General features: G+C 39.5%; 8 protein-coding genes and 1 long non-coding RNA gene across 28 annotated transcripts; 6 read left to right on the top strand and 3 right to left on the bottom strand.

The window, feature by feature from the left end:
* Positions 1–71,195: 71,195 nt before the first annotated feature.
* LOC111947161 lies at positions 71,196–73,781 on the bottom strand. The gene is made up of 4 exons (XR_002872984.1): positions 73,491–73,781; positions 72,308–72,375; positions 71,945–71,998; positions 71,196–71,867 (listed from the first exon to the last, which is right to left on the bottom strand). It is a non-coding gene; the product is annotated as an uncharacterized LOC111947161 (long non-coding RNA).
* A 30,969-nt stretch (positions 73,782–104,750) lies between these two features.
* On the top strand, positions 104,751–119,194 carry onecut1 (one cut homeobox 1). Of its 2 annotated transcripts, none has more exons than XM_020700029.2 (2): positions 104,751–110,860; positions 113,998–119,194. In XM_020700029.2, the coding sequence occupies exons 1-2, from the start codon at positions 109,783–109,785 to the stop codon at positions 114,282–114,284; spliced, it is 1,365 nt and encodes a 454-aa protein (XP_020555688.1). In that variant the 5' UTR covers positions 104,751–109,782; the 3' UTR covers positions 114,285–119,194. The 2 variants fall into 2 exon arrangements, with proteins under 2 accessions (XP_020555688.1, XP_020555691.1); XM_020700032.2 differs by having other exon boundaries at positions 104,752–110,845.
* Positions 119,195–121,459: 2,265 nt separating this feature from the next.
* On the top strand, positions 121,460–146,830 carry fam214a (family with sequence similarity 214 member A). The gene is made up of 12 exons (XM_004067415.3): positions 121,460–122,908; positions 137,808–137,992; positions 138,325–138,521; positions 139,805–139,930; positions 140,167–142,012; positions 142,367–142,492; positions 142,929–143,017; positions 144,353–144,449; positions 144,583–144,741; positions 144,848–144,916; positions 145,258–145,457; positions 145,534–146,830. The coding sequence occupies exons 1-12, from the start codon at positions 122,878–122,880 to the stop codon at positions 145,685–145,687; spliced, it is 3,279 nt and encodes a 1,092-aa protein (XP_004067463.2). The 5' UTR covers positions 121,460–122,877; the 3' UTR covers positions 145,688–146,830.
* Positions 146,831–148,925: 2,095 nt separating this feature from the next.
* On the top strand, positions 148,926–152,644 carry LOC101168529 (cAMP-regulated phosphoprotein 19). The gene is made up of 3 exons (XM_004067292.4): positions 148,926–149,152; positions 150,868–150,984; positions 151,608–152,644. The coding sequence occupies exons 1-3, from the start codon at positions 149,096–149,098 to the stop codon at positions 151,779–151,781; spliced, it is 348 nt and encodes a 115-aa protein (XP_004067340.1). The 5' UTR covers positions 148,926–149,095; the 3' UTR covers positions 151,782–152,644.
* A 1,143-nt stretch (positions 152,645–153,787) lies between these two features.
* myo5a (myosin VA) lies at positions 153,788–207,175 on the top strand. 13 transcript variants are annotated; one of them, XM_023953603.1, is made up of 44 exons: positions 153,788–154,063; positions 168,224–168,334; positions 169,506–169,677; positions 170,184–170,328; positions 173,296–173,452; positions 175,928–176,071; positions 178,922–179,003; positions 180,352–180,459; positions 180,572–180,678; positions 181,484–181,749; positions 182,926–183,007; positions 183,078–183,218; positions 184,441–184,566; positions 184,907–184,990; positions 186,275–186,277; positions 187,125–187,280; positions 187,500–187,597; positions 189,110–189,196; positions 189,285–189,393; positions 189,480–189,691; positions 189,781–189,937; positions 190,077–190,316; positions 190,410–190,658; positions 191,317–191,410; positions 192,189–192,337; positions 192,494–192,607; positions 192,693–192,827; positions 192,981–193,037; positions 193,109–193,336; positions 194,827–194,835; positions 195,650–195,750; positions 195,861–195,917; positions 198,024–198,104; positions 199,355–199,553; positions 199,702–199,767; positions 200,235–200,328; positions 200,397–200,546; positions 200,644–200,798; positions 201,349–201,438; positions 202,828–202,978; positions 203,066–203,348; positions 203,423–203,597; positions 203,722–203,802; positions 204,687–207,175. In XM_023953603.1, the coding sequence occupies exons 1-44, from the start codon at positions 154,037–154,039 to the stop codon at positions 204,837–204,839; spliced, it is 5,685 nt and encodes a 1,894-aa protein (XP_023809371.1). In that variant the 5' UTR covers positions 153,788–154,036; the 3' UTR covers positions 204,840–207,175. The 13 variants fall into 13 exon arrangements, with proteins under 13 accessions (XP_023809371.1, XP_020555683.1, XP_023809370.1 ...); XM_020700024.2 differs by lacking the exon at positions 153,788–154,063 and adding an exon at positions 158,571–158,948; XM_023953602.1 differs by lacking the exons at positions 153,788–154,063; positions 194,827–194,835 and adding an exon at positions 158,571–158,948.
* Positions 207,176–208,905: 1,730 nt separating this feature from the next.
* Positions 208,906–219,767, top strand: LOC101156727 (guanine nucleotide-binding protein subunit beta-5b). The gene is made up of 13 exons (XM_011492945.3): positions 208,906–208,991; positions 209,685–209,838; positions 211,152–211,263; positions 212,167–212,303; positions 212,390–212,431; positions 213,207–213,283; positions 213,678–213,810; positions 216,619–216,762; positions 216,862–216,953; positions 218,471–218,519; positions 218,661–218,757; positions 219,017–219,183; positions 219,455–219,767. The coding sequence occupies exons 2-13, from the start codon at positions 209,713–209,715 to the stop codon at positions 219,464–219,466; spliced, it is 1,188 nt and encodes a 395-aa protein (XP_011491247.1). The 5' UTR covers positions 208,906–208,991; positions 209,685–209,712; the 3' UTR covers positions 219,467–219,767.
* Positions 219,768–221,565: 1,798 nt separating this feature from the next.
* Positions 221,566–224,805, top strand: LOC101168028 (anti-apoptotic protein NR13). Of its 2 annotated transcripts, none has more exons than XM_004067290.4 (3): positions 221,566–221,655; positions 222,712–223,170; positions 224,121–224,805. In XM_004067290.4, the coding sequence occupies exons 2-3, from the start codon at positions 222,715–222,717 to the stop codon at positions 224,241–224,243; spliced, it is 579 nt and encodes a 192-aa protein (XP_004067338.1). In that variant the 5' UTR covers positions 221,566–221,655; positions 222,712–222,714; the 3' UTR covers positions 224,244–224,805. The 2 variants fall into 2 exon arrangements, with proteins under 2 accessions (XP_004067338.1, XP_020555674.1); XM_020700015.2 differs by lacking the exon at positions 221,566–221,655 and adding an exon at positions 221,738–221,850.
* A 6,180-nt stretch (positions 224,806–230,985) lies between these two features.
* On the bottom strand, positions 230,986–268,930 carry trpm7 (transient receptor potential cation channel subfamily M member 7). Of its 5 annotated transcripts, none has more exons than XM_020700001.2 (40): positions 268,766–268,908; positions 259,325–259,404; positions 258,322–258,360; positions 256,652–256,859; positions 256,299–256,512; positions 255,504–255,628; positions 255,242–255,413; positions 254,060–254,234; positions 252,039–252,162; positions 250,255–250,327; positions 248,821–248,921; positions 248,314–248,448; positions 248,177–248,230; positions 247,946–248,086; positions 247,585–247,719; positions 246,367–246,644; positions 246,050–246,278; positions 245,689–245,844; positions 245,394–245,537; positions 244,330–244,458; positions 243,979–244,230; positions 242,691–242,865; positions 242,066–242,201; positions 241,761–241,939; positions 241,456–241,588; positions 240,281–241,071; positions 240,119–240,207; positions 237,243–237,345; positions 237,082–237,158; positions 236,964–236,998; positions 235,955–235,983; positions 235,510–235,569; positions 235,120–235,164; positions 234,963–235,028; positions 234,137–234,420; positions 233,966–234,048; positions 233,470–233,675; positions 233,327–233,378; positions 233,125–233,231; positions 230,986–231,820 (listed from the first exon to the last, which is right to left on the bottom strand). In XM_020700001.2, exons 1-40 carry the CDS (start codon positions 268,766–268,768, stop codon positions 231,708–231,710), a joined length of 5,730 nt encoding a protein of 1,909 aa, XP_020555660.1. In that variant the 5' UTR covers positions 268,769–268,908; the 3' UTR covers positions 230,986–231,707. The 5 variants fall into 5 exon arrangements, with proteins under 5 accessions (XP_020555660.1, XP_020555662.1, XP_023809364.1 ...); XM_020700003.2 differs by having other exon boundaries at positions 235,955–235,980; XM_023953596.1 differs by lacking the exons at positions 230,986–231,820; positions 233,125–233,231; positions 233,327–233,378; ... (17 more) ...; positions 244,330–244,458; positions 245,394–245,537 and having other exon boundaries at positions 245,733–245,844; positions 246,057–246,278; positions 268,766–268,925.
* Positions 268,931–270,000: 1,070 nt separating this feature from the next.
* On the bottom strand, positions 270,001–283,762 carry LOC101156241 (signal peptide peptidase-like 2A). Of its 2 annotated transcripts, XM_023953599.1 has the most exons (17): positions 283,548–283,762; positions 281,553–281,663; positions 281,140–281,322; positions 280,132–280,221; positions 279,006–279,139; positions 278,084–278,241; positions 277,913–278,009; positions 277,692–277,793; positions 276,919–277,000; positions 276,305–276,379; positions 275,942–275,998; positions 275,490–275,543; positions 275,051–275,150; positions 274,828–274,908; positions 274,417–274,577; positions 271,077–271,110; positions 270,001–270,495 (listed from the first exon to the last, which is right to left on the bottom strand). In XM_023953599.1, exons 1-17 carry the CDS (start codon positions 283,599–283,601, stop codon positions 270,455–270,457), a joined length of 1,614 nt encoding a protein of 537 aa, XP_023809367.1. In that variant the 5' UTR covers positions 283,602–283,762; the 3' UTR covers positions 270,001–270,454. The 2 variants fall into 2 exon arrangements, with proteins under 2 accessions (XP_023809367.1, XP_023809368.1); XM_023953600.1 differs by lacking the exon at positions 271,077–271,110.
* Between the last annotated feature and the right edge of the window lie 4,596 nt (positions 283,763–288,358).

Below are 288,358 nucleotides of genomic sequence, written 5' to 3'. Positions count from 1 at the left end.
ATTATTTCCTAGCTCATAGATTACAATATATTTTAAAATGGCTAAAACCCAGCAGATCACTCATGGAAAGATGTAAAACACTCACTATGTGAAGAGATTAAACTTTTAGATCTTCCTTTTATTAGCAGCTCCATCAAGCGGTACACTTACTTTAAAAGTAGTAATGTCAAAACCACGTAAACAGCCTGGTGGGATTTCCTTAAGATGAATAACTCTTCCCTCACACCGAGCAATCTGACACCCATTTGGAACAATCCTGACATCCTGATAAGCAAGAAAAAGCTGAACTTTTCAACCTGGAAGGCTAACGGAATTACACATCTTGAACATACAATTCAAGATAATACATGTGTATCTTTTGAAAACCTAAAAGGACAGTATTGATTAAGTAATACAATTTTTCTTAGAATATCAGCGACTGAAATCCGTAATAAGAGCAAGGTTTAATCCAAGTCATATAAACTTGACACTCCCTGATACAGTGAATACATTTCTGAAACTAACATCATACAAAATTATGTCTAAAATATATTTATTTATTAATAAGTAATATTGGAAACCAAGTCACATTGCCAACAGAGAAGTGGGATTCAGACTTGGGTATTAATACAGACGACTCTTTTTGGTCACAGAATTGCTCAAACACATTTGGACTAACCAGAAGTCTGAATCTGCAACTGATTCAGTTTAAAACTCTTCATAGAACTCACTACACAGGACAAAGGATGTTCAAGATGGGTCTCAGAGAATCAGACATTTGTGGGTTTTGTAACAGCAATACCCCAGATCATTATTTGCACGCACTGTGGCTTTGCACGTCGGTCTCCTGGTTTTGGCAGGTGTGTAGATTTGTCAACCTGGTTCGACATCCCTATCACAGCCTCGCCATCTCTTTGTGTACTTGGTGATATGAGCGCCATCAGTATGGAGGAAAGATCGAAATCCGTCATCTTTGCCCTTTGCATTTAAAAAACAGTCTTAGCTATTTGGAAGAGTAAAAACAACATCAGTTATAATGAATACCAGAACCTACTTTTGGATCATGTCAGCTTAGAGTTAACATCCGCAGTGAACAAAAACAATACAGAAGAACTTCAGTCTCTCTGGTCCCCTGTAATTAGCATCGTCACCTAGTGGGGAGGGGTGGCCCATGTGCTCCTTTCCGGGGCCTGTGGGTGGGGGTGTGGTGGTCTGGTCTGGATTCTCCCGAGCCCGCTTTCAGTGGAAAAATGCTCAAATTTTCGATTTGAGAGAGAAAATTTGTAGACTTGAACCAACACGGACCAATCACGGCTTACTAAGGACTTCTGGTTCCAACATGGTGACAGACATATTGCAGAAAAATGGCAACTGAATTGGGTCTGTCTAGTTATATTATACAGTGAATGTATAATGTATTAAGTAAGTAGTTGAGAGTACTTCCTAGGTTTAAAGCTCCAGTGGTAAGAGTAGTGGTTGTGATGGTTAATGGGGTAATTATTTAAGGTGTTTGTGTATTTTTCAAATGTTTTCTCATTTTTGTTTTTCAGATTTTTTTTAATGGAGCCTGATACTGTGTGATAGTGGATTTTTCATTCAAAAACTACTACAGACCTTTATACATAATTGTTTTTTTAGAATAACCATACCTTTAATAATATGAAATAGGCTACACAAGCTCATGATCCATTCAAGTTTAAATTTGTGTCCAAACTGAATTTATTTTAGACATTTTTGACCCAAACATTCCAGTTAATATTCAACAAGGCTTGACGTTATTTGATAAATAACTTGATGGCTGTTGGACCAGAACTTTCCACAGATATTGGGTCAAACGCTGAAAGGTTATTGGACAGGTTGCCACTTATTCCACACCGATTTCGCAATTTTACCCTAAGGGAAATTTATATTTAACCATTGTTCTTGTCTGTGATAGATGAAAGAAACTAAGAAAGCAGGTTTGCTTAAAACAAGGACAACAGGAAAAACAAGAGCATATAATCTGACATGTGATGGTCTCAGCTGAGGTTTGAATCACTAACCCATCTGAATTGAGGTAACTTTTCTGCCCACTTACTAAAACACATATTCCAAGACTGAAAGAAAGAAAAAAAATCACAGTGAACATGTCTTTGTGGCTTGACTTGTTTTTCTCATTATTTTTTCATCTTTGCAGCCAAAGACAGAAAGGGGGGAGTTGCAGGTGAAGACTTATTTGAAAATCATGAACTCTATTCAGCTTTCTTTATTCCTTAACTCAAGGAAAAGGTCATGCCACAAGAGATAATTTTTTTTATGTGACTCAAATGACAGGAGATCACATTTCAAAAGCAGAAAGTGAAGAACTGAAAGACGATGATTTCAGGGAAACTTCACTGTGCTAATTTGTATAATTAAATAAGATAGGAATATAAGCAAATACAGAGACAAATGCTTTCCATGGGACTGTGTTGTACATTTATGCATCTTAGGTTAAGTTTTTTTTTTATTTTTTATGTGAAGTTCTTTGATGTTGTTCTGTCTTCCTCCACAACCACTTCTCATGACTTTTGGAGCCATTAGAAAATGTTATAAGAACAACATAAATGCAATACCACAGTTTTATGAGCAAAACGTCATGCCATAATTGTAGTTTGTTGATGCACAAACTTGAAAACTGCACATTGAACATTAAAGATTCATATAAAAGCAAATATAACTTCATGAGAACATTTCAGGGATTTTCTTTCAATAAAGAGAAACCATTTTACAAAGAGCTTCAGTTAATATTTCTTCATGAAACATCAAAGTACTTTGATATTACGTTTTCTGCAAGGCAGAGAAGAAATGACAGAACGATGCTGCCATCTGCTGGACTGAATAACGTATTGCTTATACCATGCTATTATTAAGCCTTTTATAGCAAACAATATCCATATATGATAATATATTACCTTTGGTACAGAAAAAGAACATTTTTTTAAATGAAACATTAGGAATTTTCCTGAGCTCTTTTCCTATCCAGTAGTAAGACAACTTGATCTCTGAGGCACCAGTTTTTGCTCCGTGTGGGTGACGCCCATTTCATGACGTCAACCTAGAACTGGCTTCTAGTTTAGATTCTAAACTTTTCCAAAGATGGATGGGCAGATTATGCATACAAAAGAAAGCGTATTAGCCGATCACCGCTAGCTCCACAGAGAAAGTGGGTGGGTGGGTGCTGGTAGTGCAGACTCTTCCTGGAAGGGGCTGTTCTCACTGGTCTATGTCGGCTAGTGAAAACCTGCTTGTTTTTTTGGGGTTGGGAAGGGCTGGTGCTCACTGATTTTTAGAAAAAGACTCAGAAATGTGTTTGGGGTTTCTTTGTGTATGGTATGAACATTATAATACACTTAAAAGCTCAAAACATTGAGTTTGCATTATATAAGGATTAGGGTTTAAAAATTCATGCTTTTGCTGGACTGTTGCCACCGTTTTAACAAAACTTTGAGTTTTCTTCAGCACTCATCCTTTTAAAAATATATTTTTTAATGCATCAAAGCCTATTTAGTTAAATGCGCTCAAAGCTATGTCTTTCAGTCACTGCCTTAAAGAATTAGTAACTTGTGTAATAATAATTGAGAGATTTAACTTAAAAACAAAGAGACATATGAAGTGAAACTTAAAAACCTTCAACAACCTCATACCATTATTTGATTTAAAATAATTAACTATCATTATGTTTTTTTTCTTTAACCACAAAGCTGTGCATGAAATAAAGACACAAAAAATTGCAGCTTGATGTGTTTGCATACAACACTTCCCAATGCATTCTTCTTCTGTTATCATCTAAATTTTTGTTTTAAAGGGCAAGTTATAATTATACTTAAAGCGAATTATCTTAAACCACTGTATATGTTTTAAGTATATATATATTTATTAAATGTTATAGTACTTCGTTTTCATTTTTAAAATGCAAACAAAAAAGCATTTAAAAATTTTTACGGTAAAACCTACTGTTTATAAGCAAGTTGACGTTTTTTTAAACTTCCTAAAAAAGGTAGTTTTGTTTTCCAAAATTATCAAGATTTTTTTGCTTAAAGATGAAATCAAAGAAGCATAAAAAAATCAAAGCAAAAGAAACACACTTTGACATTGTGACATTCTAAATATTGGGAATCTGACCTTTTGTCCAAACAATATTAAGATCCCAACCACATACTTTATTTCAATACAATTCAGGTGTTTTGGTTGGATCAAAATGTCTAAAAATAAATCCCAGTCACTTCCAAAAAGTATTTTTAAGTCTACCTTTTTAATATTACTTTGTATTACTTTTTGGTTAATAATTAGTAGAATTTTCTAAAACAAAAAAAACAGAAAGCAAAACCAAATACACCATTAAAAAAAAGAGTGGCTTGGTTAACAATGTGTCTAGAATCCAGATCTCAAAACGTATGTGATGCTTTGAATTACTTTGATTGACACAATCAAATACCATGCTGTGTTTCAACACCTCTTTTTCCTTATGTTACCCCTCACAGTCTACACTTGTCAAAACTGCCATGTTAAATTTATCTCTGCTTTGTATGTATTAAATGTTTTATAAAAAATAAATAAATAAATAAAAGTAGTTGCTCAATCAACCTGCAATCTTTTGTCTTTTTTTTCTTTTTTCTTTTTATTTCCAAAAGCAGCAAACAAGGAAAATGTGTCTTATCTGGGTTTGAACTGTAGGTGGCAGTACCAGCCTTTGCCTTGTGTTTTGAATAGTCTGACATAAATTATGGTTCATACAGTTAACACATATTCATGCTGCTCTGTTGAGCTAAATCCTTTTGAAAATGTTCACCTGTGTCATGAGCGCATTAAAAATTTTGTCTTTGAGGCTCCTGTCACTCCCCTCTATGGAATTTCTTCTGACAGAAATGATCAGCATTTAACAAACATATCAGTCCAAGCATCCTAAATCTCAAACGTTATATACCCAGTACAAAATAACATGGAGTAACCATTTGAAAAATGAAGCTTTATTATTGTCTGCTCATATCTTTAGGACTCTGAAACCCTCTGTTTTTTTCACACTCCTGAAGATGGAGAGGTGTTGTTCATTTAGCAGAAGGAATGTGCAGTGGACTGCTGCTTCATGCTTAGGAGGTATGGATTTAGATTTATATGAACAGAAAAAATCATAAGTGTTATTCTTACATTCGTACAACGCATGACTTATGAATCCTCACAGCCAAAAATATTTACCAAACCACCATAAGTCATTTCTAGAGCATGCAGTGAATATGCTACTGCTTATGCTGGCGTTGATTTAGGCTAAACTCTTACTTACTTTATTGTTTCTTGCCCCACCTTGCCTCTGGTTAATGCCAGTGTTTGGCAGAGGAGCTGCCATCAGTGTGGGAATGTGTGTGTGAATGGGACTGTGACTGTAAAGGACTTTGGGCCTTCAAAGAAGGTAGAAAAGCGCTATGCAAGTACCGGTACACGCCATTTACACTTTTTCCTTCTGCACAGATTTCTTCTGTCTACCCTCGTTCCCGTTTAATAATGTGCTGTGTGTGACATGTTTATGCATCTTTCTTTTCGTATGGCAGATGTTCCAGTGTTTTGTATCTGTCTCGTAAACTGAAACTTAAATTTTGTTGAATGAGATGGTGGATAAAAGTGTGAAACTGTACAGTTCTTTTTTGCGTGTGCATTTCTATTGAAAAAAATAAACTACACATAGTTGTGTCCCTAGAATGTGTTCCTTTACTACCTGAAACAAAAGGAACATTCATCCCTTTTTTTTTTTAAGTAATCTCCAGGCTCAGTCTGCTAGAAAAACAGAAGCATTCTGAACTGATTTGTACCACTCTTGTCTGTGTAAACTTAGTTGTAATATTATTTGTAATCAAGCTTTAAAAAATCATGGAAAGCTCTTAGGGAGGCATGTTTTTATTTTATTTTTATTGTTATTTTTTGGTGTCTTTGTGTTTCTAACCTCCATCTATCCATCCATCTTCAGAACCCGTTGTATCCCTTTCGGGGTCATGGGGCTGCTGGAGCTAGCCCAGCTACTGTAAGAGGAGGCCGTGGTACAGCCTGGTCAGGTCGCCAGTCTGTTGCAGGGCCACTCATTCGCACACTCTCACATGCACAAGAAGCAGCAATTTAGAGTTTCTAATTAAATGACGCATCTTTTTGGACTGTAAGAGGAAGCTAGAGTTCCTAGAGAAAACCCACACATGCACGGTGAGAACATGCAGAATTTCTAACATCCACTTTCAAAAACGGCACCTTTACATAAACACATCCTCCTCGTCTTTCACACTTACAGTTCAGGTGTTTAGACACTGAGTGGAGCTATATGTTCATGCCTGAAGTCCCTATGTAGACAAGTGAGGGGCCTTAATGCTGATCTAAACCCACATTTTACCCTAGCAGGGAGCTGCTGTCCGTGTGCCCCCATGGAGCTGTGCCTTCACTCTATTTCTCTGCTGTTTGATATTAGCATTGGTGTGTTTGTGTCCAACTTAGTAAGGCTCACATCAGACTGGCGGAGAGGGAATCAAACTCCTGAACCTGCACAACTTCTTTTCAATTGGTTGACCCAAAACATAAGATCCAGGCAGAATTATGCAGCAAATTATGTGTGTGTAGGTAGAGCGGGGTTCACTCAAAATGAATTCCCATGCTGAAAATAATTAAATAAATCATTATTATCTAAAACAGTAACCATAAATCAGCAGAGCATTGCAAAAAAAATATTAATACATTTGATTTAAAAGGCATTTTTGAGCAGAGTGAAGAAGATGGAGCAAAGCAGACTTGTTTACTTGGCTTGATCACATAGCCATATAGTCATATAGGAGCTTCCTAATTGCTGAGTAATCGTCTGTTTGTAATCATTTGCCGTGTGCAGTCCGAGGTTAGCAAGCAAATACTTTAATCAGGTTTATATCAAACAGTAGCCTGTAAAAACATGACATTTATAACAGAGTGCAATAAAGCTGTGTAAGCCAATCAATACGCACACACAAAATAATATACACACAGGCACGCAAACAAGCACAGTGCATGATTTAATGTCAGCCTCTCTGCATGGAGCCAGGCCAAGCACTAACAAAGCACACCTCAACTCATCCTGCACACTCTTTCTGACTCTCTTTGTCTGTTTTTTTTAGTCCTTGTATGAAATTGGTTGCACAAAAAATGCTTAAATTCAGAATTGACATGAATTGATTCTTTTTAAATTTTTTGCATGAACTTTTCAGTGAGTTTTGTTCCCTTTTTGATTGTGAAATAATTTATATTACATCCAACATCTTCACTCCACAATCCAATATCTTTTCCACCACCAGCAGACCTAATCGCTCATTGTCTATGCACTGCTTCAGTATACTCAACATATATGCTTTTATTTTATTAACTTGCCTGGCACTGGGACTGTGTGTATTATCAATCAATCGAATGTTTGAGCACATTTGTCAAACAGAAGTTTCTTTCATGTCATTAACTTTCTCTGCTGGTTATTGGATCAGCAAACACAGCGCAGTGTGCAGATTCTGCTCAAGAACAGCCATAAAATCGTGTGCTTAGCCTTCTGCACTGATGATGACTCAACCTATCAGGTATAACAAGGCACTGTAAAGTTCTCTGCTCTTAAATCAGTTTTATGGTGGTAAAACATTGGCTGTACTGCTTTTTTCTGCTTCTTCTTTGTCTGCAAAGATGCCCTCATAGCTGCATGAAAAGAGGTTTTTCTTTGTCAAGACAAAACAGGGAGTTGCTGTTGTTTTTGTGTGTCTTATCTCGCAATATTTTAAGTTGACATGCCACCAGCAAAAGTATATAACTTATTGAACACTGTGAATGCAGTAAAGTTAAAAAATTCAGCTTCTGTCATTCCTGACTACAGCAATGTTGAGTCTTTAATGTGGGACTGCTCAAAAACGTAAGAACGCACTTGCTTTCTGTTATTGTTTTTGTTAATTTATTTCTAGACAACCTTTTGGGAGGAAACATGATCATTCTATGTTTAAAATGTCTGTTTTTAGATTGAAATTTGTATGGAAAATGAACATATTAACACTTATAATGTTTTGTGACCGTATGTTTTAATTATTTTGTTTCACAAATCAATTTAGAGCAGTTAAGTTTGGAAAAATGACACAGCCTTAAATCCTCTATGACATTTAAGGATAAATCTGACTTTGCAGTGTTGAGGAAGAGGATGTTTGAGTCTATTCAAACGTTTTTGCTCTAGTTTACTTTTTCTGACCATCTGAAACAAATATAATATATATTATTTTCTGTGTTTAGTCTTTATCTGATGGTGTTTTTTATTACATTTGTTTTTTATTTTTTAAAGTTTTTAATTAGATTCATTTTAAAATGCTCCAGAAACCCCCAAATTTTACTCCAGACTCTAAAGATGTACACATCTTCCTTTTGGAATACAAACGTTTTTGTCAATTCCTACAAATTTAATCAAATGTAGTGAAACACATCAGTTTTGTTGGTTTCACTCATTTTTATTAGTATATGTTCTCCTTAGCAAATCTTCCTGGGGATATATCTTTTTACCTTTTTTTATTTTAATTCTCTTTTATTTGATTGGCTTTCAATCTGAAATCAATCACCCTTTGAATATTTTTATTAATAGTTACATATTATTTGTTCCTGTTTTGTGTTGTGTGAAAGCTACTATTTTTACCGTTTTGATATAATAAACAAATTTTCGTTAAATTAAAAAGTATTATTTATTTTAGCTTCTAAAATTTATACTTTAATACGTAAATTGTATTAATTGTATTTTGGGACGAAATGAATCAAAATAGCTTTGTTATGAGTGACTATAATGAAAAAGCTTGTGTTCTTTTCATTTTTGCCCAATAAAATGAATAATTTCTAAGGTCACCATGTTTCCTTTAAACATTTATATATCACTTAATTATGTTGCACATAAGTATTCCAGCAACCAAAGAACCACTAAAGAAATACATTTGATGGATCACATCAATGGGAGATTATTTATAAAACTTTGGGTTTGTCTTTTTGTATTATTAGTATTATTTTAATTAAAGAGAAGAAATCAAGTGAATGAAACCATTTTCTTAATAAATCAGAAATGGTGTTGTCAACCTCTCCAAATCTTGAGACTGCATTATTGACCTTTATCTGGAAAAAACAACTTTCATCTGCCTTTTGGCTCTATGCTTTTGTGTCCCCTCCGTTTTGCTGGGACACTGTTGATTGCAGACAGATTTTCTCGTAAAGATAAATTAATGGAGGGAAAAATTAAAAGAGAGAAAAAGAAAATGCCTCCTGGTGTAAATGCTGTAATTTGCCTCTCAGCTGGTAGAGTCAGCTTTGACAACAGCTAAACAGCTCCCAGGCACAAAAACAATCAATACAGATTCTCTGCTTTATCCAAAGCCCACCTGCTCTCTACTCTGAGTCCCACACAGGGAGGCAACCCCCACCTCCACCAGCACAACCTCACTTTATGAGCAAACACGAAGACGCACAAGCACATTTGCAAAAACCCGCAGACTATCTGCAGCACGTCCCAGGTTTTCCTGGAACTTGTTCAGAAGAAATCAGAAAAAAACGGGCTGTGTCCTCCATTTTCAGACAGATTTCTTCACATCAACAAGGCTGATGAGAGCGCAGTAAGCCGCATGTGTTCCCATCCTTACTTCCTCACACCGTTCCTGCAGTTTCTGAGTACGTATTTTCAGGACCCCAGCGAACCAGACACCCAGATTCCTCGCTCATGCTCAGGCTGTACACTTTGACTCCTCTTTTTCATATTGCCACGTTGTTGATGCACCCATGTTCAAACTCAAGGTCCATTTGATGCATGAGGTGCAGGTTTAACTGATTACATCAAACTCCAGTGTGGTAAAAGAGCACAAAGGTGTCAATCTGGGCCTTGTGATGGGAGATCAGTGGAACAGTAATGCAATGGTAGTGAGTTATTAAATGAATAAAGAGGCAGAGCTGCCGAAGAGTATTGATTTTTCACAGCTCCCTAAGGCTCTGAGGGCTTTCAAGGCAGGAGAACGACACACACACTGGCATGGACACACATGTATGCACACATACATACAGACACATATACAGACAGAAAGAGAAAGGTTTAGGAGTGAAAGGATAATGGCCCCAGCAGTTGTAGTCTCCTTTAAAATCCAGTTTGGGCTCTCAAGGTTTCCCACTGGACACCGATCACCTGATGAAAGGACTCATTCAGAACCGGTCGGTTTTTTTCTTTCTCTTTTACTGTAATGCACTCAACATTTTCTACAAAGCTGTAGCCACACTCGCACAAATGCTGCAGCCTGTGTGGCTTGTCACAGCCTCCCTTACCACCTGAGGCCTTGGAGAGGAGGGGGGGAAAGTTAAAACCTCTTAAGCAGAACGGGTTTGACAAAAGCTGCACTGTCCCGCACAGCCTCATCTGACTAAACCGACAAACTCGCCCTGTAAGTGTTTCCATACCAGGAGAAACTTTACTCTGAAAATCAACACATTGCTTGCTAATTCTTAGAATGCACATTTATTAGCATTTTATCTGAGCAGGAATCAATACGTTACATAATCCGAACACACACACGGCTAAAGTGAAGTGCTTCATTCAGCCACATTACAAATGCACAAAACTCTGCTTTATTGCAATATTCATCGGAGTCAATAGGGGTGGGTCAGCATCCATCTGTTACCCCGACGTGATGCCAAGACTGGACAAAAGGGGAAAAAAAAGACAACTGACCTCACACTTCTACAGCGGCAGGGCTGCAACCTCCCTATACTGTACCCCTTCCACATTGCTCAGATATTCTTGCCAAAGCCCAACAATCCCTCCTTCCACATCTACAGACATTCAAAGTGCTTCAGCCTTTGTAATGAGTCCTAAAGGGCCTCTTGAGTGCAGCAGCATGAAAAAGATGTTGCCTATTGCCGGCGTCTGGTCTCTATTAGCTGCTCGAGCTCTGTCTTATTGATGAAAACATTTTCTCCATAATAGAACTCTTTCTTCTGTGCCAGTCAAGATATGTACACAAATCTCTCAACAGCACCTGTGTCTTTAGATATAAACACAATAGTGTGAATTCACTGACAGAAATCTTTCTGAGACCTTATAATAGGCGAGTTCTTGAAAATTGGTCATCTTTGTAGAGAAGAAAAGTTCTGCAGGAAGGAAGGTGACGGGCCTTTTGTTTTCTCCAACTGATGTGCTTTTAGAGACAAAAAAAACTAACAGTTGGGCCCAATTTTAGCAAACCAAGAAGGTAATAACTGATGAAATAAGCTTTTGGCACTTTGAAACTGTTTGTCTTTAAGTCATTCTTTTTCAACCCTTAAAGTCCCACTTCAATCACCTTTTAATCATTTTTTTAATTATTCCCAACAGTATTTTATTCATGATTATGACGGTTTTCAACCAAAATACAAAACCTGTGTTGTTTTCTAAGACATAGTTTCTCTGCAGAGTGGCAGGAGTTCATCAGAAATTTGCCTCCAAGTTGCAGGCAGGACTGTTGGTGGAGAGTAAGCCTTTCCCAACTTCCCATTATCCATCTGTTTACTAACTTACAACCCCAACCTTTTATTACCGGTGCAACAAAAATGGCAAGCAATATTGATCCATCGTCTACAAGCAGATGCATCAGAATGGAGTGGTGCAGGCAGCTTGTGGATTGCTGTAGTAACTTGCACGTCACACTTACAATTTTTTGTAAGTGGTAGACAGAAAACCCGTATTTTTCTGTCTACTCCTGATTTACAATGATTTGAATAAAGTAATGTTCAGAAATGCAATTTTAAGCTCAACTTTCTGTACATGTCCTCCATCGTGAGGAAAATGCCACAAGAACATGTTAAAAACACCAAAAAAACATGGTCTTGATGCCATTTACTGTTTGCGGCATTTAAATTATGGCATCTGCATTCAAGCTCTGACTATTAGCACAGTTTGATAGATTTTTTGGTGCAAAGTGTGAGCTTGCTCTGCAAAAACTCAATGTTTTTAGGTTCCTCTCCTATCTCGACCAATGTCTCTCTATCTAAAGTGGAACTGAGAAGACAGACGTGTTTCTGATGTGCTGAGTTTAATTAAGGAAAACCATCGCCGGTTTCACAGACATCTAAGGCTAAATAAAAAGTCATAGCTGACCACGAGACATTCATATAAGTACACAGCTATCATTTACAACCATCTTATTGAGGTCAGCAACACAGGAGTGTTTTCTTTCAACAATAAAAGTTTTACTGTCAATAGACAAAATCCACATGAAACATAAAATATCTGTAGCCAAAGAACCGAGCAGTTGTTCACGCATGTAAGAGATGCAGCAAAACTGGAAATCTTCCAGCCAGACAGATGCAAATCAGTGCAGAGGGGATGTGGGCTGAACAAACAGAAGACAAATAGCGGAAAGGCCAGACAAAAATCCCACTTGCACTCAGCTGTGATGGCTGGGCACATTCCCACCATGCAGACTGCAGGGAAATCAATAGTTTTCTTCACCACAAACAGATGAATTTCTCCGGTGCAGACTTTTGTTGCTGAAAGATTCAACATTTTTACTGGAAGAAGAATGACCTGTTAAACCTTTAATCGTGAGTGATGAACAACAGCAGCGCATTTACTTTAGCTCTAAGCACAGATGGGGCCGTCTGTCTCCCCATTAATCTGTGGAAAGTTTTGCAGAGGTGCACATTAAAAGTCTTCTTTTAGTATCATATATAGTGACATTTATCAAAATATTTCAATAAATTCATAAAATTTAAATTATGATATGTAGCTAGTGGCACATCTAACCACAGAATGGGTATGGGGGTTAAAAAAGGAACATATTTATAGTACATCTATTTCAGTGGTAGAACAGATTCATTCTATCACATCTACATGACATTACAGATCTGCTGAATACAGTAAGCAAAGAGAGGCTGTTTATCAACAGGCTAAATACTTCTGACACTGATTACCAGTGATTAAAAATGATCAACTGATCATTTGTTCGTATTGTATCTGAAATAATATTTGTTGTTTAAAGATTTTAGTCTAATACGGGTCCCACTGGCCCATTTGGTCACCATGGGGAGCCTTCAGCCGTCGGCTCCCAACTCTGGAACTCTCTCCCCCAAGACCTCCGTAACATTGACTCCTTTTCCATTTTTAAATCTTGACTCAATTCCTAACTGTTTAAATGTGGTTTTCCAGATCACAATTTTTCATCTTCTGTTATCTGATTTTATTAATTATCTCAACTTATTTATAGTGCTTATAACATCTTGTGATTTTATTGTGTTTTACTTTTGAATCTGTACAGCGTCCTTGAGTGTTTTGAAAGGCACTTTTAAATAAGATGCATTATTATTATTAATACTTATACATGCAGTCGAAAAATCAGTAAACTGTTGTTAGTAGTGTCAGCAAGTGGATGTGAATCGAATACAAAATTTAAAAAAATATATATCTCACAACTTTTATTTGTTTAATTATAAGTTTTGTCTTCAATGAATTAGTAAGTAACTTCTGAAATGAAACTGTACAAAAGAAGACGCACAAAAAAAGAACCGGATCAATTCTTTCACGCTTTTTCTATAAAACATAATCAGGTAAGCTTTTTCATTTTTTTTACTACTCTGTTACTCCTAATTAATGTTGACATTTATTTGATAAAAGAGATGAAAACATTTTGATGTTTCACTTGAATGAACACATAAAAATGATTCCAGCACTTTTTTGGTGTGATTGAGCTTCCTGTTAACTGGATATTTCAGTTAGAAGTCAGACTGAACGTTGCGGGTTGAGATGTGCTTAGAGCTGAATAAAGATGTTTTTAAAGTGATGTGCTGGGAAACAGCTCAGCCTTTTTCTGATTGTGCAAGGGGGTGCTGTGTGTGTCTGTAGAATAAGCCAGTTTATGTCAGTATCTTAGGGTCATGGAGCTGAAGCGTTTTGTGATTTTTTTGTGCCAATATTTTAGCGTAGGCGAGTAGTGAGTGTAAAAGTAAAGTAATGCTGGATTTAAAGTTTATGCAGACAAAGACGGGAAGACAGTGCAGAGATCTTAACGGTGGTAATTAGATGATTAAAAGTGAGACATGCAGCTTCATTTGAAGCTCCATCTAATAGATATACAGAGGGGAAACAGGGATGTTATGCAGTTTCATAATCTCCTAAGACAATGCATCCCAGTATTACTATAACATATATTTATAAAGAAGTTAAATGAAAATAAAAGCAATGAGGTTGAATCTCACACCTCATTCCTTGGAAGTGGCATGATAAAAAATGAGTCAATTAACAAGATGTCACTTTAAAATAAATACTAAGAACTAGATGGAGGGAAAAAATACAACAAAGAACAGCATAAATACAAAAAAGATTATAAAATAGGAAGTTTAAAAACAAAAGGTCTACTTAAACAAATCTGAAAAGATTTGGGCAGCTAATCAAGTAAAATTTTTAAATTTTGCACAAAAAAAGAAGGAATTTTTAAACGGTTCCAGTTTAAAAACACGACTGGACCATTTGAATTCTCCAGACGTGGTTTTAAAGTAATTCCAGCCTTATGGTACTTTCAGAGAGAAAGAACTGGTTTTATTTGAGCTACGTGCTGCACGTGAAAATAGCTAGATTTAATCACAGCTTTGAGTATCAGTTTTCATTTTGATCCAATTATTTTTTTCTTTTTTTTTACACTTTATTTAAAGATTTTCAATTTTTTATAGAAACACACATACAAAAGCAACTTTAGAACTGTACAGTTGTAGAAGGAAAAAAAACAAGTATATACAAACATATGTACATATACATGCCTAGACAAATAAAAGTAAAATAAGACCTGCCAACCAGTGGTATGTGAAACCCAACTTGCATATAGATTTCCCTAGGCAGATTTTTATAAAACAGATGACAGCAACAAAAACAACAAAAAATAAATAAGAGTCAGTTCAAATAAACCAAAATGAATATAAACGTTACGACAAATGTGGGTCAAACATGAACCCTATATATATATCACATAAATACACAAACATACTCTTATAGGAAAAAATAAAAAACACAAATACCTAAGCTTCAGCTCCCTCCAAAATCACTGATATGTTCTTTGAAACCCTTTGCCTCATGTAAATGGCAAACCCTCAATATATGTAATGAAAGGTGCCCACATTTTATGATATTTGCCCGTTGAGCCCTGTTTTATTTTGTTTTTTTATTTTCAAAGACATTTAAGCATTGGAACCTTCAAGATAGCCTAAGATGGCTTTACAGAAGACCTGGTGAAAATTTTACACAGAACATATCCTTTTTTATTTTTTATCTCAAGTGATATTAAAGTTGGTCAGAAAAAATGTGTTCCAAGTATTTCTGCCTCTTGTCTGTTTTTTCAGTTGCTCGCCATGTCCAGCTTGTGTTACTTTGTTGTTGAGATCATAATTACAGACAACAGAGCGAGTTGTATCCACAGGTGCTGTGTATCTAAAAACACAGATGAATTAATGCAGTTAGAGTGGGCTTCTGCAGCACTGTCTCCTGCTCAAATGTAACCCAACATGCCTTTAATGCAAAGAGGAGCTGTGAGGAGTGCCAGCCCGCAATGAGCTGATTCAATCCTCCTCTCCTGCCTGTTTTAACACAAGATCCTTTAATGCAGCCTTAACAACATTTGAGGAGTATTTTTAAACGAAATGAAATTGCAGAGGCGCCACCTTGGTCTGCTCCGGTGTGGCGTTGGATACAGTTCCTGCAGTCAGGCGTGCTCAGAGAGGCTGCTAGAATTCAAACTCCTCTTAATGAAGATGGGGTATTGCTATTTCCCCACTATAGGATTACATTGTCATGCAGCACTATAATGCAACAGAGTCCTTCATGCAGGTGGGAGGGGGGAGTGTCATGGTATGTGCCAGAAAAGAACCACCCCAAGCATTCTTCATGGATTCATTTAATTATTAAGGTAAAGCAGAAGGTAAATATTTAAAAGTATGTTAATTAAGTCCCTTCTGCAACCTCTTCATTCCACTGCGCATAGATTGTGCAACGCTTGTGCCCTTTAGAAGTGTGTGTGCACGCATCTAGATGTTTGTGACTTTGTGTTTTTGCCCCTGAATGTTTGATATGACCACCATGTGGGGGAGAGGATCTGTAGTCCCGAGGTCAAGAGGGTGTGCTTTGACATACTGAGGAGACGAAGGCACAGGCGAGGCAGACTCCTTGATGTTTGTCCTGTCAACAGCATTGCTCAGGGGAACATTCTGTCTGAAAGTGTGAGGGGGCCTCCATCTCACTTGGCTCCCTTCTTTCAGTGACAAGGGATGGTTAAGGCTCCCAACTTTTTGTTTGCTGTCTAGAATACTTTAGTAGCAGGTGGTGTGAGAAGGTAATTTAAACAGTGAACACAGATTAGAATGACTGTTTTATATCTGGCTGTACTGACTGTGAGATGTCCAACTGTAAGTTACAGCCTCTAACTTTATTCGCTCTTGTCTCTTGCACCATGGAGCCGTGGCTCTACAGAAGCCCAGGTGGCACCTGTTATTACTGTTATCTTACTCGTATGATACACTCACAGACGAAAATACACACACCATCACAATAAAACTTACAATTTCTAAATGATGTTTTTGCTATAATTGAATTAGCAAATTTTACTTTAACCCCCTTTGCCTCAATGTATATCCAATAATATAAGAAATATTCCTGATTGTTTATTCCTTTCAATATTAAAGCTAAATCAATCTAAACCTCTGGATTTAGTGGTACATCATGAATTAGCGACATGCAGCACGAAGGGGTTAGAGTCCAATCCGACCATCTTTTGATCGATTGTAAAAGCATTTCTAGTGGTATTTTATTTATGATTATGCTGTTTTTAGGCAAAATCAATCAACCTGTGTCATTTTCCAGGACAGTTTCTGCAGAGCATCAGTAGATCATTAGAAATTCACCACATAGTTGTGGGCGGGACTGTTGGGACGGAGTAAGTCTGCCCCCTTCCCATCATCCATCTATTTACACTCTCTCCCGTTTGCCTACAGCCCCTCACAACCGTAAACTAACATTACCAGTGCTGCAAATGAGGAGCTCTCCAGCAGTACAGTTTTGAGCCAGATGTCAGCACAAACAAGAAAAACAAAGACGTCCAGCTTCTTCAATTTTTTCATCTCCTTCTGATTTGCAACAATTTGAATAAAGAAATACTTAGAAATGCAGTTTTGATCTTAATTTATATACAGTATGTTCTCCATCATGACAAAAATGACACAAGAATATGTTAAAAACACGGTTTTCATCAGTGTGTCTTTGATGACACAAGTGCTTGATCTAGATAAATGTTAACTATTTGATGCCATCATAATTCTAATGGAAGTTTTAAAGTTTCTTTTCACATCTTTCTAAAAAAAATTATTTTCCAATGAAAACCAACTATTAAACCTATTTTTGAACCTATGCCACGAAAGTAGACTTTCTTCTGATTGGAACATATTTGAAACTTACTTTAAAATAAAACAATAAAAACTGAACACAACTCTGTACTTTTTCTACTACTTTTTTAATACTACTTTTATGCTACTAAACTATACACAGAAATACTTTGGGCACTCCATACAGTCTAAACACGTCCTCTAAATCAATTGTTTTACCAAAAGATGTATTTTTTTAAATAATTAATTGCATCAATGAAAAGATGAATGAATGGAAAAATGAATGAATAAGTAATTGTGTCAATGAAAAGATATTTATTCATTTAAAAAATAAATACATGCAAAAAATGCTGGAACTGATAGTGCTTGATAATGTATGTTTCATCACACAGAAATTGGCTAAACAACAGTCACTTTTTATCATGAGAAAATAACGTTTTCTTCACTACATTTATTGTAATATTGAAAAACATGAAGTACTTATCAGCTGCTTAATACTGCTGATAACTACTCTGGGTGTATTTTGCATAAAAAGACTCAGGTGTTTTGCAGCTTTCTGCACGTGCATGCCTTTATGTGGAGACAATGAGAAGGAGTGGAAGAGGTGTTCTAATCCATTAAATACTCACTCCATCTGTGGATTAGGTGAGGCCATCAAGAGATGGCTCCTTCACTCTGAGAAAGGACCAGGGTGCAGGTCAAGCATTCAATAATAAGCTCCTCTGTCCCACAGTGAGGTGTTGTCAAGGTTACTAGACTGACCCTTTCCTAGCAACACCTCTCCAAGTTCCAGCATCACACTGTGGATATTGTGACACCGCGTGCACAGGTGACGCTTGTGTCTCTGTGCACACTCCCTACTGACACATAATGGTCCTGCATTTCCTCTTGGAATTTTCCAGCTTGTTTCATGTAGACCCTATCAGTTCATTACTGAATAAAGATAGTTTTATGAAACCTTCATGAGGCTCAGCAGGACAAAGCAGAGCAATACCAGAGGTCATTTGAGGTGTCTGTTGAGAGCCACAGCCTCGTGCTTGTCAGATGGGCGCCAGCTTTGGTGACCAGCGAATGCAGCACTGGGACCCTAAAGAATGCTGATGCACCACTTGTCTATGGCCTTTTCTGGTCTCCATGATGGATGACATACGCTGATACACAGGCTCTAAGTAATTGGGAAAGATTGAAGACACCCAATTCACTTAGAGGAGCTTTGCTGTCCATTTTATAACCAGGCAATCAGAGCAATGGGAATGTGTAAAATGTTCATGTACTGTACGAGCTGATTGGGTCGCTCCCACGGTGCAGTTAGAGATCTGCAGTATCACAGTCACACACGCTGACAGATGAAAAAGTCTCTCTTTTTATTACCAATGGTGTAATGAATTCATTTTTTTAGATTTATCTCTGAGCTTCACTTGAGCATAAAAAACAACAATGATTTTGGCACATTTTGGTCAAAAAATTAAAAGGGGTTGAAAAATGTCATTGAACAATATTGTTACATATTGCTTTGAAAAAGACAGTTGCAGCAGTAATATTTACTCTAAGCACCACTTCTATGTATTAATTCAAGTTGTACATACTTCGAAGGCACCTTCTCTTGGTCATATTAACAGTATATTGATGATTTCTGCCTTTAATATATTTATAATATATATTTTTACTGAAAAAAAGTCTCTGTGTCATGAATACATTGAAAAGTTTTTTTTAAAGCGTTACACACCAAAAAAGGAGAAGAAAATGAATGACTATAGAAATAAAATGTGTTTTGACTGATAAAACACAACAGATTTAGTGTATTCTCACCCTAGTTTTGAATGCAGACTACTAAAGGAGGGCAGCCTTGCAATTTCAATCGTTAAAGATGAACTTAAAAGGTGTTTTCTGCCTTTTTTTCCCCCCGCATATTATGATCCATTTCTTCCTGCATTTCCTGTCTTATGGCTCCTCAACAAGGGAACAAATGCTGAGATGGGCACTTCCTGAATCAAGTGCTACAAAATGTTATGCATCCTGCACTACAGCAAGAAGAGGATGATAACATATTGATCATTATGTTGCGTGTCTCATTCTTTGAAGAGTGTAGGATAATCAGATAGATTTGGGTGTTTTTCTCTTTAGGCTCCATTCAGGATGCCAAATGTCCTTGATGATTTTCTCACAATTTTTTTTTTTTTCCAATTGTTAGGCTGATTTTATTTTTCATAACTTGTTTACTTTTCAGTTCTATTTTTTTATTTTTTTTTACTTGTTCTGTCCAACAGCTGAGCACACAGATAGGAGCTGAAGACCTCTTGTGTTGGACATATTTGACCGTTACAACAGGGGGTTCAGGAGGTTCTGACACACGAGGTGCGTATTTGTCTAAACCCCTTTTATAATTTAGGCTAAACTTTATTTATATTGATTACCAGTACATTTGTATTTTTTTTTTTTTTGTTGTACCGGACGGAAAAGAAGAAGAGGAAAGAAGGGAGGTTTACTGGAGACTACTTTTCAGTTCTTGCCACCATACAGAAACTTCCATAAACCATAACATTTTACATAATATCATAAATTAGAATTAAATTGCAGAGTTATTGTTTAAGTATTAAGTAAGTGTAAGTATTTCTTAAGGACAAATCTAAAGTCTGACCCAGTATCTTCAAAGTTTAGGACCAAACTCGTTTTTTTCAAAAGTAATCGAAATGTTGTGCCTTTTTTTTCTCCCTGGTGAGCTTCATGCCCTCAGGCCTGAAGAGAGCCTCTGCTGAATGTTTTAATCCTTCTTTCAGAGTGTTGAATGTGAATGCCATTGAATGTCCTTCATAAATTTGACATTGATTTTTTTTTTTATTCCATAAAGCACCTTTCCTCAGGACATATGCCAACAACAGCTCCAGGAGGCAGGTTCACTCAGGGGGCAGTGAAAGGAAAAATAAATGTGAACTTTTTCACTTTTAAATCCCCCCCTCCTAATTTGGAAGACATGGATAAAATCTATGCACACAGTTGTTTTGTCCCCCTCGTTTTCCCCAATTATGCAGTGTCATAATTTATTTGCCTGCTCAATTCACTATAAAAACATAAAAACAGAACATTAATGAGTGTTTACTCTTAAATCCCAGAAGGAAGTGACAGAAAGCTGCTGTGTGACAGATAAGAGTATTTTTAGCTGCTTTTCTGTCATGTTGTTTCACCTTTAAAGGCTCTTGTTCAGATCTCTGAGCCGAGGTCCTCTCAGCCTTTAAGCTGCATTAGGAAAATGTAAACACACATGCAAACATCAGTTTTGTGCTACAGTGTTTTTGAAGACTTAGGCACAAACGAGTGAAAATACATATTTCTGACACTGTGTAATATTGCAATATCACATAATAAAGCGTGATATAAAGCGTCTCATTTTTAAAAATCCAGAAACACCACAGCCTTCTCCTATCGGTTCCTCTTTTGGTCCAGAGTGTTTGTCAGGCAGCTTGCCTCTTGGGATGCGCTTGTGAATCTGGACCCTATAGAGACACTGATCCTCTTCATCCTGTCAACCAGCCTCAGTAATATCAGATCCTCAAGATGCTCATACTTGCAAGCACATAAAGTGAGAATACAAATAAACACAAAGCGCATCTGGCATGTAGAACTGTGCCTAACTCCAGAGTAGCTCATCGGTGTAAACCTTGAATCTTTGTGATGAATCACAACATTGTACACTTCAACATGCTTTTTCTGTGATGAAAAGTGAAAACCACACTTGGGATGCACGTTTGAGTAATAATAGGTCATCACTGCCATTGGGTACTCATTTTTGGTAAACATTTCAGACTTTACCATGTGGATGTGAGGATTAGTCAATCAACCTTAGCTATTCTGCTTTCAGTCAAATGTTATTTTCAAATATTCCAAGTGTGTTTTCCCACCTTTTTAGTCCTTTGTGTTAAGTTGTGCCATGTTTAAGTTCTGTTCATTTTTTTGCCACTTTTGATTAATTTATTTAACTTGAATGAATTCCCCCAAACCCCCTTTTCCTGATAGTTTGCTGTGGTTTTATTCCAAGCTCATCACATATTTGTTGCTTTTTGCCGTTATGTCTGAATCTTTCATTTTATTGGCTAGAACATTTTGTAGAGGTTTGACCAGTTAAAACACCATGCAGTTAAAGTCTCAATTAATTCAGTGGCTGGTTCACCTCTCCCGCCCTGCTTGTTACTGGCCTCTGTGATACAGAGCCACCCTGCAGCTCAGGTGATGAACAAAGTTCTTCTCAGTTCACAGGGCATTCTGTTTGATGATTGGCTGCACCACATGCTGCAACAGACATGGCCTGACTGTAGTTTCTCCAAATGGAAAGTAAGTACGTTGTGTCTCTGTGTGAGAGCATCAGCAGAAAGCAAATTTGAATGTACATCATGAAAACTGCATGGTTAAAGAGACTCTTTATGAGTGTAGAGCATTAATTGTGCCTTAAAGAGAGTGGCTCTGGTCCAGTTGGTTTTAAGGTTGACTTCTGACTAGAAAAAAAAAATTTTGGCAAAATAATAAACTTAGTTGTGATAAATACTCTGCAGATGTTAAAAACAAATATTAATTTCCCCTTTATTTACACAGCACCAACTCGTGGCCAAGGTCATATCTATGTAGAGAAATCACACACAGAACAAAAAGGAGAAATTAATTCCAAGTTAGGGCAAAATATTTTTACTCAAAAAATAATGAAAGGAATAAAATGTTAGGCTGCATCGAGAAATTTCTGTTGTGATCGCCTTTAAAGCGAGTTTGTAAATTGAATGTAAACAAATATGAAGAAGCAAAAAAAACCAACACATTTGCAATGGTGCAATAGTTTTTAATTTCAGCATATATAGTCTATAGTTGCATTCGTAAATGGGAATGCTGAACTGCCTTTTTAGCATCTCTCATCCTAATAGGAGGTTAAATCAACTCCTTGGTGCTGATCTGTGTGTGAAAGTGATGTCTCATACCTCTAAATGGCTCATTTGTGCTCCTGGACTTGGCTGTGGACCTCTGGTTTCAGGACCTGAAACCAGATTTTTTTTTCAGATGTGCATTTTGTAGTAGGGAAAAGGATATGTACAATTCAAGGATACAGGTATACCAGCATCAATCTTTTAAGTTATAGTCTTGATCTTGTTTGCCAGTTTGAACAACTTTGTTACTTTACTTTTCACCAAAAGTTAAAGTAATGCTATCCCTGTCATTTTAGTTTTTTTTCCAAAAACAGATTTTTTTTTTTTATGTGAAGTTTTTCTAACGAATTGAAAAAATCTGAGTGAGATTAGTCAGATTGTCGTTTGTATCAGGTAGGAGGGATGGAAAATGCTTGCGTCAACAAGGTTAAAAACAATTTCTCATTTTTTAAATGTTTTTCATTAAACCAAGTCTGATCAAACAAAGCCGGAAGCAAAGAAAACACAGCAGGAATGTGGCAGTAAGAACTAACAGTTAACTTTGCATGAAAAACTATTAAAAAGTCAAAGAAACGGACACAAATCAGACTACATGGTTTGCAGCTCTTCTCTCTATAGGACAGAGGCCTGGTTGCTATGGTGATGCAGTATTTCTCCAGAATTGCACATATTGATTTGCAGAGGCGTAAACTGCCAGGCAGTAGTGAGAGAAAATTGTGTGTGTGAGTGTGTGTGTGTGTGTAAAGAAGGGGGATGGGATCAGGAGGAAGAACAGAAGGAGTGTGTTGGATCAGCAACACAACACAATGACTTTTACACCAACACAGTTCCACTGCCTCAGATACGTCATTATCAGTTGTATGTTGTCATTTGGAATGACGCACAAGTGCAAGCACCGGTGTGTCAACATGTTTTTGTGTTGGGTCTTTATTTATGCATGGAAGAAACAGCTTGTAGGCGAACAGCAAAAGATCTTGACTGCTAGGAGAATTCACATATGTTAGTCCTTGTATGTTCGACAGTTGAATCAATATTTATGAGTATGAAAAAGTGTCTCCTGAAGCCTGAATACTGGCATCCAGTCTGTGATGCACAACAAAGCCCAAAGCTGTTTTACCTCCGACTATTCAAGAGAGAACCACTCCTCCCCGACAAACCACAGGAAATATTACTCAATATGTAAATAATCCATTTAAAAGGCATTTTACTCGAACCTGAAGAGTTTGCTGAGTTCAGAGCAGCCAGGTACCCTGTCATTTGAATTGTGGTTTGCATGATGCGACCTTGTTGCAGTGGAATTTTTAACGGATTCTATTTAAAAAAAACAGATGAAAATGTCTGTAAATTTGTTTTGTTTATTTTTACCTCTTCGCCAGGGTATTTTAGTCCAGAGGGGTATTCCAGAAAGCATGTTTAAGATACCCTGACTTTAACCCTGAAATCTGGCTGAAATCCACCTCAACTTGCTTACTCTAGGTATGTCGGTTCCAAAAGACCGGATATGAGTTAGCATAATTACGCTCGACTTGGTAACCCAGGATTAACGCGTGTGCACGGCAAGTACATAAAGACATTCTCGATGGATCGCCGATTTCCGGAGTCACCATGGAAACAAGTGGAGAAAAAAAAGAGAGCGCTATACTCCAGTGAGACGGAGTCTGAGATTTTAATGACGGCGTATGAAGATTTTACGTCCATCATAAAAGTAACACGGCTGCATCAGCAAAAGAGAGAGTTTCGGGTTGAAGAAAAATAGAGGACAAAGTAAACGCACCAGTTTCAATCTCATTTTCATTGTGACGCATATATATATATATATATATATATATATATATATATATATATATATATATATATATATATATATATATATATATATATATATATATATATATAACTTATCTAACTTAAATCAATTAATTCCATTGGTAACAAGTAATTGAGTTAAATTTATTTAACCTAATTTCTCACGTCTATTCAACTCAATATTTTTTTACAACTCAAATTTACATATTTATCTAACTAAATGTCATATTACTTCAATTCAATTAAATGTTTTTCCATCTTAATTTATTGTATTTCTTGAACTCACATATGTTTAAGTTTGAGCCTGCAGATATACTCATTTCTATGACAATAAAATGTATAACTCAAAACAGATTCGCAACATGATTTACAATTTCTCCAACTCCAACCATACACTACTGGACAGTAAGGGTGCTAAATAAACTCATCATCCTCCCCCTGCCTCTCTCTCTTGGTGCAGAAAGAATTAAACATAGTAGGACAAAATAACTAGACATTACACAGTAAAACAGACAAACAACTTAACACATTTGGTCAAAAACCCACACTTAAACCAAAATACCTATCCAGGCAGGCAAAGGGAATGGTATCCCACAATTCCTTGCGGTGCCTATCTAACAGCAACACTAAAGTTACACCTACTTAATTGAATTAATTTGAATGAAAGTAAAATAACTGTCTGATAACTGTTATTTTTAAGCTGACTTAACAAAAAAAATTTTTTATCTTAACTGAAGCAAATAATTAAATTAGATCAATGTAAAAAAGTTTTTCTTCCAACATCCATATGTGGTCTTATCACCTTCTCACGGTGGAAAAAGTATTATCTGAGCTTCTTCATCCACTAAATCATCTTCAAATGGACACGCCATGCTGCTTCACCTCTCTGAAAACAAACTAACCTTCAACTAAACCTGATCCAGACCAGGTTATGTTCAGAGCATGAGTTGCTATGGCAACTTGACATACCCTGAAACAAACCTCCATTGTTGAAACCGAAAGCTGAGGTTATCCGCTTCCTTAGCCCCAAACTTACCGTGGTAACTAGCATAACCTGCCTGCCTGGAATACCCCCCAGGTGATGAAGTAAAGTAAGTATGTTAAATTACAACTTGTACAATCAATCCAAGAATCAAAACATAACGCCCTTAAAGAACAAAAACAAAGCCAAAACGCTCTTTGACTCTGTGAAGGGCATCTTGTTGTAAAAGTTTTTGGGAAACTTACCCTAAAAGCGTGCAATTCTCCTCCGTTTTGATGTGCATTCATCATCAGAGGCTTTGTCAAGTTTTTTCAGTGTTCATTGTTAGAATGCATTAGAACACCGCAGTGTCATCTTCTGTTTCTACAGTTTAGTTCAACCAAATGGAGTATAATTTGTAAGAGCTGATCTTGAGGGATAGGTAAATGGATGCAACTAATCAGTGTTTTGTTTCTTTTATTTCTTTTAAGGAAAATGAGATTTTTGTGTATTTATTTACTTTTCTGTTTCAGAACTGGAGGCTTGACGGGTAAGATTTCGTATTGTAAGTACACAAATTAATAAAATCATGAATATTAAAGTAATGTTTAATGAATAGGAAATATTTAAATTGCCCCACAATTTTTGCAAAGCCACCAGCAATTGAACAAAAATAGATTTACTGTTATTTATGCCCATTTATTTTTTTTATTTTTTTGTTCAAACACTGACTACAGGTACATAATCATAATTAAACCATTGTTTGCAGACCATGAAATGCTACATTTTAATTTGTACAAATCTGTCGACGGTCGAAAGAAAAGTTGGTAAGAAGGTGGAATGTGTACTGTTTGACAATACTGATGATACCAATTTGAAATTAGGAAAAACACGTTACTTAAGAATTTGTCGCCAGATATGACCCATAAAAGTTGTCTCGAGTTTTTTTTCTATGATTGTTTTAGGGCTTTCCAGCCAAGTTTTTTCAAGATTTTCTGGACATTTTTTTCTGTTTTTATGACCTTTTTATGACCTTAGTAACATCTTACACCTCTGAACTCTTACAGTACAAATATCTGAAAGATCAAGCCTTTAAATATGTATCCACATAGTAAGGATAGAAAGAGCTGCATCAATGGTGAACATGTATAAAAGCAATGAGTTCAAGGTCTTACACAGAATGCTTGATTTGAACTTTTGTACGTAAGAGCCCAGAGAAACAAGCCCAGCACAAGCCTAAGATGCAGCACATTCACTCTGGCATGTTTGTGGTATTTGAGAAAAATGAGGGCCATTAAGTTGGCGAGCAAGCCAAGATGAAGGGAGCATGGAGACTGTTTGAAAAACTGTGTGGACGCGAAAGCTGAATTCCTTAAACGCTGTTTGAAAACTGTAATCCCTGCTGAAAGGTCAAAAGTCTCAGCAGGTTTTTTATTTGTGTCTTGGCGCTGCTGTTTTAAGCCCAGAACACGCTTTGTACTCCGTTCAAAGAGCAACATGAGGGGTCTGTGAGGGGATTAGTCTGGATGATTACGGCAGAGGTGGGATGTGGGGGTGTAAGCGGGCGCAGACACACACAAGTGAGAGTGTGACTGTCATATTAAACCTGTTCCTGTCAAACTTTTCTCTTAATTTAAACAGAGTTTGGCAGTTTATAGATTTCTTTTTTCCAAACAAGAAATATTTTGGTATCTTACTTTTAAAACAGAACTGTAGTTTGGTGTTCTGTTTTGATAGAAATGGTGAACTTTTGCCGTAGTGGGATGCTTTCCAATATTTAAAATAGGCCAAAGGAGCACATTGCTTCTAAGTAGGGCTCCGGAATGCTGCTTGATTTAAGGGGATGAATAGATGAGTTCATCAGGCTGCCCTGTTTGACCCCATAAACAAAGTTAGCTGGCCTACATATTCCTTATACCTGTTCAGCGGGGGTCACAAGACCCTAATTCTGCCTCATGGCTGTAGTCATTTGACCTGATGGTGTCTCCAATTTTCTTTAGGTGAATGTCTGCTACCTAAAGTTGGAAGAAGCTAGGTTCAAAATGCCAAAGTGATGCAAATCTTGCTATAGGCTTTTTCTGCTCCGAGAATCGAATCAAATCGAATTGACCTAAACCATTAAAAAATCTATCAAAGTCAGACACTTGTTAATTGATGATAAAAATACCATTTGGATTGAGTAATGTTAGGTTTACTTTACTATAACTTAAAAACAACCAAGTGCATCTCAGCGGACAGCACACATGTGATGGCAGCTAAACTGATCGAGCCATCATTACATACCAATGTGTGGAAACCCTTTGAATTGTGCAAAGACATGTGACTATACATTGTGGTAAAATGTTATAATAATGTTCTATTTGTATTGTTTTTGTGGAAAAACAACAGTGGGCTGAACTTTATGAAACTAACATGTGAATGGATTTGCTATTAATTCTTATTTACTTTTTTGTTTTTTACACATTTTTAATTTACACCTGATTATCTTGCAAGAAATAAAGGGAATCTGGAAAACCTCATCTGCACTGTTCATTACCCAGGTATTGGTTTCTCACCCTGCAGTTATGTACTGGATTTTTTCAGGCGCCTCTTTGCACAGGCTACACCTTGGGTGTTGTCTGGTGTGGTAGATCTGAGCCTCTATCGCTCTGTTGCTCAGGGCTTGTTCCTGAGCTGCCAGGATGAGCGCTTCAGTGCTGTCCTGTAGGCCAGCCCTTTCTAGCCATTGGTAGGACTTCTTGATATCAGCCACTACAGTTATGGTCCGGTGGTGCATCCCGTGCTGGGGCTTGTCCTCCCATAAGGATCTGTTCTCCAGCACCACACCCTCTGCTCTTCCATTGCCTGAGACATTCAATAAACTCACTGTCAATTGGGGCCTTGAGCTTGATGTATTCATGCATCTTGGATGTTTCATTCTGGATAGTGGCTTCCAAGCTCACTAGTTCTCGGCCCCCTTACTTGCGGCTAGCATACAGTCTCAGGGTACTGGATTTGGGATGAAATCCTGGTGAGGTGAATCAGTAAGTTAATGTCACGCTCGATCTTAGCTTGCTTGATGTCATCCATGTGGAGGAGGTGACTGATGGTGGCCCTATTTTTGAGTCGGCATCTTACTTTCTCTGTGATTGTCTTTTATCCAGCAGTTCTCTTAGCATTTTTGAAGCAACATGATTCCGCTAAAAAAGAGAATGTTAAATACTTTCCTTCCACAGTTTCATCAATGTCACACAGAGTGGTGGATCATAGGAGTTAATGTCTCGCTGGCACTCTAATGAACTGTGACTGAATCAATAACATGCATGTCAGCAGGTAGACCCTTAAAGAAAAGTTTGCAATGGCTAGATTAGCTTACCCAATTATGAAAAAAGCAAACTGTGTTCAAAGCAAAGCAGCACATACATCAGAGCAGCAAGTGTTTCACACAGCTCAGTATAAGCAGCATAACTCCAGAGGTCCTCCGGCAGGGGAAGAGAGCTGAATTCATGAGCCTCAATCACTTTAAAAAAGAACACACCTAATCCTGCGTCTCTTGACAACAAACAAACGCAGACCCCTCTTTGCTCTCACACTCTTTTGGCCTGTTTCCCACTCTACATTCAATGCATCATCCACCCCCCCCCCCTCATGTGAAAGACGGAGAGCGCGTGTATATATGCATGTGTGTGTGTGAGTGTGTGACTGCGTGCCTGTGTGTTTATTTGCTTTCGTCTGCGCTGTGATTGTGATGTGAGCTGGGAGACATTGTTAGACCCAACAGAGGATTGCTGCCGTGTGCTTCAGCTCAAGGTCTCAGCCTCCGTTCCCGGCTGTGGTCTCAGCTCCTTCCAGCTGCTCCTGAAAGCTCCACTCTGCCTGAATGAGCTGCTAACCTTGGCACCAAATCAATATCAGCCAAACTCTTTGAAGAATCACAGATGGAACTAGCCTCACTGCTCTGAGCTGTGTGATCAGTGTGTGTGTGTGTCTGTAATTGCTGCCAGCCTCTCTTTCCTGCTTGGCCTTCATCCAGCGCACAGTGTGGTGGTGAAATATCTGATCCCATTTATGACTGAAGCCAGGTTTTAAGGTTAGCGTTATAAACACACAAGTATGGAGCGTCATCATCTATTTCATGGAAGATCCATTTTGTTATGTTTCTTATATGGGCATCCCCTTTTCTTTTCCCTGGTCATCTCTGCTGCTGGCCTGCACGCTCATTCCTTGCAGCTATCGTTGTCCTTTGCCTGAACATGCACACACATGCGTGTTCTTCCTGTAACCCAGCCTGGTAACATCCGATCTGGGTGTTGCTGAAGCTGATCGATGGCTGTGTTGAAATATCTCAGGGTATGGTAGGTGCTGCATTTACACAGAAACATATCAATAACCCCAACGCTTAAATCCATCATTTCCCTCGCAGAATACAATTAAATGGCTTCTTTTCGCAAACACACAGATGCAAACATAAACAAATGGATGGGTGTTTAAATCCATGCATTTTACAGTTGATTCACTGGACTAGAGTGGAATTGAGGATTAAGAGACAAGAGAAAATCCTACTTAACTTGTAGGCAAAAACTATTTATTATTTGCTTTTTGCTGTTAATCTTTAATGACTAGCTGGATTAAAAAGAGTTTTTAAATTCCAATTGATCTTCCTTTAAAAGATTAGACGTAAATCCAGCGATTGATTTCTGTGTTTTTCTAGAATCTCTGCTCCAGGAAATGGCTTTTTGTTAGGTTTTATTAGAAGCGCTTACAATTTTAATAATACAAGTTGCTTCTTTGCTCATTGTGAAACATTAAGTTTGTAAAAACTCTGTCATTAATGGGAATTATGTTTTCTTTTTGTGGAAAATTGAGAACTGGATCAATAGTAAGTTAAACCAGACAAACGTATAAATCAAGTCGAAAATTAGTTTTTAGAAATTGAAGGAAGATTCAGATTCAGCCCTTATGACCAGTTGAAAAAGTGATTTTGAGCATATTGTTGCACACACTCTATCAACATTTAGTAAAGAAAAAATACCTCATATTTAAACTTACAAAGTCATTTTCATAAAATCAGAAAAATGTCTCTCTCACAATTGTAATTTCCTTTCTATTTACAAACTAACCCAAATATTTTTCTTCCACAAAAGTTTAGTTTTTAGGGCTTTTAGAAAAAGGACACAATTGAATCCTGGAATATTTTTTTTGCAATTCAAGTATTTTAAATTCCCACGATTTGGACGTTTTGTATGCACACCAAGGCTAATGCCACCGCGGGATGGGGAGGCATCGGCAGAATCATCAAGATTACTTGCCACCGCCCAATTTTTTATGGACATGGATGGCAGCGGTCAGGCGCCAGTCAGACAGCTGTCAGGAATGACATTGCTGACAGGAATGACATTGTTACGAAATCGGACGTCCAGAGAGGGGTTGCAGCCGGATCACTGGCTGGCATCAGCTGTAATTATTGGACGATGTATAAATGTCTCTGGATGGCTGCCGTCCACATCAAGTGCCACCAGCCGCCTGGTAGCCCGGAGATATAGGGCCTATAAACTGTCTTTAGCAACACTCTGCGCTGCAACCACGGCCTGACCCAACAACTTCTTCTTCGCCCTTCTTGTGCCCGTTGTTCTTCTTCTATGAGTGCAGCAAGCACAATGTTCTGTCTTCTTTGTATTCTTCTCGGCATCAACTGCAATTTGTCAATATGTAGGTCTCTGAGTCACTGTGGTGCTGCCAATGCCATGATGAGTTTTGCACTGTCTCATCGTTTATATGAAGGACCCACGGTGGCAAGGATCGCCACATTAAGGTCTGGTCATTGCCGGGCCCCCAGCCCATGTCAACAGCCCTGGTCGAGTGCCCGCGCTGCTACTGTATGATTTCTAACAATCTGACGGAGGCAGTGGGACACAGCACGGGGGCAGGGGGGTGGCTGTCTGAAATCGGGCGATCATCAGATAATTTTGGTGACCTTGGAGACCATAGTATCGTCAATTATTGTGCTGCTGCCTTCCTGCCACCAATTTGCCGCTGGGCTGCCGCTGCACAAACTTGAAAAGGGTCAAGGCGGCCTAGTCAGCTTAAAATTATAACTTTTTCTCAAAACTTTACCGGCCATCATGTGGTGTGTAAAAATGTGAGTGCCGCCTCCCAATTACAAATGCCGCCGTTCGGCTGCCTGCCACATTTGTTCAAAAAACTTGCATTTAGGTCACAGTGGCATTTTGGGGATATGTGACCGTGGTCTTAAGGGAACCGTAACGGTAAGTTTAAAATATAGATAAAACATGTTGATAAACCTATGTGGACATGTGATGATTAGAAACATAGGTCATCTAGTACAATCAGCCTTGGTACACTTGAACAAGATTACGTACCAACTCTTTGTATATACTTTTTGTGCCTAGATGGTAGTTTGAGGTAAAAAAAAATGTAATTTAACTCAAAAAAGTGTCAGTTTCTATAACATTGTTTAATTTATAAAATATCCCCAAAACTGTATATAACATCATAGCAGTACACCATCTGCTGTAATCTTCTGCAGTTAGAGGTTAATGTCTTCAGATTTAAGTGAGGACAGAATGAGAGTAGCCCTTCAGAAACACAAAGAAGCTCATCACACTTTCTAAGGGCACATTTTTACATCTGCTGATTTCAGTCTATTGATGGAACAGTCAGCCACAACATAACAAATATACCCCCTGATTGTTGTATGCCATCATTTTTCCTTGTCTCATTCTTTCTGCTCTTCTCTCTCATTTCTTCCTTTTTCTCCTGTCCTCATTATTTATCTTTAGTCTATTCTATTACACCCCACCCTCCCAGTTCTTATGCCTTCCTGCCTTCTTGTATTGATTTTCATTTATAGGTTTTCATCCTTTTCACTCCCATTTCTCTGCACTGATGGCACCTTGCAGCTTGCCTCTCACTCTGCCTCTTCCCTCACCTCTCCACCACTGAATACCCTCCACATTCTTTTGCTGTTCTTTTGTTATAATATCAGATACTTCTGGACTTTGCAATACATGGAGGCCATGCTGTGACAAAGACCATGCGCAGCAGGTGAACAGGTCTTAGCAGCTTCACGCTATCCAAAAGCCATAAAGGTCACCGCGTTCCCTTATACATCAGTGAAAAGGAGTTGGTATGGATCCAGAAAGCTTTCAGAGGAGAGAGGATGTCAGTTCTATCAAAGGATTTATTATGGTGTATATTCAGTGCAGTACGAAAGCGCTGTGTGCTTCATGGATGTTGATTTTACTCATATCGAGAGCTGGCTGTGAGTTATGAGTCAGGAGATGGATTGATTCAATAAATATATTGTTTGGAGTCTCCTCTGCTGCATCGTTGATTCCGTAATCCCAGAAAGGTGCAATAAAGGAGACAAAAAGAAGAATATAATCAAGTAAATAAGACCTTCTTTTCCATGTGTGCCTCAGAATGACTCCCTTCCAAATGTTTACTTGAATAAATAAATGGCGAAGCACATATTTTTGCATATGTCAAAAGGAATTTATTTTCTTGTATTTTTTTCATCGTTTTGTCTTCAAATGTCCTTTTAGCATTTGATAGACCAGCTCTTTAAACACCCACTCCATTGAAAATCATCTATTTGATGTGTTCAACATGTTCTTGTGTCATTTTTGGGTTGATGGAGGACGTATATAAAGAAAATTAAGCTCAAAGTTGCCTTTCAGAGTACTTTTTGTATTTAAATTGTTGTGAATTAGGAGCAGATGAAAAAGTGGTGTTTAAAAAAGAGTTTGAGGTTGTGTCGTAGAAACTACAATTGGTGAGTCGCAAGTTCTGTGCTCTGCTCCATTCTGATGCATCCACTTGCAAACAAATAAATCCATGTACGTCTTTAATTTCCTCAACTGAGCTGGAATCTGGCTCAAAACTGTCCAGCTGAATAGATAGCTCCAAATTTCCCTGCCATTTTTGTTGCACCAGAAATGTTAGGTTGAGTGTGTAATCTAGCAAGAGAGTGTGTAAACAGATGGGTGACGGGAAGTGGGAAAAGCCAATCAACATCTGGTGTTCTTTCGCGAAACTGATCCTCCAAACTGATCCTCGATCTGTTGAGGCGTCAGTTCCGCGGTGATGTCACTTTCGTCGTGGCTTTCTTTATGTAAAATGCATGTAATATGCTCCCCTGGCATAATGGAAGTTTACTTTGTAAAATTGTGTATACTATACACAATATTGTATATTGTGTATACTATACACAATACTTCTGTTTTGTAAAAAATAATAAAAAAAATAATAATTTGCAGCCGTTTTTCTAGATGCATCGCCTTTTTTATGTTTGCATTTATTTTTTTTTTTTAACATCCCTTTTTTACATCGCTTTTTTTTCTTTTTTGGTAGTAGTTTTTTATTTTTGCTCCTTTTTGTTGTTGCTACAATGGCGGTTCTCGGCCACCGTAGAATTACAGCTATTTAATATTAAAATACAGCCCAGCGCAGTTTGTCAGTGTAGTTCTCTGTAAAACTGGCCATTTTGTCACCAGAAATTAAAGCACATTTACAGCATCTTTATACTTTTTTTAACAACTTTTTGTAGGGCTGAGTTTTATGTACCCCCAAAGTAGTTCTCTTTTTAACATTTGAACTTTGACCTTGTGGGACCACCAGCCGAAGCATGCTCTCTGAACGAGCACATATTGGCTGTGCAAAAATTGCCAGCACAAACGAGGACACACTTATCCAGTAACAGCATGTTGACATTTTCAATAAGAAAAACTTTATTTGATTTTATGAAACAAATGGGAAATGCATCAACATAAGCATAAAAAGTCATTATGAAAATGTGCTTCAAACAAAACAAACGTGAAAAGCCTGCTCAACTGTCAGGAAATGGAACAACAAGATCCCACGTGATTGTTGAGAGGATGTATTTTTATGATTGCAGATTTGCTAACTTTTGAATAGGCCAGGGCTTCAGCAATGTCCTATATAGGCAAGATGGTGACATTCAAGAAGCAGCAGATGTGGTTTCAAATCAGCTCCTTAGAAATCAGCAGGTCATGAGGTCAAGACCCTCCTTTAATCATTCACAGTAATTATTTATGAACCCACAAGTATTAATACCAAAATGATATGAAATTATTGTTGTTCTTTCATCGCCCGTACCTTTACATAAACATCTTTTTTCTTTTTAAACAACTGCCATCAGCTTCCTCAGTTCACAAACCACATCCAAAAAGTCCCATTTATTACAAGCACGCTCAATATACATAAGAGGGGTAGAATCTACCAAAGGAAATTTTGTTTGCCCAGCTAAATAGATGGCTCTCAGATTGTGTGCAAACTGGACAACGTGTTTGTTTTGACTCTCCAGCCAGCGTGGAGGAGGAGGAAGAGTATCAGCAGAGTAAAATGTCAACGGAGAAGAGAGATAACGAAATGGCAGATCCAAAAGCACAGCCTCTCACTCCTTCCTCAAACATGCTAATATCGATGTTGGTTATTAATTGACCACACAAAGGCTCCCCTACGGAAACAGGCTAGATATCAGTGATAAGGAGTTCTACCGCTTAAAGTAGATGAGCTCCTATTGTTGGTCTTTCTAGTATTTTGAGGTTCAAAGCAGGACACTAACAGGGAGTTATTTGACTGAAGTTCATTGCCTTTTTGTTCATGCATCAGCAGAAGAAAAACAGCTGCAGATTTAACTATTTTTATTTTATTGCAAAATTTATTTTGCTCCTCTTGAGAGAGCTGTAATGAAAATCCATAAGAACTGTAGAAATATTAAAAAGTTACAAAAAACACTTTTTTTGGCCGTTTGTTCCACATGAGGTTTTGGGTCACTTCATTTGAGCAGGTGGACAAACTCACCTGAACTCTGCTAAGGGACAAACAAGTTACGTCTGGTCTTATCTTGGTTTTCTTTTAGGGAAATCCAGTGTTTTGTCAAAGCAAACATATTATCCAGCAGACCAAAGCATGATGCTAAGAGGAAATGGAAAAACCATCAATCTGCAGAGATACAAATTATACAATATCTGGAAAGGGACTTGTGATGTGATGAGGCTAGAAAACACATCATTGGACGAAAGCAGAACATGAGATTTACGACTAAAGTTTAACACAAGCACAGATTTAGCTTTTAAAAGGGTACGGTGGGATCCATGTGCTACAGCAGATAAATTATTAAAGCATTTGTGTACAGTGAGACCCTTTTGACCTTTTCCTTCATTTGGAGCTGCGGCTGTCTAACAGTTAAGGACAGAAACTGTCCAGATTATGTCTAATAGTTAAGGACAGAAACTGTCCAGATTCTATGGTCAGTCTACTCCAAAATAATTGGTTCTCTTGTTAATCACTGAAACTTCATGTGGGAGAAACGTGTCCTGCAAAAAGACTAATTGGTCTTGACTGAAGATCAAGTCCAAATGATTGAATGCTCACCCTTGTTTTGTCAGGAAATTTTACCTGCAACCTTCACTGGGAAACTAAAGAGCAAAATCCTGTAGGAAATGTCATACTAGAAATGCAAGTTTTTCCCCAAGTTTTTCTTTTACCTTATCTTATTGCATTTTAATCAATTTAAGAATGACAAATACATGAGATTAATGTTGTGTAGAGTGAATATATCATGCTTTAGTAACATTATCTCCTTGTGTGTATTATTTGTAAATTTACCCCTTTAGTATAGAGTTTCTAAAGTAGATCAACAAAGTCCCCTAAAGTCTCACCCCGATCATCTTTTGGTCTGTCTTCAAAGCGTTCCCAGTGGTCTTTAATTATGACTATGCTGTTTTTAGCCAAAATAAGAAAAAAACTGTTGTTTTCTAGGACAGAGTTTCTGCAGAGCACTAGGAGTTCGGCAGAAATTCGCCTCTGAGTTGTGAGCTGGACTGTCGGCGAGGAGTAAGCCTACACTCGTTTCCCATCATATATCTGTTTATGCTCCCTCCCGATAGCTTACAGCACCTCACACCCTTAAGCTAACATTAGTAGTGCAATAAAAATGGCGAGCAATATTAGAGCAGTCCAGTGATACAGTTTTAAGCCAGATCAGACAGGGAAACCAAAGACATATATGGATCTGTTTGTCTGTAAGTGGATGCATCAGAATGGAGAGGAGCACGGAGCTTGTGGCCCGCCGATTGTAGCTTGTACGTCGCAGCAACAGCCAACAGCATTTTTTTCATCTGCTCCTAATTCACATAAAGAAATACTCAGAAATGTAATTTTAAGCTTAAATTTTTATAAATATATGTCCTCCATCAGGAGAAAAATGTCACAAGAACATGTTAAAAACACTAAAAACATGATTTTCAATGGAGTGGGTCTTTAAAAAAACTCCACATTTTTAAAAATCTAAAACTTCACATTTCTTTCTAATTATTCTCTGCATGTAGCATCTTACCGATACTCATTATTTCAAATATGGGGCCAATTCATAATGGTATTTACTGCCACTTGAAAAACAGAGCTACCTGAATTCTTCATAATGAGACGTATTGCTGCCTCGGAGAATGAACATCCTTCATCAGTCCATCTATCCATTCATCCATCCATTCATTTTCTGCCCCTTACTCATCATGATAAAGGTCACTAACCCAGCTGTCTGGATGAAAGGCGAGATTCAGGGGAAAAGTTGGTCCACAGCATCTAAACATGACATAAATAAGAATGTGAATATTTTAAGTTTGAGGAATGACACATTTTACTTAAAATAAATTCCCTTTACTTAACTTCTGTTTGTAAATGTAATAGTGTGACTGCTCTGCTTGGAAACTGTGGAGCCTGAACTCTGACATGGAGCAGGATGAATCATCTCCTCACTGCTTACATTTATCTGTGAATATGACTGCTTTTACACACAGTCCAAACGCTCCACTCCCCTTTCTCCTTTGCCTCACCACAGGTCCTCACCTCCAGGACTACTTTGCTATTTTCCTCTTAGTGATTGAAAAAATCTAAAAGTGTCCAGTAAAATAGGGGTCGCTGCCCCTGTAGCCTGGCATTATCAAGAATCCTATTATCCTCAGTGATAGCTCAGAGGCATGCATGCACAGGCAGATACACACACAATGGCACACTGATCACAGCATCTGTACATTCTGCAGACACACACATGCTCACACTGTCACAATAAAAGCATTGATTTGCCCCCTCCCTCAGCAGAAAAACACTGCCAATCTTCACCAGGCTGTAATTTTATGGCACAACAAAATGAAAGGGTAATTTTAGTAGGATAGAGGAGGAGAGGCACAATCGGAGATAAAGGGACAAAGTTTGGTGTCTGAAAGGCCGGTGATGATTATAGCAGTCTTGCAGCTGCAAAGAAAGGCTGCTTGACAAGGCAGACAGCCTCACGCCTCGCCAGCCAGCAGAGCCCAGAAAGACAGGCACTAAAACACTGCAATTTAGATAGTTTACTGGCCATTGTCAAAACACTAGTGCAATCTGTGGAGGGTTTAACGGGTTTAAAGTCACTCAGACGGTCCCCCACTGTCTTCTACTCATTACCTTTAAAAGTGGTATATATATATATATATATATATATATATATATATATATATATATATATATATATATATATATATATATATATATATATATATATATATATATGCGTGTGTGTGTGTGTGTGTGCGTGCGTGGGTCCGTGCCTGCGTGCGTGCGTGTAGCTGAAATATTTTTCACAGTGTTGCACTAAGAATCCATGCATAGAGGGAGGACTAGTGAGTGTGGAAACCACTATCCAGAATGAAACATCCAAGATGCATGAGTACATCAAGGCTCAAGGCCCCAATTTACAGTGTCCTCAGTGAATGTCTCAGGCAACGGAGAGCAGAGAATACAGTGCTGGAGGACAGATCCTCATGGGAGGACAAACACCTGCATGGGATGTACCACCGGACCATAACTAAAGTGGCTGATATCAAGAAGTCCTACCAATGGCTAGAAAGGGCTGGCCTACAGGACAGCACTGAAGCGCTCATCCTGGCAGCTCAGAAACAAGCCCTGAGCAACAGAGCGATAGAGGCTCAGATCTACCACACCAGACAAGACCCAAGGTGTAGCCTGTGCAAAGAGGCGCCTGAAACAATCCAGCACATAACTGCAGGGTGTAGAATGCTGGCGGGGAAAGCATATATAGAGCGCCAAAGCCAAGTGGCCTGAATGACATACAGGAACATGTGTGCAGAATATGAACTGGAAACCCCAAAGTCAAAATAGAAAACACCTCCAAAGGTGGTAGAGAATGAGAGGGCAAAGATCCTGTGAGACTTCCAGATACAGACGGACAGGATAGTAATTGCGAACCAACCAGACATTGTAGCACTGGATAAAGAACAGAGAAAAGCCGTTGTGGTGGACGTGGCAGTACCAAGCGATGGAAATATCAGAAAAAAGGAACAGGACAAACTGGAGAAATACCGGGGATTCAGGGAAGAACTGGAGAAAGCATGGGAAGTGAAGATGACAGTGGTGCCTGTGGTAGTTGGAGCACTCGGGGCAGTAACCCCCAACCTGGAGAAGTGGCTACAACAGATACCTGGAAAGACCTCAGACCTCGCAGTTCATAAAAGCGCAGTGCCAGGAACAGCTAAGATACTGCGCAGGACCCTCAAGCTACCAGATACCTGGTAGAGTATCTGAGCTTGGGTGAGAAACCACCCGCAGAGGGTGAGAAGGGCCTATATATGCTTTTGTGTGTCAGTGATCTTGGTCTCTCTTTAAACAGTTTCGGTGTCTTTAGTGCAGATGGAACACAGAGAGTCTTGGTGGTCAGTCACTGAAGATTCTAATACAAATTTATTTCCTAATGTGACAAGAAAGAAGAAATGTTAAAGCTTGCTTGGATGAACAGAAAATGTGAAATGATCTCTTCTAGAACACAGAAAAATAATGCTTAGTGCGTTTAATCTTGATACTAAAGAAATGGTTTGCAAGATGAGGAAATTCATGATGGAAAGCATTTACCCAGAGTACTCCTGTCCACAAATCTAGCAGGACCATTTAATTTCGAGACTGAAGTTTATTTGAAAACAAAAAAAACTGGAAGTCTTTTAAACAACAAGACACTCTTAAACTGGAAAGCTAGGAGCCACAGCCTGTTAGCTGCAGCCCACGGACTAATGGAGCTGCAATGATGCCAGTCCAAAGAACTGCTCACTGCTCAGTAACCCAAGAAACAAAACCTTTCCCAAAGTGATTGCTTTATAGTTGGGTTCATGTGGGGTCAAGCATCTTGTCCAAGACTAAAACAACTGTCCAGCTTGGTATTTGTTTGGAAGACATGCAGCTAAATTACTTGTCCTTAAAACACCAATCCAACCAGATTCAAACAACTCATGCTATATCATCTGAGCATTCTTCATGTGGCAGATTGATACTAGACATTTATTATGAGGAAGTCATTTTTCCAAGAGCTGTTCTTCAAAAACAACAGCACCCATGATAGCCATTCTCTCCATTGGCAGGAAACCAGCAGTGCCCCAGTGGATAAACACAATAGCTGTGCATGATCCCTGGGCATTTTATAGCCTGTTCATCATTGTCCATGTCTGGCCCACATGCACTGTCTCTGATTGACATGATCTAAGTTGACACAAGAAAACAAAGAACACTCAAATTTTTTAACCCTTTTCTGTCTAATCTTTCGTAAACAAAGATAAAAAGAAGAAAATTAAAGGAGAAGATGATGGAAGCTCAGGTTGTTTAGGTTGCAGTGTATTCAGAGGGCTGATCACTTCTGTACATGTCTTCCTTCATGGAAGATTTAAAATGGTAAATGGAAAATGGCGTTTACTTATACAGTGATCCCTCGCCATAACGCGGTTTACTTTTCACGGTTTCACTACTTCACGGATTTGCATCATGCATTGTGTTCTGCATTCTGATTGGCTAAAAATTCACTCCGCTTCTTCTCTACCTGTGCGTCAATAACGTTGCAGTTTAATATGTACATGTACGTAAAACAGCTTGCCAAATTTACAACACATACGTGCAAATCATCTTGCAATTTCAAGTTTCTCTAAAACCCATAGAAAAAGAGCGACAACTGCCTATGACTATGTTCCTCTCCCGAACAAACACACCTGCACCGCGGGCTTCAGACGAAGAAAACACTGCAGAGCGGAATCAGGATGCAGCGGCTCAGTCTGAAGGGTAATGAAATACACCTGAGTCACTATTTGTCCGACTGTACTTTGTATTTTTAATCATTTTAAATTTTCTCCCGTTTAATTAGTAATTAATTAGTAATTAAGTCCAATTGCTCGGGTCGCGGGGCAAATCTCCGCAATTTGAAGCCTTCTGTTAAAATCGATGATTAAATTATTATTTGACAGTAAAGTACAGAAGTTATTTGTTGAAAAAAAAAGTTTCTAAAGTTCTTTGATTTGTGAAACAAATGCTTGAGCCTGTAAAATGGTTTGTTCTTTCTTTTCAATGCATAATAGAGCTTTTAATTGTATGATAATTGTAAAAAAAATACAGGTTTCTACTTCACGGATTTTGCCTATCACGGGTTCTTTTTGGAACGTAATCACCGCGAAAACCAAGGGTTTACTGTATAGCGCTTTTCTACCTACAAGGCCCAAACGCTTTACAGTCACAGACCCATTCACCCAGTCACACACACATTCACACACAGGTGGCGGCTTCGCTGCCGAACACTGGCGCTACTCTTGCATGCCTCTTTTTAAATAAGCTAAAAAGGACAGATACAAAAATTTGCTCTGGCCTCCTAGGTTTGCCTGCATCCAATTCAAAGCCCTGACATTCATCTACAAAGGGGTCAAATCAAAAGCACCTTCATCCAGGTCTACATCCCTTCCCTCTCATTAAGCTGTATACCAACAATAAAGAATCAAATTATCTTCTCCTTGACATTTCTTGTGGCTGAGACATTTTTCATAGTGTTTCACTACGAATCTATTAATTGAAGGGAAAAGTTGCCAGTTCCCAAACTGAAAATGAGAAATTCTTTATTCAAAGGTAAATTTCTATATCCAAAGTTTGTGTTCTTGTTGGTAGCTGCCTTTTTTAGCCGGGTTTTTGCCCGTTTTTCCTTGGTGGTGGCAGCTATGCAGCACTGAGTTAACTGCAGCAAAGCTGGTTGAAATTTCTATTCTGTGTCTATTCTGTGTTTTCTGCATTGCTCTGTGATAAGCTGTCAACCTGTCCTGCATGTTCCCTGCCTTTCATCAGATGACAGGCAGAAGAGACTCCAGTGCCCCCAAGACCCCAATAAGGATGGTTATGGAAAAAGACTTATATCCAACCATAGAGGAAATTATATGTTTCTATTCCTTTTTCATTGAATGAATTGTTTTTTTATTGGATTTTTTTTGATGATGAAGTATTTTTATTTTCTGTTTATAGTAAATAAATAAATCCCCGGTTTTAGTTAAAAAAAAGTCTGTTGCCAATAAATGTAATCAAACCTTGCAGCAAATCTTAGTTCAGGTGAGCTTAATGACAGTAAAACAGCATATATAGAGATGATGGGAGGGAGTCAAAAATTTCAGGGGAGGGGTTACAGTTTAGAGGTGGTGACCTTATTGATCAGGTTTTTCCATTTCCATGGCGACCGGAGACCCCCTCTCTCTGACCTGCTGGAGTACATTAGACCTGAGATCCATAACTCCTGTTTGTTCTCTCTTTCAATCCCCCCTCCACTCTTTGTCTTTCTTTCCTCTTCTTTCCTGCTCACACATACATACTGTCACACAACAACACAAAGGTGCAAACACACTCATCAACACACATTTGAACACACTCACAATCACACACAGCTGCTCATCCAAGCAGCGGAAGAAACTGAATTAAACCTTAAAAAACAATCTCAGCCTGCAGAGAGGACAATTCATCATGATCTCTGTGTGTCAGATGTGGGTGTGGGTGCGTGTGGGTGTGGGAGGGGGGATTGGAAGGAGGTAACCGCAACCTTTCAGCCACTGACCACTGGTCCACACAGTGTGTTCACTTCACAGTACTGATCTTTAAACATTCATCCACATTCTAGCCAAGGTCAGCTCAACTGTAAATGAAGCTACATAACCACCTTGCTTGGAAGTGTGAAGACAAGCTGAAACAAGGAGGAGTGTGTGTGTGGGTGCGGGTGTGTAGAACGAACAAACAAAAATAGGAACAGCACAGTATAAGAAATCTGTTACTCGAGCTAAACTCCAGGGTTGCTGCGCTCTCATTCCAGGAGCTTTCTCCCTAAAGTCCAGATTCTGTGATTTTATCTTAAATCCCTCTATTGTCTCTCCTCAGCTCTTCTCAGTGTGTACACAACACTCCCTCTCTGTGTCCATCACTTCTAAAGCCAAGTGCAGCAGAAGAGGGGCAGTTTGTCCTGCAGGCTGCCAGGGACCTGCAGAGCCGAGGGCCCACCGCTTTGTGAGGAAATTATTTTCTCGGTGCTGAGGAGGACACTCCAAATCATCTCCAGCAATCTCAGTAATGGCCCTGAGACGCTGCTGCCTTTGTCCTGTAATGGTGACAGATGACTGGCTGTGCACGTGGGGGCCATCCAGACATCTAAGTGAAGGGGGGGGGGGACAAACCTCTGAACACACACAAACACTTGCATAAAGGGCCACTCCCTCCAGCAGTGGCAGTGATTGCGCGTAATTGTCTCTTCTCGAACTGTGGTGTTAGCAGTTATCCGTAACGATCACTCTCAAAGAGGACTTCTAACTATGAATCTTTTCACAGCGATGATGATTCCACTTTATGGAGTCACGCTTGAGCACCCCACCACCTCCTCTGCCTCTTTAAACCTCCGAGCTGCGATCAAACAGCTCTTAATGATCAAAGATGAGCTGGACTTGCCGTGCACAGCAGCTGACATGTGGGCATGTGAGATGTTGATGGACCAGATTATTAATAATGCTACTTAATTAAAAATGTTAGCATTTAAGCCTAGACTCCAAATGTGGTTTAAGTTTCACAACAAAAGCATCAGAAGGCATTTTGATAATGCAACAGGTGTACGAAAACAGCATCTGAATAAATATTCCCTGCACCCAAAATAAAAATGGATGTCCTTTTTACATCAATTCTTGTTTTTCCATACGATATTTCTGGGCAGATTTCAAAACTTGTGCACTTGTATCTTATATAGCATTTTTATAAACTTTACGCTCTTTAAACTTTTTCTGCAAAATACATTTTAGATCTATACACAATTGAAGAGATTATGTTCATTCTATTATGAGATTAAAATGATCTTCTGATGCCAAACACATTAAATTTCATTCCTGGCTGGATGTAAAAGTGGTTCTAGGCCCCCTTTCGTCTCCTTTAACAGGACATGAAAGGCCAATTTTCGATTACCAAGGTTGGGAACATGAAACAAATAGTATGATGTGTCCTAAAGTTCGACTTTTAGCCAAACAAGTTTCAAACATGTGTCAGTGACAGAATCAATGGGTGCAAATGGACAAATCCTGTTGTCTTGTTCCAGGCCTGGTTAAGAAGAGGTGTGAGTTGTTCAGCGCCAGTCCCAGTGGTATGAGGTGTTACCTTTACTTTAACTTACTTGGTGACTGGTATATCCCTCGACCATGAGGTGTGGCGGTGTTCCACTTAAACCATTTGTCCAAAGAGCCAAGTGTTTGATGTTTTTTGTTTTCTCTTTGTGACACATAGGGTTTGAATCAAGCCCAATCCAATAAATAAAGGATAAAGTTTAAAGAATAGAAACAGATTCAAATCGAGCGTATTGTTCAAATGAGGAATACATTTTAGATGTAAGGATCTGTCAAGATTAAAGTTGATCATATGCGTATTGTTTAATAGACATCATCTGTTACCTTAAGCTGCTTCTGCTAATTTGTCTTAAAAAATATTATTAGCAACATCAAATTAACCATATTTAAATAAATTTCTAATGGCTTTAACAGCCTCACATTGTGGAGGTATTTTCTTGAGATCATTTTCTTTTTCAGTGATTCTGTTGCATATTTCATTTATGATCAATATTATGTGACAAGACCGACCTTACCTGACACCAAAATGTTTGTTTACACACAATTGTTCACGATCAAGTCAAGAAATGCAAGCAGACATATCTTGTCGTTGTCAAACAAACCTAACCCACCCATTCTACACCACCACCACACTAGTAGTTTTGAGCTGAGATGCTGCATTAGGTTCTTGAGAATATCTAACCACGTCTGCAAAGCTAAATAAAAACAGTGGTGTTGGTGTTTTATTTTAGCTCTTTTTAATGAAAACAATATTTATTAAAATAATCTTGATAATAGAATATAATCTGGATTGTTAGATCTTCTATCCTGCCCTCTTTATCATTTTAATTCTAAAACCTTTATAAAATATAAGATGGTCAAACTGCTTACAATTTAAGAAATTAAATTGGACCATGAGTAAAAACAAAAAGATAAAACATGGCTGGATTACATGTCAGATTAGGTTAAATGTAAGTGAAGAGGATCGTCTGATCTGGAGTGGCAACTGAGCCTAGGAAAGAAAAGTGTGACGGACTTAAGTTTAATCACCACACCTACAGTGTTTTGATAACTCCCTCAGTATCTGAGACCAAACTGCTGCTCAGTCTGATCCTTGGCTTGCTTTGTTTCTGTAATTTACCGTCCCACTGCTTCAGTCTTCAGCTTGCAATCCTGAGGTTTGTTGACCTATCACAGATCCGGTCGACTGCAGTTGGGTTTGCCATCAACCTGCCAACAATGAGCTGTTTATACCTCTGCGTTAACAAGCAGTTGAACAGATGTGCCTAATATACAATCCTCTTTAACATCCTGCCTTTTCTGACTGATCTTTCAATTCAGATCTGCAGAATCCTGTTAGTGGATGTCATCTACAGGAATCAATAAGCACAGGATGTGGTCAATGGCCACTTGCTCATTATGAGATACCCGCCAGCAGGCCTCAGGGCAGATCAAAAAGGCTGGTTGTAAATCGCTTTCAGGAATTTTTATTTCTCCGACAACTGAAATTGTCAGCTTGTCGTGTGCGGCATCCAGAAAGCTGCACAGATTCTAACAGATGCAGAGTCTGTTGGATTTCTGTTGGGCTTCTTTTCTTTTCTTTTCTTTTTCTATTCTTTTTTTTTTTTTTTTTTTTTTGTTAAAATGACTTTTTGTTGAAGGATGGACTTTTTATGGGTTTAATTTTAACACTATTGATGCATATTGATGCCAAGCAAATGCAGAACTATATATGGCTGCTATAAACCTGTGTTAAGTTGTTTTTAAATCATTAAAATCTTGAATAAAACAACTTTTACACTGATGAATATACAAACCACCAAACATCTTACATTTTTAAACAATATAGTTTTGAAAAAAGAGCAGTTCAGTGACAGTTTTAAGTTTAATTTTTTCATATCTGTCCCCAGAAGGTAATATTCATGCAGGATGTGGTTGTTCCAGGACAGATTCAGTGATTTCTTTGCTCCTCAGCAGCTTTTGCTGCAGAGCATTCACTTACCAGTCTGTCCAATGAACTCGTATTGCTTTGTTGTTTCACCATGCTTACTCGCGTTGATGTTCTCTAGACCTGCTTTGATGCCGTCTGGTCTTCATAACTGTCATATCCAGGTACTGGACTTTGGCTAAAGCCTTCAAACATTATTAGGATGGTCCTTGAGTTGATGTTTGTAGCTTCCATCTCTTTTAATCAAATTGTCATAAAAATATTTGAGAAACTACACGGATATGACTGAGTTTCTATACCCACATGGGTTCTTGGTTGTGGGCATATGCCTTGCAATCTCTTCACTAGTGTGTATTTCAAAATTGTGTCTAACATCCATTATGTTTCTCATAGGTATCACCACTTCATCACATTTTGTTGGGTCACTTCTCTTTGTCTTGTACTTTTTGATCAATCATGACACTAAATGACACCAATCCTGTTGCTTTCTGTTGAGTTTCTCTTGACTTCTTTTGGACATAGTTCATGATTGTAAAAGTGTGGTCCTGGGTTAAAACTATTGATCATTAGATCATTACTAAAATACCTCTGTCTTGAGGTCTGGGACTTGTATACAATGTTCATTAGGTTCTTTTTATTTATTTTTTAATCTGCAGGACATCACTTTCAGGTTTAAAAATAAAAGCTCTATTTATAAAGCTTTTGCATTAGGAATACAGACATGTTCACTATTTGTTATTGTGTCCCCACAATTTGTTTAAAAGCAGTATAATAACAAGTTGCGACAATATTTGATTTAATTTTAACTGTAGGTTTAAAAACTTGACCTACAATTAGAGCTAGACTTGAGACTTGACTTGGATTTGTTACTAAAGAGTTCAGACTTGACTTGCTAAACAGGAGTTGTGAGCACCCCTTGTTCTTCATGTGGGCTTTTAAAGATATGAAAGACATTTTCTTAGTCACTTTGGTGCATTTCTCACAACAGAATTAAGTTTTGCACAACAGTAAGTGAAACCTCTACCACATTCAGTAATTTGTGCGCAACTTAGTGGCAGTTTTGTTCTTATTTCATCTAATGGCGTATGCTTTTGGACAGGAAGTAATTAATGAGGAACAAATCTCTTCAAAATGATCACTTTTGATTTGCTTTTGATCATTTTTACCTTGCTTTTATCATGTCTGTCAAAATTAACTATTCCGGTACTTCTACAGGCTGAATAGTTATTGTTTATATAACTAATAATCTTCATTTCATTGCTTGTGTCATTGCACACAAAAACATTGAACATGTCAAACTTTACATTCAGTTTAAAAATATGACCATCAACAACTTTTCAAAGTTGAACCCCATACACCAGGGGTGTCAAAATCATTTTCACTGAGGGCCACATCAGCATAGTGTCTGTCCTCAAAGGGCCAGATTTAACTTATACATGTAACTAAATGTAATGAAAAATAAATGTAACTACTCCTTAATGTTAAATAACTTTTATTTATTTATTATAACTTTTTAAATGACAATTACAGTTGGATAGAAAACATACGTTTGCTTGTTACTCTAGCATAAATGCTTTTACATTTGATTCAGTCAGGTTAGGTTATATGGACAGTGTTTAAGTCCTAATGTATAGTTGCCCATATATTTTAAGTCCAATTCCCTCTAGATATGAATAAATACATACCAATTTTTATTTTAAGAAATTAAAAACTTTTATGCTCCCGCGGGCCACATAAAATGACATTGAGGGCCACATTTGCCCCCCGGGCCTTGAGTTTGACACATTTGAACTAACAGTTGCAACCAATGATCAGCCTCTCCTTCACAGTCACTCACAGCTGAATCATGTGAACCCAGCTTTACAAGTATAGACCTACTGTAAACCAAGTGACAGGATTGGCATGAAGTACATATGTATCTACAAAACTGCAATACATCAGCCTCATGATAGGGGGTGAGGATGGGTGGAGGAAGAGGCTGCACAATGGCACAGTGGTTAGTGCTCCTACTTCACAGCAAGAAGGCCCTAGTTCAAGTCCTGGCTTTCTGTGTGCAGTTTGGTGGATAATGTGCAAAGGGTGCAGCAAAATGTTGGGAGAACCACCATTTATTTACATTATTCAGACTTCTGATTTAGTTGGGAGAACAAGTGAGCAATTCTTATCTTTGGGTTATTCAGCACAAATTTATTAGCTCTGTACGATCATAGGCATACAAGAGGCTTGCATTGTGACATGACCTGGTAACCTTTTAAATGTAGACTTACAATTTACTACATCTGTAGCTCAGATTTTCTATCCTAAAAGTGATATATTTTTTAATCGCCCATAATCAAAAGACAACACTCATAAAAAGAGACAAAAGAGAAGTCAAATGAATACCCTATAAAAACCCAAGCAAAAAAGAATATGTCTCAAATAAAAAGGCAAAGCTGTAAAAACACTGATTCCAGGCTGAAGTATCATATGACACCATACAAGACCCTCCACTGTGAAATAAAATGTGCTTTTATTGGAGAAAAAGTTTAATGCTAGGTGATTAAAAAGTAGAAAAATAAGATACAATATATCAGGTGCATCATTCAAGCCTAAGTGTTGCTTAATCCTTCCTGGAAAGCTGAGCTGAATGAGAGCTTTCTCAAGAGGACATTTATTGTAGAACTGGCCGGATTAACTGCACTTACAGTATGTTGAAAGTCTGTGTGTGCCTGTGTGTGGCGGACCACGTGTAAGGCATTGGAAAGTGGTCCGGGCTAAATTGCTTTATCATTTAAGGATGAATTGAATAAAGTCATATCTGGCTTTTTGGAATGTTACCACAGGGTTCAGGAAAATTGGTTAGTGAAGCAATCTCCTTGAAATTTTCAAGATCTTGTTACACCCTAACCGTGCACTCAGTGAAGACAGTTACGGAAAAATGTTTCATGGCTTTAAAGAAAAAAGAAAAGGATCAAGCTAATGCAAAGTCATAGCATTTTGTTTCGGAAAACCACCTGAAGGGGTATTTTTTACCTAAAGAGAGCAGTTGTAGATCATTGAAACGTTAGAACCAACAAGTTTGAAAAATATCAGATGCATAAATTGATTGACTTTCTGACAATATATAAGTACATATGTGGTCACCAAACAATAACATATTTTATAATAATTTCTTCAATAAAAAAGGAAAAGACGTTTACTACACATTGTTTCCCTTTCGTTATGGGACATTTAAGCTGGAATTGGAAAAACAAGCATCTTGAAAAATAAAAATAAAAAATTTTAACAAGTAACAGAATAAATTCCTTCATACATGTACTGAACTGTCAGAGGCATATTACAGCATTTCCTCTTTATGTAATCTACATGATATAGTGCCATTTTCCTACTTCTCAAAATGTTCTTCTGTTGGAGTCGGTCTGAAAAAGCTTGAAGTCCATGCGTATGTAGGTGTGTACGTTTGTGTGTAGGAGTGTATGGGCCTCTCTGCTAGGTGGAGCAACTTGATAAATGACACCAAAGTAGAATAGACTGGTGTTCAGATGGCTTCAGCCTTGTAAAGATGTGACAAATGACGGAGCAGAAAGTATTGATTCCAATCTCCCCGCTGCAGTGTTTCATTGTGAAAGCTGAGCACATACAAACACAAATTCACATAAACAACAAAGTCATGCACACATTATACATAATTATGTCTTGTGTACCAGAATGGGGGTGTCCAAGGACAGTGCACATGCATATATATGTGCGGATTTAAATGCCACATGTGATGGGTGTAAGTTTTTGACAAATGCAGTGTTTGAGAAAAACATGGAGTCTTTACATTTGTGTGTATGTGTGTGCTTAGAAAAGGGGATAAAGGGAGGACTCTGTCTGGTTCCATACGTATTTGTGTGCAATTGTCATACATAACGAAACCTGCTTAGGTCTTTTGTTCACCCATGGCTGTTTTTTCTCTGTTTGTGTGCGCATTTTTTTGTGTAAGTCGATAAGGGTAGTTAGCATTTGGATGCGAGCAAGAGTTTCTGGTCACACACATTACAGTCTCATCACTCTGTGTTTCAAAGCCAGCTGTGCACCGACAAGCTGTCAGGAAGCCTTGCTTTGTGTGTGTATCAGTGTGTGTTTGAGAGTGGGATTGTGGGCCTAAACAACACACTCACACAGAGGGTCAAAGGTCATAGAAAAGTAACTAAAGTGAGTAAAAGGGGGGTGATTTGGACTGATTGGTGAAGAAACCAGGAAAAAGTCTGGATGGATGGATGGATGGATGGATGGATGGATGGATGGATGGATGGATGGATGGATGGATGGATGGATGGATGGATGGATGGATGGGTCAGTGGTTTGTGGTAACATACTTAAAGGAAAAGTGATTATCAGAGAAGGCTGAATTTGGTTTCATTTGTGGGGAATGAAGACTTTCACTGTGACATGCTGGCACACATTAATTATTCAATCCACAGTGTCCTGTGGTTGATATAAAAAGAACTTCCTATTTCCTACCTTGCCACAAACTGTCCCCAGAGTCTGAGCCTGCAGTTATCCCTTTTCTACAGTGGGGTAGCCGGCAGTTTTTAGCATCATACAATTTTGAAAATCTAGCACCCACAATCAACTTTTTTATGACTTCCAAAACTGGACTTTAATATTGGGAAAGTACTGCAGTAATATCAAACCATGTGAACATGTACAAACATGTTTGCATCACAAAAAATACAGGAAAGCAGGACTTATAGTAAACATGCCAACCTCAGCAGTAAAAAAAAAATAAAAAAATTGAGCCAAAACACTTTACGCTTTCTCTTCATTACATTGTTTGTTAGGTATGTGTTGCTTCTCCCTTTCTGGTGTGTTGATAGTCAGACTGGAATAGAAAGCCTTTTTTGTGTTTTTTTATTTCACTTGACGCTGGCTTGTCAAAAGGAGGTATGTCTGGTGTTACAGTTTTTCTGTCACTTTGGTGCTTTTCACAACAGAATTAAACTTAGCACTATAGTTAGTGAAACCTCTACAACATTCAGTAATTTTTGCCCAACTTAGTGGCAGTTTAGTGTTCTTTTTGTCTAATGGCGTATGCTTTTGGTCATGAAGCAATTGATAAAGTAAAAATCTCTGCAAAATGATCACTTTTGACCTGCTTTTGATCACTGTTAACTTGCTTTTATCATGTCTGTCAAAATAACTATACTTGTACAGGTGGAATAGTCATTGTTTATACTACTAATAATCACTTTATTGCTTGTGTCAACTGACACAAATTGTTGAACATGTTGTCAAACATTTTGCACATCCATTATAAAAATATTTGAAGATGGGAAAGGGCAGACCACCATTTTTGTTCCAGGCCAACAAGGAGGGAATCAGAAAACAGCACACCTATATTGCCCATCTTGCTCCATACATTACACAACACCTTTTGACTTTTTTGGATGCTCTTCATAGGGACAAAATCCCTGAGATTTATGTGACTGATGACAAAAAGTATGTTGTAGTTTGGGATAACATAAGCTTTCACCACTGTGCTCCTGTCGGGCAGTGCTTTGCAGCGCATGATAGGGTGCTTGTGGAGTATCTTCCTCCCTACTCTCCATTCCTGAATCCAACTGAGGTGTTTTCCTCTTCCTGGAGGTGGAAGGAATATGACCAGCATCTGCAAAACCAAATGACCCTGCAAGCAGCTGTGGATGCAGCTTGTGATGATATCACGGCAGAGTCTGCAAAGGGTGGATTCGGCACTCACAATGTAAACCCAAGCTTTTTTGATATTGCCTGAAAAGAGGACGATAGACCAAAAAGAACAAAAAATAGACAACAAGAAATCACTGTTTCCCCTCCCCCTTACTCCACATCCTGTAGACTTGCTCATGCTCTTCCCGCTGTTCATTTGAATGTAGAAGCCTGATCAAAAGTAATTTTTAAAATGGACCAACATCTATAGCAGTTCTATTTTAAATCACATTTAGGTCTGGTTGATCAATAATGCTACCTTTGATCATCTTACACAGTAGGTAAGCAGCAGATGATTAGTTAATTGCTGTTCTTCAACTCACCCCGACGAAGATATTATGTGCCTTCTCAATATAGGTCCAGCTCATATAAAGAGCAGAGGTGCAATGTCAACATCATTGTCTTTTCTCTTTTCACATCCCTCTATGGTCTTTCTGTGGCTCTCGTAAAAACACGAGCCCCTGGTCAAAGTCTGTGTTGTCTTCTGCCAAAATTATTACAAGAGGCAGTGCCAGTTTTAATTTTAGCTTTACACTTGGAATTCAAGTTTTACTTCCATGTTTGACAACCTGTTCCTATACTGTTGGATACAATTTTGAGTAAATTCAAAGACTTTCCTATATTCTTAGACAAAGCCACTTCATAAGGAAGAAGATGCTTTGTTTCTCATTTTAAAAAATGCAGGTTAGACACCAGATTCTCAATAATCCCCTTTTGGGTCAATAGGCAACAAATAAGCATTATAGCTTTCCTGAATGACTGGAGTTAGAAACTGCTATTCGACCTAGAAAAATCAAAAAGGAAGGATGGTTGGATGAATGGATGGACGAGTACATGTGTTTGAAATTTTTATTTGGCTGCTAACATGTATCTTCATATGCAGAGACAACAACAGTCATAGTGTGTGTGTGGGGGGGGTGTTTTAGTGGGGGGTCAGTGCAGGGGTCAAAGTCATCCACTTTCCTTACCACCATTCTCCTCTGCAGAATCGCTTCCTGCGACTCACTCCTTATCAACCCCTTCACGCTCTTCCCCCTGAAATCTTTATGATGTGTTTGTGCAGCATCTATGCATGCTGTGACACAGCTCACCCCCCTAGTGAGCTCGCTCTTCAGGATCCTGTAAGGGGAGCATTACTCCTAACCTTTGACCATGAAAGAATTGACTCTTCACTAGGCCTTTTGGGGTCTGTCACCCTTGACCTTGCAACTCGTCCAGTCAAAGCCAGCCAATCACAGATGTCTTTGATTCCCTCTCCTACCTTGGATGGAGAGCAAATGAGGTCGGTGGGGGGTTGCTGACCATAAAAACACCATCACCCTGCTGTGAAGGAGCATATGTTGTAGCGTCTGCATACCACTGTTCATCTGTAGGGGTTCTGTCAGAGCAGTTTCCTTTGAAAGATCTCATCTTGTATTCCTTGTTGATACTGGCATTAGCCTAACTGAGACTCCATCAGGTCTAAAAAAAGAAAAAAGGTCCTCCCATAAAATGCTTGGGTCCGTATTCTTTCATGTAGTAGTTTCTGTCTCTTTTATGGCCCAATGCTCTTCTGGTTGAGTCTTTGGTAGCAGAATTTCCTGGAATGGCTGCAGAATCCTTACGGTCATGACCATTGGTTTAATCTAATGACAGCTCTGTCAGAGCAAAAGGGAGGGGTTGGTGGAGGCCATGATTGTGCTGGACCTATGTGGGGTGGGGGTGTTTAGGAAGGACATTGAGTGTGGAGAGTGATGGGGGGGGTGCTCAATCTTGTGTCCTCAGAAATGACCAGCTGGTGTTGACCTCCATTTGATCAAATCAGATAACCAGCTCTCAGTCATTGTCTTTTCCTCCTTCCAATAAAACAGCTCAAATCCTTGCTGGACTGCACCTCACAACTGCTACAAAGCTCAAGCAGGATGTGGTGGGGGTGAACTTTGTTTTTTTTTAATTGTTTTGAAGCCACTTAAAGCCAGATTTTTTTTCTTTGGATAGCATATATATGAGAATTACTCTTTAAAAAAAAAAGACAGAAAAACAACAATAACAGATGAGGAAAGAATCAAGGATTCATGACAAATAGCTTTAAAAAGGTGCAGTGTGTTGCATTCGCGTGAGGTTGCTCTGCTGACCTTCATGGATTTATGAGTCGCAAGTGTGAAAGCTTTGTCAAAGAGATATATCTACAGGACCTATTGTGTTAATGTAGTGTGTGATTCTTTATGTGTAATTTTGAGCTGTTCGTTTTTTTTTGTTACACTATGTTTATGTGCACACAGATGTGTGTTTAGATGTGAGTGTGTGTGTGACAGGGACTAATTCCATTAGTGGTCCATAGCTACGGGAGATGAGCAGAGATTGACAGAGCTGCAGTCATAATGAATTGGCCCTGGCAGCATCACTCAGGCTATAAGTTCTTTTTCTCCCCCTTCCTCTCCCTCTATTCTGCCTTACTCCACTCTCACCCAACTGCTTCTCAATAAACACACCCTTGTTAGGACCTCGCCTTGCTAATCACAGCTTTTCATTATAGCCATGTTCGCTTAACTGGGCTGTTTCATTACAGCTGCTGTGCCTGCAGAACAGCAAGACACCTACATTAGCCAATTTCCCCTTTTTTATGACTGACTACATTCACAAAATGACCATGTCAGAGCTGCATGTTGTTTATTGCAAGGAAATTCTCTGTTTAACCTGGATGCAACAGAGAATTTATAGCATCCGCTCAAACTCTATGGTGTTTTTCTTTAGACTTGACAAATTAATGTATAACTTTTTTTAAATTCTATTTATTAGAGTTGTTTTAAACTTAATAAATTTTAAGATTGTCCAAAATTACAGGAATAACAGAGCCAAGCCTTAAATTTCTTTCAGAATTTTCTTTTATGAGTTTTCATTGTGTGTGGGGTCATCTGTCATCAAATGTTAACGGAGGGGAGTGTGAAGGGTGGGTTTGGTTTTTATGGTAATGTGGTGTGGTCTTTTTTGTGTTTTTTGATTTTTGTATTTGTTTTAAATGTTAAAGGGCCTCGAGTTGTGCAAGGTATGAGAAGTGCTTCTTTTTATAAATAAAGTTTGATTTGTTTTGATTTGATTTAAACAGCATATCAAACTAGTTTTTATTTTACATTCAAACTGTATTTTTCCAGAATCAACTTAAATATTTATATTCATTTTCATCTCATTTTTTTCATTTATATTCAAATATTCATACCAGAACTTTGCTGCGCATACATTGACGCTGTGAACAAAAACAATTGTTTCTGTAAAGCCATTGCCACACCTCAGCTATAAGTAAACCCAACCAAAACACCACTTCCTGAACCTCTGCTCCTCACATTTCTGAGGTAATCAGTTTATTTCACAGTTTCTCAAGTTTGAAATGTATTGGCAGTGATATGGGCGGAACACCGAAAGCTTCCAGCCAACATCACTGACCTTTACTGCAGAAAGCCCCTGCTCTTATAGTGGGGGAACCCCACTGGTTGATACAGAGCCATCCGACCCAGTGATAAAGGAAACCAAGGTGGCGGGGGGCTCTGAAAGGGCACACAATGTCGATACAGGAGGAGGAGTGGTCTTCTGGACCCCTACCAGCACAACTGAAGATGAACACTCTTGGGTTGTAGGATTGTCTTGAGTCATTGCCCTTCGTGTGCAGTGACTGAATACGACCCCATAGCGATTATTTGGTTTGAATGAACTCTTCATGACATCTGATAGAAATAGAAACTTTTCTCTCAGAGAAATCCTTCTCCAATCAGAAAGCTTCGCTGTCATTACGTATAGAGTTTCAGCTTGACCTTTTTTGTTCGTACAGGTGCAGAGTTGCATTCCCATATGTCACAAACACAATCACAGACATGCAAATTTTAGTGTGCTATAGCTGTAAGGGGTTTATAATATGTCTCCATATGATCTGTTTTTCTCTATCAGGGGTCCCTGCTGTGCTCATTCTTTCTTACTTCCTGATGTTAGCCTTTCTTCTGATCCTGTCATTTGCTCTTTTATAAGGACATTGATTCTGTAGGTCACGTCCACTACCCCCCCCCCCCCCCCAACCACCCACCCCCACCGAGATAACTCTTTCATGTCCCCCACAGCAACCTTACTTTCTCCGGACACTGGCAGTCGTCTTTCATAATCTATACATCACAAGCACACATTCAATGCGGTATACATGCAAAGAGTTGTGCTAAACAAATATATCTTTTGAAATATTTGAATAAAAACACGGAATCGCAGACCATTAATACATTCCCTTACATCAATATGATAGTACTTATTAACGCAGTGTTTTGTAGTTGCAAAAAATACTAGTTAAGCATCCATCGTGTTAACAAAAACATTTGTCAACTTTCAGTCCAGAATATGTGAAAATTGTCATCTAATGCATGTTAAAACAAACAAAAGCATTCCCAAAATAAAAGGAATGAATGGTTAAGGTTAAGGTCCCATAATGTCATATTATATGTGACGTATTATTTTAATGCTCCAGAATATGATTGTTTGACCCTCTGAACTTCTTACTGCTCTGCGTTCACTCGACAAATATTCATGATTTGCAATCACAAACAGTTGATGACAGTGATATACAGTTCCTCATTGTATTGCATTGCTATCTGCCAGGCTGAGCTACCATTAGCAGAATGAGACTTTTGTCTGAAAAAAATGTGGGGCCAGAAATGTGTTAGTCAGCAATTCTGCTAAAAGATCAGAAAGGTCTGTAATTTTCCTCAGAGATTCACTTTAAATGTGAGACAGAATGTAAAAAAAAAAAAAGGAATCCAGGTAATGACATTGTATGATTTTTAAAAACATTGATCCAGAAAATGAGTGTTTAGGACAAACAGGCAAAAACTCTGTCCTCACAAACTTGTTACTTCTTTTTCGAAAGGTTCAAAAGGTATTCTCCACCCGTTACCTGTATTGATGACACCTGCTTGAACTGGTTATCTTATTATCCCTAAAACAGTTAGACTGCAACCTTTCCACTATGGTCAAGATGAAAGAATCAAATAGAGGACATGCAACATGTTGTCTTTTGTCCATGTTTGAAAATCTTGGGTGTTGGACCGGACGGAAAAGGAAAGAAGGGAAGAAAAGGGAGGGATGTTAGAGAGAGAAGGGGGTAGGAGGGTGATAATAGGAGGGGAGGGGGGATAAGACCATGAAGCAGCATAAAGCAACAAGTTTACTGGTTATTTATCATTACGGTAAGGTTCAAATGTAGTACAAAAAGGGCAGGGCCTGTCCACACACACACTCAAATGTTATCAACACACCTGTTAGCTGCAAAAATGTCCACATGTCGCCATGTACACAAAACACATAGTGTTCACATGCATACTTATGCCTTAAAACCAACTAGTGTGAAATATTTCAGTCATTCAATCATACAAACTGTTAGTGCAAAGGTGAGCTAACACCTGTGCTCAGGTGAGTGTTTATGTTCTTCTAAAATGGATGGTGGAACGTGAAAAGAAGGAGGGAGAGTGCCCAGCCATCCCCACCCCAAGACCCCCGCCGCAGCAGCAGCGGCAGCCGGAATCCCCCCAACGCCACACGGGAGCAGGCAGGGAACAACCGCCCCCCGGGTGACCAAGACCACCACCCAGGCCAGGGCCAGCAGGACCGCCGCGAGGCCCCCAGAGCCAGAGAGCAGGAAAGCATGGAGGGAAAGAGAGCGCCGCCCCAGCCCAACCAGGAGAGCAGCCCCCCCGCCGCGCCGGGAGGGCCCAACGCAGGGCCCCACCGGAGAAGGACGCCCACAGCCCCAGACGAGCACCCCACCACCACCCAGGAGTTCCGGGCATCCCCCCGCCCCAACCCCAGGTACGAGCCAGGACCCCCCAAGGGAGACCCGCTCCGCACTCCAGGCAGCCACCCACCCGGGGGGTGGGGGTTGACTTGCTTGTGTGACCACAAGGTGGTTATTTGTAAACTGACCTGGGTCCAGTTTTAAACTTGTTTTTTTAATTGAAGTCCTGGGGTTGCCCCTTATTCTGCACAGATTTAACAGGGGTATCGCAGACTGTACCTCTTAGCTTTTGGTATTCCAGATCAAGATTGTCCAGTAGTCACAGCAAAGCCAGAACAAAGAAGAATCCTTTACATTGTGCAGCCTTCCACCTCTTTAAACTGGCTCCTGGGCTGTAAAAAAAAGTCTGAATGCGAACTGAATATTCCCGAACCTGGAATTGAAACATGCACATCTTGAATTTTGAACATACCCTTTGACTTTTATCTGTCTAAAAAATAATTAAAAAAAAACTCAATAGAAAACTGTGAATACTAGGTTTAACGAGTATTTATTGTGTTTTTAATATTTATTTTGTTCATGCAATGTCATGATATAACTTTAAATCCTAAATGTTATAAACTGAAAGAAGACAAAGCAGACAGCAGCTAAAAGAAATTGTGAAACACCAAATATAACACACAGGCGATTAATTTGCTCCAAGAAGACAAAACTTTATTTTTGTATGACCTACTGCCTCACACTGGGAATACTTAAAAAAAATTACACATTTCCACAGAAGGTTTCATGAAGTGCAAGCAGTCAAGGATATTGTCTTATTGTCTACTAATTGTGCCTTTAACCCCACTTTCCAAAGTTTCCAAAGCTGATGGTCTTCCAAATAGATCCACATATGAAACACCTTGTTAAGCAAAGGCGGTCGATACAGTCGGCAATGTTTGTGTGTCCTCATTAGCCGCAGGATGTCCCTCAGTTGGAGAGGGGAGGTGAGAAGCCTATCGTCGATGATGAGGTTGTGAGTGTGGTTAGCCGTTGTGTGTGTGAACCATCACATTGATCGATCCCACTCATAATCTCCCATGACCCCCTAGGCTGCATGAATTACACCAGTGGGCAGTGTGTTCTGCATGTGTATGTGTTTACTAAGAGTGTGGAGGCAGTGGGGGCGTCTATAATTACAGCAGATGGAGATAGCATCAGTGGGACCTGTACACATGGGAGGCTGACTGAGGGCAAGTGGATTAACTCAAGAGAGAGTAAATGTGTAAAGGAGGCAACACAGGCCAATAGTCTCAGCACTTGCTCCTCCAAAAATACCTCCTCAGTGGATTTTTCATCTGGGAACAGCACTGAGAACTTTACAAAGCTTGTATTTAACACATCCTTTAATACCAAAAAGAAGATTTATTGATTTCCCCCAATTTCCTAGTACCGTCCTGTCATCTTGTGCATGATTTATGATACAACCTGATGTGTTTGTGTTCCCTATATGTTTACACCATTTCTTTTTACAGACGGTGGTGGTGATATAATATTGTATTTGTCATCAGCAAGAGGAAGACAAGAAATTTACAATACTACAAGAAGTATTGCACCTTAGGGATGCACAAATTGTATTTTGTTGAAGAACTCTGAGCATAGGCATTAGGACGTGTCCTCGGGGAACAATTCTGTGAGGATAAAATGAGGCCTTTTTTCTGCCTTTGACATGGTGTGCGCAACATGAGGACATCCAGAGGAAGCTCTAGAAAATTGAAGCTGAGGTTAGATAGCTGTTAGAAGTTAAGAACGATGACAATAAATGTTAAGACAACAGAAATGTTTGGACATTTTAATAAGGCAAACAAAGCTTTTTTTTTTCAAAGCACACAAAAGTATGATTGACATTTGAAAAATAAACCTGAATGTAGCATAAACACCTGGAACAAATGAAAACACAATAGATTTGTAAATGGGGTTATGGGGAGAGCAATATTGTTAACCACAAAAGCACTGAAACTAAACAAGAAAACAAATTCTTTATGTTGAAGTGCCTCAGCAGTGAGGTTATAAAATGACAATAATTTAACTGATGTTTTTCTTTTACTTACTGTCAGGTGGTTGTAAAACTTCCATAAAAGGTTTTTAGTCCACCCAGAGTTTTTTTAAATATTGTTGAAGCAATTATATTTCACAGATTTTAGCTTCTCTTCCTTGACTTCCTATTGAAAGGAGAATGAATTGAAAAATTATTTTACATATGTGTTAGGCTTGAATTTTAAAGGATCTGACCTTTGTTCCAATACTCACAGATGGTCATCAGCTTTGAGTCAAAATATCGAGGTCCCGAACACAATTAGACCAAATTAGTTTCCTCTGTAGGCTGGCTGGAGGCTCCCTAGGAGATGAGGTGAGGAGATTGAGGTCAGGGTAGAGGTGCTGCTCCTCCACATTGAGAGGAGCCAGTTAAGGTGGTCCAAATGCTTCCTGGAGATACCCTAAGGAGGTGTTCTGGACATGTCCTTCCAGGTAAAGACCCCCAGAGAAGACTCAGGACTCCCTGGAGAGACTAAGTCTCCTTCCCCAGAGGAGCTGGATGAAGTGGAAAGTCGAGGCATCTTTACTTAGATTGCTGCACCTATGACCCGGTCCCTGATGAGTCGAAGAAAATGAATGATTGGATGGACAGGAAAGATCCAATGCTCCAAGATCCATTGCTCATTCCTAAAATTTTCAAAACTGGAGTGTAGAACAGAGCCTTAAGCTACCAGGCTTTTCTTTTGAGGAATCATCTCTGTTTCTGTCTAGGAGGCAGAGGCAACATCTTTCTTTAAGGTTGGATTTACCACTTCCTTTTTTGATGAAGAGAGTAGTTCAGGATCACATGGGTGGCCTAAAGATAGGCCTTTAGTTTTGTTGGTGAAGGCTAAGACTGCTGGTGGATGTTTCAGGATTTAAGGACAATCTTCTATCAACACCACATTAAAATGTAGGGCCAGAGGAGATGATGTGAAAAAAGTGACATGCTTACTTTGAGAAGGTTGGGGTTGAAGAAATCTAGACATATTCCACTTCCTGTACCTACATCCTGCCCACCCTTCTAATAATGGGAGAAATACTTTAGTCACAGTCCTTTTTCATAAAGTTTAGCGTTATAACAGGATCCCATGGATATTTTTGGACGGTACCAAAGTTTGATACCAGCAAAGCAAACACACGGTCCTCCCAGAACCTGTTTGTGGTTCTCAGAACCAGAAGTGTACACTGTTAAGAAGAGCGTAGAAACTTTAAAAGCACACAAGCAAGATGCAGAGAAGGTGCAGTACCTCTGAAGGACTCAAAATAAATAAAATATTTTATTAAAAATCAAATATTGGACTGGAAACCAATTCAATGGGGTTACACCCTCAAACATCATAGCACCACAGATAAATCTAGCCGCTGCATTTGTAAATAATCTGAATTAGCAAACTATTAGCAAACAGTTTGATCAGGAGAAAATAGTGAGAATTTCAAAATAGCACAAACTTGAACAAATACATGTTTAAAGAGCAACAGTAGGTCAAGAAAAGAACATGGCAAAACCAAATGTGAAAGCCTGATACAGAGATGCTTTGAAGGACAAAAAGCAAAGAGTGTGGCTTGTAAAGTTTGCTTCATTGTGTTGAAGGTTTTTTATTAGTTCTCTTCTGGTCCTTGGGCCTTCTCTGTTAATTTAGCTGAAGAGGAAAGAGGTTAGAGTTATATGAAGGTTGTCACATGAGTCAGCTCATACATCAAAAGGGATGACCTTACCTGCAGGTCGCAGCCGAGACAGAATTGAGAGTGTGTTGGACTACGTACTGTTAGTGACATGATCCGGTTTGCGTGTTAACAGCTCACCTGCTCATTCCTTTAGAAAAAATATAAAACAGCAAACATGCAAATCCTTACATGTTAAAGAGGCAGTGAAGGTAGGAAGTTGCAGCTCCACCAAAGGATATCCTCGGGTAGGATTACACTGACTGAAGATTATTATTGATTTGCTCAGGGAGCTGTCAGTCGCTTCTCTGCTACTGGGAGTGTGTGCGTGTGTGTGTGTGGGGGGGGGGGGAGACTGACAGAGCCATGTTTGGGTGGCCATAGCCAGCCAGGAGGGAAGACTCTGCTGGAAGATGGAAGGAAAGGAGTATGACACACGGAGATAAAGATAATTGATGAGTCTTGCAGCAGTAAAGAGGAAGAGGAAAAAGTGAGGCTGAAGCAAGCAGAGGGTGATCGTGAGACTGAAGAGCCCTCTCTGAGAGAAAAGTAAAAAGAAAGGTAGGTAAGACAGATAAAGTATGGGCAAAAGGGCGAAGTCTTCTGTGGGAATATTGTATATATTTTTTTCTTAGCTACCCCACAATTTTAAACTTGGAACATTTGATTAATAAAGTATTTTTTTTCAACAGATAATTTTATACAAAAGAATTTACAGGTTTCCTAAATGTTGACCAAGGATACGATCACTTAATCCTAGCATTAGAACTCCTTACCAGCTTTTTGGCAGAATGTTGATCAAGCCAGTGATCTAACGCAAGTTTGTTGAGCAACATAGGGAAATCCCTAACGATGCCATAAGATGTTCCCTGACCCAACACTGCTCACCAATGAGGAAGCTTGCAAAAGTTGAGCTGAATCTAACAAATAATCGAATACATGGTTCCCTGACTTTATCCCATTTCACTTTTAATGGTCTCACTGTTTCGCAGATTTTTTTCAGTGCAATTTTACATCTTGATTTGCTGTTGAAATTGTCAATCAATGGTTGTTTAGAGCTAAAATCTGTGTATCATAAGAGACGTATTTTTTGATTGTCAGGAGGATAGTGCCATGGGTGGACTCCACCAAACTTCCTTTATCACATCCAAACAGCCATTTTGTAATATTTTTGTGGGAAAAACCTGTCCCCCATCGCCTACATTTTGATCCTCCGGTCAGGTTAACAGACATCCTCATCTGCGCTGAGTGTTTTCCTGTTCAGGTTTCATGAAACCCATTATTGCAGAGGCAATAGTGCTCAAGTCGTAATATATAAACAGTCCAGGATGCTGTACAGGGAGTTTAGTTTAGGTAATTGCTTGTAAAAAGCATCTACTGCAGAGTGAGTTCACTTTGTGTTGTTATTGAAAGAAAAAGCACAGAATGAACTGAAGCGATTTAAGTGACTCAGCTTCATTGAGGTCAGTAGCAAGTAACAGTACATGTTTGTACCAACCCATGATAAATGTAACCAGAATCACAATCAAGGGATCATTTGTAAAATCAGTTTTTTTACTTCATTTGGAGTCATATGGTCAAAGTGCCAAAGCAGGCTGGAGTCCTGCACCTTCATCAAGTAGGATTTGCTGGATTATTGGGGCTACAAGAAGATGAGGAAGGACGCAGATCCACATTCAAATCGAAGAGAATTCTTTTCCTTTGCATTCTTTTTTTTTTTTTTTCGAATAGTTTAAATTGTAAAATTTTGTGTTTGTCTTGCATGTTCCCTAGTAAAATTAACAGAAACCTATAAAATAAGAGTAATATATTGTAAAAAAAAGCATCTAAAGCTTTTCAATTGGAAAAGACAAAATGACTAGATGAATAAACACATCTAAAAGCAGTCAGTGAGAGAGATCCCTCCCTCAGATGTTGTTTGATTGCATTGCCAGACAACAAGGTTGCTCCATCTCAGAGCACAGACACCTTAACTGGATTTTCATGCACTAAACTGTCTAGTTTTTTAATATAACATGTAGCTAGTTCAATTTGGGGCCTTTTTATTGCACACATTTGTGTACATTATGCAGAGAGCATACATTTACTCGTCAGACATTAAGCCAGGGGTGTTTTTTAGAACCAAAGTACAGTAAGTGAAAAGAAAAAACACGAGGTATGATATGATGACGGGTTGACATCCAGCTCTTAGAGTCTGTGCCAGTAAATTTAGTTTGTGTAACGCCTCAAGTAGCTCTAGATGTTTCGATGCACTTTAATCAACCAATATCAAAACACAGACAGACACTAAAATGAAAAAGCCATTACAAGTTTCTTTCTCGAACTTTTTTGAAGGTTACAGCTTCCAAACTCGTATTCTTGTCTGCTGCAGGTGTGATGCAACTGCCTTTGTGATAGAAAGTGAGATTGCAGTCAGTCTGGTTAAGAGGCTGTAAATCAAAAATATCAGCATACAAATAACTTTTAAAGAACTGTTTTTCCTGTGGTTTGGGGCATATTCTGTTCAGCAAACTTTTCATTTTTGCTTCCCCATCACTTACGCCTTATTTTCCATTCTCTCTGTCCTTTTTGCTATGGAGGTATGCTCACACCGATTGATTCCCTCAGAGTGTAAATGCAGGCAGAAACAGTCACTCTGATATGTTCAGACTTTACAGAGCGAGATGATTTATGTTTTTATGTGAAAACAATAAAACAATTAAATAAGATTGCGTTGGCTGCTCCTGGCGCAAAAACAAAGACGGGGGCAAATAAATGACAGCGACCACTTCTGCTCTGCCCGTAAAATGTATCCTAGGAAGACAACTTCCTTCCTTGGATACATCAATTTAAGTGATGTTACACCAAAGACCTTTGAAGCACTAAAAAAGTCATGATAAAAATAATATTGCACAGCAATCCTGTAAAGCTACATATACATGTAAATGTGGGCTTTAAAACGTGAAAGCTATAAAGTATTAATAACACATGGCAGAAATATATATATATATATATATATATATATATATATATATATATATATATATATATATATATATATATATATATATATATATATATATATATATATTCAGTCAGGACCATAAATATTTGGACAGAGACACATTCTAATTTTGTTTCTGTTCATTGCCACAGTGAATTTTAAATAAAACAACTCAGATGCCATTGAAGGGTTAACCCTTTGAGCTTTTCTTCCATAGGTTGAACAGAAGAATTGCATGAAAATGTGAAAAACTAAAGCATTTTTAAACACAGTCCCTTCATTTCATGGGCTCGTAAGTAATTGGACAAATGAAATAACTGAAAACAAAATGGTCGTTACTAATATTTGGTTGAAAAGCCTTTGTTGGCAATGACAGCCTGAAGTCTTGAACTCATGGACATCACCAGATGCTGGGTTTTCTCCTTCTGAATGCTCTGCCAGGCCTTTACTTCAGCAGCTTTCAGTTGCTGTTTGTTTGTGGGCCTTTCTGTCTGAACTTTGGTCTTCAACAAGTGAAATGCATGCTCAATTGGGCTAAGATCAGGTGTCTGACTTGGCCATTCAAGAATATTCCACTTCTTTTATTTGTTAAACTCCTGAGTTGCTTTGGCTGTATGTTTTGGGTCGTTGTCCATCTGTACTATGAAACGCTGCCCAATCAGTTTGGCTGCATTCATCTGGATCTACGCAGACAGTACGTCTCTGAACACCTCAGAATTCATTGGGCTGCTTCTCCACACCTTCTCCACACCTTCTCCATACTTTTCTCTTGCCATCATTCTGGTAGAGGTGGATTTTGGTTTCATCCGTCCAAAGAATGTTTTTCCAGAACTGTGCTGGCTTTTTTAGATGCTTTTTAGCTAAATCCAATCTAGCCTTCCTATTCTTGAGGTTTTTGAGTGGCTTGCATCTTGCAGTGTACCCTCTGTATCTACTTTCATGCAGTCTTCTTTTTATGGTAGACTTGGATATTGATACACCTACCTCCTGGAGAGTGTTGTTCACTTGGTTAGCTGTTGTGAACGGGTTCCTCTTCACCATGGAAATGATTCTGGGATCATCCACCACTGTTGTCTTTCGTGGATGTCCAGGTCTTTCTGCGTTGCTGAGTTCACCAGTGCTTTCTTTCTTTCTCAGGATGTACCACACTGTTGATTTTGCCACTCCAAATACTGTAGCAATTTCTCGCATGTTTTTTTTTTGTTTTCTCAACTTAATGATGGCTCCTTTCACCTGCATGGAGAGCTCCTTTGACCATATGTTGTCTGTTCACAGCAAAATCTTCAAAATACAAGCACGAGTCCCCTAATCAACTCCAGGCCTTTTATCTGCTTCGCTCATAATGACATAAAAAGGGAATTGCCCACACCTGCCCATGCAATAGCATGGAGGTCAATTGTCCAATTACCATATGAGCCCATGAAATGAAGGGATTGTGTTTAAAAACTGCTTTAGTTTTTCACATTTTTATGCAATCTTTTTGTTCAACCCATGGAATAAAAGCTGAAAGTCTGCACTTCAATGGCATCTCAGTTGTTTTCATTTAAAATTCACTGTGGTAATGTACAGAAACTAAATTAGAAAGAATGTGTCTCTGTCCAAATATTTATGGTCCTGACTGTATATACATATATATGTGATCATAAGGGGAATCAAATCCTCCCCAGCCCGTCCTGCCAGACCAGGAGAGAGGGGGAGACCCCTGGACCAGGAGCATCCCCAACAGCCCCCCACCCCCACCCCCACACTCACACACACCCCGCCAGGTGCAGAGGAGGCCCCCCTATGGGGGTCCCTCCGGCACCGGGAGGGATAGGCGAGCCCAGCGTCAGGACTCCCAGGCCACAGGACAGGCGCGCTCCACTGTATAGGGCGGCAGCCATTGGGCCACTGAGCGTTGGACACCGAGACGCGGGCCAAGGGCAAGGCAAGGGCCCAGAGGACCCAGGAGCAGCCCACCACCTAAATAAAAAGAAAAAAACAAGCAACTGTTTCCTTCCAGATTCTTAGCATAGGCATGGACTCCATCATTACAAGAGATTAAAGCATGCCTAAATACCCACTCTTATCGTCTTTTAAATGTGATTATACTGTTTTAAGCCAAAATAAAAAAAATCTGGGTAATATACAACATTGTTTCTAAAATGCGGCAGTTGTTCATTATAAATTTAAATCTGAGTTGTGGGCATGATTGTCAGCATGCAGTAAGCCTGCTTCCAGTTCCCATCATCCATCTGTTTACGTGCTCTCCCTCTAGTTTACAGCTCTTTACAACCTCAACCTAACATTAACAGTGCATCAAAAATGGCGAGCAATATTGTAGTCATCCAGCCGTACAGTTTAGAACCACATGCCAGCACGGATAAGGAAAACTAGGATCTACATGGATCTAGTCATCTACAAGTGGATGCTTCAGAATGGAGAAGAGCAGAGGGCTTGTGGCTGCCAATTGTAGCACCAATGTCACTGCTGCAAGCTTTTTTCAACAGCATTTTTTAATCTGCTTCTGATTCACAAAATGTCATCCTAAGCTTCATTTTCTTTTGAAATGCCCCCCATCATGAGAAAAATGCCACACAAACATGTAAAAAATACACGATTTTCATCAGAATGGGCTTTAAGAATGACTGGCTTGATCAACCTTCTGCCAAATAACTAGTTGGGAGTAACCTGATTATATTTTTCTTTCTCAATAGCAATTTTAACACTGATATTCTAATTTGGTCTGGGGTGGTTTCTGGTTGACTAACATCTTATGTCAATAGCAATAATATGTCATTTATCTTGTGATTAGCCTCTACTGTTTCGGGGTGTGACATAACAGTGTGATAAATAGAGACTGAAAACAACGTTTCTGAATTTTTTTGTGACTCTGTTTCTTCAGTGAGACTCCAGTCCATTCACCTCTTTGAACAGAGCAGCCCAGCACTAAAGCCAACTCTGCTGCAAGAGCGGCTGCATATTCAGACAATGGCTTAGAGCTGTAGATAACAGGGCTGAGGAGCTTAAAGTCCTTTAGAGTGACAAGGATGCATGAGATCAGGAATGATTGCATCAGAGGAAAACTTCAGGTCACATGTTTGGAGACAAAGTCAGGAAGCCAGATAAAGACACCGTTAGACATGTTCAGGGGAGGGGGGCCTGTGTAAACGGGTGTTGAGGCTAAAAGGGGATCCAGAGGAAGATCAAAGAGAAGATTTAAAAGTGACAGAGGACTTGAGGTTATTATGTAATAGAAGAAAATGTAAAAGAAAACGGAAGCTGATGAATAATTGAGTGATTCCTATAGACAACACCACAAAAAAAGGTCATGTAACGTTGATCATGCCTCCAATGCAACTCTATGGTGGTAGAGAGACATTATCAAAGCAGAGTGTACTATGAAGAACACATGGAGAAAATTATTCCTTATTCATGGTTCCAAAAATCCCCCAAATTCCTTTGTTATTTAGCTGTGACAAACCTGTTTGTGAACAAACATACTGATGTGATGCTGAGCCAATTTTGTTTGGTCTGTATGACGTTTTTCTGTGGTTTTCTCTGGCAAATGTGGCAAAATTGTGTGTATCTAATCAGTTTGGGCTTGCTAATGCTAACATTAGTGTGACAGGTATGATTTTATTTTCATTTTTTTTCTTCATTATTTAGGACTCTTTCAGCAGACCATTTTTAAAGTTTTATTTCATTTTCATTTGTCACAGACATATTTTCTGTGAAAAAAGCTTTAACTCGTGCATGTCCTTTTGAATGTGAGGATATAACCGATAACTGACGTAAAAAAGGGAAGTTAATTATGACCTTTTGTTTGTTTGTTTGTTTGTTTGTTATTCAGACTGCGCATAGTCGCTACAAAAACCAAATTTTCCAAGCTGGGATCAATTAAGTATCTTTATCTTGTTTTCTCTTATCTTAAAATGATAAATACCATTGCAAATTTTATTTAAATTTTATCCTTCATTCGGATTATTCAGAAAACAGTCTGAGTTCGGGTAAATTAGAATTTGTCTTTTTAACCTGCAAATTTACTAATAAAGGTAGAAGAACCAGATGTAATATTTGAGATGTAATCCTAGAAAAATATTTTTATTTTAAACAAAAATATTAAGACACTGTGTATGCCAAATAATGTTTTGAATAGGTTTAATTTTAAACAGATTATTCCCCACGAGTTAAGATTTATGCTTCAGTTTTAAAAAACATACATTTTCCAAAGTTGCCCAACAAGTTTGTGTTGGTCCGCCTGTCTTTTTTAGTTTGTGAAGCTACAAATGTGCATAAGTACAAATGCAGGCTTTATGCATGAGTAAATGATTTGATTAAAATTTGTACTGCGGGATTATTACATCTGTTACACTTACACATACATCTCTTCTTTTCCTCACCGTTTTGCTTCACTTCTTTAATTCACATTATTTACAGCCAGATGGTGGCTCTTTGCCACACCTCAAAGGTGCTTGTGTCAAAGCCAAGTGCACGTGCGCACACACAAATGCAGACACCAACACATCACTACCAACATCATGTCCCTGTCCCTTTGTCACACCACCCTTGGCCCCACCTCACTTTGTCCCTTTGGTCTGCCACTTTCCCAGCACCTCCCTTCCTCTCCTGTGTGTGTGTGTGTGTGTGTGGGTGGGGGTGTGTGTGTGTGTGTGTGTGTGTGTGGGTGTGTGTGTGTGTGTGTGTGTGTGTGCTGATATACATGTCTGCTTGTGTCTAGATATGTGTGTATTGGACCATGGGTGAGCACACTTTTTCTCCTGTTGTCTAAAATATGGCAGCGTCTGTCTGACCTGTATTTCTTTACTCGTTTTCTCGGTGGAAAACCTTGGTCAGAGATGTAAGAGGTACCACAACGAATAACTCAAAGAAACAAATAGCTCCAACAGATCATTATTTAAATGAAAACAGCATGTACTTAATAACCTTTATGGTCTTGATTTGGACATAAATACAAAATTCCTCATTAAAACATGAAAGGCTATGTTTGTTTTAATGACTCACATAAGATATACAGTATGGTTAAAAACTCGCAGTTTTGTCTGTTTTGAGCTTGTTTAGCTTCAGAAATCCTCAGACTTAAGAGGTTTTCTTCATAAAGTCTGTTTGAGTTTATTCAACAAGTGGCTGTTATGAGCTGAGACACATCTTGTTATAAATTTCAAACAATTATTAAGTCTAATCCCTTTTTCCTACGAACTTTTAGCTCCTATACCTTTGATTTTTTTTTCTTTTTTTGGTAATTGTCACACTCAGTTTCAATTTCAATTTTCCATTTTATTTGTGTAGCCCAGATTCAGAAACAACAGTCGTCTCCATGGGCTTTGTAACGGTAATTGGAAAAGTAAAACATAAAATCAAAAGATCATGAGTACATAGAATTCAGTAAGAAAATACTAAATTGAACTAACTAAACAGACTAAACTAAACTGGACATCCCTGCCGTTAGACCCCCCTTCGCGGTATGGAAAAACTCCCAAAAAAAATGTACTTATCTAACTGTACCACTATCTATCACTGACCATAGCTTTCAACAAACCCTGAGCCAACAATGATGCTCTTTCAAAATGATGTCCCCATTTTTGGTCCACTTATCTCAACAATATTGATCTTTGTTGATCTTTTTTTTTTATATTTAATTTATATTCACAAAGCCTGGCACACTGTGCTAACTTGAAAGCTGTTTTTAGGATTTATCCTGCTGTGTAAGGTGTTTCAATCACTTAGAGTCTATTGTGTTTTGTATATATATATATATATATATATATATATATATATATATATATATATATATATATATATATATATATATATATATATATATATATATATATATACATACATACATATAGTACAGACCAAAAGTTTGGACACACGTTGTCATTCAAAGAGTTTTCTTTATTTTCAAAATTGTAGAGTCACACTGAACACATCAAAACTATGTATTCACACGTGTCTGTTGAAAAACAAATGATGGTCCAACTAAACGCAAACCGGATGGAATAGCATGCCGCTGAAAGATGCTGTGGTAGCCATGCTGGTTCAGTATGCCTTCAATTTTGAAAAAATCCCCAACAGTGTCACCAGCAAAGCACCCACACACCATCACACCTCCTCCTCCATGCTTCACGGTGGGAACCAAGCATGTAGAGTCCATCCGTTCACCTTTTCTGTGTCGCACAAAGACACAGAGGTTGGAACCAAAAATCTCAAATCAGACCAAAGCACAGATTTCCACTGGTCTACTGTCCATTCCATGTGTTCTTTAGCCCAAACAAGTCTCTTGTGCTTGTTGCCTTTCTTTAGCAGTGGTTTCCTAGCAGATATTCTACCATTAAGGCCTGATTCACACAGTCTCCGTTTTAACAGTTGTTGTAGAGATGTTTCTGCTGCTTGCACTCTGTGTGCCATTGACCTGCTCTCTAATCTGAGCTGCTGTTAACCTGCAATTTTTGAGGCTGGTGATTTGGATGAACTTATCCTCCGCAGCAGAGCTGACTCTGGTCGTTTCTTTGTAGCACTTGTAACACTGTAATATTTTCAAGGTGTTCTGCTCGTGTTTGAACATTGTTGCTAAGCGTTTTTGCTGATAGTAGGAGAAAACCCTCTGTAAAAATAAATGTTTAAATCTAAAAAGAACCTTACAATTCTACTAAACAATGCTGTCCAACTATACAAAAGACTTGAAAACATACCATTCAACATATGTTACAATGAGGGATTGACTCACCTCATTGCTTGTACGAACGCAGCACTCTCCTATTATTGCCACCACAGCATGCTTGGGCTTTGTTCAAGAGCACTTAACAAGTCTTTGAGTATTAACACCTAACAAGAGCACTGCACAATAATGCATTTCACCAACGCTCAAGTAGTACAATGACTACAGCTGGATGATTGTTGAGAAAAATAGACAATACTGATCTACTCGGGTGAAATCACTATTAAGTGGTTTGCTGTTGTTTTATTAACTAAGTAAGTTTCAGGAACAACAAGGCAAAGAATCCAGATGAGGTGGAAAAAAATAAGCAGCAATATTTAATTCTATTCATGATTATTATAATGTTCAGATGCACACTCCGGCACAGAGGGGGGGCAAGTTATCGAACCACAGGTAGCTTAGATGCCCCCCGTATCTGCTTCATAAAACAGGATGCCCCAATTGCTGCACTGAAAAAAAAGACCTGTTGGATTGACATAAAAAAATCATGGACATCGGTTGCGCGCAAAAAAATCATGTTGAACCAATATAATTATTGCACATAATAAAATCATGTTCTACCGTAATGAATGCTTCTTTGTTTCTGCACCTAATAATTTTACATAAACAAACAAGATTTTATTATGTCATTTACCATAATTTTTTCAAACATTTAAAACACTATTATTTGTTTGAAATTACCTACATAGTTCATTTAATTTATAAATTATTTTAAAAACATTTAAATTGAAAAATAAAATTGCAATTGCAGATTATTATTTAAAGCAAATACTTTCTTGTGCATTATGACAATCCAATGAACATATGACACTGAACACAAATTTCAGATTTAACTTTTTTATTATCTAAACTTGAAAAATATGTTTACAGTGTAGCAAAAAATGACAAATCAAAATAAATTGGGCTTGCTATTTTTATTAAACAGAAGATAACAGAGCCAAAGCAAACAGCTGGAATCCCTTCTTAGGAAAAAGTTAAACTATTTAAAGGTCATTTTATTCAAAGAGTCGGATCTTTAAGCCTGAAACCTTAGACACCACTTTGCCTTACAACTCTAATACAGTTTTTTTTTGATTACCTCAAAGGTGTGTGACGGAATGTCCAAGGGAGAGAACCCAAAAGCAGGAAGAACGACCCAAATCCAATAGTTCACTCGAAGGGCCTTAATGCCAGAGAACCATAACACCAGAGCGTAGAACGAAGACGCTCCGACACAGAAACAAGATCAGACACTGCATAAATAGACAAACCAATCAACATAATACAGAACACCTGTGACCAGCGGGAGAGCTCAAGAAGGGAAGGGCCTCCAGGAGATCATAGCAGGAGCAAAGTCACGGCCCCATGACAAGGTGTTTCTGAGATGAGGATGGTTATCAGATTTGTGCTGTAAATAAGGCCAAAAAAGCCTTGGCAACTGCCACTCAGACACTTGGTGGGTCGACCACCACAGCCTGGGAGATGTGGACCACGAGAATGTCCTCTTCCTCACCACTGCCAGTTTCCATTAGGAGGGAAATTCCCACCGTGGTGTCCTCGATTGCCTCCTGGATTGCTGCATGGTCTTCATTCTAAAGAACACAGAAGATATTTGTGTGCACAGTTCACATTTGAAGTTTAGTTAAAGCGTCTAGATTACACAACTCACCTGTACTTTGAATAAACCCCTGAACTTGCTTATATTGGCGAGAAGTTCAGCAGTCTGAAATACAAAGAGTCAAAAAATTTTAAATTCACATGAAAACTTTGGAAAAATACAATTCTTACCCTTGGCTCATCAATAAATGTTATAGTTACTGTGTTAACAAAATCATTATATCCTTAGTGTCATGTTAACAGAGGTAGTGGGATAACTGATCAACCATCAATTTCATTATTTATTATGTATGTATCTCTCTGCATAAAAGGTGCGTGTAAAGAGTAGGGCTGGCAATCTTGGTTACCTCCCGATTCTATGACAATCCAGGAGACAATAATTCCAATAATATATAGTAAATGCATGGTGACCCACCTGACTCAGTGAAGACTGGAGCCCAGCATGATCAGGGAGGAGCAGTTGGAAGTGTTGTGTGATGAGCTCTGTAATCAGGACAGAGGTTTATTAGTTAAATTTCAAATATATAGAGAGAGAGTGACACTTCCACAGCTTTGTTGTATCATTTTAATAACTAAACATGCATTGGTTTGAAATCAATAGCTGCAAAAATATTCTGAAGAAATTAGACCAGAAAGAACATTAGACAGCTCCTCCCCCCACAGGATTCAAACCACGCTTGTGAGAACCCGCGAATTTTGAAATGGAAACTGCAAAACTAAACTAGCAGATCGGGAGTAGATAATCCCCCCCACCCATAAAGGATTCCCATATGAATTTATCACAAATGGGAGGAATATGTGAAGTAGGATTACAGACATTATTATAAGGCTGTAAACTTTTTACTACACATTATACACTTGTTCCAAAAGGACATGAATATTTTCACTCCATTAAACTCTCAAAGCTAAAATAAAAATATGTTCAGCATCATAGAATGAAAACAAAGCTCTGATTGAAACCAAAGATTTATGTAAACTGGACACACCAAACGCATTCTGTGCACGAGACGCGCACGGAGAATGATTGACAGCTGACTGAAACAGAAGTGCGGTGCTGTTTGCTGGTCAAATAATGCCGTCCTTAAACTAGCTCATGGTGGAACGGTATGGAAAAACTAAATAATGACAATAGTAATGATAGCTTTTCACATTTTCCTTCAATTTCGGTCTCCACAACGCAGAATATAGCAAAAAGAAATCCACTTAGTGACGATGAAAATTCCCCTGGCAGAGTTTCTGCCTGTGGAAAAAAAAACGCCGTGCCCGCCAGCGCCCACTGCCCTCTGTCAAAAGCGAATTCCTACGGCATAACTACTCACCACTCTTCCTCGTACATCATTTGAAATCACCGCGTTTACAGCTGAATTTGCCTGCGACGTGAAAGTACAATGTACCGCGCACACACACCTCCCCCCTACCTGCCGTCCGACTCCGAGGGCTGCGGCCGGCAGGGACAAAAGTGGCGCGCAGAGCCTTAACTTTGATAACTACGACAAAAGTGGATTACAAAGCTCTTCCCCGTGGAAAAAAAATAACACTAATGATACATTTACGCCTTCCACTTTCTTAAATTAATTTGTTAGAGTAAATTAACTTACCTTTTTTAAGTTCCTCCAGCCAGAGCAGGTGCTTGTAGCTTCTCTAAAATGGCTGACTGCAAAGTTTCCCCTCCTGGAATTCTTCTTCACCGATGGGGTTTACTGATGCAAAATTAAGGGGCAAAGGATCAAGCATAACTATTTCATGTTTTGTCAACATGATTTAAATATATAAAAGTAACACAGCAAGAAATGATGTGTGATTTTCAAGATTATATTCTGTTTCGAAGGTAAACATAATTTGTTCATATTAAACAAACATGTTTACTATTTGTAAATTGAACAACCCCACTTTTCCCGTTTTTTCAGTGTGGCGGCATGTCTCTCAGTAAGTCTGTGTTTGTTTGTGTTAGAGAGTGACTGCATAACTTCATGCATGTCTTGTGTTTTTTTACTAAAATGTATTCACCGCTTCTTGTGGAGTCTTCTACTAAATGTGTTAGTGGTTTAAGGTTATAATGAATTGTTTGGTGATTTCTGTGTTAAGCAGGTTCTTTTCTCTTGTTGTTACGAAGAAGCAATGCTAGAGGGAGCCCTCCTCCATTTCACTCTGCTGCAGCAGTCAAGGATGAGCCTCCTCCCTCCTCACAGCTCCCACACTGCCAACAGGGCCTGTAGGCCAAGGGCAGTCCAGCCCTTCAAGCATCAGAGATGGGGTCAGACGCCCCAGGGGACCAAAGGGCAACCTGCTGCGAGCCTGAGCTGTGGTCAGTCACGGGGTGAGACAAAGAGTGAGGATGCTGAAAGCAATCTGACCCGTCACTCACTCAGCAAAGAAAAGAGGAGGAAGTCTAAAATAAAACTGGGGCAGGAGAGAAAATGGTGTGAGAGAAAGGTGAGGAAATCAAAGAAAGACGGAGAGCAAAGCGGTGGTCTTAGTGCGGAAAAAAGATGTCCGTTATTCCAATGAATTGTAAGAAAAGGCAAAGGTCTGTGCTAGAATTGGGTTATTTTGGGGCTTTAGAAAAAACAAGTTTGCACACTGTGTGTTGATCTAAAAAAAAATGTAAAAGCACGACCGCAGTCTAGGCTCTGAAAAGCCATTCTCTGAATTTTGTTCTTCAAATGGGGAGAAGTATTGATCTGGCTCAGCTGGCCCTGTAACGTGCAATGTGTGTGTATGTGTGTGTGACAGAGAGAGGCTTTGTCTTTTAGGACCCAGTTAGGGTGGCTGTAGGGTGTTACCATGGAGACAGCCTCACCGCCCCCCCTGCCTCCACCCTTCATCACCTCACATGTAAAGATAAGCACTTTATAGCATACGATGCTGACACACACACACATGGTTTTATCCTAAAGGTCTCTGGACACATTCCTTCAGGTGTGTCTAAACTTTTTGGAATGACAAAAACCACAGCACAGTTCAATCGTGGTAGAAAAAAACTAACATGCAACACAGACTCATTGCTCATCATTTCTGTTTATTTGCCCTCTTTTGTCTCTTCCAACATAAACACAATGAGACCTCCTTTACTTCCCTGTTAAAAACCCCATAAAGACTCACGTGTGTAATGTATAGAAACACAAACCCACTCATCTTGTAAAAAATAAAAAAAAAGACATGAAATGAGGAGATCAGAGCCCTTCACCGAAGGTAACTGATATAAATGCCCCTCATTACAATGGTGACAGGACTTTTTTGTCTCCCCTCGGGCAAGATGGCATCATTAACACACACACACCTGTAGATAACCAGCTGAACACGGGCTTCAACAGAGACAAACAAAGCAGCCAATTTGGATGTAGAAATACCACTACTGGATACGAATAAACATAGTGACAAACAGATAAAAATGGAACTATTTTTCCTAACGATGCTGTTGATAATGATAGATAGAGGAGGGTGTCTTGGGGTCGTTATAAGGCAGGAAGCTGCAGTTCTCGCCGACACAGGAAGATCAATACGCCCAGGGTCAGTTACAATATTTAGGGTCACATGACTCCAGGACCAAAATACATCAGGATGTGAAATATTGTTGGCGTAGATGCCGAGATGGGTCTGCAGATGAAATGAGTAAGAAAGAGGAGGAGGGGCAAGGAGGAATGGAGAGTGTAAAAAGAAAAAAAAGACAGAAAACCTACAGGAGAGCAGATCAGTGTACAGTGTCCCGTAGCTGTTCGTGGTTTACACTGAGGTTTGGCTCAGGTGTAAAAAGGTCGTCATGAATCATTTCAAGCAAAACACGAGAAAATGTTCTCATTTATTATTAAAGAAAGAGGATACAGTATGTAAAATTCATGATTTGTAACATTATCTCCAGCAATCAATCTAGCCACACACCCACACACTTGATTTCAAAACATGCCTGCCTTTATTTCACATTAACAAAGAAACGGGTGGAAAAATGGCTTCTCAGTGCTATAATTCAAGGTTTCAATGATTCAGGTATGCTTTGTTGTCCTTTCAGTCTAAAATTTTCAAAATAAAATTAGTTTCTGAGCTCCCAGGGTTGGCAGGACTAGAATTAAAACAGCAAAAAGAAAAGAGAGGCAAAATAAAAATTGACAAAGACTAAAAAGTAAAGTAATTTAAAAAATATGTGATAATTAAATCACCAGCAGGTGAAGTAATAAATTAATTGCAGTTTTTCTTTGAGTGCAAGGTAACCAGAATGGGCAATTGTAAGAGGAATCCGGGTAGTGTGCCACAGCTCCTCTTTGTGCAAATGTGCTAAAACTCTCTGGAAGTTGCTGATATTCTTGAATCGTGTGGATAGATGGGGATCAGGAGTATTGAAGGGATAGCTAATGTGATGTTCACAGAAGGGATGCAGAGTTTATGCAACTAAAACTATATTTGACAAGAGGAGAAAAGAGAGGAGGATGGGGGACATGGTGTAAGACAACAGAGGAAGATGGAGACTGGTGTTCCAGTGTGGCAAATTTAAAGGGGAAAGCCATCCACCCCTCCATTTTCCAAACCCTCTTAACTCCTGTCGGGGTCACAGGGCTGCTGGAGCCTATCCCAGCTACTGTTGGGCGAATGCAGGGTACACCCTGGACAAGTCAGGAAGAAGCTAAAAGTAGAATAAGTGCTGAGCGAGAACATTACATGAAAGCAGTCAAGCTTCCAGGTGATGGTCAGAGGGACCGTAGGCGCGAACTGGCAGCCACGCCTACCAAGAATACATGAGGAGTGAATGAATATTGGACAAATTGTAAGCACTTTGAGCATCTGAAAAAGCACAGATAAATCTGATCCATTATTATTATTATTGTTGTTATTTTTCTAATGAGAGCCATCAACCTTATAGCACTTTTAATGCATTAACTCAATATTTCGAAACACTGAACTTATTGTAACACACGATAATTGCTCGTTAAGAGAACAACTACAAGAGAGATTTTTACAACAGAAAACAGCAACTATACTTTATTTGGCCTTTTTATACATTTTTAAAGTAAACAAAGCTTTTATACACTTTCAGAAAATCTATATTTTAAGCAGTAAACACATTTGTGAGTCTGTTCATGCTTCTCTGTGCATGCCAAGATGATTAGACTGGTAAAAGCGTTAGAAATACAATAGAATGAAACATAGGATCTTTCCCCAAGGTGCAGAAAACAGTCGGTCTGATCAAATCCCAAAGTTTATCTCTAGTTTTTTCTTCAAAAAAAGCTCAGGTTCATGTTACTACACTCATGTCTGTTCAGGTCTGTTAAGAATTTCTTTCCTCTTTTCTCCAAATATTCCTGACCTACTATGTGTCTTGAGTTCAATCATCTTGGAGCAGACGAAGAACCATGGAGATCAATCATGAACATACATGCAGCCTAATTAGTTGTTATTAGGATTTTTTTCTAAATTATCATGTGGTTTATAATGTTGCATTCTGGGGCTTTGACAGAAGGTTTTATAATCTAGTGAGATTGGAACAGATTGAGCTTTCAGTGTGTTTTGTGTTCAGAGTTCTGAACTATGCCAAAAACTTGTTTTTTAAAGGCATTACATTTTTGTCTTTGTATGCAAATTAAAACAATCAAACAACATTTTATAGTTACATTGATAAACTTCTAAAAAATATGCAATTATTTTGAATTAATCATGATTTTCCCATTGGTGTTGTGAAATTCATTGTGAATAAAACGTATATTTGGAAGTCAAAGAAAGAAGATAAAAGGTAAAGATTACTGAACTACTGAAGTTCTTTAAAAGAAAACTAAAGTATGATTAAATATTTTCTTGGTTGTCATCTTAAAATGTGGAAAATTCTGTTTCCATTATGCAAAAACGTTTCGGATTCTCCTTGACTTGCCTTCCAACTTCAACTCAGATTAGATCAAATTTCTTTTAAATTTATTTATGGAACACTGCTGCCGCTCAAATAAGCAAACGGTCAGACAGAAGAGACCACGTCTTTTTTTTTTATGAAAAAAATGTTTGCATAATTCAAAGTGGATATTTATACGTCATCATTCATTACTTTTTTTTGTCTTAAACTTCACAAGAAAAAATATTTTTTTCCAATTTCTACCCCATTCAAACTCTTAAGTGCTCATTTGTATATTCATTTATGTGTTTTTATATGCCATTGAGGGCTTCTGTTTGCTCGTGTGTTTGCGTAATTAATTGACGATATCTGGCTCTGTTCAAGTAGACTTGACCCCTGACCTCCTTAACAAGCAGCAGCTCCGCCCTCCTCCATCCCTGAGCCTCTCAATCTCACACTGTGTTAAAGGAAATTAGTCACACACTTAACCACACACACCCAGCGTATTGTTAATTGACTCCTAAAGTGTGGCAAAGAGGTTTCATGCTTGCTTTAAACAGCTCTGACCTCCTCTCTGAGGTATGAAAACCTAGAAGACACTGGAGATGAAGAACTTAAACTTGACTCCTTGTGTTAAGGTGAAACTCTTATTCTATTTTTGTAATGTTCAACCAAAGCTGACAACGCATTAATAAAAATAGTTTCTCATGCAGATTGTGACAAAAGTCTTGTAGAAGGAGAATCACAGACCCTCACACTTTTTGATCAATCTTTTTTGTAAACAGGGCAAGTGTTTGAAGACCTGCACATTTTATTGACATTGAAACGTGAATGTGAAAAATGTGAAATATTTTAGATTGTCACCTGCTCACAAGTCAGTGTGCTTTGTCCTCACCTGCTTTTCTGTACAGTAATTTTTCTCCTGCAAGTTGCGCTTCTGATCCTTTTGCCAACCAACCTGCTGCAAAATCTTTGAATTTCTACTTAGTAATGCACAAATGTTAACAGTAACAGTAAGGAATTTTACAACCTGATTCCATAAATATGAAACATTACACCAAAAATGTCTTCTTTGAACCCTGTTGAAGGTATCAACAGTAAACAGAACTGTTAGGCAAAGGCAGGGTCTCCTGGTAACAAAGGTGGGGAAAAAAAATCAATTCAAACATTTAATATTAATAGTAAAAAATAACATTAACCTACTTTCCTGATTTGCTATAGACTGTAAAATAAAAAGTAATGTAGGAGAAATCATAAAAAGGAAAGGAAATATTTTAATATTTTTAATTTTTATAAATATTTTTTAACTGAACCACAATTATCTGGAAGCGATTCTGTAGCATAATTAAAAAAATAAAGATCAATACCAGAAATGCTTTTTCATTTTCAAAATGAAGCTGCATTTTTTGACTCAAAATTAAAATGAAAAAGCAATCTGCCAAAATGCGTTTTCCTTTTCTTCTTCAACACCGCTTATTCTGTCACACAATTAAAATGATAAAGAAAATGGTATTTGACATTTCATTTTCAAAAACTTCTCTGGTAAATGTGTAGCAAAATTCATTTAGAAATGTCTAATTTGACAATTAAAATGGATTAACAGAAATGCTTTTTAATTTTCAAAATGTAAGTGCATCAAATGACTCAAAACTTAAATGAAAAGTCAATCCATCCAAATGCTTTTTCACTTCTACTTAAAAAACGCTTATTCTGTGTCATAATTAAAACGAAAATGCAAAGAGGACATTACATTTTCATTTTCACATCCACCCTGTGAATATTGTCACATTATTCAATTCGAATAAGCATTTCCAGAGGGGGGGCGGGGTGATGACGTCAGTGCTTTCTCCCTGTGTCCGGCTGCTAAAAGACACAGACACACCAGGAGCAGTGGAGCTTTGTGTTAGCGGCAGAGAAGACGGCTTTGCGTTGGTTGTGAACCTCTGATGATTTTACACAGCTTCTCAGGACTACGTAGCAGCATTTCCGCCTTCTGTGTGAGAATTAGATCAGCCTTTATTTTGTTCTGGACACCACTGGAAACACAAATTCATATGATGGTTTCTCAGATCGTAGCAGCATTTCCGCCTTCGGCAATCGGGAGCTTCGCGCTCCGCTATGCGTGGAGCTATCCGCTATGCGCTTCCATACAATTACAAACGAAATTTGAAGCAGAGTACTTTCACAAAATAACCACTAGGGGGCTTAATAGAAAATGAGCATACTCACAATAATGTTACAAAACCCTTTTACACATTTTCTAATATGCATTTTATAGTAAGTGTAATCATTATGTTATGGTCAAAAGGTTGTACACTTTTTTTTTAAGAAATGCATTTTAAAAAGATGTCCTAATCAATAGTTATGGAGGACACCTACATTTGCTTATCATGGCCCTCCAAATTACAACACCGGCAGCAGACAGTTAACGAGATATCACCTAGTCCGATGAATAAATCTTTTTTCAATTATGTATATATATATATATATATATATATATATATATATATATATATATATATATATATATATATATATATTCGTTTTTTAAATGAGGAGAAAAAAAGAAATAACATAATTTATATGGTGCCAGCCATGTCACGCTAAATCAACATAATGGCGGTGGGTTTCTGCACATGCACGCTAATGCACGGGTGTGTTAATTTCTGAAGTCTACACACGGATGATCCCGGTGATTGGAAGTGTCTGCTGACTATTGATTTCCTGCAGAGAAGTTGCTAAAAGTCTCGCAGCTAATCCTGGTGGCGGAGTACGCTGTAGATAATGACGTGTAATGAGCTAATGACTTGCTGAAATATTTAGTAGCGCCTCCAAAAGGTTTCACTGTTCGAAGTGGAAGAGGTCATTAGAAAGGCCGCCTTCGATTAGTAACAACGAGGGTCTTCGTCTCCGTCAGACCTCTGAGCAGCACGTACACACAGGCAGGTGTGAACACGCAAAAAAAAAGTGCGCGCTTCTCCAATGTTACACATGTAGGTACATACACATATGGTCAAACACACACAAAAGACGGAGAATGGACAAAAAAAAGCTTGGCCGTTAGGAGTTGGACCATTGATCGGCCAGCTTTTAAGAGAGTGACCTTTTGCAGAGGGCCCTACTGGCCTTGATAAATCTGATCTGGGGGCCATCTGTGTCTGGGTGGGAGCAGTCTCTCTGGGATGGGACCCCAGAGGGGAGAACAGAGGAAAAAGGAGCGCAGAAGAAGATGGTAGCCAAAAGGAGAAGCTGGAAAGGAAAGGAAAAAAGAGTGCAGGAGAAAATATTAGAGGGATAGAAAAAAGTGAGGAGAAGAAAGGCTAAGAAAGTTGAGTGGATTGGAGGACAGCCAAGACACAGGAATGAGGGGAGCGAGCAAACACAACAGAGAACAGATCCAGCCACTTATTTCACAGTGAACAAGTTGTGGAATGGAGATAGTTATTTAATTAACAGTCGGAACTTTAGGGAAAGCCATTTAACAAGCTATCAATGCAAACAACCTGACTGCAAAATGACTACTGACAGTTTGCTTCAGAGGTCTGTTCCTAATGTTTAAATCCCAACCAGTCTTTTGGAAACAATGATCAGAGAGCAAATAAAAACATTGGTTTTCTGGTGTTTTATTCAGCAATCAGCATTAATAAACATAGACATTTTTTTTAATCAGTAACAAATAGAAATCAATGGCAGGAAATGTAAGGTATCTTCCTGGTTTGAAACTTTTTGTATTTATAACTGCGTAGGAAGGATTATCTTTTCCCATGATTCCATTCAAACTTCAATTTTTGTTTCTGCTCAATGTGATTCGTGTTATTACAAAACAACAACAAAAAAAGGCCAAGAAAATCAGGGAAATATTTTTTTAGTTTGTAAGTAAGAAAGGAAATATAAAGAAAGATAGTTGGGCTATACTAAGCCAAAGTAATAAAAAAACATTGAATAACAAATTCTGAAATTGAGCACAAAAGGAGTTTGACATTTTTATCGTACACATACTGGTGTGCAGTAGGGATGCAACAATTCACTTTCCCCACTATTTGGTTCAATGGTGTAGCATGTAATTCAATTTTAAACCTAAAATTGTGATATCACTATTACATTTACATTACATTTTAAAACTCTGTACTAAGCAGAATGCAGAAAGTATTCTGTGCTGCACATCATATTATCTTTCCACACGGTAAAAACACAATTGTGAACTAATATTACAGACGATAAGATGTCAAGTACTCCTCCGTCTTTTTTCACCTGGCAGTCGGCATTAACGTATTTGTCATTGTATGGAGTCTTTCTAAAGACCCACTCAAATTAAAAGATGTCTATTTGGCCTTTATAACTTGTTCTTGTGGCATTTTTCTCATGATGAAGGACATAATTAAGCGTCCTTGTCCGGGCTGACCCAAAACTATACAGCTGGATAGCTCCAATATTGCTCACTGTTTTTGTTGCACCGCCAATGTTAGTTTTGGGTTGTGAGGGGCTGTAAACAAAGGGATGATGGGAAATGAGGCCAGCCTCACCCCGTGCCAACGAACCCCCCCCCACAACTCAGAGGAAAATTCCTAATGAACTCCTGCTGCTCTGCAGAAACTGTCTTAGAAAACGACACAGGTTTCTTGATAGTGTCTAAAAACAGCACAGCACCCTTTTACAACAGATCAAAAGATGATTGGAGTGAGACTTTATAGTTTTAGAATATTAGGATGGAAACTGAACTGTAAACTTTATTTTAAGGAATAAGAGATAGGAAACGTATTTAATACGACCTAAGTACTTTGCCGATTGCATCTGAGGTTCAGCAGTTTTCTCTTTAACTTTATCATCTTCACGTAGAACCACTAGAGGCTGGCAGTGTGCACACTGTACAAAGACACGGAGCAGCTCCAACCTCACCTGCTCCAGCAAAAACTGTTGTCTAATGAGAAAACTGCTATATCTCTAACAACTCCCCTGCACCCTAAAACTCAACCCAATAAACAGCAGAATGCACTCACACACTGGCGAAGACGGAAACGCACACGTGCTCACACACACCATTACTCTTTCTTTCTCTCTATCTGCTACGTTTAATTCCCTTCGGAAAAGACAGGTGCAAACGTTGATTGAGCCTGAGCCAGATTTAGCCCCAGCTCTCAGTGTGCGTCCAGCTGTACTCTCCAACCCACTGAGATCGATGTCCAGCCAGCCAGGCAGCCAGCCAGTCAGCCGAGCTGCACCCAGCGGGCAGAGGGGGCCCAAGGCTATCCCCCAACCCCAGACACAGCCGCGCTTCACTGGGTTCATTGGGCAGACCTCAGCGGGGCATCACATTGTGCCAAGCCCAATCACTGCACCGCTGATGCAGGATTTGTTGCAGGTCGGACTGGGAGGGGACCCCAAAACCTGCTGGACTTCCACCTAAAAGCTCCTGTAATAACCACCTTTCCTGTGTTCACTTTTCCACTCTTCCTGCATTCTCCTCCTCCTCCCCTATTGAACCCTCCTTGTCTTCCTCTATTTCTCCTCCTCACCCTTCCTCTCCTCGCTCGATCCATCTTGGAGCTGCTTTGATTCTGGTCTCTCTTTTCCATCCTCCATCCTCCCAGCCCCAGTCGTTCTCCAGCCAACCACAGTTTCCTATTGATTTATTGATTGCTGTCTGCCTGTGGGAGAGCGGCCGCAGTCTCCCTCTGCTCTTCCCTGCATGGATTTGTCTTCCCTTTTCCATCCTTTCTTCTCCCGCTTTCCCACTTCACCCTCTCCATCTCCCTATCGATGCAGCAGCTCTGAAACATGAATTAGAGAAAGATGGGGAGTCCAATTTACCCAAAGAACTCGAGATTCATCCACGCTCATTTCTTCCTTCTTTCCTTCACTTTCTTTCACGTATACACTTACCTGTCCATCTACTCTATTTTCTGCTTTGCTTTTGTTTGCCCACTTTGTTGCCGAGCTTTTTCTGTTTTTTTATTTACCTTCGTGCTGCTCTGCATAAGCATTATGGCGAGATGTAGCCTCACGCATTCAAGATTGGTTTGTTGTATGGGTCAGCTACACCAGAGTCTTTAAAATGCTACTTTTTTAAAATGTAGAAAAATCTATACTTATCTTCCAAGCTCAGTAATGAGAAACACATATGGATTTTTGCAGACTGCAAAATGATAGTTAAAAACTAATATTCAACAGATCCTATAATCCCTGAAATTTGTAAAGGATGCAGTGTTGGTGACTCACTGTGGTGCAGCTTTTGGTTAATTTTCTCCATATTTGCTAAAGATTGCCACAGTCCCCCCCTCTACAGACCCAGGCCTAAAACCTAAACATCCCAGTTTGTTGAATCCAGCTATTGCAGGTTCACTACTTTCTAGTCATACGTTGGTTTGTGCTCCTGGCTAAAGGGATACACGGTTTTAAAGCATGCTTTCCGCCTGAACTGCAGGTTAGTGCCGGTCACAGAGAATAGCATCTGATTTTCTGATCTCTGGGGTCATTCTCTAGCTCTCTGGGTTAGGCTGAACAATAGGAACAGCTGAAATGGTTGGACAGACAGAAAGACCGAGAAACTGAAAGGAAGACCCTCAATCTATCAAACTGACCCTGTAATGTTGTCCACTGAATAGAACATTTGACATAGTGAAGCAGGTTGCACTCCAAAGGATGCATCCATAAAAACAAATATAACTACATTTTCCATCCATGCACATGTTGAGGTATAGTAAGTAAGCTGAAGATTGGACATTTTATTGAATTTTACTTTAAATGTGAAAAGATAAAAACATCCAAAATATTTTTTTGTTCTCAATTTTTTCGTTTTTTTCCTTTGTTTGCCCCGGGTTTTTCAGAAATATTTGTCTTCTTTTCAGAGCAGTGAAGGTGACTGAGAATTTGATTAGTTTCATTCAAAAGCAATATAACAACAACAAAAAGGCCTCTGATATTAATGTTATTGCCTCATGGTCAACAGGAGAACAATTCTGTGCTGAAAAAACTCATGAAATTCGTGGTTTTGTGTTTTTCACTTGTTTCTTGTAGCATTTTCGTGATGATGGAGGACATATATAAAGAAAATTAAGCTTACAATTGCATTACTGAGATTTTCTATAATCAAATAAAAAAATTAGTTTGAAAAAGATTGTATTTGTGACGCAGAAGCTACAATTGGTGAACCACAAGCTCCCTCTTACTCTCTGATGCATCCACTTGTACTGTAGACGACTAGATCCGTGTACGTCTTCGTTTGCCTGGTCTGAGCTGGCGTCTGGCACAAATCTTTACGGTTGATAGCTCCCATACCGCTCCCCATTTTTGTTGCACTGGTAGTGTTAGGTTGGGGTTGTGAGGGGCTGTAGGCTAGCGGGAGAGTGTGTATACAGATAGATGATGGAAAGTGGGGGCGGGCTTGTTCTACACTAACAGTCAGAGGCAAATTTCTAATGAACTACTGCTGCAGAAATTATATGTCCTGGAAAACAGCACAGGTTTTTTTTATTTTTATCATAATTAAAAGACCACCGGGAACCCTTTGAAAATAGGTCAAAAGATGATTGAACTTTGAACAATAGCCATAAAAGGTGTCTTTTCCAATTTGTATCTACTACCTAAAGTTTTTCCAACATACTGGTTTTAAAACTTTATTCAAAATGTACATTCCCACTGCAAATTATGGAGTTCCTTATTCTTCTGTCCTAAAATGATGTTTCTTGTCCAGAAAAGGAATTCCATCTGACAAACTCCCAGATGGGGCTGCATGTGTGCAGGCTGGGGGTTGGTGTATGACAGCAGATCTTCAAGAAGAGACTACATCTCTGATTACTGCTTTGGTGCAGGATGCTCTTTGTATTGATAAAATCCATACTCCTGAGAAAGCGACAGAGGGCTTGAGATTAGTTTCCTGACTGCAGCCTAGTTAATTCCACAGAGGAGAGGACTTCTGCACCTGAGGCCCTGGAAGTCGCACAGCCCAGACATGCCGACTGCACAGGCATGGCCACCTAAATGCCAGATAGAAATGCACTGTGCTCGTGAACATGCACTGGAGCTTTTACACACACACACAGATGCACATGCCCCCCAGTCTGACGCCAACACCCCGACAAGAGCAGGGGTTAGGTGTCTGCAGGCCAGAGAGTGGCAGCACAAGGACAGACATTTTGCTGTCTGTCTGGCTGTCGACAGGTCTGCTGGATCAATATGCTGACTCTCCCCTCCTTTTCCCTTCAGACCTCTCCCACTCTTTTGTCTTTTTCCTCAATCGTACTCCATCTATTATCATATTTTAGCGTCTTTCTTTCTTTCTTTCTTTTCGTTTTTTGTCTGATTTCTTTTTCTCTTTTATTTACCCCTTTTTCCCTTCATCTAACTGTCCCAAAGCCCATCCTCGTCCACTTCCACCACTATTTCACCAGTTTGTTCCTCTTCTTCAATGTGGAGATGCACTTTACAGGGAAAGAGCAAGTGCACTTTCACCACTCTCAAGGCGGCCTGCCACTTGAGCCAGAGCGCCTTACATAATGCAAATTTATTAGAGGTGATATTATTGACTGCAAACTCCATCAACAAAGCTTTAAAAATGAGCAGCCCAAAATAAACAGAAATGCTTGAGACTCCCGCACTGAAAGACGTGAAGTGCGCTCTAAGAAAGACGGCCATGAAAGCTCCCAGCACTTCGTTGCTTTTCTCAGGTGCTCTGCAGGAATAGCAGTCCACATAATGATGAAAGTGTCTTGTATTTTCTGCTTCACACCATTCATACCCATGTTTGTTGAATGCAGGTTTCTATAATGTGCCTTTCTATCTGTTTTAAGAGTGCAAACCTATTGAGATCATCAGTCTCAATAAGGCTTTGATGGATAAAAGACAGACAGAAGTATCAGCACATATGAAAGGAATGAAAGAGTGTTTAGGATCAGATCAGTCAATCTTTCACAGTTTGCTTGCCTTTTTTTTCTTACAGTGCAAAGGAAAGGCATTAATCCATGTTTACTTAGACATTAAAGGATCACACACAGCGGACGGTGGAAGGTACAAGTTACACCACAAACCATTCTGAGGAAATATGGTATTTCAAACATTAACTGGACTGAGTTTTTTTTGTTAACAATTTTAGAATAGAAAAATGAAAAGAAGAGTAAAAGTTTAAGTCCTGCACTCCCCTTAAGATGCAGCCGCTTCTGTCTGCGACCCTCAGGGGGTCTTCAGACAAGCCAAAAACCCACAGTACTCATACGGGTCAATCACAGGTGCTTGTGTCTAAGGCTTTAACTACAGCATTCTTAGTTTTTCAACATGAAGGTTTGAAAATAAGTTCTTCTTAAATCTTAGTTTTAAAAAAACAACTAAAAACACAATGCATCTCATTAAAAAAAACTAATACAAATAAACATTCACCTCTCATCCATCTCTCTTCTTCCCTTCTTTTCTTTTCTGTACGGTCCAACTAAAGACTGTTACAGATGAATAAAGATGAATAAGATGAATAAAGGTTAGCCTAAATTACAAAAGGGGTTTATTTAAATATACACCTAGTGTGTCAAACGATTCATAACCCCTGTTGTAACAGTTAAATTTGTCCAACACAAGAGGCTTTCAGCTCTCATCTGTTTGCTCAGCTGTTGGACAGGACAAGTTAAAAAACAAAAACAAAAAAACGGAGCGTTTACCTCCTGTGTTTTAAATCCCCTTCTTTAGTTTTCTTGACTCCTACATTTTCTGGCAGTAGGTCTAACTTTTTCTTTCTTACTAAATTTGACAAAGAGTTTGCTGGTAGAATTAGAAGTTATTCTTGCATCTTGGCAGCTTTAGCTATTATTTTAGCTTATTGCAATATGCTTGACCTGTTTCTGCAGAACTTTAAAGTCTCAGGTGATTAGCTTTAGCTCTTAGCATTCATCATTATGATATATTTTCCCTAATTGTCATTGCATTATAACACCTTTGTTTTAAAGAGTTTTCTTTTTTTTAACTGAAAGTGTATTTGATTGTATGCCAGTTGACTTTATTTATGTTAAAAAGGGATAAAATATTAGCTTAATCAATGCATTATTTGATTGTGTGTTTCAATTGTATGATTTCCACATGGGTCATCAAGTAAAGAGGCCAGACTGTGTGTGCACAAGCTTTCATGTGTGTGTGGTATGGGGTTTTTGGGGGTTTAGGTGTAGTTTGGTATCTGTGATGGCAGTTTTTTTCTTCTTTTTTTTTGCCCATGACCTCACCCTGTGAGGAGCGCCCACACGTCTCTAATCTCTTTTAGACGGGATGCTTCACTTTCCCATCAGACATTTTTTTCTTGAGGCCCCTGGGTAATAAATCTAATAGTCTAAACTTCTGTTGCATTTCATCGCTATTTCTCCCCCAAAAACAGGAGAAAGTATGAGCTTTATGTTCTCTCGAACTTCGTTACGCTGTGCCAGAAAGGAATGATTTCACAGGAAAATGTATGTATCAGCTTTGATTTTTGTCTACTTTCTCGCAATATGGGTCTGCCTTAGTGGAATAAAAATTGATTTTTTTAAGCTTTTTTGTGCATTAGCTTTTAAATTTGAAATTGTATTTGCAGGACCTGTTTGTGATCAATGTGAAAAATGAAGATTTATAGCCTTGATGCAATATATAAGCGACTTCTAACTGCTTTGGGTGGGCTATTCTATCTATCTATCTATCTATCTATCTATCTATCTATCTATCTATCTATCTATCTATCTATCTATCTATCTATCTATCTATCTATCTATCTAATCATTAGTATCTTTTCCTTTTTTCTCCTGTTTGTTTGCTCCAAACTCTTCTTCTTCTGACCTCACTTTAACCTTAAAAATCTAAAGAGATAAAAGCATCGAATCCATTCTCTCTCATCTTCTCCTAATTACGCCTCCTCCTCCTCATCTTCATCACCTGCCTCTTTATTTCTATGAAAGCCTCTTTGGCGACGAGGTTTGATGTCCTGGCTGCCTGTCTCCAACTTCGGAGAGCTTCCTTGAAGACCAGCAAGCAGCCTTTCAAAGATACACTTACAAATAAACAGCCACGCACACACAAACACAGCCTTCCCTCGTTCCAGCCTGCCCATTGTGTGTGTTTGCAGCCTTGAAGATTCTTGAGGAGTGTCTTAAAAGCATCAAGAGGTTCTGAGAGGGACACACAAACAAACACACACACACTAATGGCCTTGCATTAGCTATAAGCAGCACGGGAGATACAGACGCACTTCATAGGGTCCTTTCGTCTGTTTAGTCTTTTGAGAGGAAAGGCCAGTTTTTTGGGCCCCTGAAGGCTCCAAAACAGATTTATCTTCCTTTAGTTGTGTTTGCAGTTAAGGTGAAAAATCTCAATATTCTGTCCCTGCCCAACCCCGGCAGCAGTTGATGCTGTACGGACGCCTTTGAAGGCAAATGTGGACACTGGATGGCTTAGATCAGATCAAACTGAGAACGAAATGGACAGCACAGAAATCTGTCTGCATTCTTCACCGTGTGTAATAAGGCACAATTCATGGCACATTCTTTGAATGGTTTCATTAAAATTCTTCAAATGTTGAGCAACACACATACACCAACACACACCCATATACAAATATATATAAAAGTCAAGCACCTCCAGGATTTTTAAACAAGGACACTTTTTAAAAATCAGAGTTTATGAAGGAAAGTTTTTATTTAACTAAAGAACAATCTGTAGATGTGTGTATGTGTAGATTTTTGGGTCAATGGTGTATAAAGACATTCACACAAATACTTGTTTTGTGTTTTAAATTTAAAAGATTGTTTTTCATTCAGGGAGGCAAACTTTTTTTATTTATTTTTTTTGTTTGGTTTGTTGAATTTTCCAAAAACGTTTTATGTTTTTTCTTTTTCTTTTATAAAACCAGAACCTTTACCTCATGGTCTGTCTTTTGTAGACTGATTAAACATTAAGTTCCTTTTGGCTCTGCTTACTAGTTGGTGGCCTCTAGATTTTTGATTTTCTAGACTGAAACCTTTTACAAAAGATCGTCTTTTATACTGACATCCACACAAAAACTTCTCACACGGCAAAGAAAGCCAACACTATTGGGATGATGCAGAATTTAGAACCACAAACGCTGCCTTTGAGGTAACTTCTTTTCTTGGGACATTTTTTATGAAGAAAGTGCACAACCAAGATGTGAGCACAGAAAAAAAGAAAATGTTTTGGAAAACAAACCAAATTCAAGACTGGATGGTGCTGTTTGTCCATCATTTCAACCAAAAGTTATTTGGCATGAAGTGATCCTGGATTTGCTCCATACTAATCATAACCCTTATATTAGTATTGAAAACACATTTGAAAAAACCTAAACATCCACATCAAATGCCATCATCCAATCAGTGATGCCTCTTAGTACCTACCTTTTCCAGTTTTTATTGTGTTTTGTTTTTTAACATTTTAGTTTCTGGAAGTTGTTGAATTATCTGAATTATTCAAATTTTTAGTTCGGTTCATTGTTTTATTATTTTGTTCTTTTAATTTTTAATTTAATTTTTTAATTTTTTTTATTTATTTATTGGTGTGATTTGCATTTTAGGGCCACCGTTTTTAAGAGACAATTTCTAAATAAGAAATTGGTGATTTAAGGATTAACATTTGCATTGATGAAACAAAAATAGAAAAAACAAATGGGATACGACTTTTGATACATCTTGTATTTGACTACTGTATACAGAAGTAACTCTTACATTCACAGTGTCAGACTTGCAAAATCTTCAACTAAATAAAAATGAAAAAATGTAAAAAATTATTAATTTTCTGTGGAAATTTGACACGAAACTAAACGGACAGCCAGAAATACTGGTAAAAATGGTGGGGTCTTTGTTGGTAAATATAGTAGACAGTTTGACCGCATTGCAGCTTTGCCAATGATTTCTTTTTTTATTTAAAAAATATCATTTACATTATGCATATTAAAGGTGAAGGACAAAAGTAATAGCAACCTTCAGAGATTGTCTTTGTGAGCAGCATCAGCCATTAGAGGCTGAGATACACGGTTCTGCTCTGTATATGCAGTACTCTACATAATACAGTTAATGCACAGGTTGTACTTTGGTGGTTTGGGACTAACACTGTAATAAAGCGACTGTTTTCCTAAGCCCAGCATATAAACACTCATTCATCATAAAGCACTACCCTGTGTGACTCCTCAACACTTTCATTGCTCTTCAGCACTCAATCCAATCCTTCCTTCTCTGAACATCTTCACATTTGGATTTTTTTTTCTAGTAGAAACCTTGTTGCTCATCATCTCTGCTAACAGCCATAGCTAGTGGTAAAGAAGGCTAGAGTGGGTAGCACTTCTGAATTTTTACAATCTGACAGTAAAAAAAAAGGCAAAACAGGCATCATATCACATCTCTATAAGCATATTTTGTGGTTTCCTGTTGAAAAAGCAAAGTTAAAGAGAGAAATATATTTCAGTACTTTTGACTCTCGGTTTGAGACCGCCTACTCGCACTTCAAAAGTCATATTCTTATTTTTTTCTGGGGGGGAGGGGGGGGGGGTTACAGCTGAGCCATCCCAGAAACCCTGCACCTTGTGAGGATTGCATATGTTAGTTCTATTTTGTTGTTTTCATTTCCCTTTTGTTTGAGTACATTTTGTCAGGGTATTTTCCAGTAATATGAGGTCCTGTTGCTACGTCATGATCATGTCGACTTTTGTTTTTCACCACAGCTAATTTTGGTTCCGTTAAGTAAACCCTCCTTCATAGAAGCAGATATATAGATCTGTGCATAAGCTGCTTGTTTTCAGATATTCTCCTATCCTCTATTTTTAAATTATTCATTTTTCTGAGATTTCTTCTCTTGTATTTTGGTCTGTAAAGGTTTATTTTAACTAGATATTTTGCATTCAAGGTGCCTTTCGTGAACGGATCTCTCGTTGGGTGGTCTCTGTGTTTTGTGTGTCCTAGCGATTTACTGAGCTCTGCCTCACTTGAAGAATACATTTGGATGAAAGTTGGCATTCTCAAAACTTTGGCAGAATGAAGGTATAAACTTGACTTTTAGTGTGTTTTGAAACGTCAATCATCAGTTGTTGGAGCAAACCGACATGCAATGCAACTTTTCGAGACGACATTTTAAGCTGCACTCACTTCTTTTCTGTCTTCTTTAACAGAAGCTGTGAGATGTGAGAATAAATACCTGTTTGATCTTCTTAGTCCCAGCAAACAGCTTTTGTCAATATGCTGCAGATCCAGTGGTTTTAGCGGCAGATAGACAAGACATGGGTTCATTTTAGTCTCCCAGGATCATTACCTTTTCTGCTGCTATTATCTGAAATATCCAAGATAAAGTGAACTGTTGTCCACCTTCAGCAAGCAAAAAGAAGAGAAAAAATCAAATTAACAGAGTGAAGTCACAAGGGTAACTTACTTTTCTGTTTATGTGTCTCCCACTGGCCATGCTTGCATGTGCTGGCGTGTGCTCTTGCATGGCGGCGGCCTGCTAGGCTGAGACTGCTGCTGGTGATTGGGGGGAAATTGATTTTTTTTTCTCTCCCCCTCTGTTTTTCCCTTGGATTTTGACAGAATCATAGCACCATGGAAACAAAGAAACTGCTTTGTGACGGAGGAAAACCTTTCATTTCAGACGGAGTGAATGGCGGCGTGCTGCTGATAACAGCATGGGTAATCACACACACTCTCACAGACACACACCCACATTTTAAGGTAACACTCGTATATAGGGTAGAGGTATTATTGTTGCACATGATTGTGAAAATAAACAACTCAAAGGTGCCTTTTCACTAAGCTATAGCTCAGACACACAATCACAGTTGTTATCAACTTCTGCAGGAATAGATGTCAGCTGAAGAGCAACGTCTCATCTGGTGTCACAATCAAGAGACAGGCATTTTTATGCTTACTTGATAAACAGATGTTGTTGTCCAAAAGGGTTACAGGCTCATTTAGCATCTCTTTGCAAATCTTCAGTGCGTTTTAATACACAACAGATTAATAATCCATTTTAACCACAAAAAGAGTTGATGACAGCATAGAACCTTCAGTTTTCTTTAGTGTTTGTGTGGCTTACAGTGTTCGACATCTGTGCTGTTCCATTTTTTTTGCAAAAAGTAAAGTATAATCGTGCAATAATTTACGTTAATAAAATAAATTCGCTTATAGTGTGCTTAAGCAAATATTCTGTTTATTGTACTTTACTTAAGGAAAATTTTTGGGGAGGTAACAATATTTTTGACTGGACTGCATTTCTTTTAATCTCTTCTTTCTACTCAATACTTTTTACAAAAAATTTAGCTGCTGATTTAAATTATTTATTTTAGTAATTTATGCAGGGAAAAAAAACACTGAATGTTTTTGGCATTCCTGTTGTGCTCAGTGCATGCCAAGGTTAAACGTGAAGCAAATGTCTTTCAGATTAGATTTCAGGAGGATATAACCAGGAAAGAAACATGTTTCTATTATTTTTTCACTTTACATATTTTGAGGCTGTGATAGTTCCAAACACACCTGACTATCAGTAATGCAGATGAAGTCGGGAAACTCAACACTACTTGACATTTTAACTTTGCTGTCTGAAAATACCAGAATGTCGGCATCTTGATCAGCTTTTTCATTTTGGACTGTTGACAAAAAAATAAAGAAGACAAATTTTCATTGTTTTGGAAACATTTTGCAGCCACTTCAGACAAGGATTAAAATAAACACATTAGAGTTCTTTATTAGCTCTAATTTTCCATTTTAGTGGCAGATGTTTGTTTACAACAAACTCTGCTGTGCTCCAAAATCCAAGCTGTAAGAATAGCTGCATTGCTTGTTTTTATCAGTAAACCTTTCTGCTTCTGCTCTTGGGTAGTAATAGCAATAATTACTGGTTTAATGTGATAATGTGTTCTAATAATAATCAATGATTATTACATATTGGTTACCAATACTGTTTACCAAAATCATGAATGAATGTTTTCTGAAGATAATCAATCATAAATAAGCACTGGATTTTGTAACTTAAAAAGAATCTAACTGATCAGAACCGGATTATAAAAACTATGTAAAACTATAAAATGAATTAACTCAGCAGGGGTGGGATTATATGAGCTCGCTTCTTCTCGCTCCTTTTGAAGCAAAAGATCAAGCTCTACTCAACTTTAGTTAACAGTCACTATATTTATTTAAGCAAATGTGATTTAAAAGTATTTTTTATTTTTATTTTCTGTTTTTTCATCTATGCATTTTATCATTTCTGTAATGAGTTTAATAAATCTGTGTACATTCTTTATTGCTTTGACTACAATGCTTGAAATCAATCAATCAATCAATAGTTGTGTATGTCCTACATCCATTTACTCTGAAAAAACCAACCATCTCCCCAATCTTACAAAAACACAACCTGTACCATTCTGCATGGGACAGGGAGCTAAACGCAAAGTAAATGTATTTAACGTTACTGTTTACTGAAATCATGAATGAATGTTTTCTGAAGATCATCAATCATTTGAATGAACTCAGTAGGGGTGGGATTATATAAGCTTGCTTCTTCCCACTCCTTTTCAAGCAATATATCAAACTCTACTTATACTTCAGTTAATGATCACTGTATTTAATTAAGCAAATGTGATTTAAGTGACATTTTTGTTTTGTTTTCTGTCTTTTTAATCTATGCATTTCATCATTTCTGTAATGAGTTTGATAAATATGTGTAATTTTTTTATTGCTTTGACTACGATGCTTGAAATAAATCAATAAATCAAATCAAATCAAAACATGTCATGGATTAACAAAAGAAGGTGAGGCAGTAGCAGTGTCTAGAAGATTTTAAATGGGGGGTGAGAGGGGGGGCAGATGAATTTGGAAGGGTGGCAAATGAGTTCAGCACTCTGATAAAAAAAATACGTATTTCAAACTGTTTTTTTATTTTTACTGTTATAAACAAATTAAAAGCAGTTCTTTTAGCTGAGGCGCTATTACTAAAGAAGCTTGTTTTGATGGATTCTTAATCTTCGTCAATAATGATACTAATATAACGCCTCTGAGGTAAGGTCATGCAAAAGCTTCCATTACAAAGAAAACTATAAGAGTTGAGTTGTAATTTTCCATGTTGAGATTTACACTTTCATTTAAAAAGCAAAAAAACAGCTTGATAAACTCCTTTGATATTTTAGTCCAATCTGTCATTGTTTCACTTTTTCAATAGTGAATTTATGAATGCAGAGGAAATTCTTTCTCCTTTTGATGGTTCTGTTTAAATCCCCAAATGTGCAGCCATGTCATGCACTACTGTTTTTTGTTTTATTTTATTTATTCTGCTTTTCATTTAAAAGCAGACTTTAATGCTTTAATTTTAGAAGCTGATACTTTTAGGATTAATTTAGGACCGTATTTAGGACCAAAAATATTCCAGTTGTGACCCACTGGAAAAGAGTTTACCTCCAATAAATAAATCATCAATAAATTTGGTTATGATAGCTGGTTTTAACTCTTGCAGCATTTTACTATTACAAAAATCTATAGAGACTTCGTCTTTGCCCGGTGACCACTGGGATCAGCTCCAACACTACTTCAACAGGAAAAGGCAAGTAAAAAACGTTTTTAATGATAAACACTTTGATGGATTCCTCTTTTGTTTTCTTCTGACATCTTTCACAATTTCTGTTCCACTGAGCCGCTGCCCATCGTCCGCTTTTCAATAATAGATTTTTAGTCTCAACAGTTTCTATTCGGTTAAAAAAAAAAGGTTAAATAAAAAAGATTTTATAAGTGAAGACCAAACAAAGCCTGTGGAAAAACAACATCCTAACAAATTACATACAATATGAACGATGAAAGTCCACAGTCAAATTGCTCTTCATTAAATGATTTGACCCTAAAATATTAGATTTCTGCTTTTGTATTGCATTTAGCATCTTTTTTATCTTTATTGAGATGACGAGAGATCGGATCGATTGTGTGTCAGATTAAGTTGAGGAACACCAGACCGCCAGGCTCTCCTTGCGTTGACATGCGGCTCTGTTGGTGTAGACTAACTTCCACATGAGCTTAGATTCACCTAAATGGAATTAACATCCATGTGCAGACATGTATGTCTTCATATTCAGTTTACTGTGACTGCGGAGTGTGTGGTCGCGTGTGTGTCACACTGTGCAGAACTGCCTTCCTTTGGGGAAGCTGTTGCAAAGAGCATCCATTTGAATGATTCAATTTTATGAGGACAACTTTAAAGGTTGGGGTAAGGTTAGGTTCAGGATATGATTGAGGTATCAAGTGTCCTAGCAACAACAACTGTGTGTGGTTGTGTGAGTGTGTGCCTGCTGTAGCATGCTGCGTTTGTCTCTGTTGAGCTGTTAGTGTAATCTGAACAGCTCTACTGAGAGGCTTCTATCCTGAAGCAGAGCAGAAGGACGGTGATCAGTGATCACTGAGAACAGACAGATAAAGGGACAATCTGCTCTGAAAACATAACTCACCCTGCAGAGGTTACACAGGCGGGAATAGATGCTTTTGGCTCGGCCATCAGGTTCTCTCTTGGGAAAAGCTGTCAGTGCTCAAAGATGATAGCGCTAGGCTGGGTGAACATGGACAACTGGGGTAAGGTTAGCACAACAACAAATAAAGCTTTGAAAAAATTGAACAAAAACCCAAGACTCGTTCAGTAAATTGAGCTTTCTACAAGTTTACAATCATTTCATGAAATTCAGTAACTGTCTGATTTGGGGATTTATAAAGCTCAAACTGATGCATTTCAGTGGAGTTTTGGTTAAAAAGCTAAGAGCCTAAAAGATTTCAAGGCAAATCTTTAGTTTTCCAGTTCACTTAATCAATTGCATAATTTTTTTAAACTAAGTTTTTGTTTTGAGAATCAAACTTCTTATTCCCTTAGCGCCTGAATTTCTTTACAGCTATGAAAAAAATCTATTTATATTTTTGCTTTTACTTCAGTACATGCTAGAACCAAAGTGGTTTGTCACATATTGGCAACAACAGGCAAGTTGAACATATTATGGTTGTGTCACCCCTGATCCCATCTATGGGTCTAACCATGTCATTATTTACTTTTTTTTGTTGGTTTTTTTTGTTCTTATTTTGTCTTTTTTCTAGGGTGTTTAATGCAGCTGACTGTGACTCCACCGGTTCATCTGTGCATCTTGTTGAGCAGTCACAACTTCCTCCACTTTGCAGATTACCCACACTGTAGTTAAAGTCCTACTCCGATCATCGTTTAATCTGTAAAGCCTTCACAGGGGTCTTTAAGTATGATTAGGCTGTTTATAGACAAAATCAATCAACCTGTGTCATTTTCTAAAACATCGTTTCTGCAGAGTGGCAGTAGTTCATTAGAAATTCACCTCTGAATCGTGGGCAGGACTGTTGGTGCGAGTAAGCCCGCCCCTACTTCCCATCATCGCTCTATTTACTCATTCTCTTGCCAGCTCACAGTCCCTCACAACCCAACATAACAGTAGCCATACAACAACGAGGGCAAGCAATTTCTGAGCTATCCAGCCGTACAGTTTTGATGCCAGCTCTGACGAGGAAAACAAAGACGTGCATGGATCTATTTATCTACAAGTGGATTCGAATAGAGCAGTGCAAAGCTGAAATGAAAAGCCGCATCAGAATCAGCTGATTCCCGTGGCAAAGCGGTTGAAAAGTTACAACATGTCAAAGAGCGTGTGTTGTTTTGGTGCTGCTGGTGACGTTAAACGGTTAAGCCCTTACGATTGGAGAAATGCTGAGAGTTACTGTAACCACACGGGAGCACTCTCCAGTGTTTCCATGTGCAGGTCAAAATGCTGGGTAAATGTACAGATCCAGGTCAGGAAGGGCATTTGCCATAAAATGAAGTCAAATCATATATAGAAACCCCTGAAGGAAGAAACTGTCAAAGACTTAAGTGGGCTATTGATGTTGTTTTGAATAAGCAAAGTGTTACTTACATAAATGAAATTCAAGAATCAGGAAAAGAACAGTCTATTTCATGCCAATAATGTTCATGCTGAAATGTAAATCCATCCTAAAAGGAGATCATATTATTTGCTGTTTTTTATGTGCATTCGTTGCATCTCTCCATCTTGGCCTTTTGACGATGACTCCTCTCATCTGAAGCCACTCACAACTTAATGTCCCATCTGGTAACATTTCCACGATTCTCCGCCTTAAATCAATAGCAATAATTTTCCTAAGACCCACACACGCACAGACACACACGCAGGGCCACATGCCTAGGTCCACTTCTTTTTGTTAAAGCTGCCATTTAATTTGATTGGCATTTGTGTGGCTTGGTCTCCCGTGAACAATTGCCTCTGAATGTGCACTTCAGCTTGAAACAAAACGGCATTTCGTGATGCACGCTGCACATCCCTCCCATATTCTCATCCCTCAATTGGAATTATTGATTGCCTTACCTGCAAAGTTGTTGATTTGTGGGTTGATTTTTTTTTCTGCTTTGGCTATAAATGAATCCGGCGTGCAGATGCGCAGAGACGGACACATATATGCACGGGTCTCCATTTTAGCTGGTTCACGGCGCAGGTCGGCTGTGTGATGGCCGACGCTGTGCTGCCTCCAAAGCACGGTGGACTGTGATTGATTTGGGAGCTGAGGTAACGGTGAGCGATGCTTCATTATTAATGTATCCAAAAGAGATAATTACTCGGCCCTTCTGCTCCTTCGCTGAACAGCCAGTTAGTTAAACACGCGTCGGAGATTATGATGTCAGCTAGATTAAATGATCAATTACGCACACACGGCAGAGAGCACGCTCCCTCTCCCTCTCTCTGAATGCACACACAAATACACACAAAACAACCTGGACAAGTGTAGACACCGTGTGCGAACACTGTGTGTGCGTGTCGGTCACTGGCCGGTTGGTTGGGGAGCCTGGCTTTTGACCTTGTGCTCAGAGGTCAGGCAGCAGACGGCCAGCCAGCTGGGCATTTCCATCTCAAAGACCCAGAGGACCTCTCACGCACACACCACCTCGAAGATCCCCTCCTTCCTTCAAGTTGTATCTCATTTTCTCCCGCTGTGGATCCTCGGATAGTTTATGAGTGTGCAGGAGCTGCAGCCATTCATTTATCCCTAACTGGGGGTCTAATGGAGAGGTCTTTGCTGGAAACCTGAGCTCTCGCTGAGTAATGAGCCGCCTTTTACTGTCCTGTGTGTGTAGCTCGGTGTGTACCTTTTCTATCTGTGTTCACTGTCCAGCCAGCTCTGGACGACCAGGCTGTGACCCTGTAAGTGATGTGTCTCCTCCCCTCGTCGACAGCGGTTCTTTACTGCTAATAGCCTCAGATCAGATCTTAGAAAGGCAGATCCCTCCACTGGGCCTGTTCTGCTTCCAACCCAACAGCCCGCTAATACGCTCCGATCAGGTCGATACGCAAGGATCCACGGCCGATGCGGGTCACACCCCGTTCCCCCATGTAGCAGCTTCGCTCACTACCTTTTCAGTCTGTGACTGAGCAGAGGGAAGAGGCAGGGGTGAGCAGGGGGGAGACAGCCACTTCTCCACAGTCTAATGTAGTTAGAGCAGAGGCCAATCAGTCATCCCGGCCAATACTAACCATGTCGCAGGGTCTCTCCTCGCATCTTTTCCACACAGGAGCCACAGAGAGCAGCTCTGTACATTTACCTGCAATTAGATTTGCTTGAGTATCCTGCAGGGAGTGATGGAGGCCCTTTAGACCCGGAGATGGCAAGTCCATATGTACATTTATGCAACATGTTCATGTGAAATGCTTTTTTTATTTATGTGTTTTTGCAAGTGTTTCAGAAAATGTCAACATATGCGTCCTGTAGTGCTTTAGGGGTCAGAATTTTAAGGGGTCTTCCCGGTTCGGATCACATTTAAGTGCCATGAATGTGAAGTGGCTTTAGTGAGTCCTGAAAATGATCTACAGCACACATATATTTAGTCCTGTGAAACAACTGCACTTATCTCTATTTAAATTTAACACCTTTTTGCAAAGATTGTTACTAATATCATTCTTTTTCAGTCGATCATTTTGGGTCTGCCGAAAAGTGTTATGTTGCTAAAAAGCTTTACATTTATATCCTCTCATGTCAGAACCCTCTGCATCATTCACTAAAAGTGGGTGATACTTCAATTTAATGCTTTAAAATACAAATAAAAAACGGACATCCTTTTTTGTGATTTTTGTCAGTCTAGGAAACATAATTAAAGAAAAAATATTGAGATTTTTTATCAATTAAAGAATTTTCATTGTTTTTCTTACCAAAAAACCTCCACTTCATATTGTATTTTGACTACATTTGTTTAGGGCATGTATAAAGCATAATGTAACATCAAATACATTAAACTGAGTATACATATATGTACTCATGCACACATCCATATATAAACACATATATATATTCACATACACACAATATACACCTTATTTTCAATTTAAATGTTAATATCTTCATCAACAAAAGCTCAAGAAAGGAGTGAGAGGAAGAGAAAAAACGTATTAATTTCCACCCCTGTTTATGGCAAACCCGAAGCAGTTTTTTGGTCTTTTATTGTGTTTTAGGGAAAAGCTCTAGTCCTATAAATGAACACACGCAGCTTTAAATGTTCCTTTTCATTTTGTGTTCATTCAGTGTTAAAACAATGTTTTAAAGAACTATGCGTTATTTCTCATTGTGCAAATTTAATCAGAATCACGCAATGAAGAGATGAATCTGTTCCACCATTTTCATAAGGCTTCGTTTAAGTCATCTTTCAGAAACATTCCCCTAATCTTCAACTTCATGACATTACATGCAAACATTATAATGTTGCTGCTCCTATGGGGGATGCATAAGTCACTTTTAAATTCAAAGTATGCTTTTGCATCTGACTTCTTTCATGAGGCAAAGGGTGCAGCTTCATCTCATTGAGGATGCCACAAATGCAAAAAACACCTTCACCTTGTTCTTTCTACACCATGAACTTTGACAACTTTGATTACTTTAAAAATCCTAGGAAATTTTTATGAAGCTGTCTGGAAAAAAGTCAGTATTTCGAGTGTCTGCTCTTTATTCAAGTTATTCGTCATGTATTTGCACTGTTACTTTGGCCTCACTGGTGAAATTTTTTTTTTATTCTGACCTTTATCCTGCACTCAATCTTTTTTTAATGGAGGTCACATGAACACTGAAAACTTTTTACAGTCACATAAATTATATTCAGGGCAAGCAAACATTCAGCCTCACTTGGTCTGTGTCCTTGTGGTCTCCTCAGTTCACAGTATATGGCCACATGTGGCAGCAAGCAGAACTGGATTCACTGAAACACTCAGCATTTTCAAAATTTGCTGTTTAACACATGAATCCTCCTTTGATGTCTTCATAGTCTCACAATGAGCGTCTTTTGTTGTAAAACTGTTCCCAGTGGTCTTTTAATTATGATTACCGGTATGTTGTTTTTAACCAAAATCAATCAACCTGTGTCGTTTTCTAGTACAGTTTCTGCAGAGCGGCAGTCGTTCATCAGAAATTTTCCTCTGAGATGTGGGCAGAACTGTTGGCACTGAGAAAGTCCTCCCTCGTATCCCATTATCCATCCGTTTCTCCCACTAGCTTACAGCCCCTCACAACCCCAACTTAATACTGGTGCAACTAAAATGGCGAGCAGTTATGGGGCTATCCAGCCATACAGTTTAGAGCCAGATGCCTGCTCATATGAGGAAAACCAAGACATACAAGCACTTGCCTGCTTTACTGCCAGCCCATTCTCGTTAAAACTTTCATATAAATTATATTGAAAGATAAAAAATGGACTGCATTTTTTTTACTGTATTTTGAGGGGTTTCTTTTGCAATTCTTTGTAATGTAACTAGAATTATAGCCTTTTTCCCTAAATCCCATGGTTTTATGTATGCTTTTTTTGTGATTCACCTTTGTTTCCAGTACTCTGACCCAAAACATGAGGATAAAAGTGATAAATCAATTTTTTTTGCACAAAATGTTTCTTTATATATATATATATATATATATATATATATATATATATATATATATATATATATATATATATGTATGTGTGTGTGTGTGTGTGTGTGTATATGTACATGTGTATATATGTATATATGTATATATGTATATATATATATTTTTTTTTAAAGACACTCTTATTCATGTTATGAAGAAGTACATAAAGACATGTAGAAAGATTTGCAACATTTCAAAAAAAATTGTGCATTTCTTTTCTGTTACAGATAATATTATTGTTGCTTAAATTTATTAACATTTTTTAATGTTTTCAGTCAATTATTTTTACGCATTTTGCAGAACATTCTAATTTAATGCATTTACACTGAGAAACGTTGATGAGTCACATCTGTGTGACAGTTGTGCGGGTAACATATTAAAGAAGGTGCTGCCTGTTGACATCAGTAGTGTTTGTCTGGCCCTTTGCTGAGGTTCTGGATGGATAATGATTTAACCATTGCAGATTAGTGATCAGATGAACACAATGGTGAGTCAGATAACTGCCTCTGTGTGTTTGCTCTTCTTCTACTGGGAACAGGACAGGTCACACACACACAGTTAGTTTAATCTTTGTCACTGAGCTCAATACTAAATTCGGTGAGTCTGGAAACTGCATGGAGAGCTCCACTCCCCAGTTTGGGAGTGAGAGTGCGTTAGCCCGTGCTATGTCAACACGCTATCAGTTTCGGAGGGAGGTCCTCTGTCTCGTCTGTACCCACCTGCCCAGAGAGCATTCCCTTGGCCCGCTCCTCTTCTCTCCTCCCTTTCTTCACCACTCTCTGTGATTTACTACGCCTGGTCGCTCCCCACACCTCAGCAGCGCATTAAGAGCATTTAAACTGTAGCCGTTACTAAACAGAGGTCTTTATGGAGCCGGTCCACACATCTAAAGACCATTATGGCTACATCAAAGCTGGATAACAATGACTAATGAACAATAGATATCACGAGAAGCTGTGCCGAATCAGTACTCGCATGTGCGGGTGTTGGTGTGAGAGCAGTAATAGCTCAATTCATTCACATATCTATTCATTGAATCAGTGCATCAACAGCGTGCGTCTCCCTGAAAGCAAAAACGTAGCTTTCATCCCTGAGCAAGTGCATTAAATCTTATCTTGGATTAAACTGTGGTTCCAAACATGTAATAAACCTTCAACTGCAGCAGGAGGCTTCAGCACTAAACACTGTACTTGTTGACACACTGACCACCATGGGTCCTCTTCCTGTTGAGGCTTTCAGCTCACATGTGTGTTCAGGTATTCTCAAGGCTTTGCCATCATCGCAGAGAAGAGTGAAGAAGGTGGAAGTGGCGTCAGTAATCCCATAATGGCAGGTACATGATGACACAGGGAACCCGTGTAATCCTCTTTTAGATGCAGCTATCATTGCCCATATCCCTTCCACTTTCCCTACTAATCCTAGAACCCCACCCCTCTTCACCCCCCACACACGCCAACACAGCTCAGACAAACAAAGCAAAACACACCTTTGTGGGTTTAATCGAATCGTTTTCATAGTTACTTTGCACAAACTTAAAATAAGGAACAATATGGCAACAGATCCTGAACCTGCACACAGGTCCAGGTGGATGAGGTCACTCAACTCTCCAACTTTCTAAAACCTCACCTGAGCAGAAAAAAAAAAAGCTGAACAGCTTCATGAACCATGAGAAAAAATCTGGGAAAATGTCTTGAGAAAACTAGCAAAATAACTAAGATAAGTATACTTTACATCCTCTCAAAAATATTAAGTTTCAAATCTGCATTAACATTAAATCAGCTTTTTACAGATCTTTTTTAAGACAAAAGTTTTTAAGTTTTTCTTGAACTTAATCCACAGTCATGTTGTTTAAGATAAATTCTAGAAGTTATTTTCAACAAATAGTAAAGGTTCAGGTTTCACTTTACGTAAATATTTAGTTATAAAAATGTATATTTAGTGTTAAAAATTGGAAAAGTTAGCTACGGTAATACAAAACGTACATAATTCATTTTTAATCCCTTTTCTCACACAAAATGCATTTCTTACACTTTGGTCAACATAAATTTTTGAATTGAGGTTTAAATATTGACTTAGGGGAACAAAATTTTAACTGCAAGGTTTAAACAGTAAAGAATATAACTTAATTTAACTTAATCTTTACAGAAAACTGTATGTCTTCAAATTCCATTTCTATGGATTACCTAATTGGAAAATAAAAACCTTTTTTTGCATCAATGTCAAACAAACGTCTAAATACTTTATCTTCTGTTTCTGTTGTAGAGGGCTGGAGCGAGCCTCTGTCCTGACCACAAAACCCCTGGGTCAAGGGTTCGCTCACCCTTCACCCTTGACCCCCCACCCTCAGCTGGTCAAACTCTAACCCTGGGACAGATGGATAACGGACTCTTTGCTTTATCTCCTTCTGACCACTCGCTCTCCCCTGCCCTTTCTGTAGCCTCTCATTTCACCTCTTTCTGCCCTTTTTTCTCTTTACCTTCATCTTTCCTCTCGTGTTCTAATTACCTAAGCCAACAGAACCCCCCCCCCCCCCCCCCCCCCCATGCCCTCACCTGCACTTCACTTTCCATTTCTCTGACACTTTCCACCTCCCCACTTGTGTTGCCTCTTCCTGGCGGAGCTTCCAAACGCAGGTGTTCCTATCCTGCCCTGCGTTTATCAGCACATCTGCTCTGCCCTCTTAACCAGATTTGGTTTGATCACTGTATATGAGAAAACGGGAAAAAGGATGGAGCAATACAGGAAAATGTGACAGCCGAGTGACAGCTAGAAAGTACTCATAAAACAGTGTTCACTTCTCATTTTCAACACCTTTTTTAAATGTGATTGCAGTTGTGCTGCAGGAATTTAATCTGCTGCATTGCTGAAATAACCTGCAGGAATCCAACCTTGATCAAGGTTGTGATTAAAAGTGCATTACAGTCAAGGAGAACTACTAAATTACTTGAGGATTGAATATCAAATATTGTAACTAAATTCTTCAGTTTGACTTGTGTCTATTCTTGTGTGTTTTATCCATAAAATGTGCTTTTGACTCTCATTCTTTTACACAAAGGTTCCATCTGCATTTTATTTTCATGAATAGATTTATATATTTTACCCTCTGAAAAAGATCCGAATTTGCATCTCAATTTAATTCCAAAGTCTCTCTGCTTTCTCCTTGCGTGCTAATATTTGAGACCATTATAAACATTTATGCAGGAAAGGAGCTTCTCGTGCCAAAGGGGCTGACGTGCAGGCAGATCGAACCTTTCGATTGATACTGAAACAATTTGCATACTGATTCTCTTTCAGTGCGCAGAGATCCATAACAACCTCGGTCAGCTATTCAAATGCGCCTGCATGGAGAAAGTACGGAGAGAAGCGCGGCTCCGGAGCAGGAAAAGAGGGACTTTTTGCTGGATGGATCATTTGGAGAATCAGAAGTGCGCTGCAGCTATTAAGGATCTTTTCCAACGGCAGGATCAGGGACGTTGGCAGCCCCGAAGAAAAGCTGGATGCCGGTGGTGCAGCCGTGGAAGGAGGAGGAGGAGGAGTATGAAGAAGAGGAGGATACAGAGCGCAGAATGGGGGAAAACACACAACAAACGCGCACAAAAACGCATAATGCATCGCCTCGTTTTTAAGCGTCTCGTGACATGGAATTTTTTTTTTTTAAAAAGTCCATGCAAATTGGCGTGGAAGCGTTGTGCTTCTTTGCGCCGCTGAATGGGAGTGAGCTTGGAGGATGATGAAGGTGCGTGACAGAATAGAACGCTGCGGTAAACGCCAGAGACTACACGGTGTGAGCTTGTCTCTGTGTTTGCGTGTGGCGCAGAATGAAAGTTTGAATGCACACTCTTCAACACGGGCACCCTGTTGAGAAGAAACGTGGAAAAAAGTGGGTGCTACCCTGATCTGTTATAATGACGCACTATATCTGCACACAAACTTGCAGCAGCTGCCGCTGCGTCACGTATCCGTAGACCTGCTGCATTTAACAAACGAGTGGCCAAGACGGAGGAGTTTTCGCCTGTAAAACGTATAAATACCAAAAGACTTAATTAAACAATAGAAAAGTCATTTAGACATTTGATTAGAAAATGTCTGAAGTTTTGCGCTCGAGCTTTTCTTAGAAATAGTGCAGAGAGGATGCCTTTTAACTTTTGTATGTATTTGTCGAATCACATTTCATGCGAAATAACGCTGCACTTATTGTGATTGTGTCACTAAAATGTTCTCAGGTCTAAGAGTGGAAAGTTGCCTTCCTGCTAAGCTTCATTAGAAGTCTAACATAGTTATGCATAAAAATATGCGCTCTGATGAAAACAAACCAGGAAAAAATAAAATAAAATAAAATTGTTGTCTTCCCAACCAGGAAAAGCTCTACTGTCTTAATGATGAAGGAAAGAGTGAAAACTGTCTTTGGTTTGATGTGATTGTAATCCATTTAGCTTCAAAAGAGTCAAACTATTATTAATGAAATTTAAATATGCCTTATGCCAGACTAATAAAGCGTGTGTTTAACCCTTTTCTTAATATTTACCAGCTAAGCCTATTATTGATGTCCAGGCAGCCCCTCAGCCCGCTGAAGAGGCTGCTGACTATCGTTGACACGGTTTTGTTGTCATAATTGGGGTCTCTTTAAAGTTACAGAGAGTAATTGGGCGGCATATGGACACCTTAATGTAAAGTGATGCTTTATTAATCTCACATGAGTGCGCGAATCAGAGCAAGTGACGCGGAATAACACCACAGAAGAGGCAGTTAGTTGATTTACCCCTGAGCAAGGCAGCAGGTGCTGCTCGGCCATGATGGCATTTTAAAAGTTAAACAAAAGGCAAATTCCTTAATTGAAGACAGAAAATATAAAGAAAATGATGGTTTAAAATATTTTGACCAATTTACTTTAAAGATCTGTAAGTTTGTCCTAAATGTATGGCCTTTAAGGGGAAAAATATTTTACTCTATTTCCAAATTTTGTTTTCAACTTTTTCCAAACAATTCATTTAAAATGGCTTAAAAATAAATAAACAGCTACCTTCTAAAAATAAATTATTTTTTGTATTTATTTGATGCCTTCTAAATGAATTTTATATAATATTGTCTAAATATTGTTGATTAATGCAGGGCAATTAAATTACACAGAAAATACCACACGCCAGGTTCAAATACAGGCAATCTTTTTAGGATGGTTTATTTTAACAAATTGTAGGTCTTTGCCTGAGTCCCTGCAGGAATTATAATTTTATTCAATATTGATTGGAGCGGTGTGGTGTGTTTTCAAGGCCTTTACTTCAAATATGCCGTAAAGGGCAGCCCCAGACGATGCAATTCTTGATGTTTTTAAGAGATAGAGAATCTAACTTTTCTTTAGATATTTTCCAGGTTTAACATTTCTGTGTTTCCTGGTGACATTTCTATTTATTTTGTTTTTTGTATTTTCGGAAAGAAAATTGATCCTAACAGAAAGGAGCAGCAGGTTTGCAGAAATGCTTTTTTTAAAGCTTCGACCAGTAAATGAAATTATGGGTCAAAACGATGAAACGTGAGGAAGGGGATTTGTTTCCAAAAGGCTAATTCAGTTTAGGCATGCATGCGCCTTTACGCATTACGGGTTCACTCCCCATAAATGAAGGCCAAACTCAAGCTGGCTCATTTGTAAAGCATCACTTTTGCCAGATGCCATTTGGTTAAAGGCTCTTTCCGAAATAGGACGTAATTGTCATTTTAAACATCTATAATGCTTGTCATTTTTGCAGAGCTGCTGAAATATCGATCCACTGTCCTTTCTGAGAGGCATTACGTTGTTTCTGCTCGGATGTGATGCGGGCTTTAGGACAATGAAACCATGTATTAACTGTCAAACTATCTTACCAAGCCTATTATAATATTAATAATAATTTAAAAATTAAAAACACTCAGCGCGTAATTTTACGGATATGTTGGCACCTGTTGGTTTCTGCGTCAGTTTTCAATATTTGAAGAAACATATATCTTCTCTAGGTTTAAAAATAAAGGAAACGCTGTTCCTTATAAGATTCCGTGCAAAGCAAATGCCACAGACGCGTAAAAGCGGGCTAAGGAAGCACAATGGCCACAGAAAGCCGAACACGCAGCTGAGGTCGAGCAGACGTGGCAGAAGTATCGATCTCTATGAGAACGTGTAGATGTGGTTTGCTGCCAAGAGGCCAAACTTCCGCCTGCATTGTGCTCCATTCTCTGCGGTTGTAGAACAAAAATTAAAATGAAGCTTTAAATATATATAACTATTTATGTGGTTTTTAATTGAAAGTCATTTTTTAATATATTTTTAGTAATTTTTTCTTGATAATAAATTAAAGTATCAACAGATCCAAGATCGACCTAATGCGCATCCTAATTAAATCCGCGGTGTTTCTCTTCTATCTGCCTTTAAACCCCGCAAGTCCCCGCGCTGCACGCTTGGACAGCCACACTCTTCAGAGTTGGTCCCCCTTTGTCTCGACACACGTCACACACACGCCATTGACATTGACTTCACATCAGAGACAGTTTAACTTCTTCTCTTTCTTTTCTCTTCTTTTATTTAGCTCGTTCAACCGAGCGCCCACTCTATTGTGGGAGGGCCCTGACAGATGTGGGGCCCCTAGCAGTCCCAAAAACAGGGAAAAGTCTGAAAGGTTAATCTGTCCCCCCGCAGATGTTGGCTTTGGGAGTCTTGAAGCGTCACCTTTGACATGTCCCTCATTCGGCGGGGGGTCCAGAAGGACATTGGCCGCTGCAAGCTGTCACCTCTTGCCGACTGAGGACGCCCTGCATGCGCTGCCGCTCTGCTGGGCTAAACGGCGCCTGACACGGCATCATTGGACGGGCTCTTATCGGGGCAGAAAAGTTTTGACAAAAGGACTAGTCAGTTTATGCATCAACAAAGGTTCTTACCTCTGGATTTTGCAGAAAATCTGCGCGTAATTGGTAAATTCAAACATTTTTGGAACATGCACAAGTTTTCTCTCAACACAACAAAAGATCAGGTTGCATTTTTACACTTGAACGTCATTCTTAAATTGTTAAGACACACGTAAACACACACTCCCATGCTGGGCTTGGTTCGTTAAGCCTAACGTTTGAACAATGGACACATCTGCTCATCTTTTTCTATCAAAAGACAAGGTACTGCGGCCCTTCTTGGTGTGGTTAAACCGCCACATATTTGGCATTTGGGTGGGGGTGGGGAGGTGCAGCTGAAGTGCGCCGATAATGAAAGAATAGTCCGTGTGATGCGCATGAACACACATACACATGCACACACTGCAAATTGACTGACAGCCCTTAAACCGCTAATTAACTCGTCAGATGATTTGTGCGCAAGCGTCGCTTTTCTGCTGTCATGAGAGGAACTACAATTGGAGGTTTCGGATTTTTTTAATCCAAAACAGAAAAGATGGGGGGAAAAACTCCAAATGCACCCGGAAGTTGTCTTTATTTGCAGTTAATGATTTACGGAAGCCTATAGATGTCAAGCTCTAATGAATCGGATATTTTCTAAACAGCAGTTATGAGCTGAATATTGGCCTCTGTATCCAGTTACCACAGCTCAATACCGTGAGACCAATACTTATTGGAAACTTAACTAAATGCCATAAAGCGGCTAAATATGGATTTGAAGTGAGCTTTAAGCAAATAGTTTGATTCCTCCTCCCTAATCAGGTACCTGACGTCAACGCGGTGGCTCCGTGTGTGCGCGTGGGAGAGACAGAAAAAGAGAGAGCGCGCATGGGAGGAGGTGTGTGTCCACTGTGCGCATGTGTAGACGGTGTGATCTGTGCTGCGGTGGAGCAGGGACTGGACACAACTAGAGAGATGGCGCGGCACCCGACCGGAGCGCAAGGACAGCTGGTTGGCGGTGGGGGGGCTTAAATGATAGAGGAGACGATTTTTTTTTAAATTATTTTTTACTTTTTAAGAAACTTATTTGGAAATTAAAAGGAAACGGATTTGAAAAGGATTTTAGCTTTGGGAAACAGCGCAGAGACGTTTTACGCAAAGACAACAGCGAAAGGAGACTATTGAAACGAAGTGGTGGAGGGGGGACGGCAACAAAAGAGAATTTTACTCCCCTGGATGTGAGACTTCTGGGCATCAGTTTACTGCAGCAGGTCAGATAGATGATTTGTCCACAGCGCTGCCCGGATCATGAACGCACAGCTGTCGATGGAGAATATGGGAGACCTGCATGGAGTGAGCCATGAGACCGTGACCGGTCACGGAGAGCTGCTTAGTGGCCACAGTCCGCATTCCCGTCCGAGCCCCCGGGGTCTGAGCCATCGCGCTATGGGCATGGCGACCCTACTGGACAGCGGAGACTATCACCCCAGTCACCACGGACACCTGCATCCTGCCATCAGCATGTGTGAAGCCCCCCCTGGCATGAGCGCCAGCACCACTTATACGACCCTAACTCCGTTGCAACCCTTGCCCCCCATCTCCACCGTGTCCGACAAATTTCCTCCTCATCACCACCACCACCACCACCATCCACACCATCCTCACCCTCATTCTCACCAGAGGATCCCCGGAAATGTCAGCGGCAGCTTCACGCTGATGCGGGAGGACCGGAGTCTGGCGCCCATGAACAGTCTGTATCCTGCGTACCACCACAAGGATCCCTGCATGGGCCAGAGCCTCTCCCCGCTCTCTGGATCCGGGCTGGCCAGCATACACACGTCCCAGGCCGGCATTCCTCCTTATGCCCATCCGGGAGCCGCCATGCCCGGAGAGAAGATGCTCACACCCAGCGGGTTTGAGGCTCACCACCCAGCCATGCTCGGCAGACACGCAGAGCAACACATGAGCTCCTCCGCGGGCATGGTGCAAATCAACGGCCTCCACCACCACACCCACGCCCACCTTGGCGCACAGGGACACGGTCAGGGACTGGGGAACAGCCGGGAGCAGGCTTCCGGGCCCGGCCGGCAAGGGGGCAGCGGTGGAGGAGGAGGTCTTTCTGGTGGACAGATGGAGGAGGTGAATACCAAAGAAGTGGCGCAGAGGATCACCACGGAGCTGAAGCGCTACAGCATCCCTCAGGCCATCTTTGCCCAACGCGTTCTTTGCCGATCCCAAGGGACATTGTCCGACCTGCTACGAAACCCAAAGCCTTGGTCAAAGCTCAAGTCCGGCAGAGAGACCTTCCGGCGCATGTGGAAGTGGCTGCAAGAGCCTGAGTTCCAACGGATGAGTGCGCTCAGGCTCGCAGGTGAGCGAAGCCTCGGTAAAGCCCCTCTTTTTTTGCTTTTGTCTTTGAATGTGTTGCAAAGAACAGTTTTATAATATGGCGCTAGCTGAGTGTGGAAGATCATTGAACTCCATTATAATCTTAATTCACATTCTCATGATCAGGAAAAAAGTCCAACAAAATCCTCGTAGATATGGTCCTGTCAGGGGGAAGTGGTGCGTCAATTTAGCTTTTTGTAAAAAGGAGGAGGGGAAAGAGCACCATTAAAGGCCACACTGGGAGGTTCAGGGATATCTTGTCTTTTAAGTCGCTTTGAAGATGATTGCAGTCTCTAATAATCCTAGCATGAAATCTAGAATCATGAAAGCATGAAATCCTTCATTGCGCCGCTATGGGCGCGAAATGAGTGTCCTGACCTGCCCTCTCTTTAATTCAACGCTGATTTGGGACGTTTGTGAAATAGGTGCATGTCCTTTTACCTCAAAATATCGACCTCTGGGCTGAGTGTGTAAACCGATCCCCCCCCCCCCCCCCTGCCCTCCACACTCCAGAAATCGTTAGGATTGTGTTTATTTTGGTGTAGATGCAAATGAACAGCCTACTTCTTGGTGTAAACACATCAAAGTGGGCGCACGTGCAGTTTGGTGACCACTTCAGAGTCAGGTGAAGTTTGGTGTCACGTTATTTTAGCAGGTGAAGCTTGTGTTTCAGTTTTACTTTGAAAACTTGTCTTTTTTGTGTGTTTTTGTTTTAGAATTGAATGTTTGTCCCGCAGACATGACATGAGATGGCTGGAGCTTCTCCATGAATTGGTGCACCTCTGTTATGTTTTCTCCCTTAGATGAGGAGTCAAAAAAAACGCGTGGCATCACGTGCCTTTTAATTTTAATCATAAATGCAAACCCGGTTTCGATAAATTGGCTAAACATGTTTTTGGGTTAAAATTTTGTAAGTGAAGCTGGATGATGGAAAGTGCGGTATTGGTTTGCTTACTTACGTACGTGTGTCTGTGTGTGTGTTCGGTGTGTGTGCGCGCGCACACGAACACGTGTGCACGTAATTGTAATCGCAATTGATTGTTTTTCAGTTTTGCCATCTGGTGTTGCTGATGTGTGTGTGCTGCTTGAAAATATAGTGTTAGTGATTTACTACAAAAAGAAGTGTGAAGCAGATTTTCCCTTTACTCTGCAGGTTTAGGGAGGTTTGTATGTATTTAAAATAGATTTAAAACAGGAAAACGCCATAATCTTCTTTGCAAAAGTGGAATGTTAAATCCAAAGTTTCAGCTACTTTATTTATTCATTTTATTTTATTTTTTTTTAGTTTAGTTATCTTATAAGAAACATAATTTACGCAAAAAAACTAAGAAATGTAGGCTTTTCTACAGATCAGTGTAGACTAGAATTATTTTTTAAATTAATTTAATTAATATGAATCAATTTAAAATCTTATAGAGAAAATGTGTCACAAAGTGTATTGATTCGCTTTAAGGTGAACCCGATTTTATGTTGAAGCGGATTTGATATGCTTATTGATCTAAGTCCCGGCATTTTTTTTTTCACGTTTACCTGATTGGAATAGAATGCAGCATAAATTTTTTTTATATTTTATCAAGAATTCCTTTGTTGTCATTTTCGGCATTCTTTTCTTTTGATTTTTGTTGATGTTTTCAATATATTTTTGGCTCGTTGTAATTTTGCATATTTATGTTTTTAAAGGACGTTTGGTTAAAAAAAATTAATAACCAGTGGAAGTGCAGTTTTACTGGACAACAATTTGCGGCATTTTTAGCACAAAGGATCTTTGTTGACTTTCGGACGCGCACGCACGCACGTCAGGAGGTCCAGTGTGCAATCTGTGTGTGGAGTTATCTGTGTGTTAGTAATGATTAGCCGGGAGCAGCAGCGGTGTGTTTGTGTCTGTGAGGCTGATAACGAGGCCGCTGTCGTGTCGCCTCGGTCCTGGGAAAGTGGGCCTCTCTCCGCCCGGACCCGCGGGCTCGGGGTCCGATTCCTGCTGCTGTCTGCGTGTCCTTCACTCCCGCTGATTTATAGCAGTTCTTAACAGGAGGAGCCCCGGCTCTCTGTTAATTTTTAGCAGCGGTGGAGACGCCGGGCGGCTGCCGCTAACAATAACACCTCAATTAATGGGCCGCGCCATGTACTTTAGAGATTTTCTTTCAAGTATTTGAAAGAAAAAACGAAAAAAATAAATAAGTGTCCTTTAATATTATTTTTGGTGAAAACATGTTGTAAAATGTGCCCCTCGTCTTATCTAATATACTTGGATTTAGTTCCCTCCTTTTTTTAAAGTTTATCAGAGATTCCGGTTGGAGGGCGTTTTAGTGGTCAGGTGATGCTGTTGTTGCTCTTATTCCTTAAGTTCTGGCGGTGCGCGTCTGCCCCCTGCTGGTTCGGCTTCGTGACTGTTAGAAAAAGCGTCCAAGCAAAGAACACTATCCAAAGTTGCACCAAAAAACACTTCCTTCTCTTATTGACAACATTTTAGTTTATTGGTTTCAGCACCATGGATAGCAAATCTTGTTTTTGCTGTTGGTCTTCAGGACCAGATGAGGGTCACTAAGAAATAGTTACTCAAACCTCTGTGCCCGTTCCAAGCCCGGTTTGAGAAGGTTGCGTCAGGAAGGGCATCCGGCGTAAAACATTGCCAAATTTACCATGCGACTTGTTCGCTGTGGCGACCCCTGATGGGAGAAGCCGAAAGTGGAAGAAGAAACCTGGTTAAGGACAATGAAATGCTTACCACTTAAGGCTTTTAAATACGTCTGTATATATTTTTAAGAAAGTCTTCAGAGACACAAAAACCAATGCATGAGGATTTCTTGGTAGTTGGAGTCAATTTCAATCGACCGTCTTTGCCAGGAGGCTCCGGCAGCCCTGTGACCCCGAAAGGGACAAAGCAGGTTTAGAAGAGGAGTGAATGAATGAATTATTTGCCACATCAGAAATATGTGCATGCAAAAAATTTAATGTGAAAACTTGATAAAGTTACAAGAATTAAAGAAATTTCTAACTTTAAGTGGTTAACATAACATTTTCCCTTTCATTTTTTGTTCCCTGCATAAGTGTGTCTTAGGTAAACCTTAATATATTGAGAAAGTTCACATTAATGGTTCAATTTTTTTAATATCCTTTCGTCCCTTCTCTCCACAGCATGCAAGCGTAAGGAGCAGGACCACGGCAGGAGCGAGCGGGGAAATGTGACCAAGAAACCCCGGCTTGTGTTCACAGACGTCCAGCGGCGGACACTTCACGCCATCTTTAAAGAGAACAAGCGTCCATCCAAAGAGCTGCAGCTCACCATCGCCCAGCAGCTGGGCCTCGAGCTGGCTACAGTCAGCAACTTCTTTATGAACGCGCGTCGCCGGAGCCTGGATAAGTGGGTGGACGATGGCTCTCTCTCAGCCAACTCTGGGCCCAACGCCTGCACCAAAGCCTAATTTGACCAACTCATGTACTAACTCAACCTCGGTGGAAAAGCTTTAAAACTTAAGAGAAACAAAGACATCTTTAAAAAAAAACAAAAAACTTTGACGTTTTGCCCTTAAACCTGTACTATATTGATATTTATAGAATCCAAAGATGAAAAAAGACAAACCAAAGACTTCTTGTTTGACCTGCTTTAAAATGTTTGTTTCTGCAAAACATTTATGTGTAACATACCACAAAAGACTATACTTTTACTCCCCCTGACTCACACACAGATGGGCACTGGTCTCTAGCTTTATTACACCCTCAACTACCCCCTCTGCATCAATCTATCATTGCCATCCTTATCTTTAATCTGATTGGTTGGTTTTAATGATGGGTCCCCAAATGGAGGTCTAATCAGCCTATAGGCAGTCTGATCTGCAGCTGTCCACAGCTTTGAAAAACAAGGAAGAATGGAGTTCCAGCAGGGTCAACCAATCAATTTCAAAGGGAAACGAAACCTGCTGGGGCTCGAGGATTGTTCTACAATCTTTGTTTGGATTGGTCAGAAGGACTTTCTGACTGTATGCCTGTTTATGTGTCTCTGTTTGTCTGCGCAGCTGTTTGTCTGTCTGCAAAGCATCCCAGACAGGAGGAGAAATGACCATTTAGTAGACTGCTAACCCAAAATCAAGAAAAAAAGGACTGTTCCCAACCCTAACCCACTCTGTAGTGCTTTCCTCTAACATGCTGAAGCATGGAGCCATTTCTTTAAGGACAAACCACAATTTTCTACCCCTCAAAGCTGCTTAGATGTTTAACTTCTAGCAAATCTGCCATGAAGTAATTTACCAAAGATTTTATCTTACAGTTCTTTTTTTTACTTGTGATTTTTTTGGTGATCCACTTCAAAGATCAGAATGATGTGTGTGGTCTTACCAGCTTTATGCTACTTGCCTTAAGTATGCCTTTATTTGAATCACAGAGAATATGAATCCACCTTTACCTTCTCAGTCAGTTTCTCATAAATGCTCATTGTGAAGACAAATAGATACAGTTTCATAAAAACCTGCAAATCTTTTGTGTCCAGGCTCCCAGCAGGCAAACAGACAAATCCGTCCAGTTTGTTGTCTTCTCTACAGCAGTTTTGGCTCAGTGTGTGATCTTGACACTGTGTTAGGGAGGCTGGCAGCCCCTCCTGATTTTTGTTTTTCTTTTTTTTTTTGCACAAAGTGTGTCACCACTCTGATATAAGGACTGAGCGTCACCTCATCCTCCCTGTGCGCTGCATAGGGATTTGATTTTATCTCCTCATCAAAGATGTAGTGCAGAGGAGATGATATCAATGATCAAACCACTTTCAAGCGCTTACATAGCAATGTCACCTGACTACAAAAGCACCCCACACACACACACTTGCTCACCTCCCAAGCTTGCTGCCAATTTCCCGACCCCCTCTCTGTGTGTGCCATGCATTTCAGCAGAAGGAAGAGAGCACTACACAGGGCAGCGCTGCATCAGTGGGCCGCTGGTGCCGCCATCCTCCTCTTTGATAAGGGTTAGCAGCTCTACTCTCATCACAGAGAGCTCCAAAGAAGGGGGTCAGAGGAAGCTGCTTCTTCATCTCCAAGAGAAAAACCAAAAAGTGGACAAGAAACAAAAAAAAATGTGTTGAGACCTGCTGATGTTTTATAGTGTGAACCAAAGATGCTACCTCACTCAAGTTCCATGTGATTTATATCACTTTGATGATACCAAAGAGAACCAAAGATTTTTTCCCATTGCACGGCCTCTGTGAGTGGTTATGAAAAGACAGTGTGATGTATGTGCCCCCCCCCCCCTTTCTTCTGCCTCCTCTCTTTCCTCCTTAAATCCTTTCTTCTCCTTCTCTGTCCTCTCCAGCCAACAATCAAACCGTGCACCCCTGCTATGCATGCTCCTGCTTCTTCTGCGCTGATTACAGCTCCATAGATAGTCGTGCTGATGTAGCTTTAGGCAGAAGTGTTGATCCAGCTATAGATGCTCACAAGCAGCAGTGCAGGTGCCTGCAGGAAACACTGTTAAATCCTGGTATCAGAGATGCAGTAATCCGCTGTGTGGACAAAAAGAGCCAGTTCAAATCTGACAAGCCAAAAAAAAAAACCCAACAACATTGTAAACTTAAGGATTTAGTGTATTTCTATGTCACAGATTTCTTGATTTGACGTCCATTCAGCCCGGCCTCTGTGTGTTTGGTCATCAGAAGATCCATTTAACAGGTCAGACATTTCCATGCCACAACAAGCTGACAGCCTTGACACAGCCATGGGCAAAGTTGTTGACTCAACTATAGGCAGACATGTTCCTGAAAGTAGACGTGTTGCAATCTTTCTAAAACTCCCAGGACGAGTGCCTTGCTTGAACCAAAGTGTTAAACCACTGCTGACCTCTCACCTTTGACTCTGTGAATACCTCAGCCTGTAGAAGGGCCTCAACTGAAGAAACAAGGAGTAATTGTGTTTCTTTTTTTTTCTTTTTCTAAAAAGAAATGAACAAATCACACCACAATGCTTACAACTGGTGAAACCATGCAATGAAAAGGTACCAAAGGATTTTTTTTGTCCACTTCTACAGATGAAACCAAAGGTCTTTGTTTCCCCGTCCTTTTGCCCTCTTTCTCCCTCTTTCCCCATACCTCTTTCTCATGTCCTCGCTGTGTGTGGGAAGGTCCAGCACTCTGGCCGTGCATGTCTTTACCACTGTCTCTGAATACCTCATAGTAATAATTCCCTTGAGTTCTGCATGCAGGTGTCTGTCTGCAAGAAAGGCAGGACTCTAGTTATGTGATAACTTTTTTTTTAAATCTAAAAAGCTGTCTGTTTACCTACTTTCAATTTGCTAACTGCTTTTTTTGGCAAAAGTGTTCTTTTTTATGAATGAAGAATAGGTTTGTAAATGTAAAAGGAGGAAAAAGCTTATCCTTCGTCAGACTATTGCTTTTACAGGGTAAAACCAACTGCTGTGATGTGTTCATGTTTTCTCTTTTTTCTTGTGCGTTGTGATTTTAATTTAACTGCATTTTTTTATTTGTTAACCACGTTTTTAATTTATGCATTTGTAGAAACTCTGGATTTGTACATATTAGGTTTTTGGGGAGGAAAAAAAAAGACACAAAAAGTATTTTTTTTTTTTTGTTACATCCCTATTGTCATGCTTACAAAGATTCTTCTTCGACTAAATCTTAGTCAGCATTTCAATGTGTGTTTTGAACACTGCCACAAACCCAGACAGTCTATTTGCCATTTGCCAACAAAGTTAAAGATGAGTTTTTTGTTGGGCAGGTGGCGAAAAAGCAGCGTGTATGTGTGTTTTTTCTAAATTCTTTTGACTTTTAAACACAGTTATATTATGGGTATTACTGCACATTCAAAGATTTTTAAAACAAACCAACAAATTGGAAAAAAAGTCTAATGTTAAAAAGCACTGGAATTTGTGAGGTAGATTTGTTTTTATTTGCCATTCGCACGGGTATATAATGTAGAAGGCGTAGAGCTATGTAGGTAAGCTTACTCTACCATGTGGGGAATCTCCTGTTTATGTACAATCCAAAGCATTTAAAAATGAAAAAAAATAGCTCACTTTGCTGCCTCATACACAGAGTGAGTTGGAGTGAAGGCTGGGCAGCCGGTCTGCCGGGGGCCGTGCCACGGAGCTGAGTCTGTTTTTATTACCGTGGTACTGCTGCCTCACTCCATCTAGTGTCTGTTATTTTGGTGCGTACTCGTGTAATGACTACAAGCAAAGTCTAATAAATCTGCAAAACTCCCTACCAAGGAATCTGCGTGTCTGAGTGTGCATGGGCTTTCTGCTTTTGGATGTGACTGTGCAGAAGTCCTGAGGAGTTGCGAGATGTTTCATTTTCTTTAATTTTTCCGTTTGCGTGCATTTCTGCACTGCATTTTTGCAGACTGTCTTTTTTTTACTGAAAATATCAGGCTGTTTTCTGATGTGTGCGAATGTCTGTGACTTTCCAGTGCAAATTAGAGCAGTGGATCTCTGACTACACCAGAGACAGCTGTGTTTCTTATGTCATGCTCAAACAGCACAGAGTCTCCACAGACTGAAAGATGACAGATAGAATCAGAGTGTTGTGCACTCATTATGTCAGATGTTGGAGAATGTGGATGTTCCTTAGCAACATACAGGTACTTATTTTTATGTGTCAAGGCCTGTATTGATAAAGACACCGTTTGATGCAATGTGGACCTATTTATTTCTATATTTTGTATTGTTTTGATTTATGTTATTGTCCTAGAAGGAGTTCCCATATGATGGGTAGCTTGGCTACAAGTCTCATAACAATATACTGAAGCGCCTAAGACAATCATCTGGATCTCTCACGCTGGAGAACTAGTTTCTCACCCACAGAGGGGTGTCCTTCAGCTATTCACAAACAAAGATGCTTGAAGGGTTTTTGATAATCAGGCATATTTGTTGTCATACATTTACATTTACAAAATGGTTATTAGGGTTTTAAAAAGTTAATTTTGCTCTTGCATTTAGAAGTGAAATCCCATAACAACCTTGTTCTTTTTTTTATCTCCGCTCACAGTGGTTTATTTTTCTTAGTTTTCAGCCTTTGAATGTGTGAACGTGTGAGCCTGTCTGTGTGCATGAGTATCAGAGAAGCAATGCTGTTGTTGTTTTTACACTCAGATGTACAACTCCTTGTCTCATGACTTGATTTGTTATTGCTGTTCGCCCACGCTTTACTACTGCTTTCTCAGTGCCGTGCAATATCATCTGTTGTGATTGCTAAGCAAATGATTAAAAAAAAGAAGAAAAGAAAAGAAAATTGAGAAGCAAGTAACGATGTCATCCAGCTTTTTTCAACGTTTCAATGTTTCAACATTTCTGTAGTCACAAAAGGTAGAAAAATAAAATGTTGGTATTTCCAGCCTATGAGGTTTGGTTCTTTCTTTGTTCTTTATGTTGGGTTTTCTTGTAAAGACAGTAAAGCTGAATCAAAAGAACCTTTCTTTAGGGAAAAATAGCAGCTAAACTGATTACATAGTCATGAAAGGGCCAAATAGACAAACATTAAAACACTTCTTTTTTAAAACTTTTTTGTTCAACAGCTGCACAAACTTTGAGGTCACATAAATTCCACAGCTGTTCCAAATGCATCTATCCCATCTGATAGTGCTGTGTCATGAAAGAGGGGCTCTACCTTTACCCTTTAAAGCGCAATGAAAGCTTACACCAACCTATTAAATATGAATAGCATTAATGTCTCTGAAACCAAAAATTCATCAGCATAAAATATTCAGTGTTCCTGGGAATGGTATCTCAGGTGTTATTGCCAGCGGGGCGAAAATCTTAGATTAAGCATTTTGGCATCAGCATTTCAGGCAAAATGCTAACTTTAGATACTTTTATCTCATGTAAAAATTATACCTAACACAAGCCAAGTAGAAAACTCAGCAAAGTAAAGTACGAAATGTGGGCTTTTCTTCTTTATAACTCTACAAATCCCCTTTTAAAAACAGTGTCCATTGTGTATTATGCAAAAAAAAGAGGTATATGTTGCTTTTTAAACTCGAAACATCTCATTTTCCAGACACCTACACAAAAAATCAATAGATTTAGTGTTGGCATGCTACATATTTAACTTTTTCTTGCTGCATTGTTTTTGTTCTGCCACTAGATGATGCTGTGACACCTCATTGATAAAAACCGTTGTGTAGGGTTTTGGCGTCATTCTTTATAACCCTTGTGCTATCCTAGGCACTTTACCATTGGGAGTTGGGTCATCTAGACCCACTAGACAGTGCACTGAACCTTTTTTCTTCAATGATTTGTGATCTTCACTGGTGTCCATGGATTACATGAAATCTTTCCACCTTTCTCCACCTTTGTCATGGTAGGGAGAACACGTCAATGTAAGGGTGGGGTCATCTAAGATAGCACAAGGGATAAACAGAACCAAAACAACTGATGTTGAAAACTCCTTACACCTGTGACTCAGACCATCAACTATTCATTTTCTTGCTGCAGTAATTTCTGATCCATGAGCTTATTTTAAAGTCCAACTGCTTGCATTCAAATAAGTTTTTTTTTTTATTTCAAGTGCTATTATCCCCAGTTTTCAAAAGGTTATTGCTCTTAACCCTTGTGCTATACTATGGGGTCTAGATGACCATTGACGTGTTCTCCCTACCATGACGGAGAGGATTTTTTGGAAACCAGTGAAGATCACAAATCATTGAAGAAAAAAGGTTCAGAGCACTGTCTAGTGGGTCTAGATGACCCAACTCCCAATGTTAAAGTGCCTAGGATAGCACAAGGGTTAAAGCAGAAAAGTAAAGCACTTTTTTTTCCTTTTTAACAACAAAAGACAGATTTTGTGTTTTACCAGTAAACTTATTAAATTGGGCTCAAAGTAAACACTGAGGGTTTTTTTTTTTTTTATAAAATACAAAAAATGCTTTTCTTTCCTTAACCCAGTGGTGCAAATATGCTTTTTGAGTTTTCAGACAGATCTACGCCTGAAGGACAACTGAATCTTTATGATTTGCATGTTTGAATCTGGTTAGCAGCATGGACAGAGGACAAAACTAACTCTGACTCAGCCAGATCAATATTTAGTTTTGTTTTTACACATTTTAAACTTTGTGCTTCTGTCAAATAACAAAACAACCGGTAGGTGTTTGCTCTGTTTTCAACTTTATGACCCACATTCATTTGGGTTGCCAGTGTCACGTTAATTTATAGTTCAACAGACTTGAAATGGTACAAAAGTTACTTTTTGATTTGTCCTCACCTCGCCTCACAACTCAGCACACAGTTCCTTTTTGAACGTGTCAAGCAAAGTCTAACGTCCTGATGATGGCCTAGTTTTTTATCATGTGACTTTTTGTTTGAGGACAAATTTAACCTAACACCAAACCTTTCTTTTGTAATATTCCATGTGTTGCAAAATCTCACACTAATTTTTATTCTTAGAAATGTTGCAATACTTTGACACACAACAGGTAAAACATTTATTTTTGTGTAGTTTTTTTTTTGTTTTGTTTTTTTGCCAAGGATCAAATTACACGTTTACTGGCACAACTTCCAAGCTCATTTAAATGTAATGAGAGCTTTACAACTTCATTATCTTTAGGAAATAAAACACTTTTTAAGAATATATAAACCCAAACTTTAATAACGAAAATGAAAACATGAAAAAAATAATACTTATCTCAAGAGAAACATTAAAACAAAGGCCATTTTGGCAGAATAATGTTATTTTTACATTACTTTTGGTGTGTTGCTTATGCACATCTCGTTTAGGTTGTCATAAATCGGGATTTTAAATCGTAAAATTGTGGAAGATGGGGGCTTAAATCAGTCACATGACTGAGTTCTGTACTCCAGCGACCAATCAGATTACAGAGAGTAGCCATCCCTGGTTTGTTGTTTTCTCGACTCAGTTGTCTTCTTCGCTGATCGCATTTAAAACCTTAAAACTTTAAGAAAGGAACCTCAATGTTAATTTACAGTCTTAGCTGTATTTTGGCTGATGTTTTGGAACAGTTCTAAAGTTGGCGGTTGCTATGGCTACCAAGGGAAGTGACGAGTGCGGCTGTTGTCGGGACACGTGACTGGTGCTGCACTGATCTGTTTTGACAAGCGGCTGGGAGGGAAGTGAGGAGGGGAGGCAGGCTGAAGCATCACGACCACTGGGACTGGCTGTTCCTTTAATCTGCATTTCGCCTGAATAATGCCAGTATCGAACTCGTTTAGTCGGTGCGGTGGCCAGTCTTTGCCTCACACCGACAGTTAGCCGCGTTAGGCGCAGAGAAAGAAACGCTCGTGGAGGAGAAGAAGAAGAGAGAGTCGGATTGTTTTGTTGTCGCTTTGAGAAAAGTTTTAATGAATAACATAAAACGAAGTCGGCACAGGTTGCTTGCTGAGTCAAATGGCGCCGCCTGACGCTTTGTGGGTGTTTAAAAAAGCGGATTGACTCTGCTTGACATCGTTTTGAGAGAACATTATTATCGCTGACGATGACGACGATGTCCTCGTCGTAGCCAAAACAAACAAATAAAAGCCTCAGCGACCGTCTGCAGCTGAGCTCTGCTACGCCGTGAGTTGGGATGTTGTCGGGGAACTGGGTTGCCAGTTGACGGTCCAGTGAGTGACGGGAAGGTTAGTTGGTCGAGTTAGCTCTGCTGAGTTAGCACGCTCCGGTCCGGATACAGACATGAATCGCGGCTCCGCTTTGATCCGGGTGCTGGAATTCGAGACGAGCCGCAAGAGTGTTCAACCTGCTAGTTAGATTGCCGGTAAACGGATTGGTTTCTGTCTCGCAAGCAACCGAGTTGCCCGGTTAGGCATTCGCCGTCAGCTGTCTTTGTGTACGTCCGTTGGACAATAACAGTGAGAGTAGATGGACGCGGACAGGAGCATGTTAACAAAGCAACGCTTTGTTGTTGGGTAGGAGCAGCTGGCACCAACACGCAGCTGATACTGTTGCTCAGCTAATACAGCAGGTCACCGTCACACAGAGGCTTCGGGCGCCCAGACACCGCCGTGTTGTTGTCACGACTCGGTGTCAGAGACAGAGAAGCTCCTGGAGGAGATCCGGAAGACTGCCAGATGACACGGGACAACATGAAGCCCGAGCGAGGTAGGTGGGCAAGCAGGGCAGGAGCGCTGCCGTGTGTGGGCTGGGCAGCGGGGTTACTGATATGTGTGGGCAAGCTGGCCATATCTGGGCTTTGGACGGCCGGCTCTACCCATTCTCCCGAGATAAGCACCCTGCCAGAGAATTATGTAACAGCTGGTCAGGCTGGTCACTGGTTATGTGAATTAACAAAGCCTGACCTGAGGAAATGAGGACATGCATGGACAACAAACATTTGCTGCTCTAGTTTTGGGTGTTGACACAATTATCAACGTTTATTTTCCCCTTAACATTTAACCTGCAAGCTGTTCTCCTGCTACATTCTGTTCCTTTTTTTTCTCTGCTGCAAAATGTTCTTGACACCCACCCTGTTGTGGCAAAAATAAAATAAAAAAAATACACTCTTCTGCATCTTCTGCACAGCTCTGCAGGAACACAAAAAAATACATTTTTTAAATAAATATTGGACTTGCAATAATATTCCATCAGCATGGAATTATTTTCCTGAACATCATTGCTTTGGCTGATAGTCGGGTTTGCATAACCTCCACCTGGGTGCAAATCAATTGGCTTTATGATTGATTAGCTGCCATAAGACGGCATTGTTTGTGTGTTCGCACAAACTTATGAAGCTGCTGACTGATCCGAGCAGACGTCTCCAGATTAGAGACTCCACAACAAAAGCCTGCTCTGGACAGACTTCAACCCTCAACCAGATTGATTTGTAGGATACTTTCTTTAGAAGTTGTAACTGTGATTGTGTACAACACAAAATATAGGAAAAACTGTTATTTTCTGACTACATGAACCAATAGATTTTTTTTTAAAGAAGAGTTTTTTACCCTTCATGGATTATCATCATGTCAGCTCACAGTCATGTTCTAATTTTGAAAGGCTGTGCCAGTAGAACCTGCTCCACTGCAGTACGTCCGAGCTTAAACAGGCAGTCCCTGTGGTGCTATTGTCGTTTTGAACACACTGTGCCATTCTTGTGGAGGAGATACCAAAATGCTTACTGCTCAGATGCCTTCTCCTGCCTTTTTCTGTTGCCTCACCTCGGAGAGGGGATTTACACTGCTGAGGAGAGTTGGTCGGAGAGAGCACAGGTTAACAGCCGTGGGGCTGAAGAGGCCAGCTTTGTTGAATCTCAAAGGAGGGGGATGGAGCTAATACTGACAACTCACATGTTGGCCAGGCAGGAAGTGTCCTTGTGTGTCCTTGGTGATCACATCTTAAGTGTTCATGTTGTCGCTCACCATTCAGTCTTAAATGTATCACGAGTGAGTATTTGTTATCTCAATCATCTGATGTTCAAAGGTGTGAGGTCAATCCTTCAATGAGATCCCCATTGATTTAGAAATGTGGTCACATGCGTACCAGACGACACCAAAGACTATCCATCTGCATATCCATACATCTACAAACAACGCCTGTCCTTGGTGTTGTTTACTTGTGATGTCATCACCCTGGAACAATTCATCGTCTGTAAGAGATTTCTCAAAAGAAAGTTTGATTGTCATCTTTTCTATTGAAATGCTTCTACTGTCAGATCAGGCTTTTCAGTGCCTAAGATATGCCATAAACCAAAGTACAAAATATTTTTTTCATAAAAGTATAAGAATTTCACAACACGACACGGAATCATTCTGTTAGGGTGTACACAAACCATCCAACTTAAAAGAGTGAACGGTCTTCTTTAGGCACTGGACTCTAATTAAAAATTCTTTTGTATGTACACCTTATCTACATATGCATGTGTAAAATACCACTGTATGTGTGCAGACAGTGTTATCTAATGTTGTCATGTCAATAGGAGACCCTGGTAAGATCATATCAATGCAGACTTTGCTGAGAGGTCTTTTGACATGTCTGCACACGGATGGTCTGTTGTTTATTGACTGTTATTACTGTGGAGCTTAAGTGTTAGCATGAATGACAGAGTTCACCGTTACATGATCCAATACAGTCAGCCACCAGTGTGACTGGTCTTATAAGGGATCTTGATCGTCCTTTTAGTTGGTGGAAAAAAAACAGAGAACAAAGCAGTTGCTGTTGGCTTGTTGTTATCCTTTTTCATAACTAAATGTTTCACTTTAATAATTTGATTTACGTTAATGAATTAGTTATAATTTCATTGTAAGAAAAGCCAAGGACCAGTCCATGTCCTAAAAAAACCCCACTGCAGCTGCTGATGCCAACAGATAAAACCTTCCAATGTGGAGTGTTTTTCCTCTCTTTGGAACATTTGGTAAACCCCTACCCCTACTGTAAAAGAAGAACCAGCAGTTCTGTCCTGCCCAAGGCCCTGACCAGAGTCATCTGACCCCCATGTTTTTCTGTGAGTTTGAATATGAGTCAGGACAGTGTGTCTGTGCACGGACAAGTGTGTGTGGGTGTGAAGAGAAGAGGAGTGTGAGTGAGTATGCAACAGATTGCTGCCTGTGCTTGTGAGCGCTGTAATGTTGACCCATGTAGCTCAAGTGACAACTTTTACAAGTACCATAAAGAAGAGCTCTGGAAAACTGCGCCTGCTAAATGAGTTTGGTTTAATCGCTTTCAGGCTGTTAAAAATACACGTTAGTAAATGGTGCCTCATTTCTATTTCTAAAAGTCGTACTTACTTTTTTTCTGTTTCGTTCCCTGCATACCGCATGACTCAAAACTGCTATAGAGATGTTTACACCCTAAAATACGCTCATTGTTCTCAGCTGTTCGTGAACATATCATTAAATGTTGACATCACATAGAAATCTGGGTGAGCATGAATGACTGGTTTCTTGCTCCTTTGTGCCTCATCTCTCATTTTTGTTTTTCTTTTAGACATACTGTATACACCGTGCTGATCTCAGACTGAGTAATGTTGGAGAACCTGAGTCAGATGGCAGAGCTCCTGCTGCTAGTGGCAGTCCCCCCCACCCCTGGTTTTGTTTCATGGTTTTTAGTCATTAGTCCATGAAGATGTTGTTGAACAGACACTCTAGCATTCATCCACCTTTTAGCCATTGACTATATGAGAACCAGGCATGTTGAGTGGAACATCACCCACAGAAAAGGTCTTACTTCCAACTACAACGAAACAAGGTCAATTCAGTCGCCATTTTTTTCGCAATACGAACAGCAGGTACCACCTACTTTTATTGAGGCGTCTGATTGGCCACATTATAACTTTAATAACTTGCACTACATTAAAAAATAATGGGGAAAAATTAACAAGAACATGTTAAAAGAAAAAAGGCAACAGAGTAAGAATGGCTATTTTGATGAATGTAATAGCTGTTTGTTTCTCAATAGAAGTCTGTGAGATTTTGGCGTCTTGGTGCCAGCGGGTACTTCATATACCTTCCATACTCTTTCAGCTAGATTACAGTTGCATTGTCTCAGACTGTTTAGAGTAGAGTACAGTACACAGTCGAGACAGCACATGGATCCAGAGCAGCACCTGTCCAATCCTCTACTATCGTTGGCTCCTCCTCATCAGTGAATTACCCTCACAGCAAGACTCCTCCCAGACAGTTGTTCCCCTTTGTTTTGCTGTTCTCCAACAGTTGGGAGTCCATCTGTATGTTAGTCACCTTTCCGACATTAAGTGAATCATTAACTCGTTGCCCTTCTGTTCTGGTTAGTTGTAATCACAGTTCTCGTTTGTCCGTTTTTTTTCTCCATCATACGGCTTTTTGTCCTCCTATGTCAATCGTGCATTTCAAGTTTTTTTCTTTCACATCAATTTTTTTTTGCAAGTTTGAATCTAAGAATGTAATTCAATGCAACTAGTTGCATATCCACGCAGTATTTTTTTATTCGATTGCAACACTGCCTCCATTGTAATACCATATATGGATATTGAAGCTCAGTTGTGGAGCTGGAATTAAGGTTCAAGTTTAGCATCAAATTCATTTTTTTTTACCTTGGGAGTGTGAAATACTATCCAGAGTGTGTGAGTGATCAATCCACACTCTGGTTACAGCTTTGACTTTAAGTACATATGGATGTCTAGCCCCGTATAGTTCCATAATGCTCTTACATAAGGCTAAAGACGTTTGCTGTAGTTACTGAAATAATGCTGCAGGGTCCGTGCAGATAGACACTTGTAGCAAAGAGCTATTGTTAACACACTAAACAAGTGCATAAAAATAACACTGTCCAGTCTCTGTGCTGGACGGTCCAAAGCCTTAAGCAGCAGCACGGGTCATATTTCTGCTGCCACAGAGCCAGCCAGTGATGTCATGGCCTCCCACATCCTCCCGCCCCCCTGCTGCCTCCGAGCCAACCAGCAGTCAGCACTGCAGTAACAGGAAGAGCCATCTGGGCCTGGTGAGTTTTCATAGTGGGGGGGATTTTTGAAGAGGTGGAGTGGACATATCTGTTTGTTTGCCTCTGAATTTAACCTCCTATGACATTTCACTGCATCTTTAGTGGGATTCCACTTTCACTTAAATTCCGATTTTGTTCGAAAGTAAAATGCAAAAGCTTGCTTTCATGGAACATATTAAGTTAATGCAAAGCAGACTGGACAAGGGTGGGTTCAACATGCAAACAAGGCTTCTCGGGATATATGAACACATCAATGAGTTCCAGGTGCTCTGCATGCTGTGCTGTTCCATCTGTAAAATGGCTGATTTCTTGATGTTGCACAACTTAACCAGAATTAGGATGCATCTTTCATGCATCAACAGTTTCTGCAGAAAAGTTCACATATGAAAGCTTGTTCTGTTTCTCATATTTATGACAGATTCTGGTCTTTTTTAGCAACATACACTAGAAACCTGAATATGTGAAGTAACGTTTGTGTGTTTGTCTCCTGTCATTTTGTCTTGTATTTCCTTCAAAGTCTGTTACACACCATGTATATGTGGCACGTTCAAGAACACGCTGAACAAAGGTTTTTGTACACTCTTTGTATGCAGTGTATGTAGCGTATGTACTCACAGTTGGAAGAGGTTTGGTGCTAAATGCTGAAGCGACGCAAATCTGGTGAATCTCGCTCCAGGCTTTTTCTTTCACAGCTCTATTCTGATCTATGAAAGACTTGGTGTCTCCTAGTTGCGACTGGGCACAAACCACAATTATTGATTTGTCCTTCATGGTCGATATTTTATTTTATTTATTTATTTTGTTAAACAGTTGGCACTTCCTTATATTGGAAGGAAGCTACCCATACGTCATTACCAAATCCAAGTCCCTGATTGATTTAACTTTTAGCTTGCGCTTAATTTCCATGCATTTTGTACGTTCAGCCCCAAAACAAACTTAAAAATTGGTGCAGCGATGCATGTATGTGACTTTTGAATGCGGACGCCTGAAACCCTTATATGCGCACGTTTGCATAGACACTTCATTGGAAGTGGTCAGAATTTAAAATGATTCATATAGTCAAACAACCTTTCAATGATTATTTTCATTCCTCAGATAGGCACATTAGGATTTCTTTGACACATAGGGATTTGAGAACAGAAGAGGATGAGCCTTTAGTTGGAAGCCATATCTCACAAAAGGGATTTTTGTTATCTACTTTAAAAATAGGCCTGTCTCGTTTGGGACTTGCGTCAATCATCTTCAACACTTGACACATTCCTGTTATATATGATGCCCAAGTCATTGACAGATGAATAAAAGTACATTGTTTCAGCCTCCCATCATGTTTTTTTTTCTCCTTCAATAATAGAACAATGATTAAAAAACAAGTTTGTGGTTGTAGCAAGGCTCTTTATTAAAGGCTTACGAGCTAAGCTGCATTTTTTTTTTGCCCTTCTGTTTTTAGATCTAATTATTGCTGACTAACATGGCCTCAGGCTGAACTAGTCAAGCACTCTAATATGTTGTTGGCTACCTGTTTCCCGCACAGATCTGTCAGTTTCCTTTCAGTTGTTCAGGTACCAGACAGTACACACGTGTCCTTAGAAAGGGTGTTACACAAACAGCAGTGTAATCGGGCTGACATACAACGTACTTATCAAGTGTTCACAGTGTGCCGCTGTGATGCAGCTTCAAGTTTACATGTTACACCTTACATGTACACAGTCAATTATGCTACATTAGCAGGAAGAACACGTTTTTTCAGGGATTTTAAATCTCAGTAATATAACTGATCTAACGAGCACCGACTGTGATCGACGTAATCGCTGCTTGACATGTTCTGTCACATCAGAGCAGCTCTTCAATTAAAAAAAAAGAGCTTATTCTCTTGGTGTTTGCAGGCTCCCTAAGCAGTCTTTGTGGAGACGTCAGGGACATTGTTTATTAACAGCAGAGTGGAGTTTATTTCAGTCTCGCCATGACTATCCTCTTTCCTTTTCTGCATTGTCTCAGTCTCATCTTTTAGGTCAACAACCTGGCTCAGTGCTGAGTCATTTGATTTCCTTTATCACCCCCTGTGTTGCTCCATGCTCACAGCAAACCAGCTGACAGTTTGTCCTGTTCAGCTGAATTAATGCTTCTCTTTTAGTTTTTTTTAGACATTCATGAAATATTGGCTCTATGTTGCTTATAAATCACTTTCTGGCTAAAGTAATTTAAGGAATTTTCTGCTGCAGCCTTGATGAGACTTTAATTTTAACTATCCAGCATGTAAACTAACCAGCTTATCTCTGACACAACAGACTATTTTTGACTTTCTTCTGGAGCTGTACTGCTTGGGTTGTTCAGATTGCATTCCACTTTCTTGAAGTTGGCCTCTGAAGCTAAGCATAGGTTATGCATTGGACAGCATGGCTCTGGTTACAGAAAGAAGCTGGGTTGCCCTACTGCCCTAGTGTGTACTTTTTTTTTTTAGCACAACCTTTAAATGCTAGTGAGGTGAAACTGAAATCCATTTCATTTTCAAGAAAAGACGTTAAGATCTTTCCTTTTTACTATAATCCTTGTTTATCAGTTAAATAATTTTTGCTAAAAACTTCCTAAGAGTGGATTATTCCCTAATCCTGCTGTGGACTTTGCAAAGAACCAGCATTTTTTTCTGATCAACCTAAACAAGCAGGTCTGGTTGCACTGGGATCAGTAATTTCCACTTTTCCCACCCTATCCAGTAGAGCTGAACTCACTCCCCTTCAGCCTGTATTGTGTAACTGGAATTAGTTAAAGATGGACTTTGGAAAGGACCACTCCTGTCTGAATTATTGTGGACTTTTAGGACCCCACTTAATAAACTAAATTAAACCTCAAAAAGATCGCCTGTCAAAGGGTAAAAAAAGTAAACACACCTGTGTGGCTGTGCTTTAACCACTACTGTTCTGCATTTTCCCCTGGAGGGTCTGGCTTGAATAATAAAGCATTTGAGTAACTTACTGAAGGACTTTAGTTGCTATGGTTTGTGAAGATGAATACTGCATGTCATTACTAAACCAGATACTTTTGGACTCATTTGGCTTTCAGTTGACTCATATTTTGACTGTTTACCATTAAATGAGAAAGGCTTTGTCCCCAGACTTTACTGATTCCGTTTATTTGTTGTGCTATGAAATAAGCTGGTTTTCCGTTTTATTTCATTTAAATCCTATAGACTCTCTTTACCCTCTGATCCATGGTTACCTAACCAGGAAACAGTCCCATTGTTCCTGGTGCCCCCTCATACAGTAGTCACCTATAAAAAAACTCAATTATGAAGTTGCAAACCAAGTTTCTGCCAGTTTTTGAAAGGTGCATTCTTATAAAATGCTCTAAATAGTTTAGATAGAGGGTAAAAACAAATAAATCTTGATCTTGTTTAGTTAAGTTTATGTGAGGAGCATCCCTGGGCCAACCTCTGCCACATGATGGCTTTTTGTTTGTTTTTCCCCCCAGACCTTGTTTGCCACGTGACTTTCGCGGTATGCGAGTGGCTCAGCTGATAATCAACAGCTCAGCTCCTGGCTCCAGATAATGGGAATGATAAAAAAAACAGAAGTTTTGTCAGTTCAGGCCGAGTGATGGTTTGGTTCTTGGGAGTGGGAGAATAATGTCAACCGAGTTCAGGAAACCAGAGAGGAGTTTCTTTTCAGCTCCAACTGTAATAACATCCCTCAGCCAATCACAGCTTGTTACTATGTCTGCTGTGAATCTGCCCCTTTGTGTTAGGGTGGGAGCACCAGAGACACACAGACACACAAACACACACCCATCACAAAGCATTTAGTTAATCATGTGGGAGGAAACTGGAAAAGTTTTTGTTCAAGTCAAACTCTTGAACTATGATGCTAAACACACTTTTGGTTCCAAGTCCAAACTTTATTGAGGAGATTTTCTGGCTACCAGCTTAATGATAAAACTTAAAACATCAGATCACCTTGTTTAAAAGCAGAAATTCACAAAAAGTGTTTTTTTGTTGTTCTTTTTGTTGTATTTGTGAAGTAAACTGGTTTATATCTTTATTTAATTTTCTGTTCCTTGACCTTATCCCCTTGAGGCTGATGTTTAAATGTTCCAGAACACAGCAGACAAAAACAGGAAAGGTGAGTTGGCAGCTCCGCTTTGCTCATGTTATCAGACTCTATGGAAACACTGCTGACCCTGTTAGAAGAAGCGTTGCTACCCGTATCCCTCCTCGGCAGAGCTGTGGAACAAAAGCCCTGCCATGCTCCTGTTGATACAAGACTGACATCAGCTATTGGTTCATAGTCTGAGCTCAGCACAACACCCAACAGCTGAGAAGCCAACAGACGTGTTCACATGCAAAGATGTGGTTTCAGAGATCAACAAATCCGTTTGGAAACAGTCAGCGTGTGAGCTGTAATTCCTCTGAAATGCATCGACATTAAGTCAGAATTCTCTGTTGCAAACAGGGGCTGCTCATTCCTACAAAACAGACACTCTTCAATCACCGTGATGGGAATGTTTAACACGTGTCTGTGTTGCCTTGGTAACACTTACTCTTTTTTTTCCTCCCCGTCTTCCCTGGCAAACACTTGTGATCATTGATCACTGCTGTCCTTTAGTCCCAAGTCAGTCAGCCAGAAAGAACACCGAGGTCACTTCCTATTTGGTCACAACACCCCTGTTATGTTTCAGTTTGTAGCGGTGAAGCTCAAGGTACTGGCTGAAGTGATGAAGAAAAACATGTTTGCCCAAAGTGTGGGAGTTTGCAGATGTTCATGCATCGATTTGTTATGTTTTTCAGTAGTGCTGCTTCCTAAGTTAGTGGTGAACTTTGTGGTCAAATGTCAGATAGTAACAGAAAATCATGCATTTCTTGCAAAGTCAGTGGGTTTCTTGGTGATCGGCAAAGAAAAACTTTTTATTTACCTAATACAAGAGTAAAGAATTGTATAAAAAATGCAAAAATAATGACCAGGTGTTGTTACAGTCTAGCAGATTAACTTACAGTAAGCCACATAAATCACGATTCTGTCTTATGGCTATTGTTTTGTTATAATGCGCACAGAGGCCCACTCCCACGTGAAACAGCTGTAAGAGTAGAGAAAACACAAGTAAGCCTTTGTACTGTGTCACGTGTGTAAGAAAAAGCAGACACGGTTTAGATGATCTTGCAGGATATCAGCTTTCTAAATATAGTTGGTCATCTTGCAGAACTGGCAATGAAGCAGAAAAAAAACGTCATTGCAAACTATTCCCATGGTGTCGGAGCTGCTCCTGCCAGGGCTGCTGACTCCCAAAATGCACCACCTCTTTGTACCGGAACATTTCCACATTTGGAAATGCATTAATAATAGTTTGATGGCAAAATTGTAGATTCTAGGATTTAAGGATTATCATAAATTCTCTTAAAATGCTTGTGCCATGTTTTTGTGAAATGTATGTGTATTTAAAGGGGAGATTTGCTGAAGTCTCATTTATGGCAAAATAACCAGATCATTGGCCACAAGTACAGAAATCTACACTTAAAAATCAAACAGAAAATGAGGCCTACCAAGCTGTATCTATATTTGATTCACTTGGTGCTGCCATAAGGAGATTTAGCATGGAAGAACAGTGAGTGTAATCTCTCACTTTGACTCGGTTTAAACCATTTGTATATATGTGAATGTGTTCGTATGTTTATTTATCTGGATGTAAGTGTTTTGCTGTGATGTATATCTGTTTTCCTATGTCTCATACATTACTCATCTTTTCTTCTATTCTAATTTGTAATTTAAATGACAGGTGATAGTTTTTTTTCTAAAATACAAATCAAAATATTAAAAGGTGATAATCATTATATGTCTTGATTAATCCTGAAATTCTTATTTTAGCCTTTTCAAAAAGATTTAGGAGGAAATGGGTCACCAACAGCCCCATTATTAAAGCTTTTCGTACAGTATACTTCATGAAAGTCTGATCCTTCCATGTTGTTGGCTGGAAATTGAATTTATTCAACCCCAGTAGACTTTTTATTTATTTTTCTCAGAACGGTGCTTACATCCCTTCCTAGGACCGACTCGCTGGAAGGCTGTGGCATGTTAATGCTGCTTTCTCTAATCTATCAATGTCCCCTGCTGGAGGCTCCGACTGCAGGGACTGAGAGTCAACCTTGCAAAGCAGGCCCGACCCCCAAGACCTGCCCCCTCCAAGAAGATGCACCCCCACCTTGAGGCATTGCCATTCATTTGTACCTTCAGTGGTTTTAAAAGGTCTCATCCATTCGTTTTTAGGAAATCTGAATGTCTGAAGACATTTTCCTTGAATGGAAAGAACGGAGGAATCGTGCCTTTTAAAGGGTGAGACAAATGCACCGAGCACATGCAGTTGTGATTCTCCCTGTGATGGAGGTGCATAGACAAACAGCCTTTACTTTGAATTGTTTCCATTGAGGACATCTGGCACCACGCCTAATGAGAAAAGGGAATTTGCTGGAAGGTTGAACTTCTCTCTTTGGTTCCATTTAAACATGGCTAGATATCATTGTGTGTTGAGCTGACACACCTCAGTGAGCCCGGCAGCCCGCTGCCTAGAAATTGCATTTATGCGCAGCCTTTCAGCGGGCTGGTTATCTCCAGTCTGCAGAGTCCCTTAGAAATGAAATGCCCTACATATTAGTAACAGGCTTCAAAAGACTTTTGAGAACTGAATGAGAATGTTAAGTGTGTTAAATGTATATCTTATTTTGTCTATGCTGCCCGGTAGTTCTGATGAAAAATAAAATGGGTTGAGTTTTTTTTTTAATACTCTGTATATTAAAGAAATTGTCTTCAGCTTTAAGGAGCAGTTGGATCAAAATCTGCCGTCAGCACGCCTGCAGCAAACCTTGTTTTAGGGTCAAAATGTTACAGTTCACTCTTGACCGAGCTGCAGGAGGATTTATTGGAGTTTTCCTTTCATAAGACAAAGTCTATCAAGAAAATCTTTCATTTTTTTTCCTTTGCTTTGGGGACGCAGCATTAGGGCTGCAAAGCAGCGGTGAAAGGACAGGACCATGTGAAGGAAGAGGATCCTGATTCCACAGCCTATTGCAGCCTCATCGTTGTTGATCGATGGGATCAGCATCGTCAATAACCCACACTTCTTAAGTGTCTAACTTTTTATCATTTTATGGTATTTTTGCGTAGTTGTTCTGCTGAAGTGTCAGAATATATGTGCATATAGAATAAAACTTGGTCTGCAAGAAGAAAAGGAAAAATATGGGAATCGAACAGCCTGAAATGTAAATACTTAAAAAAAAGTTGCTGGTTTCAGGTCTCTTCCATTAGGTTTTGATGTTCCTGTTAGTCAGGAAGTTCAGCTTTATAGGTGTGTTTCAAAAGTATTGAAGGTGCCCTGAGCTGTTTTCTGACATTTATAGGCAAAACAGTCAACTAATGAATACAGATTAGTCAGTAATGCAAGCAATTTGTATTTAAATGAGGTGATGTCGGAATAGCAAGCAGCACCCAGGACTGGCTTTTCAGAGGAGGAAGGGAGTGGTGTCCATATGGATCCTGCACACTCTGCATTCAAATTAGCTGGGAGTGTGTGCGCCTCTGTTTGTTTGTAAGGGAGTCAGGCAGCTTTTGCCAAAGAAACGCGGCCGGGCACACCGTGAATGTACAGCCACAGAGACGGGATTAATGAATCATCTAATCTGAATGCGTGTCTTGCTTTTTTGTGTGCGTCTCTCGTCTCCCTCTCTTTTGCCATCTGTGCCCCTGTTAAAATGACGACACTACTGAGTTCTGGATGTAGAAATCGATTCCAGCTCCATCCATTCGAAGTGGCTCTTAATCACTCATCTGCTGGCGCAGCGAAATCTTACTATGTTGTGGGAGGCAGCAAATGAAAAATAATAACAAATGTGATTTTTATTAAAAATGTATTTGCCTATTTGGCACGCCTTACACATAGATGAATCATGTGGGTGTGCGTGTTGGTGTTTGTGCTGAAGATTTGGCTTGCTTGGCTTTGGAGGCTGACCTCTCTGCTCCGTCCTGGAGGCCTTTTCCATCCCACGTGACTCTGCACTGATCCGCTGGCCTCAGGTCGCAGAGACAGCTGAGAGGTGTGTGCGTGTGTGTATGTGCGCGTGTGCGTTTGTCCAGCCTAGCAATCTGTAGACGGGACTCCAGCTGTACTTGGTGGCAGGCAGTCACAGGTTTAATAATGACGACTGGATCTTAGTCTGACCTGTTGCATAACACACATCACACAGTAACTGGATGGCACAACAAACACTCGTGTGTTTGTGTTCTTTGATTCTGGGTTATTTTGTGCTGAAATGCATCAGAAAAGCTCCTTACTTAAACACTGGCTGTAAGTCTGATTAGGATTTCCTCACTGAAATGTTTTAGTTTGCATTTCGTAATCTGTTCTTTTTATTTTGATGGCGCCTCTTGGATCTAAGATGTAAAAAAATTACAAGAAAGAGCCAAGCCAACACTTTATTACTGTTTGCATGATAAAGTCCTGCAACTAATGCAATATAAAACTGAGCTGTTATAGGTTACAGATTTGCATCCGTCACAGATACACTGATAATGCATATTTGGACCTATAGCAGCTCCCAGGCTCCTACCTCACATACATCTTTTCTGCCCCCTTGTCTTTCTGCATTGTTCTTCATCTTGATCTCCTGTTGAAACTCTCTTTGTGTTTCTGTGTGTAGGCCTCACAGGAATGCTTCTATTCAGACAGTTCCTTAAAGAATGGCAGCTCTGATCTAAGCATACCAAGGCTGGGCCCCTTGACTAAAGCCACCATAACTAGTCCTTTGTTGCACTGTATGTTTTTTGTGAATGCGCTTGCTTGCCATGTGTCTCTGTTTGTGAGCCAACAGGCATCTTTTTGCCAGCTGTGTTCCTGGGCGTGCTTCTCATCAAAACAAGTGCTCTGTGCACACATGAGTTGGAGCTTTTGTGTTTTCTTGCATGGAAGGGCAGGCACATCATGAGCTTTTGCTCTTCTAGGTTTTCTCCTCCCTCCGTGCCTCCTTTGACCCTGCAGCGCTGCCTTTGTCAGGGCGTGTTACCTTTACCCCAAATCCCTCTTGCCTCAGGAGCAGGAGCTCTTTCCATCACAGGCTGGGAGCATGAAACCTTAGATGCAAATAAGCCTGTTAAAGCCCACTATTTCCAGTGCTGTCATGTAAAGGTGACTGACTACAACCTTGAATGTTGAGCATTGTTTATATATTTATAAACACCCCCTTTAGCTCCTCCTTTTGGCTCCTTTTCCATCGGCACTTGTCTTACTATGTTCCGACCATCGGATGAAAGCCCATGAAGCAAAGGACTTTTGTCCCTGAGTGTAAGCACTCTCCCGCTTTCCTTCCCTCTCCGCCTTTTATCCTGCATTCATTCAGCCTACAGCTGGCCAACAGAATATCCTCTCCATCGCTCCTTCCTCACGTTTTGTGTTGGATTGCGTCTCTTCGCCTTCAGCTGCAGCTCACAGGGATGTAGGAGGAGTTCCCTCAAAAGAATGTGCGTGACTGGCCTGATGACAGCAGCGCACGCACAACCCTGCAGAGCCAGCTGACACGGACGCTGCTCCTCTCAGCCTTGCTCTCCGGGGCTTTGTCTGCATCCACACTCCTGTTTGCATTGACTACCTGAGGGGGAAGAAGAAAAAAAACCTCCATCCATCATTTTGGTTGATTGATTCAACGATGTAAACATCCAGAAATCAGGAGGTGGCAGCGTAAAAGCTTCAGTCAAAAAAGCCATGATTCTTTTCCCCTCCTGTGCTGCTGTGCATCATCTGACCTCTTGTGGGATTACGGGAGGTTTCTCTGGAGGAGGGAAGGAGATTGAAAGCAAAGAGGGGCGCTTCAGTCGTCTAAAAATACCCCGCTCTTTTGCTAAGATCTAAGCTCCAATTTTGACAAAAATGATGGGATTTTGTTGTGGCGCAGCTGCAAATTACAGCCATGTATCTCAAATATTTGTCTTGCAGCCCGCTGTAAAGTCAGCTTTTCGGTGTGCTGGTGGGGTGTAGAGTGGCCTGGTGGAGCCAGAACCCCCCCCTGTCAAAAGCACTTATGTATGTGGTGCTGTTAAATTTAGTAAAGTCAGAGGGGAATTGCCTATTTTTAATCAGGAAGCAATTTTCAGCCCATCGCTGACCTGCAGGCCCCACCCACACCACAGTGGCAAGGTTGGTGGAGCACAGAGCAGCAAACGCCCCACTTTCCTTCTTGGCTTGGCTGGTTGTTTTTGTTTATGTTCTGTAGAGGTTTTGTCAGCAGACACAGCTTATGCTTTACTGTTGGTGCGCTGCATAGAAGAGGGGAAACGGTCAGCTGTTAGCTGAGATGGATAGTCTAAATATATTTCCCTGTAGCAGCCAAACTGGAAAAGTTGTGTCATTCCCCCGCGCCCCGTCTCCTAACAAGCCTCTTGAGCCACGGTAAAAAAAACCCCACATCTGCTTAACAAAAGTATGGAAAAACATTGGGCTCCATTGTCATATAAGATCAGCTGCAGCATAAACAAATCCGTGCCTGTTGTTCTTTTCCTAATGTACTTCTTTCCTTTGTGCCTTTGTTCCAAATGTGTTGACCCTCCCTCTGCTTTATCTTTTCTAGATGCAACAGAGGAGTTTTTCGAGTACGATGCAGAGGAGTTCCTGGTGTTTCTGACCTTGCTCATCACAGAGGGAAGGACACCAGAATACTCTGTAAAGGGCAGGACTGAGGGTCTGCACTGTCCGCCAGCCCAGTCAGCCATGCCGCCTCTTCACAAGCATGAATGCAGCGACAAATTGCCCCAGGTAGCTGCACCTGCACAAACATCAGTGAACACAGTTTTCCTAGCCGTTCAAAATGGAAGACGGCCCACTCTTATCTTGTTACTGTTAAGCAGAATCTCTGGAATTTTACCAGATTTATAATCCTAAAGGAGATTAAAGTTCCACTCATATTTGTGTGGCAAAGTATAAAAATGGGGAAAAAAGTAACTTTAAGTTCTTTAAAACTAATCTAAACTCCAATAATTTCTTAGTTCCGTCTGTGTTGCTGCAGAACATATGCGGGCCTCATTGTCATTCTCTAACACGCTCCAACCTTTGTCTCCACCTTTGTCCGCGGCCGCGTGTTTGTCCAGTGTCGTCAAGCAAGGCGAACACGTTCTGAGGTGATCCTGCTGTGGAGGAACAACATCCCCATCATGATCGAGGTCATGCTGCTGCCAGACTGTTGCTATGGCGATGAGTGCCCCCCAAGCGACCCCATCAGTGACCCAGTCATCAAACAAGATGCTCTGCTGTTGGAGAGATGGACCTTACAACCGGTTCCAAGACAGTAAGGCAGAAATATGTTACAGTTTTCCTAAAGTAGCACATGGATGGAGTACAAACAAACACTGCACTGTTTTCATGCAATTCTATTCAAAATCCTCAAAGTTTTATCACACCCAAACTTTAAAAGGACTGTAAAGAGTTTTAGAACTGCCTCAACTAGGCTAAAGTTGTCCAACTCATGTTATGCGCTTTGATGCCGCAACAATGTTATTTGTATTTAATATTAGTACTTTTCACAACACAAAGACAATAATCCATCTTTACACTTTACCTCTTATAGTCCTCTGAGGCTTGTTTAGGCAGTTCAAATGAATCCATGTTTAGGACTTGGAGAAATGATCTAAGGTGTTGCTCAGTCTGAAGCTGAGGTGGTTGGGCTTCCATTACTGGTGTTGGTGAGTGTTATGCTACGTAAACATGTGACGTTGAACGCCGCTCTTGAACACTGCTGTTAGCGGTAAAAATCTCTTGAATCTTGCTCCAGGTTTTTTCTTTCACAGCTCTATTCCGATAAATGAAATGACTTGTTGGCAAATATTTCCAGCCGGACACTAACCACAATTATTAATTTCTCCTTCCTGATCAATTTTCAAACTGTTGCTACTTCTGTGAATTCAAAAGCATGCCACGCCCTACGTCATTACCAAATCAGAGTCCCTGATTGTTCAAAGTTCAAGTAGTTTAACTTTCAACGCACGTTCAATGCCCGAAGGAGCCTGAAATTGGACTTTAAAACTGACGTAGTGACGTGTGATCGTGAGTTTGGACACGCAGAAGCCCAAAACGTGCACATAGGCGTGCTTACATAGGCTTTTCTTAGGAAGCAGTTGCTTTAATGCATGTTTCCGAGCCTGGCGTGAACGTAGATTTAAGTTTCCTAAAAGAAGTTCTTGCACTGTTTATTCAATTTCAATTTCAATTCAAATTTATTTGTTTATGCGATTTGTGTATGTGTTGCGACACTCCTGACGTATGACTGTAGAAACTTAATAAAGGGAATGAGGGTGTCCTTCTTCGTCATTGATGGGGGATCTGGCAACAGAGCCGATCAGCGTCTAAACACAATAAAACAGCCTTTTCCACCTGCTGTTCATTCAGTGATACACATTCCCACACCTGAAAAGCACATTTCTGTGACGGGGTTTGTTGGCCTGACAGATTGTCCCATTTTCTACTCTTGTGTTCAGAGAAAAAAAAAAAAGAATCTCATCCCCTGACCATTTTCGCATTAACCTGACACACTGGCACACTTCTTTTCTTTCCGTTTGTGTTTTTTTTTAATAGGAGTGGTGATCGTTTCATCGAGGAGAAAACCCTGCTATTGGCTGTTCGCTCCTACGTCTTCTTTTCCCAGCTCAGCGCTTGGCTCAGTGCCTCCCATGGCATCGTCCCCAGAAACATCCTGTATAGGTAAGAGTCAACACACGCTGGCGCTGCCATGGCTTTAGAGCCTTACAGTCAACCAAGGATTCGGAAGTACTGTATCTGGAAACTATATCAGCCTCAATTTATTTGAAGTGTAAACACGGATGCATTTTTCCCCCTGTCATTCTCTATTTTTGCAGCAGTGAAAAGTCACAGCAATTTTCAAAAAGTGAACATTTGCCCTTCCTTGTTTGCTGAATCTTGCTGTTGCTTATTAACAGGATCAGTGCCGCTGAAGAGGATTTGGTGTGGCAGTTCACTCAGTCCCCATCCGAACACATTTTCCCCGTTCCCAACGTGTCCCACAACGTCGCGCTGCAAGTTCGTGTCCAGTCACTTCCCAGACAACCCACCTACCCCAAACTGGCCTGCAGCATCCACGCCAACCTGCCTTCCCTTTACAGCAAGACCCCCAGCTTGAGCCCTAACTTCAACAGCCGTGGGGGCCTGCCCTCTCTCCGAAAGAGCCTGGACCCCAGCAAAGAGAACCCCCACCACAATTCTAATCTGTATAGTAAGAGCTCCACCTCCATGTCTGGCCTTCTCCACAGTGGTGTACCTATTCCTAACCTTCCCATCAACAGCATCCCTATAAACAGCCCCTCCCACAGGGCTGTGCCGCATCCTTACAGCAAGAAAGCCCAGGATCCTGGTGAAAGCCACGCATATCAGAACGGCGAGCTTCCACATGTCAGCGCCCCCCCACGTCAGGGTTCGCCACTGTTCCACAGACCCTCTCGCCCACAGACACCCTCACACTCCCCCACCCCGCTTCCAACAACTAAAGCAGGAAAGTGGTTGTACTCTGCCTTCAATGGTATTTCTGACCCAGCACAAGTCGAGGACTATGGTTCTGGTACCAACCTTGGAGAAAAGACGACAGGTTCCATCCCTGATGCCCTCAGAGCTTTTAAAAATTTGTCCGTGACCGAGCCGCCCCGCTGCCCCTCCCCGAGGCCAGCTGCGACTGAGACAAACCCTCTGATAGGCTCCCTGCTGCAGGAGAGACAGGAAGTGATTGCCCGCATCGCGCAGAGGCTTAACTTCTGTGATCCAACTGCACCACCTCTCCCACCTGGCCTGTTTACCTCCGATAACCCTCCCAAATCCACGTGGGGCGGCAACTATGACAACATTGCTGCCGGGAAGACCAAAGAGCCTGAGGGCCCGCCCTACGAGTTTGTTGGACATGTGCGGCCCTCACCTTTCAACACACCTGTGACTGAAACATTTGCCAAACGAGAAAGCTTGTCCCCTAAACCAGCAGCCTGCAGGAAGCTGAAGATGACAGAGACGAGAGACCGAGAGGAGGAGAGAAATGGAGAGAAGGAGAGGACCAGACTGAAAGAGAAGAAGGAAAGGGACAGAGACAGCTCCCTCATTGCACAGGCAGTGCAAGACATTACCAGGCTCATCCAGGAGAGGCTGTCTGTCCCATCTCTGTCCCCTGGGAACAGCAGAAGCGGCAGCCCTCTGCACCAGATGCACACAACCACAGTCACACACACAGTCCGCACATACTCCCACCCCACACACAGCCCACCTGCATCACACACTGCCAGCAACGGCTACACAAACGGCCACATATCTAGCCACGAACTTCAAAGAGGCGGCACGCACAACGCCGCCTCAAATGCGCCTATTTGCACAGATAAGCCCCAAGTCGGACCCGGGACCGAATACAATTCAGCCCAGGCCCACAATGGTGCTCAGTTTACACTTGAAGAAGCCTCACTCTGCAGCCAGTCCCACACCAAGGCTGGTCAATGTTTACGTGCTTCCCCTCCGGAAAAACTCAGAATCAGGACAGCCAGCAGCCATGAAACCCCCCCTGCCTCCCCTGTGCTGGAGGAACGCCCACGCCATGCCCAGATGTTTAGCAGGAATCACAAAGACACCAGCCCAGCCATAAACTGTAACGGAAGCCACGACCACACCAAGCCTCAGTCCCAGACACAGAACTGTGAGGAAGCCCAAGCTTCTGCCTTCCACGATGAGAACCGGGCCCCGCTGGATCCTGGGTACTCCCGGACGTCCAGCCCAGCCATGACCCCACCTGCTACCCCCGTAAGGCCTTTCTGTTTGTGTTCTTAAATCCTCACTGACAGCTCTTTTTTAACTACTCTTTTTTAACTTGTCCTTTAATGGATAAAATCTTTAGTCTCCTTTCAATCTCTGAGTTAAAGTAATAAAACAAGAAACCTATTACACAAAAAAAATACAATTGCCTTAGTTTGTCAGAAAAAAGACACACACATAATAATGTCAAACTGTTTTCTTAATTTCCTAGGTATCTTCAATATTTCTACATATCTTTGAGTGAAAATGTTTTTAACAGTGACATTTTTTCCAGTGCTGCAGTATTTGACGTTAAAAAAAGGAAATTCTATCTCTGACAAGCTGTCTTCATCTTTTCATCAGCACCCTCACACCTCATCCCCTCTGCGTCCCTGCAACAGCTGGAAGAAGCAGAACCGCCACTCATTAGACGCCACAGCAACCAAGGCGTTCCACCCTTACACCGGCCTTCCGCTGCTCTCCAGCCCCGTAAGGAGCTCACAGGCAGATGCTCTCACTTCCTTTTCACCAACATTTGCGTTGTTAATGTTTGTCATAAGGAGACTGGATTATCTGTTAGTTGGTTTTATTACTTTTGAGTCACTAAGTAAGCAGTTAGTTAATGTACACACAGGCACACGTGCAAACTCTGCCGGGTGAAATGCAGCAGACTGATGTGCTTCTCAGCAAACTCATTGTTGCAGCCTTGAATTTTATCCTCTCAATTTCATGTCTTCTTATCACTTTTACCCCCATGTGACATCAAGCGTCCTGAAGGGCTCCACATATACCATACATGATGGAAACTAAAAGGCATCCTTTATTAGCTATTGGTTCTGTGATTCAGATTGAACGGAACGTAATTTTCTTTTCTGTCTGTGACCAATTGACAGCGGTTTAATTAAGTTCTGTGTGTCTGCTGCAGGTTCCTCAAAGGAAAAATCAAACAGGTTATTTTGACCTGGACATCTCTCAGAATGGCTGCAAGGGTTTGCCTTGGGCTTCTGGGAAAAGGTACTCACTTTCTCACCTAGGCGATCTGTTACCGTCACTGCAAAGCTCAGTTTGTTCTAAGGGCGGGAATCCTCGGGTCTTAATGCATTTTCATATCACTTACAAAGAACCAACAGTTCTGGTTAAACATTTACCCCTTCTATTATCTGTTCATATTTGGCTCTATTGGATTTTGAATTTCAGCCTTGAAACCCACTTTCGTCTTACAATATATTGGAACATTTACACTGTATCATGTTGGTCAAGAACATCTCATTTTTAGGGTTTTTAAGGTTTTTGTAAAATAATTACTTTGAAACTAACAATAATAATTTAACGTTGTATTAAGTACCCACAAATAAACCTATCCAATGAATGAAATCCATATTTTAAAATGGAGAAATTAGAGAGGAGATAAGAAAAGCTTTGGTGCATTCATTTGATCATAAATTAGGTTTAAATTATGTCTTGAAATATTTGATGCATCCTCTTTTTGAATAAGTTCAAAACTATAAAAATATTTTGGGAGATGCAGAGTCCCAATTGTAAAGTTGTGATGGCAAAAGATATAAGGAAAGTTTTTGGATAATCAGCCCAGCAGCTCCCAAAAAAACATTATATACTAATCAAAAAAAGAGATAAAACTGGAAAAAGTAAACGTTTCTGCTGTGTAGTATGTTCTCACATGTTTGCACATTATTGCGACATATACTCTCCTACATATAAAACATAGGAGATGGTTGAATGCATTTTGTCTTAACAATTACATGAATAGCAGGAACGTTTTCTGTGAATTCACTGTACGAGTTCACAAAATTGATTATTTCTCCTAGAGTTATTGCAAATTCAGTTTTATTTGTGGTTTTAAACTCAAGTGTTGACTCTTTGTGCTTGTAGAAGTGTCAGAGAAAAACGGACTTTAATGGCAGACAAAGAGAGGTTTGTTGTCATCAGCTGTAGGTCTGCTGGAACTGAGCTGCAGTAAGCATTAAGAGATTCATGCCTACACATGTGGCGTGGGTGGAAGTGTGCTGCTGCTCCTTATGAAGCAGACACTTGAGAAGTTTAGCATTATAATTTGACTTGACTAAATAAGCAGTAAGAGAATCTTTTCCTTTATTTAAGTTGTGGCAAGTTACCACACAAACTTGTGTGTTTTTTGGGGTCCCGCCCCCTGGCTCAGAGCTTTGCTGTTTACATACAGATGAGTCAGTCTGAGGTTATTAGGTTTTACTAGAGATACAGGTCTTTTCAGATGCAACAGGAAGGCTTGCCTTGAAAGACAGCTTCAAAAGAGGCTGTTCCACCACACGCCTGAGAACCAGCTGACGATGCATGTTCCGTTTAACCCCTCAGGGTGTGTCTGAAGAGCGAAGGCTGTACAGATGAGTCACAGCAGCTGTTCAGCATCAGCGCTCCACCTGCCAGTCTTAGCTTGCTGGGAAACTTTGAGGTACTTTTTTTTTTGGCCAAAAGCTTGGGTTATAGCTACAAAAAGTTATCACTTTATGACTCTTTCAGAGAAATAGTGTCCTGTGTTTTGGATTTCTAGAAGATTAATCGTAATCATTATTGTTTTTCATCAGGAGTGCGTGCTGAACTACCGTCTCGAGCCTTTAGGAACAGTGGAAGGTTTCACAGCAGAGGTTGGAGCCAGTGGGTCCTTCTGCCCCAGCCACCTGACCCTGCCTGTGGACGTGTCCTTCTACAGCGTCTCTGATGACAATGCCCCCTCCCCGTATATGGTGAGAGCACCCCTTCGCAGAATCTCTTGCCTTGTCTTGAAAACTGTGTGTGAGCGCCCTTTTGCGTGCCTGTTTGTGACGTCGTGATTCTCACGTTTTCTCACAGGGTGTGATAAATCTGGAGTCCCTGGGAAAAAGGGGCTACCGTGTACCTCCATCAGGAACCATTCAAGTGGTTAGGAATTCTTCTTACACAGTTGCAGAATTGTTGTGGGGAAAAAAATGCTTTTCCTTGCAGTGCTGGAGTACCAGTGCAAACAGAGAACAAAGAATAGATAACATCAAGTACCAAAGGGAAATGGAGACTCCTAGTGGTCCTTCTAGAAACAAACAGATTTTAAGAAAATATTAAAATGTTGCTGCTTGTACATCTACAGTTTTGACTTCTCTTAATTCTCTTTGACATTTCGATTAATATGCTCACATTGATGGTGATTTTAGGAGGCTTTATGTTTTATGGCAGTCAGATCACTGTGTCTAAACCCTGCAATATTTATTTTTGGTTGAACCCCTCAGACCTTATTTAACCCTAACAAGACGGTGGTAAAGATGTTTGTGGTGATGTACGATTTACGAGCCATGCCAGCTGGCCACCAGACCTTCCTGCGCCAGAGAACTTTTTCGGTTCCAGTCCGCCGCGACCCAAACAACCCGACAAGCAAGAGGGCCCTCACCCTGGGCCAAGGGCGCACCCTACGCTACCTTGTTCATCTGAGGTGAGTGGGTTGCTTCTTGATTTAAAATATCCTGGTGTGACTTCATTTCCCCCTCCTATTCTTTTTTCTGTTTCAGGTTTCAGAGCTCTAAGTCTGGAAAGATCTACCTCCATCGGGACATCCGTCTGCTGTTTTCCAGGAAGTCCATGGAGGTGGACAGCGGTGCTGCCTACGAACTTCAATCCTTCACAGAGACCCCCATGGACCCGCCATTCTCATCTCGCTGTTGAAGTCCAACGCCTTCCCTCCCTCCTCCACCATTGCGAAAGCTTCAGTCGCCCCTCAAAACCAGCGACAGACTCTTCTTCAGCCCATCAGATTGTGGCTTTTGTTGAAAAGAGACGAGGTTCAAGGACTACAGTCAAAAACCCCTTCCTTACCTGTTTGTAGAAACTTCAGCCATCAGCTCTGTCACCTAGAACTGAGAAAAAGGGGTCAGCTAAGAGCCAGAGAGACTTGTGAGATGTGAGCCTTGTTCTCTTTTAACAAGGCTTTAGATCAATTCTGGGACTGGGTAAAAGAATGCAAATAAGTTCAAATGTTTGTGAACCCCGTCAAGATTTTCTTACCAAATTATAAAGCTTTTTTTCTTTTTCTTTCTATTTTTCTTTCTGTTGTGTGTTTCCCCAATAATCTCTGGTGTGAGAGTAGAGACCAGCCACCTGTCATCAACTAAAATCTATACAAAGGAATTGCTTTTATTTAGCTTTGTTGGCCAAAATGACAATGACAATTGGACCTAATAATTGTCAAATTTCTATTAATTTCTGCATGATTTAATTCATTGCCCTTAGTGTTTTTTTGTGTGGAGGTAATGACTTCAGATTTCTTTGAACGGGGGAGATTTGGTTTTCCTGCATATTAGATTGACGGGCTGAAAGTAAACTCTGTTGCCTGACCCCAAAAATTCGCTTAGGTGGGAGTCAAGGGGGCACGTGAAAAAGGGGAGCCGGGTGCAGGCTGTGGCATGACCCATGCCTTGGACCACTAAAGAAGTTGAACAAGCAATCACTGTAGATTCACACAAAAGCATCAAAGCATCAGAAGTGCACTGTGGATCCTTTTTTTCCATTCTAACTGGAACTGAAACAAAAAAATAGTCATATTCTAATACTTTTGTACTGTTACAAAACCACTTTATTGGAAGTGTTGCAATAGAAAGTGTAACAATAGTTTATGGTTTACACATTCATTCTGTTTACTTACCATAAGTTTATTTAATATTTAAAATAATATTTCAGTTACTTCTTGTGACGTCTGTCATGCTAAGAAGATGTAGTGCAAACTGTATATCATAGTATGTATTTTTGACATCAATATTCGAATCTTAAAAAATATATCTATATATCTTCTAAAGCAATCTTGAAAATCTGTTTTGTCTCCTGGTGTTTTTTTATTTTATTTTGTTTTTTCCTGTTTTTTTTCTTCTTTTCTTTCTGCTTTTTAAGGTAGAAATATTAAAACAGAGCTGGTCTGACAGAACTTTATAAACACTTTCACAAAAACTGAGTCAAAAAGGAAATGAAGGAGGACTGAAATGTTTGCATCTATTTTACGAATGACCGAGATGTGTGGGAGTGTGATTGTTGCTTTTTAGCCAGTAGCCCTGGATTTAATCATGGCACCCATGTCTCATTGAACAAAACACTAGAAATACTTTAAGTTTACATCCTTATTTACTGCTTTGTTTTAAGTCAGGGTTCTGCAACCTGAGGCTCCATGGCCATATCTGGCTCTTTTACCCCTCCATTGTGGCTCTCTTTTTATGTTCAAAAAGTGAGTCTTCTTCCACTTTCGGCTTCTCCCATCAGGGGTCGCCACAGCGAACAAGTCGCATGGTAAATTTGGCAATGTTTTACGCCGGATGCCCTTCCTGACGCAACCTTCTCTAACCGAGCTTGGAACCGGCAGAGGTAGAGAAGGGAACAGGGAGCAGCCTGGAGTCGAACCTGGGTTTCACGGACGGAAGGCGCCGCAAACCAGCACGAGCTAAACTGGCTCCCCTGAGTGTGAAGTTTAAATATATATCTATAAAGTAACTTAAACTTGAACTCATTCACGAACAGTTGAAGGCCAGTACCTATCAAGTCACACTAAAACCTCTTACCAGATTTTTTTCCTCTGTGTACCACAGACAATCAATTGGAGGTCAGAAAGCACAACCAGAATTAAGGTGCACCAGATTATAAGGCAGATTGTCTATTTTTGAATACATTCCAGAATTTTAAGTGTACTTTGTGATTCAGAAATATAGTTAGGGTGACTTAAGTATCTCTAATTTATTTTTGGTTAGTTGGATTAACACATTTCTGGCTGAGATGCACTACAAATGATAATGATTGTTTTTTTTTTTTTTTAAATAACTGCTGACATTACACCATACTACTACATTTGCTGCAGTGACATACTATATGACACAGGGTGTCTTATTTTGAAAGGAAGTCATCTGGAACCTCTGTCAAAAGTTATAAACTATTTCAGATTTAGAAAAAAAAAAGGCTATTATCTCTTTATATTTATGTTTATTTACAACATAAAAAAATAGCTCATTTATATTAATCATAATAGTAACAACAATCTACATCGACTCTGTCTTATATTTCTAGAGGGTGAGGACTTTAGCTTTGATTTCCTTAAAATATTGACCAAAATTGATATATAAAATCTTACAGAGTAAAACCTTTAATGCTGTTGAGGACCTTTTCGGTGCTCTTGTGGACATGTAAAATAAATAGACAATCAGTCTGAAAATGATATTTATTCAACCTTATGGTGGGTATCAGCATCAACTCACACGTTAAGCAATGGCTCTTAAAGAGCTATTGATGCAATCATGAGGTTTTCCTAAATGACCGATTCTGTCAAAACCTTGGAGTAGAAAACCTGATGTGATGTCACTGAATTGTCTTAATGTTGTTTAAACCACAAATGTAAACGTTCTTTACAGTTTCGTTACCACAGAGTTTTACTCCCAGTTTTCAGGGCTACTTCAATGTTTGTTTTCCACACAGTCTGCCTTTGCAGGTTGAACACACCTGATCTAGATAAGAAACTGCAAGTAGGGCAAGGGTAACTAGAAAACAAGCAGGAGGGTGTCTATCCTGGACTGCCCCTGGACAATGGACACCCTTGTACTATTAGATAGATGTAGAAGTCTAGAAATTGAAATTGGTTTATTTCAGGCTATCAAAACATAAATAAAACTAAAGAGGACATATATATAAACATGCACACGTCCACATAAACGTGTAAATAATCAAATTATAATAACTCTTAATTCTAGACATTTTATCTCGTATGCATACAGTACATGACATACTTAATCCATTAAATATTAGTTTGTCTTGGTTGCATAAAAAAGTCAACGTGCTGTTAGAAAAGCCTGGGTTTTGTGATCACACGTGGCTCGCCAGCTGATCGCGATCGGCTTCGTGTTACGAAACACGAAGTCGCCATCATCGGGAGCGCGCAGGACAGCCCGAGCGGGAACGCGCGTGGTGTCTCCTCCGCATCTGACGTAGTAGGAGGTTTTGTGCGGGAGCGATCTCTCAACTGGAGCCAGTCGAAGCCGCAGAATTCGAGGATCACTTGTCCTGCTGAGGATCGATTGCGAGGTCGGCGTCACGGTTGGGTAAAAAATGTCAGGGGATAAGGTGAAAGCACGGACCCCAGAGGAGGCGCCGGCGGACGGAACGGTAATCGCAGTTTTAGCGAGACCCCCCTCCCTCTTTCTCTGACTTTTAACAGTTTAAGGAGCCTGTTAACGTTAGCCTCTTCACCTCTTTATTGTTGTACAAGCGCACAAACAACAGTGACTGGTCTTCTAACTTAACGTTTTCCTTTAAACTCTTCAAAAAATATAATAATCAGGAGCTAATGGTTGTGTCATTCTGAATGTTTTGTTTGAATTTAAGCCGTTAGCAACTGCTAGCTGCTAACTGGGAAGCAGCTAAGGCTGCATATTTGGTGCCGCCTGATTCTGTTGAGCAACAACTACTGCAAACGGAAATATTCCACTCGATACCCCTGAACATGTTATATTTTACGTTTAAATTGTTAGTTAGTAGTTATTAAAGTTAATTTAATTGGTTTTTATTCGAAAAAATGACGTTTGTTCATGTGAAATAAAGAGGGGGAAGATTAAGCTAGCTAAAATTTGCTCGAATTATCTTCGTTAGTTGCTAACCGACACACGTCTGTGTTTGTATAAACATGACTTTAACTTTAGGGTGTGAAGCACAAAGAGCATGGCTATTTTAAAAATGTCTTGCTTCAGTAAATAGTCTTAAAGTTGGTTAATTTTATTGTATGTATTAACTTGGCTTAGGATGGGATGGTGGAAATATATTTCAACAACAAATGATCACGACAATATATTCTAAAATACTTGTATAGCAAGACATCTTAGAAGCATTTTAATATTGCACAACGGAAATGTTGTTTTTTTTAAATAAAACTGAAAAAAGGCAAACTTTTTGAAAAGTATATACCAGGAAACCTGACACAACCGATTTATCACCAGTTTTACTAAATACTTATAAATATATCTCTCCACTGGTTCTTAGCAAAAGCAAAATTCCTGTCATAGATTTAGTGTTTTTTATATACTGTGATTTGCCCCAGAAGAAAGACGAACACAATGGGTCATATTTACTAAAGGTCTGCTGGCTCAAAAACTTCTGCAAACCGGGATGCTGGCTCAAAAACTTGTGTTAAATGCACCAAAGTCTGCATTCTGGCTTAATGTGCTTTTTCTCTGTCCTCATCAAGATCTGTCCCAGTCTGTTCATGTTCCTTTTGTCTTTTTAAACGGTTGTACTTTACACCCTGTGACAAATATTGGTGATTTTGTTCTGAAATTTGACCTTTGTTCCAAATATCTCTTTTTGTGTTTACCTTCTTCCTTTCAGCCAGTGTTAAAATTTAAAGCCCTGCTTCCTCACATCACGTTTATTTAACCATTGCAATACTCATACTATAACGGTAACATACAAATCTTTACTATTGCTAAGTCCAAAACCCATCAACTGAAATGTAGATTGTCTGTTGGGTCAGGAAAGGAATCTGGTGTAAATATTTCTGCCAAACCACCTGTGCAAATGAGTCACTGGTGATCAGCTGTGGCGACCCCTGAAAGGGTTTGCAGAAAGACTTAGTACCATAAACATGAGGTAGCTGCACCGTCGAAACAAAATAACAGGTCAGCTCTTCAATCTGACATCCAATGACTGCTTGTTTTTATAGTTGCAGGACAGAAGGATCTTTTTATGAACTTTGTGGTTTTAAGTTGAACACATTTTGCCGTATTTGTCCAGGAGATGTCTGTCTGCTGCAGGCCTGTAGGTGACTGTAGCTTTTTTTTCACCTTAGTTTATTCTTATTTATCAGAATGTTTTCTTCTGTTATTTAGGAGGTGCAAGAAACGATAAACGTTAGTCTGGAGAAAGCAGAGGAGGCAAAACTGAAGGCCAGATACCCAAATTTAGGACATAAACCTGATATGCTTCGCAAACGCTTGCAGAAAGGGGTGAGTTGTAACTTGTTTCTTTTAGCAAAATTCATTGGAGTTTGCTCATTTAAACTGACTTCATTTGCAGTTTATCTTTGGTTCTTTATGTATTAAATAATCCTAACCGTGTATTGGATGCTTTTTTTTGTTTTTGTCCACTCAATTAAAACATGATTAGTAAAACATTTGTATGGAAACATTTATCAGCATATGCCATTTTGTGACTACAGCCAAAGGTATATATCTGCAGCTCATTTAAATTATGACACAACCATTTTAACCTATGGTGTTCTCAGCTGTCAAATATGTCTGGATGTAAATATAAATTAAATTTTACTTTAAAACATGTAATCTGCAATTCAAATAAAACATACTTTTTTGAGATGCATATTTTTATTATTTTCAATTTAACAATTCTCATTTTAGAAATTGAACTTCCAATTTTTTTCAGTTTAATCCCTTTTGAATTGAATACAGCTTTTCATAAGCTGACAAAATAGATCTTTTTCAAAAAGAAGAATGAATTAAAATGTAATAGAATTATGAACTTTCCAGGTTAAATCTGTTCTTACAGAGGAGCACAGTCCTGATAAGTACCTATACCCATATTTGCAATGTAAAATGTCTTTTTCTCTTTGCAGCAAAAATATTTTGATTCTGGAGACTACAACATGGCCAAAGCAAATAACAAGAACAAACAGTTGCCGACTGCTGCTGCGCCAGAAAAGAGCGAGATCACAGGGGACCACATCCCCACCCCCCAGGACTTGCCCCCAAGGAAACCCCCTCTAGTGGCCAGTAAACTGGCAGGCTAATCCACATCCAGCCTCAGACACATAACTCACTCCAGTCAAGCCCCAGAGCTATTACATTACCTCTTCTGTTCCACGGGCTTTTCTTTCCACACCCGTCCCGACCCCTCTCACCCAAAACTCCCGCTGACCTGCTTTAGACCCAGTATGGCCGCCTCAAACAAATCCCTTCAAAATGAATTTGACCTGCCTTATTCCTTTATTTTTCTTCCTAAAATCCACTGGATTACAGTGTGAGGGAATGAATAGCATGTAGGAAGGACGAGCAGCAGAAGCCACAGCCGTCGCATTTGGAGAACTTTAGCATGATGCTCAGGACCCGTTAGCGTGAAGTTATGTTTGCAAATAGATTTATATTTGTATGTTGTTCACAGGAGCACGTATTAGCTTTTAAGAATGTTTTACAGTCTAATCTAGTTTTGTTTTACGCCTTTTTTTCCCCTGAATGTCAATATACCTAAGGGACAGTAAATGTCCACCCAGAAGACTGACACTGGAAAGCTGAACCAAACTGCATGAACCGTCATGCTCAAGGGGAGGCTGGAGGGGGGGGTCCATATGTGACTATGGATACGTTTCTGTTAGTGAGGGGGGGGGACCAGATTTTAAGTCCTGTTTGCTGTTAGAGCGTAAACCTATAAAAACATTCACGATGAACAAGTTTTGACTTTTAAAAAGATTGTGTTATATGACGTTGAAGTAGTTCCACCCTGAGATTCTCTACATCTCTCGTGCTTTTAAAGGGTCCTTACTGGTTTGGGAATCGTAGCACTGCATCCATACGATCTCTGCATGTATATGATCGCGCTGCTGTCACAATGTGCCATTTTGTTTTGTAAATAAACTAGTTTTGCACAAATACTTCATTTTTGTTCCGAGTGTGTGAATTTGTTCATCTTGAAAGATGTATTTTCAGGTGTTTTAAAAAGGTCAACAGCATGAAGAAGAATAAACAAACTTTATTTTTATAGTACATTGGTTACAGGCAACCAATGTTATTTATAGTAAGATCCAGGAAATTTAGAACTGCAGAAAAATATTTTGGGCAATGCATAAAATGATTTTATTTAAGAAAATGGGGGGAGGGGTGTGTTGTGCACTGCATCTACAGTACACCGCATAAATAAAAACACCCCTTTAAAAAGTACTAATTTAATCAGTAGCTCAAAGAAAAAAAACATTTCCAAACTTTCCACAAGGTGCAGTTTTATTAAATACTTTTTTAACTCCATAACATGAAAGTAAGGTTAATGATCTAACTTAAATCACATCTCCAGCTTGACTTAAATTGGTTGAAGCTAACATGAATACATGCTGCAACAAAGTCTACTACATGTAGTATTTTGTATGAGCACCGTGATTATTAAGGACAGGACCAAGTCTTCACTTTTGCTGTAGTATTTTGACGGATGATACTGTAAAACTTTGCTGATCTTCTTGTGGCCCTCACATCTTTTTGTGCAAAGAACTGATGTCCTTTCTCAGATTTTCTGACATTTCTTTTGCACTGGGAGCCATTGCTGACTGCATGAAATGGGAAGGGCTGTTCTTTGGTAAGAAATGCCCTTTTCTAGTCACCTGTGTGGTGGACACCTCTGAAAGGAATCAGTAGATTCACCTGTGGTCAAATGGCTGTTAATTAGAATTTTGCAGTTTTAAGTTTAAGACTATGACTGGGGAGTAATTAATTAATTTTTTCGGGAAAAAAAACTTTTTTGTGTGTGCAAATTAACATATCTTGTTTGCAATCAATGGCCCACCTTTGTAGGTATAGTTTGTAGTATAGTATTTCACAAAAAATGTTGATTCTAAAATGAGACTAAAGGTTTTATGACAAATGTAGTGGGGTGTACTCATTTATGTTGATAGGACTGTACATAGCTAAGGGAAATGAGACAAACGGATTTGAAGATGAACGAATGAATGATCAAACCAAACACATTTTGAAGGTTTTGAAGAAGACAATGGCCACCAGGGGGCGCAGGTTCTCCAAAGCAGCAGCGGCAGCCTCTGCGCTGCTCTACCATCTCCTCCATCCTCATACCCAGAATGCAAAGTGAGACGCCGAATCTCAGTAGCCCGGAGTCTTTCTGGTTATCATGGCGATAAGGGACGCGTCTTCTCCTTGAACCCTCGCGGTCACGAAGGATCTCTTTCTCTCCACTTGATGAAAACACACGCCGCGTGCCGCGCGCGCGGAGTGTGAACCTGCCGGAGTTTTAGCCCGGATTGGAGGAAGGACATAGCGAGGGAGCGTCATGGCAGCGTCGGAGCTGTACACAAAGGTAAAACAAGTGCAGCTTTTTAAGTGGATGTAGCACCGTCCACGCTAGTGCTACACAAATATGACCCGCTGTTGTTGCTAATAATTCATATTTTCAACTGTCATTGTCTTTTTATAAACGAACAACTGCAAATTCGCTTCAAAGCAAACGATGTTTTGTCATCTTTTTTTAAGTTGGCGTTTAAAAAATACAATAAAATAAATTGAGTCTTTTTGACCGAAAGCGCTAGTTTGGCTGTTGAAAAGTAAGGCTAATATTATTAGCTAAAAACGGTTATGGTATCACTATATTGGAAGGGGAAAGCAAGAGGGTCGTAAAGAAATGCAGTCTTCGAGTCAGGTTCATCTTAAAAGCTAAAATCACATTTCAGACATAAAACGAAGCGTTTTCGTCACGTTTTTAAATGGATTTTTGGCGTCACGTTTGGGTTCGTAGCCAACGGAAAGCTAGAGACCTGGATGATGATGATGCAAAGGCGGTGCCGTCCATCATGGAGGCTCCGGTTTTTCCTCTTTATCCCCTCCATGTTTGGACTGCTTTTAGAACCCCAGTGTCGATATCATTTTTTTTAATCGTGTGCTTATGCCCCAACGTTTTCTTGCACGCGGGTCCAGATGAGAAAAGCTGGGTGGGTATCGCCATAATACTGCGATGCACCCAGCATCCGGAGAGCTTTGCATCCTCCTCGCTCTCAGCCAGGAGGGTGTTTGGATGGAAAGGGGCCCCTCCCTCCCTCCCTCCCTCCCTCCACCCGGATTCCTTGGTGCAGCTCTGTGATGCAAAATGCTCCATAAGGAGAATATGACTCTAGTGCCGAGGAGGCCAGTTATAAACTCACAAGGTCACTGTGACGCTGTTGTCTGACAGTGACTGCAAATGTGAGGCGGGGATGAATGTTGTGCCTGCATGTGAGGCCCACAGATGTGTCACCCATCCCCCTGCTTTGACAGCTGGCCCGTTTTACTGGAATAATGAGGATGGAGGAGACAAAACGGGACGACCGCTAAACGTGATGTCCTCACATCAATCTATTCAACATTTTCAAACATGTGAGGCGTCATGCTTTCAGTCCCTGCTGTCTTAACGAGCTTTTATTAACAGTCGAAGACATTTTGCAATCTCCCATCTGTCTCCCTGAGATGATTTTTGTTTGTTTGTTTTAAGGACAATCTAACATCACAAAACCCTCCAAACCCCCTAACTAACGAATAAAATCCTTGACCTGGTTAATTCAGCCAGAGTAACGTCAAAAGTTTAGGTGTGGCTTGCTTTCGATTTCTCAGATTTGCAATTTCATACGGTGGCCCTGAAGGACAAATCCCACTAACAAATCAGTCAATGCAAAAACCTATTAAAGATCACAACGACAATTAAAAAAGTAAGACAAATAACAGCAAAACAACATTGCAGTTTTGAAATCAAAGAAAAATTCCAGAAGCTAAAAGAAAAGTACAAAAATGTAAACAAAGTAGATATTGCACTTTTGGAAAACATTAATTTTCAGAAGGAAATGGTAAAAACAAAGCTCAATAAGACATGGGAAAAGGTCGGTACTAAGGGTCATTGCTGATTGGATGATGAAGTTTGAGTCTTGCCTTGTGAGTTTTTTTTCTTATACTAATAAAAGTTTACAGAGCAAATCTAGCATCGCTTTGGGCCAAAAAACTTTTGTTTGAAATGATGAAATGTCCCATAGTTTGTCCATCATTTCAACCAAAGGGTTTTTTGGCATGAAACAATATTGAATATGCACATCATAAAACTTTTATTAGTATGCAGATATTAAACACACATTTAAAAATCCTTAAATCCTAAAATCAAACGTCATCACACAATCATCAATGACCCATAGTACCTACTTTTTCCAGACTATTCTTCTGTTTCATTTTTTCAACATTTCATTTCGATTTCTGGAAATTACTTTTGTTTTATAAAAAAATTATTTATTTATTTTTTGGAATTGTGTTTTGGTTTCTGGAATTTTGTCTTGATTTTTAAAATGCAATGTTTTTTTTTATGTTTTGCTTTTTTAATTGTGATCTTTGAATATATTTTTGCATTGAATGATTTGGGATTTGATGTTGGTGGGATTTGCACTTAAGACCCTTCGTCATCTCATACCCTTTCAAATGATTATCCGTCTAGAAGTGACGCGACGTAGTTTTTCTGTGATATTCCTATATTGAAATTCTTCCATCACTATATTCTAGTTGGTTTTTCTCACACACAAAAAACGCCACAGGAGTTTGCAAAAGAGTCACTTTTTTAAACAAACTGAAAAGGTAAATATCTGACAGATTCCTTATATTCACTTTCCTTTAAAATCTTGGGTATTTGGGTGCTTTGAATGTTTATTTTGCTGAAAAAGGAAATAACTAAAATAAAATTCTCTTATGAGTGCTAAAGACTCAATTGTTAAACAAATCAGTCATTAAACACTTAGTGTGCAAAGCCACAACAGTTTAGAACTTATTTGCAGCTCATAATAAAGTTTCAGTATTACTCCAGCTGTAGACTTATGTGGAGCGTCTTGTTGCTCTTAACATCTTAGACAAGTACAGGCAGAACTACTGATGGTTTCCCTGTAAACATTTATGCAGCTGACTCCACAGTTGCAGTTCCTTAGTAATTTGTATCAATTTCTATACTTTTTATCGTATTAGATTTTAACAAGCTTTTTACATCTATTTTGATTGCCATAAATAATATACTATTCAGATTCATACTTCTGTTGGGTACACACACACACACATTTGCTTCTAAATGAATTCAACTGCAGTTTTTTAGTGGTATTTGTTGGAACCTAAACTCAGCTTGTGCTGTGAATAACCCAGTGTGTTCACAAAATCGGCCTCTGATGCCAGGCCCATGTCTGTGATTTATTTTTTCTGCACATGGGTGGACACAGTCGGCCTCCTGTGTACATGACTCAGCCTTGGAGCCCCTTGAGTGGCTTTGAGTTCTTTTTCAGTGGAGCAAAGTAGACAGAAATGCCCAAACTTCCAGTGGCTTTCAGTCGGCTTGGATCGTGGCTGACCTATCCACCAGTTCAAGGAGAAACGCGTCGGAGCCAAAAGTCTTCAGTCAGTCTGTTGGCGCCGCATGAGCCGGTGATGCAAAACAAATTGGATAAACAGAAACGGGAAAACTGAGGGAATCCTTTAGTGGAGGAAGATTTTGCTATGCAACGAGGTGCTACTTCCAAAAACACCCCCCCTGAAGACCAAAAACATACATTCTCTTAAAGTGAACATTTGTTGAAGTATAATGTTTCTGGACGTTTCCATGGAGTCCCTTTTGAGCAGCCTTTCCTGCTTACAAACTCTGTGTCAGAGAGCGGCACGCAAAGGTGCTCTGATCATTTTTTTTAGCGGTTCAGACTTCCTTGTTCTGTGGAGTTTGAGAGGGTTTTAAAGATGGACTGTGAGAGTATAGTATCAGGACCAGCAGATGGAAAGGAACCCTCCATCACTGGTCGGGGTGTTTCCAGGTGCACAGTATGTCCGACCTTTTCAACTCATTTACAGCGGTTCAAGAGTGGAGCTGGGTTAAAAAAGTTCCAAGTCAGATCTTTACTTTGAAAATAGAATCCAGATTCATCCAATTTGATAAAACATGCCATAGTTTTTCAAGCAAATAACATCATTTTTGTTATTTTTTTCCAGAAAAATTCTTTGTTTTAGATTTAAAAGTTAGTATTTTCATGATTTTTGTTAAATTGTTTTTTTTACAACCAGTTTATTTTAGAACACACATGTGATATATGTTTATTAAAATAGTGATTGATTCAGTATTTTAGCAGTAAACCCCGGCTCCATACAAGAGATAGTTTACATTGACGTTTGGTCAACATCCCACTTTCCTAAATGTCAGATAAGACAACAAAAAAACACAGGAATCCCGAGAATGTTAATGGAAATTGAGATGTGGATGGAAAAAACACTCCATTTAGTGTGTGTTTGTGTGTGAGTGTTTTTTTTATTTTTTTTTTGGGGGGGGGGGGGGGGGGGGGGTTAATAAATATTTCCTGTTCATGCAATTTCCATCATTTTATGTTAAATGTCTTAGTTGTTGTCAGTTGTTTTTATGTTTATTCAGAAATAAACAAAAAGTTAAAAAGTTAAAGTTTCTTTCTTACATAAAGGAAGCAGGACTCCTCCTATTGGATAACTCGGTGTAGATTTATTTTTTTATATTTTATGAGTCACACTTAACTATCATGCATTCCTTCATTTCCATCAGGTGGCAGGTTTTACAATGAATGAATTTCTGTGTTTTTTTTTTTTTTTTTTTGCTTCAGATTCTAATTTCAAACATGTGCTCTAGATAACTGATGTAACCTGGTTAGACTAATTGTGCAGCCATGTTGTGTACATTCCGGCATGCAGTTATTGCATTGTTGCAGACATGTTAAAGCATTTAAATAAAGCTGCGTCCTGCAGTGTTGCTTCTTCGTTTTGTGTCATCTCTTTTTTTTCTTCTTCTGATTTCTGCTTTGTTTTCTGCTATTCCGTGCAATCGCCACTTTGCAGCCGTTGTCACTGCATTACTGGTCTTTAGTAATAGCTGTTTATTTGTTCTGAGTTTGTCCTCCTCGCAGCTCATGTGATCAGTAAAGGAAGCTGGGCTGTTAGTTGACAGACAGCGAGAATGGCCAGTTATGTGTCGCAGGAGCTGTGGGGAATGTCGGGCAGCACCGCTTGTATCTGCAGACTCAGTGGGATGGTTCTGGTCTGGGGCAACTTCCTTAAGGAGTTAGACCCTGGTCTTGTGGCATGTGTGGTTTGGGGCATCTAAACAACCAGCAGACACGCAGCATGAGGTAAAGGCTGGCTTCTAGGACGAGATGAACATGAACCGGGAGTTGGAGTATATGTTTGTTGAAGTAAGTTTTTATTGTAATTATCAGCTTTGGGTTGATTAGAAATATCGGTTGATTTTAGTCAAAAAAAAAAATAAGCCTTAATATTTTAAGAAAATTAGCTTTTGATACACAATTGTATTTAAAAATAACTTGAAATGTAAGTTTTTTATTAGCATCAAGTTGGTCTAACTTGTGGTTTGTGTTTAAACAGTTTGGTTTTCTGCTCATGAATTACACATATTGATTTTGTAAAAGGAACATTGACTGACACACCCTTCTAAGGGCTTTAACCGCAGAAACCAGTGAGGAAATAAAACCTACCAATACGGAACAAATCAGTGTTTTGTTTCTGCTGATTCCTACTGTCTGAGTAGAGATCAATGGACAAAACGAGACCACTGGAAAACACTAGTCTGTCATCGGGGACCACCTTTGTACACACGACAGGTCACATTCAGTCCAAGTGGAAAGACCTTTCTTTGTGATGACAATCGGTAACTAAAATTCATGTTGTTCAGTTTCCTTAGCTGCACCGTATGTTAAAGCTTGTTTCATGACAAAAGTAGCTTAAAATACATCCCTGAAGATTTTGGCTTATTTTCCATAAATAATCCATCATATCCTCACAGTTGATTGTATTTACCTAATTCTTCCAATATTGTGTGATACCAACAGCAAGTCAACTGTATTCTTGAAGCACATTCCGCTTCCCTTTTGTAATGTTTTATACCGAATAGAGTTACTCTGTCAGACTAATTGTGATTAGTAACTAAGTTGCATGACAGTTTCTTAGTGATCTCAGTCATCTCTGACAATCACTTGACCACATATGTGCTAGTCGGGGCCCTTTTTTTTAATGTCAAGAGACGTCATTGTTACAGATTGTTGAGGACCCCTCCATCCACTCTGCGGAGCAGCACAGTAATCTGTGTCTTGGCGTCATGCAGTGTCTGCCCAGCTGAGCAGAAAAACAGCAGATTCTCACATGAGTGGCATCATGTGACGAGGCCTATGCGCGCCCCCGACTCCATTGGCTATTTGTAACTCAACCAATAGAGCCCCAGACAGTTTTTAGCATACCATTGCTGCTGTCTAGGTGGTTGCCTCTGTCGGTGCGTTCTGTAAAATGCATTAAGGTTTGAATCTTTTTCCACTTGAATCACTTTAGTCTGCATTCCCTTCATTCTTTTACCGGAGAAAAAGCATTAATTTAGTCTTGATTATTTGCTCATTCTGCTCAACTTTGCATGTAAAGTGGTGCGTTAAGCGTGATTGAATGAGAGGTGTTCAGGCAGAAAAGATGTTAGCATCTCTGCGTTACAGACTGTCTGGTATATCTTCTGTGTGAGAACAACCTTCTCTTACAAATCCCAATTAGCAGGTTTTTATTGAATATGATTACCATTGAAATGTGATGCATCAGCTGGCTCTGGCAGCATGGAGAAGTAAACAGTCAGTTGTAGAGACCTTAGGAGAGGCTCAGACTAAGCAGCCATAGCAGGCCAGAGGCCCTCCAGTTCAAGAGTGAAAGGTCCAAGCTAAGCCTTTCTAATCGGACGTTTACTTTGAGGAGATTTGTAAACACATATGTCCCGCCTCACCAGTAAAGCCATACACTTAAGTGTGTTTGAAAAAAGGCAGTTTAAAAACCTCAGTCCTGTTGATGGTGTTTTTGTAGTATGCTGATTAAAGGCTTCTATTAAAAACAAAATCTTATTCTTATTGTTAATGAATTTCTAATAAAGGAAATTTGAATCGTTTCCTTTAATCAGAATTCTTTCCCTACCGCTACGGCTTCTCCTTACCTCTGCATTTAACCCTCCAAACGGAGAGTTATAGAAAAATTGTGTCATCATTCAGACGTTACTCCCACTCAATAAAGTCATCAATACTGGCAGATCAGCTACATTAGCGAATAGCTGCTAACACTCGGAAATACGTAACGATATTGGTTTTACAACTTTAAAAAGGTCATGCTAAAACAAAGTCATTATGTACAGTTAAATGTGAGGACCCCCTTAAAAACCAGATGACACATCTCAAGGGCTTTATCCTACAAACAAATTAATGTGAAATGTAAACTTCTGTGCACCAGAGCACACAAGCGTCTCCGCGACTAACTTGTACGGCATCCCTCCACTGTGAGGGTTACCCCTTAAAAAATGATTTCGGACAACCCTGCCCCTTCAAATGCTCCTACAAATAGAGTGATAGGGAGAAGCTGTAGGGGAAGATTTCGGATTCGGCCCGACTGTCAGTGACTGTGTCCATGTTTCTGCCCGTCATTATGTGGCCTTATGTTACAGCAATAAATCGCTGGTAAAGATTACTTGGATGAGATTAGCTAGTGTTAAACCTTGAGTTAAAGTAACCTGACTCCTTTGTTAACCTAAACTGGGATTAGTCTTGAAGGTGCCATGTACCCCCAAGAGCTGCTTACAATTCCATGAGATAAATCTAAAAATCATAATAGTTTGTGTTTCGATCTGGATTTTGACTTTGTTGTTAATCATCTGTTACTGAATTGATAATTCAGTGAGGCATACATCTGTATGCATTAACACCTTCAGGTATGCTACTCGTTTGCTTCAACGTGCATTGAGTTTGAAATGAGATACAGCAGCATCTGTTATAATCACCTGCTGAGGTGAGTCTCGGTTCTGTTGGCACATGCGAGGTGTTTTGGTGGTAGAACAAAACCGTGTCGAAACGAATGATTTACAAGTTTCCCTCCCAGTTCTTAGTCAGCTGCTAAGACTTAAGACGGCTGCCCAAGAGAGACTTTAAGAGATCCCTAAAATGCTTCAAACATCACAACAAAATGGTAAAATAAGAATAGTTAATAATAATGATTAATTAATAAGAAGAATTGATTGCCTCTTTACAGTATAACTGTAAAATTCCAATGCCAAAAGAAAATTTGGAGCAGAGATGAAGAAAGACTGGAAATGTTTTGTGAAGTTAAAATTGTTGCATTTTTAAAGACTTCTAATTCAGACTGACATGATCTGAAAATTGAACATGGCATCTTGTTCTAACCAAAACTTTCAAATCTGTGTATAGTTACAGACTTTATTGGAAAATTCAGCAAAAGGTAGAAGGAACCAAAGAAATGTCTTAAAGTTAAGACTGGACATCTGGACTGAAAGTCTTTCTTGAAAAATGTGACCACATTTCATCCACATGGCTTCATGATGAGTGAAGAAGACTTTAAGTCCAGATGCCAAAACTCAACTTCAAGACAACACCTGAATGGATTATTTTCATTGATTAACACTAGAAATGTTGAAGAATATGTATGGTTTTTCAAATTTTATTGGGCATAATGATATATTATTCTTATAAATCCAATCTATTTTAAATGTTCACACCGGGGCTATCACTAATATAAGAAAGAGGGTTAGTTCCAGCTACTGGTTTGTAAGACTAGACAAAAAACAAAAAACAGGCCCCAAACTCTGGTAAAATCTGCCCTATAAAAAGAAACTGCTACAGTTTTTGAAAGGATTGTGTTAAGGACTGTCTAAAGAGCAGACTCACAAGTGGACTGTCGAGTCCACACCAGAGTCTGTTTCCTTAAACAGTTGTTTTTTTTTGTTTGTTTGGTGAGTGTGAAAGCTCCTCTGAACTCTGGTGTGGAGTCCAACCAATCAAAATCTGCTCCACCTAAAAGAGGCGGGCTGTTGGGCCGCCAACCATCAAATATGGGGTGAATGAAAAAGCAGCAAACCTTTAGAATATGTAAAGCAAATTGTTTCCAGTTTGAATTTGTTCAGTAATGTAGCTGACTGCCAAAATACGGTATTCATTTTTGATTCCACTGTTTACTTTGGTTTGCGATTTAATACATTTTTAAAGAAACAACTCCAGAAAAGGCCTTTTTTTTTTTACATAACTTGTGATTTAAACTGAACAAAAGTAGAAATTTTATTTAAAATTCTTAATTTTTTCATTTAAAACTTGGATTTTTTTTTTCTTTGCTTAAAAAATTGAATAATTATTTGTATGGAATAAATGATTGATTGGAAAAATCAATAAATTGATTGGTTTTACTCCGGTCCAAATTAATAACCATGCTGGGTAGTGATGGCTCGTCTGGAAGTTCTAACGCTTGGAAGTAAATAAAATTGCAAAACTAAAGCCTTTTTTTGCATGATAGCCCGATAACTATCAGGACTCTGTTTAAAAACGTTTTCTTTGCTGAACATGACAATAAATTATTGGTATTGCTTATATTTATTGAAGTCCTTCAACCTATAAGAAGGTTTGCTGCTGATGGTTTCTGTCATTCTACTGAGCAAAACCTTAAGAGTCTGGTAGCCTTTTATTGTGTCTGACTTGGTTTCAGATTAGAGTGCACACAAAGACCTTGTGATGCCATATATCATGCATCTATCTTGTTGAAAAATACTTATCCTGGTTGTCATTCTTCAAAAAAAAAGCACTGTGCAGCAGATATATAAACAGATTTTAATGTACTTGTATATGTTGCTGAATGTAGTTAAATGCTTTTAGTGCTCTGTGTTTTGTACTTAGGTCACCATCCATTCATTGGGCCCACCATCATTCATTCAAGGCTGCACGGTGGTGCAGTGGTTAGCGCTCTTGCCTCACAGCAAGAAGGCCCCCCTGTTCAAGTTCTGGCTGGGGGACCTGAAACAGAACATCAATGGGGGACCTTTCTGTGTGGAGTTTGCATGTTCTCCCCATGCATGTGTGCATTCTCTCCGGGGACTCCAGCTTCCTCCCACTGTCCAAAACATGCTTCATAGGTCAATGGGCAACTCTAAATTGTCCATAGGTATGAATGGGTGTGTGATTGTGACCCTGCGATAGACTGGCGACCTGTTCAGGGTGTCCCCTGCCTTCGCCCATAAGTGGCCAGGATAGACTCCGTGACCCCGAAAGGGAACAAACGGAAGAAAATGAATCGTTCCTTCAGGCAGACAGAGCCACGATGCCCTGATTCTGAGTTTTTTTTGTCTTCAACTTTGAGGTTGCTCTGTTTTAGCTTGTGTTTCATTGCGAAACACAATGTCCTTAAGGTCCGTCAGTGTGAGTGTCTGTGTTACAACCTTCAGCTCTCCTCTTGCTGAACCCAGGGAAATTTTTTGGTTTATAAATATGAATCATCACCCTTTCATTTGAAATACAGTATAGCTCTTTTCTCACTGCTGAACTGCTTGGCTATATATTTTAGCTTCAAATAAGGAGAATCAGTTTTTTCACCTTGTGACGTGTGAAACAAGCGCTAATGCATATATGTGGCACGATTATTGGGATCAGGAAGTGTGCTCAGCAGCGCAGTGATGCATCAGCGAGGTGTGATGCTGCTCAAAACTCACTGATGCTATTTTTAGCCCTCCTTTTCCTGCAGCTATCCCTTTTTTCCTGCATCCCTTTGTTGCTAGGAGACCTACTGCTGGCAGGAAATTGAAAAAAGAAGAAATGAAAAAGACTGAAAGTTTATGTGATTTCAGAATTGCCTCTTTGTAACATTTTGTGTATGCACATGCACTCTAATGAATTTGGTCATGCATATTTTGATGAATGCTTTAAAAAAATGATGGAGAATCTAGTTTTGTAGTCATAACTCAGCTCAAACATTTATTAGGATGTTAGTTGATTATTTTTACAATTTTATTCAGCATTGGCTTTCATTTTTGTTGTTTTGCAGCACGTTGGACAGTTTTGTACATGTTTAATACGAAACAACTACTGTAAATCAGTGACATCAAATTAAATTAAAACTAAAGGATGAAAAGTTACAAATATTTTCTCCAAATTTTTGTGTTACTGTATATTTAGACAGAAGGTATTCTAATATTTTATGTACTTTAACTGCACCTTGGTTTATAAAATTGAATACAATGTACCCCCGCTTATTCACGTTTCAATATGTTTCACGTATACGCAGATTTCTTTTTTTCAGTCACGTTACTCCTCCGGTTCATCACAAACACTCAGTACGCTACGGTACAGTAAATTGCTCTGCATTAAATAAAAAAACTGTTGAGCAATTTTCCAATGTTCTAAATAAATGTTTTACAAGGCATCAGAAATGTTTCAGAGGGTTTGAAGGGTTTTTGATGAGTAAGGATCCGTGACGGACATTCTTCAGCAGCGGGGGGGTCGGGGGTGGTTCTCCATGTTTGCGGGTGTTTCTGCTCCCTAACCCCCCGCAAATATGGGGGGAATACTGTATAGACACATTACATTTTGTGTTATTTCTTGCTGTTAATAAGTTTAAATAACAGCCATGATGATAATATTTCGTTTTCCTTGTTTTCTTTCCAAAAATAACTTGTTGAATGCAAAACTGACTAGGAGACATGAACGGTAATATACTTCTCATTATCTCATCATTTCAGTGAAGATGTGTAGTGGCTGGTGACGCATCTTCATTGATATGATTCAGCTGTTTGTCTCATAGGCTGTGTCTGAATTCCTTCACTACTCACTAACATAGTGCACTATATAGTGCGTTGGTAGTGCTGCAATTCCAAAATCAAGTTCCCCTAGAAATTTTCCAGAAGTCTCTGCAAAAAAATGTGCAATGATGCTCACTAGATTGGCAAATATAGACCACAATGCATTGCGTTTGAACAAATTTAGCAAAAAAGGGTATTTAAACAAACCATTGTTTTTCATCCTTAGAACACAGTGGATTCATAAATAATCATAAAATGCTTAATTTGATTTTCTCTTTGTGAAATTGGTGGTGTCATATTCGCAGTTTAAAAAAAAAACGTAGTGAGCATGGTGTCCAAATTGCTTTTAATATATATATATATATATATATATATATATATATATATATATATATACCATATATATATATATATATATACCATATAGCTTTTTTTTTAATAGTTAGGGATTAGGGTGGGACTACGGACATAGCCTAGGTTGAGTTAAACTTCGTAAGTCTCTATCCTTTTTATGGATGGGTACAATAGTACCTGAATGTTCCATTATTCATGGAAAAAAATATGAAACCCCAAAGAGAAAATTTAAGAGTTCTTGTCATAGTTGGTTCTAAAGAGTCTAGCTATTGTTATCTGTTCCAAATCTATATTTCAACTGCTGTTCATTGTAGGTATTTTTTTAAAGTCAGGTATAACTTGCGATACATGAACAAATAGCAAAACAAGCGAAAACATTTCCATTTCACTGCAACAGTTTAAAAGTTATACTCCAAATGACCCTTGCCTACATAGGAGGCGAACATCTAACATAAAACAGCTTCATCCGATTGGTCAAAAACATGAAGGCGTCCATCTGATTTGTCAAATGCTTGATTAAATACTTCAAGCTGCCATAAGATTGTTTTAGCACATTTAAGGTAAGCATTTATTGCGATTTGCGCCGTCTCTGGTCCTATGCTTATTGCGCAGCTTGATATTGTGATATCGAAAAATTTGCGATTTATTTTGCAGTCCTTGGCTTGCACAACAACAACCCCAAAACACATGAGATTCTGGGTAACACAAATTGCAGTCATGAAAAACAACAAAAGTGGGTGCCTTAAGCTCTTTTACAGTCTTAACATCACTAACTGAAGACTGCTTGTGGTGTTAACAGAATTCTTGGTCAAATTTATGGGTTTTTTCTCTAAGAAATCACGTGCAAAGAGGGATGAGCCCTGAAGGTATTTAGTCAAACCTCATGTTTTTGCTTTTTGTTTGAAAGGTTATTTTGTAATCGCCAGATGTTCCGCTGGTTCACCCCGTTTCCCTTGTGACTGCTTATCAATCAGATAAAATCTGACAGAATAATTGAGTGTTTCCTCAGATATTCAAGTAGTAAGGCTTTCTAAACCAAAAATCTTAATTTTTTGCAGTTTATCTGCTTGAAGAGTAATGTGGGTTTACACATGGAACAATGTTTGTGTTCACCAACTTGTCTTAAAACATCAGCACCAAAGTCTGCCTTCCTTAATTTATAAACTTTTTTTGTGTTCCAATTTGGTGATCATTCTTACTCATGACTGATGCTCGACATACAGTAATTGCACGTTTTCATGGGTTATTTTGAATAATTTAGGTGCAAATGTTCTTCTGCATAGCAGCACAAAGCTGTTCACTCATTTTTAAGTTTGGGCTGTGGTGACAGGGTGGGGTTGGAGTCCAATGGTTCACCTCAGCTACATAACCAAATACTGCAAAGCAGAACGATATTGAAGAAAGGGTTGTATTATTCCCTGTGTCATGAATTACCTGAAGTCTTTTGCTCAAAGTATATCATTGACCTTTAGGAAATGGAGTAGTGGCGTAAACATGTGAAAACATTTTATTTCTGTGGTTTGGTTAAATATATCTGGAAAGAAGAGTTTTAATGTCCCTGCTGCCATTTATTGAGGAAAGAGGGAAGAAACCCAAACCTGACTTACTTAAGAAGAAGTGGTGGAGTTTTGGGAAATGGTGATGTCATGATTCAGATGATCGGTAGTAAAGTATAGCGTTGTGCCCTCAACAATGAGGTCTTTTTTTGGCCTCCAAGATTGTCATCAGCAGTTTATGTAACAAGATGCAGTAAAATCCATGTCAAAATAGCAGGAATGCTCTCATCATCACAGCTTCAGTTTCCCAAGATTTTTCAGCAGACAAGTTTAAGTTTCATTTAGAATCTTTTGGTGAATTTTAACTGTGAATGTTAAATTCTATCTGCTCCGGTTTTATTTTCTTAATTTAGGGTTTGAAAATTCCATCTTTTAAAGACATTGAGAGTTTTCTGTACATTTCCTGGTTATCTTTTCCGTCTCTGCGGTTCTTTTGTGTGTGGTTTGTGTGCTGTATATGTATAAATGTGGCATTTATATTAGTGAGCGGATGTCTCAGACATGTGACTGGTAGTGGTCATCATTGCTTCTCTGCATGTCTGATCAGCTTCCAGTCACACGTTTCTAAGAGAGCCAGACGGTTTAGGGTTATGACTATGAGATATCCACAACCGCATTCTTCAGCTGTCATGAGCTGCTTCATAGTTTGTTCCCACCGCTTTGCTGACCATTATGAGCGGTTTGCTCATGACTGGGGAAAACACAGACCCCAGTGTTTTCTGTGAGGTCATGCTGTTTTAACTGTTAGCGGAGAGGAAGCACGAAGCTCTGCTTTCATCATCCCTCCGTTTGCACTGAAAGATCTGGAAGTTAATGAAATTGCAAAACGGAATATTGTGAAAGGGTTTGCTGCACAAATTTAGTATTAAAGTGAGCCTGGCAGATAAGAGCTTCTAGTTTGTGTGCCGCTGCAGCTAACGTTTTTCCCTCTTTGTCTGGTCTGTTTCTTCTTTAGTCTGCTCGGGTGTGGATCCCCGATGCAGAGGAGGAGTGGAAGTCTGCTGAACTTGTCAAGGACTACAAAAATGGCGAGGCCTCTCTACAGCTCATGTTGGAGGATGGGAAGGTGAGGTCGATCAAAGTTCTTTAAAGTTTCTGCTGATTTTGATTAATCCTTTTGTCAAATCCACACAACTATATCAGCAAAAGAAGGTAAAGCAGTTTAAATGTATTCTATTTTATTGGTGAAAATAAAACCAAATCCTTGAGCTCACATTCAAATACAAATTAAGTTATGCGAATTCTACACAATATATAAATAAAAAGAAATAGAAATTGAAAGAGATAATTTGATTGGACTTAATTGTATTAAATAGATCCACACAGACATGTAAATGATGCTGCAATAATTACTCTTAATCATAAATAGACACATTTATACTCATACATACAATACATGACACATTGAATGAATTAAATGTAAAAATGTCAAAAGAGTTTATTTACTTGAAAAGGAATGGGAGGAAGTGAATTTATATAATCTCACCAATATTATGCTTTACTCAATTAATTTACCTATTTTTTGCATAGTTATCATAATCCGGTTTTTAACTTCTAATTAGAATGATTTATACTTTACCAGTCCAATCACAGAGTACTCATCCAATACAAGAGTATAACAATAAGAATAAAAACATTTTCTGACACAAAATTGAATCCATCAGAATGAGTGAGCTATTCAAAAACTGTCAATCTAGATTTTAGTAATAGAGGGTGGATTCACAACAATGCCCTAACAACAAACTGGTTTATCTATAAAAATAAGTAGTAGATTATTCAATTTTTTATTGCTAACACATTTTGAGAACAGAAACTAAACAAGTTCCCGAAAGGCGTTTTTGGTTAATCTAAACCGATTGCTCCACAAATACAGAAAATTTGCCTCATTGATGTTTTTAACTGAATTTTGTTATTATTTAAATTAGTAATGAGAAATGTATTGAAAAGTATTCCTTTGGTAATTTTTTTGCTATACTCAAGTATTTTGTACTTTATTAGTATTTTTTTTCTTAGTGTTTTAGCACATCACATCTTATTTGGCAAACATGTAAATGTAGGTTTTAAATGTATTATTTCAGAATACATTATATAAGTTTTTCAATAATGAATTGAGTTTGGTTTCTTCACTGTGTATAATTTTTTACAGCCTGTAAAGTTGAATTGTGACTGAAGCATAAGGTGTTTTAAATGGACTGCTGTTTGAGTGCTTTCTCCGTTTCCCCTTCGCTCATGCTCAGGTCATCGAGCACAAACTGGACCCGAAGACGAAGAACCTGCCTTACCTGCGGAACCCAGACATCCTGGTGGGAGAGAATGACCTCACAGCCCTCAGCTACCTCCACGAGCCGGCCGTGCTCCACAACCTCAAAGTCCGCTTCATCGACTCCAAACTTATCTACACCTACTGTGGTAAGAGTGATCTCCGTCTGTCTAATGATGTCGACCAGCAATTTTACTGTAATCTAATAACAGAATTTGAAATGATGACCTCAGCTCAGTCCAGAAAACAAGAAAGTTTTTTTATGTACATCTCTAACAATGGAATGAATTCCAAACTCTTTCTGCCAGCTGAATGATCTTTTTTTACTGCATGTCTTTATAGTTTGTTAGTTGAGCAATTCTTTGACAGCTCTGGCCCTGCATGACCCCAGCATTACCAGTACTTGTGTGACCAGTGGATGTCCGTTTAAAGTCTTGTTCAGCATTAAATCGTGAATGCCATGCTAATCAGCTGTTTTCTCTCTCCTTAAATCTCTGTTATGAGATCTGAACATCTTTGTGGTTTGTTTCTGTATCCTAAAAGGAGTAAAGTTTAATGTCTAGAGATTTATGGCAAAGTAAAACTGTGTGATTGTGGTTTCTGTTAAATATGAAGCTGAAGAGCTTTTTTCCCCCCTCTGTGTTTGGTCTCCTAGGAATTGTTCTTGTGGCCATCAACCCCTATGAGAATCTGCCGATTTATGGAACAGACATTATCAACGCCTACAGCGGTCAGAACATGGGAGACATGGACCCACATATCTTTGCTGTGGCAGAAGAGGCATACAAACAGATGGCCAGGTTAGTGTGTGTTACCTGAGCTGCATTGGTCCATCTCTCCCTGTTGCTCAGCGCTCCCTCCCTCCTTCCTAAAGGGTTTGTAGGTCAAAGCAGAGCCAAAAATAACCTCATGGTGGTCTCACTTTCTGTTTCTGCTCATCTAGTTTTCTTTATATCAAGCACATTCACATTATTAAAAAGCCACTTTCCCATTCAAAGTAGGTTAAGAGGCTCTTTTCAGTTTTGGCTATAGAGTTTTGTTGGGGAAATATATTGCCTAAAATTGTGTAGACCAGAAAGAAATTTGTAAAAGGAATATATCCGTTTTAAGGGTGCAGCAGGAACAATGTTTAAGACTTTGATTCTAGTTTTTTTTTTAAACAAAAGCCCTTATTTTTGTTTCAACCAATAGTTTCTAGTAGTTCATTCCCTCTTGCATGTACGCTACTGGTGGTGCTTAACCCTTGTGCTATCCTAGGCACTTTAACATTGGGAGTTGGGTCATCTAGACCCACTAGACAGTGCGCTGAACCCTTTATCTTCAATGATTTGTGATCTTCACTGGTGTCCATGGATTACATGAAATCTTTCCACCTTTATCCACCTTTGTCATGGTAGGAAGAACACGTCAATGTAAGGGTGGGGTCATCTAAGGTAGCACAAGGGTTAAAGGAATCAGTCAGATGAAAATATAAGAAGTCATTTTTTATATAATGCATCTTTCTCTAATATAGGTATCAGAAATGTTTATTTTTTAACGAATGCAAAGGATAAGATGAGTAAAACGAGACTTACTTTTGGAAAGTTTTACACAATCTAAAAATATATTGTTACTGTTGACTGCTAGTAGTCAGCTTAGTCTTTAATTTGTGGTGAATGAATGCTTAGACTGGTCAAAAAAAGAGCTTTTCGATTCATTTGAATTCATTTATAAAAAATCCAGAGGGTTCAATCCGAACATGTGGCCCAATTGATCGTGCTAATTGACTTTTGACTTTTTCTTTTTATACTTCTGTTAAACTGCATTGTAGTTCAATTTTTTTAGAGATGCAATCAAGTTTGTTTCTGGCATCTTCATTTAAGTAGAAAGTCATCTTTAACACCCACAGCTGCATTCTTTGCTAGAAGCTGCTCATTATGAACAGATCAGCCTGCGCGTTACACTAAGCTGATCTGAGTTGCTTGTAGTAGATTGCTTTCGTCTTTGCTAAAATGAACTGCTTTTGCCTCTGTTTTGCTTTTCAGTTTTAAAGCCTCTCTCACATATTATGTATGATTTGCAGACACACATTTTTGCCTGGCTCAGGTAATACTCATCCTGATGCTCTGCTGCAGGAAACCTGTAAGAAAGGTTTTTTTTTTTCTCCGCTCTTGGCGTTTGTGAGATCAATCCTAAGAAGCCTTGAGGCTCCAGTCGCTGCTGAGGTTGGATTTAGAGCCTAGAGAACAGTTAAAGGAACTGGAATACTATGACAGAACTATACTCTAGATTTCTCTTTGCATTTTAAACAGAAAGGTATTAGAATTTTAGCCTTTCAAATATTTGCATTTTAAGAAGCTGTGATATTTCTCAGCAAAGACTTGTAAATTAATTTTAAAGTGCAATCTTCTGTTAAATCCCGGTAATAGAAATGTGTAATGCATGCAGCAGAGACTCAGCCACACAAAAAGTACCCACAAGGTTGCAAAGATGCAGTTTATTAAATACTTCTTTTATTCTTATGTTGAGGGGTGATTGTATCTTATCAACTTGACTCCGTGTTTTTAGTTTTGTTTTATTTAAGCAAAACTAAAAACATGCGTATGAATATGTAGTCATATAGAATATCCCCCCACGTGACGCATACTTTATCTACCCAACAAGTTTTCTCTAAATAGGAAAGACAGCAGCTGCTTAATCTCATAAGAACATCAGTACACCAGCTTTTCCCTGCATGACAAAGTTCTGGTTTCTTAAATATTAGATTAAAGCGTATTTATTTTTAAATCGGAAGTAGGATTCTCCTTTGATCTGTGTATCTCACATAATTTATGACACAAAACTGGGCATCTCTGGTTGAGATCACATTTTATCTGTTTGAAGTTTAAAGTGGGTTTTCAGAATAAGAAAACTGGAGATGTAATCTAAGGACAAAATATTGAATTTTTTAGAGATGACACAACTTTTGCTCAATATACTACACAACTTTTGGCATTGAAAAAGGAAACAAAAGATGAGGTTAAAAGTGTAGCTTATAAATTCTGCCACTACACATAGCTTTGTGTAGTGAGGATCTGACCAACAGTAAGTGGAGCCAGGTCAGTTCAGTTGGAGACCACTAGGTGACCAGCTACCTAGACATGTCAGGCTGTATTCATGGAACACAACAGAAACAAAATGTAAACCTGTCTTTGAGGAAATAAACATGACTCAACATCTATTTTTACATCTCTGGATGTATTTTTTTTATGTTGGAAACAGAGATGTGGTCATTTGGTTGTCAGGTAACCATCATCATTAGAATCCTTTAACTGGGTGTGGTCCAAGGCTTTGCCCCAACTATTAGTCAATTTTGGGAAAGGTCTGGGTTCAGCCCCAGGTCTTAGACTGTGATGACAACAGAGCTGAAAAAACTTTATATCTGCTCATATAGCTGCTGTGGCTGAGTGTGACTTGCAGAGTGTAGCCTGCAAACAGACCTGACAACATGAGGAGTGTTGTCACATGTTCTGCCTGCAAGTGGTTACCCTGCAGGTTGCTGATGGCTTGTGACGCTACTTATCTCCTTCTGGTCCACTGTAAGTGGTGGGCTTTAAGCGGTTCCTGGTCATAGTTCCTTTTAAATCTTAAGCCTGCCCTGAAATAAACATGGCCTTGAACGAGCTCCGGTCCAAGAAACACACCTAATAAGCAGTTGTCTTCCTTAAATCTTTCATCTTTATTTTGAAGCTAAACTGCAGCCTTTGTAGATGTAAATGTCATGTGTGCTTCTGTTTTTGTGATGACAGAGACGAACGGAACCAGTCCATCATTGTGAGTGGGGAGTCTGGAGCAGGAAAGACGGTATCGGCAAAATATGCCATGAGATACTTTGCTACAGTTAGTGGTTCTGCCAGTGAAGCAAACGTGGAGGAGAAGGTTTTGGCTTCTAACCCCATCATGGAGGTAAGAATATAAGTTCTGTAAATTGAAAAAAAAAAACAACACAGCACTTTTATATTTTAAGCTAATGCAGAATCCACTGTTGAGTTTTTTAAATTTAATTATTCAAATGTGTTTTTGACTTTTGAGCTATTCCAGTTTAACTTTGAATAAAAGTCTAGGAATATTTCTCCTTGGAAATAACTTATAAAAATACATATTTGACTAAAATGGTCTTAAATCAGGCTCTTTTGGGCTCATTTCTTTCTGCTGGCCTCGGGCAGCTCCATGCTGTGACGGCACAGCTCTTGTGCTTTAGTGTGAGCTGGTGTTTCTATTAGAGGGGATGCAGTGCTCCCTCACTCCCATATGCCACTTCCTCATCTCCCCCGCCCTCTCAGCCCTTTGTGGCCACTCTGTTGACATCCCACTTCTCTTCATCACTGTTCTACACTTGAGAGTAGAGCAGATCAGCTGAAGTCATAAATTAATGTTAAATGGGATATACTTATTTAGCACTTATTTTCTTTTTTCAAAGACCCAAAGTGCTTTGGGTTCTCAGTTCACAGACACATTCACATACTGTTGACAACATGGCTACCATGCGAGAGGCTAACCAGGCCCCCCTGGAGCGATGTGGGGGTCCATGAGCTTAAATGCATGGTCATGCTTAGCGGAACTGAACCTGCAATTTGAAATGGCCCCTCGATGTTTTGCTGAGCCGTAGGTGTGACTGGGCTTGACAGGGAGGTGTTTACATGTATGTTTGGTTTAGCTGATGCAGACACAGACTGCAATACTTGCTCTGCTAAATGCCTCCTTGTTTGCAGTGAAAGACTGTGTGTTTGGCCCAAACTCAGCAAGGACCCTCTGTGCTCGTGGATAATCGAATTCTGTTCTGGCTGGCAGCTTTGGTAGCTTTGATGTGCGTGCGTGCGTGCGTGCGCGTGTGTGTTTATGAGCAGCTCCACTCGTTTGCTGACATTTCCTGATTGATCAACGCCGTTACATCTGTCTTGAGGATTACTGCTGACTGCTGCTATGGATACCTGAACTTAGCAGCTCAGAGGGAATAAAAAGTACCTAAAAAATAATGCTAAAATGTGTGGAAGAACAGATTTCCTTACGTCATGTAACACTTGGTAGTTTGAGAAGTGAATGCTCTTCCTTAGCCCTTGTGCTACTTTAACGTTGGGAATGGGGGTCATCTGGACCCCGCAAGACAGTGCGCTGAACCTTTTTTGTTCAATGATATGTGATCTTCACTGGTATCATGAAATCCTCTTCACCTTTATCCACCTTTGTCATGGTAAGGATAACATGTCAATGTAAGGGTGGGGTCATTTTGACCTGATGAAAGTTAATCAGAGCTAAACTACTGAATTCCTATCTTTAGTGTTTCCGTCATAAACGATCAGGTCATTTTGACCCCACACGGGTTAGAGAATTTTTAGCACAATTAAAGAAAACCTTTCTTATATTTTTTGCCCTGTTCCTCTCCCAAAACATTAAGGCGAAAGGAAAAAAAAATTCTGAACCAGATTTAGTTACACGCTACTTTTGTCGCAGATAAACTGATAAAATCTGTAATATGATACAAAATCTACAGTTATACATACATGGTTCTGTACTGATCTGAATACAAAAGCAAAATATTTCAGAAAATTAGCCACAGACGGTTAAATACTTAATTGCCTCCACCGGACCAAAGATGCAGTAAAAAGTGTTTAGCCTGACATTTAAAATTGGACAGCAAAATGTAAAGATTGAATAAACTACCCAGCGAAGGACTGCAGAGCGCAGGACTTCCATAATTTGTGTCTCTAGTTGCTTTACCCAGCCCTCGTAATTCCTGACCAATGAGTGAAGAGATTTTTATTTACGTGGTTTTGTTTACTAGCTTTGGTTCAAATCAGGAAGGTCCCTTTGATGGCAGTATGAATACAGACTGTCTGAATGCAGACCAAACACATTGTTCGGGACTCGATCCGGACCAAATTAAGCGGACTGGGTTCGGAACAAATGGTTTTCCCAGTCTGCATACACCTGAACGTCCTATTGCTCCTGGTGGAATGTTTGTGTGAATGGGACTGTGATGGTAAAGTTCTTTGAGGCTTGAAGAAAATGGAAAAGTGCTTAAGAAGTAGACTCCATTTAAAGAATGACAGATAAAGATGTTTTATTTGTTTGAGGGGTTAAGTGCCTCCTTTTTGAAGAAAGGTCTAATACATTCTTCAAACCCTGAGAGGATGGAGGGTATACTTTCTTTTTTTTTTTTTACAGCTGACTGGAACTTTTTCATGGTATCACAGACAATTGTTCATTGTAGAACAGCATCAGATGGTCTTTTTTTGAGTCCCCACTGTAGAATTGGAACTTTGTGTTGAAAAGAAAACACTGATGCAGCACAAATGATCAGTCCAGATGATCTAAGGATAGAAGATCTCACTGTGCTGTCTACTGTGACCATGAGAACATCTTTCTTTTTTAATTTTTCAGGCTATTGGCAATGCAAAGACAACAAGAAACGACAACAGCAGCCGCTTTGGGAAATACATCGAGATCGGTTTTGACAATCGTTATCGCATCATTGGTGCCAACATGAGAACATATCTTCTAGAGAAATCACGAGTTGTGTTTCAGGTAAGTTCATATGACTTTTTGCAGCTTTAATAAGTTCTATCTCTTAATGAATGTGTTTTACAGTGGGGAAAAAGTATTTGGCACTGTCACACTTAAAAAGATGAGAGGTCTGTAACCTTCAACAAAGGTACAATTCATCTGTAAGACAGAATGTAAAAAGTCAGGATCCAGAAAATCACACTGTATGATTTTTTATTTTTACATTTTTTTTAAAGAATACATATTTGTTCAGTGAACGTGGAGCCGGTTTAGCTCATGCTGGTTTGCAGCGCCTTCCGTCCGTGAAACCAGGGTTCGACTCCGGGCTGCTCCCGGTTCCTTTCTCTACTTCTGTGCCGGTCCCAAGCCCGGTTGCTTTGAGAGGGTTGCGTCAGGAAGGGCATCCGGCGTAAAACACTGCCAAGTTTACCGTGCGACTCGTTCGCTGTGGTGACCCCTGATGGGAAAAGCCGAAAGGGAAACAACATTTGTTCAGTGGACCTGTAATGTTTTTGGGCTCCTGTTGGGAAACATGGACTTTGATCTATCTTCACAGATTCTCTATTGGATTGCGGTCCAGAGACTGGCTTAGCCACTCCAGAACCTTAAAAGGCTTTCTACGTAGTCACTCTTTTGTTGCCTTGGTGATGTGCATGGGAGCTGGAAGATTCAGCCATGTTTCATCCTCAATGCTCCAACTGTTGGACGGAGGTTTTTACCCAAAATCTTGCCATACATGGCCTCATTAATGCTACAAAGCATGATGATTCACCCCCCATGCTTCACAGTTGGTGTGGTGTTTTTGCGAAGTTACTCTTCCCCCTCCAAATACAGTGAAAAGAGTTCATTTTCAGAGCAATTTAAATTCTCCCAGTCCTCCTCTGGATCACCCAGATGGTCACTACCCAACTTTAGACGGGCCTGGACAAGTGCTGGTTTAGCTGGGGGACCTTTGGAGCACTGCAGGACTTTAATCCATAAACATGTATTGTTACTAGTAGTAAAATGTGTAACTATGGTCCCAGCTCTCTGCATTGACCCAGTGTAGTTCTAGGCTTTTTTATTCACTATTGCCATATCATTTGTATCCCACCAGGTAAGATCTTGAACTGAGCCCTAGTTGGAAAGAGATTTTCAGGGGTTTTACATTTATTCTGCTATCTAATAAATGTTCCAACAGTTGATCACTTCTCATAATCTACTTGCTTATTGTAGAGTGGTTCATCCCAGTCGTGTTTGGGTCAACAATCTTGTCCTTGGGCAGCTCTTTGGTCTTGGTCATGGTAGAGCAGTTGCAGTCTGACTGTTTCAAGGTGTCTTTTAACAGGTGACATTCAGAGATTTTCTTAAAGAAGTAGTAACAGATCTGTGAGGGAAAGAGTTCTTGCTAGTTTGTATACCGATACTTATTTTCTGCACTAATATACTCTCAAAAAATCATACAATGAGATTTCTGATTTTTCTGGATTCTTTTTTTGCATACTATCTCTCACAGTTGAACAACATTACAAACATATCATCTTTTTATGTGGGGGGAAATTGCAGAATCAATGACAGTCAAATAATGTTTTGCCCCATTGTGGATGGACTGCAATCTTCACAGTGAAACACACAGGGGAACCCATGTACTGATCTTCTGGAACAGACCGTTTGAATGTTTAGCTTCATTGGGGAAGAACATTTCTCTTGGATCGTTCTTTTCTAAAGTTTGTAGCCATTGCAACCCTTGTGTATGAATCCTTTGTGGTAAATTCTTGTTCCAACTGTTTATGAGGATCCTGAACACTGTTGCTTCTTGTGAGCATTGATACTAAAGAGAACTTCCTGAAAGGTCTGCCGAACCTTATTTCCTCTTTGTTGTGGTGCATTTTTGTTTTTCAAACATTTTTCGGAGAATAAGTCAGTTGAGCCTGATGGTTTTAGTTCTGGCAACGAAAAAACCATGGCAATCATTAAAAGAAAAAAACTTTTAGAAAGAGAGCAAACTATCCATGGACTGAGTTACAGCCGAACCTTCTTCATCGTTTTTCTTTTACCTTTTTTAACAGTACTATGTTTTCAACAATGATAACTTCTGTGGGTTCACTTACATCAGTGCAAATAAATGTGCAAGTTATTTTTTTAGATTTTGTTCCATTTTTTCCCCCATCTGTGTTATTTCTAGAGATATTCTTCAGAAAAAAATCCAAGTTGTCTGTTTTTCTCAGACATGTCAGATGACACCTGGACACGAGTTTGAATGTGCACTTTAAAAACTATTAGTCTACTTTTATCTGTGCAGGTGTTCCCATCAACACACACAGGCACTCTGCCCTAAAGAGGAATGAGGATGTTAGTCAAGAAAAAAAACTTTCCTTCTTGCATTTTCTACAGCTGATTCCTGTAAATGTTGTGTGCATGCATGCATGCCAGTATGAAAGGGTGTTGCCTCTTGAATGTGGGACAAAGGTAACAGACTTGAGTGTTCAGAAATCCACGTTTTTCATTCATTTTTATCAAAAAAATTGCAGTATTTATTTTCACTTAACTTTACTTGTTTGCATTGTCAATTGATTGGATAAAGTTTGAGTTTTTGCAATGAAAGTCTATTCACTGTCATGTATGATCAGCAGAAAAAGGAATGTTGTTCTTTAATTTCAAGAGTGTCAAGTGTTGAATTTCTGTTCTCATGCCCTTGAGCAAAACCCTAAGGGTTTTACCTGCACATCTTTTTGATGAAGTAAATGAAGCATTAAGTTGTAATAAATTATCTAAAGTAAAGCAAGATTATACAGTTTATACGTTAAACATTGTAGATGTCATTTTTCTCTCTAGGTTTATTGTGCTTTTATCAACCCTCTTGCATTTCATGGTTTGCCTGCTTTCTTTTAGGCAGACGAGGAGAGGAATTATCACGTCTTTTATCAGCTCTGTGCTTCAGCACATTTACCAGAGTTCAAGAATCTCAGACTCAGTAAGTCACTTTGAGTGTTTCAGCTCTATGCAACACATAGGAACACACTGAAGGAAGATCTTAGCCTTCAAATTCATTGTGAATGAAACTTGCTGATGTAATAAAGCTCTTTTGGGTCTGGGTTATCACATGTATCTATAAAGAACTGATTTTCTCCATGCAGAGACGAGGGTTTCTGCTGATGCAGCCTTGACTTTTTAGTTAATCCATTTCAAGAGAATAAGATAATCTGTTAAGAAAGTTTCTGTGTCAGTGAAATGTGTCTTTTATCCAGAGTCCCTGTAAAACTAATGAAATTTAAAATATTAGTATATCGGAATATGTAATTTACCTTAGAAAAAAATGTGTATGGTAATAGAGAAATAAATTTGTTTAGGGGACAGGGGGACAATAAAAGCTATACTGTGAGATGTTACCACCAACGGCTCTATGGTGTTATTCTTCCTTGAATTAGCCAATGTTAGGGACATTTTTGTTAACACATATTTTATGCTGTCTGGAAAAGCTGGTTCATATTCCAACTGTAACAGGAATTTAGTTTTAACCTTTTAATAGCTAAAATTGACTAAACGCCAATCCAGCTATCTGGGATTTATTAGTTATTTGCCTGAAAAACGAATAAATGAGTCGCTCCTTTACACTGGTAGAACAGGATCTCATAGAGTGCTCCCATTGTGGAACTGCACCTGCTCATCTTAGTCTTGAACGCGCATTCACGCTCACACAAGCATTTTCTGCTGCCACCCCCATTTACAGCCTGTCTGTTGACGGCACACACACACACACACACACACACACACACACACACAGCTGCTGTCTTTTCCTCTCCTGCTGACTTCCTGGCCCTGTTAATAGAGAGGTTGTCACAGTAATGCCAGCGCCGCCTGTTGCCAGGCAACAGGCCATACCCTAATTCACAGTTAAATGTGTATAAAGAAGCCGATTGTAAAAAGTTGGGATTAGCAGAGTTCTCATATAAAAGTGCCTTTGATAAGTTAAACTTCTGAGAACCTGGGCCTCTCACGCGGTCTCCGACAGTGAATGTTCACTGAGCAGATGTGAGCGCTCGGGTCAGTCAGGGTTTGAGACAAACTTTGAATTTGTAAAGCTCCTGAGCATTTCTGAGGCAGTCTAACAGTAGAAACAACTGCTGTTCTAATGTTCGCTTTACTGTCTATGTTTTACTTTTTGAACCAGTGTCAATACTTTTAGGGAAACCTTCACACATGTATTTATTAAGGTTTATATCACAAAATCTGTGTGGTGTTCTGATTTCAAATTTGAATTGGTTTTACATTTAAACCACCATGCATGAGAAAATATGTGTTATGTGTTTTTTCTCCCCCAGGTAGTGCAAATGACTTCCTGTACACCCGTCAGGGCCGCAGCCCTGTGATTGAAGGTGTGGATGACAGCAAGGAACTCTGTACCACTCGCCATGCCTTCACACTGCTCGGTAAATCAAACAAAGATTTTTTTTTCTTTCTTTGCTTAACTGTTAATTTCATTGTTCTGTTGTTCATTGTTCATTTCAAGTTCATATGTTGTGTTTTGTTTGTCGTTTACAGGCATTAACGAGTCGTATCAGATGGGCTTGTTCCAAGTTTTGGCTGCTATTCTCCATCTAGGGAATGTGGAGATTAAAGACAGAGATGCAGACAGCAGTCTCATTGCTGTGAGGATAAACTTTTCAATGCAGGGAGAACAGGGGAGGCTATCAGTTTGTAGACAAAGGTTTCTTAAAGTCCCACTTCAATGAAAATGTTTTTTTGGTGTGTTTTTAACCTGCTGTTGTGGCACTTTTCTGATGATGGAAGACATGTGCAAAGAAAATGAAGGTGAAATTTACATTTCTTCATCGAAATAGCTGTGAATCAGACAAAAAAAGACAGTTTGAAAAAAGATTGTATTTGTTTTGTGAAAAAAACACACTGAGTCATCTATAAGCTTCCTGCTCTACTCTATTCTGATGCATCCACTTTTAGACCACTAGATGTCTTCATTTTCCTCATCCGAGCTGGCATCTGGCTCAAAACTCTACAGCTGGATAGCTCCAATATTGCTCACCTTTTTTTTGTTTCACTGGTAATGTTAGGTTGGGGGAGTGAGACCATGTAAGCTAGCGGCAGAGACTGTAAACAGAGGACTCTCAGTAATGGGAAGGGGAGTGAGTGCAGGGTGGCTCTGCGTCAACAGTCATCAACTCGGAGGCAAATTTCTAATAAAAGCTCTTATTGTCTGCAGAAATTATATACCGGTACTAGAAAATGACATGATTTAAGATTTTGCCTTATAACAGTATAATCATAATTAAGAAAACACTGGGAACGCTTTTACAACAAATCAAAAGATGATTGTAGTGGGACTTTAACTTCATATTTTTGTTGTAATATAAAAGAGTAGGACAAAAATCTACAGTGTAGTTCTTCAAAATCCTGTTCTTTGAGGCTGATTTACCAAAAGCATCTCTTTTGCTTTAGCCCAACAATCGCCACCTGACGGCTTTTTGTGAGCTGGTTGGAGTCACCTACCAGGACATGTCCCAGTGGCTGTGCCACAGGAAGCTGAAAACAGCCAATGAGACTTATGTCAAGCCTCTTCCTCGCCTTCAAGCCACCAACGCACGCGATGCCCTGTCCAAACACATCTATGCCAAGCTCTTCAGCTGGATTGTAGAGCATGTCAATAAGGCTTTGGTCACTAATGTTAAACAGCACTCTTTCATTGGAGTCCTCGACATCTATGGGTACGTCTGTGCATATTTGACTTAGAAATTGAGAAAACTAAGCCAAATACACAGACTCAAAAGTGCATTTGTGTATATACAATATTAATTGTCGATATGTGTATATATCTACATTTGATATTTAATGTAAACCAATCTGTCTTAATCCTTGCTTCTATCAACTGTTAGTAATGAACTGTTGGGGAATGTTCCTCATTGAGGTGCAGTGAGTGCATGATGTGAGGTCATGGGTTGAGACTTCATGTGAAGTTTGGTACTATGGACAGTTTGATGTAAGTCTGTGATGTCATAGAGCCTTACAAATCCAAACCGCTCATTAAGCTATTACTTTTATACCACGTGGTAGATTTCAGTCCTTGTGTGCATCACCTAAACTGTGTTCAGACTTGACGCTGACACAGCTGAAGGTAAGAAACAGAATGTGCTGGAAGAAGACTGCAGGATTGGAACACAAGGTCCAAAATTGTAAAATATCTGCCATCTTCCTTGAATTAAAAGGGATTTGAAGATCCAGAGAAGAATTATGTGGTCTAATTCACTTGACCTACAGTTCTTTTGCGTCACATCAGAGTCTCGTTAGTCGATTCTCTGTTTGACTTTACTGACTACTACTCCTTTTTCCTTAGCTACATGTATGTAGTATAGTGGGGGTGAAAATCTGTATTCACTAAAATCAGTTTTATTTACATGTTTCAGTTGAAGAAACAGTTCTCATCCTTATCTGGTCAAATATTCCTAACTTTTCTGGTCAGAACCCATCTTCAGCACACAGCACATTCTTGGCAGAATGAATCCAGCTGAGTAATGGATCGTAAATCATCATCATCATAGCCACTGAAGCAATTCCAGATCTTTATGTGGAATTTAATAAAAAAAGGGCAAAAAAGATTGTGTAACATTTTTAAAAGTGGCTTCTTGTTAGAGTTCCTGGTTTCTTATCGCGCCCTAGTTGGAAATAAAGGAAAAAACACAGATTGGGAAACTTTTATACATTATTTTTTAGTTTCATTGGCATCTTTGCATCAAACTAACAGCAAAGCCGTTAGCTCTCTGTGGAATATGCTGTAATCTTATTAGTTATGAACAATTTACCACTCTTCAATTTAACTAAAATAATTCTACAGCAAAAAAGGGAATTTACAGTAATTAACACTTGCTATTGTTTTTTTTCTAAAGGTTTGAAACATTTGAAATCAACAGCTTTGAGCAGTTCTGTATCAACTACGCTAATGAAAAACTCCAGCAGCAGTTCAACATGGTGAGTTTTTACAATTTAATGCAAAATCCTCTCAACTTGTGGAAGAAACCAAATGTCTGTGTTTGTCCAGCATGTGTTCAAGCTGGAACAGGAGGAATACATGAGGGAGCAAATCCCCTGGACTCTAATCGACTTCTACGACAATCAGCCCTGCATCAACCTCATAGAAGCCAAGATGGGCATCCTGGACCTGCTGGACGAGGAGTGCAAGGTGAGGGTTAGCATTTGGAAAACATTGAAATGATATGAAGTACCTAACCCACTAGTCACAGAGAAAAAAAACACAACCTATATTCCGTTTTATTTATAAACTGATTCTGAAGTTTTATTTTGAAAAACGACTGGATTTTCTCCACCACAGCTGATTATTTCTTGACACGTGTCAATTTGCTCAGTCATGTGTCAATAATACAATAATACATCAGCAATTTTCTTAAAACGGCTGCACTGACTGCTAAATTTAAACCACCAGGCTAACATAGTTAACAAATATAAACAAATTTGGAAAGTTTCTTTTTGCTCCAGTGAAGAAACAGCAGAAAAACTTTTGACTTCAAAGAAGGAAAAAACAGCTGCATTTCACAGACAAAAACCAGGGAGACTTTACTCCAAATATAGATTTATTGCAACTGTTTTTCCCATGACCATAATAATAATGCATAATATTCAGCAACCGGCTATCTAATGTTGCCAGGATGCTGCTAATAAAGTTGCTCAAACATTGGATTCAGGTTTATGAATACATTTAGAAAATACCCGTTTTTTTTAGAGCGTTTTCCTTTTTGTATATCCAAAAGATATACAAGATATACTTAAAAGTTGCATGAGGCTGAAGTTGGCGTCCAATTTTTTAGCTTCCACTTTGACAGTTATGGGTTAGGAGAAAATCCATATCACATTTTCTTGGTTCCTATTTGAATTTTAGTGTACAAACGAAGTCTAAAGCAGCTGCAGATATTTTACAGAGGATGACGATAAACTTCAGGGAAACTGGAGGCTAAGATTGTTATTGTTTGTTTTTAATGAAGATGTTGGTGCAATGTTCATATTAGGCAGGAGGTTTTGGGCAGTTCCTTTGCATCCATTCTTCTCTACTCTTTGGTTTTGTGTGATTTTCTTTGACCCATCAGCTTATATCACTTCCACCTATGTATGCTTAATGTCACCTGCTCAATGAAAACTTTGTTCTTTTTTCTTAATGACACTCTAAAAGCTGATCTTATCTCTCAACTTTTGCGAGATTTCTTTCAAAGTATTGACATTTGAGGTGGAACATAGTACTGGCCCCTTTGCAAGAAACTTGTCTGTGCACACAAAGTAGTGAAAAAAGCATTTATTGTCTCACTTATCATCCCTTAGTTTATATTCCTAAGAAAATAAATGTGACTGTTCTGTATTTTCTTGGTCATTTTCGCTATTTCCTTCTATACCAGATGCCTAAGGGTTCTGATGATTCATGGGCGCAGAAACTGTACAACACCCACCTGAAAACATGTTCTCTCTTCGAGAAGCCACGCATGTCCAACCGCGCCTTCATCATCCAACATTTTGCTGATAAGGTGGGGTGGTCATAAGTGTTCCTTCTGGCCAGAGTATCAAGCTTACAAATGGTATCTCTTGTTGAAGTATGAATGGGTGCATTTGCTCGTAGGACCAAATGGTTGCATGTTTTGCTCTTTTATAAAAAAAATCATTTTTCAGTTCATTTTGCTTGTACAGGATCTTTAAATAGTATGCAACAGTAGGATCTCCCATCTATTTACAAAGACTAGGGATTTAAACCAGAACAGCAGTGATGGATCTTGGTGTGTTTTTCAGAAAGCTTTTCTTCAGTTTAATTCGAATATTGAAAACTGAGACAATGCCCCCTCTAACAACTGTTATGCTGTTGTTGATCAGGTGGAGTACCAGTGTGAGGGCTTCCTGGAGAAAAACAAGGACACTGTCAATGCAGAACAGATCAACGTCCTGAAAGCCAGCAAGGTGAGATCCACATATTTTTTGATCTTAGTGCATCAGTTCTGTAAACCAAATAGAAAAAAAGCTGATGTTAAACTGTGTGTAGCAGCTCCCTCTAGTGACCAAAAAAGTACAATGACTGGGAGATCCAGTCTAAGAAATGTTTACTTATAAAATATAGTGTTGAATAAAATTATAACACTGAAGTCTCAGCACACAGCAAATGGCACTTAGAAACAGAATTTATGGTTTTCTCTGATTTGGAGATGTGTCAATCTTTAAAAACTTTTGCTAAACGCTGAATTAGACTTTTTTGGTCATATACTGAAGCTATAAAGTCCTAATTAGTGTCTTACACCTGAGTTCAAATGTGTCCTCTAAGGTCAATCCCACCAAAAATTCTAAAAAGTTGATTGTCAACACATTGTTTAAAAACAGAGTAAAACATTAAATTAATTAAAAATAAATAAAGGGGTTTGTAGTCACTAACTGATCTAACTTGAGTAAGAGAACAACGTTTTTTAGCCAAAAACTCACTGACTGTCAACTGTTCTTTAAAGATTCAACATCAGAACTAGGTAAGGTGTTAGATGCAGGTATGTGCTCTAACCTCCAACAGGACCGCCTAATGTACACAAACACTTTCACACGCAGACGCTCTGGACTCTAATCATTAGGATTAAGTGATAATTGGCAAATGAAGTGTCAGATTATTTATGCACATTACCACAGATGTGTTGACAGTCATCCTCAGTTTCACACTGAAACCTGTGGTTTAATTCTATTACTTTGTGCTGAAAACCTTTGCCTGAAAATTGTGTTTTTTGCTGAATCCAGAACAGATATTGAAGGAGCTTCAGTTCTGCATCATGAACTACAAAGCCCATGGGTCTGCATCTCTGCTGACTTCTGCAGTGGGATGCTTTAATGAGCGTCTGATGCAGTGATTTCCCTTGATGCCCTGCAATTCAGCATTTCTAACTGGATTGCAGCAAACTGTGTTCCTTTTTCAAGCACAGACATGAATGCTTGAAAGTCACAGGAAATCTCTTTCAAACAGTTTTGATCCTGTTTTCCTTATTTTTAAGCGTTCAGCATCATCAGCATGCCTTTTTTTCCACTTGTGTTTCCTCTTCACTCATTGCTTGGATGGGGGGGTTCATCATTTCGTACATTTGGGTTTTGACATTTGGGTTTCTTTTGATTGTTTTCCCTTTTAATGCCATTGTGCTTGTTTCATTCTGTCTTTGTATCTTGTCCATGTATGTTGGGTTGTGTCCTCATCATGACAACCTTCCCTGCCAGCAGAAGGTAAACGGCGGCGTTCTCCCAACGCCGGTCCGCCTGTAGCTCTTCATTCATCTTTCTCTTCATTCTGCCAAACTGAATTCTTCCAAGCTAAGGAGCCTGAAGTTGAGCCTGTGTTGGTGTGACTGGGCCTTTGTTTGCTGCATGGGGGGTAGCAAAGGCACAGGGGGAGGAAAGAGGGGCTTCAGAAGGACAATAGGAAAGGAAAGAAAGTGATGCTGAGAGCAGCCTGCTTAACGATACTGGTTTGAAACCCAGCATGGCATCACTGTGAGCTCAGCAAGAGGACCTAAAGCTGCACACATGACACAGCCTCCTCCTCCTCCTCCTCATTTACCTTCAGGCCATATATGCACCATAAAAATGTGTGCATTATTCCTGAAGCAGCAGTATGGCAGCACAATGCCATACTGTCAAATATTGTCTCTTCTATAAATGACTAAATAACTTCTTATTATTTGTTGTTTTTGATAAAAACTGACTGTGAATGAGTTGCTTAACACTAACAAATGAAGTTTATCAATCTACTCACATGTTTTCTGCTATTGAAATATCACATTTCTATACATTTATGAATGCAGAATGTATGAAATGTTGAAGAGTTATCTTTAAAAAAACAGATTTAACATGGCTTATACTACTTTTTCGATCTGTTAAACTATTTAAAAGCATTTTTTAAGGGAAGGCATTTTTTTACAAGCTAGATTGCTTTTTATATGTCATCTATAGAGGATTCTCTGATCTTTATTTGATCTTTATTTGTTGACAATGAATTAGATTTCTTCCGTATTAGATTTGCAAAACCTCATTTTATTGTTTTCTCTGACTATATCTGGGGTCCTTTTCCCAGTTTGACCTGCTGATGGAGCTGTTCAGAGACGAGGAGAAGGCAACTAGCCCTACTGGTCAGACCCCTGGCACCGGAGGCCGCACCCGCCTCAGCATCAAACCAGACAAGGGTCGGGACTCCAGCAGCAAGGAGCACAAGAAGACTGTGGGTTGTCAGGTGAGGATGAGCACCTGGTGCAGAAACCCAGCTGCTCCTTTACACAACTGTTCCCACGCATCACGCCACGGAAAGTTTTCCCTGCACTCTCTTAGCAGATGGATTGGCATTTTGTCTGTAGTACTTGTCATAATTGCGTAGAAAGTGGAGTGCTGCTGAGTTTTATTGGGTTGAAAAATGATACTGAGGATTTTTGCTTTTTTTTTTTTGTTTTCATAGTTTCGTAATTCTCTGCAAATGCTGATGGAGACTCTGAATGCAACCACTCCGCATTACGTTCGCTGCATCAAACCCAATGACTTCAAGCTGGCCTTCTCGTAAGTCCTCTCTGTTCATGTGTCGGCGTTGCCTCTCCTTCGTCTCAAAAACTGTTGGAAATTGTTCAAGTGAAACACAAACAAAAGTTTTTAAAACAAATACATTGAAAATAGTTCATGTTTGCTGGATTAGCCATAAAAATAATTACTAAAACCCCTAGAAAAAAAAGCTAATATTTAGTTTAATAAAGCACTTTAAGTAAAAAAAAAAAATGTTTTCCTGAATGGATGACTGACAACATTTTTTTTTAGACTTTTGTTGAACCTTGAAGTTGAGGACTTCCATCCTTGCAGTATAATCTTCTTACCCAGCAGCATGTCTAATAATAAGGCTGTTTGAAAGTCTTAAGAAAGTAGAGAAAAGTTTTTGAAGCAGCTGAAAGGATCCATGTTCCCACCTGAGAGAAAGCGCTTCTTATAAAAAGCTGAGCAGAACTGGAACATTTTGTACAAAAGTGCAGAAACCTTTGAACAGTCTCTGATCTGAGCTTGAATTTGAATTGGAGGTTCTGATCTCCAGGCCACATCTGACAGCACTTTATTCTTCTTCTCAAGCTAATTTGAACATCTTATGAATTCAAATTGTTCATAAATGATCTTCTTGTGAAAAGAGAATAAAATGATTAAAATTGACTTCCAAGGTGCTGACATTCAATCCAAAAATTCTGTTTAAAAAAAGAAAAAAAAGAAAATCAAAGGTTGGTTTCAGTTTGAAAAAAGACTAAAGCTGTCCTTTTAATAAAAATAAAAAGAGTAGTTTAATGGTTTCACCTGAAACTGTGCCCTTTAAGTCTTAACGAAGTTTGCTCTGGTCTGTCCTCTTTTCTCTGTGCACATCAGACTTACTTATATTGGGATTGGATCTAAACTACATACACAGTAAAGCAGAATGTTTGTCCTCGGGAGGCTGGGCTCTTTCAACATCTGTAGCAGATGTTTTACAGACTGTCCTCTCCCGTGTCCCTTCCAAGGTGTGCTGGATGAGAGGCATCAGACTGGATAAACTTGCAATGAGGGCCAGCTCTGTCGTAGGTACAGAACTGGAACATTTAACATCTGTAACTCAGAGGAAGATTCTGTTTCCAAATTCTTCTCCATCCTCACAGCTCCATCATCAGACAGACAGAGGAGCTCTTTCAGTAACAGTCTGCTGCTCACATCCTGCTCTATGTAGATACTCTGTGTTCTTAACTTTACACTTAAACCTCATCTTACCTTTTCCCCATGTGGATCAATAACGATTTGTAGCTTTTATGCTTATGCTTATCCAACAAAGCTGGACTAAATGCAAAAAAGTTTATCAATTCATTTGTCTGGCAGCTTAATGAGATTTTTTTTTTAGGATTTTATTCCTCTCCAAACATACCTGTGATCTATATCTCATCCAACATAAAATTACAGAGTTAATTGACACAGTTCAGAGCTTAATTTCCTTGAGTTTAGTTGAAGTTTGATGTTTGTTCTTGAAATGGAACTACTGATACTGAACGACTGATCTGGTGCTGTTGGCAGGTTTGACCCCAAGCGTGCGGTGCAGCAGCTCAGAGCATGCGGTGTCCTGGAAACTATTCGCATCTCAGCTGCAGGATTCCCTTCCAGGTACTGATGCAGCTCAGGACTAAAGCTGCAAACCCTGGCAACCTTTTAGTTTGTCAGGTTTTCCTCTCATCCAAATTCTATTATGCAGATGGACGTACCAGGAGTTCTTCAGCCGCTACAGAGTGCTGATGAAGCAAAAGGACGTTCTCGCAGACAAGAAGTTGACCTGCAGGAATGTTCTAGAGAAGCTAGTGGAGGTCAGAGAGATGGTTTTCTTTTAAACTTGCATAAATTCTGAGCGTTTTCCTGTTCTTCTCACCTTTGTTCCTTGTTAAACTCTCAGGACCAGGACAAGTACCAGTTTGGAAAGACCAAAATCTTCTTCAGGGCTGGCCAGGTGGCTTACCTGGAGAAGCTGAGGGCAGACAAGTTGCGTGCTGCATGTATCCGCATCCAGAAAACCATCCGCTGCTGGTTGGCGCGCAAGAAGTATCTGCGCATGCGCAATGCTGCAATTACCATTCAGAGGTTTACGAGAGGATACCAGGCCCGCTGGTAAGAGGCCATGTCGAAACATAAACTAATTCTTTGCATGTTTGGTATGTTGCTCTAAAATCATAACAACAAACTTGCGTTTCTTTCAGTTTGGCGAAGTTCATGCGTCGCACTCAGGCAGCTACCATCATCCAGAAGTACCAGAGGATGTGTATGGAGAGGAAACGCTACAGGCAGAAGCAGGCTGCTGCCCTGGCCATGCAGACGATACTAAGGGCTTACATGGCCCGGCAGAAGTACCAGGCGGTAAGATCACACAAAAAAACATCACCTCTGTCATATCAAGATTCCAGTTTGATAAAAAGCCATTTTAATCATTGCACACTTAAAAAAGCCTTTGGAAACTCCTCACCTAACTTACTAAAACGTCTAATTTCCTCTTCAGCTTTTGCGAGAACACAAGGCAGTAATAATCCAAAAGTTCATTCGGGGCTGGTTGGCCCGGTGCTGGTACAAGCGCTGTCTGGAGGCCATCGTTTACCTGCAGTGCTGCATTCGTAGAATGAGAGCCAAGAGGGAGCTGAAGAAGCTGAAGATCGAGGCTCGTTCAGTTGAACACTTCAAGAAGCTCAACAAAGGCATGGAGAACAAGATCATGCAACTGCAGAGGAAGATAGACGAGCAGGTGACATCCTAATCCCCAACAAGATTTCTTCATCACACCTTCTTTTTTGTTTTTAAACAAATGTTTTTGTCGTGTTTTTCCCCCCGCCATTAGCATAAAGACAATCGGTTGGTCAGTGAGAAGCTGGTGAGCTTGGAGAACTCCTACTCAGCTGAAAGCGAGCGGATGCGCAGTGAGCTGAACCGGCTGCGAGGCGCAGAGGAAGATGCCAAGAACAAAACCAACCAGGTGTTATCCCTGCGGGAGGAGCTGGAGAGGCTGAAGAAGGAGCTGAGCGCCACGCAGCAGGAGAAGAAGACCATCGAGGAGTGGGCACAAACCTACAGGCAGGAAATGGAGAAGGTAAGACGAGATCCGCAAAGAGCATCTGCACATTTACCCCATATTTACCTCAAGTGCATTGGCCTTTTTTGGGACTTCCTAAAACTTCATTGAAACATTTGTTTAGTAAACTGTTTGTGTAATTCAAATGAATTTTAAATCAAAGTGTAAATAACTGACTTCTTGTCACAAATGTCAAATTTTTAGTTTAAATTAAAGATGAAGTTGTTTTTATTTAGTAGAAGTTCTTGTAGTCTCCCTCCTTGTTTTTGTCAGATTCTTTATTTCCATCTAAGGAAAACAGTTTTTCACTAATTTAGGATCCACATCAAACAAGGGGGGTAAGGGCTCACGGGGGGCTCAGAGGGCAGAGTTGCCCCGGGTCAGGTGAGCAAAGAAGAGCAACTTTTGTTAGTGTGTAGAGCTCTGTGATCTTCCATTTAGCTAGCCCCATCAATGATCTAGTTTACAAAATACTGGGTTACTCTGTTCCTGCCTTCTCCTACAAACTCACAGTTAGTGTTTGAAATAGTGGCTTTTTATACTTCAGTAAACTATACGTTTATTTAAGTGTAAATAGCAGATGTGAGAAAGAGGTGTGTAGCTCTGCAGAGTGCGTTTGAACCAACACATCCTGGCTTTAAAGTGTAACGCTTGGAATATTTCCTTTTGTGATCAGATGGTTTCCGAACTGAAGGATCAGAACGGAACGCTGAAGAAGGAGAAGGACGACTTGAACAGGTTGATTCAGGAACAGAGTCAGCAGATGACAGGTACGTGTTAGAGGGCTGCAATGGGATCGGGTCCTGCGGGACCCAACCCAAATCTCGCGGGATTGGGCGGTTTGAATTGTGCTGCGGGCGGGAGAGGGCGGCAAAAAAAACCCCGCGGGAACTGTGTTGTCATGAATATCTCATGAATATATATTAGCGGACTACGTTAGGCTGTGCGGCTGTTGGATTCTTATGTACTGAAGCTCCGTGAAGGCACCAGGTAGAGATGCCCAATGGCCTCTGTCATCTAACCTGTTGTTGGGGGTGCGCCCCGCCCCGCCTCTTACTAAGAGCGCGTTTCAGGCCGTCTGTCTGCGCGCGCACACACGCACACTTTTAACCGAACAGGATTTGTAAAAATATATTTAATAATTAAGTTGCACATTACACAAGAGGAATGCATGAAAAGATGAGGCTGGAGGAGGACATGAATCTCTTTAATAATATCAATACAAATACGTGTTTTTTTCCTGCGGGACGGGAGATGATACAAAATCAATGCATCTCTATTACTGTGTGGGACTAAATTCTATGAGTTTTGCGGGTGCGGGCGGGAGTGGACATACATATTGCGGGAGCGGGCGGGAGTGTAACGCATATGTTGCGGGAGCGGGCGGGATTGGTCAAAAATTCAGCGGGCGCGGGCGGTCCCGCGCAGGGCTCTAGTACGTGTCTCTCCATCGTGCAGCGTCACTACTTCTCCTCTCTTTGCTACACTTTTTTTTTCTCCTGAAATGTACTTTTTTATGATGATTCGTCTTTTGAAATGTCTGGACAGAGAAAATGGCTCGTGCGATTGTCCTGGAGACTCAGCAGCTGGAAACGGATCTGAACGAGGAACGCTCTCGTTACCAGAACCTGCTCACAGAACACCGTCGCCTCGAGGAGAAGTACGACGACCTGAAGGAGGAGATGGCGCTCTCTTCGGTGAGGACCACTTAAACATCAAATTGACTGTATTTAAGGTCTAAGTAGTGAACAGCAAGTCCAATTTTTAACAGACCATTGCAGCAACAAAGCGTAGCGCCTTGTTTCTCCGTAGTGCTTTTCTGTTGAATGACTTCTGCCCACTTCTTTGTGCAGAACGTGTCCAAGCCTGGTCACAGGAGAACCGATTCCACCCACAGCAGCAACGAGTCCGAGTACACATACAACTCAGAATACACCGATTTAGAAGACGGTTCCCGTGCCCGCGAAGTGAGCCACACCAAATGAGATCAAGTCTGTTGCTTAGGTTCAGAAAAGGTCTCAAAGATTTTTTCTTTATTTCTTCATCACACAGGATGTCACTCGAGGAATGGACACCTCCTTGACCCTCAAGCTTCAGAAACGCGTTACAGAGCTGGAGCAAGAAAAGCAATCGCTGCGCAACGAGCTAGAAAACAAAGAAGACCAGTTCCAGCGAGCTAGAGCCAGGGTGCTGGGACTTTCCCCTCTTTCTTCTCTGATAGAAATACTAATAACGATTAAAACATTTTAAAATGTTTTAATCTGCTTTAGGTATTTTACAATATTAAAAGGTTGACTTTGTGGTCAGGTGTCCTCATTGGTGTGTTTTACTCTGTTCCAGGATGATGCAGAGTTTAAAAAGGCCCGTGGAGCTGAACTGGAGTACGAGTCTCTCAAGGTAAAGGAACCCCCAACCTACTGTCCAGGTGTTATGGCTTTACTGGAATGCTGAACTGTGTCGCATCGCAGCGTCAGGAGCTGGAGTCTGAAAACAAGAAGCTGAAGCATGACTTGGCAGCGATGAGGAAGAGCCTGCTGGGCGATGCAGTCACGGGTGCTGGGGCGCCGGGTTCTCCAGCTTACAAGGTGCTTCTGGACCAGCTCAACGCCTCCTGTGAAGAACTGGAGGTCCGCAAAGAGGAGGTGCTGATTCTGCGATCCCAGCTAGTCAGCCAGAAGGAAGCCATGCACCACAAGGTAAAGTCGATGTTTCACATCACAGGCATTAACCCAGCATAATACATAATAGGGATGCCAAAACGACCATTTTTAACTTTTTTCATTTTTTCATTCTGTATGTTTTTTTTAACATTAGAACATATTTGCACAAACCTTTAGAGGATACTTTACTCAAATCAAAACTACTGCAGTTTTTGTGACTTTACCTCTAACATACATGAGGGTTTCATCTAACATAACTCCAAGTCTGTGAAAAAAGAATTAAACGCATTTACCACTACATCCATATGTGATATAATTATCATCCTTTACAAAATTATCATCTAGGTTTCCCAGTATTCCCATTATCTTGTTTTTAGTATGCTAGATGATTACCGCATCACATGATGCAAACGTTAGACTTTGGCTTGAGTGAAGATTGATTGGTATTTGTGTAGAGAACGACTTCTTCATTCAAAGAAATTACTGGGGATTTTTCTGGTGACTACATGGCTGATTCACTGCTTTGTTTCATCTACATTCTAACATTGAGACGCTTTCACCTGCAGCATTTCTTTGTTTCCAAGCCATTACAAACAAGTAAAAGCCTTCCAGAAATATTTCTTGGTCTAAATTCTTGTTTGTGTTTTACTCTTTCTGTTTTTTGTATTGGTACTAACTTGTTCCTGTCTATTGAAATGCAAACAATTCTAAGCATTATGTAACCAGCTTCTAAACAATCATCATTAAATTCCCACTTAATGTACATAAGTGGGACACAAAATCTTTTGATCTACTTCAAAAGTGTTCCCATTGGTCTTTTAATTATGATTATGCACTTTTTAGGCAAAAATAAAAATAAACCTGTGACATTTTCTAGGACATAGTTTCTACAAAACAGCAGGAATTGATTAGAAATTTGCCTCTGACTGTTGGCGCGGTGTAAGCCTGCCCACACTTCTCACTATCCCCTGTTTACACTAGCCGGCCTACAGTCCCTCGCAACTGGAACCTAGCATTACCGAAGCAACAAAAATGGCGAGAAATATTGGAGCTATCCAGTCGTACTCTGATGAGTCGTACAGTTTAGAGCCAGAAGTCAGCTCAGACGAGGAAAAGGACGACGCACATGGATCTATTTGTCTGTTACTGGATGCATCGAAGTGAAGCAGAACAGGGAGCTTGCGGCTCGCCGATTGTAGCACGTATTTTACAGCTACCAACTTTTTCTAACGGCGTTTTTTTCATCTACTCATTATTCACAGCAATTTGAAGAAAAGAAAAATACTCACAAACAGAATTTTAAGCTTAATTTTTGTCATATATGGCCTCTGTGATGACAAAAATACCAGAAGATACCAAGAAAAAAAATACCAAGAACATGTTAAAACAGCAAAACCATTATTCTCATTAGCGTGGGACTTTAAAGAAGGTTGTTGTTTAGTGTGTGCTGCTAATGCTTCACTCCCCCAGCAGTGTGTCTAACTCCTCTGTCTCCCCGTCTTTCTTCCATTCATGCTTTCCCACAGGATGAGAAGGTACCGTTAAAAAACAAAAACTACAAGCTTTCCCTTTTTCCTTCTTTTTACCCACCCCAGTCTAGTGTATGTGTCTCACAGGTGGACAGTTATTGCAGTGAAGCACAGAAACCTGCATTTAGCTCTCCTCAAGTATCTCCATAAATGATGCCCCCCCCCCCCCCCCCAAGCAGAAACACCCCCCCCACATCAAAAGACATATCTAGGAACATTTGTTTAAAATTTCCAATGACTGAAAACAATATTCATATTCTGATATTCTAATCTCTTCAAACTAAATTATTCAATTTTAGCACTATTATTTAATTTTCTGTTTAGATTTAATGAAACAAAATACAAATCTCAGCTTCTGAAACAAATGAATATGAGTAGTGTTATTGTAGTAGTGTTATTGGTCCCAATCAAAGGGGAAACGGAATTGAAATAATGTTGTTTTTTTATGTGAAATATAGAGAGATGTGTTTACCATTTTATACTCCAAACATGGAAAATATTTCGTTTGTATATTAAAAACACAGCAGGATTTTAGTTTTTCTTACCTCTCATCCTTTTTATGAAAGCCTCTCTTCAGCCGATGTCTCCAAGTGTCCTGCTGACTCATCAAACAGCTTTGCTTGTCTTCTTGTAAAAAAGGTTTTTATTAGCAAGTCAAAGGTTGTTAATGGTGAGGAAGTCATAGTTCAAGGTTATTTATAGTTTTATCAGAGTTCCTTTGAAGTAACCAGTTACCGTAATGATGGGGTGTAACTGCGTCTTGTTGCAGTTTTTTTTCTGTCTTGGGTGTAAACTTCTACTTCCCCTTCACCGCCTCCAGGAGACCATGACGGAGCCGTCTGTGTTTGCCGAAGACGTGTCCAAACTGAAAGACGCGGGCGAAATAAAGCAGGCTTACATCAGCCTCAAAGACACCAACAGGTATGTCCCATCAGCCAGATGTTCTTCTCCTCTGCAGGTCTTCTCCAGCCCTCCAGATTGTTTGTCGCTTCCGCGTAAATGTCAGAAAACCAGTTTGTGTGTCGTGCCAGGTCTCCCGGATTCACGTCTCAGCCTCTGGATGTTGGTGACCTCCTGAGTAGGCTGAGGTAACCGATGAGTCGTGGCCCATGCATCCTGGAATAGAGCGAGCATGGCCACTCTGATGCTGAATGAACGAGGCTCAGTCAGCTGATTTACTCTTTACTCCAGAAGACGTTACCCTCAAACGGCATGATCCATCTGTCATAACCATCAGCTGTATTTAGAAAATGCTCCTTTAGAAAGAGCTTCAAGGCTCTTCTAGAAGCTGCATGGGTCGAATGAGCCCCTTTCACACATGAAGGGCTGTCAATAACCTGAGAGAAGCTGCAGGTTCTGAGCGTTTGCTGAATCTGACATTTTCACCTTGTTCTCTGTCTGACTGTGACGGTCATTCACACTGAGCCTCACATGCATTCATTTGTAAACAACGATAAAGTCTCATGTGTGAAAGGGGCTTTTTGCTCAGATCTTTAGGGTGGCTCCAACTGATCAAAAATAGATGCTCATAATCTGTATGTGAACAGCTGAGGAACTGGAACAGCTGCTGTGTGAAAAGCATGGAAATGAATCTTTAAAGTCTGCAGCTCTTGGCTTCAGCTCATGCAGACTGTAGTTGCCTTGCTGGATTTTGTTTTAGCTTTTTTATTCTGCATGAAAACAATCCCACATCGGTTTATCATGCATTCAGTTTAGTATGTACATTTTGGTTTTGGAAAAAAAACCTTTTAACTCTTTTAATCCATTTTTCACTCCAGTTTGGTCAAATTATTCCATTAGCATCAAATGATGTGTTTACATGAGATTATTATCAGCCCCAACATTAAAATGAACTTGTTCCAATTTCTTTGTGAATTCTTTGATCAAAATACATCAAGGATGCAGCACAAAAGCCTTTTTATTATGGCCCTTTTCTTTAAAGATGACATCTTCCACAGCTTTATGTTACAGACTTGAAGATATAGAATAATTCAAATTATGTGAACCTAAAGTGAGGAAGCTGGATTTCCCCTTTAAAGCCTGAATGTAGAACCGTCCAGAACTGTTCTGTTTACTGGAATTTGGGGGCCGAGGAAGCATGAATGTGAAAATCTAAAAAGCTTTAATGATATCCTCCCAAAAACTTTATAAAATTAATTTTAAAAAAAAAAGTACACCAAGAGGACACATTTTCTTTTAATTCTTTTGTACTTTTCTGACTTTATTGATGCAGCTGAATTGCTCTTTAAATGTTAATGTGTTCTCCTTTCTTTTATATGTAAACCTGCATTTGCTGGTTAATGAGATTTTTCACTTTTGATTTGAAATGATTTATTTCAAGCAATTAAGTAGAAATAATACACAACAGCAATATAATCATCAGTTATACATTCATACAGTAACTAATCAAACTTAGGATAATTAGACATATTAATAAATATTGCTTGAAAGGGAGTGGACGGAAGCGAACTTATATAATCCCACCAACTTTTGCAATATGAAAATTTAGAACAAGAGATCTTCTTTCAGAAACATTCACATATTTTTATATCATTACAATTTTGACTTATGCCAAGAGTTGATGGCATGAGTGGGGGGATTTTTTTTGCTTCTTGGGTTTGGCGCTAGGGTGCCCCCCCCTCCTTTTTCTTTCCTTTATTTTTTTTTCTTTAACACCCTGGTCAGATTTGACAAAGCTTTGATCCTTTGTACTGCTTCTAAATCTAATTTTTTTAATCCGTTTAAGCTCTCGTTTGGTCCTTCCTGAGGATTTTTTGGGGTGTGGCTGCTGCAGTAAAGTCCATAATGACTTTTTTTGACTTAATAATGTAAATTTAGAGCGAAAGGATTTACATATTTGTGTGGGAGGACCACAGTTTTAATGTTGTGGCTGTTTCCAGTAAACACAAAGTCTGTGTGCACCTCAAACTCTTGAACAAAATTGTGTTGCATATGTTGAAACTTTGTGTTTCTGCATGTATTCATTGGCATTACACACACTATTGCACAGCTGACACGTACATGGGCCAAATAACTTTGTAATCAGCTCTATCAAAGAAGGAACGGAAGCCTAAAACATAAATAAATACTAATGCGGTCCATGTAAAGTCATTGTTCATTTCTGTTCACCTCTCTGTCCAATCACTCTTTGTTTTCATTCTGGTTCGTGTTTCTTTGTGTTGTGTGTCGGCCAGATCTGCTGCTCCAGACTTGCATAAGCTGAATGAGGACGGGGAGCTGTGGCTGGTTAATCAGGGCTTAAAGGAGACCATCAGGTTTTACCCTGTTTCAGACACACAGGGCTTTCAGAGCATGACACGTTGGAGTGTTCTCAGGAGAGGATGGGGATCTGCTGCTTCTCTTCTCCACTTTTTACCTCTCTGACTTTTCTCTCAGGTTGATGTTTGTGTTTGGGTTTTTGACACAACACTGGTGGGAATTCATTTCACTTCTCTTTTACCCTTTTATCCCATCAATACAATCAATCTAACCAATACTTTAGAACTTGTTTAGCTTGGTTTTGTTTGTTTTTTCCTTCACTGTGTGTTACTAACCCCTAGAACAACCAGTGCAGGCATTTTTCCATAGCTGTCTGCTGAGACTTCCTCTGAAGCTTATTTTATTGTGTCTAATGATAGATTGGGCTATGGAGGATAACGTTTTATGGCAGCATGTCCTCTTTAAATTTCCATAAATTAAAAATTAGGTCCACATTTAAGAACTCACTGCAGAACAGGATGGATCTGGTGCTGCTATGGAAATGTCTTTGCACGATGTTTGCATTGCGTTCACATTTCAATTGTAGCTTTAGAGCAATAACATGAACATTGGCATTCATCAGGACGGGAAAGGAGAAGAGTGCAAAGCTACATTCTTTAGTGGGACGTTCTGTCACACGGTCACTGCCAACTTTCTGACTCATTTAAAATTATTAACATAGTCATGGTTTGATTTCTTATTTGTTTTTTGTTTTTTAAATTTTTCTTTAAATTTCTATTGCAAAATTAATTTTGCGTGGTCATAAAAGTCCTTTAAGTGAGATTAGTCTTATTCAGATTAGTAGCGTTTACATTTATTCTTACAAAAAAGAGAATCTTTGTTGCAGATATTTAAGAAAAATGTCAAAGGCAAGTCAATAGATTGATCTCATGAATTAATTGCATCTTGTAAATTAATTAGTACATTAGTAAAAAAAATATTTTTTCCATTGCTTCTAAGCTCTCAAGTGTCTGTTCTGCTACTATAGAGTAGAAATGATGATGCATGTTGATTAACCTGTTCTTTCTCCAAGTCTGACCTCTTACGGCTCGTTTAATGGTTTGACTCTGTTCAAGCAGTGAAGTTCAATGAAAATGACTCGGCAGAAAGAAAAAAGGCTTTTAAAACATCTGGTTGTTTCTGAAGAGCACGTTTGCTTTCTGCGCCGTCACACTTTCTTGAAAACGCAACTTCTCCCCTTCTCCTGACAAAGAGACACTGTTGGTTCTCAAGCTTCAGGCTTTAATTCTCTTCGTCCTGTCTGCAGGTTGCTGGAGCATCAGCTGCAGAGTCAGCGGAGAACGTATGACAACGAGGTGGAGTCGCTGCGCGGCGAACTGCAGAACGTCAAGGAGGAGAACAACCGGCAGCAGCAGCTGCTGGCTCAGAACCTCCAGCTGCCTCCAGAGGCCCGGATCGAAGCCAGTTTGCAGCATGAGATCACCCGGCTCACCAACGAGAACCTGGTACGCTGCAAAACAGATGCATGCTGGAGGAGGAGAAAAGAACTCATTTCTCAACTAAACAGCCTAGACGTTTGGATTTCATCCGTTATTCATCACAAACTAGCTGTGTCACACACACTCACTCTGTGTGGATGGTGTCACCTGACAGGAGCTCATGGCAGACGACCCCACAGCATCCCAAGAGGCTCGAGTCAACATTTTACGGCGGATGGTTGTATGTAGAGCTGGAGTGTGTGCGCTTGTGTGTGAGGAATGCGCGTTCTGCGTGAAAAGTCGCAGGTCTTCGTTTCTAACACTTCACCCAAGCCAAAGCAGCAGCACCTTCTCCTCTGTTCTAACAGCTTGCAGGTCTTGCAGATTTTCTTGTGCAGGGATCAACACCGCTGCATTAACGCTGGTTAAAATTCACCTTCTTCTGCTTTTTACATCTGAAAATAATGAAGATGGCTTCTTCTTCTGACACTTTTTAGGACTTTCTACTTTCGACACCTGCACCTGTTTTCTTAAAAATAACTTCTGATCTCTTTCATATCTATTGTTTTTAAGCTGTTGGGACACAAATGTCTTGTTTTGCTCTTTTTCACCACTAGAGGGCAACAATGTAAAGTAACTTGAGTTTAACCACTTTCACTGTGACTTATCTTTTTTTTTGTCCATCCCTTTATTTTAATTTTTCTGTAGGACCTCATGGAGCAGCTGGAGAAGCAGGACAGAACCATCCGCAAGCTCAAGAAACAGCTGAAGGTTTACTCCAAGAGGATTGGAGAAATGGGAGGTATGGGAGCGCCCAAATGATGAATTTTGTCCACAATACAAGGGACTGACTTAAAGTTTGTCTCCCAGCGGTACAGACTGAAGGGCAAACCTCTCCAGGGCAGATGGTGGACGAGCCCATCCACCCTGTCAACATCGCCCGCAGGGAGAAAGACTTCCAAGGAATGCTTGAATACAAGAAAGAGGATGAGATGAAACTGGTCAAGAATCTAATCCTGGGTTAGCGGAGACTGTTCTCTATGAATATCAAAATAATCTGATCATCTTTTATATTTTCAGAATTTATTTTATCTTTTCTTTTTTTTTTTGTCTCCAGAGCTGAAGCCTCGTGGCGTAGCCGTAAACCTGATCCCGGGCCTGCCAGCCTACATTCTGTTCATGTGTCTGCGACACGCAGACTATCTGAACGATGACCAGAAGGTCCGCACGCTGCTTACCTCAACAATCAACAGCATTAAGAAGATCTTGAAGGTAATCTGAAGTCCTGACAGAGCAGAGACAACAAAGGGCTTCAGTCGTCTGAACTTTAACATAAAACGTTTTTGCATGTTTTTGGTAATGTAAAATACACCACGGATGTGTGAAAAGCTTGGAACTGTGAGAACATCTGATTCTTCATTAGTGCAAACACCAGAAAGACAGAATTATAGACAATTAATTAGAAAAATCTCTATTGCTAAAACCCGTAGCTAGGAGATTTGGCAATAAAGATTTTCTATTGAATTGTCTAAGCTTGAGCCCGTTGAGGATGTCACAATCAATAACATTGCTCTGTGGTTTTGTACATATCAAAGTCATGGTTAAGAATCACTAGGAGAGAATTCCTGCACACCAAAAACCTAAAAACTAACATTTTAATGAACTTTGAAGAATTGCTATTCCTTTATGGGCACTCCATTTATCTAAAAAGTCTTCATTTTTTTCTGCGTACAAATGTTGTATGTACAAACTAGGATTCTTTTCTTTGAGTTTCCGTCTGTCTGGTAAATATTGGTGCTGTCTTTCCTTCTTCCTTTCATAGAAACGAGGAGAGGACTTTGAGACGGTGTCTTTCTGGCTGTCCAACACCTGCCGCTTCCTGCACTGTCTGAAACAATACAGCGGAGATGAGGTGACTCGCCAAGCAAACATTTACACGCCTTCATACCAAGCTCGCCCATCAAAGACTGCCTAATAATAGCACTCGCATATAAACCTCTTACTCTCCCTCCATCTACACCAGTGTTTTTCAACCTTTTTTGAGCCACCGCACACTTTAGCCTTGATAAAGATCCCGTGGCACACCAGCATCCAAAAATTAAATAAAAAAAGGAAAAACTCGTAGTCTGTATTGATCTACAGCCCCTCCACATGCATTTTTGTGATATTTGTGGTAGATAAAGCTGGAAGTTGCAGCTGTTTTTTCTAAAAGATGTAATAAAAGTTAAGTTAGAAGATTTTAAAACTGTCTGATGTGTGTTCGTTGTGGTTTCAAGACGTCAAAGAACGACTCATTGTGCGCTGAGATGCTGTCACTTTAACCCAATGCCTCATGGGAGATGTAGTGAAAACAGCCGCCGAACGCAGACAGTCGCGTCTCTGAGCTTCATTGTTTTGTTCACTTGTTCCACTGTCTGATACAGGATCCCGCGGAAAGCTACACCGCTAAAGACGAGCTTTAGCTGGTATTTTTGTTGGAACTAAGCAACTTTATGAGCAGAATCGAAACACGGAAGTGAAGACTTGAACCACTTCTGATTGGTCAGACTGATGAGACTTAATCAGTCTGATTGGTCAGACATGTGATTAAGCTTCCAAGAATGATTGGTGGAGACAGTTAAAGCGGCGGGACTTTTCCGAAAACGTCATTCTTATCAAAATGTGTTTAATAGAATTAAATAAACACAAAGAAAAAAGTATTTTACGATCTTTCATATTCCTAACTACTCAGTGTTTTATCAGGGCCTGTTTGGATGAACAAAAAGCTGATACCCTGGAGATGGGAAGCTTTTTTATATCAGTTAATGAGGGCAATTTCCCACGGCACACTAGTGTTGAAAAACACTGATCTACACATTAATCATTGGAAAATGAAAAAGCCTGTATGAATTTAAAAGTCAAGAAATGAAAAAGTTGGGATTTTATAAGATGTTCTCTTGAGTCCACTGTTTAAAAACAAGATTTAAGAACAGAACACCAAATAAGAAAGGGAGACCAGAGGCTTTGCATTCTATTTGAACTTTAGTGTAAAAAATATATCAAACTCAGCAGGGGACGTAGCAGTTTGGAGGCCTCAGGCAAACAATAACATGGGGCTCTCCTCAGCAGTTGTATTGCTTTTTTTTTTTAAACTCCTTACCTATAGGGTAAAACGTCAAATAACTTCCTTATCTGTCCACTTATCGACAACGTCAATGCAAGCTTTGCTAAGAACACACATTTTCAGCCGGTTTATTTATTTATTTACATGGAAAATGCTCCACCATTTAATCACGACCTTTTCTGTTTTTTTCTGACTCAGACTTTCGCGAAGCTCAACACACCTCGGCAGAATGAACACTGTCTGACCAACTTTGACCTGGCAGAGTACAGACAAGTGATCAGTGACCTGGCCATCCAGATCTACCAGCAGCTCATCAAGTGCATAGAAGGCACCCTTCACGCCATGATCGGTGCGCTCCTGTTTGAGAGTGGATCCTGACGACAGCATTGACCTCTGTTCCTGCAGACGTGTTTGAAACGCTGTGTGTTTTCTGCAGTTTATGGCATGTTGGAGCATGAAACCATCCAGGGGGTGTCTGGCGTGAAGCCCACAGGTCTCCGCAAGCGCACGGCCAGCATCGCCGAGGAGGACACATACACCCTGGAGTCCATGCTGAGGCAGCTGAGCGCCTTCCACTCCACCATGTGCCAGCACGGCACCGACCCCGAGCTCATCAAGCAGGTGGTGAAGCAGGAGTTCTACATCATCGGAGCCGTCACCCTCAACAACCTGCTGCTGCGCAAAGACATGTGCTCCTGGAGCAAAGGCATGCAGATCAGGTGGGAGATGCCGCTAGAACGGAAAGCCTTGAGTTTGGCGCTTAAGTATTAAAAAGCAAAACACGCGTGTGCAGGTACAATGTGAGCCAGCTGGAGGAGTGGCTCAGAGACAAAGGTCTGATGAACTGCGGAGCCAAGGAGACGCTGGAGCCTCTGATTCAGGCCGCTCAGCTGCTGCAGGTGAAGAAAAAGACGGACGAGGACGCCGAGGCCATCTGCTCCATGTGCCACGCCCTCACCACCTCTCAGGTCAACTCTCCCTTCATTACATATGAATAGAAAATAGTCCCAGACGTTCGGCTTCAGTCTGTCAGCGGCCTGAAAGTAGTGCAGCTGCAGTCGGTAAGAATCTTCTGTGCTTTGACTTCTACAGATCGTCAGGATTCTCAACCTCTACACTCCAGTAAACGAGTTTGAGGAGCGAGTGTCCATTGCGTTCATTCGCACCATACAGGTAATTCAGCTGTCTGACATCCACGCTGCCTCTGCTGTAAAAATGCTCTTGTTTCATTTTGTTTCTGAAGAATTATGACTTTCAGATTATAATATACCTCAGTGTGTTTACCTGGATTTATTGTTCTGGCTGAGGTAATATTTAAAAAATAAATTCATCAATATTTCTATCTATAAAATCAATATTGATTCAGCAAATTGGCAACTTAAATGATTATATATATTTTTAGTATTTCACATTTTTTCCAGGTAGAATCAGCTTACAGATGGTTTCCTTCAAAAAATAAATTTCCCACACATGTTTGTTTTTTGTTAGCTTTGCTAGCTTGAGTGTTTCATGTAGGCGGTCGGTGCAGCCGCTTTAAGAAAGTTGCGGATGGATTTTCGACACATGACCGAGCAAGTTTGATGTGTTGGAGAGAATCCAGTAGTTTTCCAAAATAAAACATCCTTCAGAACCCAATTACAAATAAAAAAGAAAAAATGAAGGTTGTGTGTGTGTTTTTTTGTTTTTTTTTCCCTCTGTGGACCGGTACCAACTATTCCATGGACCGGTACCGCTCCACCACCCAGGAGCTGGAACCACTAATGTAGTACAATTTGATTATTTGCAAAACAATGTATTTAAATCATACAGTAGAAGTTTATCAAAAATTACATCAAAAGGTAAAACTTTGACAATAGTTTTGATTCCATAAAAGACTGGACAGCTGTAAAGTGTCTCTACGTCTTTAATAAACTTTCTTTGCGTTTAAAAGTCCATGAAATAAAAATAATAAATAGCAAATCTCTTACGATTAAAATTATAAACAAATTTTTACCTAAAGTCAGTTTGAAAGTTAGTATTTGGTGTTTTTACTGAAGCAAGTCTTTTGTACCTTTCAGACTCGCCTGCGAGACCGCTCTGAGAGCCCCCAGCTCCTCATGGATACTAAAATGATCTATCCGGTCACCTTCCCCTTCAACCCCTCCTCCCTCGCCCTGGAGACCATCCAGATCCCCTCCTCCCTCAACCTGGGCTTCCTTACCCGAGTCTAAGCCAAACCAGCACCCCGGTCCGATTCCTGCAGCAGCCACAGCTCCCACTGCATGTCCCATGACGGGTGGTAAACGTTCCCCCTGCAAAAAAAAAAACAAACAAACAAAAGTTCTGTGGGTTCACAGGACCGTAAATCAATAAATACAATGTACAGATTTTACTATTGAAAATCCTTAACACAGTTCTGAGGATAAACAAGGAAATGGGTTTGTCCAGACGTGCTCACACGAAGTGTAGTTCTTGAACACGGGTTAGACTTTACATCTGTACAGTCACAACACACATGCACAAACACACAGCTGCTGGTTCAAATCCACCCGCTTCTATCATCGCTTGTATTAAAGCCTTCAACACAGAGAAGCCATCGGACCAGATCCCTGGTCCACGTTCTGCTCTTCACTGTCATTTGGGTCTGCCCTAGTGCTCATGAGCGTGGTCTTCACATCTCGTCTGTGTTTTCAGTCTCGTTTAAAGTATTAGTCGATGTCGTGAGGTTCTCCACCGAGGATCCACCCACTGAGACCCGAAGGAGCCGCCTGCAGTCAGGCTGGATTTCTGAGAGATGACGTCAACTCATCATCTGTACTATATATTTATACGTAAAGAAGTCTATAGAAATATGAATAATATATTCCATGAATTTTATTTATTGCTCTTGCTTCTGTTTTGCCTTTGTCCTTTGAAGATCCCTGCAGAGTGGAGGTTGAGGTTGTGGTGTTGAGCTTCAGTCCCAGCTCATTTCTACGGTCATTAGGATCAAAGGACGGGATGGCCGGCTAAGCCGCCGCGTCCTGCACCCAGTCGTTTGTGTGAATTGGAGTGTAGCGCAGGTTTTCAGCGAGGAGATGTTTGGGAGCTGGAACCTGCTACCATGTTTACAGCTGTGACCAGAGCCGAGAGGAAACACACAAAACGCACACCTGTATGCACAACATTACCCCTGCTTTTTGTCTCTTCTGGTCAGAGCCTTGAAAACTGTTTGCCATTATCATTTTGTAAACATATATTTTTTTGTTTTTTACTTTAGAATATTACCGAGCAGATTGAATAGATGTTTTTAAAGTTTAGCGGAAATGGCCTCTTATATTTTCAGCTTTACAACATGTTCTTCTCTTCACAGACTGGATGTTTTCATTCAAACATCCAACAACGTCTGCAGTGGTTTATCAGCATCAAATGTGCTGCATGCCGTGACTCCAGTTCAGCATTTTTATTCCAAACTTCCTGTTGTGCCGTCAGTATTCGGTTAAGGGCCTCTTGCCCTCAGATGAACATATGTTATTGTCATTTGAAGAAGTAAAGTTGAAGCAAACATTTAAGGAAACAAAAAGAAGCTAAAGACATATCAGAGAGAAAACATTTCTTCAAGTTTTCCTCTCTTTACACTCGTCTTCTCTCCATTTCTCAGCGTTTTTTGTCGTCTGAATTTCTGTTTAGAGAACAAATCTGCCTGTTGTACCCAAACGGACAATAAGTGAAGAAAACATGAATGTTCTGAAGAATTATATATATTTTTTTGTAGTCAAAGCCTTATCTGATTTACTTGCTCTCTGAATGAATTCCACGCATCAGCATTGTGGCGTTGTTGTGTTCTGTCATGGCGGTATTTTCCTTTTTTTTTTTTTTTTCACTGTAGAATTATTCTGAAAAGATTCAATGTTTCCCTTTTTGTTTTTGGCGGTGCATCCTCACGACCTGCAGCTGGTGTTATGTATGCTGCCCCCCCCCCCCCCCCCTCTCCCACAGACTGAATGCACATTTCTGACACTGCAGAGGAGAAGTGATCAATAATAGATGTGTTTGAGACCTAAAAAGAACAAGTTCACAGCTGAGGATGTTTGCTTTCTTCTGCTTTCCTGCTGTTTTTACACCGATTCTTCTAGCATGTCTTCAGCCGGACAGCACGCCTCTGCCTCCCCAGCTTTAGCATCATCACTTAGATCCGATCGATGGTCAAAGAAGCCGCTCAGACTCTGTTAGGAGGAAACAGGGAGGTTGCTGCCCTAGTTTTCGAGGCAAATGCTGTTTAAGTTGTGACCTCCACTTCCTCCAGCCACATATTCAAGAAAGAGTTGTAGGATATGACGTAGACGCTAGGAGCACTCTTAATTATTGTTCCGTTTTGAAAAAGCTGAAAATCTCCCCCCAGCTGCTGTGCCACTGGTGTGGACACTCTGAAAGCGGTATTGGATGTTTTCCTGTCTGAACCCCATGTCTACATTAAAAAAAAAAACTGGACCGTTTGTAGTTCCTGGTAGCTGTGCTTTGTGAACTTGAAATTAATTGTCAAATCTGTAAAAGTCAAAATAAAAGAATCCAGCACTGTCACACTGTCGCTCAGCTTCTGTTTCTTTTACTGTTTGTTTTTAAAATCTACTTTTTTATGTTTTTATTAATGATAAATTAAATGATACAATTTTTTTCTTTTTTTTTCATCAAGGAAAAAAAAGAAGCGTAACATTTTAAAGCAAATCACTTTTAGTAGGAGGTGTGTCCTCTGATGGACACATCAGACACCTGACGGACTGTCCCCTTCATGCACAGACCCCTCATGAAAGCCGCTATGACCTTCCTCCCAGTCTCCCCGATCACTTCAAAAATCAGATCCTGAAGAACCTCCTGATCTCCAAAGTCTGTTTCAACTCCTCCCTAAAAGCCGCTCGGCACTCTTCCTTTTTCAGCTTCCACCATTTGTTCCTCTGCCCTTATCCTCTTCATCTTCCTCACCAACAGTCACCCTCACACCTTTACTGTCTGGCTGCAGTCTCCCCGGCCATGACTTTGCAGTCATTAGTCTCCTTCAGATTTGTAAAAGATGTGATCAACGTGCATGCCCGTCTGCATTTCCATTCTTTTACCAAAGTCCACTATCATCCGCCCTTCTGCTTACCTGATCTGAACACCAAATGCACCCATCACTTCCTCACCATCACCAATCATCATCCTCTCCCCTCTAGGGATACCCTGGGCCACCTCATCCATCTCCTTCCAGAATTTGTCCTTTATCTTACATTCTACCTGGGGATGCCTCTGACAACGTTCAACATCACACCTTCAACTTCCATCCATCAGCTTGTCTCACTACTATTCTGTTCCTCTTACGATCCACATCCGAAACATCTCAAACCTGCTTCCAATCGGTAAGCCTTGCTCCATTTCCATCTGGTCTCTTGAACACACAGAACATCCACCTTCCATCATGTCGACCATCTCTTTCAATTTCCCTGTTAAAGTTCCTACATCCAAAGCCGTACACTCCAGCCTGTCCCCTCGAGTTTCCTCCTCTCCGTCTTCTACCAGCAGAAGTCCAGTTTCCAGATCAGCTGTCCGGTATGAGGTTATGTTTGGAATTCATGCGACTGATTTTATTTTATAATTTCAGAAACAACTCTGCGTTCACCCCTTGGACCAGCAAAGAAAAACCACTGGATTGTGCCCCCCAGTGGTTGCATTTAGTGGTTGCATTTAGCTGCAGAAATAGTGGCACAGCTTCAAGGATTCAAGGAGAGCTTGACTTTAGTTCAATATTTTCTAAAAAACCTCCAAAGCGTGGTTCTGACCATAGAAATCAAACTGCATCCACTGCCAGACAACTTGAAAAATCAGGTGACTAAATGCTGAGAGAACCAACCCTGCTAATGTGCTGTAAGCCCTCCCTTTGACCTGCTTAGCTTGTCACAGTTTAAGAATGAAAGATTTTAATGTCATCCAGAAGAGTTGTGTCAAATCCAAAGACACAGCTGAAGGTTGAAGGAGAGGAACAAGTTCAACTTAGCAAATAGAATTTCCTTTAAATCAGGCATCTGTCTCGTTTTAACTTTTAACTGAAAATCTGACGACTCATTTCTGCTCAGAAAGTCTCAAATGTAGAGATTTAACTTTTCTTTTGAGGGATTCTGCAGAATTAAACTTAAAAAGCAACTGATGATGGCAACAGTGAGCCTCTACATGTAATGCAGCAACAAGGTAAGAGCCACACAGGTAAAAGCAAACCAGAGACGCAGCTTAAACATTTTACTAAGAAGCTTAACGGAGACACCCCCCCCCCCCCCCCCCCCCCTTCCTGAGAGTCTTCACTGCAGCAGCTCAGCTTGCATCTCCTGGACAGGTTCCTGCTGCACCAGAGCAAAGAAATACAACCACTTTCTGAGGTAAGATTCTGAAAACTTCTGTTATTTGAAGGGATGTTGATGTGATAACGTTTATGTGTGGAAAAGTACACGTTTTGAGCCTCCGTGAACTTGATAGAATGAAATGTTTATAACTTACAAATAGAAAACAAGGACTTTTTTTTCACAAACCTGCAGAAATTACAAAGTCCTTTCATGAAAAAGGACAAACTGACCGTCTATTACAATGAAAATGTATTTGCTCACACGGTGAATTTGCAGTTTAAATACAAAAATTTGTGCATCAATGAAACAATATAACATAATGCTAATAATCTGACATCTGTGAAATAAACCAGGCGGTTCTTGTGTCGTCCTGCGGTCTGGTTTGCTTTTAGTTGATCAGTTTTATGCGCACTGGAGGCCGCTGAATAAAAGGTAATTTCGCTACATTGTTGAGAAATTCAAGAAAAATGTGTTTTTTGACAGTTTCACTTCACAAATTAAATTGTTACTGATTTAAATGTTTTCATTTTTACATTATTGTGAGTTGCCGCTTCCCAGAATAGCTGCTCTGCTCTGGAGCTTTCAGAAGGATCAGGCTGGAGTAGATTACCAAGTACTTATCTCCTCTGTTCAGCCCCCACTAACCTCAGCACACACACACACACAAGTCTCCAGCTCGTGGCATGGATCTGGAGATCATCTTCATATTTATGGGTTGGTTCTCCACAGGAGTGAAGGCGATCGATCCTCTGCAGCCATGTGTGACCAGACGTTCATGGCGGCCACATTCGGCCCCTGTGACAGCTGTGGGAAAGCCAGTCCACTGATGAACATCTACATCAAGAGCGAGGCCATCAACTACTGCTCCTTCTGTGTGGAAATGGTAATGCTCTCTCTCTCTCTGCTTCAGCAGCAGACTGCTGCTGGAGAGTTCTGCTCAAATTCAAATTCATTTTAGAATTAATTTCTCTAAAGCACCTTTCATGAAAAAAGAACAGCTCGAGGTGCTGTGCATAAAAACAAACGAGGAACGCAAAAAACACCAATCCCCACACATGCAATAAAATTAACAAAAAGACACAAAAACAAACACAAAGAGAATTCATTATAAACAGCTAAAGAAGCGAGAATTCAAACAAAAAACTAAGTTTGATAAACTTCTGAAAACAATTGGGTTTTTAATTCCCAATTAATTCCTATTTTTCCGATAAGGTACTATATTGGGTTTTAAAAAGGTATTTAAAAATTTTAATTTATGAAGGCTCCTACAGAATATTAGGCTGCACAGTTCTAATATTCTAATAGGCCTGCATTTCTTCCCAAATATTAATAAAAAAAATGTTTTGTTTTGTTTTTTCAGGTAAAAGTGATGCTATAAAGCATGAAGGGGTTAAAGCCCAGTGACAAAAACTCCCTGAAATAAAAGAAAAATAAAAAATCGACTTTAGACTATATTTCATCCAACATTGAAAAAAGTTCAGGAAAATGTTCTGACTTTTGTTTATTGATCTCTTCTTTACATCCAGGATTGTTTTCAAATCAAAAGTAGAAACATTGTCCAGCTAAATAACGAATACAACTCCAAAACTGTATTAATTTTAGCACATTCTGTCCTGATATTTTATTTTGTCGCCAACTGCAAATCTGCAGCCAGACGTAACTCATTCGTTTGCGTTCATCCATATGAGCAGAAGAGCTTCACCAGAATGACTGATGCTCAAACAGCATCTGTCGGTGGGGGGAGTGTAATGGTGTGGGTCAGCATCTTCCTTTACTAGAAAAAAAAATTGCAGTTTTACATTATATTTCTAGTTTGTAATATAAACAGATTCCAAAGTATTTCAAAAAAGACCCCCCCATGATTTCTATTTAAAGTTTTTGTTTAAAATCATAAAATATTCGATGAAGGGCGCTTTTTTTTCTCTTTTTTCCCTCTTTTTACAATAAAAGTATAAGTTATATGTTACCTTAGCTTGCTTAAAATACTTCTAAAATGCTGCCACTTCCTATCACAGACTTTTATAGGAACACCAGAGTAGAGAAAGGAGGAGGTGGGAGGGAGTAGAGGGAGGGGCTGAGGAGATCAGCGTGAGCGCAGCAGCATCCCTGTCGCTCCTGCACCTCCTCCATCATTCAGTCCCCCCGTCCTCCTCTCTGTTACTCCCTCTTTGAAACTGTTTGCCTGTGTGTTGGAAGATGGCCTGCCAGCAGCTCCAGAAGGGAGAGACCCTGCAGTCCCTGAAGAAGGAGAGCGACAGTCTGAAGAAGAAGCTGGAGGAGGAGCGGGGCAAGCTGAACGACGTGGAGCGTGAGTGGACCACACACACACACACACACACACACACACACACAATCCTCCTTTTCTGCTCATTGCAAAATAACTGACAGTGTTTTAAGTTAATTATTTTTGTGGAATTTTGAGTCCTCTTGTGCTTCTTTATTGTTTCACTGGAACTCTCTTTTTATTTTTATTTTTTTTGCAAAATTAAGTTTTGCTTTTGTTGTTTTTAATTTACAATGTGAAAATATTATAAAATACATTTATTTATTTATTTTTTATTTTATTTTTTGTATAAATGTTGAATTTGGATGTGAACAAGGCGCTTTTATGTCTTTAACAGTTGAACATTTTCAAAGAAAACAAAAAAAAATCAAAGACCAAGGCGCTTTGAGAAAAACTCTATTCATTACAATTAAAATTATAATAAAAGAGGTTAGTTGTGAAGTAACTAAATGTTTAACTGATAAAGAATAATACAAACAAGGCAAACTATTTTTTTCTCTTTCAACAAATCAAATAAAAAACATGATGAAGCATTGTGTCAGATTCTTTTACATTTACAAAAAGCAAAATATCTCATTCAGTGTGTTGGTCTTCAAACCTTTTGAGAAACTTGTTTAATGTTATAGAAAAGACCCTGGAGACTTTAGGTTTAGAAGTAAAAAATATAAATGTCTATTTATACAAAATGCAGTTTATCAGTGTATTTTGGGGACTTTTTTTATGATGTCATCTATAATCTTTAGTTTTAAATCTGAAGTCATATTTAAAAGCCACAGCTCTGAATTAAAAAGCAATAATTCCCATCTCTGATGCGTATCCTCAAATGTCTGCGATGGCTGAACACATTCAGCCCGATCCTTTAGGAGCATCGTTGAGCTTCTGGCTTCAGGTCCAGCTAAGTAAAGCATCGTGACTGTTTTTGCTCAGTACACCAGGTGGCTGAGAAGGTGGAGGTGCTGTCTTCCCTCTCCATAAAGACCAGACGGGTGCTGAAGGGCCACGGGAACAAGGTGCTGTGTGTGGACTGGTGCAAAGACAAACGCCGTCTGGTCAGCTCCTCACAGGTGCACTGAAGGGCTTTTTCTGAAACCCCTCAGCTCTTTTTTTAAAAAAAAATCTCATTGCTAATTCTTATTTATGATTTATTTAGGATGGGAAAGCTATAGTTTGGGATGCCTTTACTCTGAACAAGGTGAGTGAAATCCCATTGACTGTCTGTGCTCGACAATAACCGTATAGTCAAGGTTTTTATTTTAAAACCTAATGGAGAAAGTCCCATAATTACAAGAAAAAATGTTGAAGTTGTGATTTTTTTTAGAATGTTATAAAGGTTACTTTGACTCAAATGCTCAAAAGTATTTTTAAAAATGTGAATATGTTTGTAAACAACAATAAAAGGAGTTCATTGCTGGATTTAGTTACATTTCATTTACTTTTTTCTGATGTTTGCACTGATGAGTTTAGGAAGGCGAGCCACTTTTCCCTCATCTGCAGTTAACGCTACACCAAAAAAAAATTACATTTTTAAAAACAAAAATTGAAAGTCTTCTGGTTGAAAAGTAAATCAAATTATTATTAATTAATACGGTAGTGGATTCAAAACTACATATTTTTTTAATATTTTTCAGGGATTTGTCTTTTCTGATGTAGCCTCCTCCTGTTTTTAGTACAAGATTTTTGTTCCAGAATTCATGCCGAGACCGCATCAGCTGCACGTTTTAATCAAACTAAAAGGTGTCCTAACAAACCATTAGAGCGACTTTAAGCCACTGAGAAGATAATCCCACATCAAAATAATGTGTTGTATATGATTTTTAATTAATTTAAAGCAATTTGTTTGCAGAGATTTTTGCCCAACTACAGCTTAAAAATTGCACAAGTCTGAGTTTAAGGTACCGTCAGACGTGAAACTGTGTGAAACTGTTTTTGTGCTTGATTCCGTGCACGCACTGTTTGGTATTCTGCAGGAGCACGGGGTGACCCTGCCGTGCACATGGGTGATGGCTTGTGCATACGCCCCTTCAGGCTGCGCGGTGGCATGTGGGTGAGTTCAGACCGCTTTGTTTATCTGTCACAGTGGAGAAAACATACAGGAGATCTTTGTTGTCTGAAGGGCTCTGAGCTACATTTTTGCTAAAATGCATCATCCTGAAGGTTTCATTTATCTGAAATGCTTTTCAGAAAGCAAAAACTATTATTATGCAAGTGATAGTATTATTATTTCAAACATAATTTTCTGAAAAACAAAACTCTTTTACTGAATGTTCAAATGATATCCACTTTAATTTGTTGTGTGTGTTTTTTTTTAAAATGTGGTTACTTATAGTGAAATGATCAAAACTTGGGCAGTTCTGGTTTAAATAACCTCTTAAAACTGACCTTATTTACCATACTTACATTTTTTTTTAAATTAAAACTGTTTGTTTCTTCTGCAAAAGCGGCTTGGATAACAAATGCTCAGTGGTCCCGCTGTCACTGGACAAAAACGAGAACTTGGCTGCAAAGAAGAAGTCAGTGGCCATGCACACTAATTATGTATCAGGATGCACCTTCACCAACTCTGACATGCAGGTGAGAGAAGAGCTCCATTTCTTTTGTTTCTCTCTAACATAAGTTTAACAAATACAGACTGTGTAGTTAAAAGGCAATAACAATTGAAATTCATCACACATTTTAAGTGTCTAAAAGCATAAATATATCAGAAATAAAAGGATTTGTTTAAACTTGCAACATGTGACTTGAGTCTTTCAGGTGCAGAATTGGGGGGCAAATCTTATGTTTCTGTACAAATTTAAACAACAACTAAAAAAAAAAAAGAAGTAACAGGGGGGCTGCATCATAATCTCATTTCATCTACAGGCTTGTCAGAAAAAAAAATAACTGTCAAACTGGGGATCTGTAATCTCTGACTGCAACACAGTTTTTAAGAAGAAACATTAAATATTGGTTTTATTCTAAGCGAAGCAGCATAAACAGTGTTTGTCCTATTTGTGATTTCCTGTCCTGCACAGTTGTGTCTTTGAAGTCCTGCATGTCGGGGCTTTTATTTTGTTGTTTGCTCCGCTTCAGGCGGAAAGAGCGGTGTCAGGGGACAGACTGAAAGGGAGAACATGAAGGAAATGGTGGCCTAATATAGTTTGCCTAAATAATTTACTCCCCTCCGGTGGTTTATGAAGCAAAAGAAGCAGCAAAGGGGTGGGAGGGTAGGAGAGGACGGAAAAGAGGAAGAGATGGGCGACAGAGAAGAGTCTCAGTGGGTGGGTGGAGGGGGTGCATGATCCTCCATTCTGGGAATATTAATAGACATGGAGTGGTTTTTATCTTGTGGAGAGTGGAGCGCTCTGACCCTGAGGGCAGAACATTTACCACCCAGACACACACATCCAGACTATCTTCCTGCTTCTATACACACTTCCTTCATATCATCACACAACCCAAACATAATCTGTGTTTCCTTACTTTAAGTGCACAAGTGTAACAGCAAATTCTGCCTTTTTTTGTTGTTCATGGGGGCACAATCTGCTGTTATCGGCGTCCATGGTGGAGCACTAACCTGTGAATGCATTCATGCGTAAAGTGGAGGCGGCTTTCCATTTTTGTAGGAAGTGCGATGGTTCTAATCCGCCAGCCTTATCACCTGTTATCTTTTATTTTCCCATCAAATTTTCAGAAATACAAGCATTTTGTTTGCATGCAGGTAACGCGGGTTTCCTCTGTATTAGGGCACCCGCCACTTCACTTTGTTCGTTTATAGGTCTTTTTTGTTGTCTAACTTCCCTTTTCACTCGTCATCAATTATCTGGATGTGGTCCTTCTCTTTCCGACACGTCAAAAAAACGAGAACAGGATTTTACATTTATGTGACTGAGCCTGACCAGAATTTGGAGCACAGCAAAATGTCAGCGTTGCTTTTGGATGGTTTCAATTCTCCGTATTGAGTTGTACTGTAAATATGAGAATTGAAAGCTAATCCTAAAAATACTATTTAAAACAGAAAGCGTTTGGAGGTAGAGTCACACTTCCTTCATCTTCTGATCTATTTTCAAACTGTTCTTTTAATTATGATTATTATTTATTTTATTATCATTTTAGCCTAGACCAAAAGAACTCTGGGTCATTTTCTAGGACAAAGTTTCTGCAGAACAGCAGTAGTTCATTAGAAATTCACCTCCGAGTTGTAGCTGAGATTGTTGGCATGGAGTGATCCTTCCCCTACTACCCATCATCCATCTGTCTAGCTTACAGCCCCCCATAACCTTTACCTAACATTACTGGTCCAAGTGAACTGGCGAACAATACCGAAGCCATCCAGAGAGGTTTGATCCCATGTTTAAATCAAGTTGAATCCAGATGGAGTCAAAAACATCACTTTCTGTTGAGCTCAGTGGCAGAAAAATTTCCACAACTTCCTCCTGTCTTTCCCGCTTTTTTTTTAACTTGTGGACTGAGGTCACATGACATCTTTAAAATGGAGCACAGAGGTTACTCTTGTATGCAAGTCACTCTGACAGGTATGTGAGTGCTTTCAGTCAGGGGTGGACAACGTACAGTGGGGAGTTTAAGTACATGTGTATTTTTTTACTTGAGTAATATTTTAGTTTTGATCAATGACAAACAAAATTATAAGTTTGACTCTGTCAGACTTCTATTCTTAATATGCATCTGTTTTTTTTTTCTCAGTCACCCAATGGTTGTTTATTTAATTTTTTTCCACTAAAAACTATAGAACCAAATGATCTATGTAAAGCTCCAGATGTGTTTTCCTTCATGATGTTGCTTCTTCAAGGGTTGCACTGTGGTGTAGTGGTTGGCACTCCTGACTCTCTGCACAAAGGTCCTGGTTAAAACCCAGCCGGGTCCTTTCTGTGTGGAGTTGACATGTTCTTCACATGCATGACTATAAATCGTCCATTAGGTGAGCATGTGAGTTTGTGTGGCCCTGCGTTCTGTCCAGGCTGTAGCTGAAATCGACTCCAGCATCCCTGTGAACCCAAAAGAGATTGTGCAGGTTTAGAAAATGGATGGATAGATGGAGTTGTTGCACCTGCACGTCAAACAGCCAACATGCCTCACATCAGGTTTACTAATGAAGGATTTGTGGCCAACAGAGTAAACAAATTATTCACAGCAAAGCCGACGTCACTATATTTCAATGTTCAGGAGTATCTGATATTTTCTCATGTTTGTATCTAGCATTGGTTGTCCTATTATTGCAAATGAACATAATACACTCATCTTCTGAATCATTTGCTGTATTAGAACAGATAAAAAGGCTTTTTATTTTTATTTTAACATAAATAAATAGAAGTAACAATCTAAGTATGGAGGATTGACTCTGTATTTTGACTTAAGCAAAGCTTTTCTGTCCAACCATGCTAGCTCCTGACTTCCAGTGGCGATGGCACATGCGCCCTGTGGGATGTGGAAAGTGGGCAACTGCTGCAGAGTTTCCACGGTCACACAGCTGATGTGCTGTCCTTGGACCTCGCTCCGTCAGAGACCGGAAATACATTTGTCTCTGGAGTGAGAACATTTTTGTTATTTTTAGAAAACCTGTTGTTGCTTGGATCCCCTCTGTGTATTTGCTTAGGTGGGATTGTGTGCTTGCATTTGTGTTATGAGGGCTGTGATATGAAGGCCAACGTGTGGGACATGCGCTCTGGACAGAACATCCAGTCTTTTGAGAGCCACGAGTCAGATATCAACTGTGTCAGGTGAGCACAATTCTTTGATCAAAAAACAAAAAAAGCTAAAATCTCACTCTATTTTTTTGTTTTTATAAAAACTGATTTTTTGTTTTGTAATTTTAGAACTAAATTAAATAATTATGAAATTAGAAATAAGCTGTAGTTTTCTTCCAATCAGAAACGATCCCAGCGAAGCACCCCTCACTTTCATTTTGATTTTTTTTTTAAATCCAGATTTTGTGTCAAGACTGAAGAATTATTTAAAAAATATATAAACTTGCGGCAATTAGACATCTATAAATGCGTCAAAGGTTTAATTGATAACAGATTTCTTTATTTAGCATCAATGAAACTGATTAGCACACAACACAATGAAATTAAAAGGTTGTTTTTAGATTATACTCAAAAATGCTGAAATAAGATTCAAACTGAAGCTGCATTTGGTGAATGTGTAGCTTGCTGAACAACTTTTAGTAGCTGTGTACATTTATGACAGCAGGTAAATAGATGAGGAGGAAACAGATGCTGGTAATAAAATCAACAATTTCCTCAAACAAACTGGACTTTTCATTCGTTAGTTGATCCGTAACTGTCAGATATGTGTTTGATGAACTGAAGTCTATTAGTCTGCTGTAAAAATAGGGAACATTAAAGTTTTTAAAGGATTTGTAAGAGCAGATTTGACCCCTTAAACTCTTAAATTACAAATAGAGATTAAAATAATGAAAAAACAAACAAGTGTGGCTTTGTTTTAAACAGGAAGAGATGACCTTTAGAGAGAGTGGTGGTGACTTTATCTTTCTCTGTGGGGAATTTGGGTTACTGCACTGACGAAGCATTTCCCAGAGGGGGACAAATGCAGCTGAAAGATGCTTTATTCATCCCTGAAAGGGAATTTTTGCAGCAAACAGACAATCTGGCACCTTCCGACCGAGGGCTTTTTGGTCTCTGTAAACAAGAACATGGCAGCACGACGTAAATTTGAATGCAGAAGAATCTTCTTTAACCTGCTCTGTGATTAATCTGCGCAAATACATCACAAACACGTTAAATTCAATGAGTCAGTGTTTATTTTTAAAGTAAAGTTTATCAGTATGAGCTTTGCTTGTATTGGGCCCCAGAAAAAGGACTTGAATTTCATGCAAATATAATAGCAAGAAATTTATGAAAATACAAATTCAAAACTCCAACTGCAGCCATTTCATAATTGTGAAAGCTGAGAAAGATTTGAAATATCTTTACATGTACAAAAGTCTATAACCAACGATCTTTTCAAATTATTTCAAACTCCAATCATTGTCAATGTATGACATCAAAATATTACACTTGAAGCATAAAACAATTTGTTTCCAGCTCCGATGTTTTTAGTGACATTTTTGTTCTGCTGAGGTTTGATTAATGCAGCTTGATGTTCTGCTTTGCATTGTTTGAAGGCAATAAGTTTAATTTTGAATAAGCGAGAACTGTTTTTTGTGTTACCTTTTAATGGAGTTTGGGTATGAATCACAACAGATCTCACTCTGTGCCCGCTCACGTGTGACTAGGTACTACCCCAGTGGAGACGCATTTGCATCTGCGTCAGACGACGCCACGGTGAGTCGGGGACGACCTGCTTCTGTTATTTTTTTGGATCATGTTATTTTTTTCTGTTCCGATCATAGTTTTTTAAGCAAATGTAATTACTCTGAAGAGTAGATTGGATGCGAAAAAATGAACTTGTTTTTGTTGTTTCAGTGCCGTTTCTATGACTTACGAGCTGACCGTGAAGTGGCTGTCTACCAGAAGGACAGCGTGATATTTGGAGCGTCCAGCGTGGATTTCTCTCTGAGTGGTAATGCCTTGGGGAAACACCTTAAATGAATAGTTTTCACTGGACTGAAAAAGGCAAAATTCTAATTCAGTTCTTTGATTTAAAGACACAACTTCCATGTGTGTATTAATGACCATATGACCATTTTATTTATGGAAAGGAATTGTGTGTTTTTTTCAAAGTGTTGGACTGAGCTTCATCTCATTCCGAGTCTTCTATCACTTCCCCTTAAGCCAAAACTCCTCATCCATTGACTTTCCCCCCTCACATCTGTGTGCAGGTCGCCTACTCTTCGCTGGCTACAATGACTACACCATAAACGTGTGGGATGTGTTGAAAGGGACTCGCGTCTCCATCCTGTTTGGCCATGAAAACCGTGTAAGCAGAGTGAGAGTTTCGCCTGATGGCACTGCCCTCTGCTCAGCCTCGTGGGACAACACTCTGCGGGTGAGCTGGAGTTTCCCAGCACAAATGTCATTTTGGTTTTTGTTGAAAATGTTTCTATTAGAAAGGCACAGAAATGAATCTCAGTCACATGTAGAGCATGTGTGTGGTACGACATCAAACATCTGTACTCCAACAGAACCCTGCCAGCTTTATAGAGCACTTTTTTTATCTTGCAGTAACCAGTAATTTTTTTAAAGACTGCATTGACCTATTGCATGGGTCTTTACAATTTGTAACAAATTGATTTCCCTGTTTGTTTCTATTTTTGCAGATTTGGGCCTGATCCCACCTTTTGTGGATTTGTTCTGGTTCTGCTGCTATCAAATGATGATTGATGCTCCAAGTCCCTGTCTTCTGTCAAAGGTGTTTCAATGATGCATTGATGAAATCCTCCACACAAACTTTGCTGTAAAAGAAATCTCTAAAGAATAAACTTAACCCAAAATTTTGGATTCCAACCTTTTGGTAATGCTTCCATAATAGAGTTTAACCCTTGTGCTATCTTAGATGACCCCACCCTTGCATTGACGTGTTCTCCCTACCATGACAAAGGTGGATAAAGGTGGAAAGCTTTCATGTAATCCATGGACACCAATGAAGATCACAAATCACTGAAGAAAAAAGGTTCAGAGCACTGTCTAGTGGGTCTAGGTGACCCAACTCCCAATGGTAAAGTGCCTAGGATAGCACAAGGGTTAAGTAGCTGAACAAACTGTTAGTTGCAAATGTTGGCTGTGTCAAAAAAGGTTAAACTATATTTAAAAAAAAAAAGTCTGCCTGGTGTGTTTTAATGGATGACAATACAGAGTTTTGTAAATTATGTACATAGATTAACCTTTTTCAGATGTCCACGATCGTCTTGTAAATGAAAACTCTTGTTGTTATTGCATTTTAAAACATGATATCTAGACATTATAGCTTTGGAGAATATAAAATACGGCAGTTTAAGTTAGTTTGCAAAGAGGAAATAAAAATAAATTCTGCATTTTTTCTCTTCTGTTGTTTCACATTTGCTACTTCTCACATGTACACGACAGCAGCAGGTTTTATCCTCTCAGTTATCCTATTTATTCAACTGAAGCAATCTTTATTTAAAAATTATGACACTTATTCACCAAATTTGTGAATTGGTTTTACATTTGTCTGTTGTTTTTTTCATTTATTTTTCCTAATAATAACAAAATTCCACTTTTTTCAGTTTAAATTTCTAGTTATGCGAGAATTGCTTTCTAACAAAATTGTATTTGAGAAAAATATTGAAAGAAAAGAGATATAATGGAATTATGGCAATGCCCTGTTATGTAGCATTTTAAGATTTTCCACAGGAAGAAGTAAAAAGAAATCCTAAGAGCTGTCAGATTCCAAAACTTAAAAAGGGCTCTATATTGCGGAATTATTCGGATTATTTCTATCTAAATATTCACAATGTAAATGTAACAGATTTGTATGGGGCTTATTTGGAAACATTTTATTAAAAATTTCCATCAGGGTTATAATTTCCCATGACACACTCAGAAATGTAAAGTTGAGTTAAGTCTTTTTTTTACGATCAATTAGAGGAAACTTAATGGTTAAGTTCTGTGCTCATTTTATTTTATTTTATGTCAACCTTTTTTATTAAGGAGAACATTTGTAAATGTTGATAGGAACCATGGAAAGAGAGAATCAGCTGTTTGTGTCCTAATAAATGATCAGATTACAGCGCTGTGAGATGAAAGCTGCTTTTTCCTCATGCATTGAGTTACACGATGAACAAGAACAGTCCAGTAAGTGCAGCCAGAACTGGAACTTTTAGAACTAGAAAGCCGAAAACAAAAAGGGTTGTGGGGACACCAGCTTTGTTTTTCTTATGCGAAACGCATCATAAAGGAAAAAAAACACAATCTAGGAAGCACCAATAGCAAGAAATGGAAGGGAGAAAAAAAAATCCAGCCAAAAATTTACCCTGTAGTGAAAGTACCAGCAAATATCAGCAGATTTGCCATGCATGATGGCATGAATTTGGGTATTACTTTCATTTCCTGATGCAGGTCATTGAACTGGAGCGATGATGCTGACCACAGCTTTAGAAAACATTGCTGAGAAAGGAGAGAAGTCATCAGAAAAAAAATTAATCCATAAAGAAGTGACCAATGTTTTTTTTTTCATAGTGTTAAATTTTCAACAATGTTTTTGTATTTGTATTTGAAGATAAATCTCATTTTAAAGGGTTACTGCAACTGTTACACATGATGAATTTTGTCATTGACATGTTTCCTTTACTATATTAAAAAATACTAACTGTTTTGTGTTTTGGTCCTTTTTAAAATAGTTTGTATTTTATTAAAATAAGGGGATTTTCTATGGGCTTTCGGTTCTATCTTTATTATAGCACGGACTATCTGTGGGCGGAGTCGTACAGGAAGTGACGGAAGAGTGATAAGGTTCTCTTTACGCCGTCTCAGTGCGCAGTTGCTTGATATCGCTGGGAGGGTGAGCCTTTTTGTCTCTTTTACATCTAAAAAAATGGACTAAATCGATGTATTTATTCGTATTTTGTTTGTAAACGTGGAGCATATTTATGTATGAGTATTTATTTATAAAAATGTTCGTATGTAAACGAGTCTTTTCTAGCGGAGCTAGCTCGGTGGAGCTTCGGTGTCTTTGTGTGTGTCCTCCATTGACACAGTGAGTGTGCGGAAAGGCGAATTAACTTCAAATTCGGCGAATAAAAGCGACGCTCACTGGAAAAGTGATGCTAAATATCTATTTTCGGGTTGCGTTCTCATTTATACAATGTGTTTATTGAGGTATTGGCGTTTTTTGTGGCTGGTTTTCGTTTACTAAAGGCAAACAGGAACCTTTTCCCCCGTCGTGGATCGACTCGAGCTGCTCTTTCTGAATCATGAATCGAATCTTCTTTCAGTTTGTCCGTTTTCCATCAATAAAACCGAGAAAAATAGTCTGACAGCCCGGTAACTTTTAAAACAACTCACTTTTATGAACATTTATCCACTTATTTATTTTTTAACAATTCTTTTTTTAAGTATAATAATAAAAAGTGGGTTTATTTGATGATGTGACTCAAAACAAACTCCTGTTTTGAAAACGAATTTCTGTATTTTTCCGAAGTGGGAAACGTGATATATATATATATATATATATATATATATATATATATATATATATATATATATATATATATATATATATATATATATATATATTTATTTATTTATTTATTTTTGTATAAAGTCCGACATTGTTGTGTCATTTGTCAATTGTAGTTACCTAACAGAAAAAAGAATGAGTCATGGGTCCTGAATGTTTGTTTAACTGACTGGATGGAATGGTCAATCAAATGCTTTTATTCTGGTAATTCAATCATTGATTTCTGTTGTTGTAAATAATGACTTCTGTACAGATCAATTTCCTGACACCCTAAATAGTTGTGTTTGTTTATTTTGCATGTGTAAAGCACTTTGAGATGTTGTGAGGAAAGGTGCATTTTACATAAAGTTTCATTTGAATGCATGTTTTTTTGCTTAGAAAATGTCTTGTGGGCTGAGGAAAGAGACCCTAGCTGTGGCCCTGGATTACCTGTCCCTGAGCTGCAGGAGCCCACTCCAGGCCCCCCCACCTCCCAGCGAGTCAGCTGCTGCCATGAGGCGCCTGGCCCAGGACATGGAGGCGCAGTACCAGCCCCGCTTCTCCACCTTAGCACAGAACTTCAGGAAGCACAGCGGGCCGGACCTGTGCTCCAGCCTCAGGAAGGTGATGGAGGAGCTGGTGGGAGATGAACGCTTGAACTGGGGGAGGGTCGTTTCCCTTTTTGCATTCGTGGGAGTGCTGGCGAGGCAGCTGAGGGAGCAAACAGACATGAACCCGGGGCTGGACCCCGGGCGGGAAGTGGCGCCCGGGCCTGTGAGCTGCCAGGCGCTGGCAGAAACTGTAGCTGATTTCCTGGGAGGAGACAAGAAAGAATGGATGCTAGAAAATGATGGATGGGTAAGTCTGACCAGATGTGTGCTCAAATCAGCTAGGATTTAACAATAATCAAAGTAAACCCCAGAGATGTTTGTCTTTTGAGCATATTTCAGGGAAATTGTTTTTTTTTTCTGCTTTCTGAACGGTTGTTTTTCAAGCCTCTGTTGTGGGAAACCACCCAGTCTTTAGGCCAGATTTATGACCCAATAAAAAAACTGAAAGATAACAAAGTTGGACCTTTTCCTGTTTGTTTTCCAACATTTAAGCCTCTTAAAGTATCAGATCCAGATACATCTGTTTTTTTTTTAATATGTTTTCCTGTCTAAACAAAGACGCACAAATGTCCTGTAGCGTTGTGTAATGACTGGAAATCAGAAGGAAAATGAATAACTTCCTTGTTATTTGCTGCAGAAAGGTAAAGGGGACAGTTGTAAGGGACTCAAGTCCCAGAAGGTTTAACAGTCTGAACACATCATCCGTGGAACGCTGGGATTTATGAATGGGCTCGCCTAGAAACCCACATAAACACAAACACGGGCCAGCCCCTCCCTCCCTCCCTCCCCCAGCTGGCAGCTGCTTTCAGCAGCTCCGGCAGATGGACTCTGCAGCAACAGTCGGAGCTGGCTTGACGTTGGCATTATCTCCACCTTCGTGGGCAGAAAAGAAAGCAGCTGAGAAGCAGCCGGGGCACCTGAAGCAGAGAGCAGGTGCAGCCGCTGCACAGATATGTGGCTTTTGTGTGAAAACATGAAGCAGAAGTACAGCTGCTGCACTGTTTGAGAAGCCCGTCCTCTTTGTGGCGAACAAGAGGAGCTCAGTTTACATGCCGTGTGATCCTCCTCTTTTTTTTGGAGGGGGGAAAAACCCCGACTGGCTCTTTTCCATAAACCACCTGCTGACATTTTTGGCAGCTTTCTGGAGCACTTATCATTTACCGAAAGCCGGAGTTAATGTGTGTCTTCTCCCTGCAGGAAGGCTTCTGTAAGTTCTCCAGAACAGCCAGAGAGGTGAGTCAGGACTCGTCCATGAAGACTGCGCTCTTCGCGGCGGCCAGCGTGGGCCTGGCTGGACTCACCTTCCTCCTGGTGCGCTAGAAATGTATCGACCTGTTCTCCACTGGGGGACAGTGGCTAGAACAACCCTCACTTGTTTCTTAAGATTGTAAAAAAAAAAAATGTTTTTCTTCATCTTTGTTTTATCACCTCGCAGGACCCATTCAAATTCTTCACTTTTAAAGGTTTATTCTTCAACCGCGCAGCTAAAATACTTCATTTTAAAATGAAAATTTAGTTTTGAAATGATCAGCTGCCATGTTTTTCATGAGTTGTGCATAAATTAATTCTAGTGTAAATTAATATATTATATTTATATCAAATGAAGCAGTGGCCCTTTTTTGTAATCTGCAGCTAAGTCCCTTGTTCTGAAGTTGTTGTTTTTTTTTTAGGAATATCTGTGATTTATAAGGTCAGCAACACTTTCCAGTGAGATTGGCCACACTATGGTGCTATTAAATGTTGCATAGGAAGCTAATAAACCAGGGACCAATCTGACTTTTGCATTTAAACAATCTATCCTTCGACCTATGAAAAATATATTTTTACATTTTTTGGTTCTATTTATTTTTCCCTATTTTGTAATAAAAGAAACAAGTGTTTATTTGTTGTCTGGTGAAGTGGTTTGTGGGTAAAAATGTCAGTTTGATTGCTCTTTAGAGGAGCTCGGATGGGAAATGTCTCTCCAGTCCCGTGCAGACATGAAGCCATGAATAAGACATGATCTACTGTCTCCTGTTCACGAAGGCGTCTGCAGCGCGTTTTAGAACGACGTGCATCCAAAAAGAAAGCGGGAACTCAACAATGTTGAGGATGCTCGAATCTTCAAGAAGTGCCAGATGATCTGGGAAAGTGAACAGCTAAAAGAATAGAATAATGGACTGGATTGATCTGCGTCTTTCCAGATGCTAAAAGCACTTCCAATGTGTCCATTAGTCATTCATGTCACATTTCACATTTCCATATGTGAAATAAACTCACAAAATTCTCTCAATTACACAAATCACTAGATTACGCTGCACAGTTAATGCAGCTCTACTATAATTTACACAAGTCTGTTGCAACTCTCCAAATGTCTGACCTGAATGGCTGGTTGCAATTCTGCAAAACTAATGTCCCATTTCTCCATTTCACTTCCAAAAAGAAAAAATCTAAAAGGCTTTAACCCTAGTGCTATCCTAGGCACTTTAACATTGGGAGATGGGTCATCTAGACCCACTAGACAGTGCGCTGAACCTTTTTTCTTCAATGATTTGTGATCTTCACTGGTGTCCATGGATTACATGAAATCTTTTCACCTTTATCCACCTTTGTCATGGTAGGAATAACACGTCAATGTAAGGGTGGGGTCATCTAAGATAGCACAAGGGTTAGATGAGTTCATGCAAAGTCAGGAAATGACCTCATTCCCTAAATCTGCTGTATGTGAAGGACGATGCTCGAGTGCAGGATCTCCTCCCTGCTGACCTTTCCTTGGTTCTGCAGTTTGAGTGTGGAAAAAAAGCTGAACAATAATAAACTAAAATGCAAAGCAGCCTGGAAAAAAACACCTTCCTAGTTTCCGTGCACAGTAAGTGATTGCTGCAACACCTTGTCATTGTCCTTTATCATCTAGTTTAACCCTTGTGCTACCCTAGGCACTTTAACATTGGGAGTTGGGTCATCTAGACCCACTAGACAGTGCGCTAAACCTTTTTTCTTCAATGATTTGTGATCCTCACTGGTGTCCATAGATTACATGAAATCCTCTCCACCTTTGTCATGGTAGGGAGAACACGTCAAAGGTCATCTTGACCCCATAGGAGAGCACAGGGGTTAAAACTAAAATGAGAAGCTTGTTCAAAGTGTGGACACGCCCCCAGCGGGCTGTAGCTCCCAGTAAACATGGCTGCCTTCACTAGCATCTGCAAAGTGAAGGAACAAAAAACAAACAAACAGATGAAGTCAGCATGAGATGATGACATGAAGAGTTTCATAATGAAGACTGCAGGACAGCTGTTAGCAGACGTCCTCGTAAACAATGACTGGTGTTGCTGCAAACAACAAGAGGAATCCAGAACTCTGTGATGACACGCTCATCTTCATCACGAAGTTCCTTCATCATTCTCCAGCTCTGGTCTGCATCCTGATGCAGAAAGCCTTCAGTGATCTCAAAACACTTTCATCTTCAAATAAACTGAGCTGATCCTGACCCACTCTTTGACCTTTGACATCTCAAGAAAAATAGATCATCTTTTGATCTATTTTCAAAGCCTTCCCAGTGATCTTTTCATTAGGATAATGCCATTTTTAGCCAAACATCAGAAAACCTGTCGTTTTCTAGGACATGGTGTCTGCAGAAATTTCCCTCCATGTTGGGTTGCTAATGCAGAGTAACTCTGCCTCCATTTCCCATCAACTCTTTGTTTACACTCTCCCCCCACAGCTTACAGCACCTCACAACCCCAACCTAACATTAGTTGTGCAACAGTTTCCAGCCAGATTCCAGCTCAGAAGAGAAAATCAGAAATGGACAGCGGCATGCTGACTGCAGTTTGTACGTAACAATTACAATATTTTTACAAAGGTATGTTTTTGTCTGCTCCTGATTCATAGCGATTGGTTTGAAGAAATACTCAGTAATGCAATTTTTGGCTTGATTTTCTTCATATATGTCCTCCATCAAGAGAAAAAAAACATGATAAAAACAGCATTTCCATTGGCGTCTTTAGGGCTTAGGGTGTCGCTTTGCATCGGTGGACTTTTCTTCATCCTCGAAAGTGACACGAGTCATGTCAGGAACCCAGATTTGAACCACAGAACATCTACTAAACATGGAACTAAAAATAAAAACTTACTCTGCTTGAGTTCACACGGCTGTGACAGTAAGTATCTGTTATCTATTGAAACTTTTCTGTTTATGCTTCACCATGTCTTCTGTCAATCACAATCATCAGCTATTACGGCGCAGTGTAGTGAGAGCACAGACGGGTGGTTTCCTGTGGCACACAAACTCGTTGGCCTCTCACACCTACAGCAGCGACACAACTCTGATGTTTGTGATTCGCACACCTACGTGTGGTTTCCTTTTTCTGGAGTTTCAGTTTTGAGAGTCAAGCTCGCAGTCGAGGGTTTGTGCTCTCATCATCTGTTAATGTGACAGATTATGTGGTGGGGGAGACTAAGCGGATGATTGAAAAACAGCCTGACATTAAGAGCTGGGTCACATCTGCCATCACAGCTTCTTCAGTGTTGATGCCGATGAATGCACGTTCTCCTGAAATAGAAATATGTTCAAACTTTGAATCATTATGAAAATCCTGAAAGCTCCAGAAACCTGTTAAAACCCCAAGCTACTTTAAAAACAAAAAACACTTTAAAATGTGTTAAATTTCGAGAGAAATGAGATTACACAGCACTATTGAACTCTGTAAAAAACTGACTGAAACAGAATCATGATGGGAAGATCACCTGCTCAGAGGATTTCCTGCCTTTGCTCAGCAGTGGCTGGGTTGGCTCCAGCAATTCCAGGATGAAGAACTGACCACGAGTCTCATTCCTGAACTTCTGCATGATTCAGAGCTTTCTCAGGTTGGCCTCACTAAAGTAACCTTTTTTTCCCCTTCCTGTGTGCGGAGGATTCTTGATGGAGAACTGGTGAGACACAGACCAGGTCCACCTGTAGCAGAAACCCAAGTTTCCAAAGAATCCACAAACCAGACAATTGAAGAAAAAAATGAGTTTGTCTCTCAGAGCCAAGAGTGTCTGCTTTCCAAATTTAACAGAAATTTAAAAATGATTGTTTTTTTTGTCTAAGACTTTGGTTGTTTGATAAACTAAAACGCTAAAATAAGACCAGATCAGGCTGCTGATCATAAAAAAATAAAAATAAAATCCAAGATATTTAAACAACTTGTGCCCACAACATTAAAACCACACGCAGAAAATTAATTATCTGTGCACACAACTTGTGTGCACAATATATTTAACCAAACAACGGGTTTCTTGTGCTCAGGAAGCAAGTTCCACAAAAAAAAAAAAAAACACTGCAGACAACTAATGAAGCAGAAGAGATGCATGTTTGCACATGAATGGATGCACTTAACCCCTGTGCTCTCCTATGGGGTCAAGATGACCATTGACGTGTTCTCCCTACCATGACAAAGGTGGATAAAGGTGGAGAGGATTTCATGTAATCCATGGACACCAGTGAAGATCACAAATCATTGAAGAAAAAAGGTTCAGCGCACTGTCTAGTAGTGGGTCTGGATGACCCAAATCCAAATGGTAAAGTGTCTAGGATAGCACAAGGGTTACACAAAACTGACCCATATATATAATGAATCTACTCACTGTTTTCATATTTGCATGAAGTCAAATATATTTTATTTTATTGTGAAGCTGTGGTGAAGAGGACAGTGACTTACAGACATGCTTTTCTCGGTCAGACAGAGGAGAGGAGCGACTTCTTTGTCTTTTTCTGCAGGCTGATCTCACCGTCAGGATCTAAGCTAGAAACTGAGTTGGACTGTGTGGAAGTGGACTCAATATTTCATATGGAAAAAAAAAATGAATCTAACATTTTTTGTTCTTTTGATGGCTAAAATAATGAATCAAACCTGAAAATGTATTTGAATATGAATTTATTTAACAGTTTGACAAATATAAAAATGATCATAAAAGGTATTTAATCAAACCTTACAGGAAATAGGGAATACCAATGCAGGTAAGGGACAAGTTTTAGATTGAATGAAACATAATACTTTTTTTTTTTTTTTTCTTACCAAACACACTTAAAAGATCAAAGTCAGAGGAAGTACTGAAATGAGAAAATACTAAACATTTGAGAGGTAGAGATGGAAACAGAGTTCTTACTATGTTCTCCAGATCCTAATCCAGAGGATTACGGAGCCAAAAATACTTAGAAATCCAAAAGACAAGTAAAAAGATTAGAGAAAAAAAAAAAGCTGAGTTTAAGTTGCTCATCCACAGGACTAAAGAAAGCCTTCCCACGGGTGAGGTTTGTAGTCCCGCCCACATGGTCATTTACAGCGGACAAAGCATATTTTGAGGAGCTGGGGTCACAGGTCATTCCTCTGTCATGGGAAACTGTAGAAGAAGAAGAGTTTGGACAGGCCCCTCTCTCCAAATCTGGTTAGACAGAGATTTTTTGTTTGCATCGCTGCTCCAAAACTGCTAGAACAGAAAGATTTTTTCCTTTTTTTATGAGAAACATTTACTTTCCACGCGTTTGACCCCAATTGAGGATTTGAACTGTAAGAACGGAGGATCCTGGGAACATTTACAGAGAGCCAGATGTTTGTGGTGAGCATTTTGCAGAGGGAAATACCAAAATATGTGCGAAGCGTAATTATTAATTTTGTTTATTTCTTTCTGAAGCAGGAAAAGGGAACAAATAAAAAGAATGGCAGCAGAACGACGGACCTCAGCGAGCTGAAGAGCTTCTGGACGGCATCCTGCACACACCACATGTGTTTTAAGTGTGTGCATTCATTAACAGAAGTGCAGATCAGTTCCTGGTTTCCGCGAAATGCTCTCATCTACTTCTTCTTTACATTCTCAGCGAGCCTTCTGCTTCAGACGAATGCATTTGAAAAATGTGAGTGCTGGAAGATCGTCCATCTGCTACTGGTGACGGCATCTGTCCTTAAGCTTGGCGAACTTTGAAGTCTTCTTCCCACTTCCAGCTGGAAGCAGTTCTCTTACTTTTTGTTCCACCTGTACGAAATAGAAAAGTAAACCTCAATGAATGGGTTTGGGACTCCATAAAAATGCAACAATGAAAACAGGAAATATCAGCGTTTGATCTCAGCTTTTCCTTTGAAATGCATAAGGAGAACTGCTTTGTGTCTCAGTGCTTCACCAACCAGCTCAACATCAGGAAATGCTCCGCTCTCCAGCTTCGAGTAGATGAGCTGGTCCCCCACCAACACTTCAAAGCTATCTGCATAACAAACATAAAACAAAAAAGAACAAATGAAACAGTCAGCTTCTTGCAGAAGATCTCACTCACTGCTTTTTTCTGAGAAAACATGCAGAACACACACATCTCTGCGCTCTGATGGAAGGAACGGCATCTTACCCGCCTCCCCTGTGACTCCCTGCACCTTCACACCAGGAACTTGCCTGAGGATGCCGGCCAGTTCCTGGTATCGGTATGCGTAACTTCATCCTTTACTGCGACGTGAACAATAACAAAATGTGACCAACATGAGGGGGTTTGTATTTCCTGATTTAGATTTCTATGGGTTGGTAAAGCAAGAATTTTCTTACCAGTATTTAACGGTGACTGTCGACATGGTCTGGCAGCTGCGAGGTCGGCGATCAGCAGAGAAGACTAAGATGTGGAGTCAAGATTTCACCCGCTTGCAGAGGAAGCCCCGCCCACTGGGAGGTTGGAATGCTTGATGGCATTGTTCCGTTCATGCAGATGCAGCTTTTGCATATTTGTGACGCCCACTGGCAGACGGGCAGGCATGCGGCTGCCTCTCCTGCAGAACAGGTGCTTGTGATCATATTCCAAAGAATTCCTCAAATTTTAATATCCGGAGGTAATGATAGATAAGAGGCGGTAAAAACTGCTGACTCACTGTTCCCTTTCCCTTTCCGTCAGTCATCACTAGTCACCAGTCATCTTTTATAAAGTCGTAAATGTTTTAAATGGGGCTTAATGGGGGCAACTATCAGTGGTTCAACCACTAAAAGAACTTCTGGTTGGTTGGCCTCCTTTCTTTGAGCTACAGGAAATGAAAAAAAAGTTCTGGTTAAAGAGACAGGACTCTTATTTATTTTTGAAACATTTTATTTGTTTAAAATGATATTCAGTACAAAATGTATACAGCAATATCCTTAACGTTTAGGTCAGTTCCCCTGATTTTGTTCAGCTCATGCCACATATCTGTATCTATAAGATACACTGGATTGTGATTTGCTCATACAACAGTTGATGACAAAGATATACCTTTAGTACCTCTGTAACAATAAAAACTATCAGCAATATTGTGGCGGACACACTTCCAATACAATAAAATTACATACACTTTCCTGTAAAAGTTGCATTGCAATCTGCCCATATTTTACAAGATTTCAAATTCATATATATATATATATTTATATCATGATCGGCTAAGAAAGGAAGTTCAGATACAAGTCTATAAAAACGGTGTGGCCGCAGTGCCTCAGCAGGCTGTTCTCTGTGAAGCTGATGTAACAGATGGACAAAGCACTTGGTTTGTTCTTTTTTTTCTTTTTTGTGTTAGAACAAGGCAACATATCTTAATAAATGCCCTCCTACAACCATGCTGTACCTGTCCACAGCTCACCTGACCACGCCAAGCTGTTCAGATGACAGCATGTGGATTGGAGTCTGTTTGACATGCACTGGTTTCCATGGAAACACTGCAGTTCCAGTTGATTGGGTGTACCCTCCTGTTCCTTGGCTTTAAATGAAATATAACCTCCCCCCCCAGGAAAAAACCAAACAAAACACACATACAGTCCCTCTGATCACAGCATCAATCTCATTGACTGGCGGGATTCTTTGACTCCGCCCCCTGAGTTTGGCGGATCGTCTTGAGGGAGCGTCACTTTGTCAGGCGTGTAGTCGTTCCTCTTCAGATCTGATTTGGGGAAGAAGAAAAAAAAGTGTCTTTAGTCTGTTCAAGATCTAAGCTGAGTGGACCAGCTTATGTGGAAAAACAGAAAAAACAAGCCAAAGAAGGGTGAGATGTCTGCTACTGGATGTCTCCACCTTCACTGCTTCAGCAGCACTAAAAAGAACACCTGCAGTCAATAGATCTATGCTTTTATGTGGCTGAGTGGAAATACGTAGGTATCTTTGCTGTTTAGAAATCACTACTTTTTCAGAGCAATATCTCAAAGTGCTTTACTAAAATAAAAGACAGCATAGAACAAAAAAAACCCAAACAGACCAACTAAAACATCCAACGCTGACAGGTGCCGCTAAACATCCAGATAAATATTCAAATCATCCTTCGACTAAGATCAACTAAAAGCTTTTCTGAACATAAAAATCCTAAAACCTTTTAAAACGGCTGATCTGGCGTTGTGACGAAGGAAGGGAATTCCAAAGATGAGGAGCGACAGTTTGAAGGCGAGTTCTGCTCGTTTTGTTGACAGTATCAAGAGTATTTGCTGCAAATATCATTTTAGTTTGTAGAATTGACTGTAAATGAGAACTGGACCGGGTGACCACTCCCCTCTGCATTCTAAAGAGAAAAGGAGATGCTGGCTCCAAGAATCCCAAAGACTTCTATAGAGTCATTCTGTTGGTCAGAATAACCATTCTTGCTCTGATACTTTTTTTTTTTAAACATTCTTGCTAATTCTAATTTCTTTCATGTTTTCTGTAGTGCAAGTTAATCAAGCTATAAACTCACCAATCAGAGGCCTCAATAACAGTATGCGGTATCTAGATTTGACAGATTCTTCTGAGCCCGGTAAACGCTAGGGGTGTGAAATTCCAACAAGCTCCCTCCTGATTGGTGAGAGTGGTTGCCATGGAAATCTTGACTCAGACTAATTCAGACAAATCCCCACTACCCGACGACGTCCGCCTGTTGACTTTATTTCATTGGACTGGAAGTAAACCATTAATACGGATGACGTCACATTCACACAGTCCGGTTCTGATACGGTTTGTGGACCTCCAGGATCAGGCTGAGGAGTAGGGCTTAAAAGGTCAGTAATATGTGTCAGTGTTTGTCTGAGTGAGGCTCTGAAAGCTCAAATTAAAATGTATCAAATTGCAAACCAGAAGAAGGTGCTTCCGTGTCCTAAAACGGTCTTAAGTTTGAACCTGACATGAATTTTTCAAAGAAATCAATTCAGCAATTTTAGAATCCAAAGATGTTAAATGAGTAAAAATGGACGGGGTTCAAGAGGAAAGTTTGATTTTTCTCACCGGGAAGTTTGAGTTTCCGACAGCAGGAGTTGCAGTGGTGCTTGGCGCGGAAGTTCCTGATGGCGTCGTCTCCCAGGTTGGCCGGTCCAAAGATCATGTCGTAGGATCTGTGGGAGTCACAGAAACGCCACAGGAATCCAAACACTGAGGAAATGAATTCATGGCTCAGCCCTGATGAGGGACATGAAGTGAAAACACTCACCCCTTCTCTCCGCTCTTTATTACCGAAGGATCGGTCAGAATCTCCCCAACACCTACAAGCATTAAGGAGAAATCATTTGCTCTCTTTAGGGTCCGTCAATGTGAGTTTTGGAAACCGTTTGTGGGCGGATCTGGGAGTTTTACCCTGCAGGTCCAGCACCAGCAGCTCCCCCCGGGTGTACTCGTATGTCCAGTGGCTGAAGGCCAGCATGGTTTCCTCCAGGAGGTTGGTGGGCACGATCTCGTCCCCGTTGTTGTTGTTGAACTTTCGGAACTCGCCGGTGATGCACTCCTCTATAGCGAACCACTGCCCGGCAGAGTGGCAGTACAGCAAGAACACCTCCAGGAACCTGCAGGGAGACAGACGAGCCTCCGTGTGAAGAACAAGGTAAGAAAAAAAATGACGGGGTCACCCGAGAACGAGCCGACAGGAACTCTGCATGTGAACCGTAGAGTTACAAAAATGAGCACAGATATGCTCCTAACTGGACTTTTGATCAAGGTTTAGGAGAAGTTCTTTTCTCCATGGAAAAACCTCATCCAGAGTCCTGAATATTCTCTGTTGGAGCGTCGAGACAAGCCTATTTTAAGTCAATTCATCTATGCAAAGTGTAGAGAGTTAGAGATGAATGCTGTTTACCTCGGTGAATAAGGGATCGTCTTCGGCCTGATTTGGTTAAATGCAAATGTCAGCTTCTGCGCAGCTCGCTGTTGCTGAATTTCCTGCAGATTTCATATCAGAAGTTGGGTTTAAATAACATCATCAGGAAAGGCAGCGTAAACCAAAGCACGGCTCGGCTGCTCTGCTCACCCTGAGACAAAGGTGCAGGACCGTGTCCTCCTTATAGATGCTCTGCCACGTCTGGATCACCTCAGGAAGGAAGGACTTGACTATATACAGGTGTCCTGGTTTCAGGATGTCATACTCAGACCAAGTGCAGAGCACCTTGAGGGCCCGTCTCAGGCCTCCACCCATCTCCTCCTTGCTGAGAAACTCTATTTTGGCACAGAAGCCCCTCTGGGACCAGGAAGACATGCTGTTGTTGATGATGTTGGGCGAGCTCTCCTCCAGGCGGTACACCGTGACCGGCTCCCCTGAGAGAACACAGGGGTTAGGATGGCAACTATTTCCTTTCATTTCCACTCAAAAACAAGGTGAGCGGTCACAGAGCTGCTCAGTTTTCCAGTTTGTTACAGTTATTCATAATTAAAAAATAATTTGAGAAAGAAATGTGTCTTTTTGTTTAGATTTTTCAGCATCAAAACATTTAGAGACCTTCCAGAACACAATTATCCCATTTTGTCCAGTTGTTTTATTTTAGAGACTATTTCTTTTGAACCTGCTTTTATTTCCACCCCTGGCATCACATGGAACAAAGGCTGGCAGGAGCATTAGGCCCTCCTGTGAAAACTGAAAATCCCAGAGGATAAAGGCAGGCTCCATAACTGCAGAGAGTCCAGTCAAGAACCAAAAAACAAACTGAAGAAGAACACAGCAATGTCTGAAGCTCAAGCTAAAGCCAAACATCTGCAGGTGCACGAAGGGAAAAACACTGGTCAGATTTGTTATCTTTCTCGCACTTCCTCATTCTCCAACTGCCTGCCGTTGCTTGGAGACGAGCTGTGGGCGGTCTTACCTCTGGGGGGCACCGGGGTGAAGGGGATGCTCTGAGACAGCCTCATCAAGTTGTTGCGCTCCACAGCTGTGAGAGGAAACAGGAGAGAAGTTGTAGTGAAACGCTGCATTCTACAATAAAAAGAACAAAGACGATCAAAACAAAGCGATGTTCTTACCAGAGTACTGGTAGCTTTCCATGGGCTTGAATGGCGAGCCAATAGCTGCAGAAAAAAACAACAGACTGAGCTTTCACTTCTACATGAATGATCAGCTGGCTCATTAAGAAAAACAGACGTGGATCACTAAGAAGTTAACCAAACGCTGTTGTCTTTGAATCTACCAGTAGATGGCGCTGTGCAACATCCTACAAGAACATCTTACTGCAGAAAAAAAGACTGCAAAGCTAAAATCCTTGGATAACTACAAATATTGACTTTGATTTAGTAATGCAGTTATTGTTAGGTAATTTAAGAAGTCTATTCAAAACACCAGAGTTTCCTTTGAATGCATGCAAATAATGTTATGAATATGAGGGGATGTGTGCGCATTTGGCCAGTGAGACTCACAGTCCTTCCTGACTCCAAGGTGACAGTGCCGCGGTGCGTAGAGGGAAACTGCAGCTGCAACTACAACAGAACAGTTTCACAGATTTTAGCACAAAGGCTGATGGAACGAGGAAACTTCATGCACATCAGGAGCATCAGCATCACTAAAACTCCTTTGTCTCTAATCTGGACCACACATTCGTTTGATTGTTCAAGTTTTCTCTTTAAGCTTTAAAAGCTGATCAAGCAAACAAAAAAAAGCAAAAATCATGTAGTGAAAATAAAGTTTTTTTAATTTATAAAATCAGATATTTTCTTGGAAAAGCCAGTTTCAGTTGCAGACTAAAAAGGTTAAAGGTCAGACTGAATTTGGATTTGTGCATTTGGACTTGCTGAACTAGAAAGACAAACTGGACAAAGCAGAGGTGCACAAAGACAGAAGCTGGAGTGAAAATGGAGGTCATACCGTTTAGTGTTTCTTCCCCGGGGGTTCTACTAAGAAAAAAAGAAAAAAAATTAAAAAAAATGAAAGACAAAAATACAACACACGTGAGACAAAGTGGACTCCCAATTTTCCCTACACTCTGTCAGCAGATGAGATGCAGCATTGACGTTACAGCAGGTCATGTTTGATCACGGGCTCTGCTTGTTTGATTTGGTGCAGAGTCCATCACAGAACTTTTAAAGTTCTACCTCTGTTTCAAAGAAAAGAAATGATGGTGCCATTCGTCTGCTGATGTTGAAGCCGTGGATTCAATATTTGTTCTTAGGTTATAAAAGACCCACTTTTGTCAAAGTCTTCCCAGTGGTCTTTTAAATATGATTATTCTGTTTTTAAATAATAAAAAAACTTGGTCAGGAGTTCATTAGAAACTCTCCTTTAGGTTGTGGGCGGGACCATTGGGGCAGAGCAATCCCCCCTCTTCCCCACCCTGTTGCTGAGAGCTCTCTGTTTGTGACCTCTCCCACTAGCTTACAGTCCCTCACACCCCCAACCTATAGTACTGGTGCAGCGAAAATAGCAAGTGAATTTGGCCGGATCCCTGCTCAGATGAGGAAAACAAAGACACACTTGGATCTAGTTGTCTTGAAGTATATCCATCAGAATGGAGCGGAGCAGGGAGCTTTTGGCTCTGCACATTTATTTTCTACGGCACAAATAAGCTCTTTTCAGACAACGTTTTTTTTCTGCTCCTGATTTACAACAATTTGAATAAACAGAATACTCAGAACTGCAAGTTTAAGCTTAATTTTCTTTTTTCATCAGTCCTACAGTGTGGGGGAAAAATGTCACAAGAACATGTTAAAAACACCACCAACAAAAAAAGGATTTCATCAGAGTGGGTCTTTAAGAAACACCAACAGTTCAGATCAGATCAGTTCAGCTGAAGAGCCAACAGCTCCAGACTGAAATGAGTTTGTGATGCAGAGACAGTTATCATTTGTGGGTGTGGATGCATTCAAGCAACACTTACTTGCTGGCTTGAGCCGATTTGACCTGAACTCTTTCCTGGTAAAGAGAAAGCAACCAAAGTTTTTTTTTCTCCTTTAACTTTATGTCAATCCTGAATCTGTTTCACAACCAGTTCTTACAAGTACTGCAGCTCTTGGGTCTTCATGGATGCGGATGTCTTCAGCTGAAACTCGACTTCTGTCCTTTTTAGTCAGAGCTGCAGAAACAAACACACAAACAGAAACGTGTCGTTTTTGGCTCTTAAAGATCTGTAATTGTGGATTTTCATGATGCCCTTTACTTGAATCGGGATGAAGAAAGGCTGGTTTTCTGTCAAACTCTGTGAAGCCGGTGTACGAGTTGACGGCTCTCATTTGACTGTGACCTTCTGGCTGAGCCTGTAACTATACACACAAAAACACACAAATGAGAAGATCCATTTAACATTTTCTTATGTTCAAATGTAAACACCGGCACTATAAAACGTCTTAAACAAACATATTCCGGTTTTGATTTGACCAAAGATGTGTTAAACAAAGAGGATGGAAAGGGGTGAGTCTCGGTTTAAACTTGGACAAAGACGGTCAGGTATGATGTCAGGACTCTGCCTCCACCTGTGAGCGGTGAAGAGGATCGCAGCAGTTTCATTCTGCTCGGTTCTGACTCAGTTCTACCAGCTGATAGCTTCCTGCAGATCTTGAAGCTTTGCCGAGTTTGCGAACCACATATCTCACTCACACCATTAAGTGAATAATAAACTAAGCAATACTGCAAAAATCTGCTCTGTACTGAACTTGTACACAAGGACCTGAAAACAGGAATGATGTGGTCAGTTCTTTTGGTTCTGGTCCAAACTCTGCCAGCAGCGTCTCTTTAGGAAACGCAGACAGAGGACTGTTATGTTACAGCAGTCCAGCCTGCAGTGGATGAAGACGTGAATCAGATTTTTATCAATCTGGATTTGTTTGGATGAAAGGAAAAGACAATCGGATAAGTCGAATGCTGTGTTTCCACATTTTATTGTTACACGAAGATAGCGTATGCCACAGATAACACATCTAATCTGTTAACGCACTTAAGACGGCATTACCCGACTGAATAAATCGGGTCTATAAGAAAAAGTTCTAAAGTTTTTGGTTCCTGACAGCTAATAGTTGTATTATTTTATACAGCAGATCACCTACATAGGTTAATTTGATTTAATTTATTTAATTTTATTATTCATTATTACAAACCAATAAATGCATTTTGCAAGATTTTTTTTTCCTGCCTTTTTTGTACCGAAAAAAATACCGTTAACGTATCGAACCGAGCCCTATGAAATTCTAAACCGAGCTGAATTGAGATTTTAGTGTGCCGGTACACCCCTACTTCAAATAGCACATGACTAAGAGGCTGCTTGTGTTCAACAGTATAAGTATACTGAAATCTGCCTGTAATTAATACATGTTTATAAATCCAGGTTGCTCTGCTTTATTAATTTAAGCACATTTAAAATCAATTCTTCCATTCTAAGATTCAATGCTTTGCATCTTCCAAGCGAATGCTTCGTTAAAAATTAACTGACATTGTCTGCTTCAGGGCGAGTGTGTTCCAACTCCTTCCAAACTTTTATTTTCTTAAACTGTAGAAAATTCAGCGGACTCACTGAAATGTAAAAACGGTCTCTGTTCGGTTAAATAGATTCTAATTTTGACTCCTGGAACTAAATAAAGTGGTTAACGGATTTTAAAGGAAAGGAGTTGCATGGAGGTCACATGAGCAGCCGTTCCACTGTCGTCTGGGTAAAGGGTGATGCTGCTAAACGGAGATACAGCTTTTCTTCACTGTTCATGTCTCCGGAGAGCTGATAAGATAAGTAAAGTGTAAACGACGGGGTCAGAATGCAGAAACCTTTTGAAGAGGTTATGGTGACCCAGGTAGTTTAAGAATACAGTTTAACAGTTCAGGGTTAGCAGTGTTTGGTCTATAAGAAGACTAAAAAAAAAAGAAACAGGTCAACGTTTAGCCAGGATTTTTTTGGGAGGGTTTAGATTTCTTTTTCCGTAAAAAGAACAACTCATTTGGCCATGAACTGCTCCACTTGAAGTACTTAAGACTTCAACGTGATAACATTTTCTTCCAGCCAAAGCAAAGAGAAACATAATCCAGAGAACAGTGGAATGAGAAGAAATGCCTTACAGAAAATAGAGAAGAAGAAAAAAACGGCCACTATCTAAGTCCCACAAACATCACTGAAGTGTGAGCCAACACACTGCTTGGCACTGCGGCTATTTTTATCAATTACTGATAGACTGTAAGCCGCCACATGCCGTTCTTCCATTCCTCTCGTTTTTTATTTACCCAAGGAAAAAAGCTTAAAAAAGGATTTTTTTTGGCATCCTGTTCTAAAACTTAAAAATTACAAATTAATTACAATTTTTAACCTTTTGAATTTTTTCGCAAAAACCATTTCAGAAAAGTAGGTTCTCCAGAAAAAAAAAAGCCTTTATGCATCTGCTTAAGAGCTGCATGATAAATGGTCTGGAGCTGGAGGTTTGCTGTGTGCCTCTGCTGACGTCCTGTGCTCAGTGGCTTCATGCAGCTTAAAGAATAGACTTGAAAGCAGCTCTGCTTGTTTACAAGTCTCTCCATGGCCTTGCACCAAAGTACATCTCTGATATGTTAGCGCCACATGAACCATCTCAGACTTTGAGGACCTCAGGGACGGGCCTCCTGTCGGTGCCCAGAGGAGGGCTAAACAAGAGGAATCAGCGTTTCGATCCTATGCAGCTAAAAGCTGGAACAGTCTCCTGAGCTTGTGAGACAGGCCTCTGTGTTAAGGTTCAAAACATTCCTGTTTTGAGTCTGTGTTTATAACTGAAGGGTCCTTATCGACACCTCTTTTCATGTTCTTTTCTCGTTCCTTTTTTAAAGCAATTTTTATAATGATTATGTTTTTAATCTTTGCACTGTTCTGTATTGTGATTTAAATGCATTTTCTGTTTTGTGAAGCACTTCCTGTACGAATTGTGCTATACAAATAAACTTGCCTTACTTTAACATAAAAAATGGTTTATATGCAAAAAAAAGAGTCAATTGTGGCAGCATGCTTTAATAACACAGAAAAAAACAATAGTGTAATGTAAACGCATAAAAAAAGACAGAAAAAAAACGAGCATGCTCAAACACACCCACCTGTGATCTGGTCTGCGTGGCTGGACTTTGCTGTCTGCTTGAAGTCTCTATTGGCGTAGGCTGCTGAAGGTCCAAACTTTCTTTATGTCCTGAGACAAAATGTACATTTGAGGTGAGCAAAGCTGGAAACTTTAGACAAAAAGATGTCCTTTTCAGACTTACCCACAAAAGCCCCAAACTCTACAGAGCTGCTGTCTCGCTGGAGGGGTTGCTGGTGAAGTCCAGCCAAAGAAAGTTCCGGGTGACTGGAGCCACTGGGCTGGGAGGGGGTGCTGGAGATGTGGAACTGGGCACCTTGGGATGGGACGTTGGGCAGGCTGGATGGCGACTCGGAGAGATGCAGTTCTTGTGGACGGCTCAGCTTATTGTGAGTGAGAGAGTGGCCTCTCAGACGCAGCTCTGGAGGGGAAACGGCCCCAGCACTGTGGACAAAGGCACCGGACACAGCACTGCCCGAGGATCCAGCCTCTGCAGCAAGGTACTCAAGCCCAAACAAGGCCTTCCTCTCTGGGCTCACTGGTAGGTTTGTTGTGGGGTCCAGCCCCTGTTCTTCTCCAAAACTGGGCGCTACTCTCCTGCGGCTTTCTGTTGCAGCCCCCAATTCTGCACCAATCCCAAAGAGAGAATCTGCAATGTTGCCTCCAGTCTGAGGAAAAGAAGACCCGAAGTAGGCCCCCACGCTGTGTTTGACTATAGCAGAGGACTTGGAGTCTGTTGACACAGGGGCAATGCTGGGGACCACGTTCTTGGACAGACTGAGCTCTCGGGTGATCTGAGTGTGGACCTTGGTGGCCTCCGACGCTCTCTGAGCCGCCAGAGTCTTCAGAGTGTCCACAGTCAGAGCGGAAAGGTCCTGCAGGTGACCGATCTGCGAGTCCAGCGTGTGCAAGGAGCGCTTTATGAAGTTCACTTTGTTCCCAACCTCCTTCAGCTGTAAAGACATGGCCTCAACCCTAAAAAATACACAGGAGTCTTCATCAATAAAAAACCTCATTTACCTATAAAGTCACAGCATATATTAAGAAATATTTGAATATAAAACTCTGCTTGAGGCCTCTCTGATTCCATTCACTTTATATTGCTGTAGTTATTTCAGAATCAGAAATACTTTATTGATCCCACACGTGGGAAATTTGTTTGTTACCATAGCAACTGACAGCAGAGGAAAAAAACAACTTAGAATGATATAAAAAAAACAAGAACACAGAAAATGTAGCATAAATGCAAACATCAAGGTAGTATAATTTAAAATGCCATTTACAGAACAGTGCAGGTAAATTGTAATATATAATTAATGTTATATTTTTAAGAGTTATCAGAAAAAGTGCAGGTCTCACCTTTGTGAGGTTAGTCGTATGCGCTCCTCACTGCCCGAGTGAAACTGATCATCCTTTTCATGGAAGTATGTCTCCACGCACTGCTCTTCAAAATCATGAAGCTTCTTTTGGTCTTCTTCAGTCAGAAAAAGCTCTGAGAGACACAGAAAACATCAGTTAGTTACCCTATTATTTTTTGTTAATTTATACATTTTTTTAATGCCTTAAATGAGTATTAGTAACATTTAAAATGTTATTTACCTTGTTGTTGTTTATTGTATTGCTATTTTTACTTCTATCAAAAAGATGGAGTGGGTAAAACTTACTTGGTCCGTAGGTGCTCTCCTTTTTCCTCTTCCTGCACATGCAGAAGAGGGAGTAGACATGGCACAGGAGGATGAAGGGGGGAGGGAGGACAGGCTTCTCATGGTAGGCCATAATGAAATGGTAACGCTGAAACTTCCACACCAGATTGGAGATGGACTTCACTTGCATATATACATTGCTGGAGAACAGAGCACAGCATGAAGCCTGGAAGACTTTCAGGTGTTTCTGGAGCCGTCACAGCATCAGAACACCACAAGGTAAAGCTGCGTTTGTTGAGGCGACTTGACAATAGCACATCACTCACTTGAAGAAGGCAATTAGAAGGTTGACCATGAGAATGTATTGGACAAAGAGGTAGACTGCTTGGAGGAAAGGAGTGAGCCACACTCCTGCTGAAGCGCATAGTGGCTTAACAGAGTCCTCACTGTTGTTGGCACACACTGGAAAAAGAGAGGTTCAACACGATCAGGGCAGAAGACAAAATCAATACGGAACGTAAAAAATTAAACTGCAACACAGTTTTTCATCTTAAAGAGAAAAGACGTCATGACTTTAGCAGAGATAAACTCCATATCAAGATACATGTGGGCTGAAATAATTAAAAAGAAAATGAATGCTCTACTGTAAATCTGTAGCTTATCCAGGCAATAAAACAATTTAGCTGTTTAGTCTTCTACATAAAAGACTTAAGCTATAAAAGGCTGTGATAAACTCTTCAGAGGCTTGGGAAACCTCATGAACTTTGGAGGAAAATGGACAAAGGAGGACAAAACGATTCATTCCGAACAACTGAAGGTGAGGCGAAGCTGAAAAGCTAAGGCCTCCCGGTAAGAGCTGCAACAACTCATTCTGGCTGTTTTCGGCCATATGAACCTATGGAGCTGTGATGAAGACTGATGTTGATCCCATAATCTGTCCGTCCTTCTTACCGTCGATCTCATAGGCATACACTTCCCCGTACATCATCCAGTACGGCTGAAACACCACGTCTCTGGCCAGAGTCCAGCTGGGCTCCTCGTTTGGATATAAAATGGCTTTCCTTGGCACTCCGTAACTCAGCAGGACTACAAGCATTATCACCACTATGTAAAACATGTTAGCCACCTATAAAAACAAACAAATAAGTAGTTGAAAATGAAATACCGCAAAACTAGTCTGAATGACATTGAAAAATGTAAACTTTTTCAAGACCTACAAATGGTTTTTAATTCAGCACTAGGGATTGTAAGACAGAAAACAGTTGTGACTTTGCCTAAAAGGTAGAATTGTTCCAGTTTCATTTTTAATTCTTGAAGGTGTTTTGAAGAACACCAGACCCTCATTTTGATCATCACAATCCCCTGAACCGACAGGCTAATACGGATGTTTAGGATAGATCAGCACACAGTGGAACATCACAACTACCACATCTATATTCAATCTAGGTTGGCTGAAAGGGAAAATATTGGGAATTATAATTATTTGCTTTCTTGCCGGGATATGTTCTGCTGCCCCCTAAAACCTCCATATAGAAACTTGAAAAAACTTTCAGGACTTGATGCTCTTTGAATTAAATTTGAATGTTTAAGATCTGATGAGAACAACCATCTTACTGAAACATTTAGGGGGTTTAAAAATAAATGTTTAACCAGTTGGACTCCAAAGAATGTTAGGAAACAAAGGAAAGATTTATTTTAGCCAAGTGTGTGGATCTTTCACGTCCAAATCTCAGCAAGAAAGCCAATAAATGATTGTAGGATGATAAAATGGAATGCAAACTTTGATGAATATTCCTTTAGAAGTATTCAAATGACTTAAGTGGTGAAAAAAAAAAAGAGGGGCCTTTTAAAGTTGATTTGTGGTACAATACCTGGTGCATGCAGATGATTACTGCTCTTTAAGTGTGAATTTTTGTGGTCAAAAATGTGCAGGCATAAATGATTAAAGGAAATGAGTTAGGTGAACGAGGAATTAGAGCATCTTTCTTCTGCAAAGCAAAACATGAAGAAGAAAGTTGTTTTTAATGTAATGTAACATAATGCTGGCTCGGTTTAAAATTGTCAGACTTAATTGTTTAAAACTTGAATATCACAGTCGTCCCGGTCAAACTAAGCATGTTCTTGTTCGGCCAAAATAACATCATTGATAACAATTGCAGACAGAAATAAGTCCAATAACTTGCATACATAAAGATTACAGAAAAAATTCAAATGGATACCTTCATAAAACAGTACTGACCATCTTAGCGATCATCATGACGTACGGCCCAGCTTGCTGGTTGACAGCCAGTATATCCAGGAGGCGCACATACCAAAAGATGATGTTAAGACAGTAAACTATCCTTCCAGGGAGGAAGGCGTCGCCTCCGGCTAGCCTCAAGCCGCAGCCGATGAAGAAAGTCACAATGGCCAGAAAGTCAGACACATTGAAATAGTCGCTGAACCACACCTTTATCTTCTGGCTTATTTTCCCTGCTTCTGACATGAACATCTAGAGAGGATGAAGTGGAGAAACACAGAAGCCAACACATTTGTTAGGATTTGAAAATTAGGCGCTGGAATGAACGAGTCTCGTCAAGTCCGTCCGTACCTCTCGAATTTTTTCAATAGCAGAAGTGAAGATGTAGACGATTACCACCCACTCTTGAGTAGACGGAGCTTGAATCATTTTCACCAGCACAACATATGTGTACAACATCAAGAAGCCCAGGTAGAAGAGCTATTAAAATGAAAATAAGACAAACGTTAAAAATAATTGACACTATAAAAGAAGCACACACTGGTTGTTGATTAGATCATCTTTGCAAGCATGTCAACTTAAATTTAACTAAAGCGGGTACATGTGAGACAGAAAGTTTCCCATATAATGCTTCCCGGTGACAGAGAAACAGGTTAACGGCACAGGAGACTGTGGGAAAAAACCCAGAACACAACACTTCCAATGTATTGGTGCAACTCTGATTGGTTCTGCAGTTTTCACAGTAGCTGAACATTGACATGCGAGCTGTGAACTGCTGGAAAAATCCGCCCGCCACTCTCAAAGCTGATGCAAAAGTCAATGGTGCAGCATAATACTGATGTACTGAAGCAGGTAGAGCAGATACAGATAAGCCTGAACAGAGGCAATATATGCAGACAAGCTGTTTCGGTGATGCTATCAGAACCTCAGAGTCTCAAACGGCCTCAAAAACAAGCCTTTGTCTGCAAATTAATACAATGTGTGCCACTCTCAGGCCCCTGTGACCCAGCCTCCGGCTTAGGAACAGCTCAAATGAAAGATAGAAACACTGTGGATGTGCATGTGCACAAAAGTATGAAAGAAAACACACTTTTGCTGTGCTGCAATCGTCTGTGTCCTCACGAATATCTACTCTTTCCATGTCTGTATAGCATCAAACAACAGACACCAATATTGCCTTCAGTCCCTCTACAATTTGTATGAAAAGGTTTGGGTTTGTGATATGCAAAACAAACAAACAAACAGGTATTTCATCACGTTAGCGATTTTAAAAGCTTTTTTTAATTCAATAAGTCTTTTTGGATTATTTTTTATCTATTAAAACCGATATGTAAAATGTGAAGCATTGCTGGTGAATGATGAGAGGCGACAGAAACGTGCAGAGGTATTGGCGGGTTTTCCTGGAACTGACATACCGTGTTGGACCAGAACTTGACAATGGGAGCATGGTAGAAGGCGTAGATTTTCCTGGTCAGGGGCAGCTTTCGGGACCGAACATGCATCTCCATGTCGTGTTTTGTCTCCACGTGGTCATGGGACCTGGCCTCTTTAAAAACATCCTGCACAAAAGTTGCACACCATCAACACAAAGCCTTCTGGGTCTTGATGTAACGTTTGACTATATCAGAAAACTCTGAAGAATGCAATGCATTGCTGCAGAACCAGAACGCAACAAATACAATAAAGGCACAGGGAATGAGCAAATCTTGCCATTTGGATGTCTTCATGCAGGTTCTGGAAGTTGTGCTCGCTGTCCTCCATGGTCATCTGGTGGTCATCCTGACTTTGAGGGATGTGAGCCATCTCAGCCTTGGATTTGTACTCCAAAAGCAGGATGGCAGGAGGCACCAAGATACTCAGAATCACCTGGAGACACATGAATGCACACTCATGTGGGTAGCTGCTGCTATATTTGTTAAGACAGCCTTTAAATTACACAATTTACATCGACTGCAAAAACAAAATTTGACATTTGTAGTAGAAAAATAGCAGGTTTTCTGTTAAAGAATAGATTTGGACAAACATTGAGATTTGTTAAAAATTATAAGTAAAGTCTAGATGGAGCATGAACCTTGTACCAGGAGTTCTTGCGCATGTTCAGGCGGCCCATCCACATGTCAGACAGCAGCATCTGAGTGCAGGTATGAGCAACAAAAGGACGCAGGTGGGAGGACACAGCCAACTTCAAACAGGTGGAGTTACTCCAGTTCTTCAGCTCGTAGGTAAGAAGCTTCATGGCCATCGTTTCATCCTGCCGGAACGATTGCTCCAGAAGGTCCACCGCCAGCGTTCCAAAATCACTGGTACACGTCAGCAATGTTAGTTCATGACTTTTTTTTTTTTTTTTTCAATCAAAAAGCTCAAAAATGCCTTTTATAGGCGACCTACTTCGAGTAATCCTTTAGCTTATCAGAGGTGTCGTCCACCACGTCGCTCTTCTTAGCCTCGTAGCCCATAGAGCGGCAGAGTTTACAGGCCACCAAAGCCTTCGCCATGTTCTCTTCGCCATGCTGCCAGAAGAACAGAGACATTTTCTGCCTCTTCATCAACACTGCCCACACGAGGAGTTCGTTGAAAGGGTAGGGGAAACGCCGGGTCTCAGGGTCATCAATGTCCACAATCTCCTCTTTGCTTCTCTTCTTGTTTTGCTCAGCAGAAGAGTCCACCTGTAAGATAAGATAAGACTTTATTTATCCAACGATGGGGTAATTCTTATGTCTGCAGCAGCAAGGTGCCATTCAGTACAAGGAACAGAAGAACATCTGTAACTTACACAGCAAAATAAATGAAATCAAAATAAAAATACACACCAAAACAGCCTTTGTAGGAACCAAAAACGACAGCAACCACAAATAAAACTACACTGTGGATACATGGTGTGTCAAATATATATGTGTATATATAGCTCAGGCGGTAGAGCAGGTCGTCCAACAACCGAAGGGTTGGCGGCTCGATCCCCGCTCTCCCCAGCCAGCTGTCGCCCCCCTGAGCGCGGCTAGTCTGCAGCTCACAGCTCCCCCTAAGGATGGGTTAAAGTGCGGGGAACCATTTCCCCATTGTGGGATAAATAAAAGTTAAAAAATAATAAAAATGGGTACATAGTGTGACACTGTAGTACTGTGTTGTACAGTCTGATGGCTGTGGGGAGGGATCACCTGTGGTAGCGCACCTTCTTGCGCTGTGGGTCTAACAGTCTTGTGCTGAAGGAGCTGGTCAGCACCTCTACAGTTTGGTGCAGGGGGTGGGAGGGGTTATCCATGATGGATGTTAGCTTATCCAAAATCCTCCTGTCTGCCACCTCCTCGATGGAGGACAGAGTGAAGCTCATGACAGAGCCGGCCTTCTTAACCAGTTTGTTAAGTCTCCTCCTGTGTCTGGCTGTACTGCCCCCCGCCCAGCACACAACTCCATAAAGGACCACTGAGGCCACCACAGTGTCATAGACAGCCCTGAGCAGCTGTCTGCACACACCAAAAGACCTCAGTCTCCTCAGACCCTTCTTGTACAGAGCATCCGTGTAGGGAAAGGAACAATGACAAGATGGCAGAGTCCCCGCTCGCAGATCTATTCTTTACATTTGGATCCTCTTGTGGAACAAAACTGTACCTTGGGTTTGTACGGCTGTGCAGTCTTGATGAAGTGGTTGTGCCGCGTTTTCTCCTTCTTGTCAGCTTGCATGCTGAAAGCCTCGTGACTTTTCCTGAAATGAGAACCTGGACCTGCTGCGTGGCGCCCAGACCTCTGCGTAAAACACAAAACAGTAACCATAAGATTTTTAGGACTAATACCACTTAAATCATGAATAACTTCAGATTTAGCAAAAACCAACTTAAAAATATTTGAACTCTGACTAGAGGTTAAGTTTTTTTTCTTTTTCATTGAAACAAACCTTTGCTTGACCTCTCCTGATAAATAAATAAAACCAAACATTTTTACATAAGAGAAAATGGGTATGCTTTCCACTTACTCTATTGCTGCCATGGAGATTGTTGTAAATTATTCTGAAGCGTTTTCTGGTGTAGTTGCACCTGTAAGTCCCGCCCATCAAATATTCAATTACCAGGCCAACATCAATCAAAGTGATTTTGTAGTTGGGAGGCAGATTACTCTGTAAAAGACAACAAATGACCCCAATCATAATATTTCATTTGATCTGTTTTTATATATTTAAAAAAGGACCACAGTTTGGTTTATTTACCTGTTTAACATCTCTAACCAGATGAAGGAGAGTTGGGTTGTTTGGTGATTGTTTCTGGGATAAAAGAGCATTCAGAGACATTCAGCTGCACAGTGCACACACGAATGCTTTCCCCGGTGCTTGTCGTTTATCGTTACCGTGTTGTAAAGCTCCTCCAGCCGATTGATTGTGAGGAAACGGTGCATGCTCACACCGTTTTCTATCAGCAGCTTGACAAAGTCCACCCTGTCCATCACAAGTGCATCCAGCATGGCTTGCTCCAAGGAACTCACCTAAAACACGAAAGAAGAAACACAAGACGCTATGAAGAACAGCTTTTACAGCAAATTGTTTCTTTACACAAACCAAGGGAGAAGGTCTAAAATGTACCCAGATTAAACTCAAAGCACACAGCGTTCAAATAAACATCCACCCTCTCATTCACCCAAAAGCCTTCCCTACTCTGCTTTTGAAAATAAACATGAGCACCAAGGGTCTGCTTATGAAGACAACAGCAGTGGGGTTTATGTTACAGAAAAGATGAACAGTTTATGTGCCCGGTTCTCAGTTTGGATCCCAAACTGAAGCAAACAGAGACTCTGGCTTCAGTAGGGGTGACTGCAAACTGAGATTTATTGCTCAAAATTACAAATATGTCAACGTACCAATAGCTGCTGTCCATACACAAACACGTGGTTCTTGGCAATGTCTACACGGTCCCAGGCTAGAGTCAGGACCAACTGATCGAAGGGGGACGAGTTTGTACCTGCAGTGAAAGAAGGAAGAAGTTGCAAATATAGACACAAATGGGTGATTCTGCAGTTAAGATTAATCCCAATCTTAATTAAATTAGACAACAACATACTAATAAAGCAACAAAAGCAGTGTTATTCTCCCTTTCAGCAGTTTAATCTAGAGTGTATTTAAATGGCATAACACTTCTTCCTAACATAAAATATTTATAAATAAATAAAATAATCTCTTCTTTCTCTTTCGGCTTTTCCCATCAGGGGTCGCCACAGCAAAACAACCTCTCCTTCGAGGATGAGTCGCATGGTTAACTTGGCAATGTTTTACGCCGGATGCCCTTCCTGACGCAACCCTCTCAATTTATCCGGGCTTGGGACCGGCACAGAAGCAGAGAAGGGAACAGGGAGCAGCCCGGATTCGAACCCTGGTTTCACGGACGGAAGGCGCCGCAAACCAGCACGAGCTAAACTGGCTCCCTTAAATAAATAAAATAATCTAAACGGGAAAAAACCTGAGAGCTTCTGTACAGTAGGATCTCTATGAGGAAGTGCTATTGTAATTTTATTATAAACACAGAACTATAGAATTACTCGCTGCTACTATATTTATTTTTCTAAATTAAAATGTGGAGTCAACATGCAGGATACCCATCTACAATCAGCAGAGCAGCATTTATGTTTGTGTTAAAGCAGCAAGGGTGAATGTTCATGTTTTTTTTAATTTAAAACCCAATATTTATAATAGAATTAAAAAAAAGAGAGTAAGGCACAATAACCTAATGGAAGCCTGATCTGAAAGCTAAGAAGGAATAAAAATAAAAACCATGAGATGACTGACAGTGCTGGGATAGGAGTTCATGTGAATATTAGGATCATGACCTCCTCTAGAGTAGAGGCGGGCACAAGCAGGGTGGGGTGGGGGAATTGTGTGCTTAAAGCATATCTTTATCAGAAGGAAAAACACAGAAAAGTCTTTGAGATCTTGACTTTCTAAAGATTAACTACACACTCAGACTACATCAAATCCATATTGATACCTTATGATTGTTAATTCTGTCTGATAAAACCTAGGAACCGGATATTGATAAATCATGTAATAAAATGGTTATAGTATAACGGGGTGGGATTATATAAGTTCGCTTCCGTCCACTCCCTTTCAAGCAATATTTATTAATTAAGTCTAATTATCCTAAGTTTGATTAGTTACTGTATGAATGTATAACTGATGATTATATTGCTTTTGTGTATTATTTCTATTTGATTGCTTGAAATAAACCATTTCAAATCAAAAAATCAAATGTGGGCTTTGACTTTCAGTTCATTCTGCAGGTTAGTGGGAGTCTTACACACCTTGGAGTAAAGCCTTTAGGATAGCTACATCGATGTCCTGTTGTTCCTCTGAGCTGATGTCAAACACAGTGATCTGTTTCAATAGAAAAGACGGAGCACACCATCAAGTTCCCACAGATGTTACCCAGATGTTTGCAGTTGGTTTGTTATGGCATCGACTGGCGTTTCCAACAGTTATATCGGGTGTGGTGTGTGAACAGTTCAACAAATACAGAGGAGTTGTGTATTTTCGTGCCACTTCTTTTTTGTAACAAAGTGCATGTGTCTTCTACCTAAAATGATAGTTAAAGCACCTTAAAAAAAGGCATCATTTAATGCATCTTCTGTGTTTTTTGGCACCGGGAAAAGAAGTGCAAACATGAAGATGCATGTGAAGCTCAGTCCAACACACTACAGTTGGGCCTACTGGGTAAACAAGGCTAAAGAAAACACAATTAATGCTGTATAATTTCCTCTCAACACAGTTTTATCAGATTTATATATTTAAAAACTCTAAATGTAGATGATCTGCATTGACCAGGCAATTTAAACTCAAATGAAGCAGCCACTCTGCATTGAAGGTAAACAGTTAAGTCATCAGGTTTACCTTGAGCAAAACCTGCTTCATACTTCAGTTCAGGAAGCAGACAGTCTATCTTTAAGGCTACATTTTTTTTTAAACAAAGCCAATACAAACCATGCCTTAGGGTGCACAATTGGGCTGCTATTAACCGGTTTTAACTTGCTTTGGTCTTGTAGAAACGGTCTCAGCATATTGTGTACATTTGATGTTTTCTCTAACTCAAACCGGTTCAGGATTGTTCTGTTCAAAAGTTTTGTCCTGATGGAGGCGAGTCGTTCCCCTTTATTGTCGTTTCACGCAGCCTCAGTGTGGTCAACTGCATTGCAGTGGTTGTTGGGATGAAACTATAACTATGTGACCTAAATGTGACTGTGTCATCCAAACATCCTGAGAGCACTTTTGTTGTAAATTGACATGAAATAGGTAACCTGTGTTGAATTTAAATTACCCATAATTATACAACAGATACAATTTGACCAATTTTTACTCATTTCAGTCACAGGAGGGTTTTTTTTAATTCCACAAAAAACGTGACAGTTTTTACTAAGCTCAATGTTTATCTTTTGACATAATTAGTAATCATTTCCAGTTTTAAACATTAAGCTAAATTTTACTAAAGAAAAGTAAATGTGTGTCTTACCTTAACATAATAACCAAAGAGGTAGAATTTTTTTTTAATTGATATTTATATTATGAGCTATGACAGCTTAGCTATCATAGAGTTATTTTGTCTTATAGCTTAGCTATGATGGGGTTTGTAGTCATTCTCAGATTGATCTGTAAACACACATATGCTTAACTATACTGTACTGGAACATTCTAAAACATTAAATACATCTTTACACACTAAACACCTGTTCACTTCTGTCTTTGATGGAAACATTCGATTCCGGTCAGGTCTGTTGATGTAACACTTAAAACAGAAGGATGTTTGTTAATGTCACATAAACTACCTCCTTACAAATCCAAACCTGTTGTTATTTATCCATAATTTCTGTAGTTCTCATGAAGTTGATTTGGTTTTTCCTGTGTTGTTCCTCAGTGATGATGTCCTTTTAGTCTGCTTTATAGTCTTGGTGCTCCTGAACCTCATTCTAAAACACCATGTTCTCTGCATGACTTCTGGCTTTTATAAATCTTTTCTTTAATTATAAAAGATTTGCAAAATGATTCTGTTGCCAAATTACGGTTAAACCGAACCAAAGCAAAAAAGGGGACTTACCAGTTCTTTGCTCTTCATGCACTCCATCAGCATTTGGAAGAGATGGATGGCATCGCTGTGGCTGAAGTTAAAGGTCTTCTTGATGGTTGCTATGATATCCGTTTCAACTCCATCAGGGAGACCACTGGAAGCAATAATACCAGAGAACATGGTTACACATCATCAGGGTGGACTCACAACTTTACAGGACCACAATAAATCAGTCGTCCATTTTTAGTCAAGCTACTAAACTCTGACCAACAATAGTAAACAAGGTAACAAAAAAAACTGTCTTTCCATCCTTTATATAAGAAAACAAAACCACAAAGATCAACTAACGTATCTAAAGCCGCCACCAGTGTGTGAATGTGTGAGTGAATGTGTGTGACTGGGTGAATGGGTCTGTGACTGTAAAGCGCTTTGTCCTTGTAGGAAGAAAGGCGCTATATAAGTATACGCCATTTAAATGTGACCTTAGGTCTCTACTTTATCATTGACCGCTCGCAGTACATCAAAAACTGATAATTCATTAGCACAAGGCATGCCAGTTTATTGGAACTTTGAAGCTAATAATAGCTTAGTTATGATACTTTATCAGCAAGGCCTATTTAAAAAGAACCACAAATGAATCTTTCATAAACTGAAGGCAGGTAGCTATAAAAACCCCACAAGATTACTGATGAAGTAACTCTGGCATAAACCATACAGAACTATCTTTTCAGTTGATTCAGTCACCATAATGGTTTACGTTTTACCTTCAAATATGTTTTTAATCTGCAATATCTAAATGTAATATATGAAAACAATTAAACTAGCAACAACCTAAAAACAGGGAGAATATATAGTCCCATAAGGCAATTAAGGCAAGGCAAGGCAACTATAAAATCTTTCAAAGTCCATTAGGAATAAATAACTAATGGACTAAATAAAATAAAATACTTTTTTTTTAACTAGAAAACACCTAAATAAACATATCACCAACAGTACTAATGTACATAGTTCATAGGGGAAAAAAAGGAGAGAAACCTGCATTGATTCAAAGGGACGAACATCACTTTGTGAACCTGTCTTTACTTGTCTGCATGAAGCAAAGACTTGATTGGACAAGCCACTTTCTGCATTTGGCCTCAACAACCCTGTGTTCAGCTTTGCTCTCAGAACATACTGAACTTCTGAACAGCCCACCCCCAGTTTTGCAGCCCTCTGACAGACTGGATCAGCTTATCTTCCAACAGTTCTACCCTGAGCCACACCCTAAAATAATCAAAAAAGGTATTCTCTCTTTTTATACAGAGATGCTGTTCACAGTTTTTGTCAATGTAAATTGAGTAAAGGTGGGTTTGAACACAAGAAGCAGGGGGGGTGGGGGTGGGGGGTAATCCAGTTTTTAGCCTGTAAACCTGAACAAACAATTCATAAGAATTGAACAGAATGAAGAATAAATTAGAGACCCTCTTTTGGGTTTTAGATTTGACAAAAGCTGGGATTATTGTGTAGAAAAGTATGACTTCCTTTGTAAACAGATGTTTTTTTAAGATTTGCACCTTTATGAAAAAGATTTAAAAAGATGGAAGAATAACTATATTAAAAAGCTTAGAAAATTCTTCACGAGTACAAAAGTATTAAACTTTTGACTTCCTCTTTCGGCTTCTCCCATCTGGGGTCGCCACAGCGAACAAGTCGCATGGTAAATTTGGCAATGTTTTACGCCGGATGCCCTTCCTGACGCAACCTTCTCAAACCGGGCTTGGAACCGGCACAGGGGTAGAGAAGGGAACAGGGAGCAGCCCGGAGTCGAACCCTGGTTTCACGGACGGAAGGCGCTGCAAACCAGCACGAGCTAAACCGGCTCCCTGAGTACAAAAGTATTAAACATGTAGGATAAAAGCCTGACTTTACATAACTTTCTTAACTTTCCCGCTCTGCTTTCATGCTGGATTGGTTAATTTTTTTTCCTGACTTTTACCTGTGAAGTTATCCCTAAAACACTGATTATGTGGGTTTTAGCTTTAATTCTCAGTCTCTGGTTTTGTCAAACCTACCCTCCCTCTTCCGTCTGCTTGTGGACGTAGGCCAGTATGTCGGCAGCGCGACCCGTCCCCTCGCACACCACCACGGGCACAGGAGGGGTTTCCTGAAGGTACTCCAGAACAGTCAGGATGACGTTGGGACCGCCCTCGAAGATCAGCGCCACAACGGGAACACCCTGACCGATTCCTACGACAACAACGAAACGGCAACTGAAATGCTTTCTTCTGCACTTTTAGCCCCAAACAGTTATTTTAACAACAGTTCTTCACATCCAACAGCAGGCCTCAATTACACAACCCCTGCAATTATATTCCTGTGGTGAAGATGAACTTCAATGAAAGTGTGTGAGAGGTTGAAGTGATACCAGACAGACCGCTATCACCGATTTGCTATTTATGGCAAACTGTCAGATAAAATATTAATTGCTCGTCCCATTTAAAACCCTCACATCCACTTGACCAGAGTTTTATTTTTATACCTTACACAGCTTGGATGACTCTTTGAAGGTGCAACACTAAATGAATATAGATAAGATGACATAGATTTAAAGGTTTGTGTTGATTCTATAAGAACCAGTCTGGCTTTTGTGGGTCACTAAAGATTGACCAACTCTGGGGTTTTTTAAGGCAACTCTGAATAGAGCAATACTCATTGGGGGAAAAATAAAGATACATTTCTTTGTTAGACTCTCTGGTGAAGTACGGTAGTCCCTTGTTTATCACTGTAAAGACTTTCCATAAATAACTTGCAATAAGTGAAATTTACAAAGTAGGATTACAGGCGTTTTAAGGCTCCAAAACTCCTCACTACACACGTTACACACTTCTCAGATAGCCTTTAACATTTTCACATTTGTTCTCTTTTGTTTAAACTCTCAAAGTTCAAACCTCTGTGAAAAATGAACGTCAATCTCATAGAATAAAAACAAAGATGAGTTTGCAGTTTAAGATTTATGTAAACGTGAAAAGCTAAACACATTCTGTACAGGAGACACGTCGCAGATGAGATTCGTAACAGCCAATCAGGATGCAGAGAAAAAAAACAACCATGAGATTTTTGCATGCAAAAATCGCGCTAAAACAAAATCTGCGAAACAGTAAGCTTCCGAAAGGTAAACCCCGATATAGCGAGGGAACACCACACATTTGTGTTAGTTGCACATGTATAACAACTGCAATGTGAGTTTCTCTTACGCGCGTGTATTCTTTGCAGGTTGATGTGCTTCTCCAGATCCCGGCGCAGTTTCACCTCGGCTCCATACTTGCCCACCGTCCCATCGTCCACCAGCAGGAAATGGGAATGTAGATTGTTGAGAACGTTTAGTTTGCTCAGCGGGTTCAGCAGCGTCTGATATGGAGCTATTATCTACAAAAGTAGGAACATGTTAAATTCCCTGAAAATCGAACCAAAGGATGTCAGATGAATCGTGCTTTGGTTAGGGGAGTTGTTGCTTACATCTTTACCAATGAGATCGTTCCTGTTTTCAATGACTCCCCATGGTGCAATCCCAATTGTGCAAATTTTCTTTGCTGATCTTGAACAGTGTTCTTTGAGCGCATCTCCCACATGCTTCGCCACACCTTTGGGGGAATGCATTAAATACAATCATGAATTCTTTGTGCTTTTTTAGTTTACAAACTTTAATTTTTCAGAATCTGTTCTCTGAATTCAAAATTTTTCTGCAAAAGTCAGGAAAGGTAAAGTTTAGGATAAAACCACTACCAGACGAGCTGAGCAATTATGAACAGAACAAGTGCATTAGCCCCAGTCCCTTTTCTTTTTGAAGAACCACAATGCCTCGCCGATGGATCTCATGGATTCAGCAATAACTTGTGAGCCGGGAGACATTCCCAGTTTGCCGTGGTGCCAATGAGGCATTAAAGTAATCACTGGTCTTAGTAATTGACCCTGTGAGTAATGACTTAAATACCATCATCAGACCACAGCATCTTAACGGCATGCTGTGGCTGCAAACACACCTCAGCCACGACTCACGGTCAAATGACACGCTTTGAGGCCAGCATTACAACTTCTGCTACATCAGCGTGTCAGCTTTGTGCTGTGTTTGTGTAACTCTGCATTAGTCAGTAACATTTCATTTAACACCAAATTGTGGCAGATTCTAGTAAACAAACTTGTAGAAACCAACACATTTTCACTAAAGTGCTGAGAAACAGCAGCACAAAGCAGAAGTGAACTTTGGTTTCAACAGCACGTCAAAGATAACATTCTTCTCCTCGGACCACATGCCTGTGTTGACCCCTCCAGTCAGAATCCAGGCCCCGGTGGTGACTGCGGCTTTGATGAGGCCCTTGCCCACCACCTGTTTGATGCGAGGGTGCAGCTCAAAGTTCTGAACTCCTCCGTGGACAGAGATGAGGATCTTGGGGAGCTCCATGTGCCATTCCTTCAGCATGAGCCGCAGGACGCTCTCAGGCCGCGAGTCATAAGACAAACGCACATACTGTCCACATTCGCCAGACAAAGAAAGAAGGCTTACGTGAGCAAATGAGGAAATGTCAGATCTGTTCAGGCATATTCTCAGTTACAGAACAAGATATTGAGGTAAAAAAGATGCTGTGGATGAAATAACCCATGCCTACCTTGGCTCTGTAGGAGTGAGACCCTCCCTGGAAGTTGATGACGCCATAAGCATCAGTGGGGCTCACTTCTGTGTGCTTTTCCACTGACCACTCCTCCAGCTCAGGCATAGGCGGGTTGGGATTTTCACCCAACTTCACATCGGAGTACTTTGTGGCCAAGCTGGCAGTGAAGCCAGCGTGCTGCCGCACCAGCCGACCACAACAGCACCTTTGGATCAGAAAACAAATTGTTTAAATATCAAAACCTGTAGTTATCTTACCAATTGTTGAAGACAAGCTGAATATTTGGTAAACACATTTAAAACCGCTTAATAAAAACATGAGAATCAGGAACAAATAAACACATTCAAAAGACAACCCTATAAAGATAACATTAGAAAGTATAAACTTTGCATTTACAGTGGTCCCTCGCTATATTGGTGTATAGTTCACCCTTTGCTGTCTCACCGTTTTGTGGATTTTTTAAAATTGTAATTTAGTCTTTTCTTATTTTACAGCATATTATGTTCTGTATTCTGATTGGCTGTTGGCCTTGTCAATCAATCTCTTTTGTGCCGTGTTCCCTGTGCAGAATGCGATCAGTTTGCCAAACTGACTCAACTCTTCAATCACAAGCAGATCTTTGTTTTCATTCTGTAATACTGGACTTATTCTTCTACAAAGGGGTGAACTTTGAAAGTTTAAAAAGTGTTAATCTCTGCCCTAGAAAAGTATATAAAAAGTCTACTGCGGGATTTTACAGCCTTAAACATTTATAATGATTGTAAAAAATAAAGATGTCCATTTAGCAGATTTCCCCTATCTTGGGTTATTTTTCAAATGTAACTTCAATGATTAATGAGGGATGGACTGTCAACAGAAAATCAGAGACTACACTTTAAAAAAAGAAAACCAAGTGGTCCTACAGCTGTTGTCCCCTCATAATCCCCGGGTATAAATGTTGCCACAGCCTCTTCAATCAGAAAACTTCATCTAAAAACTGTTGCAGGTTCACTTAATCCATTATTTTTTTTCACAGGTGATTTTTGATGCATCTATTTTTCCTTAAAACTTGCTTTAGCCCCACAAGCACCCAACCTCCACAAAATACTCCAAGAATTAGAAAAAATGCTTTTTAAAAACACGGAAAACTCAATTGATTCTTTTATTTGTAAAGACATAACTGAAAGAAAAATTTTTGAGGGTTAAAAGCTCAAAGATTTCTTTTTATGAACTGTTTCTCTCGCTTGCAGATAAAAACATTACAAACAAGAGTATGAAAAGAAAAAAGTTTGTACACTTAATCATTTTATAAAAGGCCACACGAGGAAACCAAAACCAACAGCTCATAGTAATATGTCCTCGTCCACTTGGTGTGAAGTCAGATATAAATGACCCTTTAAAAAAAACTCAATCCTGTAATGGTTTTTAAATAATGATTACAAGTTGATTTTTCCCCCCTCTCATTCTTTCCTTACTTTCTACAGTAGCTTCTGGAAAGAATGTGAACAGGACACTCACAAAACCTGGAAGCTAATTGTTTCCTGAGAAACTTTTGTTCCTTAGTGGAATGGCTATTTCAAAGAATTTACCAGGCTCTTTCCACTTTAGCCTGGTATGAGGAACTTAAAGAAGTAAAAGCACACAAAAAAATATGTATATATTAAAATAATAAAACACGCTACACTCACCGCACAAGTTGTTGGCAAATCTGGCATCCTGGAAGGCATCTGGAGGAGAATCACAAACAAAATAAAGATGAATGCTCAATGCTGTAACGCTGAACTGCATACAAGGCAAAGCCTACTATTTACTTGGACAACAGTCTGTTAGCCTTACTTTTAACCAAGGGAGGTAAAAGCCATTTAGAAACTCAATTCATTATTCATCACATGCAAACCTTTGACCAGATGTAACACAAGCGGATGTTCATTACCATCTTAAAATCATATAAACACAAAAGCAGCAATGACTGAACGACTGAACTTCCTGAATGAAAGTCGGTGGGAAATGATTGATGCTAAAGAAAACCAAGCAAAGCGTCATCAGGCATGACGGCGGGCTAACAAGGAGAGAGAGAAAGACGTCCAGCTTCTCGGAAAAATAAATAAAAGTTTTCACTCAGAGAGGGTGGTTAAACAGTAATTACCTGAAACTGAGAGACACGATAAAAAAAAAAAAAAACTATCAACCTTTCTGTAATCAGATGATAATCTTCTTGCTTTTATAGCTGTTCTTGTACCTTAGCTACTTTACGAGTGCTTCTCTTAAAAGTAGTGTACACTATCGAGGAGTTCTCATCATAAACCAGCCAGGAATGAGCCGACATGCTACTTTAGCGTTGATTTGTAAGATTCCAGTGAGTTTATGGAAACTTCTGATACATTTAACAGAAGTGCACTGTAACCATTGAAGATACAGGAAATCCGGTGGCCTCCAAGTACAACATCATTATGTTTTTAAAAAGTTTGAAACTAGCATCTTCGGAATTTCTGGCAAACAAAAAAAAAACAAGAATTAAAGCATTTGAACCAAGTTAATAGAATATTCTCTTAATTTAATTAAAAAAATAAATTACCACTCAGAGAGCAGTGGTCAAGGTTTGGGCTTAATTAAACATGCACCATGTTTTGTTTGTTTTGTTGTTTCCACGGCTACAACATTGACCATATTAGACTGTGTCTGGGCACATACCTGTGGGGGTCCTTTGACACTGGAAGTATGTAGACACATTCCCTCTTGGTGAAAGTGACTTCTATCCAGGGTTTCTGGGACTGGGAACAAAGAGAAAAAGCTGTGAGCACCACAAATGCAAAAACCTTCCTCATCTGCACATGTTAGGTATGTTTGTAAAATACCTTAAGCAATGCCACTCTGTAAATGATATGAACAAATCTGGATATTTACACATTAAAAGAATAAAAAGTTCAGATAAATCTTTTTACAATAAAAAAGGCAGAATGCATCAGAATTCCACTAATCTGGAATTTCAACGTACTGTTCACTTAAAAGGCATAAAATCCAATTCCACAGTTTATGAAACTGTTGGGAACATTTGAAAATTTATCGGGATATAAAATTAATATTTCAAAAACTCAGACTCTAACATTCAACTATGTTCCCTCTGAATACATTAGAAACAACTTTAAATTCAATTGGAATATGAAAAGTATTAAATACCTAGGAGTAGAAATAACACAAGACTTTCAACATATAAACATTAAAAATTATTCAGAAGTACAAGACAAGATAAAAAAAGACATAGAAAGATGGTCAACATTGCCACTAGATTTCAGCTCTAGAATCGAAATAGTGAAAATGAACATTTTGCTGCGGTTTTTATTTTTATTTCAAGCTCTACCAGCACAGGTCTCCAACACTCAATTTGCAATGTGGGACAAAACAATATCCAGATTCATATGGGACAATAAAAGATCCAGAATAAAATATGGCACCCTCCAGCTTCCAAAGAACAAAGGAGGTATGGCTTTACCAAAGCTAAAAGAGTACTACATCGCCTCACAATTACGGTACTTAGGCTGTTGGTGTAACCCCCATTATACTGGAAAATGGAAAAATATTGAATGTGAAACTTTACAAGACATTATTGGTGATAAAGAGTTATATGAAACAAAGAAAAGGCATTTAGATCCCATAACAAATCATACACTAACTATATGGTTCAAACTACTCCAAAAATACAAAATCTTAAATAGTGCAAAAAAATTAAAATGGGTAGCATATGACAGGCAATTTAAACCAGCAGAATATGATCAGACCTTTAAATATTGGACTACAAAAGGAATAACAGCATGGTGCTTGCTAGAAAAGGACGGACAGCTGGAGAGTTTTGAGAACTTGACTAAACAATTTCACCTTGAAAAACAGGATTTTTTCAGATACTTACAAATGAGAAACTACCATAAGAAAGCAATACAGAGCGACTCCTCTGGGGATGAAGGCGGGATAGTTCACACAATAACAAAGACATATAAAGACAACAATACCAAATTGATTAGTGTGCTATATAAATCATTGATGGAATATGACGAAAACACAACTTTGAAAGTAAAAGATAACTGGGAAAGAGAATTAAACATAAGGATAACTGAACAGGACTGGTTAGACATGTGGAGACACCACCATACCACCACTGGATCTCGAACGTGGAGAGAGTTTGCCTGGAAGAACCTTATTAGATTTTTCATAACACCTAAACTGAAGAACAAACATTTGAAAGCAAATCAGAGCTGTTGGCGCGGATGTGGAGAAATAAATGTTGACCACTCTCATGTATTTTGGAAATGTCAGAATGTAACAGGTTTTTGGAAGATGGTGGGTGATCTCACATGCAAAGTGCTGGGATACAAAATTCCTTTGTTGCCAGAACTGTTTTATCTGTACATGTTTTCAGGAAACTTGATCCACCAAAGTGACAAATATTTATTTAAAGTCATGTCACTAGCCGCCAAAAAAACAATAACCAGAAACTGGGGCACTACGGAGATCCCTTCAAAGGAGCAATGGACCTCAACAATCAACAACATATATTCAATGGAATTAATAACATACAGACTGAAACTGCAAGAGGCACAATTACACCGAAAGTGGAAAAAATGGACACTGTACAACAGATAGACATGTGAAACACCTAGACTTGACCTTTTTCTTTTCTCTCTTGTTTTTTGTGATGTTGTTTGAGATTTGTGTTCATGTAACAAAAACTAATAAAAATAAAGTTATAAAAAAAAGGAATAAAATCAAAAGTTGCTGTTTACAAATAAATGCTCAAATGCTTCAAAAACACAAACCCATTCTATATTTTCTAGTATTCTTTGTACAACTCAGTGTTACAGGAATTTAATTAATGCTTCATTCTTTCAGCTCTTTCAGCAGAGCTTAGAGAAGCCCAGGGGCGATTAATACTATAAATCTATCCCAGCACAGAGGGGAAAGTCTGAAAACACCAATACAAAGGTTTTTAACCATCCCTGACACACCAAAACACATTAAAATAAGGTTTACTTTTGTCGTCCATATTCTCTTTGCACATTTCTTGCTAAAAACAAACAAAAACTAAAGTTAATCATCATAATAAGGACAATCTTTCATTCCTCCACGTAGATCATTCCCACTCGAACTTTGGAATTTTCCGTTCCAGCCACTTGAGGAAATTTAAATTCCGCTAAATCAGAAACAGCAAACGAGTCCATTCTTCACCTGACCAGAGAGACGAAGCCAATATGTACCTGAATGTCCTCGTCATCTCTGTGTTTAAGGGCTTTGTACAGGAACATAGCAAGGATCCTTCATGCATCTCCTGGACAAACCACTATCACCACAGCTTCTCCTGCGTCCAGGATCACCAGCAACACCTCACTAGATGCCTGGTCTGAGGGTTTCCTCCGCGTGAAGCCTACAGAGCAACCGTTACCATACAGAACCCCGCTGAGTTAAAAGCTGAGCCAACAGTGAGAGGTTGCTGCCTCCAAACCCCTTCCAGTGTTAATCTGTAAAAAAGCCACCAAAGGGGCAGATGAATGTGTCTGAGACTAACTAGATATTATACTAAGGCTGGGAAGACTTGAGCGGGGAGGGGGTGTGGGAGAAGATTAAGCGGATGGGCAGAGGCCTCATGATATATACCTAGTTGTCTACTGATGACACACCACCAACTGTGATTCATGCAAGAACACAGAAAAACACCCAACAGTGCAAAGCTTTCTTCCTGTCCTTCATTTCAACTTTAAAAAACAAAAAAATTACAATTTTCAGTTTGAAAGTTAGGGTGTTTGAAAATATTTGAATTTGTATGACCAATGACCAACAGCAGCTTCAAATTAGGAATAAACAATGCCAAAGGGGGGGGGGGTGATGCCAACAATTAAAATGTTTTTCTACATTTTCAAAAACATGTTTTACTTTAAATATATTTTTAAATCTGGTGAAAACACAGTTAATTAAAAGACCTACAAACTTCCTCAAACATAAACCAATTTGAAGAAATTGGGTAACTGCACTCTTAGTGAATGTCCTGCCTGGTCAGGAAATGTAACCAATATTGTGTTAAACCACGTGGTAAAGCACTTTGTGTTTTTGGGCCGAACATCTAATGACAAGAACAGTTGTTGCTTGTAAAGAAACAACTAAATTCAATTCAAAAGTCTTTTTTGTTTTATAAGAAAATAAGTGCACCCTTATGCAATTATGGCAACATTTTATGAACGTTTATGAACTAATTAAAAGCCGGAAGAGCTGCAGTGATATGGTCTGCAATCATTGCAGAGCTGCAGTTAAACCTGTAGTTTTCATTTGCCCCAGAGGGAACTAACCAACACTATGCAGAGCTTTGTCAAGGCCTGTGTTTTCAAAGTTGAAAGCTGCAGTTACATTTCTAAAGTCAAAGCCTTTCCAAATTGTTGCTTTGAATGTAGCAGCTGGATTCAATTACAATGACAATATGACTGTAATTTACTATATATACATTTATGTATATTTTTTTTTACATCTACGAATCTTATTAGGTAAAATAAAAGTGTTTTTAACATGTTTTTGTAACATTTTTCTCATGATGGATGACATATTTGAAGAAAATTTAGCTTAAATTTCTGAGAAATTCATGCACGAACAGTGGCGCCAACATTCTACCAGAGGCAAGGTGGGATTCAGTGTCTTGCCCAAGGATAATACGACGTATGGCAGGAATCGAGCCTGCATTACTGCGATCAGAGGTTGACCGCCCTACCACTGCACCACAGCCTTAGTGAAGACAAAGAGTGAATGTCAATGTCGATTTAAATCGATCCAGTTATGCGTTTGGTGTAAGAAAAAATTTGACACATTAACCTTAGAGCAATAAAATAGTTATATCATAAGGCCTAACTATTAAAAAATGGTTTTGTTTACGAGCTTTGGTCTGTAACAGAACAGGCCGCTTGATACCAGTTTGAATACAGACCAAAGGCGGGGTTCAGGACTCGATCTGGAAGAAAAGATTTTTCCAGTCTGAATACACCCCAGGTACCTGCTGAACAAGTGACAAATATGACGCAGAGCTGCATGAGGTCTTTCATAGCCACCATGATAAAACAAACACACAAAACACAACGGCTTCATGAACCGGTGCAAAAAGAAAACGGTGAGTGTGATAAAGCACGACTGTTCGCTGCAAAGCTGTAACTGTGATACCTGAGAATGTCGTGCAACAAAAGACTTTAGAGGCCCTGCCAAGGAACACATTACACTCTCACTCACTCACTTCCCCGCTCACTCCCTCTTCCTCTCTGCCTTCTTTTCTCATTTGTTAATTCTCAATTTGTTAAAGACAACAGCATTTTACGGCCCATTGCAATGCAAGATGCAGAAAGTGGTGTTTTGCTGGAGCCAAGTGTATCTGTGGGAATCTGTTTACACAGAAACACCCAGTTGGAGATATAAAACATTTCCACAGCGATCAAATAACAGACCTACGGCCCTTCCTGCTGTAGCGCCGGGTAAAAACATTTGCCCTCCAAGTTCCACTAACCTTTAGAATGACTGCAAGCAATGGAATCAGCACTTTAGATATCACTTGTGCACGACTGACAGCAAGGACTGTGAACGTGAGCATTTTCCATGACTTACTATAACTTCGGTTTTTGCAAATGTACTAATTAAATATGCCTAAAAATAAGTTTAACAAAGTTATGAATAAAATGTTGGATTGTTTTCACAAGTGATCAAATAATCAAAGGTAGCTGTGCAAAAACTGAAAGCTTTTAAATGCATTTCCAAAGAGGATCAAATCATTTTACTGTTGGCTAAACCTTATCAAAAACCAAATGTTTGTTTTAACCTGCCATGACTTGTGACACACTTTAATATTATCCTTTCCACAATGGCCAACGAACTGCAGTACCATTAATCTGTTAATAAGCTTTCCCATTGCCTGTTTTTGACACTTATTCCTCCCTGTATTATAACAAACACAGAAACAACAATAGTGTCTGCTTGATCATCCATGGTGCTGCACTGATACAGAAACCTAAACATTTTCAATAGATGGGGAAAAGAAGTTCAAATAAAATGCCCTAACAAAGTTACACTGTACCTTCAAAAGCCCCAAAGGAGCTGTGCTAGAACAATTGAGAATTTATTAAACCGCCAACCCATTTTCTGGTATTTCACAAAGATCAGGCAGAAAGCAAGACAAATTCTGCCAGGAGATAACCGCAGACTCGTTGGCAAGAGTGTCCGTCCCATCCTACCCCCCAAAAGTTATCAACTTTAGGTGAGTTTACATGCTCTCGAGTGTCTTGGTTTCCGAGAAAAACCCAACTTCCAGAGAAACTGTTTTATGAGTTCAGATGTGCAGTCCTGAATCAGGTTTAAACACATCCCTACCCCACACCATAACGGTAGCAGATCGTCTATACAGGTGGGTTTCCCCCCCCTAAACACTGAAGAATATTCTGTATCGGCAGCCTTTGTCTAAATGATAAGCTCGTGAAAAAATATTTCCCTGAAAAATTTACCCAATAAAAAGCAAATTTCACTAATATCCTACGTCACTTATAGCAACCCCATTTCTATAACTTTTAGGAAAACAAGTTACTCAAGAAAACCGTTTAATGCCAAGTGAATAATGCAGCGATGACCATTTGTAAGACAGCTGACCACACAGAACAAACTGCATCCAGCAGATCAGCTCATTTTGTAACCATGGGGGAGTGCAGCAAATACAATGGAAAACCATTAGGTTTCACATATACCTAAAAGGTTCACTTTTTACTTTTCTTTTTTTAATATTAAGGGAATGTGTTGGGAAAACAGCAGGTAATACAATAAACATAGCTAGGTATCATCGCCAAAGTACTTAATTGTTTTGATTCACAATTTGGTTAAATTTATGGTTTCATTTAATAAAATTTCTAATAACTAAATCCTACAGACAAAAGGCAAAAAATTTATATAAACCCCCAAAATTGAGCTTTTATTTAAAAAAATAAATCAATAATTTTTTACATTAAAAACTAACTGAAAGCCAGTTTTGAAATCTCCGAGAGAAAATAGATGCAGGGATTTGATGATTCAAAATCATTTTTTTACATTCCATACATGAATCTTTTTTTGTTTATTACATTAAAGTTATAACAAAAAATAAACAAAAAAAAGGACTTAGAAAATGGAAGTTCAACACTTCACAGATGTTGTCTGTTGTTGCATTATTAGACAACATTTAAGTCGGGTCGTTTTACCAAGTGAGAAAGTCCTGCAAAGAAGAGTCAAAGGAAACCTTTACAGCACAGACTTGCAACATGGATCCATGTCACAACAAGCCCAGCAGCAAATGCTGCCAATCTCTTGTTCTTACATGCCAACAGCTTAAATTAACCCATTTTATAAAGACTATAGGGTTGTTTTAAAAACATTCTTTTAATAGAGTCAAGTGTTGATACCAAGTTCTTAGACTTCAAGTAAATATAGAATATTAAAAATGTTGAGCTGTTGTGTTTGTTAAACTGGAAGCTAAAAATGGAACTGCTTTATCTCATAGCATACTTAACATATTTTCCCCCAAAAATTGCCTTAGCTTTGTTTGTACTTAAACATATGAACAACAAACCCTAACATACCAGTCGAAGAAGCAGACTCCATTAAATAATGAGAGTTAAATCATTCATAAAGAGGAAAAAAAAGTTTTACAAAGCCATATCTTCTTCTGTTGAGTTAAAAGCTTAATTGTGACAGACCAACTGAGTTTTGAAAGAACACAACTGACTGAAGAGTGGCGACTCACTCACACCGCCTTTTCCCTAAACCCATGAAAAGGACAAACTCAACATAGTCCTAACTCATAGTTTCCTACAACTGGAAAGTATGAAGGAGATAGTGGTTTGTTAAGACACTGATAAGACCTGGCTCATTTCCTAGTTTGACTTTTACAACTCTTTGAAAGTCACAGCAGAAAAATTGTTTTAATTTAAATTACAATGTAATAAAACAACATTGCATAATTCATGATGGAACACACGAGCAACCTTTTTTTTACATCTAACTTATGAAAACAGAGAAATCCTAAACATTACATAACAGGGAGAGCCATCAATTTGCACTTCTTGCTATATCTTAATTGTTCTGAGATCTTGGCAAGTAAAGAATGGTAGACTGAGGGGAAACGAGTTCATTATAGCCTTCAGATATGGTTCCTGGAAAGCTGCACACAGAATTCCACGGTCATGAGATCTGCGTGTGATGGCTCTTCAGCTTTTACACTTGTGCTCCCGGGGCAAAGCTCTGAAAGACGGGACAGCATGTGCTCGTAAAATTCTGACAAACGGGCTTTAGGTCTCTCCTCAGGAACTGTAAGGTCAAGTCATCGCTCTACTAAACATCTGATACTAGTGATCACCTGAGACTATGCAAACTCAGCTTTAAGCAGTCCCCCAGGGACAGTGAGCAGTCGTAGCCTTCAACTACCCACTACTAAAACACTATACGCTGAAATGCTCTTATAAACACTTTATATGTGTGTCAACATTATCAAATTTGACAATTTCCTGCTGTGCTGCTTGGGAATTTCTTTAGTAAACAATAAGCAGCTGTGATTGACGATGATCTACAGCCGATATGGCACAACAGAGAGATCTGCATTCACAAAATCCATCAACGTTTCAGCATAACTTTTTCTTTTTTGTTTTGTTTAAAAGGGCTCATTTTGATTGTCATTTGGCCATTTGGGACAGCAGAAGGCAGACAGACCGCAGTCACTTGGCAGGCTCAGAAGAGTAACCACTAAGATTAAAAAAAAAAAAAAAGTAGAGCCACAACCTATTGTGGAACACAACAAAAGTTTTGAAACACGGAATTTAGAAAGGCCTTTATCACAGGGACCTGAAGGCCAGCTTGGTGAAGGCAAAACACGCATCATTCAATGACAGATTGTATGGTTCAAAATCACCAGCTCAGACTGGTGACACGGATATAAACCATGACAACTTCTCCTCCCGGTTAGGATCGGAGTATCTTTCATCTACAAGGTAAGCTGGGGCATGTGACCAGCTCAGGATGCCACGCTGGGATTTCAGAGCAAAAGCAGGCAGCAGACTCTCCAAGATCTTACTGAGGCAGGTTTTAAAAAAGAAAAGAAACACGCACAAACCAAAGTACACATCATTCAATTTAAAAGAAAACTCATGAACATTTTTTTTTTCATTCTTTTCCTGATGAGTTGTAAATGTGTTAAATGTTTTTTTAAAGTGCTTCCAAGAAGAGAGTTTGAAAGCCGATTAAGAAAAAACATTTTATTGATGAGTACAACTGAAATTAAAGGGTATGATGATTTACAGCTTGTGTTAATTGAATGTAACACAAAGGATGTTTTTTTATTTTATTTTATTTAAAGGACTCCTGAGCTTCTCGTTCTACTGGACGAGAAAGGAGAAGACAGGAAGTTCTTAGGAAGAAAGGGAGGCCATGCTTGTAGTGAAGAACTGAAAAAAATAACGGCAAAAACAGAAAAACAAGGAGACACACGGGTATAACAAAAGACTATTCAAACCTTTTAGTCTCGATTAAAAAAAAACCATTCTGCTCGATTTAAAGTTTGAACGCCTAACATTCCCCACGCCGGAGGAATAAAAGGCACAGAGGCTTGGCAGTCACTCAAGCTTGCATTGACTTGTTACTGGCAATGACAGCGTGTCTTGTCGGCCATCCGACACGGCTGGAACTGTCAAGTGCCAGCTGCTCTGAACTACCCTCAGTTATTAGTCTTTGAGAGCGCTGAAGTCGGTCTTTAACAGTGAAGAAGTCATCGCCAACATCACAGCAGCTGTAGCTAGTTAGCTTCGATGCTAGCGAGCTAGCATATATAGCGCGCTAACATTCCGCTCGCGTGGGATTTTTTTTTTTTTGGGGGGGGGGGGTCCTAACCTACACCCAAAGATTACTCTCTAAACGTGACGCCGTTCATCACAAATAACCAAATACTTGGGACAAAAGCAGAAAGAAAATAGTGTTATCTGGCGTAAATTTCCCCAAAAAGCATGAAGAAACAGCATGCATACCTGCCACTCAAACCCGGAGATCAGTCACGACGACCCTGTCGCAAATTTAACCAGACTAAATAAATAAACAGGGAGCACTTGAACGTACCATTCTCTTCACCGTTCAGATTCAGGAAGAGCTCCGTCGTGGCTTCTATCCATCTATCGCCGGTGCTCTCGGTTAGCCTTGGAATGAAAGCCAGTTGGACGTTGGAGGGATCCGCTTTGGCTGCAGCTCCAACGGAAGGTTGCTTTTTCATAATTGAGCGACTCCAGACTGACGCTGCGTAACGAGCCGGCTGACTCAGCCTGCTCACTGTCAAGTGGCCGGCGGGGGGCGGAGCCTGCGACCACATGCGCGCCTTGTTGTAGTTCCTAATACATACAACAACCGCAGAGTATGTCAGGTATGTGTGGAAAATTTACATAATCTCTAAACATACAATGTTGTTTATGTGGGAGGTTTGAAATTTCACTTTCAATGAAACTTTTACAATAAGCACCATTTTGGAAACTATTACATACATAAGAGAAACCAGTCAGGAAAAGTCCTCTTATGAATTAATTTTAAATAGAAAAGGATTTTAAAATACATTTAGCCTCTGTAGAAAAAATAATATATAATCGGAAGTTTCTGAAAATAATTACGCTATTTAAAGTGTTTAAATATATTACTTCTAATTAGCTGACCCCTATTTTAATATACTTTTTGTTTTATTTTTTATTCTGGGACTGTTAAATTGTATGAAGAAAATGTTCTGACCCGTTTGTATGTTACACTTGATATACTGTGCTGTACCTGAATTTTGAATTGAAATGTGATCATAACAAAAATGGCTTAAAAAAATAAACACAACTACCAGAGTAGACGATGTTCAACTCTGTGCTCCTTCCACTTTTTATTCACATTAAATCCAAAATAAGAAATAAAGCCATAACCCAAAATAAAAAATAACTCTAGAATGGTATTTTTGGATTTAAGTTTGTCTCCATTAATGAGTTACAAAATGTAATAACTTCTAATCATACCACAATCATAATTTCTTATAAACTTTCCTCATCCAATTACAAAGATGCACAAGCTGGTGACAATAGCGGGAGCAGCTGAGTGTCGTGCATTTACAAGTGCAAACTTGATTTTAATGTCAAGGAGATAGCAACGTATTTTATTTTTGAATAAATGTATAACAATCTTAAATTTGATACACATTTTAACGTCTTTTTCCTTTGTTTTGTTGTTGAAATCGCTTGAAAGGAAACCAAACTAATAATAAACGTGAGGTTGTTCTGGTTTCAGTTACATGAAACTTATGAGAAGAAAAATAAGTAAAAGTGGCACAAATGTTAAAACAAAGTTCTGTTTTTATTATAAGGCAATGAAAGAAGTCACATTGTACAAACCGGTAACAAAGACACAAAAGTGTATCAAAATGCGACATAGTGTTAGTGCCAGTAATTTAAATCCCACACCGCCCCCAAATCTAACAGGTCTTAAGCAGAATCTTATAAAGTGCACTCTTATTTTGATCATCAACAAATGTCTGTAGTTTGATGAAAATTGCCTTTATAGACATGTCAGGCACTAAAAATGCTTCAGTTATGAATAAAACTCAAGTTTCAACTGCAAAACTAATTCATTTGAAGGCAAAACAGAAGATTTTCATTATTTGCATCAATTACCTCAGAATATTTCGATATAGAAAGTTATTTGTCAACAAAAGGTCTTCCCTTGTTTCCTAAATGTACAATTGAAAGAGGGGGAAAAGTATTGGTGGCAGGCTCCATTTCCAGCTGCAAGTCAGCAGTTTTCCCCTTCTACACACCGTCCAGCTCTTCTCTCTGAAGAAAAAGAGGGAAAAATATTCAGAATTTCAACCGAACAGCAGACAAGGTCACTCAGATGGAGTCGTGCTGCACAAGGCCTATTGCAAACACAACGGTGGACAAGCTCACTATATACCACAACTCCAAAATCCAAGCCACAGCTCTCCCACATTAACTGCAAGCAACAGCATGCGGAGAGCAAAAACAAATGAAGTCCTGTTCAATGGAACAGAGGAATGAGTAAAGAAAGACAGAAAACACTAGAGGAGATAAAAGATTAGATTGGTGGTGTTCCAGGGTCACAGCTTTAAGGTAACTCAATCACTTGAGCAGCCGAGCTTTTAAAGCATGAATTTTTAGTCAACTTGAGACATCTGGTGGGCACTTAATGTAAAGAAATCGGATTTCCCGCACACCAGGGGTGAGTTTTTGTCGTTTTAAGTATCACACAGACCCTGGAAATGAAGAGTAAAACTATGAAGAGGACAGAAATTGGCATGCAATTGGCAATTGGCATGAGATGACAGGACACTGCAACAAGCAGCTCTAACGACAGGCCATCTGCATGGGGGAAAGGTGGGTCGGCTGAAGCACACCTGGCAGCAAAGGTTCCCTGGATGAATCCAAAACCTGGCAAGAATTAAGCAAAGTCAAAATCAAATCTTTCTTCACCTAGATTGTTTTCCCCTCCTCCCCATCTATTAGAATTATTTTCAAAATCATAATCAGAGAAAATATTGCTGCCAACATCTTCAACTGAGTTTTTATTTTTATTTATATTTTAAAATATGTTTCTAGTCAGGCGAGATAACATTGTGGACAAGTAAATATACCCCTAATTGCCATTTGTGTTGTATCCTTTGGAAATTAGATTTTTTGTTTAGACTCCTTCTCATCAAAATTGGTGTTTTTAAAATGTTCTTGTGGCATTTTTCTCATGATGGAGGATATTACACAAAGAAAAATTAAGCTTAAACTTAAGACACAGTATTATTTTCATTTCTGAGTATCTTTTTGAAAAAGATTGTATTTGTTGCGTAGAAAATACGCCAGGTGGGCCACAAGCTGGCTGCTTCCCCCCTATTGAGATGCGTTGACTTGCAGAAAAATAGATCCGTGTACGTTTTTGTTTTCCTCATCTAAGCCGGTTTCTGGCTCAAAACTGCACCACTGGATGGCTACAATCTAGCTCGCCATTTTTGTTGCACTGGTAAGGTTAGGTTTGGGTTGTGAGGGGCTGTAAGCTAATGAACTACAGGCACTCTGCAGAAACCTTTTCCTACAAATTGACATTTCTTAAATTTTGGCTAAAATCGGCATAATCATAATGAAAAGACCTTTTAAAATGGATCAAAAGATGATCTATTTCTGTAAACAAATACAATTTTAGTCTACAGGGTGGTATATTGTAAACTGGATTCATAAAATACTTTTTATAAAATAAAATAAAAATAGAGTGGGTATATCAAATATTAAAAATACATTTGCAATTTAGCAGGTTTGAGCAAAAAAGAAAAAAAAGGAACTTCACAGAACTATCTTGGAATTGTTTACCTAATTGAAATTTCACAATTCCAGCACTAAATGTCCGTCAAAACCATCGTCTGGTTTGCGTTTTTGAATCCTGACTAAGAGATTTCTTCCAAATGTACCTCACACACCTGAGAGATTTAGGATTTGTTCTGCATGCTTGCGACTCATTATGGTGTGGGATCTACGGCATGTCTGCGGCAAGTAAGCCGGAGTGCACAGCAGCATTTCCCAATGCTAGTATTAAGAACACAAGCACCTGTGCTTTATTCCCCTGACTCAAACCACTGTGACTCACTGTGGGGATTCTGCAGAACTGCTGGGCTAAACTGGCAGCCCAGGGAACAGGACTGTACATACAGATCTACTGCTGCAATGGTAAAGTGTGTAGTAGATTTTTTGTAAATAGTTTTTAAGTAAACTCGTAGTGGATTGTACCTGCTCTCATATAAAATTAGCTAAATTTATACGCACTAAAATTCCAGAATGAAACAAAGCAAAGTTTGTTTATAAGTGCTTGTGTGATACGATAACCTCCAACATAAAATGTCAGATCAATAGACAGCTATATTATTTAACATCCTATAATAACGTGCAAAAATCTAAGGGAAATTTTGCACAAAAAAAAAACTTTGCGTCTTAAATTTAAGCAGAAAAGAATGCAGTTGGAATTTTTATTCAACCCTTTATAACTGAGCATGTCGCCAGGAACACATCTGGACAAGCGCTCCTTCAATTACCTTACCTTAACAGTTTGCTCTATTTGAAAAATTCCTAAAGTTTCTAAAAGCTGAGACATCGCGATTTATTGTCAGTTCCGTGTCATTGCGGTAATTTCACCAGGAAGCCCGCAGGCAGCTCCTTTGTTTACCGGGAAGACGGACAGATGGGTGGAGAGATGCAGAGAGCGGAGCGGCATAAAATGATTTTTACAACAGCAAACAAAAGGAGAAAATTTTGCAGCAAGACGACTCTCCCGGGTAGGCCTGCACAATTAATCAACGAATCAAATAAATCCCTTAATGCATTTGACCAATCCGATGTTGCCTTTCATAAGTTAGATGTTCGCTTCCTATGAGGACGAGGGTCATCTGGAGTGCAATTCATGGTGACTCTTATTTAAATTAACCTATTGCAGTGAAATGGAAATGCTTTTGGTTGTTTTGCTATTTGTTCATGTATCGCAAGTTATATCATCATCGCAATATTAATCACCAATATTGTAAATCGTGAGTTTTTAAGTTATCTTACAAGCTAAGCATATATCTATGCTTGTTCAAATCAAAACAAATGAATTGTATTTTTCTTCAGGTTTTCTGTGAGAGCCAGTGAGCTGGAGCTGATGAGATGCTGGAGGGCCAAAGAAGGACAAAGCATGGGGATGCTGGAGGTTCTGCAGATGAGGTCAGAGACCGAAGCTGCTCACCACATTAACAAAGGTGGAAGACAGATGCAGAGCCTGATGATGGAGCCCCCTCGCCCACTAAGGTTCAAACCCAGACGCATCCCAGGTGTCCAACCACCTCTACATGCAGGAAACCCATCACCAGGTGAAATCTTTTCCCACTGAGGCTGTAAACTCTGCACCAAGAAGTGTGAGATTTGTGATGTGGGCCTATGCCTGCAGCCAGACAGAAACTGTCACTGACCGCTTCACCAAGGCCTTTGAGGAGCCAAAGAGGAGAGAAGTGCCTTGTGTGACCAAAGATCGCCTGTACATAGTTTACATTTGATGAACAGTTTTTGTACATTTTAGAGGCAAAGATACAGAAATGTTGTTGTAAACAGTTTTACAATTTAAACTTTAAACAAGCAAAACCTGTTGTTCATGTTGAATTACGCCGTTTTTGCTCACTAAAAACTCTTAAAAATCACATTTTGATGTTGTGTTTTTTCCTTTTAAATTGTTATTATACTCTTAAGACATGGAGTAAACTGTGAAATACTAATAGATATTGAAAATGCCATGTTTTCTGGAAAAAGTGGCAAAAGCATTCATTTACCCTTTCTATAGTCTAAATTAGCAAAAACGTCTAGGCAGCTTTTGAGGCTTAGGTGTTAAGCCTCCACATTTTAAGGTAAAAAAGCAAAAAAACGAATAAAAAGACTTCCGTAAGCAGCTCTAAGAGGTCGTTTTCAAGAGTAGAGATGGGAGCATGAGAGCCGGAGAAAGCAGTTTACCTGAGCTGGCACAAAAACTGTTTTCTCGTTAGGCAACATTAGCTTGCAACCACATACAACTTTGCACAAAAGCATTGCCTAATTCTGAGGTCTCCAAAATGTGCTTGTTTTTCACAACAGAACTGACATTCTTGACAATACAATGAAAGGATTGACAGACACAACCGCACCTTACTAATGAGTTTAGCTGTGTGACGCACACGGATGGCACTCAGCTTGTTTTACCTGGTAGGGAGTTCCTGTCCAGAAATGCTTCATCTCCCTCCTGCATCCTGCCACTACAGCAGAGGTTATCAGGGTAAAAGGCACTAAGTAGAGGAGAGCTGGCTGGCCCATCCCCGACAGAAGCATCACGGCAAATGTAAGTATCAATCCCAGCAGGTAGGCTGCAGAGAGACAAAGATTCAAAAATAAACCATTAGAAAAAAAAGACATGACATTTTTCAGCAAACAGGGACACCTAGTGGTCACCTGTGAGAATGACAGTACGACTTAAAAAAATTCTAGAAACACAACCACAACTTCAAATATTTCTGTCTACATAACCGAAGCTGAAGACAATAATTGTCACAACAAAAGCTAGCATCTATCTCAACTTTAGGTTAGGACACAACAAAAGCATAATTGCAGAGGTACCTAAGCAGCTACTGATGAAGTAGATCCTTTTGCTGCTGCCGACCCAAACATCAAACCTGCTGCAGTAAGCCACCAGGAGACCTGTCGGTTCAATTACAAGGCAGTTATCACTAGCAAAGCACAAGCTGCCAGAATCAATCCAGTTGCAGATGCAACAGGAAAACATCATTTGTGTTTCCAATCAATCCCTGCAGATTAGAACCCATCAAAACCTGGAACTCACCTGGGACAATGATGTCTCCATAGCCAAGAATGGAGAACTGCATCCAACACAGATTTTGAGCCCAAGCTGAGAACCATGGGACACGCATCACCACTGGAAGCTAAGATAAAGCATCAACACAAAAAAGATGAGGTTACATTTCATGGAGTCAAATCCTATAGGATTGTTTTATTATAAATGTAGTTTAGCACATTTTCTTATTTTATATAAATATGTTTAACCCCTTTAGATAATGAAATGTCTGCTACTGCATACATGTATGGAGTAGCATTATTTCCATGCTAAAAGTAATTATTTAATTCCAATATGACTTCAGTTTTTTCGGACACTTTTTTTTAAAAATTTTGTTGTTGTTTGATCCCCAAGTGTGCTGGATTTCACTTTAGCCTCAGAGATACATGCAATAGCTATTTAAATTGTAGACAATGTTTGGTCTTACTTTTTCAGAAGGAGGCTGGGGTTCAGCAGGGATCTCCAACCCGCCGCTGTGCGTCTACAACACAGAGCCATCAGTCTATATTTTCATATGAGGGGATTCTCCAGAAAGCTGTAGCTAAATTACTTTTTCATAACAGAATTGCTCAACATCAAGGAGAACAATTTCAATCTTAAATATTTCCTTCACATCCCGCAATAACCATCAAGTATTTTATAGAAAAACAGTTTGATCATCCATTTAAAACCATAAAAAAGGACAGAAAATATCAGTACTAAACCATTGAGTTTACAGGGAAATGCCATCTTTTTTCTTCTGTGTCCCTGTAGTTCATTTTATATTTTGTATTCATGAATGAATATTATTATTCACCTATCTCCAGTACTAGATAATAGAGTTAAAAAAAAAAAGTCAAGACGTTCCTGTTCAAGCTAAAAACAGTGTTGATGGTTTACCTTTCCCCCTGATGCATCCGGACCCAGAGCTACCTGCACCATTATGCTAACCCCATCCTGTTGAGCAACAACAACAAATAAAAACTTCATCGTCTCACCCACTAAAGTAAAAAAAAAAAAAAAACATACTAAGAAACTAAGCAGCAAAAAACTTAGTGGCACTTGGTGTCTGGATATATTTCCTCAGTAGAACTACCAGTTCAGTGAATATTTTTCAAAAAACAAACATTTAAATCCTTTTTGAACAAGTAAATATGTCAATTTTAAAATTTACATCATCGTACAGTAGAAAAATATACTTGGTATATATAGAAAACTACTTAAATTGCCAAAAAAAAAAAAAAAAAAAAGTTTAACACAAACCTTAGTGAAGAAAGGAGTGATAAAAACAAAGAAGACGTCGTACACCAGCAGCAGACTCAGCAGAATCACACAGATCTGTCGAATGACCAAGAAACAATATATATTTATTAACAATATGTATATATATATATATATTTATTTATATAAATTTTATAGGGGGGAAAAATTAAACAGAACACCAACTTTTAGCACTCTATTCGAATGAAAGTAGACTTGTGCTTTACTATCATACTTAATTATTTATATATACTAGCCTTTTATTATGATCTGCAAGAATAAATAATTATTACCCGTTATAATTAAATGAAGCTGTTTGTTTTTCCTCTTTGACGAGTATACTTAGTAAATACGAACATTTTATCACTATAAAATATAACAGGATTTATTGAAGACTATTCAATAAGAACCTTTCATTATGTTTTTTTTAATTCAATGAAGGGGTCTGGAATTAAACTGGAATTAAACTAAAATATCTCCAGTGTTCCAAAAATGATTTAAAAATTGACCCCATCAGGCTGCTGCATCAAATGAGAACTGTCTCATCGCCACACAGAAAGATCAAAATGTAAATACATGGACAGCAGTTTGACTGTAGATACAAATTGCAGGTCTACCTTGAAATTTGACAGTGAAATGGTCTTCAAAAAGTTGAGGCAGAAAGCAATTCCAAGAATGTCCTGCAGGAGCCAGATCCATCTGCAGGGACATGAAATGTTTTGGCTCCTTTTCTGATGTAGACATGTGACAAAACTAGAACTACAGCAGTCTGACTCTGCTGTAGAAGAACATGCTACTTACTAGATCCTCCTGACTACCAGAGAAAACTAATTCCAGACAAAATGTATTTTTAATTGACCAAAAACTACAATTCCCAGAGCCCCACCCTTTCACATTTGGCATCACTGAAAAAACCCCAAATGTCTTTTGAAGAACCAAAATGAGTTCATTCAGTAGTATGAAGTTGTCAGGGGCATTTTAGGTTTAGAAATGTTCCCTACAGAGGACATATTTGCATTGCTCGTAGTCAGGAGGTTAAAACAGAACACTTGATTATTTTTCAACTTAAAAAGAATTTAAAGTCTTCCTATGAATCAAAGTATATTTCCTTAGAGGAAGAGAAACAAATACATTAGTAAATAGCTTAACTTTTAAAAAAAAGGCCAGTTTGGATTTAATTGTATTTTGGTAAAGTTTGGTTTTGTAGCCAAAACTGAATGCACAAATATGAAGTTTTTAATTTTTCCAAACAGCATTTCAACATAAAACCTGGAGTCAAAGGAAAGAGAAAGAGGGCTCAACATGATGGTTTGGTTTAATGAAACAAAAGAAAAGGGCAAAACAAAGAAGAGAAGAATGGATGTGTGTCGTTTGAGTGAGCGGGCCATACCTTTCTTCATTTCTGTACACTCCCCAAACCACAGCAATGCTAATGCAAACCGCAGCCAGGAGAATTGATCGCGCAGAGAAGCTACTATTTTTGACAGTGAAGCTAAAAAGAAGACACAGAAAACTCAAATGTGGTGTGAGACCAAATGTAATTAGGCGACCATCCTGTTTGGAGAAGGCTTTAAGGGAAACGATGTAAACAGAAAGGAGAGAGACTCGTACCTGAAGGTCCCACAGCCGAGTTTGTCCAGCACTGCATCAAAACAGCTGAACAGCGCAGAGGCTGACGCCAGGCAGAAGATGGCAATGATGATGTACACTGGAGGGATTCACAAACAGGCTGCATTAAAGAAACAGCTCAACTCACAGGGAGACTCGTTTAGTTCCACTCACCGAGCACATTGTAGAAGAAGTACATGAGGACCAGCATCCCACACATCAGGGCAACAAAGATCACCACTTTGAGAGGAGAGTACAGGGAGATCTCTCCGCCATCAGCCTTGCTTTCACCCCCACCTCCTCCTCTTGATGCACTGTTATTAAAGTACTCCCTTCAATACACAGAAGAAAAAAAAAGAAAAAAAGTGGGTTACTTGGTAGGGTTTTGGGGCTTTTTGTGTCTGTTTTTTTTTTTGCTGAACATGATTATTGACACACAGGAACAAGTGGCAGAATTCAATTATATACACAACATGATATGATGAGGCATGCTGTGTCTTTCTGTTATAACTTATAATATAGCAGCCTCCTCCTCCTCTAGAGTTTTGGGGAATCACTGCTGAAGACCATTGACTGAATGATCTCTCCCCCCCTGGCGTTCCAAGTAGGAAGTACCTGCTAGCTACCAAGTAGAATATAGAGAAATAACCAGCTATTACTCAGTCATTCTATTTGTCAAAATAACACAGAATAAATACAATTTTAACATGTTCTTGCTAATTCTAATTTTTTTTCATGGTATTTTTCTGTTGCCCAAGTTATTCAAGATATAAACTGGCCATGAACGTTCGACAGATTCTCTTGAGCCCGATTTCAATTGGTTGGGGTGAGGACTTCCAATAAGCTCACTCCTAAATGGAGAGGGTGGTAGTCATAGAAACTTTGACTCAGAACAACTCGGACCAATCCTGTCTTACTGATGTGGTGGAGCCGTATCCCGAAATAAAATGGCAACTGAATTGAATTCATTTCGTTGGAGCCGTAAGTAAACGATCTTCACTTCTGGTTGTAGTTCTCATAAACAGTCAACGCTGTAAACACATTCATGCGTGAGACTTTAAACTTGGCAAATCTACGTGTGCGAGAACAAACTCACCGCTCACACGCCCCGCTCCAGTAGCCACCTAAGGTCACTGTTACAACGGCAATCAACAGGATGACTACGATGCTCGGGTCGATCCTTGAACGAGGTGGAGAGTACAGACTTGCTAGCATCCCGCCTTTAAAAACCTAAAGAGAAAGCAAGAGTTGAAAGTTTAAAAAATCCTAAATGACTTGCCTCTGCCCAAAAAGGTTTGTGGCATTTCAAAGAGAAACATGAAAAGTAAATAAACAAAATGTAAACAACATTTTATAGTGATCATATTATTATTGTTCATGATTGTCATTTCCAATGCCTGCAAGGACAATAATTTCAAATAAAACTGCCATGAACAAACCAAAAAATTAATGAAATAGAAAAAGACTCCAACATATATTATTAAGGTGAAATTTTCCATAAACGATAAGCACTTAAAGCACAAAGTACATGACAGCAGCAGCAAAGAGAGCACATTTCAAAGTTATAAACACAACTTTTAAATGGTTAACATTGACAGTTTACAAAACATTTGTTTTTTTTTTTCTTTTCTGAATCTTATAGCAAGCTTCCATCTCCAAAGAAATGCAGGAAAACCCGGAAGTGTCATGAAAACGACTCCAATAAAACAAGGACTCACTTAAATCATGTCTGTCCATAAAACAGTGGAGACGCCGTTGCTATTTGTGGTAAATTCCTTCACGCACAACGATAAGTAATGAAACTACTGTTGGAATAGCACACTATAGCTCTGATTCAGAGGAGAACGTTTGTCTGGATGCCCGATTACATTTGAGACATGCGGTAGTTGGCTAAATGCAAGAAATAAATGAAAATTAAATGTATAATTTTGAAAATATTAAACAAGCTTTTGAGTAAAAAATATCCTTCATTGTGGTTTAGTTGTTTATTTTTTATGTCGGTACAACCCACATCCTTCTGTAACCTATTTAATATTTGAGCAAACCCCGTTACACACACAGTCACCGGGCCCCAGTAATGCAGAATTAACTACTGTGGGAATATAATATATATAACCCAAAATGTGGTTTTAAGAGGTTTTAAGAGGATGAAAGGACATTTTGCTGAAGGTGGAAACGACAGATCTGTTTCTGGAAAGTAAAACAAGTGAAAAAGCTCTGACCTTCCGCGCTTCCAGGATGTCCCTGTACTTCATGAGAGCCAGGGGAATTTTGACTTTTGAGTACATTGAATCATTGGCTGAAGGAGTGATCTAAAAGCAAAGTAAGGAGAAAATAATATGCATACAGGGAATGTTTATAACAGAATAAAACATATATTATCTAAAATATTGGTGTTTAAGTTCATTCGCAGTAATACTCTAAAAATAGAGTAAAGTAAATTCAAATTATTTTCAACACTTATTGCTTGGGATTAGAGGGCTGCATTGGGATCGGGTCCCGCCGGGTCCCGCGGGACCCAACCCAAATCTCGCGGGATTGGGCGGTTTGGATTGTGCTGCGGGCGGGAGCGGGCGGCAAAAAATAAACCCCGCGGGATCAGTGCTGGCATGAATATCTCATGAATATATATTAGCGGACTACGTTAGGCTGTGCAGCTGTTTGATTCTTATGTACTGAAGCTCCGTGAAGGCACCAGGTAGAGACGCCCAATGGCCTCTGTCATGTAACCTGATGTTGGGGGTGCGCCCCGCCCCGCCTCTTACTAAGAGCGCGCTTCAGGCCGTCTGTCTGCGCGCGCACACACGGACACTTTTAACCGAACAGGATTTGTGAAAATATATTTAATATTTAAGTTGCACATTACACAGGAGGAAAGCATCAAAAGATGAGGCTGAGGAGGACATGAATCTCTTTAATAATATCAATAAAAAAACATGTTTTTTTCCTGCGGGACGGGGGACGATACAAAATCAATGCATCTCTATTACTGTGCGGGACTAAATTCTCTGAGTTTTGCGGGTGCGGGCGGGAGTGGACATACATATTGCGGGAGCGGGCGGGAGTGTAACGCATACGTTGCGGGAGCGGGCGGGATTGGTCAAAAATTCAGCGGGCGCGGGCGGGATGAAGAAAATAGTCCCGCGCAGGGCTCTACTTGGGATTAGATACAGCTTCTAATGACATTTTTAATCTGTGCATAAAACAAATGTGTGTTTCGGTGGTCCTACCAGTGACGTATTGCTGGCAATAAGCAAAGCTTTAGCTCCAAGTTTCATTGCAGTAATAGCTTTTTGGCTGAAATCACAGTCCCCCCTAATTACAACCACTGCTCTGTCCTTGACCACATCTGGGCTGACACCTGAGTCATTACACAGCAGGAAGGAGGTCAAATCCACCAGTGGATACTGTGTCTGGGGGTAGAAAAAAAATAAAAAAAAAGGAAGAAGAACAGGTTTAGAATCTGGACAAAAAAAAATAGTTCTCTAATTTCTAAAAGTCACATGATTACGATACGATTACAGCACACTCAACTGTCGACAAGAAACGCGTCAGACAAAGAGCGAGTTCACAACGTAGACAATAAACACAATAAACTCATGCATGTAGGTAAAGGATAGAATTAATGTTGAGGCACACTTACTGCGGCATCGAGTTTTGCTGAAAGAGGAGTCCAGGAGTGATTGTGAAGGATGCAGTACTCCCTATATTCTGTTCCATTGGAAACATGCAAGATGGCCTCTTGACAATTTATCTGTTCATAGAATGAAGTACCGGAATGATCAGAGTCATAAAATAACATAAAATGAACATATTCACACTCTATGCAAGTTGTGCCACGAATATCCTTATTATTGCCAGTTTCATGGTTTCCAGGACTGAATATTACTGCAAAAGCTTTGAACGACATGTTGACAGTTTAATTTGTTCCTCCATTCAACAGTACTTAAAAAAAACTCTACTTCTTTACTGTCAAGTTTCTATTCTAAGATTTTATTTTTTATTAAAAAAAATCCCACATAACTGACTTAAAAAAAAAAACTAATGTGAAACTTTTATAAATAAAAGGATGAAATTCTACATTAAAAACTGACAGAAAATCTGCTATTTGTCTGAGAAGAAAAAAAACGAATAAACCGACTTAAAAGAAAATGTATTATGTTAGTGAATTAATATTAATAATTCCAATTCAAATATTAATTAATTTGTCGATTTTTCATATGTATTTTTTACTTAACTACTTAAGGTAAGTGATTTTACTTGAACAAAATCGAAACTTTAAAAAAAAATTGAATTATTTTATTACAAAACAGACCAAAAAAAGCTGATTTTTTTTTTTTTTAAGTACAAGACCTGGCTTTAAGTGAATCTTAATTCAAGGCTTTGATGAATCAATATAACATTTTTAAAGTGAAAATTATTTAATTTCAACTAACCCTTTTATAAACCCCTCCTTGCTCATTTTTACTTTAAAAAATGTCTTTTTCCCATCATCATTTCCATAGCAACTGCTGATCATCTGAATGAGAAACCTTCAACCAATGAGAAGGAGAAAGTGTTCCACAATAAAATAGAATTGAAACTAGATATGGCAGACTCATAAACCTAGCAAGCAGTCGTCTCACGAAAAAATAAAAATATAAAATTACAAGTGAAAAGTAAAAGGTAAAGAACCCTAATTAAACACCAATCAACTTTTTATGGAAAACTTGCTCACCAAAAATGAGCATCTATGGACATGGAAGCAAATGGCCAGCATGAAAGAGTAAATCCTGCATGTCACCAGGTAAACATTAATGAAAACCACAGTAACAAGCTGGAAAAGATAAATGAATAATGAAATATGGAAAATATGTACTGATTGTACAAACCGGTGAGACTGCAGGAAAGATTTCTATCATTCCAAAAATAGCGCAGTCCTTCATATGTGACAACTTTAAAATGTTTGAACGTATAAGTCAACTACCTATAATAGAAAAAACGGGTTTTCATGCAGAAATTCTCTATTGTCAGTGATCAGTTACTGAAGTGTGAAGGCTTTGATAATTCCTCGAAGTGTTCTTTGTTTTCATTCTTATTTTACGTATTTTTTGGTTGAAAGTCAAGCTTTGAGGCCAAAATATTCATGAACTAGCATAAAAACAATAATATCCATGTATGAAAGTGGTAGGAAAGGTTGATAAAGACAAATCAAGTCAAAATAAACAACAAAATATCTACTGAATTAAATAAAAAAAATTCAAAAAAGTACAGATAGGTAAAAAAAAAAAGTTTTCTCAAACCCACATACAAGACTTCACACACAGGGTAACTACCAAGTGTCATCTCATAATTAAAGGCTGTATCAGATAAACGTGGGTGTTTTTCTGTCTCCGTTGTGATGTTTGCCATTGGTGACACTGGCGGAGTTTTAGGGGAAATCTTACTTCTGTTTCAATCCCAAAAATAGCTTCAAGGGTTACGGCGTCACAACTCGACCACATTGGGTGGCAATTCACATTTAAGATAAGGTCGCCAATAAAAAAAAATAAATACAATAAAAACACCAGAACATCCGTGATAAGTAGACACGGTTCGTTGAATTATTTTGAACAGGAAGTTTTGGGCCTAAGAATTTATCACTCTCATAATGACTTACCCGCGAAGCGAAAAAGCAGCAAGAGAAGAATACAAATGCGACAACGCGGTCCATCTTTAAAAGGTTCGGAGACAGAGTTTTTTTTTACTTGTAATTGAACAGAGTTTGTCCGAGAACCATTGTTTCTTCTCGCTCTGTCACAATTTTTCACGACTGTTGTTTAGCTAGCCAGTGACGGTACGGTACTTCCTGCTTTAGCTCGTGTCACGTGATCACGTGACGTGCTAACGCGGTGGTTTTCTTCATTTCACAAAACATCATACGAACATCACATTTTTATTCTTCTTTTCAGGATATGATCAAAATTGAATTACTTTGATTAAAGAAAAAGACATACTAAAAAAATGTGAGATTCATGATGTTGCCAAACATTTTGATTATCGACAGTTGCTGTAAAAATAAAATAAAGGGGAGTCAACTGCAGTCTACTTCCAGTGGTTTTTCTGGAAAAGAAGGGGTTTCCCCCTTTATTTAACCTTAACCACAATGTTTAAAAACAAATGCATTTAATTAAATATAGAGGGGATCCTCAAACAGGCAAGCTCTTATTATTAGCTATGTTTTAAGTACAATGCAAAAAATGTAAACAAAAGACATACAGTTTCAACTGTTTTACATTTCAAGTTTAACCCTTATGTGGTGTTCGGGTCTGTGGGACCCGTTTTCATTTTTTATCAAAAGAAAAATGATACAATTCATTAATTTTTCAAACTCAGACTCACTGGCCTTGGCTCATTTTCTGTGAAGAACATATATCAGAATACATTTTTAATGACCACACACCGTATACCCCCCCCAACACATTTCTATTACATATAAGATGTTCGGGTCCACTGGACCCGGGGCTAGTAGAAGTGTGGAAATTGATGTTTTATGTACCTACACTCTGTCCTTCACCTGTCTGGGCCTGCTGTGTGTGTGTGTGTGTGTAGGTGTGTGTGTGTGTGTGTGTGGGGGGGTGTGTGTGTGTGTGTGTGTGACCAGTGAGAAAGAGAGAGAGAGAGTGGCAGAGAGAGAAAGATTCACTGTAAATGTGAGTTCTGTTTCTGGACCTGCGGTTCCCGCGCAAGGTTGCAAGATTGTTAGAATAATTCAAGCATCAACTCTGTTTGCTCTCTTTCTCCCGCACATTTGACCATTTCACTTTCTTGCGGGAATCTATCTCGCTATTTATCTGCTACAAATTGAAGGCGGGACACGTTAAATATAGCTTTGCCAGTGTGGTTTCTTACCACAACTGATCAAAATGGCCAAAAGGCTTTCTGCGCAGAGGGCCCTGGAATTGATTTTAGAAGAGAGAGACGTTTTTGAGGATGATGTAGAGGGAGACGATTCAGAAGAGGAGGTTTCAGAATTATAGGCTCACATTTCTGAAAATTCAGAGTCTGACAGTGACTCTGAAGAAGATGATTAGATTGGGGCGGCCGTGGAGCAGCGGTAGGGCGGTCGGCCCATGATCGTAAGATTGCAGGTTCAATTCCCGCCTTGCACGCCCATGAGTTGAAGTGTCCTTGGGCAAGACACTGAACCCCACCTTGCCTCTGGTGGTAGGCAAGCGCCTGTGTTTGGCAGCGGAGCCCCCCCACCAGTGTCTGAATGTGTGAGTGAATGTGTGTGTGACTGGGTGAATGGGTCTGTGACTGTAAAGCGCTTTGTCATTGTTGGAAGAAAGGCACTATATAAGTATACGCAATTTACTATTTACCATTTAGATTGAGCATCAGCCAGTTCCAAAACGAAGCCATCAGGACCAGGCCGTCAGCAGCCAGGACCATGTGTTGTATAGGCTAGTGGCTAGAAGGCCATGTGTTCAATGGGGCTGATGTGTTGTCTTGACTAATAGGTTTACTCTATGTGTTCAGCTTGTGTTGTGCACCTGAATGGGTTCAGTTTCTGTGTTCAAATAAAAGTCAGTAGTTTTGAAAACCCTTGCTTCACTTGAAAATTTGTTTCCACTCATATCTTGATTTTAATTGATTTTCTTTATCACGTTTTAGGTAATGAGTTATGAATGTGATCTAACAAAGGTAAAGGGCAAATATTAACCAAATATACTGATTGTAATTGGATGAGGTAAACATCTGTCGAGTATTTTAACATCAAAGTGTTTGATTGTGAGGCATTAAAAACCACAACATGCAACGGGTCCACCAGACCCACGAACACTGGCTGAGTAACAACAATATGAACACCACACAAGGGTTAAACCCATAAGAACCCAGACCCAATTTTCCTTAAAGGAACACATTTCTGACGTTCTTCTGTTACTCTGATGTCACCATGGTTCAAGACTTAATATTTCATCTGGGACAATATTAAGTCCAAGAGGGGGGAAAAATACACAAATTAATAAAAATTATAAAATTACTGTGAATAATAATAATTGTAAAAATATAATAAATTTGGGAGTAATATTTTGTACAGGCATTCTGCTAAAGCACAATTTTTGATCAGTTTCATTGGTAATTACATATGTATATATTTGATTATTCTGTTAAAACGATACTCAAAGCAACGTCTACATTTTATTAGTTGAATTTTCTGATAATTCCTGTATAACAATACTTTGGCTAAATTTAGTTTATTTCAGTCACCAAGGGGAGTTTTCCTTTTAACAACAGAAGGCCAACAACATTTTTTTACACATGTGAAAATTAGCTTTAGACTTTTTTTTCGTGGTTAATGTTTTTCTGTTTTGACGTGGGGGTTATATGTTGTGTTATTCTCAAAGATAGCTGGTTTGTACAGAGCCCAGGACACGACATTAAAAAGAAAAAAATCACAAGTTACATCAAATTAATAATTGAATTAAATTACATTTGAATTAAATTATTCCTTAAAAATAAATCCCTCAGTGATTCTTGTTAAATCTCTTAGTAAAGGAATGGCCATATCCACATTGTTATGTTTATCCCTCAGTGATTTTTGTTAAATCTCCTAGCAAAGGAATGGCCATATCCACATTGTTATGTTTTAGTCATATTTTCTTCATTTTGATTTGCCGGTGTGTATTGTTTTTGTGTCTTCTTCAGTTTACAACAACAGAGATAGTGAATGCTTACAGCCCATCCTGACCATTATACAGTAGAGGGTTCCCATGATTATAATGTAGAGTTCTGGTTATTTTGGGAATCACCTGGAAAAATAAATAAACCATCTTTTGAATTTTTACAAATTATATACTAATCTGTGCTAACAAAATAGAAACTTGTTGCCACAAATTGTTAATTTGAGAAATTGTATTTTGATGTCATGTCCAGGGCTCCATAGATTTCTGTCCAGAGCAAAGAATTTAGTCCCATATTAGTGTGTTCAAACTTCCAATGATCCCATAGGTGCTCATGCAAAATGAGTGGCAGTGTGCTTTTACAGTCAAGACCCAGTAGAGGGAGCCCAAGACAATATCTGGCTACGTAAGTTAATGGAATGGCACGTGGTTTAGTTTCAGATGGGTTCATTACAGTCAGCTGTACCAATCAAAAGTGTTAAAAACAGCATTAGGCCATTAAGGCACTAGCAAAGGGGAATTTATGCCCTGCATGGATTTGTTGATAAAGATGTTGAAAAATCCTCGTTCAGTTCTGGACACTAACTATCCAGGAAGACACATTCACAAGAAAAGAGACAATAAGCCTGTGAAATGTTTTGTAAGATAGCCATGACTCTCCTTTGTCCAATCTCTATTTTTCCTGCTTTCATTGTTGTGTCCCTGTCATGCTTTACCACAGTGACAGTTAGCTCCCTCCTTTGGGTTTTGTTTGTTTCCATTACGAGTTATTCTGTTTTAAGATCGGCATCACACATGACACATGTCCACGAGATCACAAACAGAACCAACTACACTAATGCTTTTGAGTAAACTAAAAGTTTCTGTGATTATGAATCCTCAACTTGTGATAAAGACTGATTTGATCTACATTTTTGGAAGAAAACAAAAAACTTGCACAGGTTATCTAAAAGACTCTTGGTTTGAAACACTGTCTTACTTATAATGGCCTGTGTTCTCTGCCTCATACTGACTAACTCTAAATTATTCAAGTACATCTAAAAAAAAGTAAAAAAAAGGGATATTGAGACATAATTTATTACGTTTTTCGTTATTGTACTTATATCTCTTGGCCTCGTCGTCTTAAAAACAGATTACAGGTGATGAACAAAGGTTAAAAAAAGACTGATAAAAATTATTATTTTGAAAGCACTAAAGCAGGGTTTGTGATACTTTGTCAGACTAAATGAACTTAGAACACAATGCTATAACGCAGCATGAAGCCCACTCACCCCCTGAGGTGTTTGTCCTGAAGAGGCTATTTGACCTCATTATCCATAACTGTGGTCTGTTTCTGTCAGCCCTTTTTTTATTACCTGTCAGGCAAATGAAGGTGTGTTGGCTGGCAGAGGACCAAGAATGGGCTTCAGGTTGCAGACCTTTAAAAAGCAGCAGACTTGTTCAGAAAGCCTTACATGACATTGTTAAATGTCAAGAATGTGGGAGCATCAAGCAAGCTGTTTAAGAGACGTGAAGCCAAGCATGGCAAACCCTGTCAACAGAAAAACCAATATGGTTACCATCAGACTGATATCAGGCAGGGGCGGAGCCATGGGGTGGTGGGGGGGGCAAAGGAGCTGCTGACCCCCCCAGCAAAAGGCTCAGTTCGATTGGAAACAAAGCCAGGCCACCTCCAAAGATGGGTTAGAGAGTGGTTCCCGGACCGGGGTGCGTTTAGGTTAGAGAGCCCTGGTCCCGGACCGGGGTGCGCTTAGGTGTATTTATACCAAAAATGTGTCCCTGATAAAAACAAAGTCCAGTCTGA

The sequence above is a fragment of the Oryzias latipes genome, chromosome 3, assembly GCF_002234675.1.
Source record: "Oryzias latipes chromosome 3, ASM223467v1".
Taxonomy (NCBI): Eukaryota; Metazoa; Chordata; class Actinopteri; order Beloniformes; family Adrianichthyidae; genus Oryzias; species Oryzias latipes.
Note: the sequence above shows the minus strand (reverse complement) of the source record. Positions and strands in the feature narration are given on the sequence as shown.

Excerpts from the sequence above, each read along its gene's own strand:
- LOC101168529 (XM_004067292.4), top strand. The coding sequence starts at position 149,096 with ATGTCAGGGGATAAGGTGAAAGCACGGACCCCAGAGGAGGCGCCGGCG. Across the intron at positions 149,153-150,867 it reads AGGCGCCGGCGGACGGAACG|GAGGTGCAAGAAACGATAAA; the intron begins GTAATCGCAGTT and ends TCTGTTATTTAG. Across the intron at positions 150,985-151,607 it reads GCAAACGCTTGCAGAAAGGG|CAAAAATATTTTGATTCTGG; the intron begins GTGAGTTGTAAC and ends TTCTCTTTGCAG.
- fam214a (XM_004067415.3), top strand. The coding sequence starts at position 122,878 with ATGACACGGGACAACATGAAGCCCGAGCGAG. Across the intron at positions 142,493-142,928 it reads TTCCGCTGCTCTCCAGCCCC|GTTCCTCAAAGGAAAAATCA; the intron begins GTAAGGAGCTCA and ends TGTCTGCTGCAG. Across the intron at positions 145,458-145,533 it reads CGCTACCTTGTTCATCTGAG|GTTTCAGAGCTCTAAGTCTG; the intron begins GTGAGTGGGTTG and ends TTTCTGTTTCAG.
- myo5a (XM_020700024.2), top strand. The coding sequence starts at position 158,910 with ATGAACATGAACCGGGAGTTGGAGTATATGTTTGTTGAA. Across the intron at positions 192,338-192,493 it reads AGGAGATGGCGCTCTCTTCG|AACGTGTCCAAGCCTGGTCA; the intron begins GTGAGGACCACT and ends TTCTTTGTGCAG. Across the intron at positions 195,751-195,860 it reads AGCCTCAAAGACACCAACAG|GTCTCCCGGATTCACGTCTC; the intron begins GTATGTCCCATC and ends GTGTCGTGCCAG.
- trpm7 (XM_020700001.2), bottom strand. Across the intron at positions 248,922-250,254 it reads CCTAAAGGCTTTACTCCAAG|GTACAAACTCGTCCCCCTTC; the intron begins GTGTGTAAGACT and ends CTTTCACTGCAG. Across the intron at positions 235,570-235,954 it reads CGGGGAAGAAACACTAAACG|TTGCAGCTGCAGTTTCCCTC; the intron begins GTATGACCTCCA and ends GTTCTGTTGTAG.
- LOC101156241 (XM_023953599.1), bottom strand. The coding sequence starts at position 283,601 with ATGGACCGCGTTGTCGCATTTGTATTCTTCTCTTGCTGCTTTTTCGCT. Across the intron at positions 280,222-281,139 it reads TTGCCAGCAATACGTCACTG|ATCACTCCTTCAGCCAATGA; the intron begins GTAGGACCACCG and ends CTTTGCTTTTAG. Across the intron at positions 271,111-274,416 it reads GGACAGGAACTCCCTACCAG|GTTTTGGATTCATCCAGGGA; the intron begins GTAAAACAAGCT and ends AATTCTTGCCAG.
- LOC101168028 (XM_004067290.4), top strand. The coding sequence starts at position 222,715 with ATGTCTTGTGGGCTGAGGAAAGAGACCCTAGCTGTGGCCCTGGATTAC. Across the intron at positions 223,171-224,120 it reads TGCTAGAAAATGATGGATGG|GAAGGCTTCTGTAAGTTCTC; the intron begins GTAAGTCTGACC and ends TTCTCCCTGCAG.
- LOC101156727 (XM_011492945.3), top strand. The coding sequence starts at position 209,713 with ATGTGTGACCAGACGTTCATGGCGGCCACATTCGGCCCCTGTGACAGC. Across the intron at positions 212,432-213,206 it reads ATGCCTTTACTCTGAACAAG|GAGCACGGGGTGACCCTGCC; the intron begins GTGAGTGAAATC and ends GGTATTCTGCAG. Across the intron at positions 218,758-219,016 it reads CGTGGATTTCTCTCTGAGTG|GTCGCCTACTCTTCGCTGGC; the intron begins GTAATGCCTTGG and ends ATCTGTGTGCAG.
- onecut1 (XM_020700029.2), top strand. The coding sequence starts at position 109,783 with ATGAACGCACAGCTGTCGATGGAGAATATGGGAGACCTGCATGGAGTG. Across the intron at positions 110,861-113,997 it reads CGCAGGTGAGCGAAGCCTCG|CATGCAAGCGTAAGGAGCAG; the intron begins GTAAAGCCCCTC and ends TTCTCTCCACAG.